Source organism: Ambystoma mexicanum, chromosome 7p, assembly GCF_040938575.1.
Source record: "Ambystoma mexicanum isolate Mex_15411 chromosome 7p, UKY_AmexF1_1, whole genome shotgun sequence".
Lineage (NCBI taxonomy): Eukaryota > Metazoa > Chordata > Amphibia > Caudata > Ambystomatidae > Ambystoma > Ambystoma mexicanum.
Window position 1 is genome coordinate 932,048,127 of NC_090939.1, and position 288,358 is coordinate 932,336,484.

At 47.1% G+C, this 288,358-nt stretch overlaps 2 protein-coding genes, 1 long non-coding RNA gene and 1 other non-coding gene across 9 annotated transcripts; 3 read left to right on the top strand and 1 right to left on the bottom strand.

Moving 5' to 3' along the window:
- Positions 1 to 11,748: 11,748 nt before the first annotated feature.
- Positions 11,749 to 161,827, bottom strand: TRMT10C (tRNA methyltransferase 10C, mitochondrial RNase P subunit). Of its 3 annotated transcripts, none has more exons than XM_069637243.1 (2): positions 161,687 to 161,827; positions 11,749 to 13,119 (listed from the first exon to the last, which is right to left on the bottom strand). In XM_069637243.1, exon 2 carries the CDS (start codon positions 13,084 to 13,086, stop codon positions 11,800 to 11,802), a length of 1,287 nt encoding a protein of 428 aa, XP_069493344.1. In that variant the 5' UTR covers positions 13,087 to 13,119; positions 161,687 to 161,827; the 3' UTR covers positions 11,749 to 11,799. The 3 variants fall into 3 exon arrangements, with proteins under 3 accessions (XP_069493344.1, XP_069493346.1, XP_069493345.1); XM_069637245.1 differs by lacking the exon at positions 161,687 to 161,827 and adding an exon at positions 155,006 to 155,064; XM_069637244.1 differs by lacking the exon at positions 161,687 to 161,827 and adding an exon at positions 65,554 to 65,728.
- LOC138526462 (thioredoxin-like protein 4B) lies at positions 65,718 to 136,941 on the top strand. 4 transcript variants are annotated; one of them, XM_069637247.1, is made up of 4 exons: positions 65,718 to 65,835; positions 100,468 to 100,639; positions 126,628 to 126,779; positions 136,027 to 136,448. In XM_069637247.1, exons 2-4 carry the CDS (start codon positions 100,508 to 100,510, stop codon positions 136,190 to 136,192), a joined length of 450 nt encoding a protein of 149 aa, XP_069493348.1. In that variant the 5' UTR covers positions 65,718 to 65,835; positions 100,468 to 100,507; the 3' UTR covers positions 136,193 to 136,448. The 4 variants fall into 4 exon arrangements, with proteins under 4 accessions (XP_069493348.1, XP_069493349.1, XP_069493347.1 ...); XM_069637246.1 differs by lacking the exon at positions 65,718 to 65,835 and adding an exon at positions 65,931 to 66,018; XM_069637248.1 differs by lacking the exon at positions 100,468 to 100,639 and having other exon boundaries at positions 65,761 to 65,835; positions 136,027 to 136,941.
- Positions 161,828 to 202,761: 40,934 nt separating the features above from the next.
- LOC138526464 (uncharacterized) lies at positions 202,762 to 205,598 on the top strand. The gene is made up of 3 exons (XR_011283575.1): positions 202,762 to 203,473; positions 204,338 to 204,483; positions 205,364 to 205,598. It is a non-coding gene; the product is annotated as an uncharacterized lncRNA (long non-coding RNA).
- Positions 205,599 to 259,093: 53,495 nt separating this feature from the next.
- LOC138526615 (U1 spliceosomal RNA) lies at positions 259,094 to 259,255 on the top strand. Its single transcript, XR_011283660.1, has one exon. It is a non-coding gene; the product is annotated as a U1 spliceosomal RNA (small nuclear RNA).
- The last annotated feature ends 29,103 nt before the right edge of the window (positions 259,256 to 288,358 follow it).

A 288,358-nucleotide genomic window follows, 5' to 3' on the forward strand; every position in this document is an offset into this window, starting at 1 on the left:
TAGCCTGTAAGAATGGCCAGCGCAATGGTGGTTCCATCAGCACTATTTAGCCGTGTTTCTGTAAGGGCGCATGGGTCTACATCCTGGTCAGTTATATACAATGCTTCATCAGTAGTAAGTTTCATCAGGGATCTTGTATTTAGTGAGACTAATTTTAATGCTGCATTCCAGGAGTTTTTACTACCAATAAAAGATACAGCATTTAATGACCCTGAATGTGCCTCCCCATCTACTATATCAATACATGGGGAGATAATACTCATGTCATTGGACTGCATACAATCCGTTAGATGATTCAAACCACCTGAGCTGTTTTCCAGCTGTCCCGTTATAGTGTCAGCTGTAGTATTGCGTCCCTGGCAAAATCCAAGGTCCTTCTTATGACTGAGAATTACGCTCAGTGTTACTCTCTCCACCCATACGCTCCGGCAAAAGTCCCAGATTATTGGGCACATTTAAAGATGCTGCCTCAGCTGCGTAGCGTGCTACAATAGCCCCTCTCTGAGATGATGCCCCAGTAATGGGAGGCGACAATAACTTAGTCTGAGCAAAGTTTATGGCTTCAAGAGGATGCATTGTATCATCAATGAATCAGACTTACTCTAAAGTTCAGGAGTGCTGTAGCTGCCGGACGCGGCACAGACCGGGCTTGTCGCCATGCACCAGCACTCATATGCTGATCCGCAAACAAATAGCACGCACAACCTACATATTCTAGGGTATTGTAGTTCTAAGCGTGTAAAGAGTTCAACTGTTAGTTAAAGGCAGCAAAGGTTTCAAAACACATTCAGACAAAGTAAATGTATAAAATCAAATTAAAACACTGCGATTTTGCACAAATTGGTGGGTCCTCTAAAAATTCAAATAAAATGCAACTAAAATCACAGTGGCAATATGCCTAAGTAGTAAAAGTCTAAAAGAATACAAATTAACAATTTGGGAACACAACTAAAGAAATGTTCTCTTGCCAATGGTTACTTTGGATTTGGGTGGGGGTCACTGACTCGCAATCTCGTTTCCTGGTGCCTCCTGCCAGGCTTTTACAACATACACTCTTGGGTGCAATTCCCAGGCTCGGCACACATTGCCTGGTATACTTCCCTGCCAGGACTTCGTTAACATATGTCAGTTTTGCTCATTTAACCATAGGGTCTTCAACCGCTCTTCACTGGTTTCCCTTTGTGATACTTTCATTGTTCCCATGCTCAGGTTTGCTTTTATATTGGCATGCTGTGCGGCCTACGCTGTGAAGCACCCCGGTGTCCTACTTTCCTTGCCTGGTCATACCGGTCTCCTGCGGCTGCTTCTGCATTCTCTGCGGTCTTCGCTTAACATGCCGGGGACCTTTATCTTGCTACTGGCATCCTGTCTGCTTTTCGGTACCAGCTCCGCCGTGGCCTCTTTCTCGCAGCCTCTCCTGCTGCAGGCTTCTAAGTGGCATACCCTTCCCAAGCTTCTTGTGACGGCACTAGCAGCAACTGGCCTGCTCCTTGATCCGGCTGTGAACTGGTTCTATTTCCGACCCGCATCGTGCAAAGTGGATCTGCTTCCCCACAATTTCCCTCTTCTGTGTGGTGCCGGGCTTTTAAATGTCTCGAATTAAAAAAATTTAAATTGGAATCTCCCAACCACTAGAGCACGTCTCTAGTTCAGTGTTCTGCATTGCTTCGACGCTCTTCCTCGTCTCAAGCTTTTCTAATAGTTTCAATGGAGTACAAACCAGAGATTTGGGATCAGGCTTGATTGGGTATTTTGGAGCAACACTACAGTATGCCAGAGATGTTACCAATTCTCGCAGAAAAAGGGGGGATATCGGGTCTCATCTGGCGAATCTCCTCCACTCCCATGAGGGCTGTGTCCTCTCATGTGGTCCTCCCCCAGATAGCCATGCCCAGGGTCAGGAAGCTTCTGCCATTCCCTGGCCACAATGGGAGACACTTTCCTCTGGGAGACAGTGATGATATTGCCAGATTCATCAAAGAATGCAGAACATTTTGTGAAAGGGTACTCTGGGTTGATGAGCATGGGTGTTCAGTCCAGATTTCTGCAAATGACAATGTTCAAAGGATAGGTTTTTATGGAAAAAGCTAGAGAAAGGGGTGCTTAAAAATGTCTTTGGTCCTTGACAGCATTAAGACAGGCTTTGAGGTGCTTTCTCTGTGGTCAAGATGTTGCAATCAATGTGAACCCACTGGCGGTTCAAAGTTGCAGGCTCCCGTTGGGTTGAATCTGTGGTTGAGATGATGGCTTCCAACGGTTCAGCGCTACAGTCAAGTTGGTGGCAGGACAATAGCTCTGCTGGGTCGAGTCGGCATTCGGGACAGGCAAGTTGATGGCAACCAGAATTGCAGTATGAGCTTCAGTCAATTGCCCCCATGATGTCAGGGCCTTTTGATCTGGTTGAGACAAGCTGGTCCGCTTCAATGAGGTAGGCCGGCATATGGATGGCTCGCATATGGATGGCTCGAAGTGCTGCAAGCGGTTCGAAATTGGTAGATTATAAAACCATCTCTGCAGGCCCTGTGGCAGCTCGACGGGTGTCTAGTGAGGTTGATCCGGCTTGCAGATGAGTCGAGGTGATGAAACTGGACTCCAGCTGCTTCTGGACATCTGGGTTGCTGGGAGGCCTAATCCAGGGTCTTAGGACAAGGTGCGAGTCCTTCAGTTCCATGCTTCCGCTACAGGATGTTGTTTAGCACCTACAGGGGATCTTTCACCTCCATTTAACAGGCTCCAGCAAAGTCAGCAGAGAGGCTTTGGTGCACAGCAATTCACCCCCTCTGTTTCCTGGGGATGGTTGGGGAGCAGAGCTCATCTCTGCCATGGATACCTTCTCACTTCACCTCTGTCAGAGGACTTTGAGATAGTCGAATTGCCCAACAGTGGTCCAATGAATCCTTGTCTTGAGAGTCCAGAGATTAATCAAACAAGGAAGGATGCCTGTCTTGCTTAAAAAGGCAGAATATCACAGGATTTGTCAAATCAAGTCTGTTGTAAGGGATCCATTCCAGAGAGTTGTAGCAAGTACCCTTTGCCTTCTCACATGATAACCAGAGTGTCTGGTCTGCAGGAATCGGGAGAGGGAGGTGCATGAAGTGTAGAGATCCCTAACAGAAACCAGGATGATGGAATCCCTCACCTGACCAACCCTTTTGTCTGCGCTACTCAAGCTCAGCCCCCTTCTCACATCTACTGACTTCAAACTGACTCTAGTGGTCCGCACCCTGGTGAAATCTCCTGAGGGCGCGTGGGCGACATGTGTTCCTGTGCCCTTGGTGGAAGTTCTTTGCCTCCCTCTAGGGATCAGAGGAAGCATTCTGTCCATTGTTCCACATGGCAGTTGGGGAGATGCAGACAATTTTTGTGTCTCTATAATTGTGCGATCTTAGCATCCGCCATGCTACAACTCTGCATGTTTTCTGTTTAGAGATTTGCATGCCACCAGGCTGCCTATGTTACCCAATATATTATAATCTGTAGCAGAGGTGCAAATTGTTAACAAAAACACCCCTTCCTGATGTTACTTGGTGTTACAGCAGCTGTCGGCAATGCACATGTGACCTTTGAACCTGCCATGTGCCACTGTAGACTCTTGCTGTAGGTTTTGGTAGACTACCTCTGCAAAGGCTCATGCTTGCACTGTATTTTTAGCATTGTACTCTATGAATCCGAGGTCTGATTATCAGACCTCCTGCTCAGAAACAAAATAACCTGCATCTTTTTATAAATAAAAATCAGAAAAGCTTGAGCTATGTTGCCGTCATCAGAGGCCCATTCGGTCCCAGAGGTAGCATCCCTCTTGCTGCCATTTAAAGGGACCTAGCACCACCTGATGTTCTCAGCATCCTCAAAGGGATACAACACCAGTATCTCGGCAATGTCTACCATAGCTTCCTTTACCCACTTCAGCAACCCGACTACCACTCTATCTAGCGACTTCCGTTTATAGGTCTGTTGGGATGTACGTCCAACTTCACCCACAAGCAAAAAGGTTCAGGCTGCTGAAACCTTACAAGCAGACAGTTTAGTGGCAGCGGTTTGTGTTTGGCGCGGCAGAAATGCACGATTCCCTTGCAGGTATTTTTGACACAGAACTTGCATACAGCAACGCAGAATGAGCAATCTGTATTATTGTTGCGGTTGATAGTCTGGGCAATGTATATGAGGCCCTGAGTTTAGTGAAGTGTATATGATATTTGGTTTAGAGTGATATGCAATTAAGAAACTGCTGACAATGGTAGAAAAGATGGCATCAGCGGTGGTGGCAGTGGCAGAGCCTGCTAGGTCGAGATGGCAAGAGTGCTGCCATTTTAGAGTCAAAACACAGTTGCACCATGAGAATATTACAGATCCTGATGTGGAACTGCAGATCTGTTTAGCTTAGGCCCACTATGATTCTCCCCTCCCGTCCCATCCCATGACAGCCTCTGAACAGGGGTGATGGCCTTCATGTAGCCAGCATACCAGGCATCTCTTTCTGTCTTTTAAAATTTTAGAGCTGAAGGTTTTACATATTTCACACTATTCAGCAGAGTGGTGTGGTTGAAGGCAATAAATATATTCTTCATGGCAGTCTCCCTCCCCAAAAAAATGTTACGCCACTTTTAGAGCAGGCTCTGAAGAGTGACTTCCTTCCCACCATATTCACTGCTCCCCCCACCCCCCACCCTCATTTCACTTATGGGACAGAAAAAAAGTGAAGCTCATGAAGATAGATTGTGATGGTTTTGAAAGCATGGCATCCGGAGTGAATCTGAACAAAGGCTGCCGGGGAGGTGCTACATACTCAACGTCCCATTGGTGGGGACCAAAAACACCCAAAAGGAGGGTAACTTGATAAAAAAGAACCTCAGGTGTTTTTGTATTTACTATGGTAAAAGGTTTACTGAGAATTCCCAGCCTGACAGAATTGTTCATAGCATGTGAATTTATGAACGATCCAATATTGGAGAACAGGGATAACGTCCCAGTGCCCTCAGGCCTACAACCCTGGCTGCTGGGCCGTTACTCCCTGCACGTTCCAACCCTTTGAACGGGGGTGCCAATGCTATATTAAATGTTAAAGGACATTTGTACCGCGCACTATCACCACCGCAGTGGTCCCATGGCGCTCTGGCGGCTCTGAAAGAGGAAGGGAAGGGTGGTTAGTGAGAAGTAGCTGGAAAAGTGCAAGAGAGCAGTGATGTGCTGTTGGCGGCCTCAGTCCGGTGGGTCCGTTGGCTGGGCCTGGGGTGTTTTGCGGCCAGTAGTCGTCGTGTACGGTTGTGCAAGTATGTGTGCTTTGTTTTGTTGTTGCAATGTAGTGAAGTTTTTGCGGTGTATTGTGCTGTAGGTTTGTGGTTGTGTTTGGTTTGAGAGGTGTATGCAGAAGGGGAAATTGTTAATGCAATTGGTTAGTTGGCATCTTTATCCTGAATTGAGGTTCTGGGCTTCTGTAATTTCCCCAGGTGGGGTTCGGGAGCGCCCCTGCGCCTCTGTCTAGATCTTGGTCTGTCCGGCCTTAGAGGTCCCTTTCACATCTGGCACCCTCCTCCCCCAGTCTTCCCTTCCCACCCATACGGCTACCGCACCAGCCCAAGTCTACAGCTCATATACTGTGGTGATTGCTAATATCCCGATAATTCCACTATACTGTAGTACACGGTGGTAACGTACAGACAAGTGCAGTTGTTGGGTGGGGAGTTGATTCAGTCTCCGTTTGGGTGTTGCCTGTGTTACCCTCTAACCGGCGTCCTTTGTCTAGGTGCCGTGGGAGCTTCTTTACAAAGGGAGATGTCAACAGTCTAATGGGGGTTGTCAGAGTCCAGTCCATTCATCCCTTTCATTTACAATTCGGTTTTCAGTTGAGTCTGTGGTGTTGAAGAGCCAGGTTTAGTAATTTCTAACATTTTAGGTGATTTTTGGTGTTTTATGTCTTTTTGGGATGTTGTTCCAGGTTTGTGCGGCTAAGTGGTAGAGGAGGTGCCTCCGAGTCTCTTCTTGAGGTATGGTTTAGGTTCCAGGCAGATTTCGTTGCTTGACCCGAGGGGTCTTGTTGGCTTGTAGATTGTTATTTTCTTTTGTAGGAATTCTGCTCCCTGTCCACTGATTGCCCTGTGCGTTATGCACATTGTTTTGAAGGTGATTCAATGTTTTACTGGGAGCAAGTGTAGTGTTTTTAGGGCAGGGGTGATGTGTTCTCTTCTTGATAGTTTGAGGAGTAGTCTGGCTGCTGCATTTTGGATCCGTTGTAGTTTCTTCAGGAGGTATTCTGGAATTCCGAGGTAGAGGCAGTTTGCATAGTCAATACTTGACATGATGAGGGCGACAATAGTGTTTTGTGCGTGAAGGAGAGGAGAGGTAGGATTCTTCTTGCCGTGTGGAGGAGGAAAAAACATTTGACTGTTGCGTTTACTTGTGGTTCTAAGGTTAGGTTATTGTCCATCAGGACCCCCAGATTTTTTACTACCTTAGATGGTGCGGTTCCCATTTCCGTTGGCCATGGGATGGTGATTTCGTTCTCTTGGTCTTTGATATGAACATAATTTCTGTCTTTCCTGGATTGATTTTCAGGTTGTTGGCAGCCATCCAGTTGAAGACTTATTTTAGACACTTGAGGGTTGAATGATCAGCTTAGGTGTCATTGATTTTGTAGATGATTTGGGAATCATCTGCGTAGTTGTAGCATGTAATGTTGTACTTTTTGAAGATTCGGATAACCAGAGTTTGGTAGATGTTGAAGTACAGTGGTGATAGTGAGGATCCTTGTGGCACTCCACAGTCAACTTTTGGAGCACATTTGAAGGGTTTCATCCATACGGTTTCTGTTCTGTCTGCTAGGAATGATTTAGTCCAGAGTAGTGCTGTGTCTGTTATGCCTATATCTTCTAGTTAGGGTGTCATAACTAACTGTGTCGAAAGCTGCAGAGAGGTCGAGCAGAAGGAGGGCTGAGGTTGCGTTTGAATCTTAGTTGGTTTTTAGGTCATCTCAGATGGATAGCAGAGCTGTTTCCGTTCCTCTTGCGGGTCTGAAACCGACTTGAGTTTGGTCCAGCAGGTGGTGTTTTTCTATGTATTCTTGGGTTAGTTTATATACGTAGGTTTCCAGGAGTTTTGCCGGGTACAGAATGTTTGAAATTGACCTGTAGTTGGTCTTCTGCGTCGCCATTTGTGTTTAAGAAGTGATTTGATATATGCCGATTTGAAGGTCTTTGGTACAGTTCCTGAAGCTAGAGAAAGGTTCATAAGGTTTTTGTAGTATTCTGCTGGCGTTCCTTGTGCAAGGATTGATTTGTAGATGTCCAGGGGACAGGGATCCATGGTTGAGCCAGCTTTCTTGCTGCGTTTTCTCAGCAATGCGAATGCCTCTGCTAATATTTCAGGAAAGTTTGAGTTTGTGCTGAGGTTCTGTGATGGGTTTGCTTTGTAGTATGTTGTGGTCGGTTGGTATGTTTTGTATGGATTGTCGTATGTCGATTTTTTTTCTGAAGCTGTCTGCCAGGTCGTAGAATAGTTTCTCTGAGGGGGTTGGGGTGTTGTTGCAGCCTGGTGCGTTTCTCATCTCTTTAATGATGTTCAACATTTCTTTGTGTGTTGGCGGCATTGGTGATTCTGTCATCATAATGCCTTCTCTTCGCCTTTTGAATTTCCTTCTTGTATGCGCAGATTTGTCTCTGGAACTGTTTTTTTTGTCTTCATTTCTCCATTCCAGTTCCATTTTTGTTTTTTTCTTGGTGCTTAATAGTGGGGTGAACCATTTTGCCATTGCTTTTTTTTTGATGGGGTGAATGGTTTTTCTGGGGCGTTCTTGTTAATTGAGTCTGCGATCCGTTTGTGTAGTAGCTCCGCTTTCCTGTCTAGATCAGTTAGCTCTAGTTCTGCAGTTGACCGTTTGGTTAGCGCCGATTGTTTGAATAGGTTGCTTTCTTTGACGTGTTTCCAGTGTCTTTTTGTGGTGGTTGTGAGTTTAGGGGGGGGTTGGATAAAGACTTGGGTAGCCAGAGTGATCACGACTGGGATGATGAGATGGTCGCTCCACAGTATTTGTGTTGGTGGCGGCATGGTGATGAGGTTTTTCCTTAGCGAAGATTGCGTGAAGGGTGTGTCCTGCCAAGTGTGTTGCCCCTTTGACTAGTTGTCGTAGTTTCATGGTAGTGAGTTGTTCAGTCAGTGAGTTTAGGGAGTTGGCGTGACTGTCTTCAAACCAGATGTTGAAGTCCCCCAGGATGATTAGGTGTTCATGGCTATGTTGGCTTCTATGAAGTTGTCGACGAAGGTTGCATCATATGTCGGTGGTCTGTACACCAGGATGAATGTGATGTTGGTTTTTGGGCTTGCTGTTGGATGTATTACCATGGTTTCACAGTTGGGGATGTTGAGCGGTTCATCGGTTTTTATTTTCAGTTGTCTTTTGAATGCTATTGCAATGCCTCCTCCTTTTTTGATTTTCCTGTTTATTTGCAGGCATTTGAAGTTGGTTGGAAGGCATCTTTGGAGTGTGATTTTGTAGTTGTCGTCCAGCCATGCTTCTGTGATGAACAGGATGTCAATGCGGTTGTCATAGAGTAGGTCGAAGATCTCTGTTGAGTGTTTTGACATGGATCTTGCGTTTATAAGATTGCAGTTGAGTTTGGGGGTGTTGTTTGGGTTGCATTTTCTTGTTGAGGTCGTGTGTTGGGGTTTCCTTCCTGGTCGAACTCTTGCTGAGGCGTGGGTTTTGGGGTGTTGGCCTCTTTGAAAAGTTCTTCTAGGTTCTGTCTTGGGTTTATGTTTATCGGGTTCGTCTTCCATGAGTTGTGGTTGTTGATTTGAAGTTCTTCTTGCTTTGGTGATGAAGTGTTATCGCATCGGAGGTATGTTTGTTGTTACTTGTGTTATTCATCCTTCTGCGCAATTGTGTGGGGTGGTTTGATAATGCGGCTTTTAGCATTGGGTTGGTTTGCTCTGGTGAACCGTGGTCGGCGAGGTAAGGAGTTAAGTAGAAGGATTTGTCTCTTCTCTCAGTGTTGGTTCTATTCTTGTTCCAGACATCGGGGGGTGCGTTCTGTAGTGGTGGATCTTTGTTGCTGTTCCGGAGTGTTTGTTGCTTCTTCTATATTCCTTTCTCTCGGGATGGGTCGTTTGCGCGGCATTGTAAGAGGTTGTTTAGTCTTTGTTTGCTGCTGTCCAGTTGGTTCTGCTTTGGTCTGGTTGTCTTGTGGTGTCGTAATGTGCGTGGAGGGTTGTCCGCTATCAGTTAGGTCTCCGTCTGTGGGTGGTATTTCTGGCTGATGTTGGTCGGCTCGTTCAATTGCTGGCTAGAGAGGGGTAGGGGAGGTGATTAGGGGTTATATCGTTAGGTGTTCTCAGTGGCTCTCTTTAGTGTCCGTCTCCGTATAGGTGGTTCACTGGAGTGAGTAAGCAGTGAGGGCTTAGGGAGGATATCTACTAGTTGAAGGGTTATTTGGAGGGGCGTAGCTAGGATATATGCCTTATTAACCTCTAATCAGGGTGTCGTGTCACATCACAGTAATTCACTGGAGGGTTCCGTTGCCCTTTCGGGGTGAGTTGATCAACAGGGTTTGGGAGACCCGTCTAAGGATCGGTCAATGAGATCTGAATATCGTACTGTGCAATCTAGAACTGGAACCCCTACTAAGCTTGAGAGAACTGTATAGTGTGAGAGACCCATCAATGCAATCTAGATATCACACAATCCAATTTGGACACAGAGCCCTGCTAAATTTGAGAGACCTGTATAGTGGGAGAGAGGCCTATCAATGCAATATCGCTATCACACAATGCAATTTGGACGCAGAGTGCCCTGCTAAATTTGAGAGAACTGTATAGTGGGAGAGGCCCATTGGTGCAATCTAGATCTCACACAATCCAATTTGGAAATATAACCCCTACTAGATGTGAGAGACCTGAATAGTTGGAGAGAGGCCCATCAGTGCAATCTAGATGTCACAATTCAATTTATAAATAGAACCCCTACTAGATTCGATAGACCTGTATAGTGGGAGAGAGGCCTATCAATGCAATCTAGCTATCACCCAATGCAATTTGGACACAGAGGCCCTGTTGGGTTTGAGAGACCTGTAAGGTCTATATTGAGGTGGGGGCGGGGGAGGGTGAGGAGGGAGGGTGGGGGGGGGGGGGGGCTGGTGTCTGTGCCTAGCTGGTCAGATTGATACAGTCTTGAGTAATGATAACATTTTCTCGAAGTTGAGGGTGAGAGGGATGCAGTGGGAAGTAATCACCTTATTTATTATGGGTTTGGTAAGTGGTTCGGAATCTGGGGTATGGTGGTTACCCTTACTCCTGACCCCGGCCACTCCTACCTTATTGGTCCTTGTAGTTGATGGTTGACAGCTTGTCACTGCTTCCCCTGCTGCCACCTCTTGGAGCCGCCTCTGTTGGAGCCTCCCTTGGCCTTAGGGCCCTTAGCTGCAGGGGCAGAGGGCTACCCTGGGAGGAACGGTGATGAGGGCTGAGAGTGCCAATGGGAGCAAGGGGTGGGGGGGGGGGGGGAGAGAGAGACAGGAGGCAGGGGGGGAAGGAGAAGCAGAAAGAGGGCGTTGGAGAGGGTTTATTAGGGGCCTTCGACAAATACACACAAAAAAATATACCAGATAGCAGCAACAGACGGGGGCAACACTGAACACTGAATCACTCACCTGGGCAGCCTCGGTGGAAGAAGGCACTCGCAGGCAGTGCCAGACACCAGCGCCCCACACAGACGAGGGCTGGACCAATCAGGGAAGAGGAAGGCGGTCCGGGAGGCGGGAGGGTTTGTGGATTGAGCTGGGGAGGGTCTGGGCGAGCTTCAAGGCTCGGGGAGGCCGAATTTTTTTTAAAAAAGTTCAAACAAGCCCAAGGGGGGTCCTTGTTGCTGGATCACTCACCTGGGCAGCCTTGGTGGAAGAATTAGCAGAATGAAGACGGTGCGTCTGTAGGAGCAGAATTTGGGATCGCCAGAAGACCCCATACCGCTGGGACAGCAAGTTCTCGCGGGTTGGGCTTACAGAGCTAATACATTCTGGAAATTGCAATTGTGGGAACACTTGTATTTATCAACTGCTACTAATTATATGTAAAGTAAATGTCCAAGAGAAATGACTGTATCCAATTACCTGGGCAAGGGCAATAGAGTGTACAAGGGCTATTTCTATATATTCATAAGAAGCATGTGCATGGGGAGCTTTGTATATACAAAAGGTGCAACAGACCCTGCCGCCAATGCAGCTACAGACCGGACCAGGCACTCTTAGCAGCCTCCGGACCACAGCTGAGGACAGCATCTTTGATAGCTACTAGTTCCAATAGGATGGAAAAAAAAGCATTTACTCTGATCAAAAATGACATTACTTTAGCATGAAGCAGAATAAACATCAGTAAATGTTGAGAATGTAGGATACTTTAAAGTGGTGTACAAAGCAATAACTCCAAAAGGCATACAATTCCCAAATAGTAGCTACTGCTACATAACAGCAAAATGGAACCTGTAAAAGTAGTAAGGCCTTAGAGTGTAATACAAGTTAGTGAAATGGGCCAACTACATAGGGGAGTTGCGTTTGTTCTGCCTTTATTTTAAATGAAACTGTGCGCACCATGATGCAGTCATCCCCCTCTCCACCCACAACACCCTGTTCATGGCTCTACTGAGAGCTAAAACATGATGCAACTTGTTGAACCCCTACATTTTTTGCATTTACTATATTCAGATCAGTAGGTCATGGTTCTCTGGGACAGCATGTTGAGCTATTATAGAAGTCAGGAATCATTAGCTTGCCATTACATTTTTATTTTAAAACATGAAAGTTTTATGGTTGTACAGATTCAATTGTCTTCTTCCCACCACTTTCTTCCAGTAGATTTCGGAGCTAAACTAGTTGGTATCTTGGACACCTTTTTACTATTAGCTGCAAATTCATAGACCTTCTTTCTTCTTAAGATATCCAATTGGCAAGGATCTACAAAACCATCGTGTTTTCTTTTTGGAACAAACTCCAAAGCATGCTTCCAATCACCAGTGTCTTTAAGAGTCAACAAAATACGGGTCATTTGGTCAAGTGTTAAATTTTTAGCACCAACCTCCCACTGCAGGTACTTCTCAAGGGGCAGTCGAAGAGTTGCCAGTTTCAGACGCTTTGCATTGGCCAAGGATAATCCAGTCTGTTGACATTTGTCCACCAGTGAACCAACGATGTAAACTTTATCATGCTCAAATGTCTTCATTACGTTGGGGGAGTCCGCAGTCAAGTAAATCAGTTCATTTGCTGGAAAAACATCAATGTAGGACTTCTCTGTGGCAGTCAAAAACAATTTGTCCCAAGCATCTTGGTAGCGCTTTAGAAATGCTTTATGATATGGTCCATAATTTTCTAAGTTGCAGAAGTGAATGTGGAAAGGGTCGGATGACCTCCTGTTACAGCCTTCACTTTCCATTAGCTGACTCACTGTGTTGTCCAGTTCCCGCTGCGACATGTAGTTGCTGTAGGACATGTCAAACACTAAAGGTTGGCCAAAAACCATAGACTGGGCAGCCCTAGCATTGTTCATGTTATCCATAGACTTTTGCCAGAACTGCATGAAATATGTATTCCTGACATCGCTCTCTTCTTTGCTTTCTTTTGCATGCAATGCCTCTACTTTCCTGATTTCCTTCAACTTCTTCTTTGCTTTCTGAGACTTCTTATAACCTTCCTTGATTGTTAAGTGTTTTAGGAATTTCTTTCTTGACGATTTTGTGGGCAGTTCTACAAGTACCCTCAGCTGATCTTCACTGATGTTTTCTGGGACCATTTTCCCAGCAAGCCTCCACATCTCTACGAGTTCCCTCATTGCATTCAAAGAAGTTTCCTCTTTACTGTCTGAAACCGTTTTGCTTTCAGCTTCTGGGCTGTCCGATTTCATCAGAGACTTCCATCCATCCAGGTCTAGTTCTTGAGTGAGCTGTGACTTTGTGTCTTCCTTCCTCATTCTAGTTGACAAATGCAGAGTTCGAAAAGACATGTGTCTATACATCAGTCTTGCAAGCAAACCATGCATGACCCCCTCTTGCATTATGGGATAAAGGGCAGCTCCACGGGTAACAGCTCTGAGAAGTGTGCCCAAGAACCCCATTGTAAAGCGCAATCTGTCATTCAAAGCATATACCTGAAAAATAAAGAGACAAAATGAGTTTGTACTTTATAAAACTTGAAACAATTGCTCTAGTTCTACTTAAACTAAAGCAAATTATGCTCACGTGCCAACTGATGCAGGCACATTTTCGTGAATCGCGCAAAAACCAAGTCAATTATTGATAGTTTATCACATCACTCTTGCGCCCAACCAACAAGTTTCAAGACCTGCACACACAGCTTTAACTGCTACTATAACAATTAATTTGAATACACTTTCTTGCTTTAGAAAAATAAAAGTGATTAGAAAAAAAGAATTGATCCATTTAGAAAACACAACAATAAAGTGAACATCTAAATATCTGTGGGTTAAGAGTTTGAGCAACACTTTACTTGCGTGAGGCAGCACCAAAGTAGCGGTGATCCATGGGTTCAGCGTTTGGAACCTATGAGTGACCTCTTAACCCAGCCACAGCTATGATATGAAGTGGAACTCTTTTTTTTGTAAACTGTTTATTAATGATCAGCAGCAAAAGATACAATTTGCAACCCCACACCTTCAAACTTGCATAACTTTACCGATACCTCCCTCCTCCGCCCCCCCCCCCTCGGCCCCCACCCACCCAGGCAGGTACAGCCATACAACCTAGAAGAAAAGCAGGAGACCCAACAAGCAGTTTAAGATTAGTCTAGCAATTTCAAGCGCAGAGGGCAACACTGGGATTTAAAGTCTTACTTCAGGAAAGCAAGGATGTGAGCCGAGTCTGTAGCCGAAGCATGCCAAGTTATTGTTGATTGCATACGTTGCCCACTCAAGTGCCACAAACGACCACATGTTCCGTAACCAGTCTTGTACTGTGGTGGAGTTTGCCCCCTTTCAACGCTGCGCTATAAGGAGCATTGCTGCCAAATTAAGTACTGTTCAGGCCTCCCTCTGACCCCCGGTTTCTTCCCCCTGCATCCCAGCATCCACCCCCATTAACACTCCTCCGGGGGCAGCATCAGTGAAGATTCCCTCCTCTCCAGAAAGGCTCCATTTTAGGGCACCTCCACCATATGTGGGACCAGTAGCCCCCCTCCCCCAGCAATCCCTCCCCCACCAATCCCCCCAACACAGCTTCGATGGCTCAGGGTATATGCTGTGGAGACGGACTGGCATGTAAAACCACACGACCATCAGTTTATACCAACACTCCTGTAGCTGAGAAGCCTTAACCATCTTAGGCACCAGTGACCACAGCCTTTCCCAATCACTCCTATCCAGCTCCCACCCAATAGTCAGCTCCCAATGCCCCCAAATTTGGCCACACTGCATAGGGGGTCACAGGTGGGGGGTGGGAGGGAGAAGAGGAGTGGTGGGGTGACTGCTAATACTTTGTAAAGACTCGAGATAAGGCACCTTTCGCCATCATGTGTTGCAAGGTATTTTCCAAACTGAGTAAACGGGTGTGTTGCTGCCTTCTTGCTAACTAAATCTAGCAGCCAATGCCTCATCTGGAAATAGCGCAGTATTTCATTCCCCCCACCACCACCAAAAACATCATTTACAATCCTGGAAAGGTCTTATAGTAAGACCCTAGAACATATCCAGGATTATATGGCATCCCCTTTGTTATTGGACGAAAGCCCCCGGATCCATTTCAAGATAATAGTTTGGATTATTGTACAGCTGAGTAAATTGGGATGGAAAAGTTGTGATCCCATACCTTAGCTAAATTGTCCCGTGCGTCAGCCACAAACCTTGTTTCGGCACTTAGATACAGGTGTCTATGTGGATGCGGGAGCCACAGAATCTCTTGCAGGTCCCTTCTCACTACCGCCCAGTCCATTGCTACCCGTAGTTTCTCCCCGCTTCTTGAGAGCCACTCCCTTATGATGCAGATCTGGGACGCCTCACAGTATTGCTAGAAATTAGGGAGGACCAGTCCTCCCTCCCACCCTGGTGGACATCAGAAGGCTGGGGTTAAGCTGTGGATGCTTACCTTCCCAGATTAACTGGCCAGTGATCTTCCCCAGGTCCTGAAAAAAAGCTGTTGGGTACTGGCAAAAGGGTGGGCTTGCAAGAGGTAGAGCGAACAAGAAAGCGTGACCATCTTGACTGCCGTCATTCTGCCTAACCAAGAAATACTTGTGTTTTCCATTTACTAAGATCCCCTTTTATGAAGTCAGTATGGCTGGATAGTTGGCCAGGTAACACCCTGGGAGCGGAGAGGTTATGTTAATTCCCAGGTATCAGACCCCCCCCCCCCTCCTTCAACCCCCTCTCCCCACCCCCCCGGCTCCAAATGAATGGCGGGACAGCCTTCAGATCCTCCACCTCTCTCCCCCTTCACTGTGAGACTGAGCAGTTCCAACTTGGATATGTTGATCATAAGACCACCCCAAACTCTGTTAGCATCCTCCTACAAGCCCCCACCGACTCTTCAAGCTTCGTGAGTGTAAGGAGCATGTCGTCGCCAAAGGCTGCAGCTGTATGTTGGACTCCTCCAAAAGATATCCAGTGTACCTCGTTAGACTCCCGCAGTAACTGTAGGAAAGGCTCTAGGTATATAGCATAGATCAGGCGGCATGGAGGCAGTCCTGCTTGGTCCCTCTACTCAGACTGAAGCACCTGGATAAGGATCCATTGATAGAAAGATGGGCCAGTGGGGTGTTATAATTCACCTGAATCATACGCATAAAGTCCCTACCCAGACCCATCCTATCCATCACTTTGAACATAAATTCCCATTCCACGCGGTTGAAGGCCTTCTCTGCATCAAGGGAAAGGAGGCGGCTGGAAGGCCAGTTTTATGGGCCTTCTCCACCAGGTGTGCTATAAGTCTAATTATCGAATGTTTGTCACCCCATCACAAATTGCGAGATACGGGCAGAGTCCCAAAAGTGATTGTATAGTCGTGTTAGGTGGGGGGAGAAGGATTCGCCCAAAGGTTTATGAAGAAAGCTGCGGTATACACGTCTAGGTGATTTATTGGGTGGGGTCCGGGGGGAGCACTGAAATAACCTTCCTTACCGCCTCCTCCGTTATCTCCAGCCACAAATCTTTCCTTGCCTCGCCTCCCAATTCAGTTAGTTTGACCCCGCTTAGGCAGTCCTCCTGCAGTGACCCTGGTGGGTTCTGGGAAAGATATAGGTCCCTGTAGTAATGGGCAAAGAATTCCTGAATCTCCTCTGTGAGAGTGCCGTCCCCGTAGTAATGGGCAAAGACTTCCTGAACCGCCTCTGAGAGTGCCAAAGCCCTGGGCCATCTTTTATTGCCGTTAAGTGTTGCTGGACGATGCCCCCCTCAACAAATGTGCTAGTAACCTATCCACCTTATTGCCCATGGCATTGTATCGCTGGCAGACAAATCGGGACCTTGCCATGTTCTAAGGACATTGAGCTGGCCCACTGCCTGGCGATACTCCCTCATGGGCAGTCTAGTCGGCGCTCCCGACATAGCCTTCTTGATTGCATCAACCTCCGCTTCCAGCTGTACCTCTAGCGCCCTCAAGTGCTTGTCCCTTGCTGCCCATGCCACAATTCGCTCTCCCCTGAGCGTCGCTTTAAGCACAACCCAGCGGGTGCTCTCCCCTTGTCTGCGGCGACATGGAGTCCAAGAAAATACCTGATCTTGTTCTCGAGGGTTTCCCTTACGATTGGGTCCCTATGCAGTTCCCCTGGTAATGTTCAGCGCCACAACGCCGCCTTGCGCCCGGTGAGGGTGCAAGCCATGGAGACCACTGCATGGTCTGCTGTGCAGAGAGGGCCCACCTCTACATCCATTACCGGTCCCAATAGGGGTCAGATACCCAAATATAATCAATACGAGATTGTGAAGCCCTCCCTGTCTGTGCCTCTCTCTCCAGGCATCCATAACACCCAGGGCATCAAACCTGTCCCTCAGCAGCTTGGATGCCACCCTCCCTTGTGGGCTGAACCCTTTGTGTCCCAGTCTAGTCTAGATCCTGGGACCAGGCTATGTTGAAATCACCCATCAGTATCATATGGCCTTTAGCAAACTCCTCCAATGTATTCAGACTTCCCTCAAACCCTTCCTGCCCTGAGTTGGGGGCATATATTGGTGCTACTGTGTATGGAATCTCCCACAAGTACAACCCTGCCCACTTTGTCAACCTTAGTAGCTCTTATCCTAAAGTCAACTGCATCGTGAAGAGCCAGGGCCACCCTGCATGCCTTGTTTGGACCCGAGGCATGGATAATCTGCGAGAATCCCCTTGGTGTCAGTCCCGCCTGATCAGGAGACCAACCTCCTGAGGTCTGAAGTGCCAGAATAGCTCGTAAACAGCTATGGCTTTATTTTGAGGGGCGAGTTGGGTCCCCTCACGTTATGCATCGCCTACTTGCATGTTCACATTACCAGAGCACCAATGACCCAACACACCTTGACCCCACCTCTTCCTCCTGCCTCCCCTGTTCTGCTCATCTCCTCCTCTGTTAACATCCCTCATTCTAAAAACATTTGCCCCCTTTTCCTGCCCCTACTGGCGCCCCAGGCTCCCTGCACCGGTCCCAAACCAGTGGTACCTTCCCACTCTCCCCCTGAGAACTCCCCCACCCTGACCCCCCCCCCCCACCCCAACACTGGGATGCCCCTTCCCCTCCCTTAAACCACCCCCTCCCACACTGGACCTCTCACTGGGCACTTCCACCCTCGCGGTAATCAAGATGGAACGTCTTCCCGCGCTCCGAACACCCTGCAACCCATTAATTCCCACAACCCAGTCAGATACGGCTATTTCCAGGATTTAGCCCTTGCTAGCTTCAATTTTCTTTTCCCTGGCCTACTGCAAACCCCTCTATCTCCCTCGGCTGAGGGCCCCGCAGCAGGGCTCTCCACGTGCACAGTTCTCCCGTGGCCTCAAGGATCTTCTCTTAGGTTCTGCTGTAGCAAGTAGTAATACGTTTGAGCGCCCTCCCACACAAAAAATAAAAATAAATTGTCCAATCTGGAAAGGCCATCTGTAACGTATTCTGCGGGCCAGCTCCGTGACCACCAGGCCCATCTGCCGCCTCTTGAGCAATGTACTGCATCCCAGATCCTGCAATAGTTGAATGAGACCACGGATACAGCACTTGTTCTTTCGCACTTGCTGCTCGCAGGACCGCCTCCTTCATCATGTAGAGCGTAAAAGCAGACAGGACGTCTTGTGGCCTTGAGTTATGCTGTACCCAAGCCCCCACCCCCTGTCCTGTGGATACAATCCAGACCAATTTTCATCTGGGGCCACGGTTTCCAAGAGGCCCGCAAATATCTGCTGGACTTGAACCTTTAAGTCCCCATTGGCAACCGATTCCATCAGGTTTTTAATCCTCCTTGAACCGTTTTCCATGTCCTCCATCTCTAACTCCAGGTTTTGGGTGGCCAGGTTTAACCATTCTATTGCCTCCCCATGCTCCGTCGGGTCTTCCTCCACTTCCTGGAGGCCACTTTCCAGGAGGCCAGTTCTTTATCCTAGTTGGCCCTTTCTTCCTGCCGTATTTCTGCCAGCCCTGAATTGAGGTCCACTCGCAACAATTGGAATGGTTAGTGAAAAGCTATGGTTAATGTTGACTGAAGCCTCAACCTTCACTATGCAGGTCTTCCCGGGATAGAGGCACGCTCGTCCCCCTCACCGTCTGCTTCCCCTGGTCCATCATGTCAGGAACTGCCTTGTTTGGCCCCCTTGCCTCACTCAGGCCCATATTGTGGAGATCGTGCCCACTGGTTCTACGGCCCCCAGCACCTGCTTTTGGCCCTTCGCCTTTGTTTTCAACATGTGCCCAGCCTCTCTGGGCTCCAGGTCTACCATGGTCTAGAATTCCAGGGCTCAAGACCCCAACAGCTCCTGCACAGCCGCCACGCAGCACCTGTCTGGGCTGGTCTGCTGCCAGCATACACAGAGCCATCCGACTCCCGCCCCACCACACTAAGCTGCATGCCAGCAGGCCGCTGCAGCTTTTCCTCATAGGCCGCTTGAGCTCTGGATGTATGAGCGGCTCGGCAGGTCTCCACACACTCAAATTCACTTCTGTCCTTAAGCCATGTGTCTCTGCTGCGCCAGGGGTCAGCACAATGGTCTTGGGGTGGTGGGGAACCCTATGAAGACCTTTGGGCATGGTGTGCTGCTCCCGGCACATCCATCTGGTGCCGGTGGCCATCTTGCATCCCTCAGCTCTATTTTGACAACTGTCATAAAAGCATACAATAACAAATAAAATATTACCATTTGTATCAAGACATAAGTGTGATAGTTACATATTTAAGTCAAACAATCAAATTAGATATAAAAAAGATATTAAGCTCTCCTAGGCTAAGCATATAAAAGATATTTTGAAACAGCAAATCTACAATCCTCCACCACTAGGAACCTGCAGTGGAACATGGCAGAATGTGTTATGCCCTCCTTCCTCAACCAAGGTTGCAAATACTTTCAGTATATTGGTTATATGCAAGGCATAAAAACAGAAAAGGTTGAAGAGCTTCTGAATACAGTCTGCACCCAAAGCAGAGATCAGACCATTCCAAGTTCAAATTCAAATTCAACAAGCCAGCAGTAGATAAAATGCATAGCCTTAGTTTTACTAAAAGAGATCTGTTAAAATGACTAGTTCCAAGATGTAGGTATTGCTGAAAATAAGATGATTCTTTCACAGGTAAATTGGTTAGAAATGGAGCGTAGCTAGAACAATTAAACAATATTTTCTCTGGAAAGCATGAACAGTATTTTTCTTTAACTAAAGTGCTATAGTTCTTATTTGAACATTGGGATTATTCCAAAAGGTGGCTTCTCCAATTTCTAACAGGGTAGTCACCACATATCTGAACCAATGGACTTGTAAGATTCTATTTTGGTTCAAGAGATCAGAGATATCATGTCTATGAACAGTAAGATTTAAGTCCGTATGGAACTTCAGCCAGTATAAAAAGTAATCAGAATGTGAATAGTGCCTCAATTGGTAACCACACCAATTCCTAGTGAAGAGCCAAGGTCTGCTTAAAAAGGTTTAAGTTACTTACCTGTAACTATTGCTCTCCAGCACGGGTCTGGCATGGAATCACATGCTCATGAATAACGATTACACAGCAGTACATATACACAACTACGGGAGGTGGCAAGGATCAACAGAAGCAATAAACACTCACCCCTGGAACAGACTCGCCTCAAATGAACCGGTTGTGTAACACAGTTTGGCCGACTCTGGACTCCTCCCTGGAATCCCTGTTGACGCGGTAGAACCTGCAAAGGTGTGCGTGGACCTCCACGCAGTAGCCCTGCAGATGTCGAGCAGGGGCACACCAGAGAATCAACCTTGTTGCTGCGATGGCTCTGGTGGCGTGGGCTCTTGGCCGGCCCGGCAGCAGCCTGCTAGCCAGTTGATGACAGTGCATGATGCAGCCTGAGAGCCACCTGTAGATGGAAGCCTTCAACAAGGCATTGCTGTGATTCACAGGTCCAAAAAACATACGAACATATGAGAAGTCTTCCGAAAGCTCTTTGTGCATGCCACGTAAAAGTTTAAGGCACGAGCAAGGTCCAGCGAATGCAAGACCCTTTCCTCTGGTGACGACAGATCGGGAAAAAGACGGGCAACACCAAAGTCTCGTTGAGGTGTAACTCAACAGCACCTTCAGCATAAAGGTGGGGTGTGTACGCAGTACCACCTTTGAAGCGTGGAAGGAAAGTCTGCTTGCACGACAGGGCCTGGATCTCCCCAACCCACCTGGCCGAGGTGCGGCACAAGGAAAGCAGTCTTCCACGATAGAAACTTGAGCGGAGCCTGATGCATCGGCTCAAAGGACACCTCCATGAGCTTAGTCAAAACAACACTGAGCTCCCAAGTCAGGGCAGAAGCCTTTGCCGGCGGAACAATGGTCCTGCAGAGTCCTTTGAGGAACTCCTTGATGAGTGTGTGAAAACAGATTGTCTACCTGGTGTAACGGGGTATGGCGGCCAGGTGCACCTTGATAGAGGCATGAGCTAGTCCAGCCTTGGCCAAAGAAAGCGGGTATGGTAGGTCCTGCGGGGCTGTGACACGCAGAAGGGGTAATCTGAGCCCGGCACCACACCAAGAAACGCTTCCACTTATGGCTGTAACATGTCCATGTTCAAGAGGCCCTGGCCTTGGCCAAGATGTCCTTACACTCACCAGGATGTCCTTATACTCGCAGGTAAAGAATAATGTCCAAACTCTAGGGCTGCAGGAGCCTGGCCCTGAGGTTCAGCGATGCTGGGTCGTGGTGCAGAATCACTCCTCCCTCTCTGTAGAGAAGGTCCAGAAGTAGTGGCAGCCTGATGGACAAAACAGACGACAGATAGCAGGTCTGGATACCAGATTTGCTGCGGCCGTGCCAGAGCAATGAGTAACATCCTGCAGTGACACTGAAAGTGTGTTGATCACTCCTAGGAGTGGGAACAGAGGAAAGTGTATAGGAACACTCCCTCCCACGGGAACGAGAATGCATCCCCCATGCTACTCACTCGGCTGCAGGAACCTGCTTGCGAACTTCTGACACTTGGAATACGTCGCCATCGTGAAAAGGTCAATCTGCGGTTGACCCCGTTCGTGGAATGGCAGAGCCACCTGGTCCTGGTGAAGTTCCCACTCGTCGCAAGAACGTAGATCCCTGCTCAGTGAGTGAAAAGTGACGAGAAACATGTCCTGACGAATGTCCCAGTGCCGTGCTGGAGAGCACGTCCCGCCCTGCTTCCGGATGTAAAACACGGTGGTGGTGTTGTCCGTAAAGATCCTCAGCACCATGTCCCTCAGCGATGGCAGAAAGGACTTGAGAGCCCAGAAGACAGCCTGGAGCTCCAGGACGTTGATGTGAAGTGTCTTTTCTTCTGGTAGCTAGAGGCCTCTGGCACGCAACTGTCCGATGTAAGCTCCCCAACCTACCAGAGCAGCGTCCATGGTGACCGTCTCCTGGTAAGGAGGGATTTGGAATGCCCCCCCACCCCCTGCGTGAGATGAGAGCGCACAACCCTCCACTGTATTCCTCGTTGAGAGCGATCTTGTCCGTTCAGGATACAGAGACGTGTAGCCACCTCGCATCCAGAAACTCCTGGAGAGGCCTCCTCTGTAGTCTGCAAAGGAGGACAAGGTTGATGCAGGAGGATATCATACCAACAGCGACTTGATGGCTCTCGTAGTAGCCAATCGCACAGACAGGCGCTGCACCTTCCTTCGGATGCCTCTTACGAGGGAGATGCCAGGCAAGTCACTGCGTTGAGTCGGGTTCCCAGAGCGCTGTGCGATGGCTCCAAGCAGGACTTTGGATAATGTTTGGAGAATCCCAGATCAGTCAGCGAATGCATGGTTCTTGCTGTGTGCTGGCTCACGGGAGCAGGATTGAACTAGCCAATAGTCCAGGTAAGGGTAGACGTGGATGCCCTCGAGACGAATATGCGCGCCACTGGAGCCAAGCACTTCGTGAAGAACCTCAGAGCCATCTTCAGGCCCAGGAGAAGTGTCTTGAACGGATAGTGCCACCCTTCAACCACAAACCACAGAACCTGCAGTACTTTCGATGGATGGGGAAGTAGGTGTCCTCCAGGTCCAGAGACACCAGGAATTCGCCCTCCTCCATATGGGCAAGTACGTGCTGCAACTTGACCATCCTGAACTTCTGGGACTTCAAGAACTTGTTGAGGGGTCTCAGGTCCAGGATGGTCCTCCACTCTCCGGTCTTCTTTCAGCCACAAAGTATCTGGAGTATACCCCGAAGGAGCTGGCGAATGGGTTCTATCGCCCCCCCTTGAACATGCTGTGGACCTCCTGCAGCAGCTGCACCACGTGCTGTTCTTGTTAAACTACAGGGGGAATACGAGGACACCTGTGTTGGAACTTCAAGGTGTGCCCCTGTCCGAGCACGTCCAGCACCCATCTGTCCATGGTGATGGTCTTCAATGCGCTGACGAACCTCGCCAGCTGGCCTCTCACTGGGTTACACAAGTGGGGGCTTGAGTCCATGGCCGGTTTAGGCCTATTTCAATGCACTGCAGGCACCAGCGCAGTCCTCCGCTGCTGTATGCTGGCAAGCAGTCTCTGTACGCCTCTTGCGTTGTGGAGTGGGAAGGCTGCTTTTAAAGGGGTGGTGTAGCCCTGTGAGGACCTGCTGGGTTTTCCCCCCTCGAGGAACGAAAGGATGACGACCGACGTTGCTGCAAGGCACCCAGCGAACGTGGCGTCTGTCAGTCTTGAGGATTTGAAGAGACTTGTCGTCCGTCTTGCCACACAGGTTTTCCCCATCTAATCCCACGTCCAACACCTTAGACTGAACGTCCGGCCTGAAATTGGTGGCTTTCAGCCATCCCCGTCGACGAAGAGACACCGTTTCCCATCTGACAGAATCCGGTGACCTTGATGTCCACTGCGATGGCATGATCCGAGGCCACTACCCCCTCCACCCCCCCCCCTGGAACAGCTCAAGTGCTTCTGCCTTCGTGCAGTCAGGTAGGAAGTCCAGAATAGGGCCCAACTTATACCAGAGCTCCTGGTCATAGCAGGACAAAATGACCAGGGCATTAGCGGCCCTAATGGTGCAGGCAGTCGTATAGATAATCCTCTTCCCTCAGAGTCCAGCTTCTTTGCCTCCTGGTCAGAGGGTACCATGGACGATGACTGGTTCGCAGAGTGTATCCTGGTCGTGGCTGAGACCAAGGGTGAAGGCTGGGACCTCAGGCACTTGAGGGCCCGAGTCAGTCCTGACTCGGAATTTCTTTGAGCCTGTCCTGCCTGGGCAGGGCGCTGCCCGGATTCTGCAACAGCGCAAGGCCATCATCCCAGATATTATCCAACAAAGATCCTCTGCCTGGACTTGCGACACTGATGAAGAAACACTTTTTTCATCTCCTCAGGCACAAGTTGAAAAAGTTCAGAGGCCCTGGACATCACTGCGTGGAAGGAGCCAACCTTATCCGACAGAGGCCCTGTGCGGGTCATCAGCGCCTGCAGGCTCTCCGTCCACTGGCACAAAGCCATCGGCCTCGTCGGTGTCTGTTGCTGTATCAGTGTCTGGGTGCGTGGAGGGATCCCCTGTTAGGGTCAAATCCTGAGGTGGAGGCAGCGGTGGTGTCGGTTGGCGCCTCAACCAGCAGGGTCATTTGACTTGTGTTTGCACCTATAACGGCTTTCGGAAAGCAGACTTATAGAACTATAGATCGAGCAGGGCCAGTGTGGGCAGCGGTCTCTGCTGAATTTCTGATACCAGCCTGGTCAGAATGTCCAATGAAACGTCCCTGGGCTGAGGTGTAGGAAGAAATGAGTGGGAGGCTCCGGGCTGGTACGCTTTTCTTCTAGAGAGGTAGATGATAGGGTTCACCCCGCAGGGACCCACTTATATCAAGGGTCACTGGCCCCCTTCGTGGTCCGGGAAGTAGCCCTCAGGCAGGTCGTCAACCTCATCGGAGCTAGTATAAAATGTGCCAAGGCTGTCAGTGGAGTTGTCGACAAGGGGTGGTAACAGCAGTCGTCGATCTAGTCATGGCCGTTGGTGTTGTCTTGGCTGGTTGAGACGCCAAAGGAGGCAACGAAGGGCCAACCTTGGGTTTCTCCTTCATCGCCTTGTCCTCCGATGGCATGTAGTGTTTCAAAAGAGGTAATAGACTCAGAGAGGGCGCCCCTTACCAGTAGGTTCACAGTGGATGTGGCCGGCGATGGCAACTTTGTCCTTCCTGAGCCAAGACCCGCAGTGGAGGCAAACCCAGTGGGATCAGTTCCGTGCAGCCTTGCCGTCTTTTGGACCCCCACAGCCCGGGAGTCCTCGACATCTTTTCGGAGGGAATTTGATTGTGGGACGGGATGGTCCTGGGGAAGAATGACCATGCCCAGAGGCCGAATCAGAGGCCTTACCCATTGTAAGTAACCACACCGCCAGCCGGCTGTAGCAATTCTATACTTGGTCTTTTTCGAAAAACCACAGCTGACCGTGCATCCTTCCTCCTCATGGTCCAGATGCAGGCAGTAAAGACATTTGTTGTGTCGATCCACCACAAAAACGTTCCTTAGTCGACATTTTACGCAGAGTTTGAAGAAGCATCTCTTCTCCTCGGTCATGGTGAAAAGGCGCAAAGTAGGCCCAAGCCTGGGCTTTCTGATCAAAAGATCCTCAGTGTAGTTTAATCTTCAACAGTGAATCCCCGCTGCCGGTATCACCTCTGGCCGAACGATAAATCACACACACACAAAAAAAAAAAAAAAAAAAAACCACATTCTAAATATTAGGAAAATTGCTTAGAGAGCACAAACAGTACTCCCAAAACTGAAGTGTGTGGTAAAAATCGGAAGATTGCCACCAGGGGTGGAGCTTAGGGAGAGGACTGCCATTGGATGGGGGCAGTGTGACCCAGAGGACAACGATTGGTTTATAGGAGAAATACAGTTTTAAAGTGAAACTGTTTTTTTATTTTACTGAGGATTCCCAGCCTGACAGGGAATAGACCCCATGCTGGAGAAATGCATTTACAGTTTGTTTTAAAGAGTCTACCCCAAATTTCTGCTTCATAGGTCGGAGCTTGCCTAGCTTTGTCTTTGTAAACGATTAGTGCTGGCTTTACTAATCTATGGCCTTGCTCTCAAGCAACTTTCAATACTGTTCCTTCATGTTTAACAAGGGTTACATTTGATTTTAGGCTTGCATCCCTTCAAGTTAAGTTTCCACTAAATTGAAGGTCAAAATAATCATAAAATGGTACTTTGTTTTCCTCCTTCAGCAACATACCATGGAATTTCTTTCAGTGTACTTTATAAACTTTGTCAATCACATAGGTCTGTAAATAATGTTTGTTTCTTGAGGCCCATAGCCATTTTTCAGATAATTATTGCAACAGCTGCGAAGACCAAAATACCCATGTGTTGACCATTCACAACGGGAGCATGGGCTTCCAAATTAGAGATTTCCATGACTATACCATTAATAAAAAGACTAGAATAGGAGTTTTAGGATCTATAAACAGAACAAGGCCATTAATATTCTAGAACAAAAGTTAATTTACAATTATCAAAAATAGCCAAAATTACTCTTACGTCCCATCCCCTTTCCTCCATGATGTACGGGCGTCCCTCGCGAGGGACGGGAGATGGAACCTTTTTCATCAGAAAAAGGTTCTTCCCCTTTATATTTGAGAGCGTGGCTATGGGATCGTGAGATCGCCCGTCTCCGTCCACTGGCGCCACTCCTCAATCCTTTTTTCTGCATCGTCGGGAACGGGCCGAATTCACCAGCGCTCCTGGGTTTGGCTTCGGTCATGAAATACCAAGCGCTCGTTAGGGAGAATTCTCATAAATGGCTGACTTTCCTTACCTAATGAGTCCCTCAGCAGCTTTGCTGGATTTCTAGGGTTTATTGTTTTCACCTGGTAAGAGTGTGAGCCTTTTTTCCCCACTCTTACAAGGGTTTTTGGTGTGTTAGTGGTTTTACCATTTGTGTGATCTTGGGCACTGGAGGCTCACCTACTCCATGAGCATCATTTTTATGTGCGTTACACAGCATCTTCAGTGCAGTGACACAGGGTTGTCTTTTAGACTTCCCACTGACTATTTTTCTAGGACTGACTACTGTCTCCCAGAAACATGTAAAGTTGCCATTAACTTTATGTAGTCTCTTTAAATCACATACCTAGTACAACCCATCTTACATGGAGTATTGGAAAGGGTTAATTCTTCTCCCTGTGTCTGTCTCTTGGAGCACTGTTTTGCTCCCTTTTCATCAAGACTTGGCTGGTGGCAGTGGTAACTACCCTATTTTTTCATACCGCGGTTATCTTACATAACCATGGTATTGTTTTAGGCTATTTTATTAGCCTTGAACATAAACCCGCTTGACCAAATATATTTTATTTCGACTGCGGCTGTGTTTAGTCGCCATTTCTTTTTGTTAAAGTCTCTCGTGTTTTACTGTGCGCGCCAAACCAGGCTTGGTCCCTTTCTTCCCTTTGTTCGCCGTCTTTTGCGGGCTTCTCAAGGCACCTGAAAGTCTGGGTAGGCAGGATGTGAGTGAGGGGTCTTAGGACCCCTGCCATGGGTTCCCTTGGTAACCCAAGTTGCACTCCTGTTTGATTGGCTGGGTGACTATCCTTGCCAGGACAGCCACCCTGCTGCGTGATTGACAGCCAGGCTGTGTGAATGGGGAGGAGGGGGGGGGGGTGTCAACTGCATAAAAAGCAGGTCTCTGGGACTGGAAAGGCAGAGTCACCACTGGAACGAAAGAACCAACGAGGAGCTGATGGAAGAGGACCCCTACGACGACTGAACTGCCCGGTGAAGCCCTGCTGCAGGTCCGAATCTTCAGAATCCGATGACAGAAAATCCTCCAGGAAACTTCTTCCCTTGAGCTGGTGGGATCAACCAGTTCGCCCAAACTGAGCCAGGACCCCTCCTCTGGTCAAATTCACTGTACAGAGCTACAGTGGGCCGGATAGCCAGGAAGGTCGGACCCTGCTTGGGTTTTAAGGAGCGCATCTTTTATTCATTTCGCTCTGCTGCTGGTTTCTTCCCTGGGTAGTGCATGACCCTCCAGTCTTCCTACTTCTTGTCAGTCCGACAGTTGCTTCAGGAACCGTGAGCCTGCAGGAACTACCAGGAACGTCCGCCTCAGCTACAGCTTCTCCGTTTTAAGGTACTGTGCAAATCCGGTTGTTCGTTTCGTTCAACCACAGTGAAAGTGTTTGAAATCTTTCTCCAAACCGAGGGCTTTCCCTCCTCTTCTCTTTGAACTAACTTTTCTGCCAACCAACCTCGTCTGGAATCTGTGGCACCAACTTTACCGCAAACTACCCTGAACCGTGTGATCTTGAGCAAAAGACTTTTGACCCATTTGGCCCCAAGCCTTTTCTACCTGATTCTATCACTGTAGTTCCTCTTGCTCAATTGCCCTGAGTACTTACCTGTTGGTGTGGTTTAATTTCTATTAACTTTGTTTTCCCTCCCTTTTAAATTGCTGGAGTGCCATTTTGCTCCCACTTCATTTTGTGAGCTTAACTTGTCTGGAACGTATTGGGAGTGGTGTGGTGTATTAAGAGTGTGATTTTGAAACTGCTTATAATAGTGCAATATTATACAACTGAAGAGTGAAATAAATGTATATTCTTTTACTTGAAAACCTTGAGTCAGTGTTTGCCTGAATCATAGTAATTGCTGTCCTTTATGTAACTATTTGATACTGCTCACTTACTCTTGAGATACGTCTGGCTGCGCAGCCATTGCTACCACTTTAATTGTGTAGTATGGGCTTGTACCAAAGTTGAATTTGTACTGTCACTTGTAGTCTTAATTTTGTGTGGTGTTCCCAAAGGGTACTGCATATTATTCTGCCTAACATCGGGCGCCTTAAAGATAACCATCATATCACATTGCTACGCTTACTCTCTACTATACACCATCATTCAACTAGAACACAGCTATACCCCTGATTAATTCGGACTAGCTGTTCATACGAATACGACCCCACGAACACCTCAACACCCTAATAAAACGCAGCTAGCTGAGCACATTCCGGCCTAGTTGCTCACATGTGTCCTTCAGGCCTAACGCAGCCAAAGCCCAGTCTGGATGTCCACCCACCGGACTGCACACATCCAACTGATATCTTCGGCACCACACCTAACGCTAGGACGCAGCTATCATCCGGCAATTACATCAGCTGCACACATCTGGTGCACCCACACACCCTACGACACTATCTCTACTGACCAGAACTACGGTTCCTTAGGGCGTTCAACCAACCAGCGCTTTGAGGTCATACCAATGATATATAGAGCGCTATATAAATGCCAAGTAACATAACAACAATGACAGAATCTAGACCATAGACTCTTATATTAGCACCTAGTAGCCTTGCTTCTAGCGCCCTGGATGACCTCTAGGTTAGCCTGAGATAAGCTGAAGGTTTTCAGCGTGACCTGCTCAGGAACCGTGCTGCGAGGAGCAGGGTGGAGTACTCTGCCCACCCTGCTGGGCCAGGGTCTTGTAATTGTCTGCCCCCAGTCCGCCTCAGCTACTGCTTCTCCGTTTTAAGGTACTGTGCAAATCTGGTTGGTCGTTCAACCACAGTGAAAGTGTTTGAAATCTTTCTCCAAACAGAGGGCTTGTCCTTCTCTTTGAACTAACTTTTCTGCCAACCATCCTCGTCCAGAATCCGTGGCACGAACTTTACCGCAAACTACACTGAATCGTGTGATCTTGAGCAAAAGACTTTTGACCCATTGACTTCAGCCCTAACCCTTTTCTACCCGATTCGATCACTGTAGTTCCTCTGGCTGAATTGCCCGGAGTACTTACCTGTTGGTTTGGTTTAATTTCTATTAACTTTGTCTTTCGCTCGCTTTTAAATGGCTGGAGTGTCATTTTGCTCCCACTTCATTTTGTGAGCTTAACTTGTCTGGAACCTATTGGGAGTGGAGTGGTATTAAGAGTGATTTTTAAACTGCTTTATGATAGTGAAATGTTATACAACTGAAGAGTAAATAAATGTATATTCTTATACTTGGAAACCTTGAGTCAGTGTTTGTTTGAATCATAGTAATTGCTGTCCTTTGTGTAACTATTTGATACTGCTCATTTGCACTTGTGAAGTCTGGCTGCTCAGCCATAGCTACCACTTTAACTGTGTGGTACAGGCTTGTACCAAAGGTGAATTTGTACTGTCACTTGTAGTCTTAATTTTGTGTGGTGTTCCCAAAGGGTACTGTATATAATTCTGCCTAACAGCGCTCTTCCCCGGATATTCTTCTATCTGTCTTTTTCTTTTCAATAGGTACTTGGTCCTCCGACGCCACGCTCCTCCCCGGCACATGTCGACTTCAGCAGTTGTCCAGCCTGCAAGGGTCTCTTGCCCACGCCCGACCCCCACGTCCTTTGCCTACACTGCCTTGGCCGCGACCACGGCTGGGAAGGCTGCTCTGCGTGCGACGCACTCATGCCACGTGCACTGAAGAACAGGCTAGCTAGGTGGAGGGAGCACTTCCAGAGCCTCCGGAGGACCTGAAGGACTTTGTCAACATATCGCTAGAGGTCAAAGGTAAGGGCCCTATTTATCATCGCACCATGTAAAGGCGACTCCTTCCGAAGGAAGCACCCAGCCGGGAGGAACCTTTCGGGTTCTAGCACCAGCACACATACCAAGGCTAGTCCAGCTACCGGCCTCACGCTGAGGGGTCTTCGGATCCTTCCGGTGTCAGTGGTGAGGGACTACAAGGTTTTTACCGGGATTAATCTAACACCCTAGTACCAGCATCATGGCCGAGGGGGTGCCTTCACGCAGCACTACCGGCAGCTCTGCCGAGGGAAATACGCCTTCCAGGTTACATCCTGAGGTGCGGGAATAGGCTGTATGTTCCAACAGCGTGTGTCTTGGACAGGGCTGGTTCCAGCGAGCTAGGCACCACGACTTCGGCACGTGCCACGCAGCTTGACAAAATGGCAGCGTGTCCAATACCCCCTCTGGCAGAGCGGGTGGAGGAACGAGTCACAAGGTGGGACTGGTGTCAACCAGGTGCGTGACCTGCAGTTTATCCATCAGCGGCGTAGGGCAGGGTTTCCCTGCACCCCAAATAGAGTGCGCCCCAGCCCCAGTAGCCGCTAGCCACTCTGTTAATATCACCTGCCACATCTACAGCATCCAAAGACAGGTTCTTTGGAAGGTTCCTAGGGCTAATGAGAACTCCCCAAATGGGCGCCATCAGGGACATGCTCCCCAAGATCACCCCACCAGCTCCCATAGTCATTCCTCCACAGGCCCCAGCGCAACCACCGCCTCCCTAGTCGATTCCGGCTTTCCTGCCTCCCACAGTACAGGCAGTTCCACAACAACCTCCGCAGCAGCCACCGCCTCCGGTTTCCACACCGCAGCCCACGAGTGTTGGGGAGAATTCTCATTTATGGCCAATTTCCCTTAACTAGCGAGTCCCTCAGCAGCTTTGCTGGATTTCTGGGGTTTCTTTTTTCCCCCTGGTAAGAGTGTGAGCCTTTTTCCCCCACTCTTAGTGCATTTTCTGTGTGTGTTGTACTTTTTGTGCTCATGGGCTATGGAGTGTCACCAACTCCCTAGGCATCATCTTTTTACTTGTGTGTCACACAGCACCTTTAGTGCAGTGACACAGGGATGTCTTTTAGACTTCCCTTGTGAACTCCCATTTCTGGGGATGACTACTGTCCACCAGAAACAGGTAAAGTCACCATTGGCTTTACTAGTCTTCAAATACGGATCCAGTGCAAACCATCTTACAGTGGAGTACTGCAGGGGAATATCTTTCCCCTGTCCTCCTGTAACTCAAGGGGCACTTTGTGTCCCCCTTCCCAACTCGACATGGCTGGTGGCAGTGGTAACTCATTTTTTACGCGGATTCCCGTGTTGATGTTCTGGCTGTGGTGACAGACGTGAACATAAAACCTGCTACCCCATATCGTTTTTATCGTGGGTCCTAGCGTGATTTTCGCCATTTCATGTTGGAAAGGTCTTTCTTGTGCTTTGCTTTTCGCACCAAACCAGGTTTGCTTTCCTTGTTCGCCGTCCTTTGGAGGGCTTCTGCAAAGAAGCCCTCCTTTGGCATCTGGGTGTCTAGGTTGGCTGAATGTGAGGGAGGGGTTTAGTCACCCCCTGTACAGGGTCTCCTTGGAGACCCAAGTCACACTTTGTGTCGATTGGCTGAGGTGATTGTCCAGGCTGGACAACCCCCCCTGCTGTGTGATTGACAGCCAGGCTGTGTGAATGGGGGATTTTGGCATAAAAGGCAGGACTCTTGGGCTGGAAGTCAGAGTCGCCACTGGAACTACAAGAACCGAAGAGAAGTGGAGAAGAAGACGGCTGCTGCAACTCCTGGATCCCCGGTGAAGCCCTGCTGCAGTCCTGAGCTAGCTACCCTTCAACTACAGAAGATCCAGTCCGGAGTCTTCTTGCCTTGAGCCTGGTGGGATCAACCATCTCACCTTCAACAGCCAGAGAATCCTCTTCTGGGTCGAAATCACTGCACAAAGCTGTAGTGGTCCGGATAGCCATTAGAAGAGCCCTCTCCTGTTTCTAAGGAGCGCACCCTTTATTCATCGTTGCTTTGCTGCTGCTGGCATCATCCCTGGGTTGTGCAGATAGCTCCAGACGTCCTTGTCCCCACGACTGAAGCGTCAGGAACCGTAAATCTGCAGGAACTACCAGGAAAAACTGCCGTAGCACCAGCTTTCTTCATCTGAATAAGGTACTGTGTCCATTTGGTAGTTCTCTCCGTCTGACCTTGAGGAATTGGGGCGAACCCTTTTCCTTTCCGAAGGCTTGTCCTTTCTTCCGTCTTCTAACTTTTGCTTCCCGTTGACAATATCCAGTACTCCTGGCAAACTAATCATGAGCTATTCTAACCGTGTGATCCTCGACAACAGAGCCCCTGCTCCATGCGCCACTGGCGCAGGCCTATTTACTTTTATCTGCCTCTTAGAAAACGTCCTGATTCTAATGCCCTGACAAAAGTATTGCCTATGATTTTTATTTATTTATTTTTTTTAATCTATTATTCCCTTGTTTAATTCTATGAACTAAGTGTGTTTGACTACGGGTGTATTTCTTCTCACGGTTACGCTTTATTTTCATAAGACCGAACTGTCATTACTGTCAAAAAGTGATTGCGTATTTACACCCGGTAACGTCTTTGGTTCAAAACACTGGTCTGTCAAATTCTAATGTACTTCGCTTGAATTTACCTGAACAAGAGGAATTGATTGTGTGTAGTATATTTAGAGTGTGGTTTTATTTAATAGAAGTGAAGTGTTTTGTGAAAAGATGGTTTAAAAATAAATGTACTTATATTTAACCAGAAACCTTGAGTCAGTGTTTGAGTCACAGTGATTGTAGTCCTTTGTGTAATCTCTACTACTGCTTATTTGCTCTTGAGATAAGTCTGGCTGCTCAGCCATCGCTACCACTTTACTGTGTAGTACAGGCTTGTACCAAAGGTGAAATTGTACTATCACTTGTAGTCTTAATATGTAGTGTTCCCCAAGTGTACTGCATATGATTCTGCCTAACAACGGCACCCAGCACTCCTCCACCAGTTCCGGACCCTCCGAGCACTCTGGTGAACACTGATGAGGAGGACCCCCGAAACGCCATCTTCAGCCAGGGCCTTCCACAAACGCCTTGCAGATTTGGCAGAATAGTTGGGCCTTCCTAAGCCCGTGGAGGGGGTCTTGGCAGAAGTACTCACCCTAAGACACCCTACCAAAACGGGTATCCCGATGCAGAAAGACGTAGTTGCCCTGGCCAAGAAGGGGTGGCTCAAGCCGCACCCGGCCCAAACGGTCAATCGGCACCTAAACGCCAAGTATAGGCAGATAGAGGGTGATGCACTCTTGCTTTCAGCGCATCCTTAACCGCACTCTTCCGCGATTGCTGCAGCGTCACTCGATTCTAAGCCTCAGTCGTCCTCTACCACCTCATCCTCGACACTGCTAGGCAAGGAGAAGATTTCAAAGGCGTTCGGAAAAAAGCTGTACCCCAATGACTCCTTGCATCCCAGAACTTCTGGGACAGAGCCAGCGCGCTTCAGGGCTGGCCTAGGAGAAGCCAAGCTGTCAGCGCAGGACATCATGGAGTCCACCGTGGCCCACATCGATACCTCTGGCTGGGCCATCTGCATTGCCACGGACATGAGTAGGACGGCCTGGCTCCAGGCTACTAAGTTAATCCAGAGGTCCAGGAACGCATATTGGACACTCCATTCGAGGGTAGTGACCACTCCACCACGAATGAGGAATTAGATAAAGAACAGCTTGCACCGCAATGTCTATCTATTCTTACGAATGCCACACCCAAAGCCTACACGCAGTCGTAGCAGCGCTCTTGACAAAGGGCAGGCGTTTGGCAGGTTCCGGGGCTTCCAAGAACGGAGGTCCAGGAAACCTGGCGTTCTCCAAGTCAGCACCGGAAGAAACAAAAAGGGGGAGGGAAGGGGGTGGGGGGGGTGAAGGGGTCTCTCCAACCCCCCTCCTCCGCAACAGCCTCAGGAGGGAAAGAAGGCATGACACGCCCTTTCGGGTCCATGTGTCTCCGGTGGGGGGCAGGATTGCCTTACACTGCAACTTTGGCATCCAAATTTTTCAGACCCCAGGATCCTCTGTAGTCTCCACCGGGTACCGCCTACCAGTACCTTCCTCTCCTCCTCTCCCAAAGATTGGGACAACTCTACTGCCGGAGATCCAGTTGCTTGTCAAGAGCCAGGCAGTGGAAGAAGTCACAGCCTCCCAGCGAGGATTGGGCTTCTATTCCAGGATTTTCGCCATTAAGGAAGAAGAACCAAGCTGGCCTGAGAGTTGGGTTGGACCTTTCCGCCCTCAACCTCCCCCTTCCTCTGCAAAAATTCAAGATGGTTAAGCCAGTTCTTATTGCAGAAACATTGGACAGGACTGGATGTGCTCCCTGGGTCTGAAGGACGCTTATCTACACGTCCCGATTTGGTGCATCGTTCCTTACTGCTCTGCAGGATCAGGGGCTGCCATTTCCAATACAAGGCGCTACCCTTTGGCCTCAACTCGGGCCCAGTGTACTTACCAGGTTAATGAATGCACTGACAGCCCTCCTCAGGGCCAAGGGATACCAGGTCTACCCATACCTGGACGACTGGCTCGCTTGGGCCAGCTCTCGTCTCGGCTGCAGCCCACGCAGATCCTGACCTTCTTGGGCCTCATCTGGGACACAAGCTCTGGGAAAGTGTTCCCCTGGAGGGCAAGATTGCGGCCATCAACAGAGCCAACGCTCACTTCCTCTCCAGGCCAGTGACCTCGGCATGGTGGTACCAACACCTATTGGGTCTTATGCCAGTGGTCCTGTTGGTTGTACCCCACACGAGGCTCAGGATGAGAAAATTACAGCTGCACTTCACTGCCTCATGGAATCCGGCTCGCTTTCTCCATTTGGATCTTCAGCGGTGGTCTGAGGGTCACAGTCACCACAGACTCTTCGCTAGAGGGCTGGGGAGCCCCCTGGACAACCACAGTGTCCAGGGAGTGTGGGCTCGGCAGTAGTCGCACACCAATTGGCTAGAATTGAAGGCCATTATGGCTGGCTCTCAGGGCCTTTCTTCCTCTTAACGAGGGCAAGCCAGTTCTTATCCAAGACAGACAACCCCACCAGCATGTATTAGGTCAACAAGCCGAGGGGTACTAGATCCCCCTCCGCTGTGCAACCCAGCAGTCAGCATGGGCTCTGGAGGACAACATCTACCTCATGGCTGTCTACCTCCCGGGTGAATCCAACCTGGAAGCGGAAAGGCTTGGCAGACTGGGGGCAGACAATTACGAGAACCTCGCCCGGCAGGGTACTCCACCCTGCTCCTCGCAGCACGGTTCCTGAGCAGGTCACGCTGAAAACCCTTCAGCTTATCTCAGGTTAACCTAGAGGTCATCCAGGGCGCTAGAAGCAAGGCTACTAGGTGCTAATGTAAGAGTCTATGGCCTAGATTCTGTCATTGTTATGTTACTTGGCATTTATATAGCGCTCTATATATCATTGGTATGACGTCAAAGCGCTGGTGGGTTGAACGCCCTAAGGAACCGTAGTTATGGTCAGTAGAGATAGATAGTGTCGTAGGGTGTGTGGGTGCACCAGATGTGTGCAGCTGATGTAATTGCCGGATGATAGCTGCGTCCTAGCATTAGGTGTGGTGCGGAAGATATCAGTTGGATGTGTGCAGTCCGGTGGGTGGACATCCAGACTGGGCTTTGGCTGCGTTAGGCTTGAAGGACACATGTGAGCAACTAGGCCGGAATGTGCTCGGCTAGCTGTGTTTTATTAGGGTGTTGAGGTGTTCGTGGGGTCGTATTCGTATGAACAGCTAGGCCGAATTAATCAGGGGTATAGCTGTGTTCTAGTTGAATGATGGTGTATAGTAGAGAGTAAGCGTAGCAATGTGATATGATATGATGGTTATCTTTAAGGTGCCCAATGTTAGGCAGAATTATATGCAGTACCCTTTGGGAACACCACACAAAATTAAGTCTACAAGTGACAGTGCAAATTCAACTTTGGTACAAGCCCATACTACACAGTTAAAGTGGTAGCAATGGCTGCGCAGCCAGACGTATGTCAAGAGTAGTGAGCAGTATCAAATAGTTACATAAAGGACAGCATTACTATGATTCAGGCAAACACTGACTCATGGTTTTCAAGTAAAAGAATATACATTTATTTCACTCTTCAGTTGTATAACATTGCACTATTATAAGCAGTTTCAAAATCACACTCTTAATACACCACACCACTCCCAATACGTTCCAGACAAGTTAAGCTCACAAAATGAAGTGGGAGCAAAATGGCACTCCAGCAATTGAAAAGGGAGGGAAAACAAAGTTAATAGAAATTAAACCACACCAACAGGTAAGTACTCAGGGCAATTGAGCAAGAGGAACTACAGTGATAGAATCAGGTAGAAAAGGCTTAGGGCCAATGTCAATGGGTCAAAAGTCTTTTGCTCAAGATCACACGGTTCAGGGTAGTTCGTGGTAAAGTTGGTGCCACAGATTCCAGACGAGGTTGGTTGGCAGAAACGTTAGTTCAAAGGGAAGAGAAGGGAAAGCCCACGGTTTGGAGAAAGATTTCAAACACTTTCACTCCGGTTGAACGAAACGAATAACCGGATTTGCACACTACCTACGGAGAAGAAGCTGTAGCTAAGGCGGACTTCCTGGTAGTTCCTGCAGGCTCACGGTTCCTGAAGCAACTGTCAGACTGACAAGGAGTAGGAAGACTGGAGGGTCCTGCACTACTCAGGGAAGAAAACAGCAGCAGAGCAAAGCAACAAATAAAAGATGCGCTCCTTAAAACCCAAGCAGGGTCCGACCTTCCTGGCTATCCGACCCACTGTAGTTCTGTACACAGAATTCGACCAGAAGGGGGTGTCCTGGCTTGAAGTTTGGGCGAACTGATTGGTCCCACCAGCTCAAGGGAAGAAGTTTCCTGGAGGATCTTCTCTGTCGTCGGATTCTGATCTGCAGCAGGGCTTCACCGGGTGTTTCAGTCTTTGTAGGGGGTCCTCTTCCATCATCTGCTCGTTGGTTCTTTTGTTCCAGTGGAGACTACCTTTCCAGTCCCAGAGACCTGCTTTTTATGCAGTTTCCCCCCCCCCATTCAAACAGCCTGACTGTCAATTACACAACAGGGTGGCTGTCCTGGCAAGGACAGTCACCCAGCCAAACAGGAGTGCGACTTGGGTTACCAAGAGAACCCATGGCAGGGGGTCCTAAAACCCCTCACTCACATCCTGCCTACCCAGACTTTCAGGTGCCATAAGGAGGGATTCTGTGCAGAAGCCCGCAAAAAGACGGTGAACAAAGGGACCAAACCTGGTTTGGTGCGCAGAGAAAAACACGAGAAAGACTTTAACAAATAGAAATGGCTACTAAACCCAGCCGGAGCCGAAATAAAATAAATTTGGTCAAGTGGGTTTATGTTTGAGGCTCATATAATAACCTAAAACAATACCATGGTTATATAAGATAACCGCGGTATGAAAAATAGGATAGTTACCACTGCCACCAGCCAAGTCTTGATGAAAAGGGAGCGAAGCAGTGCTCCAAGAGAAACAGACAAAAGAATTAACCCTTTCCAATACTCCATGTACGATGGGGTGTACTGGGTTTGTGGTTTAAAGAGACTGCATAAAGTTAATGGCAACTTTACATGTTTCTGGGAGACAGTAGTCAGTCCCAGAAAAATTGAGTCAGTGGCAAGTCTAAAAGATAACCCTGTGTCACTTCACCGAAGGTGCTGTGTAACACAAATGCTGATGGAGTAGGTGAGGCTCCAGAGCCCAAGATCACACAAATGGTAAAAACACACAGCAAAACACATGTAAGAGTGGGAAAAAGGCTCACTCTTACCAGGTGAAAATAGTTAAACCCTAGAAATCCAGCAAAGCTGCTGAGGGACTCATTAGTTAAGGGAAATCAGCCATTTATGAGAATTCTCCCCAACACCCGAGACCAGACGCGTGAACAGGATGGCAGGGAGCAGAGCCACACATGGACACAGACAGGGGCTGGGCTTACAGTGACGGGAGGGGGGTACGGATATAAAGCAATAGCATGGGTAGCAGGAAAGCAGGGTACACTGGTACACGTAAGGGGGGGGAATTCATGTTAACATTTACTTTCGCATTTCTATCCAGATGAGGTTCAGGCTAACAAGGCATAAAATAAGCAGTGTCGCAGAGCAATTTGCTATGCAATTCTGTAGGTTTGCTAATTAAATTGGCACTTGTGTAGCTAAATTAGCTATTTAAGTTATCCTGTTCAATGAAAGCACAGCTCACCCTGCATTCCTCGCTTGCCTTCAGAGCTCTCTCCACCCTCTCTGTTCACTGCAAGTTCAAAGGGGGCTAATGGAGAGAGTGCAGCAGTAATCATCCCCTTCACTCATGTGCCATGGTCTGTGTGGGAGTGCTGCACACATTTTATTTTTCAAATAATTGCAAACCAGAAATAATCTGGATAATACTGTTAAGCTAACTGTATCCTGTCTGCCAAAGACCAGTATGTGTTAGTTATTCTTTTTTTTAAAGGCTTTAATTCCTCTTATAAAAATGTAATGAGTTACATAATGCATGATTACAGTATTGCTACTGTAAAACACTGCCTCGTCTCCATGCTTTACAGTGAAATGTATCTAAATCTCAGTGTCAACTAGATTTCATTTTGATGGGGAAGATGCACCATATTGACTAGTGGACACTTGAAAATGTACATGACCACACGGCCAAATGCTTTGATGGCAAACCTAGTCCTGTGGCCTGCTGGTTACATACAGCTTGCAACTGGTGCTCAACCCATGAGCTGATCCCAACTCCTTGACATTCTCTTTTACCATGTTGGTTTATACCCGCTACCCTGAAAGTGAGATGGCTGCAAACTATAATATTCTGCCTAGTTCGCCCAGTTCTCTGCCCGCTACACCATCCACTCTGCTTAAGTCTTTTACATAATGAATGATATTTACTTAAAGTATCAATCAATAGTGTCATCCACTCTGTACATCTACAGACCTACTGCAGAACTGTACAGTGTAGTTGGCCTCCAGATCTCACTTTGCTCTATGATGATTGCATTATATATTTGCACCTGCAGTAGAGAGCTGACTGTTTTCAGGGCCTTTTTATCATATCTATTTGTGTTCATTCATGCAGCTTACCTTTTTACAGACACTCAGCCAGGGGTCACAAAGTATTTTTGCCCACTCACATGGTCGAGTAGATTTTAAGAAAGGCGGTACCATTTGCAGGGCAGGTTGGGAACTTTTATTTAACCTTTACGTTGTTTGCAGTAAATGTCAAATAAAGGTTTCACTGTGCATGGCTGGCCTCTGGGTGGCAGCAGTGTGCCAAACTAAAGTGGTTTTGTGGTGACAGGCACCCTTTTACAGAAAGAATTTGCAAGGCCCGACTTATCTCACTAATGTCTTACTTCCGTGGTATACAAACTGCTGTATTGTTCATTTTATATCTTGGGTACAAGTACCTTTTGGTGGCATTAAAAACATAAGTACAAAATTGTTAATCAAATGGGTTTGTTTGCTAATCAAGAAAAATGTAATTAGCAAACTTTGCTAATCAATTTTTGAAAACAAATGTATGCCTTGGGCTAATGTTCTTTCCTCTGTAGCTTCATAAGGTGGTATTGCTAACATTCATAATCTAGTATGGGTCTGGCGCACGGCAATGTTCACAAATCTAATGGTGCGGCATTGCTGGCATTCACAATCCTATCAAGAGGTGACGTAGGCCACTGTTTACAGTTCTGATCAGGTGTGGCTTTGCCAACACTTGTAGTCTAGTATGGGTCTAGCGTAGGCTAATGTTCATAATTCTAACAGATTGTGGCATTGCTAACATTCACAATCCTATCTATAAGCGACGCAGGATACGGCCTGCAAATCTATCCAAGTGCAGCATTGCTAACAGTCACAGTCCCATCAAGATGCGACACAGGCCAATGTCCACAACTCTAGCCCGGTGTAGCATTGCTAAATCACAATCTTATCCAGATGCGACGCAAGCCAATCTCTGCAGTTCCGACCAAGTGTGGCATTGTTAACACTCACAGTCTAGTCTGTTTGGCGTAGGCCAGTGTTCACAATTCTAGTGAAGTGTGGCATTGCTAACCATCACAATCCTATCTAGCTGCGACGCATGCTAGTTTTCCGATTTCCAGGTTGGTGAGGCCACTGTTCACAATTATAACGAGGTGTGGCATTGTTCACCCATCCCATCCAGGCCAACTCTATGGAGATATACCCTCTTAAGTGCACCTTGGACGACGTGCTCTCATTTTCTGCACACCTCGCCCACTTCGGCGTACAGATGGATACATGCCGTGCCTATCTGGCAGCCAGAGGGGTTTACAGGAATTCAGGGGAGGGCCTCTCCTCCTCCAACCCGGTGGTCAAGCAACATCTGGCAGACCTCCCCAGGCTTTACCTGCCTACAAAGAAACCACACCCTGTGCGGTACCTTAATGTTGTGTTGGGCGTCATGGCGCAAAAACCTTTTTGAGCCAATGGTGTCCGCAGACATCAGACTGGTCACCATGAAGACAGCCCTGCTCGTGGGTCTCACCTCAGCTTTCAGAGTCAGCTAGATCCAGGCTTGTTAGGGAGAATTCTCATTCTATGGCTAATTTCCTTACCTATAGAGTCCCCCAGCAGCTTTGCTGGATTTGAAGGGTTTGTCTTTTTTCCTGCTAAGAGAGACTCTCTTTCCCACTCTTAGGCATTTTTGCTATGTGTGTTCTAGGCTATTTTTTGTGTTTAAGGTCTATGGGATTTTCTCAACCCCATAGGAACCATCTTTATTCACATGTGTTACACAGCACCCTCAGTGCATTGACACAGGGGTGTCTTGGCGACCCCCAATATGACTCCATACCTTGGGACTGACTACTGTCTCCCAGGGCATGTAAAGTCCCAATTGACTTTTAGTCGATTTTGGTGAACTAGGCCAGTACAAACCATCTTACTATGGAGGTACTGGAAAGGGTTAATAGTTTTTCCCTTATGTTCATTTTTGAGAGATTAATCGTAGAGTCCCTCTCTCAAAGGTTTCTGGCTGGTGGCAGTGGTTACTACCATAAATATTCGACCGCAAATATTTTCCTATGGGATTTTCCCATTGTTCGAGGCTACCACTTTTTCTGACAGCCTCTAACATACCGCCGGTGCATTTTAATATTAACTGGACTCCGGTAGGTTTTATTTGCCAGAACTTCAATATAACTTCTTTCTCGTGTCTTTCTCTAAACTCCTAACCCAGGTCAGGGATCCTTTGTTCGTCCTTTCGGCGCCACGGAGTCTGGGGTGGGTCCATTGTGTGGGAGGGGGGAGTAGGACCCCTGGACAGGGTTGCCTCAGCAACCCATGTCGCACTATCCTGATAGGCTGGAGGGTCTCCCCCCAAGATGACCACTCCACTGTGGGAGTGACAGCTAGGCTGTATGAATGGGGATCTTTTTGCATAAAAGCAGGGTCCTGAGGACTGGAAGAGCAAGACGTTGCCACTGGAACCAAGTATCCGAAGAGGAGAGAAGCCAAAGACATCTGCAACGACTGAACCACCGGTGAAGCCCTGCTGCAGCGTCTCATCACTTTTCTCCACACGACGAGAGACTATCTTCATCTGCAAGAGCCTTCTTCCCTTGAGCTGGTGGGGCCAACCAGTTTGCCAATCGCCTTCCCGGACCTGCCTTGGTCAAATCTCCCGTACCCTGTACTCGGAGGCTGGATAGCCAGGCACCAGTCCACCCCGACCGCGATTTAAAGGAGCGTACCTTTTATTCGTCGGGCAGCACCGCGGCTGGTTTCATCCCTGGGTAGTGCAGTAACTCGAACCTTCCTCCACGACGAGAGCCTCTCTTCATCTGCTGGATCACCAGAACTGCAGGAACTACCAGGAACAGCCGCCACCGCAGGAGCCACTTCTTCATTTTAAAAAAGGTACATTGTTCCGCCAGGCCACCTTTTCTTCACGGTAGCACTAAAGGTATTTTAAATCCTTTAACTACCTGTTGGGTTGGCCACCCCTCTCTTTTAACATTGTCTTTCAACGTCTGCATCCAACCTTTACAAAATCGTTAACCAAAGACTTGACTGCAGCTACAAGAACATTTTGCTCCTGGGCCCTTGCCCTGTACCACTGACTCTGGCACAGGCCTACTGACTCTGGCTACATTTGTTAGACCTGCCTTCTTTAGATTGATTCTCAACTAGACTTGTGTTGATGCACCTACGTCTTATGACTACTCTTTTCTTCCCCTTTCTAAACCCTGTGAAATGCCATTTTGCTCAGTTTTCATTAAGTATTGCCTATACTGATGCACTTTATTGCTTAAATCTGGTTCACAAAATGGGAAGTGTTGCTAGGGTGTGTATGAAACTATTTCTATATAACTTGTGCTTTCCCTCCCTTGTGAGAAATTGCTCGAGCATCCCATGTGTGTGGTTTCCACTGTGCCGTTTTGCTCAGTTTTCACTCTGGTTCACTTGGTCTACAATTTAACTAGGGTGTGTGTATATTTTCCTTGACTTAATTTAACTTGCTTGATCACTGTGATTAATGTGTGTTACTATAAGTGTATAAAATAGTTATACATCTACTTTTTAATACAACGCTTTGGTCAGTGTTTCCTTGCGCCATAGTATTGTAGGCCTATTGTGTAAACCCTGAATACTGCTCATCTCCCTGTTGAGATAAGTGACTGCTCAGCCAAAGCTACCAACTAAATCTTTGTGGTACAGACTGATACCAAAGAGGATTTATTGCTCTCACCTGTAGTCTTAATCTTCTGCAGTGCTCCCAAAGGGAACTGCACAGGATTCTGCCTAACAAGGCTCTGGTGGCTTCAGAGTCCTACACTACCTTTCACAAGGATAAGGTCATCCAGAGAATGCACCCTGCGTTCCTACCCAAGGTGACAACCTCCTTTCATCTCAACGAGGAAATAGTCTTACCCACTTTCTGCGCCGACCTCAAGGATCTGGGTCTGGCACTGCCTGGATGTCAAGGGTGCACTGAAATACTACCTGGACAAGATCAAGGACTTCCGCAAGTCAAACGCCTTGTTTGTCACACTTGGTGGGTCAAGGCCCGGTTACCAGGCCTCCAAAGCAGGGTGGATGGTCGCGGCCATCAGGGAAGCCTATGAAGGGCAGCACAAACTTGTGCCAGCTAACTTACGTGCCCATGCGGTCAGAGCCAGGGCCATCGCGTTCCAATTGCATGCGTCGTGGTAGGTCATCAGCAGGGCGGCTACTACTGTTTGGACACTGCCTCTAGGCCAGATGCAGCGTTCGGACAGGCGGTTCTAAGAAACCTGTTTTCTTAAGGAGGGTCTCCTCTCCACCCTGGGCTACATTCAGTTGTAATCGCCCATACAGTATGGAGAAAAGGGGCTGTGACGTAAGAGTAATTCATATTTACTCACCGTAGTGACTAATGTACTCTTAGTCCATAGTCACCTTTCCTTCATACGTCCCACCATCATCCTCCCCCCTCACCCCACCCCAAATTATACTGGTGTCATTAGGCAATGCTGAATATTGTTGACACGTCAATGGGGACTGAGGCCTGGCACCGATGGGCGGAGTCAGGTGAACACATGCTCCCAGGGCGCACCTCTACATTTAAAGAGAAAGAAGATTATTCTGGTGCAAAAGGTTCCATCTACCGTCCCTCGCGAGGGACGCCCATATAGTATGGAGGAAAGGAAACTACGGACTAGGAGTACATTAGTCACTACGGTGAGTAGCCAGGCTGCAAAATAGAGATTATATTGTCCACTCTTACAGATGGTTTAAAGGACCTTTTTCTATTAAGAAATTGGCCAGTAATTCATCAAACTCACCTTCCACCTTTCTTGTAGAGAAAATCTGTTTTTCCGAGATGAAATGTGAACTAAGCAAAAGCATTTCTGTCACTCATTTACTAAACCCTGCACAATTTCAACTGAGTAATGTTTGTATTGAGGATGCATCACATTGGTGAATATCTGTTAAAAAAAAAGAATTAAAAAGGTGTGTGCGATAAAAAAAAAAAAAAATGGAGCTGCACAAGGATGAAGAGTTGTTTTGCATGAGAGTAACAAAGGATAAAGAGGAGCTTGACTAGTGACCTGAGGAGTACACTCAGTTATGGCCAGAAGGGACAGTACTGCTTTGGCACTAACTCCATGCGTCGCCACACAAGACTTTCCACTCGACTGCCCTGTGAACAGCAGTGCATGTCTCAGGATGTAGAACCCCTTCTTCTAATGCACCATCAGCTTCCACTCCTGCCCCCACTAGTTGGGCAGAGTATTCTTCCTGCTGCATCACAGCGCATACAAGAGGCAGTTGACCCTTAAGAGGACAACGGTCCTTTGTGCATATGGTGATGCACCAATTGCTGGGGGAGCAATTACTCCGAGCCTTTAAGGCAGCTGTAAAGGCCCATAAAAAGAATCCCCCCCCCCACCCAGTGACATCACAAGTGCACTCCATGCCTCCTCCTGAATAAACAAAAAAGGAAGGAGCTCCATGGGGACCAGCCAAAGTATATAGAAATTAAAAAAACATGTGCAGTAGACCCCTATGGAGTCCACCTACTTTATGTTAAAGCATAAAGCAGACGCAGTCCATAAAAATCTCCAGCATTTTTTCCAGCATGAAAATCCTTGCAAGCACAAATACTGGAGCATTTGTATAGCACAGAGGAAAAAAGTAGGCAGAAAGGAAGTTCTGTTCCACCACTCCTCTCTGCCATACAAAGAATTGAAAATGTGGCGGGGCGCTAGAGTGTGGCAACTGATGTAGTCGCAGATCCTCACATCTTCACTTTTCCGCTTTATTTATCCTGCATTAAAAATCGTAAACCCGCTTTTTCTTTGAAATCCGATCTGCTCTGGTGGGGCAAGTGACCAAGGTGGTACCTCCGCTCCAGGTACAGCTTCAATAGCTCGGGGAAAGTCTGCAGCCGAACGGACACAGGCTCTCCATGCACTGCGGCCTAGGCGCCACGAAATAGCATAAGACGGACAGCGTGGAGGGCGCCGCAACTAACTGAGGCGTCAACGTGGGAGTGATGGTAATTGAGCCTGATAAATCACTGGTGCCAGGTGACCAAACACAGCTGAGCTGGATTACTTGCAAACCCGCAGTGATTCTCGCTGCAGGGTACAGTGGCAGAGCGCAGCGGTGTGTTCTGCGGCAGGGTGGAAAGGCCTGTATGCCAGTCGGCCTGGCGGCGCGGATAGAGCAGACTTACTTCCCCCACCCTCCGGAGTGGGTGACGGCACTGAAGAACCCAGCCCCAACCCTCTTGCCTAGATTACCCAGATAAGTGCATGTATTAACGGATAGCTGGGAAAAGGCATGACCTTGTGTATGCTGTTCAAGGACCAGTGGGGGCCCTGAATCATAACACTCACGGACAATATATGGGGGATGGAGAACTGTGGTACAAGCTACAAGTGTGCTCTCTCCCCTATATACCGGCCCATAAACATGGAATCACTCCTGGTGGGCCGGACTTCTGCCGAAACTCTCTCTCTCTATATATATATATATATATATATATATATATATATATATATATATATATATATATATATATATATATATATATATATATATATATATATATATATATATATATATATATATATATATATATATATATATATATATAACGCCACCTACTTTTCATCTGTGAAAGCACAACATGACAAGAGACAAACAATGTACACAAAACATACTAAGCAAGATGGAGGCATATAAGTACTACGCCGATACCTCATGGAGAGCCCCAAGGCCCAGAGAAAGTCGGAGCAGACACTCAGGCTTTGCCAGGCTTCCCCTCCTCGCAAGATCTCATGCTAGCAATTAACAAATCTAGGTCATCAATACAAAATAAAACCGACTCCCTCAGAATTCACGTTGGTCTGCTTCGTCAAGATCACCACAAAATGTGAGGCCGGATGAGGGAGGTGAAAACCAGAGTCTGACATTGAAGACAACCTAACCACAGTCCGTAACTAACTACTGGACTCCCTACACCACAGCAACGTTTTGGAAAGAGCGAGCGAGCGGATCGGCAGAGGGAAGATCCAAGCAGAATAATGTCAGAACAGTCGGCGTCCCTGAAATATCAGAAGGAACAGCAGCCAAGCTTTTCCTGATATCATGGTTTTCAGAACTGGTGGGGCCCATGGGCCTCTCAAACCTCTTTTCCGTAGAATGTGCCCACTAAACCTCTGCTGCCTGGAGGCCCGCCTAGGGCAGTGGTCGCAAATAATTCATAACTATCGAGACCAGGATGCAATCCTGCAGGAAGCCAGACAGAAAAGGTCCTCTGGAATGGCAAAAGGCCATGGTGGCAATTTTTCCCGAATTTCCCTGCATGGTACAAAAAGTCAAGCCATCCCTCGATAACATTAAGAAAAAAGAAAAAAACAAAATTTAAAACAAACTGTTCTTAATGGGCATTAAAGATGCCCTCTTTTACCCAGCTACAAGGCATACATTATTTTCCAAAAATTGATTAGCACAGTGTACCGATTAAACTTTTCTTGGTTAGCAAACAAACCCATTTTATTAGCAATGATGTACTCATATTTTTAATGTCTCCAGGAGTTTTGTACCTAAGGCATAGCAGTTGTGTGTGTCGTTGAAGTAAGATTAGTGAGATGAGTCAGGCCTTGCAAATCCTTTAAAATTTCACTAGAGCTGCAGGTCGAGTATCTTAGTTTACTTAGTCGACCTAAAAGAAACGCACTCTATCAATAGCGATAGATGGCAACCAATTTAAATGTGCTGCTGCATGGAACCACAAACTGTAGGGAAATATAATAGGGAAATGCTTTTACCTATTCTGAATTTCAACAAGGGTAGCTCCACATTCAATCATCCACATTTTAGCAAAGGTCTGAATTTTAACTAGGGCCAAGGGTGTGAGACCCGGGCTGAATCTAATGATGCCAATGTTGGGAATGCACACAACACATGCTAGAAAATAGTCACTTTCATCCACGATACCAGTGTCGTGGGCTGAGTTGCACTTAAAATAAAACATACCAATTTACTTTATTCATTTAACATATAACAGATTCCCATACTAACATTTAGTGCAAACAAGTTCATACCGGTTATATAAACTTGGTGAAGATTGATGGAAATGCATGCTAGTTTGGAAATGAAATGAACTAAACGTGCAGGCTTAAAGCTGCGCTGTGTCTGAATGGGGACGTGACAAATCAGAAGTGTGGAATGCAAGATCCGTTCTGCTTAAGATATTGCATTGTTTAAACAACTTTCAGACCAGGAAGACAAGACAGAGATGTAGCTATTATTTCCTCTAAGCGGTGAAGATGGACACGGTCAGAACATTCTTGCATTGGCCGACTGACAAAAAGGAAGGTGGTTTGAATGACACATGAGGTTTTAGAAAACAGCTTGCAGCAGAAAGGGCTGGTCATTCACTCACTCACTGGCTCGGGAGCAGAAAGACTGGTAGAGGGGTAGTTCCAGACGCAGAAAGGCTGGCTCATTTGTTCCAGGCAAAAAAGGGAGTGGGTGTGATAACAATTCTCCCGTCCTGTCCAGTAGACAGAAAGGGGGAATATCGCCAGCTGAAGCAGTCAACGGCTATCCTGACCTTGTGGTCAGAGAAGCCACTGACCCCAATAGATCTAGGTAATTATGCAGTAATTGAGGCGAGCGTAATTTATGAAAGAAGTATTTTGCAGTCTGTTTCATAGAAATAGGTTTGTTTTCTTAAAGTAATTCAAAATCTATATTTTACGTACGGTTCCCATTTATGAAGCAAGCTTTAGTTACGACAAGAGGCTCACAGCTGCCAAGATAGTGAAAAGAAACATTCAAGGTTACAGATAACTGTGCGGTAGCCAGCCAGCACCAAATGTGTAGTTGAAGCTTATTATTCAAAAAGCTATTTACTGGGTGTGAGCTCTCTAACGAAACGCATTTTATCTATGTTAAAGTATAAATTACTGTAAAACGTAGCACAGTATAATGCATCGGTTGTTCATCACGGGGGTGGTGTGTGTGTGTAATGTATTTTGAAACAAGGGCGTATTGTATATAAAATAAAAGTGTACCAAGTTCTGTACTTGCTTACCGTTAGTGACCCTGGTAAAATAATTATTAGGCAGTGTTCTGAAGTTAGGCTCATCACTATACCAAAAAATACTATACCACAGAATATAAAAAATGTAGCCAAAAATATCTAACATCTCAGAGCGTTGGCCGGGAAGCGGTAAAATAATTACTGGGCATGGCCTTACATCATAAAGCATAACCATATTGCACTCATTCTATGAATTAGAGCTGTGATGTAGTGCAGTACTGTGTGCTAACTTGACTCTGGCAGGAGTACCGCCATGTCCCAGATTCAGGCTGAATTTTACCTCGAGGCGAAGCTTTATGCTCACACAAACTGGTCATCTGAAAATTTGACAACATGGAAAATTAGGATTAGCACAGAAGTGGAAAAAGAGCATTTTGAGGCTATTTTTGATTAAGGAAATATTGTGTAGGTGTCTCCTTAAACCGTTCTGAGCACCAGAACGCACAAGAGGAGAAGAACTGCATCACATACAGATCCATAAAGTTGCAAGGGAAAGACAGTGAGGTCATTGGCAAATTACAGTGCAGTTAGGACAATGCAGCAATTGAACATAGAATTAAAACACAGAGTGCTAGACATGGAACTGCAGGCTAAATATAAAGACCTTTCTGCTCAATTAGCTCAGAGAGAAACAACTATATTGAGAGTGAGCAAGAGTGAACCCATTGAAAAACAATATTGGATTTAAAGCAAGATAAAGATGTTGCCGTTTCTGAAATTCAAAAACAGTGAGAAAGATAAGGAATCTCATGCCATGGAATAGGAAATATTTATATTACTAGATGAAAATGAAAGAAAAGCCAAAGCACGTGATCATTGTCAGACACAGATCAATGAATTACAAGCAATAATCAATAAGGTCAGGGATGAGAATTCTGTTCTCAGTCATGAAGCAGAAAAGCTTCACGGACAGTGCAAAAACCTGGAACAGTAAATATTTAATCTCAAGTCTCAGGAAAAGCGACCGTGTACTACATTCACTGGAGCTGAACTTAATCACAGCCCTAGCTAAGGTAACGTACCAGCAGCTGTCCACGTGGCCAGACCTGGTTATAACCCAATGTTAAAATCTGAGTCAACTGCAAATACTCACATGCATTCTTGCCCACAAGAGAACAGGAATGAGCAACAAAATGACAAATACCAGAATGCACCATGTAATCCTTTAAAAATCATGAAATCTATGAAGACTTGGATTAAACCATTCGAAAGGGGAGGGGATTGCTGTATGGAAGATCATTTGGAGGCAGTTCACTATATATTCACGGCTCTCCAGATTCCAAGGAAATAATATACACAGTACTTTCACCTCACTCTAGATGTGGCATCTGCTAGTATCATTTGTGGTCTCAATGAACAGGAAGATTTGTCATGGGCAGACTTTGAGAAAGAGATTAGACACCAATTCTCATCCATCAGTCTATACAGGAAGCCACTTATAGTCTGGCGGCACAGCAAAATGAGTCCCCTCGCCAGTTCTTTCAAAACTTAAGAGCATTTTCACGTTTTGAGGTGACCATTATCCCTAACTCAGTAGAATTTAAAACTGCACACTTTATGGGCTCCAAAAATAAATGGTCTCCCATTTAATCTGAATTTGACAGGGAAAAACTACTAGAATGGATAATGGAACAGGGGGCCAAACTATATGAAGTGATGTTTGGTCAGAAAAAGGAGGGGCCTAGGAATAAAGAGGCAAAACCAAAGTCTTAGGAATCCACACCAGTGATTTTGGAGGTAAAGTCAGTAAAGATGCCACTAAAATCAGGTCAAACTCAGGCAAAGAAAGACATGACACCTAATCAAAGGGACGTGGATCCACAGAGGACTTCACCCCAGACTCCTATGTTCCAATCCGTTGATCCCAGCAACAGAAGTTCTTACATTATTCCTAGATACCTTGGAGTTCTCCAAGAGTGGGACTTTGCCATGATATGCCAGGCCTACATAACAATCAAAATGAAATGCACAACGGTCCATACCAGACACTAGGGGCCCAGAGTAATTTGATCCTAATACAGGCCACCAAGGAAGACAAAGATGTGTGGATTCATTGAAAATGAACAGTTTCCACCAAAGGAGACAAAATATGGATTATGTACCATGACAATATAAATCCCCACCACAGGTTGACCCTGGTCAAAGGATGGTTATTCCACATCCTCCACCGGCACGTCAATTCAGACGTAACAAATAGAAATCAATCTCCTGAAAGATATCAGAACAGGCTTAATCAGGGCGAGTTTAATCAGTACCGGCCCAGACCACAAAGAGAAATTCAGAGACATGGACAGGTTTCAATGCTTAGAGGCCCAAGTCTAAATGTTGCCTGAACAGATAGGAAAATGATGTGCAGTTCAAAAGCAACAGCCAAGTGAAGGTGCAGAAGGTCATAGGAGTGATCTTGTACCTAGCGACAACAAGTGACTAGCTAATCCCCTCACCCTGATGAAAAAAAGATGCCCATGAATTGCTTGCCGATTTAAAAACAAAGTGAGACAGGGAATTATAACACACAAAAAGGGAGTGTGGTTTAATTTGGAGTTGAACCAGACCATTCAGGTGTGTAAAGATGAGCAAAAAAAGGGAACATGAAAAACCAAAAGAACAGAGAAGCAGATTTAAAAAGAATATGCAATGCGACAATGCAACGCAAAAAGAAGAATTAGGATCAACAGGTAGGTTATCCTTACTCAAGAATACTGTTGATCAACCCCACAGAGGAAACAATTGCCCAAAAGGCAGGTGCAGTTCAGTCACCTGAGGAGTGTTTTGAACCACGGATGTTGCAAGGGACAGAAATGACAGGCTCCGTACAAAATGCAGACATGTGTCACACCCCGGAAACTGACATGCTGTCACGTGAAACTTGTGAAAATACACAGGCAATAGGTTGCAATGTGGAAGTAAGTAGAGAGTACCCAGACAATGGGAAAGGCACAATGCGAAATTGGGGTGTGAACACTAGTGGTCCCAAGGCAGAGGGGCAGTCAGTGGCTACACTCCAAATGGGTTCTGAGCCAAAGAGAATACACAAATAAATTATTAAGTGGGCAAAAAGGAGGGTAAATCGTCATTTCATATGCCAAGCAAAAAGTAAAAATGAGATAAGAAAATTAAGTCCTGAAATTAGTAAAAATTCTAATTTTGTATGTGTACTAGAAGAGGTTGAGGATAGGTACTATGCTCCTATCACTATTGAAGAAAAATGCAATGCATTTGCAATGATTGACACAGGTGCCCAAGCCACAATAATGTCAAATGAACTGGTGAAAAGTATCATTGAAGGGAGAATCCCCACAAAATCATGTAAAGCTGAGGCAAAGTGAAGGCAAGCCCTGTGCACAATTTCCATGGGGAATAAATACCTTTCAAAGGGGTCACCGATGTTGAAAAAGATAGGGAAGGCATTGGATGAGACAGGAAGTATTGTACACACCCATTAATGAAATATCCTTCCCCATAGGGACAAACTGCCTGAGGAGAGCATCGCCCCTCATTGATGGGGCGAATGGGGCATTGTGGTCCTTGGCTAAAAAGCCATTGAAACCTATAATGCCCCAAAGCAACAGTGTAAAAGAATGCCACGCCGTTGCTAAATCAGTGCAGTGGAGGTATATCTTCACAATGGCGGTGTGCCTAGCGTCACCTCATGCGTCAGGATGAAGTGTGAGGAAAGAGTCTTTGGAGATTTTTTTTGGACACTAAAAAAAACTGGCAAACAGAAATAGATGAAAACCTGTTGCGTTTTTATGTAAATGAAGAAAAATACAAACCGACTATTACTCCAGAGTTAAATCAGGAAAAAATGCATTTCAACAATTGCAGACATGCAAATGGGAAAAGGGCAGCCATGGATCCCTATCCATGTGAATGGGCATTCTGAAATGATTGAAGCTACTTGGCGCATGAAAGGAGTTTCATTAGTGAAAAGTTACTCCAGCAAATACTTGACAGAGGAGATCCCAAAGTTTAAAATAAAATAATAAAAACCACCACATCTTTGACCTAGATGACCCCAATTTGGCACAATGAATTGTAGGAAGATGTATGCTAAGGATTACAACCGGCTCTAAAAGCACAATGTGTGGATCGTGGGCGGAACACAAAACAAATTCCATTTAGAATCATGCTCAGAATGTGTCTGGTATCAAACTTTCTAAATCAAAAGGTCTAGTCCAGATTGGGTGGAGCTGCACCTGAATTTGAAGACAAGAGACAAGCTCATCATTGTGCCCAAATGATGCCATATGCAATTGAGCTTCAAGTGAAAAAGGATGCTACCATTCCCGCATTTACCAGACAATTTACAGTAGCATTAAAATACAGGAAGGGACAACAGACAACAGATTCTGATGCATTTGTGTACCTAAATGAAGCCATAAAGCAGCAAGGATTAGAATGTCAATATACACCATTGATAGAGATTGGGGATGGGCACATTCAAATCCCAGTGACAATAAAGGTTGTCAAGACATTCATTTGGAAGAATATACAGCATTAGGAATGGCAGTACAGGCATTTTACTACAATGTTAATTTCAGTAACCGGGAACATCCCTGAAAGCTATGTGACTGCACAGGGTGAATTACCAGAATCATTGGAGTCTAAGCCTAAGGGAATCTTTAAAGTTCAATCTGTGTATCCTTATGAGCCAAGTGATATGGTATGCTATCATCAGGATGGTTGTATCCTATTCGAATTAGGTGAATCTACAAGAGAAAGCAGCATATTGAAGTGGAAGTCAATGTTACAAAATATTTGAGTGTACCAACTCGCCAAAGAGACACTACCACACAGTAAGAGGAAAGTACAGAGTTTCCTCCTTTGGAGGATTTCCCAGAGTTCTCTAAAATGGCAGAGGGGCAGATTCAAGCTGCAGATGCATGCACAAATGAAGAAAGACCAATTGATGAAAATATTTATGGAGTTCTAACATATTTTTGCCAAAGATGCCTATGACCCTGGGCTGACCAATTTGCATGTTTCTACACTACCAGGAGGACATATTAGGGAGCCAATATTTGTGTGGCAATATAGGTTGCCCTTTGCATGTCTGGAGTCACTAGCTGAAATCAAATGTTGAACCTAGAGGAATCATTAGGCCTATTTATAGTACATCAAATACTCCTATATTAGGTATACTAAAACCCAATGGCGCTTGTGTGCAGATCTAAGAGAATGAAACAAAAATAATATTTTTAAAAAACCAAAAAAAGTGTACCTGTTTCAAGGTGGCCCCTTCTATTTATTGATCAGGGCCTTGCACAGGTTCACGGATCAAAAGGTATTGACCACCATATATTTTACAGCTGGATACTGTAGTGTGTGCCACTAGCCGAAGACATTCAAAATGTATTTTGATTTGACAAATCACAATACGCATGGCCCCGGACCCCTTTTGGGTGTGCCAATAGTGGGAGCGAGTTTGGGATATTCCTGAGCAAGGCACTCCCAGATGCAGCTGGGAGAGGAACAATAGTTTATGTGGATGATGTGCTAAAGATTTGAAAAGCAATTTCAATGAGATTAGACATGTACTCTGTCAGCTACAGAAGACTGGGGCAAAAGTATCTTTACAGAAAGCACAGTGGTGCAGAAAAAGGGTAAACTTCATAGGCCATGAAGTGAGAGCGTGTGTTAAATCCACAAAACAAAAAGGTGGCAGCAATCCAGACACTAAAAGATCCCACAAACTTAAAGTTTAAAGAGCTTATTAGGAATGACAAGTTGCAACAGAAAGTTTATTGAAAATTATGCAGAGATTACACAACCTTTGACGAGATTACTGAAGCAGGGTGTACCCTGGAAATGGGAAAAATAACAGTGAGGCAGTGGCCATGCTAAACGGGTGTCTAATGACAGTGCCATGTTTGGCATATCCAAAGAAGAAAAAAAACGGATTTCTTTGTAGAAAAAGGATTCACAGAAAAAAGGATTCACAGATCAATGCATGTCAGCAGTGTTATATCAAATACATGATGCACATAAAACCACTGCATATGCTAGCAAGCCATTGTCACAGGTAGAGATTAAATTTAGTGAATGTGAAAAGGCGATTCTGACCACTGTCTGGGCATTACAACATTTCCGGGTCATAATTCAAGGGGAGCAGGTGATCGTTGAAACAAATCACCAGTCTCTGCAGTTCTTGCAAAGTAAGAGGATCAGATCAGGGAATTTGGCCCAGTCAAGTATCACTTCATGTACATTGGCACTCCAGGGATTTCCAGTAGAAGCGAGATTATGGACAAAATAAAAAGAGCCCAGTTGCTCAAGGGCTAGCGTAGTTGCACGAATGTGCAGCTGTCTTTGTGCCCGATGACAGAGCTGGAGACAAGTTTAAATGAATTTGAGCAATCCCCACACAAGGCTTTCAACGAAGAAACATGTAAGAACATGTAAGGATTTACCAACTGTGTGTAGATGATGTGCATACCACGTAGAAAATGATGCTGAAAAAGGAACTTGTGGCAGGAATAGGAAATGTGTGGTTTAAATGCAACAGCATTCCAAGAATAAGCCCCAAAAGCAGTCAAGCTGCAGAATTGGCTGCCATTTATAACGCATTATCTACTGCAGTAAAAATTAGACAACAAAATACTTTCAGTCACTGATTCTGAGCAAAATAGTTTTGTTGAGTATTTACCTGGCTGGAAGGTGAAAGGCATGCTCACATATACCAAGAAGTCACTTAAACATGGCAAGATGATTCAAGCTATAGACAAACTTGTGTCAGAAAATGACCTGATAATCCACTGGAGGAAAATACATGGTCATTTGAAAACACCAGGTGAGGATAAAGGAAGGAAATCAGGCAGATCAATTAGCCAAAATTGGAGCTGTAATGGGGGGAGTTGTTTTCTATTGAACACCCGCTTGGTGAAATACAGGTGGATGCGATAACACGATCCAAAACTCCAAAAACACAGCCTCTGGCACAATGAAGTCCAGATCAAGACCGGATTAAGCACAAAAGGAGGATCTTATACTAGGCCCATTTTACAACCATTTGCTAGATGCAGTACAAAATCCTCTGAATGAAGTGGACTGCAAAGGGAAAGCGGAATTGAGGGCGTTATTAAAAAACAAAAAAGAATTAAGTTACAAGATGGACTGATGATTAGAGAATCCATGACAGGCCAAATCCTTTCGGGGATTGATGTTGCACCGTGCCCACGATGCCAGTACTGCAGACCACAAAGGGTCGCAGAAAACTTTAGAAATTCTAAAAAAAGATTATGCGTATTGGCCACACGTCTCAACATGTTGAGCTCTACACCAGAGGGTGTAGAGTGTGTGCACAGTTTCAGCCTGCGTCACCAGCTCATACAGCACCATTAATGTATAAGGGGTTTGACACTCCCGTGGTCCAATTTGTAAGTAGACTTTATAGGGCCTGTGAGGAGATCAGCAAGGGGAAACAGGTACATGTTAACGGTTGTTTGTTTAATGTCTAAATGGGTGGAGTGCATTCTAGCTCCAGACTGCTTTGTGCAAACGGCAGCCACTTTACTTGTGAAACATTTTTTCAAGATTTGGTTTACCTCAAAGAATCGAATCAGACAGTGGAAGTCATTCAATAGTGCAGTAATGACAAATGTGGCAAATCTTGGGTGTGAAGAGGAAACTATACATTTCTTGCAGGCCCTCCTCTTCAGGGGGAGTGCAACGATGTAACAGATCAGTAGTTGACATGCTGAAAGTTTGTAGCTGAAGCAGGATCTAGTTGGGATATATGACTTCCTCTGGTATTAATGGCTCTAAGGTCGATGCCCTCTAAATCAACAACCGACCCAACAAAATTGTCATAGGTAGGAAAATGGTTTTGCCGCAACACTTGCTCTACAGAACAAACAGTGGATAAGACAAACGCACACGTGCAGGGCCACCATGTAACTTGACATATATAGCCCAGCACAAAAAGGGAAGGAGGAAGCCCAGCAGACTTGCCAGTCCGTTCAAGCTGGAGGGGCTGGGGTGGAGTGCAGAGCAGCAGCATAGGACCGAGACAACCAGGCCCAGCTAAGCAGAACTTGTCAGCCCAAGAAGGAGCCGTTTCATTTGAAGCACACCACTCTTAACGTGAGCGGCAGGCGGGGGGCTTGCTGTGTGCATGGAGACTAATGGCGTATAGTGTAGCATAGCTTAATGAGGGATACAGATTACCCATGCTTTTAAAACTAAAACCACAACTTGTTCCATTATTTACACATTCAAACATGCTCCACATGGCAATCTTGTTCATAGGTGTGATATGTTATATCTGCTTTAGCTTGTTTAGTGAAAATAAGAACCCCCAGACGATAGGGGGTCATTTTAAATGCATTAACATAACTCCTGTGTCAGGTGTATGATTCAGAGTAATGCATCAGAGTGGTATCCCGGAGTCTAAAAACTTTACAATTCCTGACTGTAAATGTTTAATCATGTTGATAAGCACATACCGCGCATGTACACAAGTGTGTCTAGGTGCGACAAGACAAGGAGTGGGAACAATGGAGGACAAAATAACAATCTTACTAGGCCTGTGTCATTCAGATCGTGCAATTGCATGGAAGAGGACAGGAGAGAAGTGCCAGGGGTGGGGGGGGGGGGTGGGAGTGCATTTAACTCAAGTGTAGCCAGCGGGTGTCTCATAAGTGCAGAGAGCAGGGACTGTAGGGTTACAGATACAGACCCTTAAGTGCTGGGGAGCCCGGAGGCAGCGCAAGGGCAACTGGAGATGCAGGAGCCTGGGCCAGAGTTCAGAGGGTGAGCAGTGCACGGAGCAGACCGGTGCATCAGCAAGGGAGAGGAAGCAGAAGGTTTTGAGTTGCTTCCGGAACCGGAGGTTGTTCTGGTCAAGTTTGAGAGAGGCTGTTCTATAGGGAGGCCCCAGCCGAGGAGATGGATCTGCCCCCAACTCTCTGCTTGGAGAAGTGTCTGGCTCTCAGAGTTGGAGGTGGATGAGCGGAGAGCTTGAGAAGGAATATGTTTTGGAAGAGAGTCGGAGGTAGAGCGGTACCAAGCCTTGTGAACAATGTAGAGGGTCTTGAAGTTGATCCTTGCAGCCACGGGAGTCAGTGAAGAGATTTCAGAGCTCGAGAGATACGATCCCTGGGCTTGAGGCCAAGGAAAAGTCTTGCAGTCCTGTTCTGGATACGTTGTAAAGGTCGAAGAGTAGAGGTAGGAAGATTTTGAAAGAGGCTGTTGCAATAGTCCAGCCTAGAAAAGGCCAGAGCTCTGGAGACCGTGAGCTTCGGGGGGTGGGGGAGGTGAGAAAAGGAAGCATATGAGGTGTAGCTGATAGCTTGACTTCTTAGAGATGTCAGAGATGCAAGGAAAGGGTGGAGTCGACACCAAGGTTCTTATCCTCACGAGAAGGAGCAAGAAGAGGGCTCAGAGTGGGCGGCCAGAGAAAGAGGAACGGGTGGAGCGGGTGTCCCAATGAGGAGGATCTCAGTCTTACTGGTATTAAGGCAGAGATCATCAGTGGCACACCAATCATGAAATGCGGCCAGACAGTCCGGTATGAGTGAAGCAGAGGTGGCTGAGGGGAGCCGAGTGTCATCTGCATAACATTGAAAATTGGAGCAGAAAGTAGCATGAGTGTTGACATGAAAGACTGATGACCAGGGGTCTGTTTTCACAGCCTCACATGAGGTGGAGATAAGAGGCTTGTGGTCACGTCCAATCATAGGCAATCAAGACAAGTTGGGGAGAAGCAAGTGAGAACGCGGTGTCACACATAAACACAAAAAACACACACACACCCCCTCTCACCCCCGTATAGTTGTTGCTGTAGTCAGATTTGTCAACCATCTCAATTTGGATGGAAACATGAAGGTGGTCTCTAACCCTCTATTGGTGAACACCAAAATAGGACATACTAAATAAATCTAACAGTATGCCTGTCGTGTATGCCCTAAACCTGATTGATGCCACTTATGATGTTCTGACCAGGAGTGTTTTTATGATCGAGAAATTGTTTCTACGTTTTAACATACGTCATTGTATAAGGATTTGCTTAACGCTGTAACTTTGTAGAGTTTTAAAAGCAGCTCGTTCATGGAATATTGCGTTTTTTTCCTGTATATGTTGAGTCTGTTTATAAGATGAAATTACTTATGTATTTAATGGCTATGATTTTTTTGTATTTTTTATGGTCTTTTTAAAGGCTTAATTGCTGATGGAACGGAGTTCCAGAGAACTGCAACTTGTTTTGAAAAAGCACCAGCAACACTCCCCCCCGCGCCCCCACTACCAGACTAGCCAGGCCCCAATCCCACCACCCAATGACTACATTTGGTTCTAGGACTAGCCAGTGTTTTCTGAGTAGAAGATCGTATGGGTCAGTTGGGGGCATATGGCACAAACGTATACTGGAGGAAGGTCAGTCCCTGTTCATTCAATGCTCTGTGTATAATACAGAGATCTTTGAATGTAATCATGTCCGCAACAGGCAACCAACTCAATGTTTGAAGATATGCTCTCCGGAGCCTAGCTTCAGGCATATGAATCGCCATGTTCTCTACCAGTTGCATATTCTCTACCAGTTACAATCTGAGAAAGGACTCGATATAAAAGCATTTACTAATTGGACACAATCTGAAAAAGTAAAGAGGTCCAAGAGTCTGCACAAGGCGCGAAGGAGGAACAAGTGCGATTATGCACTAATGTTAGATTTAAATAATCCTTATTTAACCCATCTTCTAAATTGTGCACCTCTTTAGACAGTACAGGGACTTTTCCAAGGATTTCCAGGCAGATAGTAAATTATTTATTGGTCATTTGTTAGGCGCTTATACAATTAGTAAAAACTGTTTCAAAGCGCCCACAGGGCAACAGGGTGGGGACAGGGGAAGGTAGACAATGAATTACAGAGATAAATACTTGAATTAATATTACAAATTGGGAATAAAAGGGAGGGTAGACAAACCTACTATGCCTTTTCAGTGTTCAGAACATGCAAGTGAAGGGGGTGTAAGGGATGGGTGCTGTGTGCTCATGGAGAAGTGCTAGGGTTGAAGTGAAGAAGAACATAAGTGCAAACTCCTGTGGAAGCCTAGGTCTAAGTAAGTGCAGTAAAAAAAAAATGTTAAAAAAGACAGCGGCTGAAATGAGGATGTGGGGGGGGAGAAACAGGGCCCGTAGGATACATAAGGGCCCTGCACATTAGTCATGCATGTCAAAGAGGTTCACTTCAGAGACAGTCCCAGCTTGAAAAAACCTTCTTAAAAAAACTGATAGACTAAAGAGCATCTCATCAGTCATACAAGGAACGAATGTTAGTCTGTGTCACTCCATCCACAGGCCGACTACCCCCATGCAGTGCTGAAGGGCATCTTCATGTGATTGCAGTCACCCTGCATGTGATTGCTGAAGGATGACGATAAAAAAAAATGTGTTTTAAAAAGGACTACGTGCAATGCTTTGGGTTCTCAGACAGAAAAGAGGCAATCCATGGCAGGGCCCCATCTCCGAAACTTAACCAGTGTCAATGTCACAGGAGGGTGGGAAGTCAACGGAGCTTAATGCTTCTAAGAAAAAAAATTACCCCCTGCCATCCACAATTCTCCGGAGGTCATACTGCACTTAATATCGCAGCCTTTGTAGCTCAGCCAGGTCTAAAACTGGCCTGAAAGTAGCGCAAAACATTAGACTCTTAAATGCAGGCCTGAAGCTGTGATGTTGCCACTACCTGCTGCAGTTCGCTGGGGTACAAGTGTTGGGACATATGGCGAAAGCTAGCTGGACTATTAGGGTCCATAGTCATCCTTTTACTAATCATCTGACCACTGCTTGCTTCAGCCTCTCTGGTGCAAGACCTGGTTGGAAGGAGGCATTCATTATGTAGACATAAACTACCTTTAACAAACAAAGGAAACGTGGATCACAATGGGAGGCTGTCGGTCAAGGCTTAGTCAATTTAAATAAGGAGTCTGAGATAGTGAAGAGGAATGAGTCCCCCCAAAAAAAATTCTTCAAAGTGCGATCAGATGCTGGCAAAATAAAATGAATACACACTCTCACAACAAGAATACAGAATGGTGCAAGCTAAATGCCAGACCTTACCAAATATCAACACTTACCCAAGACAACTAAAGATGCAACAGGAGAATGTGTAGTGTGAAACCTATACATTTGTGCCCTGTGACCAAAAATCCCGGGCTTGCAGCTACGCTTCCTTAATGCATGTGATCCTGGGCAGATCAAATTACTCATATTATTTGGCTGCCAAAATTGGGATCACATAGTAACCTTGGACTCTGAAGATCTCTGCATTACATGGTAGTGGCTCTAAATTCTTGCAACTGAAACTGGAGACCCATACGATTCCCGCAGATTGGAGTAAGAGGTGATGGGAATGTTGTGAAAGCATATTTCTCTACTGGCTTATCCCAAAGCATCGTAGTCGCCCGGAACATTTCAGTGGAACCCCTGCCGAGTGACTGCAAAGAGTGTACACCACTCATGTAAAATAACCCCCAATACTGCTTGCTCTATTTCCACCCAATGTGTACCGCCCAGACGAACTGTTTTACTATCTGAAAGTGGGGTCAATTACACTGCATATAACTAACTTTCCAGATCCGGTACTGCCTGACAACCATTCTCCCTGGCGGCTACAAGTGTATGCCGGGAGTCTCTAGGAAACCTATTGGCCCAGATAAATTTGAAAACATGAGCCTGTAAATCCTGTATGGCTGTTGTAACCTGCTTCTCTCCTTGTGCCTGTGCTGTGAGCATGTGAACTGTGGAATGCCTGTGTGATGTTGGATGCAAAACGTGTGAGTGTTTTCCTTTGAGTGGTCTGTGAATGTCAGTTGGAGAGGAGCTGCCTGGATGAGAGGTGGAGCTCTCTGCATGTCTTTTACCTACTGCACTTACAGGATTCGGATTGCAGACACACAGGTAACAGTAACCTGAAGTAAAGAGTTAACCAACTCATCTGAAATGCAGCATCTACTTTTTGTACCTTTAACATTTGTCTTCTTCAGCATCATTATTTTTTTTTTAAACACTCTTTATTAGCATTTCGTGTCAACACCCCAAACATCCAACCCCCCATCCCCCTGACCCCCCCAAACCCTCTCCCCCCTTCAGCATCATTATTGGCAAGGCTTTTAGGTTGTACAACAATTTTGAAAAAAGGTTAATTTTCACTACTGCGGTTCTTCCCAACCATGATATTTTGGCATTTTCCCACTGTACCAAATCCTATTTTAACGACCTGCAGAACCACGGGAGATTACGCCGAGTATATTTCAGAGTAAGATAAACCCCTAAATACTCCAAAAGAATCCAGTTCCCAATGAAAGCTCAAATTCAACTGCAGATCAGAGACTGCACTGGGCTGCTCCAATACATTGAGTATATGAGATTTAGTAGGATTTGTTTTAAACCCAGATGTCTTGCGAAATGATTCCAAGATGGACACTATGTGCGGCACAGTCATTTTGAAGTTCTGCATAAAAAAGAAATGTCTGCATGTACACCCCTGAACACCCGCATATAGCCTAACCCATTGCGCCAAAAGCTTCATCGGCAGTGCAAATAGTAAAGGAGAAAGTGGACACCCCTGGCTAGTCCCCTGTGGTGGGGTGGCCAAAATTAGCCAATACCCTGGTTATGAACGTAGCTCCAAACCCCTGCAATACCTCCTTCAGATAAGACCATTTGATCCCATCTAATGACTTTTCTGCATCCATATCGCCAGAGGTTGGTTGTTCTGCCGTGCCCATTCCATAACATCTATTGCTCTGTGCGTATAGTCTTGTGCCCATCTTCCGGGGATGAATCCGGTCTGATCTTGATGTATAATAACTGGTAGAACATTCCCGAGTATTATGCATTAAGATCAGACCGGATTTATTTTTAGTGTAGATTCGGGCATCCTAATTAAGACCCGCGATCGGCCTATACGATTAACACTTAGTTGCGTCTTTACCTTGTTTACCCCCGGCCTGTGAACCTGGCAACCACGGTTTGAGTCCCGACGATGGTGTGAATTCACAAGTTTAAAAAAAAAAAAAAAAAAAAAAAAATGACAGGACAACTTTGCTCATTTTACACACAGCTTCTAAAATACCCAGGGGGATGGTGAACACCCTCTCAAAAAAGTGGGTGGTCTCTCTCCACCCGCGTGTACCCTCGACTTGAGCCCTGCAGATGGACACTGATACCAGGATGCCACCCACCCAGCTTGCTGTAACAGTGGGTCTTCAGGTGAGAGTATGCGGGCAGCTTCTCCTGGGCCCCTCCAGACACTTCCATAGTGCCAGGAACCCAGCGGATAATAAGTCACTTGCCTGCTGACCTATCTAGCCAGGCTTTAACCTGCATTGACTGTCAGGGTGTTGGGGTCTTCCTTCTTCCTGCAGGCCGTGCCCTGTGGCCAACATGTGCAGTGTATCCGAGTGGCGCACACACACACAAAAGGTTATATGAGACTAACAGGCACTCATTCCAGCAAGCCAACGAAGGCTGCACTCAATGTCTAGAGACATGCAAGTGGTGCAGTCAGAGCACTGGTGCTTGCCGTGCAGTGCCTTTATCACACACATTTCTGGATGTGCAATTATAACGTATTAGGGTACATTATTAAAAACAATTAACTAAAAAAAGGTGGACTGTGTGGTATTTGTTGGTCCCGATCAAGCATAAGTAGAAACAAGCATTGGCAATGTGAACAGTTTGGGCTTTTGTGTAAACATGTAAAAGGCACTTGCCAGGCAATATTGTAGTGGTATTAACTGCCCATTGATGGTAGCAGGTGAAAAATTGTGTGAATTCCTGTACATCTAATAGCAGTGCCTGGCAAATGCCTAGTACTTAAACACAAGCCAAAGCTGTTGGCTTTGCCAATGCTCGTCTTTAACAGGACTTCGCTGAAGGACCCGCATAGTGCTTATAAATAGAGTGGCTGACGGCAGAACAGGTTAAGACAGTTTTATTGCACCATTTACACGTTCGCAGAGCCAATTAAGGCAACTCTCAGAAGACTGCATTGAAAAAACACTGGCAGGCACTTCAAGTGCAAAGTTTGATTGTAAGGCTTGGTTAAAGCGAGCTTAAAGAGTTCCCACAAGGAGGTGTTTTGGCAGCGGCAGAAATTGGCCGGTAATGGCCATAGAGATTAGCATGGCCATGGGCAGTCAATGGTGGGCAGACCAAGAGTGCTGGCCAGGCCCAAGAACGTAGGCCTCCTGGACTGGTTTTCATTTAACAGATTTCAGCTCAGTTCAGATGGGACTGCTTTGAGGGCTTTGGGAGGGAGGGGGGGGGGAATTCCTGCAACGTGTAGACGTTGTAGAAAAAAAAAAGTGTTGTAAATTGATGATGTGCATTTCTCTTTCATTGGCAATCTTTTGGTGAAATTATATATTTGTAACCACGTTCACCATTCTAACAATATGAGTACAAAGAAAACAGCATATATGACCGCCAAGTCCTGAGTTTGGAAAGTAGTAGAACATTTGGAAATGCTGCCCCCTGGATGAGGATAATGACTTGAAAGTGATCCAGGAGTAGTTGTGTTTATCTGAGCACTAAGGGGCCACTTTTTGACACAGCAAACAATAGAAAGGGGGCCCAGTTTAAAACCAAAAGGGATATATAGGTCAAAGAAATTGGCGCTTTGGCCAAAGCTTAAGAACGAAACATATGCATCATGAGATGCATGCGTGCTTCTACGTTTGGACTGCATACTTCCCAAAACGTGCCTCTTTAAGCATTAACCAGTTCAAACTGCAGAACCCCAGTGCATGAGCTCCAAAGCAACACCTAACAAGGACTCACACTAGTAGCTCAGTAGGAGCCCAGGCGAAACAGCCTATAAAGTTAAATTACCAGTAATGGTATGCTTCAACCACCAAAAGATGCGTTGTGAAACTGAAAAATAAAACTACGTCCCTGCTCACTTACCCCTGATGGTTGGACACCCATGTGGGGGCAGTCATTTGCCCCGACTGGGGTAAATTGTGTATAGAGTGTATCGTTTCCGGAGTGTTTGTGTATGGGATGGGTGGCCACAAGAAGACACCCCGCTGCTGACCCGGCCCCCATGCGAGCACCCTGTCTGATTGCTCTGGGGTTTCAGTCTCTGGTCAGGTCTTAATTGGGACGGATTTTCGCCGTGATTGGAACGTCCGGCCACAGTGAGTTATTCCGTCACGCCGATGTATCATTGGCTACACCGGAGTTTCATGTAAGTAACCTGTATCGTCAGACTTACTGTATGGCAACAGCAATGGTCACGCCGCCTGCTTGGTCTCCAGCTTTATCAATAACTTCTCAGTGCCGCTACTCTAGGATTCATTTGTTGAGGACAACAGTAGTAGTGGGGAATGCCGTTTGATGATTGTAAAATAAAAAACGACTGTTTATTTTCATCACTGGCCAAACAAGGGCGAGTCCCATTTTTAAAACTAAGCTCTTTACAATGAGCCACCATCAAAGTGCCGGCCAACCCACAAGATCGGACTTTCATTGCCCTGTAATGCAAGAAACCTAATTGGCATAAAAAAAAGTATTGTAAATATTTAAACACTAGTTTAAAGAAAGCAGGCACGTCCCCATCCCCCACCACTTCTTTCCACGGGATAACAGGTCCTGGGCTTGCGGAGGAATCTCGGGCGAGGTTGCCATCGTTGCAGCCGGGGTTCTCGCAAGCCCTTTGATGCCGATACCGGTGGCGCGAAACTCTAAAAATTGGTGGCCCGGGCTGAGAGAGAGCCTTTCTGACTCATGGGTGTAGGTCAGAAGAGGCAGCACCTGCTGCCGCTACTCGACCAGGGCAATCGTACTGCAGACTGACATTTTACCTCCCATGGCAATTGAGCCTCCGGGTTAAAAGTGCCCCCAGGCCAATTGCACACCGGGCAGCCGCTCGCTTCGCCCGGGCCAAGAAACGAGCCTGCCTCTAACCCCCTCCCCCTCCTGCGGGGGGATAACTAACCGTTCGCTGTACTGTTCAAGTCCCATTGGGACGGGAGGAACGCACTGTGCCCAGCCCCACTCCATAAAACATCTCCCACGGGCAAATCGCACATCTGCATGAGAAAACCACACAACGAACTGAATCGACCTGTACTTTAAAGTAAATCTCAACCGATGCACATTACAAACCCCAACATATACAAAAATACCCCCTCCCCAATATTGCCTCACCCCTTTGATGCACATTGCATATCCTCAAAAAACACTGAAATAACGAAAAAAACAAAACAGAATCCACCTGTACTTTAAGTAAACCTCACCCGATGCATTTACAAACCAGCAACATACAGAGAAATAGCCCTTCCCAATATTGTCGGTGTGCATTAAAGTAACAATCAACTAGAGATAACTTTAAGACTTACCAGAAACCAAATAACAACCAACTATACCAAATGTTCTTTGGAAGAAAGAATCGATCCCACAACGCCTTGCCTTCTCTCTCGTGCAAAAAAATGACAAGTGGAAGTTTGAACCCACGTGATGCAGAGCAGCCCACGTGATGACGTAGACGTTCAAACCCACTTGATGCAGAGCAGCCCAAGTGATGAAGTGGAGGGGGGGTCTTGCTATGGTCGGTTTCTCTAATGGGAACTAACAAACTACCCTTTACGAAACGCGCATGTCCAGTTTCCAGGCAGCATCAGGTGAGTGCATGCGATCCAGCTCTTTTGGTGAATTTTATATGCATTTCTTTTAGCATCCATCAACTTAGACTTTCTCACCCCTTTGTTGTTATATTGTTAAGAGGAGCCCTTTTGCAACCTCTAGGAATACACTGAAGCTGTAATTCCTTTTATTGTACCGATCACTTGTTGAAATTAAATATTGTAAGTACGTGCTTTTCTAAACATCTGGTTTTGAAATTACACGGGGCAGCCTTTTGTTGGTATTATAGACACAATAGCTGCGCCTAAGCTCGTTTATGGTACGGTTCAGGCTCTGCAATGCTCGTAGACGCAGTAACTGCTGTGCAGCTACTACACAGACCCTGCTCTGGTGTAAGTGACTATTTATATATATATATATATATATTTATATTACATACTTGCGCGGGCTAATGCTTGCAGAGTAACTGCTGTACAGCTGCTACACAGACCCTGCTCTGGTGAACGTGACTACATATGTAATAATAACTGTGCAGACTAATGCCCGCAGACGCAGTAACTGCTCTGCAGCAACTACACACACCCTGCTCTGGCGTAAGTGACTATATATATATATATATATATATATATATATATATATATATATATATATATATATATATATGCACACACCTGCACCGGCTAATGCTTGCAGAGTAACTGCTATGCTGCTACTACACAGACCCTGCTCTGGTGTAAGTGTCTACATATATAAGCCTGCAGAGGCAGTAACCACTGTGCAGCTACTACACAGACCCTGCTCTGGTGTAGGTGTCTGTCACAAAGTGTGTAGGGGTGATGGAGTTCTTTCTGTGAATTGTTTGCCGATTCTTGTGGCGTAGTCGTTTTTTATATATTTAAAAAAAAAATCCTTTGAGGACTGTTGCTTTGTACAGTTTGAGTTGTCTTTGGTATTTTATTTAGTCTTGTCTGGTGTATTATCCATTTTGTTTCCATTTTGCAGTTGTTTTTTTTTGGGCTTTTTTTAAGTTCTTCTGTGAACCATTTTTTTGGTGTTGCTTTGAATGTTTTTAGCTGGTGCTAATTGGTCAATGGCCTTGGTGATCCAATTGTTGAGTGTGTCTTCTGTTGTATCTATGTATCTGTGGGATCTCCTTCACCTAGGTTGTCGTGGTGGGTTGATAACATGGCGGCCTCGTCCGCTAGTTTTGTTGCAAAGTTGGGGTTGTAAGAAGATGGTTTGTAGATCAGTAGGAATACTATGTTGGATTGGTCGTTGAGTTCTATCTTTTTTTTGATCAAAGATTTTATTGGTTTTCAAGGTTAAAACAACATTACATTCATCTCTATACATTCCAGGGAGGGTACACGGGAGGAGGTGGGTGGGGGAGGGGAAAGAGAGGGAAGAGGGAGGGGGCAAATGCTAGGGAAAGGTATTGTTGGGGAGGGAGCAAAACAATCAAAAGAAGAAACAATAACCAAGACAAACTCAGCTTCAGGGACCATGGTCCGATAGACCGTCGAATTTGACATAGGATGACTTCATGACACTGGGTGAACTTAACAGAGTCAATATTTTCCTTTCGGTGGGCCTAACACAGTCTCAGCGGTTACAGGGTCATCCTTGGCCTTCAGCTATCCTCCTCCCATCTTCTCCATATTTTCCCCGCCTTTTGCGGGCAACCTCTTGCTTTGTACACCCGGTGCTCCATTACAGCACATATGTCCATACAGCTCGTTGTGCGCTCCGAGCCCCACAGTTGTGCAGTGTTCCTCCTAAGGACTGCAAACGCAGTTGACCACATCAGTTTCTCATAGCGGGATAAGTCAGATTCTCCTGAGACCCCCAGAAGCAATTGTTTCGGGCACCTCTGTATCATCTTTCCCAGAATGCTAGACAGTTTGTCGCAGCATTTCTGCCAGAGCAGCTGAATATTACTACACTCCCACAGGATATGAAAAAAGGTACCTTCCTCTCGCTTGCAGCGTAGGCACTCTGCGTCCGCGGCCCTGCCCCAACGGAAGAGGGCCACTCTCGGGTAGTAGGTGCGATGCAGGATCTTCAACTGGACGAGTCGGAGCCTCGAGGAGATGGTTATTTCACGCGGATACATCAGGGCCTCCATCCAGTCCTCCGGAAGGAGTGGACCCACGTCACGTTCCCACTTTGATTTCAGACTGGATAGTTCCGGTGTCGCGAAGGAAGTTATCGCAGTGTACATGGTGCAGGTGACCTTCCGCTCTACCCGATCCAGGACTTTCAAGCGGGGAGCTTTCCGACAGGTCTTGTGTGATCTGTCGATTGGTCGTCCAAGCATGATTCAGCTGCATGTTGTGGAACCTCTCTGTGTCCGGCAGGGAGAACCTCTCTTGCATTATCTCGAATGTTGCCAGGTTGTCCTCATGTACCACATCCCCAACGCTAGAAATTCCACGCTGGGTCCACTCGGGCCATCTCGGTAGTTTTCGTATTTCGGGAAGGTTGCAATTGTTCCACAACGGTTGAGCCAGTGTTATTTTCCCACACCACCCCAAGTATCGAAGCGCTTCCTTCCAAACTCTCGTTATGTGCAACGCCATATCAGATTTCGGAGGGCGATCCACGTCTCTGTAGAGGTGCTCTATTGACTTATTTGTAGTGTTACAATGGAAGCCCTTGATGTGTGGGAGGCTCCCGTCGCCGTGAAGCATATCGTTTACCACCTCCATCTGGCTGGCCCAGTAATATGATTGCAGCCTGGGCAGCCCGATCCCCCCCTTCCCAGACGGACCTCTGAAGGGTGGCAAGAGCAATTCTTGGGTGGCCTCCTTTCCAAAGCAGTTTCCGGAGGGTGCATTCGATTTTGTGGAAGTCCCGATGGTGGATGTACAATGGCGCGTTTTGCAGGATGTATAGGAATTTAGGGAGGGCAATCATTTTGAACAAAGCTGCCCTACCCATCAGCGTCAGTGGCAAGGAGATCCAGTGGCGAGTGGCATCTGCAAATCTTGCCACCAAGGGGGAGAGGTTTAAGGCTATATATATTCAGTAAGGTGCGTCGTGATGTGTATCCCCAGGTGTTTGAACTGTTCCTTCTCGATCTGGTAGGGGCCGGTCGCCAAACTTACTAATGAGGTGTCCCTTATAGGGAAGAGGATGGATTTGGACCAGTTCACGCGTAATCCACAGAATGCCTCATATTGGCCCAGCAGTTGCATAACTCTGGGGCAAGAAGTGTTTGGGTCCTTCAGGTAGATGAGTAGGTCATCCACATAGAGGGATATTCTGTCCTCCCAGGTCTCGGACCACCGGAAGCCCTCCCAGGTTAGATTGTTTCACAGCAGGATCGCCAGGGGTTCGATCGCAATAGCGAAAATCATGGCCGATAGTGGGCAGCCCTGCCTTGTACCCCTTCCCAGACCGAACAGTTCTGATCGCCAGCCATTGACCCTGGTCCTAGCAACCGGGGATTCATACAGCAGCCGAACCCAACTCATGAAGTTCTCCCGAAGCCCATGCAACGCATTATGGTCCAGACAGCCTCCCATCTCACCGAATCAAAGGCCTTTTCAAAGTCAATTGCCAACAGGGCTAGTGGCCCCTTTATGCTGTTGGCTCTTTCCAAAGCTGAGAATAGTCTGCTGAGGTTCATGCGAGTTGATCTTTGTGGCATGAAGCCGCACTGGTCCGGATGAATCAGGGAGGTAATTACCTCTTGTAGGCGGTCTGCTAAAAGCTTTGCCAGTATTTTAGTCTCAGAGTTGATGAGTGAAATGGGCCTGTACGAGCTACATCTTTCCGGGGGCTTTTCCGGCTTGGGTATCACTACTATCCTTGCTTCTCGGAGATCTGGAGGGAGAATGCCCTTTTCACGTGCATGGAGGTACATTTGTAGTAGCTGGGGGGCTATCACGTTGGTACCCACCCTTCGCCATAGCTCCACCGGGAAGCCATTTGGACCAAGGGTCTTACCGGTCTGGAGACCAGAAATGGCGGCTAGGATCTCATCCTCAGTGATCTCCCGCTCCAACCGTTGCCGCTGCGCCTCATTTAGGGTAGGAGTTTCAATTCGGTCCATGATCGTAGCGTCCATCGGGGTTGTGGATTCACTGTATAACTCTGCGTAATATTCCGCGAAGCCCTGGGTTATTTCCTGGTTCGACACCCTTGTGTTTGATCCATCCGCTTCGAGTCTCCGGATATGGCTGCGTCCCTGCTCCTTCCTTTCCAGCCATGCCAGCATCTTGCCGGCCTTGTCGCCTGTTTCATAGATCCTTGCTCTCATAGCAGTGTGCGCTTGGTGAGCGTTGTCCATCGCTATGCTTAGCAATCTTTTTTGTGCTAGTAGCAACGTCTGATTAGAGGCCGGCGTATTTTCGTTTACGTGCCCCTCCTCTGTCTGTTTGACATGAAGCTCTGCTTCAAGAATCTTGCTCATGTGCTGCCTCTTTTTGGCCGCCGTCCATGATATTAGTTCGCCTCTGAGCACCGTTTTATAGGCTTCCCATAGCATTTCAGGGTTGATTGCCATCTGTGTGTTTAGCTCAAAGTATGTGTTGGTGGTCTCCTGTAGTCTGTCCACCAGCTCAGAATCTCCCAGATAGTAACTGTTCAGGCGCCAACATGGCGGTGGGATCCTCCGGGACGTTATGAGTAACATTTCTAGCGGAGAGTGGTCGGAGATGCCTCTAGGCAGCATGTTTATTTCCTGTGCCCTATACAGGTCAGTTGCGGGAGTGAAGAAGTAATCTAATCTGGAGAGCGAGGCATGGGCCCCCAAGTGGAAAGAGTACGCTCTAGTGTCTGGGTAAAGTTCCCTCCATACATCGCACAGGCTGAGTGCGTTGGCGAACGTGGCAAGCCTAGTGGGGACATTGGGGTTCCTGTTCCGTATGTGCGATCTATCCAGGGTTACATTCATGACTTAATTGAAGTCACCACCTAGTATCATGCAGTTGGAGGTATCATTAGCGATTAGCGGGGTAATGTCAGTGAGCAGTGGTTCTAGAAGGGTCGGTAGTGCATAGCTAGCTATCAGTGCGATGGATTGCCCCCATAAGTCGCCCGTCACATATATGTACCTGCCGCCTGTATCACGGGTCACCGTGTAGAGGTGGAGGTGGAGGTGGAGGGGGAGGCTTTTGTGTACTAAGATCATGACGCCTCTTGAACCCATCGTGAAGCCCGAGTGGAATGTCAGCTTATTATTTGTACACCTAAATAGGGTACATTCTGTACCTGCGAGATGTGTCTCGGATAGGAACACTATATCAGCCCCCCGTCTGTTCAGAAATTGGCGCACCAGGCGGCGCTTGATTGCATTGCCCAGGCCATTGACGTTCCACGACATGAGCCTCAGTGTTCTGAGAGCATCGACATTACTACGATACTCTGCCATGTGAGCATGTGTTGGTAGCTGCCCTGATTGTCACCGGCAGCGTTATGCGCCTGTTGGAAATATGCCCGTGGTGTACTGGCATCCTTTCTGGCCATGTTCCCCTATTAGTTAGACTGGTCCCTAATGAAGCTGTACTTAACAAACCCAAAAACCCCCGCCCCATACTACTCCCAACTAGAAGCATTGGTCGCCCGAACAAAGAATCTATGGTGTCAACTGGACACCTAACATGCACTGAACTTGATCTCAAATAAAAGTGGTCTTCCCCCTAGGTGGGACCCGGGGGGAAGGTAATACTCCTCTAAAGGTGGTCCCCGAGGGAGTCCACACGTGTACTACGCGTGGAATTTGTTGCACTCTCGGGGGGGGGGGCTCTCCTTTTACTGTAGGGCTTGGGGCATACTGCGGCCGCTACAGGTGGGTATGTGCTGCCTATCATTGTGTGTTGAGTTCTATCTTGATTATGAGGGATTCATAGTCTTCCACGTTGGTTGTGATGATTCGAGATGCTCAGGCCTGTTTTTTTGTGTATAATTGCGATTCCACCTCCTCTTCGGTTTTCCCTGTTGGCGTGTATTAATTTATAATTGTCGGGTATTGCTTTGTTCGCGATGGCTTTATAGTTGTCTGATAGCCAGGTTTCAGTAAGGAAGAGCACATCTGTGCCTCCTTCGCTTAGGAGGTCATTGATTTCTGTTGAGTGGTTTGCCATGGATCTAATGTTGAGGAGGCTGCAGTGTAGTTTGCTGGATTTACCTTTTGTGTTGTTGTTAGTATTGTTTGTTCTGACCGGTGTGGTGTTGGTTGGGTTTCCGTTCCAGGTGGGTTTTTCCTGGTTGAGTCTTTTGGGTGGGGTGGTTCTTTGTTGGTCAGTCTCTTTGTCGAGTAGACCGATAAGGTTTATAGTGGGGTTGGTTAGTTTCCGGGTGGTAAATAGGGTAGCTACCCCTCTGTTGTTCCAGCCTTGGTGATAGGGGTGTAGAGCGAGTGTGATGGTTTACAATTAGTTCCTTGTTCTGATTGGGGTATTGTCCATGGTGGAGACCGGGTTGTGATGGTTTATTAGTTGTCATCCGTTTGTGTCCTGGTTGGGTCTGTATTCGTGAAGCTTGTTGGCTGTTGGTTCGTTGTTGCTGTGCTGTTTTTGTTTACCACGTTGTTGTATGTGGACAGGAGCGAGCATTGTAGTCTGTCTTTGCTCTGTTTTTGTATGTTTCCTTGGGCCATCTCAGATGTTTGTCGAGCTTGTTGGGGTTGTGGCATCATGCTGGTCCGTGCATTCCCAAGTGGTTTGGGATTTATTATTTCCATTGTCTTTTCTGACTTCTTTGTCTTTCTTGTGGCGAGGCATGATTCGTGGGTTGTGTTCCTTAGTGGGCGTCTACTTTCGATTGGTGTTTTTCATGGTGTTTTGGGTTTAGTCTTTGCTGTTTGTGGTTTGTTGTTGCTTGTATTTGGTAGGTTGTAGGTAGTTGAGACCTTGGTTGATGGGACTTTGTGGTTCCGTTTGTTTATTGCTTATTTCTTTTTTGGATCCTTTTCTCTAGATTTTTTTTTTATCCTGGAGGTACTTTTCGTTATGGTTGTTAATTATTGGATTTTGCGCAAATATAACATGAATAATGTGTGAAGGAGTGCATGTGAATACTGCCATATATTGGTGCAGTCATGTTGGCAAGAATTCTAATTTCTGTGCTAATTTCCTTCAACCTTAGAGACCCCCAGCTCTTTTGCTGGACTGTAACACTTTTTAATTTTAACCCTGGAGTGAGTGAGACCCTTTTCCCACTGTCTCATATGTTTTGACCTTTGGATTATGTGTTTTCACTGTTTTGGGAGTCTGACAAACTCCACATGCATCTACTTTTTGTATGGTGACACACAGCACCTTCAGTGCAGTGTGGTTTAAAATACCTTTACTTGTGTAAACTACTGTTCCCAAGAATAGTAAAGTGAAATTGACTTTACTTACCTTTTTCTCTTTGTGGGTCCAGCACACACCATATTAAGTGGAGTGCTGGCGAGTTAACTAGTAGCCCCTTATCTTACATTCTCATGTAACATTTGTATGTTGACCTCCCTACTTTTAAATGGCTAGTGGCAGTGGTTTAATTTCTCCTACCATTGTGCAGGCTGAACCCTCCGCTGCAGTACAGCACCCAGGGTGACCGTTTTATAAAAACGGCCCCTGTCTTCTTTCTTTTCCATTTTCTGTTTGTGAGGTCTTTCTTGGGTTTTACTCTGTGCGTTGAACAGATTGGAGCCCTTTGTTTGTCTTGCCTTTGGCGCACTTCAGCCCTGAGGCCCGCCTCCGTTTCCAGTGTGTCTGGAAGGACAGGATGTGAGGGAAGGTCACCAGACTCTCCAGTCCTTTGTCTCTAGGAATGCCTGAATGCAACCAGTCCTGAATGGCTGGCTGTCCTTTTAGGACAGCGAGCCTGATGTCATTGACAGCCTAGGCTGTGCATGAATGGGAGAAACCTGCTTAAAAAGTGAGGGTTTTGGAACTAGAGGCAGAGTCGACCACTGGGAGAAACACCCGACTAAGAAACTGAACGAAGCTTGCTGCATCCTCCTGGACCTTTGAGTTGCCTGGTGAAGCCCTGCTGCTGTACTGAAACTCCCTTTTCAGACAGAGAAGCTTCGGAATGGACGACTTCTCGCCTAGGGTTAGTGGGACCAACTAACCCAGAGACGAACTCCACTGTACCATCTTCCCTGTCTGGCTGTACTTCTTAATTGCTGCAAGAACCAAGTGCCAGGGCTCGAGTAATCCGTAGTCGAGTGAAACGTCTGAAATCCGGCTAGAAGCTCCAGGAGTCTCCTAAGGACCCTCCAGAAGTAGGACGACCAGAGCTAGAGTACCCTCACCAGACCCAAGGAGTGAAGGAAGCCCAGCCGTTACCAGAGATCCGCAACAGTGCTGTTTACTAAGCGCTGAAACAGCAAAGTGCCACTGAACCGAAAAGAGTCCGTAGCTGCCAAGGACCTCCGCAGGAGCCCTACAGATGTCCTCCCTCTTGTCCCCACAACTGAGGCTCAGGAACACGGGGTCTGTAATGCTGTAGCAGGACAGAAGCCAGCTGGACCACTCTTCTTCAAACCAGAGGTGCTGTTTAGACTTAGGGTACTTACCTCTGTCTTGTAGCCTTACTTTTCTCAGTTGGGAATTGCAGTGGCTTACTTTTAGAGTTGATTCCAACTCTGTTTTCACAGCTTGTGACCCTACAAGTGATTTTCTAACAAACTCTCTAACTTTGTGCAAGCCTTTTGATTCTAAGAAGTACCTCCTCTCCAAAGACCGTTTCAAATTGACTTTGGCTGTCCTGGCTCCCTGCAGACTCTTCTAGCCCACTGACTTTGATATGGTTTGTCCCTCATAGGTAGTAACTTGTTTTAGACTGTTACTGCTGGGAAAGGCTTGTCTAGATTTCATTGGAAGATTTAGTTGTCCTCACATATACTGAGAACCTGTTTAACCTTTTTCCTTCCTTAAACCTTTCCTTTCTGCACCCTAGTGTGATACATAAATGCCATTACTGTCCTTGTGATTGAAGTCACTCCAGGGTGTAGCAATTGTGTATGAAGCATATCCAAAGATTATCCACTAACTTGCTCTGATTCTGAAAAGTAATTTTAAAGTATATTTGCATTGTTACATGAATTGCCTTTCTAAAGAACTCTTATTTAAAAAAATATGATGTTAATTAAATAAACAACTATTTATAACTGAAACCTTGGGTGTAAGTGTTACTTGGCTACTTGTATTTACAGATTTCATTTGTACAGCTCACAGTTATCCCTCTTGAGATAGGCCTGGCTGCTCAGTCTCACTGCCTACCTGTGTAGTTCAGACCTATACCAAAAGGTGAGTTTACCTAATACCAAGCAGATAAGTGTTGTGTAGTCTCACACAGTGGGACTACACCAATTCTTACCTAACAAGTCAGCATGGAAATGTATTGATTGTGAGGGTGCTGGGTTCCTGCTTTTGACTGGGATGGAAAAGGATTCTCACCCAGTGGGTGCATGCTATGTTTAGGCCTCTTTCTTCCACTTTGGCCCAACATAGTCTCAGGCTTTATCCATGCCACATTGGGGATTGTGAGGGTGATGGGTGCCTGCTTTTGACTGGGATGGCAAAGGATTCTCACCCAGTGGGTGCATGCTATTTTTAGATCTTTCTTCCACTTTGGCCCAACATAGTCTCAGGCTTTACCCTTACCACGGTGGGGGATCATTCAGCATAAGTGCAACTAAGCAAAAGCAGAATGACAATCTGTATTGGTCCGCATATCATCCTACAAACTCTGATGTTCTGAAGTAATCAGTAAATCATCCCCAAATGATGAAGAACAAACATGTTTCATGGCAATGCTTTTGAAGTAATCAGCAAATCATCCCCAAATCATCAGGGACAAACGTGCAATCCCTTGAAGTGATCAGTAGGTCATCCTAAAAGCATCAGGAACAAAGAGTTTTCTAAAATGGGGATGATGTTAGCATATTTATTAAGTCATCCCCAAATCATCACCCACCATTCTGAGATATTTGCTGATGACTTTAACAGCGTGATGAGTCTGATGATGTGGGAATGACTTCTAGTGTTAGACCAGGGGAGGCAGGGGGCATGCACTCCATGGCATTGAATTCCAAGACTTCACACTAAGGGTTGGAAATGAGCACAACATGAACAATAATTGTTAGGAACCAACAAATGGAGTTGCTGTTCGCAATGCTGGCCTTGGTGGCTCTGGGAGGTGGACGGTCGAAATGCCTTTCTGGGCGTTGTGTTTTCGTTTGGGGGCAGTGCAGGGGTTTCGGGGTGGTGTGGGGGGTGGCAAAAGGTGCGGACAAATTGAGGGTCATGCTCCAGAGCAGGTTTTATTCAAGGGGGGTGGGGGGGAGTAGTCACAATGAAAATGGCAGGTGAAATAGTCACATAGCTGGTAAGTCGTGTCAGTTCCGCCAGGGGGTGGCACAAGGTTAAGGACTAGGGTACGGCAGCAGACACCACGGTTTAGGGCCGTCAAGACTTAGTGCTTGGTGGCAGGGGGCGGATGGAGGAAAAGAGCGGTGGGCACAAGTTAAGTTCGTGGCGACGTGGCACGCACCGAGTCGCAAGGGCACTTGCAAATTGGGTGATTGTTCGTTTCCGAGTTACGAGTTCATTTCGAGTTCTTTGAGGACCGGTTATGTCGTTGGAGCGACAGTCACAGCATTGTAAACATTGGCGAATGCAATGCGGAAATTTCGCAGTTGGGCGCCTGGGGAGTGGTGGAAGGAGCTGGGCCGAATTGCTGTAAATCCTCATTTTACTTGAGGGAACACTTCGTGCTTTGGCGTCCATCGCGAGGATAGCCCGGTTACTGGCAGGCAGTTTAATTACTAAGGGCAGGGGGGCAATAAATAGGCGAACAAGATGGGAGTGGGCTGATGTGCATGCAGAGTACAGGTGTTCCCGGATACAATGAGCGCCTTGGAGGTAAATTCACGGGTCATTGTGGCGAGTGTGCATCTGTGGGCCCAACATCGGGCGTAGCGAAAGGGGTTTAGAGGAAGGGGGGGTAGTACAGAGATGGGGTGGGGGGATTTGGGATAATTATAGGGGTCTGGCCGTGGGATTTGTAGTTTTGTTTCGCTACGTGGCCTGTGGGGGTCGCAGTGCATGGGTAGAAAAGGGTCCAATTATGAAGCACACAGCGTTCATGTTCTAGGTCGCATAACCACAAACAGCCCTGCAAGGTGCATTAACCCACTTAGCATTTTCAGCTCGACTGTGGGGGCGCACATCCCTTTGCTTTCTCTCGCCGCCATAACTAAACGCAATACTAGACCAACCATATGAATTAATTTTGGAGGAAGGTTATCATTCCAAGATGGACAGCCTGGTACGCCCATATTGTGCGCTTTCAAAATGCCGATATAAGGATGGGAAATGGTCAAGTTGCTACAGTAAGGTAACCAGTATGCGAGTTTTTAAATCATGGAGCAATTCAGGACCACAACAGTGTCAGATAGGTTACTATAGGTTATCAATTCTGTGATAGAAACTTGAATTATGCGTCTCTGAAGTCATAGGACGCATGCTTTGGGGCTAGCTTGTTATAATACAGTAATACGGGCTAGGCCCTGTTATGGCATACCAGTTGGGGGGCAAGGGGGAGGGTTAGGGCTAAGCACGGGAAGGAAGGTCAATTCTGGGATGCATGCATACAATGGACAAGTGAAAGGTGGAAGTGGGGGGGTAATGTCTAACGGGAAGGGGGTCTAAGTATTGGGTTCCTGCATGCAAAGGTGGTTTCGGTTCTTGGGCACGTTATTGTCGTTCGGTTTCCCCCCTCACCTACTGAGACTACAAGTCCCAGAATGCAATTTAGCCATTTGCCCTGTTTTAATGCACGTTCTAAGTGAGTTTCAAGTGCGGGGGCGGCCGACTGCCGGAAATGAAGGTGACGAAGGGGAGCGCAGAGAGTGGAGGAGGCACCCCGATAACCGGGGCAGGGGCCTTCCTCCTTTTTTCGCGCTCTTGCCCCTCCCCCCCATTAGGGGAGGAGAGAGGAGGGCGAAAGAGCAGAGGAAAGGGCGCCAAGAGCCCCGGAAAGCCCGCGAAGGGCAACAAAGGAAGAGGGCGGGGCTTGGCGCATAAGTACAGCGGGCGCCCGGCTTGGGAGCACTTGCAGCTCTTCCAGCAGCTGGGCGCCCGCCAAGAGAGGAGGACAGCCAGTAATGGGAGGGAACCCGGTGCAGATGGCGACGCAGGGGGCAAACACCATCTACACGCCACAAATTGGGGGGACACCTTGGTGGGGGGGCACAGGCTCCTTCACAGGTACATGGGCAGGAGCTGGCCACTTCACAGGTACATGGGCAGGAGCTGGCCAGTAATAACACAATATACGGGAGGCCCATGCCGGGGTTTGCACCGGCCAGAGTGGCGATCAATGCATTGGCATGGCATATCCCGCTGGCATACAAAGAGCGGGTATGGAGGAAGGAGTTCATGGATATTATGGAATTGTTGGGGATGGTCCCCGCGGGTCAAGGCTTCAGCGAACCCACTGAGAGGGAAAGGAAGAAGAAGGAGAGGGAGAGGCCAAAGTTAGAGCTCAACATACATACCTGGTTGAGGGCGTTCAGGGTTTATGCCACTATTATGTTAGAAAAATTCCCACAAGATGGCGTGGCATTGATGGCGTACGAGCAGTATATTCACGAGCAATACTTGAAGCATGGGGGGACACATGGAGCAACTACGATAAAGGTTTTAGACTCAAAATGCAGGTATGGCCGGCAATGACATGGGATGAAGTAGACGTGGGGGGTCGCATAGATACGAAAGCGGTCCCAGCCAGGCCGGTAGATGAGAGCGTGACAAGCGAAAGAACAACACAGGGCAGGGGCAGGGGGTCCTACTCAAAAGGGAGGGGGTCCTTTCGTGGGAACTCCTCTTGGACCAGCCGGCCCAGTTACCAAGGGGAGTTGCCAGAATGTTGGTTGTTCGCCGAAGGGAGGTGCACTTATGGTAATGCGTGCAGGTTCAAACACACAAAAACAGCAAGCGCAGGGAGACACAGCCCCACCAGCCGAGAGGGCAAGTCAAGGGGCAGCGCAAAAGGCAAGGAGAAAAGCAAACATGATTGAAACACAACTGCCCACGCCAATACATTTACAGGCCATGATGCCTTTCCTGAATGCATACAGCGAGAAGGGTGATGCAAAACTGTTATGGGAGGGTTTCAGGTGGGGTTTTAAGATTCCCTTCCAGGGGCAGTTAGGACCTAAGGAGGCATGCAATTTGAAATCGGCGCTAGCAATGCCCGAAATATTGGCGCAAAAAGTGGGGAAAGAGGTACAGTTGGGGAGGGTGGCTGGCCCCTTCCGCACTCCTCCACTGGAAAACCTGGTGGTTTCACCATTGGGCTTGGTACCTAAAAAGGATAAGGGGCAGTACAGACTGATACAGCACTTGTCCTTCCCCGAAGGGGAGTCAGTGAACGATGGCATTTCGGGGGAAGAATGCAGGGTGCACTATGCAACATTTGAAGATGCAGTGGACTTGGTAAAGGCAGCGGGTGTGGGGGCCCTCATGGGGAAGGTGGACATTGAATCAGCTTTTCGGTTGCTACCGATTCACAACGACAGCCATCATTTGCTGGGGTTCAAGGTGTTACAGGATTACTTCTACGACAAATGTTTACCGATGGGGTGTGCAATTTCATGTGCGTATTTTGAAAGGTTTAGCAGATTCCTCGAATTTGCAGTAAGGCAAAGAAGCAAGGTTGGGGGGATGGTCCATTACCTTGATGATTTCATGTTTGTTGGGGGCCAAGGGACACACGATTGCAAGAACCTCATGGCGGTATTTCAGGGGTTAATGGAAGAATTTGGTGTACCTCTGGCTGGGGAAAAAACGATGGGTCCGGTAACATCACTGGTGTTTTTGGGGATTGAAATTGATTCTGTAGCAGGGGTGTGCAGGCTTCCGGAAGACAAGGTACTGAAGTTGAAGGAAGTAATTACGGGATTGTTGGGCAAAGAGAAAGCCACTTTGAAAGAACTCCAGTCCTTAGCGGGCAGCTTAAATTTTGCAGGCAAAGTGATCCCCCCAGGTAAAGCATTCGCTAGAAGCATAGAGTTGAAAACAGTGGGCTTGAAGCACGCGGGCCAACACGTGCGCCTAGGGAAAGAGGTTAAGAAAGATCTAGAAATGTGGAATACCTTTCTGGACCATTTTAACGGGGTATTGGTGTGGAAGGAACCCCTGGGGAAGGGAGATGGACCGAACCTGATTACCGATTTGTCAGGGGCCCTAGGTTTTGGGGCCATCCTGGGCTCAAGGTGGTGCGGGCAGGCTTGGCCGGCGGAATGGCGGTCCAGGGGGATCTCCAGGGACATCACGGTACTGGAGTTGTTCCCGATAGTGGTGGCATTCAAGCTCTGGCCAGGGCAGATGCAAGACAAGAAGGTGCTAGTTTGGTCGGACAACCTAGCGGTGGTTCAGATTATCAACCAGGGAACGAGCAAGAATGGTAGGGCACTGGGGCTGCTCAGGGAATTGACTAAGTGCTTGCTGCAACTGAATGCAGAAGTCAGGGTACGTCATATACCCGGGGTTAAGAATGTGGCCGCTGATTCTCTTTCTCGTTTGCAGTGGGGAAGGTTCCGGGAAAACCATCCAGAGGCGAGCGCAAGGATGACACCCTTCCAGTCACAGTGGTGGGGATTGGTTGGGGAGATCTGAGCGCACTGATCGACACGGCTCTCGCACCAGGCACTATGCGGAGATACAAGGCATGCTGGGAACGATTCAGGGCCTTTCAGAGCAATATACTGCCCGAGAGCGAAAAGGGCTGGCCTGTGCGCGCCTTTGTGGGATGGTCCTGGAGCCAAGGACGGTCCAGGGCGTGGGTGGCGTATCACCTGGCGGCGATTGCTCAATTCTACAAATTAAGGGGCATGCCTGATCCCACGAGGGAGCATTACATTGTCATGGCAATGAAAGGTTGGGCCAAACAGGTGTTGGCGAAGCCCGACGAGAGACGGCCCATAGATGTGGGAAAGTTGCACAAATTGATCAGGAGCCTGGGGGTGGTGTGCAGGGACGAGTACGAAAAAAGATTGTTCGCAGCAGCCTTCTCTCTCGCATTTTTTGGGGCGTTAAGGGTAAGCGAGCTGGTGCCTGCCAACAAGAAGGGTAAAGGTTTGAGTTTCTTGAGGAGTTGTGATTTAAGGGTACAGGGGGAGCAGTTATGCATATATCTGAGGAGGTCCAAGACCGATCAGACGGGGAAAGGCAGAATGATCACATTGGGGAGGGTGCAAGACAGTCCGGTCTGCCCAGTAGGATGCGTGAGCAGGTATCTGAGCCACAGGAGCCACACAGGTGACGAGGCCCCTTTTCTGGTGCACAACGACGGAACAGCGCTAAGCCTGTTTCAGTTCAAAAGGGTGTTGGACAGGACACTGGGGGAGGCGGGGTTCTCAAGTGGGGTTTTTGGGACACATTCCTTTAGGATTGGGGCCGCCACAACTGCGGCTGGGATGGGCCTGGGGGCAGAGACAATCAAACAGATTGGGGGCTGGAAGTCAGGTTGTTTTAAGCGGTATGTCAGGCCTGAGAAAATGCAAGACTAACAGTTCCTCCCTCCTGTTTTCCCGCAGTAGCACCAAGGGGGGGAAGGCGGCGGTCCGCCTGGGTGGTGGGCCATTCGTTTGTGTCAAGGGCCAAGGGAAGCTGGTCAGCCAAACAGGAGGTGTTGACCGCCGGGGAGTACCGGGTGCAGTGGCACGGAGTGCCGGGCATGAAATGGGCACAGCTTGCGAGGGCACATACGCAGTCTCCTGAGGAGCCATCGGAGGCCTGATGTATTGGTGGTACACCTCGGCGGCAATGATTTGGCCGAGTTGGGGAGGGGGATCTTGCTCAGGGAAATGATGTCGTCATTGCAGGAACTAGCGGCTGAATTGGGGGACACGGAAATTGTATGGTCTGAAATCATCTCGAGGCGCGAATGGAGGGGCGCTGAGAGTCAGGCAGCCGTGGAAAACTCAAGGAGGAAGTTGAACTGGGCCATGGCTAAATTCTGCAAAGGGAGAGGCCTCCAACACATCAGACATGGTCTGATCAATCTAAAAAACACGGAGTACTACTTGAAGGACGGTGTGCATTTGTCGGAGCAGGGAATGGATCTGTTTTTCTGGAACATCTGCACAAAACTACTGGAGTTATAAGCTAGGAAAGGGGGGAGCCACGGTGGGCGATAACCCACCTTTGGCGTGGCGGGTTGTGGCAACCTAGGATAAGACTAAGACTCCGAATGAGCCATTGCTAAACCGGAAGGGGCTTCGCCCATTCTAGACAGCGCCTCCTGGGAGCCTAAACGGCGGGGGTGTCTGGCGGTAGCAATTGGGGCTCAACTTCCCCCCAACAAACGGCGCTCTCCCAGTCCGCAAAGACCTGCAGGGGCAGGCGGTTTCTCAGACTCGAAGGCCTTGGGGGAGTTATGCCTGCAATCAGTATGGAGGTAAAGGGGGAAGCAGGACGAGGAGCAGTCGCCACACCTATTGGAACGAAAGTTTAATACCTGTTTGCAGTGGTTTTTGTATATGTAAAAAATAAATCTGCGGCCTTGTTATGCCAAACAAAGGAAATGTCTCATGCAGCACCTTACTGGAGGGAAAACGAAAGGGGCTGACAAAATGAGTAATGTTGGAAACAAACGGCATAACTATTGGACAAATGCCCAGGTTATGATAAATGCATGACTTGCGGTGTTTGGGTTAATGCAGAGGAGGGCATATCAGGTCGTTTTTACAATTTTCACAGCTGGCATGAGAAAACGGAATAGGGGGCTCATTGTCTATTGGGACAAACTTAATGGGCAAGTGGGTGGTGTAGGCCTAACCGGGATGGGTGGGCTCCTATCCGAGTTATGAATCAGCCACGATACATTTCAGTAGTTGGGGACCTGCACGCAAGGTGGATTCTCGCTTCCTTAGCATGGATTTGTCATTGTCTTCGCCCCCCCACCCTCCTTACCTACTGAGACTACAAGTACCAGAAGTCAATGTATTCATTTGCCCTGTTCAATGTACAATGCGGTTTTCCATGTATCTACCATGCTTGGTGTAATGGGCTCTTGAGAAAGGCAGAGGGAATGCACACCACTGCCTTTAATCACATAATTAGCATAAAGAGGTGTCTCAATTGGGCACGTGTTTTAAGCGGCAATAAGCTCCCAATGTCCGCGGCAGCATTAAAGGAGGTAACAGTTCAGACAGCCCTCACATGTTGGCTTGTGTTTTGTAAGCCTCGAGCACAAGCAAACAAGTAATGTCACTGCATGCAGATAGTTTTGAATGCCACTTACAGTTCAAACAAACGGACATTTATATTTATTTATCACAATGCAGCACTATCTTAATTTGGGAAATGCAGCACTTCTTTGGTGGGAGAATGTACACCATGCCTGCCGGCTATAAACACTGACTTGCAAAGTGGGACCCTGCTAGTTCCAAGGGAACTCAGTCTGGAAATTGGGGGCGGAAAGTCCCCTCACGCAGTAACATTATAACCCCCCCCAGACTGCGCTGGTCCAGTGAGGCATGTATGCCATTGCGTTCGCGAGGATCAACCATTCAATTTGCATTCGTCTCCAGGCATTATAAGTATACGTGTTGAGGTGAGGTGTTAAGTATGGGTCCACGCAGTGATATATGTATGTTGAAGTCCTTTATTAAGTATCATTCAAGGACAGCAGGTACCCCTTCAAGAGGCAGGCTCCAACTGACCAACCTTAGAATACACAGTGAAACTAAACACTCCAAATAGAACTACATGACATCACAATGTTACTCTTATTGCTGAAACGTATTGTAATGTAAATGTGGCACAATAATAACACAGGGAAGATTCACCTCAACACATCTCCTCCCTTCATTTTGTGGCAGATTTAACCCAGGTAATAATCATTCAACCTGACCGGTTTGTTCCTGACCCTATTTGCATTCAAGCTGGTGTTGTTACTGGAGGCTGTACTCACATTCGGTTCACACATATGTTCTTCCTCTCCATTCCCAAATGAAACTTGCTCCTCTCTGGTTCCCTCACCAGCTTCACTGTCCACCATATTGCACTTAACCAATTTGGCCATCGACCAACATTCTCCACCCTCCATGATGACAACATTCCCCCTGATCACAGCAATTTTCTTGGGTCCAATAAACTTGCTCACAATACATTTGGGAGAAGCCCTGGGATTCTTAACATAAACCCAGTCCCCCACTGACCATTGCATCTCCTTGGTACCCCTTTTTGTGTCAAACCTCTCTTTGTATTCATCTTGAGCCTCTCTAATGAGATCCATGATCCTTTCCCTGTTGACATGTACGCTCCTCGCTAAATCCAACCAACCCGGACACAACTTTGTCCCTGGTTGTCTGCCTTTGAGGGACATGAAAGGTGAAATGCCGGTAACAGTGTGTGGAGTCACGCAATAGTTCCAGACCATCTCCCTGAGAACTGTCTGCCACCTTAAACCTGAAGCCATGGCTAACTGCAATCCTCCCTTTAGGAATCTATTTGCTCTCTCGACAAGACCATTCGCTCTGGGCTGGTACAGTGCTGTTCTGTAGTGCTTGATACCAAACCTCTTGAGAAACTCCACCATCCTATCCGAACAGAATTGTACCCCATTATCTGAAACAAGTTCTGAGGGGAATCCCTCCCTGTAAAAAACTTCCTCAAAAAAATTAATCATTTGTGAAGTGGTTGCTTCTCTAATGGCTTTCCACTCAACCCATTTCGAATGATAATCCACCAGGACAATAAGATATTTAACATCCTCTCCTAGTTCCTGTATGGGCCCCATTAAATCCACTGCCAATTTCTTCCATGGCTCTCTTGGAACACTCAGAGGTCTTAAGGGAGCTTCCTTAATAATCTTACTCTTGTCACTTCTTTCACATTCTTTACAGCTCCTCACACACTTCTCTACCTGACCGTCAATCCCTGGCCACCAAAAGAATTGCCTGATATGCCTTTTAGTACCTCCCATGCCTAGATGGCCTTGGTGAGCTATGTCCACTAATTTGGGCCTGATGTCACATGGAGGTACTATTTTCATTCCTTTTCTGAGTTGAGACCCATCCTCTGACATGCTCAACTCCTCTTTAATATAGTAATAAACATCATATTTCTTTTCAATGAGATCTTTTCTGGGCCAACCTGTTTTGGTCCACAATTTGACTTGCCCCAAGACCTCATCCATCACATCAGCAGACTGCCACTCCTCTTTGCTTATGGCATTGTGTACTAAAGCACAAATGCCCACAGTACCATCTGCACTCACATCCTTGAAACTCTCGTTCTATGCAGGCAGTCTAGAAAGACAATCAGCAATCACATTTTCTCCCCCAGGTATATACACCATTCTAAAGTCATATGCTAGCAAGTCAATCATCCACGAGATATTCTAGGTGAACCTTTAGCCCATTCCGCACTGCCCAGTAGCTGAACTAACGGCTTGTGATCAGTCTTTACAACAAACGACTGACCCCATAGAAAAAATTTAAAATGAGCAACAGCCCATGATACAGCTAGGGCCTCTCTCTCCACCACAGAATAATTGCTCTCCGCCCCCCTCAGAGGTCGGGAGGCAAAAGCTATGACATGTTCAATGTTGCCATCATATTGAAAAAGAGCGGCACCCAGACCTAACGTGCTTGCATCTACAGCCAGCACAGTTCGTCTGCCAGACACAAACCCTCCTAATGAAGGTGCCTTCACAATGCTATCTTTAATCTTACTAAATGCATTTTGACATTCTTCCGACCACACATATTTGGTGCCCTTTTTCAATAGATCTCTCAAAGGAGACGACATTGCAGAGAAACCATCAACAAACTTGTGGTAGTACTCCGCCAATCCCATCAACGAGCGTAGTTGCTCCTTGTCAAGAGGTTGGGGAGCACTCACAATGCTATCCACTAAAGACTTCCTGGGAGCAATACCATTGCAGGAGATTTTATGCCCCAAGTAATCCACTTCCGTAACAGCAATTTTGCATTTCTCCCTCTGTACAGTCAGACCCGCTTCTCTGAGTCTGACTAACACTGACCTAAGTATCTTATCATGTTCAGGACCATCATTTGCAAATATCAGAATGTCATCTTGAAATACTGTTACTTTCTCAAGGCCTTTCAATACCGTTTCCATCACTCTCTGAAATACGGATGCCGCAGAGGCTAAACCAAAGGGCATCCGGTTATACTGGAAAACACCCTCAGGAGTGATGAATGCAGTCAAGTGTTGACATTCTTTAGACAACGGAACCTGATGATAGGCAGCAGAGAGATCTATTATGGAAAATAACTTGGGTTCTCCTAGAGTGGACAAAACTTCTGAGATATTCGGTAATGGGTGTCTCTCGACCACTATGTTCTGATTGAGGCTACGTAGGTCGACACACAATCTCATCTTACCATTGGCCTTAGTAACCAAAACAACTGGAGACAACCATTCCGTAGCTACAACAGGTTCAATCACCCCTTTGTCAACCAAGCTATTTAGCTCCTCTTTAAGTTGTGCTCTCATCTTCAGTGGTACCTGTCGTACCTTGTGTACCACTGGTTGGGCATTGTTCTTAAGTCTGATGTGATGTTCAAACTCTTTAAGCCTTCCCAGACTCTCAGAAAACACCTGTGGAAATTCCTTGGTCCAAGAGTCCCCCAACTCAGCAATGGTGACAGGATCCGGTGCATTGGCTTGTACCCTTAAACCCAGCTTCCTCTGCTCCTACCAGCCTAGCAGAGAGGTCCCTTTTTCCGCCACAAGGATCGTGGCTTGGCATATTCTTTCCTTGCATATAATTTCTGCCAGAAATTCACCCAGTATATTTATATCGGAGTCTGCATATCCACACACCCTGACATTGGTAGGCCGTATAATAGTACTGCTCTTCCCCAGAATGTTTGTCAATGTGTCTTGGGATATAATGGTCCAAGGGGAACAAGTATCAACTTTCATTTTGAGCTCAATTCCATCCACTTGAAACTTGTCCACGGGACCTTTGGTCATCCCAGACATCTCTGAAATCTTGAATATGTGTCTTGGGGTGAATTCTTGAGTGCCGGACACTTCTTGGATGTTGTATCCCTTTCCGATGCCGTCTTCATTATTGTCCACTGGCCTGAACTCGATACTATTGACAGCGTTACCCTTGCAAACATTGGCAAAATGCCCTTTATTCTTGCACTTGAAACATTCCGCATATTTTGCAGGGCAGGAGGGATAGTTCATACCATGTCTTGAACTGCCGCAACGAGAACATACATTTCTTGCATTTCCTCCTCCTCTCTTGACTGTGGAAAAGCCAACTTTCTTCTTTTGATTAACGACACAAACCGAAGACGATGGAGGATTGGATTTGTCAATCCTAAGTTCTTTGACATACTCTGAAGTCTGCTCGATGCTTCTTGCTAATTCTACTGCCTCATCCAAATTCATATCCTTTGCAAGAAGTTTCTCCTGGACTCCCACGTTATTGGTGCATCTAACCAGCTGGTCTCTGATTAGGGAATCAGTCAAATGTTCAAACTCGCAAGTGTAACTCAGGGATCTGAGGCAAGCAATGTAGGACTCCACAGACTCCGACTTCTCTTGGGCCCGCTGGAAAAATTTGTGTCTCTCAAAACTGACATTCTTCTTCGGTTCAAAGTGGTCCCGAAGTTGGTTAAGGGCAAACATATATTCATCCATGTCACCTGCCTCAGGGGCATGGTGTCTGGAAAGTCCATCAAAGATTCTGCGTCCTTCTATACCAAGGTTGTGTAGGTGTAAGGCCCTCTTGCGCGCAGGGGGAAATCTCTCCCCGCCCATCGCCACCAGGTAGTTCTCAAACATGTCCCTCCACCTGTCCCATGTAATCGGAGCCCGGCCTGGTTCACTCAGAAAGGGCAGGGGAGGTGGAATGGAGGCGGCCATGGTTACAGGACGATATTCAAATGTAGATCTCTTATTATTTTTTTTTTTTTTATTTTTTTTTTTTGTTGCTGGTGCATACACAGCACACAATTGGTCCAACGAAGCTGTTGCATGAAGAGGGTAAATGTAAAAACAAAAACAACTCCTCTTTTTTTTTTCTTAAAAAGAAAAGAAAAAAAAAATCCTTCTTCCTTTTCCTTTTTTTTTTTTTTTTTTTAATAAATAAATTGCAAGAATTGCAGTCCACTATTAGCACTCTGCTAGGATCTCTGCAACCAAGTGATTCCGCGTTCTATTCTCTGTTGCCGGGCTTGTGAAAGACGTTGCTAGGAGACATGATGTCACAATGGGAGGACCGGGGCTTCTGGAGGCCAGCACGTCATGAGGTGGGCGTGGCTACCCAAGACACTTGAGCCGCGAGCGCTCGCTCCCGGGTCCGCGCTGCGGCTCGAGCTTCGGGCAGCGCTGGATCTGCGCAACGCCCCTCCTGAACTTGGGGCTCGCGCGGGACTCCGAAAGCAGCAGCCGCTGCACCAACGCTCAAATTAAAGCCGGGCTGCGGCTCGCGCTGGATACGCGCAACGCCCCTCCTTGCCTCGGGGCTCACGCAAGACTCCCCAAGCAGCGGTCGCTGCACCGACGCTCATAAGAAGCGTTTCCCACTTGCCTGAATGCCGGGCTTCAACTCCACCTCCTGCCCGCCTCTCGCCTGCTGTCCCTCTTGGAGGAGGAGATCCTGAGCTGTCGGTGTGGAAAGGACCGGAGACCAGAGGACATCAGGTGGCCCCAGTCAACATGAAGTGCCAATCCTCGTCGCCAGTGTTAAGTATGGGTCCACGCAGTGATATATGTATGTTGAAGTCCTTTATTAAGTGTCATTCAAGGACAGCAGGTACCCCTTCAAGAGGCAGGCTCCAACTGACCAACCTTAGAATACACAGTTAAACTAAGCACTCCAAATAGAACTACATGACATCACAATGTTACTCTTATTGCTGAAACGTATTGTAATGTAAATGTGGCACAATAATAACACAGGGAAGATTCACCTCAACATGAGGGCGGTTAGGTGAACCATCGCGAGGGTTCAGTCATTTTTAGCAAGCCAGACAGTTGGTGGGGCCAGAAGAAAACCTGCAGGGCATAATGGGCAACACAGTCCAATCTTGGATATGGCGGGAACACAGGGTAGAGGTTTGAGTTTTGAGCCCAACATTACACTACACGCCTAAATACAGCTAAATACCAATTGGCGACCCACAATACCCACATGCCCCTCAAATCGCACCCCCTTGGAACCCTCGCAAAACTCACCCTTACCCCTTATAAATGGGGCTGACCCAGTTTTAGAGCAATGTGGCAAGGCGAGTGCCCAAGGATAATCAATTCTTTTAAATTAAAATGTTAGACCGCTCCTTGCCCCTTCCTTTTGGGACACAGGAAACCCCAAAACATCAAGCCTCCCTTTACCGACCTGCGATTTACAAAACCCACGCTTACAAGGTATTACTGTAACTATAGTGCATGCACCCTCTTGGATTGCCCCAATCAGCTGGCCCACCCCCAGGACCCAAACTGTGACCTTATTTGCTGATCCGTGAAAGTTTTTCCTCCACTCCACATAGCGGATGAACCAACCTGGCCTAGGATCACAATCTGGTCTGGCAACACGCATTAACTGAGTATTTCCCAGCTCAACTTTTAAGGGCACTCATCCCTTTACTTTCCCTCGCTGCTATATCATGTCGCAATACTAGACCAACCATAGGAATAAGTTTCGGATTAAGTTAGCATTGCAAGATGGACAGGCTGGTATGCTCCTACTGAACTCTTTCAAAATGCCTCTGAGAGTTGCAAAGGTGTCAGATGGCCCCAATGAGGATTCCTTATGCTTAGCATCAAATCACAGAGCATTTCAGGAATATGAGTTCAGGGGCAACATGCCCGCCTTGGAAGCAAAATGACACAGAGCACAAGAGGCGCGATCCGCGGGTCTGACCCTAGAAACATCAGGGTACTAGAGCGTCATTAGCGCACTAAAACAGATACGGCAGCAAGCAGGTTTGCTACATCAGGTAACGCCAAAACGGAACTGTGCTGGGCAAGCTATGGGTAAGGTAGGGTGCGCAGGCTGGATCCCCCTCTCCCTCTTGCAGGGGAGGGGTGCTCTGGCTGGTCTAACAAGGAGGGGCAAAGGTGGGGGTTTAAGGAAGGGGCAGGAAACAGCGCAGAGTGTCAGTGGCCTGTAAACGACAGTGGTTGAGGGGAAGAGGGTATACATGGGGTGGGGAGATAGAAGGATTTGTTGGCTTCCCAGCAAGTTTAGGAAAAGGTGAAGAGGTAATTGTAAGGGGCATGTACAATGGAGAGCAAAGTAATATAAATGAAATGGAAGAAAAACTAAGATCACTTTGTTTAGAAATTACACCCAGATGATGGGGGCGGGGGACTTAGGGCTCAAGGGGAGGGAGTAGTGCTGTGGAAAACTGATGGAATAATGCAAAAGGAAAAAGGTTTCAATAAATAAAATAAGTTACGCCATTGCTTACAAGGGAGGACCCTCCTGGAAGGGATCACAATGGCCGAGAGAGGCTCAACACGCCCCACCCTGTCGGAGGGGGGGCTCCTACAAAAGGAACCACACGTTCAAGGGAAGACCTCACTCCAGCACGCCACTGTCTGGACAGTTGGCCCTCCTGTCAGGGAGCTCAGACATAATGGAGTGACTTTCCAAGCAAATCTGTCACACAAGGGTGACAGTCGGGGGACAGGGGTCCCCAGCACAAATCATCATGCCACCGGTGGAGTCCGAAGGGCAAGCTGGTCTGTTGTGAACGGAATGAATGGGGGCAGAAGAACAGTGTTTGGAGTATAGCAGGGTTTTTTGTGCAGCACAATGCGACCAGGTGCCTGAGGGGGAACTCGCTGCCGGCGGTTGCGCGCAGTGAGTCGTGGCGGAGGCACCGGTCGCAGCGATGGGTTTCGGTCAGACACGCCCAGCGGATGTTACATGGTGTTCCCATCATAAAGTACTGGCGGATACCACAAGGGAACCGTGCAGCCATCAGTTTATTATGCCCTGGAGTATTAGACTCAGGGGAGGCCCATGTTAAAGGGGAGGGTTAGGGGGCTTGGAAGACCTTCCAACTCCAAATGTGGGTGGGGGAAAAGGGAAGCATGACGGGGGGAAAGATAAGTGGACGCATCCTAAGAAAGGAGCCAATGCGGACAATTGATGATGAAACGGAAATGAAATGAAAAATGGAGACGCATCCTAAAAAATGAGCCAAAGCGGACAAGTGATAACGAAATGGAAGTTAAAAGAAAAATGCACTTAAATAGAGATGGGAAAAGAAAATGAAAATAAAAATGGCCAAAGGGTAGAAAGGGACGGATAAGGAGGGGACGGGGCCTGCGACGGGTCTGCAAGGACCGGAAGGGGTGGGGGAGGGTTTGGATGCTATTGCTCAGCGCAGAATCCTGAGGGTAGCGGCGAAACAGAACACCTGTGAGTTAACTCCTGACTTTATGTATGTAATAAAGTTTGCTGTGGCAACTTTTCTCCCACTCAGTCAACTGGTCATGCCTCTCATTTGGGCTGTGGGCGGGTTGGGCTCCAAGGGAGGAGGGTAGCGGTTAAGGAATGGGGGCAAGCTGGGGTGTGGGTGAGCAGCTGATGCAGACGTGCCCCCAGTGAGAGTGTAGGCCCTAAGTGTCTTGCAGCAGTGATACCTTTTTACTGGACACATTCCATATATATTTTATTTGTTGTATGGTTAAAAAATAACCTTTACCAATATACACGAAAGAAAAAGAATAACATTTACAGTTTCAGTATGCCATAAAAACAACACTTGGATCATTTTGTTTCCACGTTATAAAAACATCAGTAAGCACAACATATACAACTAGAATCGCCTTTCTGCTAAATAAACAAGAAGCACACTAAATTCCAAAACTAAAAACTCTGTTCAACTTTTATGCTTATTCATTGTCCAAATCCACAAGATTCAGTGTTCTCAGAAATCCCACAATTTCAATCATGTCTGAAGTTACCCTCCCTGATAGACATCTCTCCAACATCTCCCACAAAAAACCCAAATCAGTATGAGACAGTGAATGAAAAAATGCTTAAAGTATTTCATTCTATTAGGCTGTAGCAGGGGACATTCCACCACCAGGTGTTTAGCATAGGAAACCCTAAATAAATTAAATGATTCACAGGCACCAATTTTTATTTGACACTCCAGCAAGGATGACCATTCAATTTTCTATTCTTAGTAGATTGAACAACCTTAGTTTTCCTAGTGTTAATTGATGGGCTGTTGCATATCTGCTTTGGGCATCAATTACCACCTAGTAGGACCAGTCCTCCCTCTATCTCTGAAAGCCAATCCGATAAACAATTACCCACCTCATTCAAGGTGTGTTCAATGCTACAAAGTAGCTGATGCCAGTAAAGATTTAAAAGCGGGATATTCTTAGTTTCTCCATTTAGCTGTAGGGATAACTGAACAGCTAAAGTACCTTTCCCTACCTAGAATTGGGGATCAATAACCAGTCCTGTCGGTATCATTGAGAATAAGTAGACCTCTCGACGGGCTTCCCCGCTCCCCTTTTTCTGCTTTGTGGCAAATTGTCATATATCCATCCACTACCGGGGACTCAGTGAACCAGGATTCCTCTATGAGAATAATTGGGGATCCCTTTAACATTCTACCCAATTTTTGGTTTGTGAGTAGGTTCAAATTCCCACAACTATTCCAATACCCTATTGTGAGATAATTTACTTAGATAAAGAGGGAGCAGGGGTGAACTTGGCTCATTAGGAGCTTTCAATAACCATGTCCAGTCTTCTTTTTCACCTCCCCATCTACCATCTGCTCTTGTCCACTGAACTCATTCCTTATTCAAGTCCTGACCAACAGACACAATTATTTCGTTAGAAGAAGGCTCATCACGGAATCCCTGCTCATACCATGAACCTAGGTTATTGAATTCCTCCACTGGCGATCCGTCATAGCTGTGTGATCGTAGAAGGGGCGACTCCAAGATTAAGTCAAACACTATTTTGGAGAAGATGTCTACTATAGACAAATCTGTTCTTTTTTTGAGATCCAGCTCTTGTGTGGATATGGCCCTTAGGGAGGGGATTTCACTTAAGAGGGTTAGGATGCATGCTCTGTTCATGACAGTAGATCTGTTCTCAGGTAGCAAACGCTCCACTCTAAGTTTCCAACACTTAGGTTTATACTCTGTTTTACTATCACTTTTCTTTAGGACAGCACCAAAACTCATCATCACCAACGGTTGCCTCTTCCAAGCTCTCTCCTCAATTGCAGACTGATCTGGCCCCGTACTCCCTTCAGAACACATGGAGCACCCCTTCTTGGCAACCTCACCAATTAACACATTCCCTCTATTTCCTCATACACCCTCCACACCCAATGTACTTCTGTTCTTAACCTCTCAGCTGTATTTGCCTCTGAAACAACTTGAACCTTTTGTTCACTCACACCCATTACTTTATTTATGACCTCACTATTGGGATAGCTCACATTGGTATCACTTTCAGTAGCTGCTGCATTATTCTTATTAACCTTCCAACATGCCAATTTTGCAGTAACCAATCCCACTCCCATCCTAATCTCCCCCCCACACCTCTGCCACTCATCCCCATCTTCGGTATTTATCAACCCACTTTTGTTAGGGATAGATCCTTCTTTTAACGAAGTATCCAGAAAATTACATTGAGTCTGCTTATTCTGAATAGAGTCAGTTTGAGCCGCTGAGTCTATCTGGGTTCTACATGTCTTGCGCTTGGATACAGGCTCCTCCAATATCTCCTCCATCACAACTGACTCCTCGTTTTCCAGATCAATTCCAACTATTTTAGGTACTTTATGGACATACCGTTATTTTCTCACTCCTTTCTACGTCCCTCTCGGGGAGGGTAAGAGATTTTTAAAATGTCCTACAACTGCTATTATTGATCCTTGTCTGTTTCAAGTGTTCAGTTTTCTCCTTTTTTTGTTTTTCCTCAACCTTTGGCAGACGCCTCTTAAGGTCCCTTCGCTGGTCTTTAGGAGATGGTCCTTGGTCTTCCATTTCACTGTTCCTCTTGTTCTTTTGCATTTGATTGGGCTAATTGGGAGTCTTTCAGAATGTTCAAGAGTCGTCATTACCACTTCCTTTCAATGCTTGGTCTTTATATTTGCATCCTCAGAAAGATTGATTTGGGGATTAGAGACCATGTTATTTAACTTGACCAAAATCGGCTCAAATAGTGCCGCCTGGGTTTTTGCTGTGATTGATTTGGTTATCAACCCTTTTTCTGTTTTGCCCATTCCGTTTGGCAGTTACATTCACGGCGCGATCCATGTTTATTTGGGCTGCTACTGTTTCAATAAGATTACCCTCACCTTGAATTGGTGAGAGTAGTAACGGCATGTCCATTGCTAAACTCAATGCAGCCAGAAGGCGTTATTAGCCCCCCTACTTTTTGCTCCACTCTGTAATTCATTGTTTGATTTTATTTTTACACTGTGCCTTGCCCCACCATATTGTGTTAAACCTCTCAGTTTGTAAAATGTGAAGGCTCAATCACGAATCGTACCTGCTGTTACCACTTGAGGGTTTGGGGGGACATGCCCAAAATGTTAACGCTAGGCAGTGCTCCATGTCCCGCACACAGTTCTTTTTATTTGACTGTTATCTTTACAATCACCTCCGTGCTTGTTAGTGGCTCCCCGAGCGAGTGGTTCACACGCCTCCTTCACACCCTGTGTACTGCAGACTTCCACTTAGCCCACTTTGCATCTTCTTCACGGACATCAGGGGGTGAAGAACGTTTTGACGTGAAGCCTCCTAAATCACATGCCAACACAGAGACAAGTATCCAGTAGTCCTCTGCAGCAAAACTGCAGACTGCCATTTAGCCCAGTTAGCGGACGTCAGGTGGTTAAGAATATTTGGAGGTGGAGCGTCCTAAACCACACACGAACACAGAGACAATTATCCAGCAGTCCTCTGCAGCAAAACAGCAGAACTGCAGACGTCCACTTGGCACACTCCATATTTTTATATCTTGCAAGGCCTCTACCTCAAGCAGTTATAATACAACTGAAACAGACCCTTCATTTATAGGGAAAAACAGTTTGAGTACAAGTGAGCACAGGAAAGGAAGCAACAGGTTTCCATGTTATGGTGTGTAGAAGGAAAAAGAGAATTTGGTTAACAATAAATAACACTGATTTCTTTTTGATCCCATTTATCTGTTACTTATGTAGGTCAATGCAATAGTACAAAAATGCTTCGACCACCCAAGCTCTTATCAGAGGCATTCTTCCATACCCAAGTTTCCTATACCTGACACACTCCATAATCAGTGATGCTGCCAAAAACAAATCCCACAAACAGCCTAAATCTAGGAATCCCTCCCCAATCCCAAGGGATCCTTCACACAGGTGATTCTCCCTCGCTAGTCCGCCCCCAAGGTCGGGACCTAAAAGCAATGGCCCTCCCCTGGTCACCTGTTTGGAAGATACCCAGGAGTAGGAAGGGAAAAGCCCTTAGGTTTTTCACACACCTCATGCAACACTTTGCCCCATCACAACTTAGTCAATACTCCACACCCCCAACAAACATATGAAACCCGCCTACAACACAATGATCTCCCATCTGGAAACTTGCCCACAAAGACGTCAGTTGCTCCCTACCCCTCCTTGCTTTTATATCCATGAGAGCACCTGGGCACCAAGCAAACTGCATCTGTGCACAGTACAAATCCAATAAATTAACACAGACCTGTAAAATGGAACTACTCTGCAGGCATAATTCCCTACAACAAATGTGCAAAGTATTTACACAGGGATGGGCAGTCGATTAAAAGAGAAAACGGAGAAGGAAATAGCATATTTGCATTACTTGGCCTGGAAAAGGAAAATGGACATTTGCTCAGAATGAAAAGAATACAGTGTTTTTATGATTCGGACAGGATAGAATTCCAGCACTCTTCTTTGCCGATGGTGCAATCTTGTTAGCAACAATGCCTTCTGGCCTCAAAAAATCACTGGCCGTTTTCACTGAACAATGTATCTATGAGCTTGGAAATTAACATTGGCTTAATCAAAGCTGTCGTTTTCCATCTTAAATGCACAAAGACTCCTAGGTTAGATGTATGCATTGATGATCGGAGATTAGAACAAGTCCCGGCATATGACTAGGCATTCGGTTTACTGAGAATTGCCAATGGGCAGCACAACTAGTGAAATCAAGCCATATTCTAGAAAGAAGTAGTGGAACCATATTAAGATGTGTGCACAGAAATGGAAATGGAGCCATATAACCCACTGTTGAGATCTATAAAGCGCAGGCAAGAGCGGCTGCCACGTATGGGGCAGAGATTTGGGGGCACATCAAGACATCTGACCTAGCTATAACAGAAAACACATTTCTGAAAAATGTACTTCAGTTCCTCACAAGTAACCCCAAAACTGTTGTGCACTTAGAAACACACGTTAGTTCAATCAGTGATGAAGTAGCTATAAAACCTGCAATGTATTGGATGTGTTTGTTTTTCCCCGGGACCTCCAAAAATAGAAAGAAGCACTTGAAGACATCATGGCACAGGAGGGTGGACAGGCCATACCTTGGTTGCAACATATACAATCTTTGCTAACGTCAATTGAGTTGGCCCGTGTTTTTGGCACAACCCTTGTGACATGAACATTGAAACCAAGGTTTTGGTCAAAAATCCTTTTGCTGTCACGTCTAGATAAAAATCTGAGGCAATGTGTACTCAACTCTCGGTAGGCTATTCCTATTGTTCATGCAAAACAGATTTTGGCTATGAGGAAGACTTGGGCTTTGTTTCACCTCCACTGCCACAGTCGCTATATTAGATTTAGAATGTGCACCCTGAATGTTGCATACTTTACAAAAACATGGAGTCTACCGCGGAACAGCATCTGTTGGCTTGCAGGGAGAATAAGACGATGGACATTTTTTTATTCTTATGTCCAACAGATGGACCTTAGGGCCTCGTATCTCAAACCAGTCAACTCCCATAACATTCGTAGTATGCATGATGGAATGGTAATGTGCAAGTTGGTGTGTGCTGTCAAGGCAGCATGAAGCAAAACACAGACAACAGATCCAAAGTTCAAACAAAAAGGTTTTATTAACTTAAATGTCAGGATGGTTGAAGACCGAACTTGTCCTACGTTAAGGTGGGATTTCCATACCTAACGAAACTAAGGAAAGTCTGAGTCAGAAAATTCAACTTAACTGTCTGTGTCTTCGAAACGTATAATTGCCCTCACAACTAAAGCTAAACAATGTGTAGGGATGGCAGTAGTAAATGAAATAGTGCTCCAAATAAAGTTCTGAGCTTCTTCCAGCTCTGTGTAAACTTTTTTCAGCTCCCCTTCCCCAAGTTCAAAGCATTTCCACAAAACTCTTGGGGTTTCCTTCCCCAAGTTGAAGATAGAAGATTCAAAGTCCAAAACAAACAGTTCACAAAGGCTTGGAATCCTCCCCAACCGTCTTACCATGGGTACTTTTCCCTGGTTCACCAACTCACGTTTGTTACAACACAAGTCTCTCCATGTGTATTTTCATTGACTTGCTCCTTTTGATATCAACATTCTTGATTCCTACTTTCATTTGCTTTTTCATGCAGGGCTCTCGGTCGAGGCGCAGTTGTCGGACCACACGGTCCACCCATTCCAGGTCACGCAACCAATGCACCTTTCTTGGCTGTGTTTCATCAATACTGCTCCCATGCAGGGGTCCAGTCAGTCTAGTCAGAGTTGACAGACCACACGCTCCACCCAATACAGGTCACACAACCTGTACCACTTTTCCATTCGTTTTATCAACAATTGTCTGCTGCTTCGCTTGACGGTGAAGAGTAATTCTTGTATCAGGATTATTTTCTTCCAACACGTTATCGTGGCTAACTTGGCCACCATTCACTTGGTTAAACTCTTCGTACTTCTCTGGTTCTTGCCAATACAGGTTTCCTTTTAACCTGTGGTTTCTTGACCACTTGACTTGTGTCAATACTTGTTTCTCTTCTCACACTCTTCTTGGGATTTTACTTGCTTTGCCAACACTTGTCTTTCAATGAGTTCACTCTGTGGTGTTTGCCATCCGCACAATGTTGCTTTTATTCCACTCAAAACAGGCTTGTTATTTGCTTTGTTTCTGTGCGGCATTCAGAAAAGCTTCATTACTTGTTTTAATTCTATACATTATTCAGCAATGCTTTCAGTTCATTCGGTATCTGTTTCAATCGTGAAACCACCTTCAGTTAATTCAACTTTATAAGCACTCACCTCAGTATTCAAAAGAGCTTAAGACAGATTTCCGAATTCGATATTCAAAAAAGGCTTATTGCAAGTTTTCAGAGCACCCGTGTATGAGTGTTCCCTGTTTGCACTCACTGGCTTTAGACGGCAGCTCCCGTCGGCTTAGTTTCTTTCCTCGCTTTGCCTTTCCAGCTTCCACAGTCTCTGCTGTTCTCTCGCAGAGGGCGGGCACAACCTGCTTGCTCTCTCCTACAGGTCCGCGCGACCAGATTGCTTAGGTCCCCAAAGCTTCCGCTTGCGACCAACGCGGAGGGTGTACAGGACCTCCCAAACTTCTTTGGACCTCCTTTGGCCCCGGCGTCTCGGGTCCTTCTCTTACACGGTTTCCAGCACTCGTGTCTCCCGCCCCTGTCTCTCCGGTTTGCCAGCTTTTGGCTACAGCCGGCTCCACGCTCCAGCCTGCTGTGCGACTCCCTGCCTTGTGAACAGCCCACCTTTTTATGTCGGTTGAGCTTACTAAGTGACAAGATGCCAGACCTGGGCCTCACATGGATACCAGACACCTTTCTCTATTTAGGGGTAGACATACATCACAATACCACAGAGACACATAAGGCCAACACGCAGGTAGCCCTAGATAAAATCGAGAAAGTGATGCATTTCTGGAATACGCTCCCATTAGGGATGATGGGTAGAGCCTCCCTGCTGAAAATGACGGCACTGCCCCGCCTGTTATACTACTTTACAAACATACCTTATAAATTACCCGGGTAATTTTTCAAACAGCTAAACACAATGTCTCAGGGATTCCTGTGGGGAGGGGGGGGGACAGAATATCCCTGAACACTTTACAAAGAGATTATGAATCAGGAGGGATCAGGTTGCCAGACTTAGAACGTTACTACCTGGCAGGACAACTACAATTTGTAGTAGGGTGGCTGGGAGATGACACATCCATAGACTCCCTGCTTTTTCAGCTGGCTCTACGACAATACTATTGGAGGGAGCTGCTATGGATAGACAAATGCCTGATCAAACCCCTCCCCAGCATGGTCAAACTGAGCCCTACTCTATGGAAGAGGGCATGGAAAATTCCAGGGACACAAGACCCCTGTTCCACGCAAATTCCCGTTGTGGGACTAGTTGGTGCCCGTACAGAGACCCTGGCGACATATCGAACACATTGGTAAGGGAGTGGCCCAGATTGGGCATTTTATGGCAAGACGGACAAAGGGTGGAATTCCAGACCCTGATGGAAGAGCAGCACATAAACAGAGGTCAATTTTATATTGTACAACATGGTCCAGACGATCAGAAAGCGGTGGATGACATTACCCGAAGGGGCAGCTACTGAGGGGGCGCTGGATGCGTGGTATGACATGTCAGAAGGGGGACACACACGGTATACAGACTCTACGAACAGCTCCTTGGGAGCAAGAACGTGTGAGAGCTGCAAGTACGGGCAAGATGGCAACAGGAACTCCAGAATTCCTTCACAGATCAAGAATTGGTCCAGGGTCCTCCGGTACATGAAGAAAGTGTCCAAGAACGCGGGATTTAGACAAGCACAGCTCTACCTCACACACACAAAGCGTACCTCACGCCCAGGAGAATGTCCACCATGGGAAACAAGCAAACCCGAAGCTGCCCGTGATGCACGGCAGAGAAAGTGGACCAATGCTGCACATGTTTTGGTCCTGTCCGGTGATAACAACATTTTGGGACACTGTTAGAGCAAAGGCGGCTGAAGGTGGAATCCACATGCAAGCGTGGTCACCAGAGTCCTATTTGCTGGGCCTGTTCCCAATGCGGCAAACAAAGGCCACACATTGCAAAAATGAAACACTTAATGTGCAAACTGGCGTAGCGCTGCATAGCAATGTCATGGAACTCAAGCACAGGGCCGAATATAGAGACATGGTGGGCAGATCTGAAGAAGTGGACGATTGCCGAAACGTCAGTGTGGACTAGAGTGCTGCAAAGCAGAGAGAGTGAGAGTGGAGCTAAGATACTTGCATGGAACTTGTTAATACAGGAACTGTTCGAACGCAATGAAAGGAATAGCACAAGCGACCCCAGTGGGCCAGAGGATTGCTGATAAACTGGCAGTAATGTGGGGGGAGAGCCCTCATTGAGGACAGAGGCGGGCTGAGGTGACCCAACTCGGACAATGCAGTACCCTGGGGGGACAATCTGGTGGTGATACAGAACACTGAGGACACGTAAGTGCACCAAGAAAGATGTTAACTAAGAGCGGAATCCCAACATGAAGTACCAGTTTGTGTGTGATGTTGGTTGTTATATGTTGTAAAACCAAAAAGAGTAAAAAAAATCCTTCTCATAAAAGCATTGTAATGGAAAATGTTGTACTTTTGAATTATATAGTTTTCATTTAAACTCCACATAGCTATGTATCTACCTTTTGTATAGTTTTAAAATTATGTTTATCCTGTTTATGCAGTATTAATGATTTCTAAATTTGGATTTTATATAGTAGTTGCTATGTGTTTGTTCTGGATGCGGTTTTCTTCACAATGAGTTTCCTGTTGCCCAAATTGACCAGCAAGCGTGAGGTGGACAATGCAATAAAAACCACTGCAGAGAAAGTTCTAGTTCTCAGATTTGGCAGAGACAATGACTCTGTTTGTCTACAGCTGGATGACATTGTAAGTAGTTTTACCCTTTTATTTAAATTGCTGGTGCTTTGTCTTGCATTGCAAGCTTTCACCTAGACTGTCACTAATGTATGCTCATTATTCTAGAGAGGCCATGCTGAAGTAATTCTTAAAGTACTCAATACATTGACCTGAACTCTACACATTCATAGTCTGCTGATCGCCCAAAAAACGACTACTTTAATCCACACACACTACATCCAGTCTGTTCCCTGTCTGAAAGACTCCCCCTTTCCTACTGGTAATATCCTGGACGCAAACTCTGCACATCCTACCCTCATTATATTTACCACTGTGTTCCACATGATTATCAGTTGCGCAGAGCTGCTCCCCCTTCTCCCTTACATTCCGCAATTGCCTTCCCCTCCGTTTCCTGTATTCCGGCAACTTGACACTGAGCAACTAAGTCAGCACATCACTTAGACTATTCTGTTGTTGCACTATTGATCATTTCATAGTGATACTGTTTTGAAGTGTCTTTCCTATTGTTTAGTAAATTCCCTAATATTTGCCCTCCTCATACAGTTTTGTCGTGTGAAGTATGTTGTCAGAGTTCAAATAACTGTTGTTATCTTGTTCTGGGGTTCTGTTCACATACTTTAGCAAGGTAGTTCTATTTTGTTTGATCGATTTAATTTATTTACCATTTCCACCTAATGATATTTGACACAGTTTTACCTTTTTATAATGTAATGTTAGATGTTTTCTCCCTCCTAATCATCAATGGGTTATGTTACACATGGCACCAAAATCACTTTAAGTCTTCGAGACAGAGTTTTTATTTGTAACTTCATTGGGTCTAGAGCCCTCCCATCTCACTCTCATCATGAATTGACCCTCCTTCCTAAGCCAGGCATCCGTAACTCCTGGTTAGTGCTACCAAATGTTGACCCCCTACTGTCCAAGCACTGTCTTTTGCTATTGGTGGTTTCCTAAGTGCAAGCTATCTAAGTGCCTTGCTTACTTTGTTGCATTCAGGCTATTTCACTCACACCCACACTCTCTTCCCTCTGCTCTTATTGGCTCACACCTCCTTCTTACTCCTCCCACTAATCCTTTTTCCCTCCGATGTTTCACATGTCCTAGATCCTAGTTCTCCTCTTCTTAGTTCTCACTTCAACCCTTTTGATGTTGCTTGTCCTCCCACTCCACCTATTACTCCACTTGACTACCCCTGCTTTCAGCTACTACGTGCCTTCCTCCCCACTACTACTACTGCCCTCCCACCAACTACTCCTACACCCTCGGCTTCATTCATGTTCACTCCTTACATCAACCTCTCTACTCACTTTTCTTGCAAACTCATACTGCAGAACCACTATTAAAAATAAGCCAGTACCACACATTCTTCATGAATCGCCTCCACATGCCGCTGCTCCCTGCTTCTTCCTGCTGGTCGCTTGGTCGTCCTCCACCTCTGAACGCACCTGAAAAACATCCTGTTCCGTACTAAAATCTGACAGCTACTGGACAGCTTTCCATGGCCAATTTGGCCCGGTCTTCCCCACGCAATGCTTGTATGTGCAAGGAAAATGTATGATAAGGTGCCTAAGCCCCGCTCACTTATTCCACGCGGACTTGATGCGTGTCAGAGATGGTGACGTAGAAAGTTAAATGTCCCAGTGTGTGCTCTATTCTTGTGTGGTATCCTCTAACTGCTTGCGCAAACTCTCTGGCAGGTGCCGACTGTCCTGTGATGCGTGTTAGTGCCGATATCTCTTTAGGCAGCTTTCCCTCCATATTCTATAGACCCCCACAACTGTTTGCTTTTGTTTTTAAACCTGTCCTGACTTTTTATAGGGAAGGGAAGTCCTAAACTTCACTCACCTGGCATTTTGTCATGGGAAAATTGATCAGTCCTACAGACTATCAGTACCGGGTAACTATGTTTCCCTATTATCTTTTTACTTTTTTGGTAACTTCTTAACAGTGCACACAGCATCTTGCAATGCAGTGCAGCAGGGATACTTTTGTATCACCCTAGTCTGTTACACTTGGGATTTTAGGTTACTTTTATATACGCCTAAAGACAAGCTGGTGGCAGCAGATACCTTTTTACCATTTGTTCATTTTTAGTGTGTACATTCACGTTTACCTTGTGTGGCTACTAAACATGGCTAGTGCCTTTTTAAAATGGCTGTGCCACGAGATTCTTCACTTGTCCTTTGACCATATTGTTGTTTGGCCTTCTTCCTGCCTTCTCAAGTCAGGATACCCTATAAAAGGCCATGCACTTTCCCGGAAAAGCTGCTACTTTCACCGGCTAGTGATATCCTGGTGTGTGTGGACCCAGGAAAAGGGTGAGACTGTGTGGTCCCACTTGACGTCTGCGGTGCATGAAAGTCTGAGGTTGGGACATGAGTGAAGCCCACAGAGGTCCCCGATTGGACCACTGCTGGCTGTTTGAACAGTGCAGATCCTTACCATTGGTGCGCCTGGAGTTGCATCCAGACAGAATTTAGGATAAGAAGAGGACTCCTACAGCCATTTCCTCAGATCAGCGTTGTAGCCAGTTATCCTGTGTAGAAGAGCAGCCAAGTGAAGATCCGTGGACAACTCCCGAAGAGGCTTGGCATCCCTTCCTGTGTTTGGCATGGTGAGGCCCTGATGGACTCCCTGATCTGTGAAACGCCCCGAGCGGTGCTTCGACCCTTGGACTGGATAGACCAGCCAGTCTCCATGCTTTCTCGAGGATCCATCCGTACTGAGCCTTCAGAAGTGCCCCTAGACCACCCAGTGGACTGACCAGTTCTCCATTGGACTACCTTGCCTGAAGCATCGCCATTCAGCGTTTTGGCCTGGAACTCAGTAGTTGCTGGCTCTTGTCTCAAGTCACCTTCGTGCCAAGTTTCAGCTTCCCAGCATCAATGGACCCTGTCCTGAAAGGTATTCTTGAACCGTGACTGGAAAGATACCTGCTGTCGCACGTATGTGGTAGCCCTCACTAGCACCCGCCTTCCCCGTCTGGTGACATGTTCTGAGGGGGTCTGCATCAGTGCCTTATGCATTTCTTTTTCGAAAAGGGTTGCGCTCTGCTCCTGGAACTGATTGGAATAATCCTTGCACCGGAAGCTCCTGAGTATCTTCTACTGGATCCAATGGGGAAAACACTTCCTCCAGCGGCTCCCAGTCGACCTGCCTAGTCACTAGGGAAAATCGGTTATTCCATTCCATCGTTTTTGTGAACACTTATATCTGAAAAATGGGAATAATAATTTACACACATGTAACTTGTTGAATATCTTCTGGAACATTTTCACCACCACAAGAACTCGAGGTCTGTCTCCTCTCCTAAGAAGAAGCTCTGTGATTGTGGGCACAAGGCCCATACAGCATAGGGATTGGACTTCTTAAGTAAGTGCGTAATTCTTGTGAACTGGTTTAATTCTACTGCATCACTACTTACCTTCTTTTAGTTGTCTACGTTGTATGCAGTATGTAAGGAACTCATGGTGACAACAGTAAAGGCAGACACCAGTGATCACAGTTCAAGGGTGTTTATTCAACTGTATAGGTAGGTTGGAAAAACGCCTAATCTAAACCTAAATCTAAGATGGGAGCAAGCTTCGACCATTAAACAATAACAATGCAATCCAAGTGGCGTTGTCAATATAAAAGGGCCTATACTAAAAATCCTATTGCCAATCTTTATGCTAAATACAAAAAGAAGTGTGGAATAATGTTCTTAAGAAAGAAGGAAGTGTTCAAAAATATTAAGTCAGGATGCAATAGTCCAGGTCTCCCTTTCCCACATTTTCAGCACAGGACAAGGTAGGATTCTGGAGCACAGCACACGCTCAAGCTTTCCCAGCACGAGGCAACAGTTCCATTCTCAGCAATCAGGGCCTTCGACGGTTAAGTCTCTTTTCTACAAAAAGTATTTTTTCTGGGGACCTGGTGCGTTTTAAAGTAAACAAAAGTTTCTTTCTGTTTGTGCTTTGGGTGATGCCTTTTCACCCCTAGGCCCCCCTCTTCTGTGCCCAGCTCCACAAAACATTCTCAATGATATCTGGACCTTCAGTAGTTACGTTTTCTTTCTTCTGAGGGCCTGACCGATTCAAAGCACAAAACAAAAGTTCAACAAAAAGTTCTAGAAGTCTTCTCTGGGTGTATTTGGGTGATAGCTCTTCACCCCTGGGCCCCCCGCTTCCGGGTTTAGACCCCTCTCCACTATTGGCTTCTCTCTGTCAGATTCACTCTGGTATGGCATGCATTCAAAGACTCTCCCTGTTGTACTTCTCTTTGTTGCATTCATGGGTCAGTGGGTGTTGGCCTCTCACCCTTGGATCCATCTCTTGCGGGTTCAGATCCTACTCTACTATTTGCTTCCCTCCGTCGGTTTCACTGTGGCTTTTAATGCAATTTTCATCTGTGATGTTCACGTATCTTATTGTCCTTTTAAACAGTTCACTGTGGACATCCCGGGTTCACTCTTGTCAACACACTGAGCCTCATTACGAGATTCGCGGTAAAAGGCAAACCTTACCGGCATGGAGGCAATACTGCGTCCAGGTAGCACTGACGCCACTAAAAGCGGGTGATTACAAGAATACGTGCACGCCCGTAGCATCATGCCGCTATCGTCTGTGCCGTAAATTACCCTAAAACCCCCGTTGGCAGCATCATGCAAAGCGCTGACACCTCCTCCGCCTTCGTCCACCCCTAAATAACAGGCACCGGCAATACCGGAACCGGAAGTAACGTCATTGCACTGGAACGGGAAATGCTACGGCGGCCATCTTGAAAAACACAATCCATTGTAATCCTCGAGACACAGGACCTGGATCCACACAACACCAGCTACATCTCCAGCTACACCTACAGCACAATGCTAAAGGCCATTAAAAAAGGAGAATCCCGCCAGCGAAAGGAGCGCTTCTCCGAGGACGAGTTAAACATGCTGGCAGACACTCTGGCCCAGAATGGAGACGTGGTGTTTGCATCAGACCTGAGGCGAGCAGCACAGCTAAAGAAAAAAGAAGTATGGGAGGAAGTGGCCCAGAAGCTCAGTGCGGTCGGCACCACCCCCCGCACCATCAAGGATGTCAAAAAAGGTGGGATGACTTGCGCCTCTGTGTGCGCAATATCGTATCTGCAAATCAGAGCCAGGGTCTGGCTACAGGCGGTGGATCCAATTCCCCTATAAAGCTCACCCGATGGGAAGAAACCTGTGCAAGCACCATTGGCATGGAGGCGATGGAGGGCCTGGGAAACATGGAGCGTGGAGTGCCGTCATCGGCAGATGGAGGCGAGTGTCCACACAAACCACTGGAATGCAAAGTTGGATGATAGGCCACAAATGTGATAGTGACATGAGCCAATGCAGGGGCCATCACACACACATGGACACATCCCTGCCTAGATGCTGTCTCCAGCACCGTCACATCTACATGCATGCAGCATGCCAATGCCATACCTGAGACATACCCCACAAACAGTGAAACGGCATGTGTCACACTGCACGCAGTCCACAACACAAAGGCATGCCACACAGTATACACCACCTTACACATGTGTGAACCAGCCGTATGCCTGAATAACCCTCCCGCCCCCATATAGCAAGCAACCTGTATGTCACAACTCCAAGACAGCAAATCATCAAATGTGTACAACTGCTATAATACCAATGAATGCATGATGCATGTACAACCATCACTAATGCCGTCCCTCTCTCGGCCCCCTCTCCACAGGCTCAGATTCTGACAGCGATGCTAAGGATACAGCTGCACAGGCCACAACTCCATCAAAGAAGGCCAGGGGCCGGAAGACGGCAACAGGCCTTCCACATCCAACAGCCCAGGCAAGCAACAACAGCCACTGAAGGCAAAGCCGACACAGGATGGCAAGGCACAGGGGCGGCAAAGGACAGTCGCAATACCAACAGTGGCTATACCGGTGGAATCCACTGAACCTGAGCCAGTGGCAGATGGGACCTTGTCTGCTGCAAACAGCTCTTTAGGGGAGGCAGCTGCCACAGCGCCCCAGAGTGACGAAGAAGGACAGTGGCCGGCTGAGGTATGTGTCCCGAGGACGACAACCTGTCAACGGAAGTGGTAGGCACACCCAGCCCCGGGCAAACACCCCAGCACACCCCAATGAGCACCCCCAACCGCACCAGGCTTGACCAATCTGGAGCAGAGGCAATACCAGAGGGCCGGAGCCCCACAGAGGACCCGCCTGCATTGGGCCCCTTGCCAGATGTCCACCCACCTCAGCAGGGTTCCGGGACTGAGACTTGTGCATGGCACAAATGGAGGGCCGCCATCAGGAGCTGACAGGGCTTGTGAAACAGTATGTTTCAGATGGTGCCCTGACAAGGCAGGAGGCCCGTGAGAACACTGCGGCCATGAAAGGGGCCATCGAGTCAAGCACCATGCGCATATGTGAGGAGCTGTCAGCAGTGAGGCAGGTCCTGGCCAGGATTGCTGATGCCTTGGAGGCTCAGCATCCTGCCCCGACAGTGGAGCATGCGGGCACGGGGTCATCGGCCAGCTCCACCCAGACAAGCCCCCTGCGCAGGTCATCGCACACCACGTGGCACACTGACATGCCGCCCCCGGAGGCCGACAGAGGACACAAGTAGCAGGGGCAGCCTGCATGTCCAGACTAATTTGGACTCATGTTGCATACCATTGCACACCATGTGGGCGGGAGTTGTAGGGGGACGGGGTGTGTGTGAGGTGGAGGGTTAAAGCACTTTATTCATATTACCAGTTCAATACACCCGTTGTGTACCAAAAAATCGCATGACTGGACATTGGTTATTGTGTATGTGTGCTTTATTGGTTTACAATGCACAGTGTCCATGTACCCCCACACCCAGTGCCCAGAGTCCCACATCCATGGCACCCTCTGCATTCATGTGTCTTAGAAATATTGGCCTATCACAGACTGGCGCACAGCACGTCCCTCCTGTGCATCGCCACCTGGCTGATGTGCAACCCCTTCTTCTTCTTCATCATCTTCATCCTCACCTGGTGGTTGCTTTTCAATGTCAGGGGGCAGAGGCACGTTCCGTCGGATGCACATGTTGTGCAGCATGGCACATGCCATGATGATTTTGGCCACCTTCTCATGCCCGTACAGGAGTGCCCCACACGACCTGCTGAGGCAGCGAAACCATGCCTTCAACAGGCCAAAGGTCTGCTCGATCACCACACGGGTACGGGCCCGATTGTAGTCCTCTTTGTGCCTGTTCTGCAGGTTCCAGACAGGGGTGAGGAGCCACGGCTTCAAGGGATAGCCAGCATGGGTGCAAAATAAGGTATGTGTGAGTCAATTCCTAAGATGACAACTGTACGCATGCCTGCAGATATTTGTTGTTCACATGCACATGTCCCTGGATGTATGCACACATTTTAACTTGCCACAATGTGTGCTGTCCCATGGTCTACAGGTGTGGGTTGCGTCGCCCAGATGATGAAGGGTGTCCATTTCCTTGCTGGTGTTCATGCACTGTGGATGCCTACCGCTGTATTTGCTATCATCTATGTGATGTGGAGTGATTCAAATGTTTTTTTACTAGCAGCATTGGCACAAGTCTCATCATGATTAGTCATTCAGCGCTTATAATTCCCATGGTAATATGCAGCACTACTGTGGTGGTGGGCCAGTGACAAGCAGTGTATTCCCTTGGTGGAATTGATTTGTGCGCACTCATGGATGCATGTCCTGTGTTGTGTTTTGCTGCGGTCATTTACATTGTGTTACAGAGGGTAAGGTCTGATGATGTGCAGTGGATGTGTTGTGGGATGTGGGATGGTTGCAAGTCAGGCATATTGTCATTGGTGTGCAGCTTCCATCATTTGTATGAGGTTTAGGTGTCCTGTTCAGTTGAGGATGCTTTGGAGCACAGTGTTTTGCAGTATGGGCATTGTCCAGTGTTGCGCTCACCTGGAATCCACGGGGACGCCACCCAGCCCTGGTTGGATGATTTGCACTCTCGAACCCTCTCCCGGTCCCTTGGAAAGGCCTCTGGTTAAAGATGGGTCTTAATATTGTAAAGGGTGGATTCTCCATCCTGCTCCTTGTGGCAGGGGCGCGTAGATGTGGGGGACGAGCAGCGGCCAAGTTACTTCACTGGTGCAAGCCCCCTGTGGGAATCCAGGCCTGCTGCGACTCTGTAGGTTTGCTGCTTTACAGTTTTTATATGCAGTTCTTATGTTCCTCTTAGTTCGAATAATGTCTTGCTTCTTTCCTTTTAGTTATTGAAAGGTATTTTGGTGTTGTCATGCAGTTTGAAGATGAGCATGGGCCGGTAGGCGAAAGCACGGTGTGCGCGATGCTGTCCGGTGAGTAATGCGCGATGCGCTGTTTCGCCTTTTCTATTGCTAACCTGTGTCTTTTCCCTCCTTGCAGGTTGCGATGTTCCTCGCCGAGCGCCATAATGTTCCAGCAATGATACGGACCAGGAAGTGACTACCCAGGTAAGAATTGTGTGGCTTTCTTCATTCGGGAGGAAACGTGAGTAAACGCTTACTAATGCTGTCTTTCTTTCTCCTCTTTCCAGGTTATGGTATTCCAGGATACATGCGGTGCCGGATGATGGAGTTCGTACCTTCAGGTGAGTGGAAATGAAGTCGGCGATGGATTGAAGACAGGATACTGTTCCAGGTAAGTTCCGTAGTGTTCTTTCTCTCTCTGCAGGTCCTTGGTTTCAGGTAAGCTGGCATCAAAGAACTGGACACAGTGAGCGTTACGCTGCCCACAGCAGAATAACGCAAAGCATGTTCTGCTGTTTGGGTTCGGTTTAAATAGTCTCAGGTAAAGTAGTCCAGGTAAAATAGTCCCAGGCCTGCCGCACCCAAAGTAGTCCGGGTAAAGTAGTCCCAGGCCTGCCACACCCAAAAGACTAGACCGCATAGCTCAGTTCCTTGTAACTGAGCTATGTGTGTGCCTCCATGTTGGCTGAACCCCCTCACCCCCGCCAAGTTAAATAGTCCCAAGTAAATAGTCCCATTCTAATGTTGGTCTTGATGATGGTTATGAGCCTGGTGCCAAAGGTGCCAGGACTGACTTCAAGAGAGTCTTGGATGAGGTTTTAAGGCCTTTGACCTGGCCCTTACTGGAAGGCTGACTTGCCAGTGAGGGCCAGGGGCAAGGGTCATGACATCCAGTCACCACCCCAATCACACCCGGGTGGTGTGTGCATCACCCCCCTCCCCGCACCCCCCATTACACTACCATGTGCCTGTCATGCAATTTACCGAGCAGCCAGGCACGTTGTCCAGCATATCGCTCCATGTAGCTTGGAGTTCTGCAGGACCATTGAATCATGAGTTGATCCGGGATATCGGGCACAACAATGTGTGATGAACTTGCTTGAGTCACATACCATCTGCACATTGACGGCGTGTTATAGCTTATGATTGCGGTGCGCCACCTCCATGGCATGCGGGACCACCAAGTCCACATTGGTGCAGTCAAGGGCACAGATAAAATTTGGCATGCCTGCCAGTGCATGGAAGCCAATTTTTGTGTCAGATCTCCTGGGCAGTCCGTGGTAGGGATATGTAGTCGCTTGAGTGGGTCATGAGGGCATCCAGCACTTGGTTCAGCATGCGTGGGAAACACAAGGTTGCGATATGCCATGCATCTGCCCCACTGTGTGCTGGTAGGTGCCTGTGGCCAGGAAGTGGAGGAAGTGGAGCACAGACACTACCTTCAGTAGTGGAGGGGATGGCTTGCTTATTTCAATCGGGCTGACAATGTCGCCGTTTATCATGTCCACAATGGTGGTGATGGTGTCCCGGTCCAGGCGGTACAGGGTGTGGATCTGCTCAGGGGTTAGGTTGAAAGGACTGGCTCTGATGCGAGGGATTGGAGCCTTCTGGGTCTCCTCTGTGGTGCCTGTTGTGGTTGATGCTCATGGTGTAGCAATGCAAGCATGTCCTCCAGCCCCAATATTGCAACTGCAATTGGGATCATTTTGGTGTGGGAAGCGGTGGGGTGTGTGCGTGTGCTCCTTTTGTGCTGGGCCAGGCTCCATTGCCCCCACCTGTGCTGATTGTGTGCACCTGCGGCAGTTGGGAACAGTGCACATTGCTGTTAGCGGGCGATATGCGATGCCGGCATCGCGGTATCCCTTATTACCGCCTTTGTGATGCCGGTAGTTGCATGTCCGCCTGACTTGTGATGTCCTCCTGTTAGCGGCATCCCGGTATTGCCGGCCCGAAAGGCCGCGCACATGCCGGTACCAGGGAACACAGTCTCTGCGGTGGCGCTGATACCGGGTTGTCGACTCGTAATAGGCCGGAGCGGTATGCGGTGCCGGTATTCCCTTACCGGCATCGTTTTTCCATCACCCGAATCTCGTAATGAGGCCAACTATATATTAGGACTTTAGACTTCTCTGTTTATCAGCATCCCTCCTTCGGGTTCCCTCTTCCCATCTTTGTGAATCAGTTTTCATGATAAGAAAGGACCCGGGGATTATAAATAACCAACTAACCCAAAAGCTCAAACTTCTGCATACTTAACTCATACAAAAATCCACACAACCACCCTCTCGCGCAGCAAACCGCAGGCACTTCACCACATTGCAACAACAAACAATCAACATATAAGTCACACCAACAGCACACAAGGTCTTGCATCGATCTGATATTCACACCCAAGTTCAGTGCACTGTGAAAACCGTACTGAAGCTGCCAACAGGACATCACCCTCTCACTTTCCTACTCCCTCTTCATCCGTCTACCCCCCCCAGCTTTTTGTTTGCAGATCCGCCTGAGCGTCTGGGGACCAATTACGTTGGAGACGGTGCACAGATAAAAATACCTTTAACATTAACATGATCGTGATTTGGTTCCCTTAGCTTCACAATCTTCTGCTGGTCAAAGACTTTCGACTGTACAGAGAATTTTACCGTACCCCTGTATTACCACTTTGACCCCCTTTGTGCCTTTCCCAAGGCCTTCTGGTAACAGTAGTTTCAACAAATCGGGTAATCGCCCAGAGTTTCCTGAGTGAGCACCCACGTGGTGCCGGACTCCTCTGTTGCTGGTTTTCCCCCCTTCTACTATCAACAGTTCTTTGTATTCTTTCACAATTCAATTAGCCGTTTCCTACTTTCGTTCAACACAGTTCGGTTTCTTATCGGCTCTCCCCTCGCTCACCGGCTGTGATGAACCGCTTGGCTTTTCTTCTCTCTGGAGTCAAGGTTGGTACCACAGAGACAAGTGTCTCTCCCTGGCTTGGTTATCAGCGGAAGATGGTCCCATGTAGCGTTGACATCTGCTGCAACACACACTGGTTATTGTACGCGGTCTTACGGTTCCTTGTGCAGAGGTTCCACAAACCTTGGTCGGAAGTGGCAAGGTTGCTTCTCCCCTTGTCCCCCTCTTGAGTTGCACAGTCTTTCTCATTCTCTTGAACTGCTGTGCTAAGGTAGTTTTCTCGACGTGCGGTCTGCCTTGCTCGTCTTGTGCTCTTGTGCTCTACCTTTTATCCCTGTGGGGAAGGGAAAGGGCTGTTGGGATGTGTGCGGATTTGGTGAATTGCCCGACTTTGCCTGACCCTTGTGTTGCGACATGTCAGGTAAATGGCTTGGGTGGTAGTCCGACGTCCTTTGTGGTATGCAAAAGTGTTCGCGACGGAAAAGCTGAGGGTAGAGTGTTTGAGTATCCTACGTGGTAGGTTGGAAAAAAGGTATTATCAAAAGGGGGATACCGCACCTCACCCGTCTGTGTCCCACTTCTACTCCCCGAGGACCCCTCATCCAGGTGATCCTCCCTCACTGGTCTACCCCCAGGTACTGTATCCAATAGCAATGGCCGGGTCCTGTCCACCTGGATGGCAGGTCCCTGGGAACCAATCACAGACACCTTCAGGTTTCTCACAAATCCTACAAACCTAAATGTGACTGTTTATATGTTTTGATAATTTAGTATTGTGTGATATTACCATATTACCATTATTGTTTCATTTTTCTAGTGTGTGTTTTGGGGCCTATAATAGAGTGATTTTGTACTTTCCTGTCTAAATTGAATTATTGTGCGTTTCACTAGGTGGACTCATTGTTGACCCCTGACAACACTTTCTTTCTCCTGAGACTAAGCCTTGACCACTCTCCACGCTTACCTTGATTGGGTTTGGCTAACCTCTGAGTTCTCTAGAGATCACTATTACCTGGGTGGCCTAAAATCTGTCCATAAGGCCAGATTCTAAAAATCCATCTGAACACTGTGGCTCTCCCCACTGGGTCTAAGCACTGCTGCACCTGGTCTCTTTTGCTGGTGCATGGCAGTGGTAGCACCTCTGCAGGGATGTGGCTTCTGTGACGAATTGCAGGATTCAACTTTCCTCACTGGTAGAGACTCCTCTCTAGCGGACAAGGACTCCTGTTCCATCCAGGAACATCCTAAATACCCATCTTATGAGCCAACAAGAACCCCAAGGCCTCAGAAAGGTCTGCCACTACAAACCAGTTTGTTATTGTAACATTGGACAAGTAAATCAATGTATTCCAGGAAATTACTGGAAGGAAGGATGAGCGAGAAGTACCGATTGCTCAATGGTTGGAAGCCTACCATACTGTGACGAGGAAAAACAACTGAGCAATGAAGACCACTCAGCTGAGAGAGAACTATGATCCTCTGATTAGGAGGAACCAACAATCCATAATAAAAAGGAAGGACTAACCTGCGAGTATCAAAGCTGCAAGGTCGGAGAAGCAGAGAGAGCTTGTGAGTTGCTTGGTCGAGAGTAACCCACCAGCTGATGTTTGCTTGAAACCCTGAGGAAGCAGGGAGCCTTGCAGGCCTAGCGAAAGGAAACCCGAGCGCAGACGCCAAGGGTGAGTGGTGGTGTGACCCAGGAGAGGTGGACTCTGAGGTCCATAAACTAGGCTGAGACTCTGAGGTCCATAAACTAGGCTGAGACTGCCACAATCCCAAAGTTGCCGATCTGCAATGCAGAAGCAGGAGTTACCATTGGAGCCCGACTGACTCTAGGAGAAGTGCTGAAGACAAAAGGTAACGGTGACAGCAGCAGTACGGGAAGGAAGATTGCATTTAGCCTTCATGTCACAGTGACGGCTTAACAATTGGGAAGATTGGGATTTATTCAGGGACCCAGCATACTCAACACAGTGATAAGGAAGCGAGAGAATGAATCTCACCCAGGCACTCATTCTACTCGTCCCAATAATACAAGAAAGAGCAGAGCGAGTGAGACATATCATTAGATTTATCATATCAGTGATACGAGAGAGAATCAAGATAGTGAGAAGATAAAGAATAATAGGAATACATGAACTACATAAAGAGAGATTATATTTCCTCTGAAATATCAGAGAAACAGAGGCTTTTACAGACACTGGAGTGAAAGCATAAAAAGAGAAATTGAAAGGCCAAGAACGCCGAGAAGGAGAAGGTTGCAAAATCAGGAAAGAGGGAAACCAAAGACTTGGATAACTCCCCTAATGGAACTGAACAAGCTAATGCTGCCAAACGCTATCTAAGAACTCTATATTGAGGCTGGGGAAGCCTACCCGGGAGAAGGGAGTCATTCTCCCGGACTTGTGTTGTCTTGATTTAATAGTAGGGTCAGTGTAGCTTATCTTTGGGGACAGGGAACAAACTGTTTGCATTGGACTGCACGACAGACAACAACACCCTAGTTAATTTTGTTAGGCAGGGACATCCATAGATTTGGGATAGTGAGTCCTTTTCAATTATTAGTTCAATGAAACATATGCAAGAATGGACACATTTGGTCCGTCTCCTTCTGACATACCACACAACTCGCATGGAATGGAGGGCTGCATAAAGTGGAAGAGGGTGACAAATGAAGAGACTGGAACAAAGGCCTAAAGAAGCGGGACCATCTTGTTGCAAGTGAATGGGAAATGCCTATGACACAATTTCAAAGCCTATGTTGCTCCCAACACTGAAGTACCTAATGTAGCAACCTGCCTACAACAATACATAAAACTCTTGCGGTTAGGTGGCTGTTAGGCAAGATTGTATGCTGTAAACCTGTGAGAGACTACACCGGGCTTGCCTATTGGTATTAGGTAACCCACCTATTGGTATAGGTCTGTATTACACAAGTTGGTAGAGTGACTGAGCAGCCAGACTTAACTCGAGGGGTAAATGTGAGCTGTAGAGCTGCAGCATTGAAATCCACAAATACAAGTATTCAAATAACACTTATACTCAAGGTTTTCTAGTAAAACAATTATTTATTTAACGGTTAGTTTTAAATAAGCCTTCTTTAAAAAGGGCAATGTGCAACTATTAAAATACACTTCATACATGCTTCCTACACCATGAGGTGACTTCAATTACTAGGACAGTATTGGCATATATATAGATAGATATATCTATCACTTTTGGTACTTAATAACATTCTGAGATGGTGGAAAAGGAAAAGGTTAGGGAAGGAAAAAGGTTAACAGGTTCTCAGAGCATTTGAATACTTTTCAATCTCCCAATGTAGCCTAGATGAGATATTTCCCAGAAATACAAGTTAAACCTATGTACCACCTATGAGGGACAGTTGGAATCAAGAGTCTGCAGGGAGCCAGGACAGCCAACGTCAATTTGAACAATGTCTATGCAGCTGAGGCACTTCTTTTGATAGTACAAAAGTCTTGCACACTGTTTAGAGAGTTTGTAGAAAAAAAAATCACTCTCTGGGCCACAAGCTGTTAGGCATGTGAAAGTCAGAGCTGAGATTAACTCTCAAAAAAGCAGCTGCTGCAAGTCTCCAGTGCGAACATGCCGGCTACAGAAGAGGTAAGGACCCTTAGTCAGCACAGTACCTTAGGTTTGAAGAAGAGGATCCAGCTGGCTTCTGTTCTGGTTGCAGTATTGCAGACCCTGGGTTCCTGGCTATCAGTCGTGGGGACAAGAGGGAGGATCTCTCGAGGACTCCTGCACTGCAGTTCGAAGGTAGTCGGCGGCTACTGGCTCTTTTCAGATGAGCAGCACTTCGCCGTTTCAGCTACCGGCAAATAGCAGCACCACCACAGATCTTGGACACTTGATGGGCTTAACTTGCTTCTGGAGTCCAGCACTCTGGTGAGGCGTTTCGGGCAGATCCTCCGGGTCTTCCTGGAGCTCTGGTCCGGCTTAAAGACAAAGCACTCCACTACGGATTTCTCGACCCCTGGCACTCGGTTCCAGCAGCAGCAAAGAAGTACAGCCAGTTGGGGAAGGTCCTCCAGTAAAGATCGTCTTGGGGTTAGTTGGTCTCACTAACCCAAGGGAAGAAGTTGTCTGTTCCGGGGCTTTTTTAGTTGATTCAGAATCGGAGCTTCAGCACTGCAGCAGGGCTTCACCGAGTAGTTCAATGGTCCAGGAGGGTGCAGCAAGCCTCTCTTCCAGTTTTCTTCTTCGGATGTTTAGTCCAGTGGTCGACTCTGCCTTCAGTCCAAGAAGCTTTGCCTTTTATGCAGGGTTCTCCCTTTCATGCACAGCCGAGCTGTCACTCAAACAGCAGGGTGGCTGTTCTGCAAGGCCAGCCAGCCAATCAAATCAGTACCGGGTGCATTCAGGTAACCAAGGAGACTAAGGACAAGGAGTTTTGGACACCTCCCTCGCTTCCTGCTCTGCCAGAGACACTGGAGCCAGAGGCGGGTTTCAGTACGGAAGCCCGCCAAAGGGAAAACAAACAAAAGGGTTAAACCTGGTTTGGCGTGCAGAGTAAAATCCAAGAAAGACCTCACAAGCAAGAAATGGCGAAAAAAGATTGGCCATTTTGACAAAATGGGCACCCATGGGTGCTATACTGCAGCTGAGGATTCAGCCTACGGTAAAAACGCACAATGGTAGGAAATTTAAACCACTGTCACCAGCCATTAAAAGTAGTGAGGGTAACATACAAAATGTTGCATGAGTAAGTAGTTAAAGGGGCTATTAAGTAATCCCCGAGCACTTCCACATAAGATGGAGTGTGCTGGACCTTCATAGGAAAAACAGGTAAGTAAAGCCAATTTCACTTTACTACTCTTGGGAACAGTAGTTCACCCAAGAGAAGGTAGTTAAACCGTATGAGAAATCCAAAGGACTTCTCTGTGACACTGCACTGAAGGTGCTGTTTGTCACAATACAAAAGTAGATGCCTATGGAGTTTGTCCAACTCCAAAAACAAAAAAACAGGAGTTGTTGCAGAGTTGACTGCAGTCTTAGCAGTTCTTTCTTTGAGCTCCAGCACCCTGTATCTAGTCTGACTACAGTGTTCATTGTTGTGGGAGGACCCACTTAAATTAATATTATGTGCTGCGTATACTGTGGGATTGGGCCTCGCATGAGGGAGATACACGTGCACACAATCTTTTTTCCTTCTGTCAGAATACGCTCATATTGGGCACCCAACCTCGCTCCAGTCTTTCACAACACGGCCACTGTAGCGCCGGTGTACACGGCGGGCAGGAGGACCCAGGGGAGGAGAATCTTGGTAGACTTCCCGGCATCCCCCTCTCTAACGGCAGCAGAACATTTTATGAACACCGCGGCGTAGCGCACAGCGGGAGAAAGCAATTGGGGCACAGTTCAGAACCAAAAAAAAAGTAAGAAATGACTACAATCGTTGTACAGAAGCGTTGTCAATAGGCATTGGCTCTGCTTTTGAGCCTTATTTTACAAGCTGACTGTTTGGAAGTTGGCCCTACCAACCATAAATACTCATGGCTCATTATGAGGATCCTAGATGGTCCCATTTATCCTCCTGGGTAAAATGGGCGGAAGACCCCATGCAGCAAGAAACTGAGCTGTCCCTCAGTTTTAAAAAAGTGCTGGGAGACTCCCTGTCTCAAGCAGTCTCACAAGGGTTACAGCCCATAACATAGAGGCTGCACATGCTAGAGGCATTGATGGCGGCGCAAAGAGAACAGCTCACCGCCAGAAAAAGATGGGCAGATGGCCCTTGAGAAGGAACGTCCGTTGGACACCCCCAAGGACGGGTTGAGCAAAAGGGGTGTAAAAGAGCTCGGAAAGGCAAGCCTCTTTGAACCCCTCCCCCCACCCCACTCCCTGAGCAAGGGTGACAGGGTAGACGCTGTTCCCCAAGGTCTAGACAACCCTGTCTCCAGATTAAAGAAAACCTTCCTCTTAAAATCGACAGAACACCATGACAGACTCCTTGCCCCAGGGTTGAATAATTTAGGGGACAATGATGAGGGCTATTCGCCCAATGACGAAGGAGGAGGGGAGGATGAAGTCCTCAAAGAGCCATTCGAAGAGAACGCCGCCCCAGAGGAAGATGACAATACGGATCTACATGATCCGACCGCGGCTGAATGTCCCGTGCCCGGAAAGTTTGCATGAGAAAGGTGCGAACTACCAAAAGTTTGCACCTTTCTCATGCGAACACACGTACATACCCACAACACACCCATGACACACCCTCCACCCACACCCCCACCCACACCCCCAACATAAACAAACCCCACTTACCTTCTTCTTCACGCTGGGTCCCTGCGGTACCAGTTCCCTTACACTTCCATGATCGGGAACCGGCACCGCAGGGTTCCTTTTTTAAATTTATTTATTTTTGCATTTATTTTAACAGAAGGCTGCAGGGGTGTCCCCCGCAACCACTGCTCACTATACTGTAAAGTACAGTGAGCGGGGCGAAGCAGGGGACACCCCCGCAGCCCCCGTTTCTTTTTTTTTTTTTTTTACAATGCTACCACCAAAGGATCGAACCTTTGGTGTTCGAACCTTTGGTGGTAGCATTTTTAGAACTTTTGGTTCATGTGAACCATTATATTCGGTAAAAAGGTACAAACCCGACAATACAGGGGCATTTTTGACCCTGAGGCCATCAGGCATCCCAAGTCATCCGAATGGGTGCCATCGCCAAGAGTTGCTCTACATATAGCGCAGCACATTAGGAAACCCCTGGACAGGGAGGTGCGCTCTCAAATGAGGTCCGAATGTCTGTGGCCAGAGCTGCCTTGCACATTGGTGGAGACACCAGACCTCGATCCAAAGATGGTCCCTTTCGAGACCAAGGTGGCGAGAGATATCAGGAAGGGCGTGGACCGCGCCTGGACCTGGCCGGGCTGTTGGCCAAAATAATGGATTTGGTGGAGAAGGCCAAGGATACAGGAACACCAGTAGATGCTCAGGCACTGGGTAACTGGGCGCAACGAGCAGTGTGCCTTCTATGCAATGCCAACTGCGCCCTCTCCTCAGAGAGGAGGAGAGGAGTGTTACTAAAAATAGACAATAAGCTCGGCGACCTGGCCTTCTACGAAGCAGGAGAGGGAGCTAAAGGTCTGCTCTTTGGGGAAGCCTTTGCAAAGGAAATGGCGCAATTTGTCAGGACACACTCGGCATTGGAGAAAGCCCAGAGCTCCATCATAAAAATATTCCACGGGTGAGTTTTTGCCGGGACCAGATGCCACCGGGGTTGGTCGTCCGGTCGATACAGCTTTCACCGCAGACCCCAAGGGCCTCAAGCCCAGTATTGGAAGGGAAGACAATAGGACATGTTCTTCCCGGCCAGAACACTTTTTTCCAGAGGCCGTAGAGGAAGAGGATCCTACAGACAGTTGAGTGCTGCAGGCGGTTAGTGCTGCAAGCGAGCAAGCGGTGCAAGTGGGAGGCAGAACCCTCCGCTTTTTGAACACTTTTTGAACGAATGGCGAGCGCTGTCAAGCGATGCATGGGTGCTCCAAGCTAGGATTACAGCTAGCGTTTGTCGGCGATCTGATACAGAGAGTAGATCCTCAACCGATTCACATGCCGCAAGTAGAGGTAGCGCTATTGCACAGCGAACTGCGCAAGCTGGTAGAAAAGAATGCAATAGAGCGCGATGCACAAGGGGGAACAGGATTCCTCAGCAATATGATCCTAGTGCACAGGGGAGAAAAGATAAGATTTGAAGAGCCTAAACGAATGGCTAACATACAACCATTTCAATATGGAGGGTATACACCTACTCCGAGACCTCTTACGTACAGAAGACTGGCTAGCGCAATTAGATCTCAAAGACACGTATCTCACGATACCGATAGCAATAGCGTACCAGAGATTTCTTTGTTTCCAGTGGAACAGAGAAATGTGGTGCTTCGCATGTCTCCCATTCGGCTAGCCTCGCGCCTTGGGCTTTTACCAAGATTATGAGACCCGTGGCCGCAGCTATACGAGAGAGAGGGATACAAATTATCATTTATCTGGACGACATACTAGTGTTGGGTCCAGACAAAGTAACTCTCAGCAAGAATGTACCTTGGGTTTTCAACCTGTTATCCTCACTGGGCTTTATAGTGAACCTAGACAAGTCCCAGCTTCAACCAGTTCAGAGAATAGAGTTCTTGGGTTTCACGATAGATACCACGAGAGCAGTCCTTGAACTCCTGAGACACAAAGTGAGAGCAATAAAGAAGGAACTTGGAGCAGTCATAGCGAAGAAGACTATTTCGCTTCGCAATCTAGCCAGGATAGTGGCACTGCTTGCGGCCTCGATTCAAGCAATCTTTCCCGGCCCTCTGCATTACAGAGCCCTTCAGACGCTCAAGATCAGGCACCTACAAGGAGGGGAAGGCTACCATCAGCTAGTAACCCTAGATCAAGAGGCGCTTACCGAGCTTCATTGGTGGCTTCAGAATATGGAAGCCTGGAACAGCCAAGCGATTTTCGGTGACGTACCAGATTTAGTGTTTGAGTCCGACGCAAGCAGCTCAGGCTGGGGAGCCAGATGCGAGCAGGCAGAGACCGGAGGGAAATGGTCAGAAGAAGAATTATAATTACATATAAACTGTCTCGAGCTCCTGGCGGGTTCTTTCGCAGTAGGCGCTTTCACCAAAGACAAAGTCAGATGTGTCTTACTCAAGATGGACAACATCTCGGCCGTACGCTACAAAAACAAGCTAGGGGGGGGACCAGCTCGAAAATGCTAGCAGAGCTAGCGATGGACTTCTGGCATAATTGTCTACAATACCAGATTACAATATCAGCAGAGTACTTACCAGGGACACAGAACAGTGTAGCGGACTGGAATTCGGGGTATCTCGTAGACTCCAGCGAATGGAAGCTACACCCCCAAATACTCAGACGGTTGCAGGAGAACTGGGGTCGTATAGACACCGATCTATTTCCGTCCAGACAATGCGCAGACGCACAAGTACTTCAGCTGGAGGATAGCCGCAGGGGCAGCGGGGACAGCTGGGACAGACGCCTTCTTGCACCCGTAGAGCGGAGCAGTGCACTATGCCTTCCCGCCATTCATCATGATCATGAGAGCCTTAGCGAAAGCCTGCAGAGAACAGACAGAGCTTGTGATATAACCGTTTTGGAAGTCCCAGCCCTGGCTTCCACTAGCGATGGAACTTTCTTTGGATCTCTAGAGGATAGTTCCTCATCTGCAGGACCTTCTTCTCGGCCCAACAGGCCTGCCTCACCCATTGATGGAAGCGGGCAAGCTACAATTAGTTGCCAGCAGGGTTTCAGGAAGAGATGGGAGTTGCCAGGCATTTCACAGCTCGCTGCCGACTGAATCGGAGACTCCTGGGCGCCTTCCATCATACGGAGCTATGGCACCCCATGGGCCCGTTGGGCCCATTGGTGCATGGGGCAGGGTATGGATCCCGTTTCAGCCCCTATAGTAAACGTTCTCAACTTCCTAGCAAAAAGGTTTCGGGACGGCTGTGCCTATAGAATGCTAGGGGTCTATAGATCTGCGGTGTCGGCAGGTCACAACAAAGTAGAAGGACCAATGGTGGAAATCCAGCAGTTGTGCGTCTCCTCAAAGGGATAAAGCTAAAGAGACTGCCAGAGCCTAAATACGCAGTGTTATGGGATGTCCGAGACGTATTCCGTCACTTTCTCAGATGGCCAGAGAATAATAGCCTTTTCGCTCGCAGCTTTCGGGGAAGCTAGCAATGCTGCTATTTTGGGAGCATGTCGAAGAGTGTTGGATGTCAAGGCGCTGGAGATAAACAGAAAGATATTCTATCCAGAAGGGGTAGCATTTAGCAAAGCCAAGAGAATGAAGAGTGACTCGAGGATCATTTCCTACCCTTGCTTCTCAGATGCATAAAAGATTATGCGGAGGCGACAGCGCATCTTAGACCACATGGTGTAACTCAACTGTTAATAGCATGTAGGAAGCCTCTTCAGGGCGTAGCCACAGCAACGATTGGTAGATGGTTTAGAGTAGGACAAACTGTAAAAACCTTTTGGTCATGTTGGATTTAAACTACTGGAGTAGTGTTTGCTTGTTGGTGATCCTTGGATTTGTCACATTATGTTTAGATAATGATGATTATTGCTTTGAGGACACCTTGTTAGCTCTTTGTGGTTAGTAATATTGAAAGGAGGAGACTGACACAACGGTGGCCTAGTGATTGCTATAAACATTTATTCAGCACAAAAATAAAGAGCATCCCTAACTTTCCCTACTTCTATGAGGGGCTTCCCTGTCTCAACTAAAACACCAAAGGGGTCTATCAGATGTCCTTGTAAACTAAAGAGTCCACAGTCCTGTGTCAACATCTCTTAATTGTGTCCCTTATACTTATAACTAAACTAGAAGGTTGTGTCTATGTTCTTGGTCCAGGAGAACAACTCCCTTCTCCTGGACTGGGTGGCACAGTTCTCGTTGCAAGTTGTTAACCAGGGAGAATGACTCCCTTCCCCTAGTCCCAATACTTCACAAACAAAGGACTGGTAATCTTATATCTTATATAACACTCTGTATCAGAAAGTTCACTGTTTCTTCCCCTGGATCTCTTTTCCCAACACAGTACTTGTCTTGCCACGAGGAATGACTCCCTTCCTCTGGCCTCCAGGTTCTGTATTCAGTTCTCTCAATTGTCAAGAGAATGACCCCCTCTCTTGACTGTGGCTTTCATTCAACCTGGTGGAATGACTCCCTTCCCCAGGCTTCTTGGCTTTTCCCTGTGGATGTAGCACTACCTGCAGTACTATATGGGATGCATTCAAAGTGCTGATGCAGGTAAAGGCAATAGGGAAAATGGGAGGCCTTGGACGGAAATGCAAATGGCCCTGGAAGACATTGAAAACGAGATAGCTGGCTTGGAAAGCGCTGAGTGGGAGGTGGGAGGGGGGGCACTTGTGGAATCAGGGCAGCTGGTAGAATGGAGGCAAAAATGTATTGGGGAATGGGAAAAGCTAGGATGCCTCGACTTTGAAAAATATACCCAAAACCTGAATGCACAGGGGGACACACCGGGATGACTGTTGGCGTGGCTATGCAAGTGCGAAGAACCTAGAGATGGGATTAACGCCATCATGGAGGCAAACAGGAATTTAGTTAGAACCCAATATGAGATCAATGAGGTGTTCACTAGATTCTACAAATCCCTGTACACTGACGAAAGGGGTAGAGGGAGACAGGGACCTAGATGAAGCATTGGGACAAATAGCCCTGCCAAAACTCATAGAAGACCAGATAGAAGCGCTGGACGCCACACTGACATTGGAGGAAATAAACAAAGTAATATGAGATCTCCCGAACTCCAAGACCCCAGGATCAGACTGACTCCCGAGGAGTTCTATAAAGCATATGCGGACATACTGGTGCCCAGATTGCTGGGTGTCTTCACAGAGGCATACGAACTGGGAGTGTTACCCAGCAGCCTGAGGGAGGCGACTATCATACCAATCCTCAAACTCGGCAAACCGCCCCAGTACTGTGGATCATATAGGCCCCTTTCAATGGTGAACCAGGATTGTAAAATCCTGACAGTAGCCCTAGCCAACCGGTTAAAGAGAGTAATAGGGGACCTTATGCACGTAGACCAAAGCAGAATACCACATGGAATTTGCTGAGTCTACACCATGTCATAGAACCAACAGTCGGTGGAAATTGCTGTGGCCTCATAAGACTCAGTCAAGGCCTTTGACTCGGTCCGGTGGGACTGGATGATGGCCACTCTGGCGCACTTTGAATTGGCAAAGCCTTCCTGCGGTGGGTGAAATTGATCGTCACTGCGCCTAGGGCTTGTGTGAAGACAGGTAAACATATTTCTGAAGCATGGGAAGTGTGGGAAGGCACCAAACAGGGCTGTCCGTTATCGCTGATGCTGTACATTCTAGCATTGGAGCTGCTGGCTGTGTTCCTTAGGAAGGAGTATGCTGAAGCAGGAATAACCTTAAATGAGGTGGTACATCTGATCTCCCTGTATGTGGACGACATGCTGTTGTATGTAAACAGGGCAGACAACAACTTGCCACTCGTGTTAGATGTCATTGACCAGTTCACCAGGTTATCAGGGATCAGAGTAAACCGGTAGAAATCCTGTATGTTCCCGCTTGCGGGATTTGGAGACCTCGACAAGAAACGCCTGCACCGGTTGGGCCTCCTTTTGGAGACAAAAACCTTCTGCTACCTATGCATTAATGTGTGGCATGACTCGGAGAACTCGCACAGGAACAACACACAGAAAGCCATGGACGGCGTAGCCAGCTCTATGAGGTTCTGGAAGAGGCTCCCCCCTTCGAGTGCCGGGGAGAGAGGCTCTCCTGAAGATGGTTGTACTGCCCAGTCTCCTGTATTGCTTCGCCAAAGTGCCATACAGCATACCTGTGGCCTTCTTCCGAAAGCTGGATGTGCTGGCGAGAGAATACCGTTGGGAGGTGGGAAGAAATAAAATTGCCCGGAGCACTCTGCAAAGAGACTAAGATGCGGGTGGGATGAAAGTGCCCCACTTTGAGGGCTACTTCCTTAGTTGGGCAGTTGCAGCACATGATGTTCTGGTTAGGTGAAGTCTCACAGGACACATGGCGCAGAACCTGGACATTTCTGGCCAACCCAGATCCCTACTCAGTGCCTGTCCCCTTGGCAGGGATCATCAGTGAACAGCAGGGCACACTAGGACAGTATAGAAAACATTGGGAAGAAAAAGGAGTAGCCACGTTAGGGTATCTGGTAAAATGGTACCCTTTCACACCCTGGTCAGCGAATATGACACCCAGGAGGGTCAGTTTCTATTGTATTTAGGCATGGTCAAGAGAACTGAGAGGAGATGGCTGGGTCAGCAGAGAGAGAAAGGAACCAATGAGAAATTAGATACCATGTACGATGTGGCAGAAGAGGGACATATGGTCTCCAGAATATATTACCTTTATCTAAGCATCTTGGGAACAACAGAGCTGAAGGTGCATGATAAATGGGAGACAGACATAGGGAGAACCTTTACAGATGCAGAATGGGAGAGAGCACTGCTTTACACCAAAAAAGTATCAAGGGACGCCAGATTTAAACCCACCCAACTGTATGTAACGCATAGAGAATACATAACTCCACATAGGCTGTCTCTCATAGCGGGACAGGGACACTAGACTTGCCCAAAATGCACACAGGAAGGAGCAGACTTGATGCACATGTTTACGGGGTGTCCTATAGTGGAGAGGCATCCAAATGCAGATGTGGCCACCAGAATATTGCTTACTAGGCTTGTTCCCCAGGGGTTGAAGAATTACCAAGATGAAGGATCTGGTCTGTGCATTAGCGAAGCGTTGAATCGCCATGGCATGGAAATCGGCTAGAAGCCTGGTGGGCGGACCTAAGACGATAGTCATTAGCTGAGACAGCAGTGTGGCACTGAGCGCTGCAGAGAGGAACGCTTGGAAGGAGTGAGGGAGTCGCAGCATGGAACACTCTGACGCAGAAAATGTTTGCCTCTGAAGCAGTCGAGTCTCAATGAAGGTATATGTTTGGAGGAAGGTCAGTTACAGCACAAGAAGGAACAAATGGGAGAGGGACTGCATGAACTGGTCGCATGGAGAGTTGAGGGAAGCGGCGGTCTGATGGGAAACCAAAAATTGGGAGGAATGTTGACACCCCTTGGAAATGATTGAATTTCTATGCGCTGACGATGATGTAATGACATGGTGAGTTTTGTCTTGTAGTTGTTTGTTCATAAATAAAAACATGTTAAAAAAATGAAAAATAGTGGAGAGGCGAGAGTGAGGAGGAAGATTGTAGGGTGGAGGTGAAGAGAGGAACAGAGAAATAGAGAAGCGAGTATAAGGGAAAGCGAGCCAGTGGGTGGAAAAGGAGGAAGGAGAGGAAGAGGTTAAAAGGGAGAGTAACAGACTTACACAGGGAGAGTAAAAGTTGAGTGTGTGGAATGAGAAGATCACGTGGGACCTAAATGTCTGAAAGGTACAAACCCCTCAAGTTCTATCATCTCGGGGAACCTTTGAGCAGGGACACTGTAGATTGTTCCCTGAGGGAGTTAAGATCGATAAGGTGTTTGACTTTTGGCCATCACCTTGAGTTAAGCGGTTTATTTTCCTTGAGCCAAGCAGTTCATTTTTGTTTGGTTTTGTTTATTGAGATAGTAGAGGTTACCGATCTAGTGACAGCCTGGGGTTGAGAAACACCTGGGCTATGGAGGGGGAATGGCCCACACTAGACTAGAGAGAGAGGGACAGATACTAGCAAGCCCCTTTACAAAACAAAAAACTTAATCCGACAAAAACCCCTTGAACTGTCATTGGGAGTTGGTGTGTTCTTGATGCTATCTGTGTAACAGCCATTAAATACCTAGCCACTTACTCAGATGATCCCAAAGTATTAATATGTGTGAGTAGTTGTAAAGGGCACATCATAAAGTCTATGATAAGATCAATGGTTATTCAAATTACTAAAATGTACTGGCACCAGCTATCTGGCTTACTGATTCTTGTGCTCGTCTTTGCCTAACTCAGAGTGGGAGAGAAGTACTCCTATTCTGGCGTTGAAGGTCTGGCTTGGTTAGCTTTGCAGCACCGGGAAATTATGTTGGTAGCAAACATGGACTCTAGAAGTTAATTTAACCAAACAACTGGGCGTAATCCAGATAGCAATGTAACTGTGCAGAAAAGGAACACTTTTAAATATTGAAGAAAATATTGTATTGAGGCAAATGTATGCCCAGTTTTGAAGCTTGTTGAATTTTCAAAAAATGAGTACATTGTGTGCTATTATTTACATCTAAGTCTTACAATAGGTACTCAACTGCTTGTTTCAGTTGTTTTTAAAATCCTTGTTTGTGCATTTTCCTATTTCTAAAGCTTGCAAAGACGTCTCATGATCTCAGTAAAATGGCAACGATTTATCTTGTGGATGTGGACAAATTGAAGGTTTACACGCAATACTTCGACATCAGTTTCATTCCATCCACTGTATTTTTCTTCAATGGTCAACATATGAAAGTCGATTATGGGTAAGTTAAGTATTTTCTGCGTTCTTAAGCCAAAACCTCACCTTCTCGACAAGATGTCACTCCCTCCTTAATCCAACTGGTCTCTTGGACATCCTCTTCCACATCTTACCTCGCCTGAAAAACCCACACTTCCTACTTCCTGTTTTGTCCCTAAATCCCCCTACCTCGCCCTGGACTGGGTAAAACTGCCTGATCAGTCTGGCCCCGTCTTTCCCACCTGAGGGCACACACATTTGTACAAGCGAGGGCCTGTAAAACTGGGACACTCTCAATGTCGCAGCTCGCCTCTGGGTGGACTCTGGATGGCTTTGTGGCAGGCGCCCCCTCCCCCACTTGGCAAGGCTGTGGTATTAGCCTGGTCACTCGATATAGAACAGAAAGATCTGTTTGTACTGCACAGTGATTTTTAGAATATATTGGCTCCCATGGGTTGTAAAGTTAAGCTGCTGTCACAGTATGTGTGATTTTCATTCTTTTATTCTGCACGGTGCACAAGAAAGCCAAAATATGAAATAAGTCCACAGGACAGCGAAACCTGTGTCCCTCATCTCTTGTCTACAGTGGTTGCTGCTTTTTGGCCAACTATCTAGATCAGACTTGACAGGTCCTTTTCCCACAGCTAACAAAATGGTGTTCAACAAGTTCAGGTCGGTCCCTTGTGCTCCTTGGTTGGAGAACCTCTCAATAGGCTCCACCAACTTTAAGTAGTACTTGATTGCTTAGAGTTGGAGCTAGGATCTTCCACTACCACCATGTAGTCCTAAGAACCTCTCTGCCGTCCAGGTAGTACACTAAGTCCTTTTGGCTTCTTGAGGTCTCACTGCTCTATCTTCCTTTCTGGGCCCTGTTGCACCACCACCTGCCTTGGGCAAACCTGGCCCCTTTGTACCTTCTTGCTCTTACTTAACAGTGTCAGTGTGATTGTTCAGTCTGCCTTACCCAGTAGGCATTATCCCCAAGATGTACAATAACTACATCATACTAACAAACTTTGCATATAGTGAAATGTCTTTGTTTGTTGAACATCCTCGAGAGCAGGCTATATTTTACATTAGTCACATTTAAAGTGACACTGTAATTGTAGTATGTTTTTTAAACACTCTTTATTTACATTTTATTTGTAAATAAGGCAAACAACAAAATCAAGCCCAACATTTCTCCCCTGCATCCCCCTTTACCCTTTTTCAACCAATTTCCATGAGACCTCCTAAGCTTCATCCCTTTTTCACTCGTTGGCTACTCCCATTTCATGTGATTAACTAGCATCGTGTATCAATCCCACAAACCCTTCCATTCCCTTTTTCTTCCTTTCCTTTTCCTTTTCGTCTCGCCCTCCCCCTAACCCCACACCTCATGGTGGTTTCAGATTGTTGGGTACAGCCAGATCATTCAGCAACTGGCCCCAGCCTGCCGTTACCCCGTCCTCCTCTGTGTCAGCTCTCGCCCTCCTGCAATGTCTCCAGTTCGGCTATTCCCCATCTACGTGCATTTGCTTGCCACAGCGTCATGGATGGTCCTTGTGGAAGTTTCCATGCGATGGCCATGCAGCGTTTAGCTAATAGTCAGAATCTCACCGTCTTGTTCTGTGATTTATGCCTCTTTCCCTCTGAAATGATCCCCCATATGCATATTCTCGGGTTACATTCCAGTTTTGTCCCCAACAACCCATTCACCCCTTTAATCACTTTGTCCCAATAGTCGGCTATGACGCCACAATCCCATATAATATACCAGAATGCCTCTGGACCCCCTACCGCACCTTGGGCACTCATCAGTTAGGGTCCTTTTCATTGCCCGCAATCTAGTTGGGGTCACATATGTCCTATGCATGATGTTAAATTGGACCAGTTGGAATCTGGCATTCCATGACACCTTCTGGACTTGTTCCCATATTTTTGTCCATTCCTTCTCCGGTATCTGGTATCCCATATCCGCCTCCCACTTCCACTTTACCTTCAATTTCCCCCTAGGCTCCTCCTCCTCCTATAGGGCCTTGTAGATGTGTGAGACCCTTGCCTTCCCCCCTGTTTGCTCCAGAAGTACCCGCATTAGTGGACTTGCTTCCGGCTCTTCCGGAATTCCATCCCATATTTCCGCTAGTCTCCTAACTACTCCCCCATATGCCCAGAATAGTGCTTTGGTAATTCAAACTTCATGCACCATTCTGTGAATGTCAGCAGCTTCCCTCCCTCAAACAGGTCTCCCACCCCCCCGCCTCCCTTCTCCTGGAGCCTTTGTATCCCTGCTCTCCCTATCGCTTGCCTCCACTTCCGGTCTACCCCCCCAGGGTATGTTCCCCCCCGTAGAGCCCCGCGGGTCCCTTCTTCTGAACATATTTTCTCCATATCTCTCTGACTGCCTCAAACATGATTGTAGTCCCCTTATTCCCCATTGGGTTCCATAACAGTTCAATCCCTCTTAGATATGGTGGTAACTCCCCCACCCCACCAGCCCTTTCAGGACCCCCCACCCCCTAATCCCCTGGCTGTCCCCACTCCAAGACCATTTGCAACTGAGCTGCTATTAAATATTAAATATTTCTCATAGTCTGGTAGGCCTAGTCCGCCGTCCGCCCTTGGTCTCCATAATATTGCTAAGGACACCCTCCTCCTCCCTGTGTTCCATAATAGCTTCCCCACCCTACTATCCAGAATTTAAAAAATATTTTCTTCGCTACATACAGTATATTGGTAAAGAAATAAAGCACTCTTGGGAGGATCACCATTTTGCACAATGCCACTCTTCCCATCAGGGAGAGCGGTAGGCCCTTCCAAAATTGCACCGATTCTCCTATTCTCGATGGCGCCCTCCTTCCATTGTGTACAAAAGCTTCTTCCCTCTCATGAAATACCTGTATGCCTAAATATTTGAATGACTTTCTCCCATTGTATCCCCACCTCCTGTAAATCCCCCACCTGACACCCACGTAATCCTCCCAAGGGGAATAATAACAACAACTTATCCTTATTGATTCGAAAGCCTGACATTTGCAGAAAATTCTTTAGTACCTCCAACAGCATCTGGAGATTCTCCCGTGAGTTATTTACATACAGCAGTAAATCATCAGCATATAGAGATATTATTACTTTTATTATTATTATTATATGCCTCACCCCTCCAGCTTCGATCCCTGCTTCTATCATCTCCTGTCGTAAAAACCCTGCCAACAGCTCCAGGGCCAAAGGGAATAGTATTGGGGACACCGCACAACCCTGCCTTGTCCCTCTGCTTAGTTCCCATCTCCCCGAGACCCAGTCATTAGTCCTTACCATTGCTACTGGTTTGTTATAGAGCAGACCCAGCCATTTACAGATATTTTCCGCAAAACTGGCTACTCAAGGAGTTCGGAATAGCCACTTCCATTCCAGCGAGTCAAGCGCCTTCATGGCATCAAAGAAGGCAATCACCATGTCCTCCTTCTGGGATTTGATATGATCAATCATGTGATGGAGGCGACTGATATTACCTGTCGTAGTCCTTCCTCCAATAAATCCACATTGATCCTGGTGTACCAGTTCCGGAGCTACTCTCGCCATCCTGTTTGCCTGGATTTTCCCCAGGATGTTCCCGTCAATATTAAACAAGCAAATGGGACTGTGCGACATGCAATCCAATGGATCTTTCCCTTCCTTCAGGATTATCGTTATGATGGCTTCCCTCATGTACTCTGGGAGATCCCCCTTCTCAAAAGCCTCATCATACACCTTCTTGAGCCATGGGGCTGGAAGATCTATATATTCAGAACATAATTCTATAGGAAATCCATTGCTACCGGGCACCATGCCCTTCCTCATGGATCGCACCGCCCATCGGATAGCCCCTTCCTCTATTGGCGTCTCCAGTTCTTCCCTCATATCCACCCCTAGTTTTGGTAACCGAATCATGTCCAACTACCTCTTCCACATATCTCCCTTCGCTTGTATACAATTCCCTATAGAATTCCGTGAACGCCCTGTTAATCCGGTCCTGGTTATCCACTACTCGCCCCCCCCCTCTTATTTGGTCCTAATTTGTGTTACAACACACCTTAGTGTTTCCCTATTTATCAGCCAGGCCTCCCAGAGCACCCCTACTGATGTTACCGACCCCGCTTTTAACTCTAAGTAGCTTTCAATCCCCTTCCGTATTTCGTTGTTGAAGGCCCCATCTTCTAATGCCTCTCTCTGCATACGCCACACCCGTCGTGGTGGTCCCCTATCCCTCCTTTCAGCTTAGCCACCAAGGGGGGGGGGGAGTGATCTGAATATTCTGGCTCTTCAAATTGCTAACAATGTTCCCTCCGTGTCAATAGGTAATCCAAGCGCGAGTATGATCCATGTGCTCCCCGGTAGTACGGGAACCCCCTCTTCCCCATGCCTTTCTCTCCATATTTCCACCAGGTCTAACTGCTCCATTACCCTGTGAAGTGACACTGTCATTTGTTTTTTACCAGGCCCCGCTCCCCCTGTTCCTGTCATGATGCCTACCCCCGGGGACCCAGACCACGTCCAGCAACCCCAGAAGCAGGCATCAAGTTATCCTAAGCAAGCCCAACAACCCCTGTTAGGGGCTATTTGGGTCCAGTCCTGAGGCCTATGGCGCCAGGCTCATATGGAGAGTCAGTCCTGGTGCCATAGGCTCATAGATTAAAACTTACCTGATGCAGACCATGCTGCAAACTTATCTGATGCAGACTGTGCTGCAAGAGCTCCAAGCCAAAAGAGGCTTGGAAGGGACTACTTTACATAGGGACTATTTTTTACTCGGGCGGGGCTGGGGAGGAATACTTACCTGGGACTACTTTGGAGGCTATTTAAACCACGCCCAAAGAGCAGCACAGGCTTCGCTTTATTCTGCATCCAGAAGCGTAACGCTCACCGTGCCTGCAAGTCTGCATCCAGCCTTCTGCCATGCCCGCCTCGAGTTTGGAGCTCCTAGGAAAAGGAAGAAAGAAGGAGATTAGGTTAGAACAAGAGCAATACCTTAAATCCTTACCTGAATTCCCGATCCATCGCGCCTTCGAGCTGGAAGAAAGAAGTTATTTTATGTGCGTCGCCTCGCCTGCTGCACCGCCGCGCTGAACTCACCGGCCTTCGCAGCATCTTCACATTCCACCGCATCCTCCTACATGTTCCCGCCGCACTCCGGCACCTAAGGAGAAGACCAGAACAGCAAGGTGAGCCAAGGGAATACACAGAGGAATATTAGTTACCCCCCCCATAGACTTACCTGATTTTACCACCGGGTGTACTATTCCTCTTCACAGGTCGGCGCAGCTTCCACTGCATCTTTGCCGAACTCCGGCCACTAAGGGGAAAACAAAAGGACAGTAAGGTGAAATAAAGGGACTAACAAGGGGAACCCTCCTCACCACAATAGACTTACCTGATTTTACCGCCGGAGGTATTATTCCCCAAGACTTCATACTTTCTCTCAGCGCCTGAATAAGGAAGAAAGCAACAGGTTACATATTAACATTATTTTATCGAACTGTGTTGGAAAATACAAATCCTTACCAGAATACTACCGGTTGCCTCGAGGAACTCTTCATTAGGGTCAAGCTGCAACCTGCAAGGAATCGGACAAGAGTGAAAGTCAGGCATTTGAACTCTTACGAACTTTATACTTACGGCGTCTTGCCGGGAATCTCTGAGTCAATATTGTTCTTGAACTCACCAATTCCTTCGAGCCAGTGAAGCAACTGGTTATCAACGCGCCCCTGCGCTCAATGTAGGATGGAGAGCACATCTTTTCAAACCATCAGGTGAGACTATAAGAGGGGACATCAAAGGTGATCTGTGGGGAGAACAGCGGGGGTCGGGGGGGATTTACGCTCAACTCCAAGGGTGGTTAATTCCCTTTCTCCATTTGCAGAAGAATATTCCTACGGGCTATGCAAACGAAGCTAGGTGGGCCAGTCCAGTCCATCATCTCGGCCTTACGCGTCACATTGGTGGAGACCGCAGCTGTCCAGTTCCGATCGACGCCTCTGTGGGAGCCAGGTGAGCGTAACAGTTCCATCCAGATGACAGCTTAAATTCCCCCCCCCCATATGAACATTTTATCTCTGAATGCTCCTACCATGTAACACAGACGGGAAGTATTCCTTATCAATATTCCCACCTCCCCAAAATGACCACCGTCCTCCCCACCTCATCTTTCAGCACCCTTTCCACCTGTAGTGGCACCCCTGCGGCCACCCAGATCAGTACTCCCATTGCCTCTGATGAGTAAGAGGTGCCCACCATCTGCCACCCCATTTTCTCCCCAATGCCACTAGGTCCGCCTTACCCAGGTGTGTCTCCTGTATCAGGGCCACCTGTATCCCCCGGCTTTTCAGAAACTCTCCCACTCTGTTTCTTTTGTCTTGTTGCCAGCCCCCGAACATTACATGCCCCGATTTTTCAAACCTCTGGCCTCCATCATTGCTACGGTTTTTTATATCCTGTCCTCCCTCCTGGGTCCCCTTCCTATCCTCCCCCATCCTTCACCTGGCTATTCCACCATCCCTTCTTTTGCTGACATTCCTCTCTCTTTTCCAGTTTCATGTATCTCGGTGCTTGGTCTCCTACCAGTTCCCCCTATTCCCTCCCTATTCCCTCCCTGTCCCTTAACTGTACCCCAAACGTTAACATAAACATTGTCTTTGTTACTGCCGTATTGCCTGTGAGTGGGATTCCAAATCTGCCCACTTTACCCACTGATCGCTCCGTGTCACGACCCCACGTGCAGTCAAGCCCACCATGGCATCGATTTCCTTGTCAGTTTAATGGCCCCCACTCTTGTGCCTCCCGGAGCTTCCCTCTCCTGAGCACCTACTTCTTCAGATCCTCCTCCCGGTCCGTTGTGCTGGTCTCTGTGCTTCCCAGCCCTGCGGGTCCTCGCTCGGCAGTCCCGTCACGGCTATGAATCATCAGCAAGGCTCTGCTTAGTGAGAGCTCCTCTTGATCCTCCTAGTCTTCCGCAGACTCTGTGCAGATCACCTTCCACTGTTTCCTCTTTGTTTGTGTTGTTTTTTGTCCCCCTTTGTTTAGCACCACTTATCTTCTTTTCCGCTGTCCCGCCTCTTGCAGCGCTTCGGTTGCTCTCCGGACCGGGTCCACTCTGCCACGCTAGAGACCTTGCGTCCCTGGTCAGGTCTCCCACTGCAACTGCTGTTAGGAGGATTGCAGCGTAGCACCGCCTCTGCTTTGTCAGCTGCGTGATGCCCGTCGGCCAGGATGTTGTGCCCTCTTCCAGTTTTATAAGCCGCTCACGGACTAGATGCCGCCTGTACTCCGGCCCCCAGCTGCTATGTGTTGCCTTATGCTGCATGCCGGTCCCACATCGTCCTCCTTCCTCGGCTCTCTAGCTTTCCCCTCTATGGATATTTCTGCATGCGCTCTCACTGCCACTGTAATATCCCCTGACTGTCCTGCGATCGTGGCCCGTTCTGGGTGCCACTTACGAGCTGTCCTCAGACCGCTCCTTCAAGGCAACAACTTCGCAGATTCCAAATCCCCCGGGGGCCATCTTATTTTGATTTTCCTTTTTTCACCATCCTTTCGAACCCCAAGGGATTTCTATCTTCCGTTCCATCTCTTGCAGCTCAGACTCTGTCAGGATGTGCCTTCCCAAGTTCTCAGGCAAGGGACAGCTCTCCGGTCTCTTGTCTACGTCAAAAAGGTTAGGATTTGATCAGGATTTTAACGGGTAGAACCGGAGCTCAGGTGAATTACGTGCTTGTGCCTTGGCAATAAGCCACGCCCTCCCACCCCCCATAATTGTAGCATTTTATTTTGATTTATGCAGCACACTGCTACCATTTGGATGGTCTCCAGGCGCTCATGTTGCTCTGTAAGAAAGTGAGTGAAATAGGTTAGTGAGGGCCGAGGGATAGGGTAGAGGTTGTGCTGTCCTGTTGATGCTTACAGAACCAGGAGAAACTGGCATTTGTGTGTTTGCTTTCTGAGTGTGTTTTGATTGTGTGCACAGGGCTTGTTGTGTCTGTAAGGGTATGGTCCTGTGTCTGGGCTGTTTATTTATGGTTGTTCATTCTTGTGGCGGATGTGTGTTTTGGTGTGTAGTGTTGATAGCCCACTTGGGCGTGGGTGGTACTTGGTTGGGGTACATGCAGGAGAGCATATGGAGTTGTTAGTACAGTGGCAAACGTCAGAGCACAGCTAGTTTTTAACACAATGGCTATACATTAAAATGCACCAAAATTCAATATAGTAGCTATATTCTAAAATGCACCTACATTCAACACAGTGGCTGTACACAATACACCTAAATTCAACACAGTGGCTACACTCTAAAATGCAGCTAAGTTTAAATGCAGAGGTTATATACAAAATGCAACTAAATTCAATTCAAGAGACACAAATACAGCACTAGCTATGCAACCAAACAATCGTTGCTTACCTGGAAGTTGCTGTAGACAGCCTTTGAGGTCTGGCCGGGGCGCCGAGGGCAAACACGTGATGGAGGCGCCCTTTGCCTTTAGCCCTTAGCTGGCTGCCCAGGCAAGGCTGCCCTGGGGCTTTCGGCTAAGAGAGTTTCCTCGACGCTCCAGCCAATCGGGCAGGCTGTGGGTGGGGCAGGAGATGGTGCAGAGGGATTAACGGGGAGGAGTGGGAGGTTTGGGCAAGCGGATGCAGCATGTATGGGGAAGAAAAGATGTCGGCCACAAGCGAAGGCTATGAGTTCACTCGGAGCTTAAAGGCCCCAGTTCAGAAATAATGTGTTATTTAAGTGCATCATCTGTGCTTTTCTAAGATTCCTCAGTTCTTCAGTGCCCCTCACAGGTGGTATGTTATTTCAGAGTTTATGGATTCTTGAATTCAACAAATATCCCCATGGGGTCTCCTGTCTTATTGTTGTTCTCATATATGCATATAGAAAATGACATGTTATAAATTGATGACAGGGTTACAATTGGTTCTTAATAAGAAAGATTACTAGGATGAGGTGCATATTAATATTTTTGGTAACTATTTTGGGTTGTCTGAGCCTGCTTGTTTCCAAATATGACAGTAGGTAAACTTTGGTTATTACTATAAATAAGCACTCAATAAGATGGTCATTCCGTATAAGGTATGCCATTAAAAACCTAAAGACAGCACTGCTGTAGAAAACAAAAAAGTAAACTCAACCTACTGTATTACAATAGTGTGTTTGATCCCTCATGCAGCTCACCAGCCCAAAGTACAACTGTGATGCATTGGATAGGAAAAACAGTGATGCTATTCTATTATTATTATTTTCTATTTCTTTCTGTTTTTTTTAGGTCTCCAGACCACACAAAGTTTGTGGGGAGTTTCAAAACAAAGCAAGATTTTGTAGATCTCATTGAGGTCATTTACCGTGGAGCGATGCGTGGGAAACTCATTGTGCGAAGTCCTATTGATCACAGGAATGTTCCCAAGTATGATCTTCTCTATCAGGGAATTTAACAAGATCACGCAAGGACTGAAACATTTTCACAAACTTTCATGTCTCCAGTTCAGAAACTTGAGTTAATGTGCCTATAAACCTATTGGAAAAACACCCACTGCAGAATTGTAACTGAAATCGAATGGGGAAACACACGAACCTTCACAGGCTTTGTTGTCTATGCCTTTGATAAAACCTTTATGAAGTAACATGTCAAACAAATTTACCTAAAAATTAAACCATTCTTAAAATAAAGCACTGATCACATATCTCTAATGCCAAAATAGTCTACAGTGAATGCCCATTATCTGATTTGCTCTGTTGCTAGCTCATTATTTCTAGCGATATTGTTTTACGTTGATGAGCAACAAGGAAAAATAAGCAAAAATGATTAGATTTAAATTAATAATTAAAAAATTCAAACATGTTTTCCTAAGGGATAATTTGCCTTGGGGACTTGTTTTTTCGTTCAGAGATAACAATACACCCAAAAATTATTCCTAAGAAGACTGTTGTTTAAATCATTTTATGGGAAATTTGAAGTAGTATTTTCAGCATTGTAAATGGTGTTACCTGATTGTGTGGCAGAAAACTATGTTCTATCTGGGCTCTGCTTTATGTGAATAAGGCTGTGGTCTGGTTTGCTGTTTTGGAAAAGCTTCTGCTCAATCAAAAATCTTTAAATGAAAAGGAAAGTTATATGTTTAATGTTTGTAAAAAAAAATGTATTTAGTGTTTGATTAAAATATCTATGTTTGAAATAATACAATTGCCAACAGTTTCCCTTGCCCAAGGTGGGTGCTACTTAGATGTGCTCTCGCTGGGGTCAACTCCATTACAAGAAATTATTTGTTAAAATTAGCTAAAAGGGACCATACATTCTGAAGAGCTATATATAGGTTACTTCATTTGTTGCACCAGGATTATCGATCAGTTTGTGAAGGTGTTTTTCTTTTTTACTTAAGAAATGTGTACTTTGTGAATTAGAAACCGTGAACGTTTTGTAATTTATAAACATCTAGCCAGGATGCTCCTTTGAAAGACTTGTACTGGTGTGTTGGCATCATGGAAGGAAACACAGACAACAGATTCAATATGTAACAAATTGCTTTATTAACGTAAATGTCAAGATGGTGTAAGGCTTAACATGCCCTATGCTAAGGTGCGATTTCCCTACTAAAAGAAACTAAGGATAGTCTGTGTCGGTAAGTTGAAATGAAAAGTCTGTCTGTGTCCAAAACCTATGCTTGCCCTCAAAACTAAGACAAAACAATGTCTAGGGATGTCAACCATAAACTAAACAGTGTTCCAAAAGTAAAGTTCTGAGCTATTTTCAGCTAAAGCTTATTTGTCGGCTTCTTTTCCCCAATGTCATCCAGTTCACCAGTGTTCAAGTTACCTTCTTTCGGATTTAAAGTAATATAGTTCCATACCTTTGTAAATATCAGAATGCCCTTCCCCAAGTTCAATATAGTTCCAGGGCAGCATGCCTCAGGGTTTCCTTCCCCAAATTCAATATCAAAAAGATGTCACAAAAAGAAGTATCTTTAAACAGTTTCAACAATTCTTCACAGCTCAGTGTTCCTTTCCTGAAGTCTTCTATGCACCACTAGTAGTTTTCCTTTTGACACAATAGCAGGTTTCCTTGTTAGCAAATATGTATGGTTTCTTTGGTATTGGTGTAGTTGTTAGACCACACGGCCCACCCATCACAGGTCACGCAACCAGGAACCTTGAATTCTCTTTAACCGTTCAACATTCAACATGTAGAAGTTCCATGGTCCTGGCGCACCTGTCAGATCATAAGATCCACCCGTTATAGGTCATGCAACTAGGAATCTTAAGTTCTTTTTGAGTGACGGGGGGCACCTTTGGACACTGACGGGCATGGCAGCTTGAGCGAAGAGCTCCATGCTCATCTGAAGATCCTGCAGTAAAATCCTGCGGTTCGAGGCAGCACTTCGTGAAGCTCGTACCAGTTTCGTGCAGCTGAGGGTGTACGACACTTGTGGAGTCATTGCTACCTGGGTTGGTGCAGTCTATCCCGGTACACAGCGATCGGGGAGTTTACGGGCCAAAATTGGGACGGGATGCGGCTGGGAGACAGACACCCTTCTGCCCTGCCTGGCTCCTCCAAGGTGCGGTGTTCGTGAGCCGGTTCATCCCAACCCAACTGCACCTGCCGGTCGTGATATTGACGGCATTCGAAATCCGGAGAAGGAGGTGCGTCTGTGATAATACACAGCAGGGTGAGCCACCATAACAACAGCGATGCAGCAGACGAGCCCCGGGCGGAGCCGGAGCTCTGCCAGTGATTGCAGGGTGAGCCACTATAACACCGGCGACGCAGCAGACAAGACCCGGACAGAGCCGGAGCTCTGCCAGTGATTTCAGGCTAGCCAGGACACTGGGCCAGACCGGTGGGCGGCCCCTCCCCGTTGGGCCCGTGTGCGTTGTGTGCGATGGTGCAGCCCATTGGGTCGAGGGAGGCCCGAACACTGTGCAGCAGGTAGGAGGGGAGGAGAGCAGTGCCCCGGGCCTGGGAGACTCTGCCCCCAGTTGGAGGGAGGAACGGGGCTGTGGCGGCATAAACCTAACGTCCGGGCCCTGGGGGTCCCAGGCCCAAACAGATCACTGGGCCCCCGTGTCTACACATAAAGGGGAGGAGGTGCGAGGACTGGAGCAACCGCCAGAAATTTGTACTGCAGGTGCACCCCGCACCGGTGGCAGTTCACTCTCCTCAGCCCAGGGGTCTCATTTTGCCAGTGAATATTAGCACCTAAACCCAAGGAGAGGCAAAGGGCTCTGGGTGGTAGAGAAGCTGCGGCCAACTCAATCCGAGCTGAGACACGGGATGATCAGAGTCCCATTAGGAGCTGGGCATCCACATGAAAACGGGGCACAAGCAATACCCCCGTACCCACAGATACCAGGCCAGCAACGTGACGGCCCGGGGGGTTGTTCCCAACTCATATGGGTGAAAGAGCCGATCAGCCTGGGGAATTAATACGGCACTATTCACTATTCGGTACCCGGCCCGTAAGGCGGATAAAGGGAATAGCAGATAGCTTATACCTGCCCTAATCATCCGGATCTGTTACGTGGCAACATAACTACTTCCTGCTGAGTTTTTGAACTTGCATACACATAGTGGTGCGCAGTCGCACTGGGTCATGCCAAGAGGCAACAGGGACGCATGGATGCTTTTGCTAGCCCCAACATGGCGGTGGAGGAAAATGGGCCCCCGCAGGTGAGACCTTCTGGCGCAACGACAACCGGGGAGGACGGAGCAGACCCCTATATGGTGGTGCTCAAGGTGGGCTTCGCCTCAGTGAACAATAGGCTGGATGATATTGTCAGCAATATCTCTGCGATCAAATCAGATCTAAAGATTGGAATAACAGAGTTTCTGAGGCTGAGACCAGAATAGGGGCTCTGGAGGATTCATTAGCAAAGCATGGCAAAGACATAGTGGAAATTTAGAAGAGCTTGAGGGTGATGTAAGCAAAGTGCGATGACCTGGAATCAAGGTCACGCCGAAACAACATTTGGGTGGTCGGGCTGACTGAAAAGACGCTAAATGCCCCTATGGAACTCTACCTCAAGGAAGTGTTATGATCTATACTATCAGAAGCCCAGTTCTCCCAACAATTCCTCGTTGAGAGAGCACATAGATCCTTAGCCCCACCGCCGCCAACTGTCATTGCACGTCTGCTCAACTACTGTGATAGAGACCTGATCCTCTGGCTCTCCAGGGAGAAGGGTATGTTGTCGTTTGATTCCTCCAGAGTCCATATATATATATCCAGATTTCTCCAGCAGTGTTCAGGCGGGCCGCCGCTTGTTCGACCAAGTTAAAAAAGCCCTTAAAGCCAGATCAGTTGCATATGCCATGTTATTTCCTGCAAAACTCTGCCTGCAGCATGCTGGAAGAGCTAATTTCTTTGAATCGCCCGAGGAAGCCATGGGATACATTGAGCGAAACATCCCTCTGAATCCGAACCGGAAGTACCCACTGAACCCTTCTAATACCTGGAGAAAGGCTCCGAAGTTGGATAAGAGAAAGGACAACAATAAGGTACAAACCGATTGATGTGCGCGCAGCAGCTCTGCCTAGGGCGAACCAGACAGTATATTGGTGTGGCGCACGTGCAGCGTCACCCACTGTTGCAGAGGTTGCAAGTTAGAAAAGGGCTTACACGGCCCAGTTGGGGGGGATGGTGAGGGTGGGGCTGGAGGGGGGGGTAGTACAGGCCAGTTGCCTTTTCATGGAAATGGTTTGTAATACTGCAAAGATTCATAAGGTATGTGAAATCACATGGGTGGAAGTTAGGGGTTTGTTATCTTTAAAAAACGGATGAATACGCAGCACCAGCAGAGTCCCGTACATGCCATGAAGTGCAGGAATTGCATTAGCACGCACCAGGGATGACAGCACACAGTCTGACACAAGGTATTAGATTCCTGTCCTGGAATATCAGAGGCTTGCAAATCCTATTAAAGCTAGGAAGGTCCTGGCCTACGGGAACGGGCACAGGATAGACCTCCTCCTCCTTCAAGAAACGCTTGCCACTGTCAACATTTTGGATACCTTCGCACGGAACTGGGGTCAGCAAAGAGTGGCAACGGACTACTCCACCCAGGCTAGAGGGGTACTAACAGTGATGCATAAACGGGTTGGGCTCCAGATAATTAAGTCTAAGGTTGATGCTGAAGGGCAATACGTGATTGTGTGGGGGTCAATGTATGGTAGGGAGCTGATCCTGCTTAACACATACGGCCCAAATGTGGACAGATACTAGCCCTAATTTCCCTGGTGGGAGAAGCAAGAGTGATATGGGGAGGGGGGGGTCAATACAATTCTAGATCCTGCAAAAGACGGGTCATCTACGGGACACAGGAGTTGCACCAAATTGGCTCGAATTATACTTCAAGCCATGTCCACATCACACTTCGCAGACGCCTGGAGAGAGCTCCACACTCTCCAACAGGAATTTACATTCCATTCACATGTACACGCATCCAGTTACCATATAAATTATTGGCTGTGCTCCCACAAACTGGTCCCGAATATAGGGGAATGTATCATACTTCCACGCACTCTATCGGATCATTCCCCCGTTGTCCTAGAGGTGAACTTGGCGGACTCAGCTCAATTCCCCCGAATTTGGCGTATGCCGCCAGACTTGCTGAGAGACAAAACCCTACTAGAGCCGTTGCAAAATGAAGTGATAGTCTTCTTTGACCGTAACATGGGTACAGTGAGCTCGGTCACAATGGTTTGGGAGACCTTTAAGGTTTGGCTGAGAGGTCATATCATGTCCCTGGTACACAGCACTCTCAGAGAGGTCAGAATGGAATTTACACAAGCAGAACATACACTGAAAGAGCTTGAGGAAGTACACGCACGGGCACCAGAAGCTGGGACAATGGCTCCTCTGCAACGATAGCTGGCGGAATTTGGAGCATTGGCGGAGCGAGAAGTTCTCTATATGTAACAACCAGTTAAAGCCAGAAGATGCGGGGAAGGGAATAAGGCGGGTAAAACCCTAGCCAACCTCATCGAAGCAGAACATGGGGTCAAATTTATCACTAGCATTAATGATCTGGATGAGAACACACATACAGATCCCCGCAAAGTGAACAATGTGTTTGTCAACTTCTACACTAGGCTGTACGCCAATGCTGACCTAGTATCTCCAGATGGACTCCAGACTTGCATGGACTCATTCCCGCTCCCCTCATTGGCACCTGAAGATAGCTATGCTTTGGATGTCCCATTGAGGCTTGAAGAGGTCGAGAAGGCTTTTATGGACCTGCAGGCGGGGAAAGCACCTGGGCTAGATGGGATCCCGGCTGATATGTATAAAATATTCAATGCGTAACTTGCCCCCTAACTACTAGGGGTTTGGGAAGAATCACTGAGCAAAGGAGCATGTCAGAATCCATGAGGGAATCTGTGATAACGGTGCTGCTCAAACGGCTTAAGCCCCCCCCCCACGATGCGGCCTCATATACACCCCTGTCGTTAATTAATGCGGATACAAAAATATTTGCTAAAGCTATAGCAAATCGACTACTGCTCTATATGCAGAAATTAGTGCACCCCGACCAATCCGGTTTTATTCCCTCCCGATCCACTACCCTAAACCTGCATAGATTTTTTTGCGATTACCTCCCAACTAGACTCAAATGTGAAAGCAGTGGCTGTGGTGCTAGACGCCGAAAAAGCGTTTGATTCTGTCTCGTGGAATTCCATGTATGCCATATTACGAAAGATGGGGTTCGGACCCGAGTTCCTGGGCTTTATACGAATGTTGTATACAAATCCAACTGCCAAAATCCGTACCAACAATACCCTGTCATATAGTTCCAAATTTTACAGAGGCACAAGACAGGGGTGCCCTCTGTCTCCCCTTATTATTGCATTAACGATGGAAGGTGTGACAGCGCTGCTGCGCTATAAGCACTCCAAGAGGGGAATCCGCATAAGAGGGGCCCCACAATTCATATCACTATATGCTGATGATACGATCCTCTATATTAGAGACCCAGAGTCTAACCTAGCCCCAGTAATGCAAGAAATAACAAAATTCGCAAGGTTCTTTGGATACAAAATGAATCAATCCAAATCCGAAATTATCCCTCTAGCCCAATGTATGCTACAATCGGCAGCCAAGTCACGTTTCCGATGGTCCCCGACAACAGCGCGCTACCTTGGTATAATACTGGCAGTATATAAACGTACCCTTTACACCCAAAACTATGAACCATTTCTAACCCACCTGGAGTTTAAACTGAAGACTTGGAGCAAGCTTCCAATATCCACGTATGGCCGTATAGCCCTGCTAAAAATGGTAGTGGTTCCCAAATTATTATTTTGTTTCGTAATATACCCATATGGCCGGGACGACCATTCTTTGACAAGATGCAGAAATTAGCCATTGGTTTCGTATGGTGCGGGGGCGCAGTGAGAATGAGCCTGCCGAGATTGTGTGAAAAATATGACAGACAGTTTAGCCGCTCTGGACTTTCTCCTGTACTACTATGCAGCCCAGGCGCACTTTGCTAAATACTGGTCCGTCTCTACTGAACAATATGCGCACATACAGGCTGAAAAGTTTGCAGCCGCCCCCTATAACCTTCAAAACATGATATTCGCCCCAACAGGGAGGGTGGGGGACACGGTAGACCCACTGTACTCTACTGTGCAGGCCTGGTCTAAAATATTTGACAAAGTGGGATGCGCGAACCCATGCTGGCCTCACTCCTCCTTATGGCATCATCCAACCATTGAACTTACAATGGACACTACGCTATAGAAGAAGTGGGACCCGCGGAAGGAGATGAGGTTGGGTGACCTTTTTCCTGAAGGGAAGTTTGTGTCTCTGGAGGATGTCCAGAACAAGGTGGGGAAAAACCTCAACTTAACAATGTAATATCATCGCCTAAAAGCTGCATGCCGATCCAAATGGCCGTCATTCCCGGATGAGCCCAAAATCCACCAGTTTCTCTCGGATGTCTTCACACAAGAGGGGTTTATGGGCAACATAGCCACGCTATATAGGGCAGTACAAACACACACTCCGTCCAAAAATAAAATTAAAGAGAAGTGGGCATCACAATCGAAGAACAGTAATGGGCAAAATACTGTCACTTCACCAAATCTATTTCCATATGTACCAATTTCAGATTGATTCAGTTTAAAATACTAAACCACCTGCACATCACCCCGAGTAAAGAGTCCAGGTTCGACCCGCGAAACCGGCTCGATGTCTGAAATGTGATACCATGGCAGCAAATTTGTTCCATGTGTACTGGAACTGCCTGCCGATTAGACGATACTGGGAGGACATTGTCACTACCCTCAGAGAAATAACGTACCTACACATACCAGCAAGGCCACTGAAGTATCTACTGGGCGATATTGGAAAGGTTTCAGAGAAAATACGTCGATTTTTTTGAGGTGGCGGGCGCGGTAGCTCAAAGAAATATGCTGAAGAACTGGAAAGCAAAGGGCCCCCCCCCCTCTGTGCAGGCATGGCTGCGAGACTTGATGTATGTTCATGAATGTGAGGAGAACTGTCAGAGGAATAAATGCCACCTCCAGACCAAAAGACATTTGGGGTCCCCTGAGGAGCTATTTAAACTCCACTCAGACGGAGCAGGAGTTGGATGATGAACAATCAGATGGTTAATTTCATATGAGTCCCTACTAAGGCCTTCACATTGTGGTATATTCATGTGCGTATGTCCGGGGCTTCTAATTCTGTTTTTGCTATATTGTATTGGTCAGTTGCAAAATTAAGTTTAAAAAAAAAGTTATTTTTGAGTGACTTAATATTGAATCAACATGTGGTTTCTTAAGTGCAGCTCCAAAACAAACACTTCCTCTGACTTGACTTTAATTCTGCAGCCAGAGTCCATTATTTTTTTAGTTTTCTATTTTCTTTCAGCAGGTTCGTTATTTTCATTCAGTTTCTTTATTCAATATTAGCAGGCTTGCTATTTCATTCAGTTCGGTATTCAATATTAGCAGTTTTCCAGTTTTCCTGCTTCATTCAGTTCAGTATTTTGCAGTTTTGCTGCTTCATTCAATTTGATATTCAATAATAGTTTTGCTATTTCATTTAGTTCAATAACAGTTTTGCTGCTTTTCGCGCCACTTGCTGTCCATTCATTCATGTAACTTCATAGTTCCATTGGTAACCGAAGTATTCACTCCTTTGGTGCTGTTTACCACCTTTACAGCCCACCTGGAGCACCCTGGTCTCTGGGTAACTTCCTGTTACGTCTCGCTTCAGGCAGCCGACACTGTGGTCCAGATGGAGGAGAATTTCTTTGTTGTTTTGTTTAGCCAATGTTCCAAGGGGTCTTTCCAACTTGGCTGCTACTGTGCTTTGCAGCGCTCTAGCTTTGCCAGCGAGAGCGTGCCCGGATGGTGGACGTCACTCCAATGGCAATGTGGTCCCGTTGGCATTCAGTACATGAACGAATGAGTTAGGAGCCAAGATACGTTGCTACATCGCTGCAGAACGCTTGTGAATGCTATATTCTGTTTCTTGGCTATTTTCAAGCTATCCTTCGCTCTACCTTCTTTCCCTCGCTCTCTGGGTAACTATATTTCCGCTTCCATAGAATCCGCTTCCAGTGCTCTTCGTATAACAAAGCCAGTCTAGTTCCTGCTGACTCTGCCCATTGTCCCGAGTTCATGGTACTGTTTACACTTTGTACGAATACTTGTGCCTACTAGTGAGAGGCACTTTAACATCACGCTAATCGCTGTTTCCTCTTGCAGTATCACGAAGACTAATCCACTACTAGGACCCTGCTTCCCTACGAAGATCTACACTACAGCAGATAGCCCTGTAGACTAACGCTAAACATAGTGTGGCACACCACATGATTTTCTTCCCATTGGAAGGTTTCCCTGGAGTCTCTAAGTTCCTGCCCTAAGACTCTTGCTGTCAACACTAACTGCTGCATTTGAGAAACCAGTCCATTGTAAGTACTTACTCTTACCTTTGGAATAGATAATACTAACACTTCCCCAGCACCCACTGGTTGTTGGCCTCTTCCTCCGGTGGCCCTTGCTGCTGTCCTTATTCCCTCTGACTGGTGCTTCGAATTCTGCAAGACCCGCTCGGACAGGGAGAGGAGCTTGATCGGCGTAGGTTGCCTCATGGCTTCTGCGAGGCCAGGCACAGCGTCCTTGATGTTTGTGCCATGTCACAGCTCCTTTTGCTCCCACTTCATACGGGAGTCTACTATTTGCACACAGAAGGCTTCCCTTCGTTTGAGGTTGTCGGCTGGCATCCTGCTTCATCGTTGCATCCCACCAGTGCTGCCTCCGGATTCCCTGGGTATAGTAGCAATCTCTGGCAAAGTTTCCCAGGTCCCTCCTTCCTCTCCTTTCTGCTGCTGCTTCTGTGCTTTGCCTTTTATACATATGTGGTCCTTCAATGGGCTGCAGGTATGTTCCATCATTCAATGCTGCCTGACTCCGATTAAGAGGGCATGCCTGACCTTCATACCTTTCATGCATCTTCTTCGTCCCAGTACCAAAGTGGTGAGAGTGATGAGTGTTGTTCATTACTACTTTGCTTCTTCTTATCTCAGTACTGTCGGGTACCCCAAGAGGGGAAAGAAGGGCAGCTGATCTACAGTAGCCCATAAATGTTTGGGGCGGGGGTTGGTGAGACTGGTTGTCACTAGGATAGGGGGGATACTGTGTCTCGCCTAAAGGTACCCCATTCCTAATCCTGCTCCTCTTTCTAGTGCGACTGGGTTGATATCTCCTGTCCTTCTCAGGATAATGGGATATGGGGAACAATATCCCATAACCGCCCCTGGGAGAGGGGTTCCTTCCTGAAAGATGGGTAAAAGGGCATCCCACAGGTCCTCCCTCGCTTGTCTACCTCCAGGGGCAGGATCCAAAAGTGATGGCTTTTCCTTTGCCACCTGGGTTAGAGGATGCAAGGGGAGTGGAGTGAAAATACCTTCAGGTTTCTCCCAGTACCTAAACAAAAAACTCAAGTCTCCACATGTCTGAGTACCTGCAGAAGCTGCATTTACAAAAAGTAAACAAACGTTGGAAGAATGTGTATTTGAACAAATGCTTTTAAAATTAGTAACAAAATCTTAAAAAGTGGATGAGGGGAGAGTTGGGGGTTGTTATGTTTGTTGAAAAATTCAATAAAAAGAGTTTTTAAAAAAAGTGGTGCAGTACATTAACATAGAACATTTTCCAAAAATAGCTTTTTGATCATAAGGAGGACACTATACTGAAACCACAAACCATTAAGAGCTTATCAAGTGTCATTCTCTTCAGAATCCATTAAGTACTGTCATTGCCAATGGATCATTGAACAACTCGGGTCTCGAGAAATAAGGTTCAGACAGTTTTACAGTCCAGGGCTTGGAATGAAAAAGTTAAACTGAGGGAGTTCTTATAGTTAAAAGGGAGCAATTCCAGCTTGCTCGAGGTCCTGTACAATCCTTAGGGGAGGCACCACCAAATACAACTTCAGTTTTACACTTAATTTGTGACCTAATTTAAACTCTTTCAGTTCCAGGAAGCAGACTTGCATCAGTGTATCAAGAGCCAGACCTTTGTTCTTATGTAATGGAGGGTATGCCCAGTTTATCCTATGTAATTCCAGTCAGACACCCAAGAGCGCCTGACAGAGGTCAGTTATGTACTGCTCTAGTTGATCAGTGGACACATCCAAAGTGTACAAGGCTCATCCTTTCCCAGTTTTCTAAATCCTCCTATTTTTCTCATACCTGTGTCTGTTGAGACAACTGCACCACCAACCTAGTTAGTGTTTGGCTTGGTCATTCGTTACTTCCGTTGACGGATCAAAAACCGGAATTAAGGCATCCAACCATATACTAATGACACACCAGACACAAGGATTCAAAGTCAAATATATTTATTCAATAACAGCATTTGATCAAATGGATCTCAGCACCCCACGGCGTGTAAGGCAAACACCGTGAAGAGAGAGAGAGCATCAGTACAACAGTCACATATATGGCAAACTTCACAGCATTAGAAGGCATTGCCCGGCCCCATTTCTTCAGACATCATCAGGCTAGGGCTCAAGGGGTTACTGCGTAATTCATTCTAATGAAACATTATACATTCATGCCGCCAGTGCCAAGACCATTTACTATCTGAAACCGGGTGCATCTGGACAGAGGAAAGCATATCATGTTCCATATAACGAAGTGGCATTCCTTGCTTTATCAGCAAACGTTATCGTTCTGTGCTAAGGTCAGACAGTTCTGAAGCAGAAATGAATAACCGCTCCCGCTGCGGAGCACATACAGCCATACATAATTCTTTCTAGCTGCCTGCTATAATAGCCTAACAAGACTGGATGGCACCTGGGTTTGCTGATTAGCCGTGCTCATGTACAGCTTCAAGGTTCTCTCATTATAAGACCAGCAATTCATTAAGCAGCTTGGCATTCCTAACTATGTAAGCAACTCAAAGTTCAAGCAGCGGTCTGTTTCTGTGCTCAAGCTGAAAACCAGAATATATATGACGAGCAGAGAGCAGAACAAAACTGAAGATGCCCCCCCATTACACAAAATGGCTTCTCGAGCAATGGTTCCAGGTTCACATGTTGTGACATTATTTCATGATGCGAAAGTGATGCGAGTGTGCTTAGGCCAACACATAATCAGACGGCATAGTTGCATTTATATTTTCACACCATAATCCATGCCTCAACCTCCACCAAGCTTGCTTCTAATCTCAGTATGTGGTTTAGATGACCAACTGGTTCCGACTCCCGCCACTGCACTCTCAGCGTAGGGCCACTATTTCTTGTTTTTGTAACTGAAAGAGAAGTCTTAAGAACACCTTCAGTAACTGGTGCACACTGATTCATGGCAGCTATATCACTTGCAGTCTTCAATACAGGATCCTTGATTGCCATGACTTGCTTCTTGACTAACTCATGGTGCATGTCCTTAATGTTTGAGCCTTTAGTCTCCTGTAATGCAGATGCCATTGAAGACCACCGTGCATAATGAAAGCATAAATTGTCATGGTGAAAAATCCTGTAAGCCTGTGTATGCACCAAATATACAACACATTGTTTTAACATACTTTTCCTGGAATTAAAATGAATGTAGAGCTGCAAATTGAATGTCTCATATAAGCACCTACACACTCTGAGCTTGCTGCACTGCTTTGCCAATCATATCCTTGGATATTCTAGAGAATGATCCAATGCGTTTGTCAGCCGAGGAATTACTTTCTCAGTTGGATGTATTACATCAACATACTTCAGTATGGCTCTGAGAGACTGCTGCAGCTATTTCCCATTGGTTTTATTTTTCTCCAAGATGAGGGGGAAATGTCCTTATGCCCACTCTTCTTAAGGGAATCAAATGATATAAAAGAGAGGAGGTGGCATTCTCTTGCTATGCTGTTGCCTACTGGAATATGTGAAGGATCCTACAGATCCCTCATTAAAACCCTGCCTAAAGTCTCCTCCCAGGTGGACACGGGAGGGCAGACGGTTCCTGATCCCAACCCTGGGGGTGGTGTACGGCGGATCACCTGGGTGGATACAGGGCCCAGGGTAGTGAGGAGATTCTGTGGGATGAGTGTAACGCTCACCTGGTTCCCACGGGGGCGCTGGTCTAGTCTCGATTGCTGTGGCCTCTTCTAGCGTGATGCGCAGGACCCGGAACACCGATTGGACAGGACCTCCAAATCGTGCTTGCCTGGCCCGTAGGAATAGCCTTCTGCAGATGAGAAAGGGGATTAACAGTCTGCAGAATAGTGTGCTAGCTCCCCCCTTTCCCCCTTCGTTCCTCTCTAACTTCCTCCAAACCCCGGTTTAAGCTCACCTTATGGTTTGGAAGGATGAACTCTCCATCCTACTTCTGGTGCAGGGGCGCGCGTTCGTCCAGTTACTTCACTGGTTTTCAGAATGGCGCTGGCAAAATCCACTTGACTTTCCTGAGCGATGCGCCGTAAGTATGAAAGTTCAAAGTTCAAGTGAGGCCCCCTTTATGTTGTCTTTCTAACCTGTGATCTGTCCTTTATTTCAGGTGCAGAATGAAGGCGATGCGTCGAGGGGTTAAACTGCCGAGGTGAGTAGTGATGAGGGCGATCCCTCTAAATGTCCTTATCATTCCCCAGAAATGTCTCTTGTCCTTTCCCCATAGGGGCTGGGGTACGGTACCTGCCAACGGGGCGGCGCCGACCCGAAATGTGGAAGAAAACCGGTAAGTATTATGGCTGTTAATCAGGCTTTCCTTCTGTGTTCCTTCTGCTCACCTTTTGTTTCTTCCTTTCTCCCCTAGGTGCAGAGATGTGGCGTCCGATGCTGACAGCCGCGATGGAGCCGGGAGATGTCTCGAGGACAGGTGAGTGAAGCGTGGCGCTACAGCGAGCAACGCAATGCTTTTAAATGGAAGTCTTTCTTCAGGGATGCTGGCGAGAAGATTCCGGATGCAGGTAAGAAGTTTGAAATAGTCCTTGGTTTTCACCTTTCTCTTCTCTTCCTTCCTTGCAGATCTTCCAGGTTCGAGGCGGGCGTGGCTGGAGTCCAGGAGCAAGAGCAGACACGGTGAGCGTTAAGCTGCAGGAAGCAGAACAATGCGAAGCATGAGCTGCTGTCTGGGCGTGGCTTAAATAGCCTCCAAAGAAGTCCCAGGTATGTATCCTTCCCCAACTAGGTATGTATCCTTCCCTGGCCACGCCCGAGTGAAAAAATAGTCCCTATGAAAAAATAGTCCCTTTCAGGTCTCAGGGAGGCCTGAAGCGTGCAGCATGGTCTGCATCAGGTAAGTGCACAAAACACCTCCCTTTATGAGCCTGGCGCCTATGGCGCCAGGACTGATGTCCAACATGAGACTGGCGCCAAAGGCGCCAGGACTGAGTCCAAAGAGCCCCTATAAGGGGCCGCTGGGCTTTTACCCGAGGGCATGATGCCTGCTTCCAGGGGTGCTGGGGCTGGCCTGGTGCTCCGGGGGGTAGGCATCATGACAATGAGACACTGTATTTTTCCTCTGACGATGATAGTCTTACCACTTTGCCAGAAGAGGTTATGGCCTATTGTCATTTTAATATCTCTCAAACATCTGCTAAAACTAAGGTGGTAAACCCAAAGGTTGTAACACCCAAAGCTATTGTACTAAAAGAAAGACTCCTTCTAATCCGTAAAAACAAATATCTTTCTCAATATCAAGGATACACTAAAAGGAACAGTGAAAATATTGACTTTGCTACCACATCTTCTTGTAATACAGTTAAAACGCACAGCCCCTCTGTTCAAAATATTAAGGGAATTAAATCTGCCCTTATACAAGAAGTGTAAAAATGTAACTTTGATCAAGTGAACTACATGTCCCAGAATCCCATAGGGACTGAGATGAAGAAAAGGGCTGAAGAGGCATATAGAAGTGGAGGACAGGCCGTTATGCCTAACCGCCTTTGCCAAGGTCAGGCAATTAACAGTAATGGCCTGCGCCTGAAATCTGTGTCCACAAACCCTGCCTTGCAGTGGCTGCACAGAGAGAGATGTGCTGAAAGTGAAGGTCTTCTCAGATGCGCCTAGTGGCTGTAATTGCACAGCTGTGACCATGCTGGTGCCCGGGGCCCGTAGCAAGAAGCAAGCCGAGGGACAAAGGAGTGCAGGAGACCCCAAGTTGGTGAGGCCAGACCGAATACACCGGTGCCACAGAGGGGTGTGGGTCCCAAGTGTGCCTAAAATGGTAGTAGAAGAGGAACAAGTCAGGAAGTGGAAGCAACCCGCAATCGCAGTGTTCCTAGAACAAGTGAGTGAATATTGGCGCTCAGGTTCACTCGTACAGCCTTTCCGGTAACTGTTACCAGCTCCAAACTGCCTCCCGTTAAACTAGAAGCGAGTATAAACTGTTTTTCATTGTGAAAGCCATCCTTTACAATGGAAATGTATCACATGCACTTCTAGTACAAGTTATAGTGCTCGCGAGTGGAGAAAAGCACTTCCATTTCCCATTGTCAAACTAAATGTTGCCAGAGTTTTTGCTTGTCTCCAATAAAAAGGGAAACGCTTTCTGAATTACTCCAAAAACTCTGATGCTGACTTTCACACTTGTTACAAGATTTTAAGACAACAAAGGAAGGTTGCATGTGACCAATTCTGATTCCCGACCGAAGTAGAAAGTGTCTCTGTGTTAATACAAGCCCTTAAAGAGTGGTCACGTATGCCTAAAAGTGTTCCCTTTGAAGACTGAATTGGGTAACACTAAGAATGAACATTAATAACCAGTATAACCTAAGCCAAGAGGCAAACCCTTTCTATAGTGAAGAAAACCATGTTTAAATCCATCCACCTAACTGGCAACGTTGTTAAAGGTCCAGTATCGTTTGATAGAAGAGGGACATTGTTATCTGATGTTGGAAGTGTGGCAATACATCTTAAAAGTAGCTACTGGAACCAAGAAGGTGTTTACAAAGCTGGGGAAGGGTGCTGGGTGCTTGTAAGGAGATTGAGCAAACAACCTGCAATGCTGACTGTGGAAGATGAGAGAAAGTCAGTCTGGAAGCACAGGCAGGTTATCCTTGTGGCAGTAAGGCAGACAAAAGAGGCTGCCCTTTTCTTTAAGCTTAGAAAAGAAGAGAGCCTTGCCTACCTCCAGAGGTCGAAGTGTCTTCTTTTTGAAATGCCTCACCATTCCAACATTTAAAATTGAAGCAGAAATACCTGAACTCTGGTTGTGTATGATACTGTCAGTAGATGTCACATTAAAGTTGGTTGAAGTAGTGGCATACTGTCGAACCAAGGAGTCTGTTTCCACAGTAACAGTAGTAGAAGGGTGATTGTCAGGAGGAGAACACCACCCCAAGAAGAAGCATTCCGACAATTATACCAAATGTACTGCAGAGGTTATGAACACTTGTAGAAGAACAAGTAGCTAATCCATCCTTTGAACTGAGATCTTGGAAGGAAGACATCCAGGATTACCATTGGTACTATTTCCTTGGCTGGAATTGGAAAGGTGTCATGATCTCTGCTTCCAAAAGGTCAGGGTTTTCCCAACTCCCTTGGGAGCAGATCCATAACCCAGGTTTCGAGTGCCAACCAGTCCCAATTGGGACCTTTTGGACCCAGTCCTGGCGCCAGTGGCACCAGGCTCATAAATATGCCCAGTCCCAGCGCTGGAAGCGCCGGGCTCATAATGCTTGGGTGGACTTACCTTCAGCAGACCATGCTGCTTACTTGCCTGCCAGTTGAGCCTCTGATCCTCTTCTGTTTGGAACTACTTTTCCTGTTGGGTGGGGCTGGAGCCACTCCCTAGATTCAGAACACTGGAACTCTTCTGGAAGGCAGGAACTCTTTTCTTACCAGGAACTCTTTTCTTACTTAGGCGTGGCTGTGGAAGGAGACACCTAAGCACTACAGGAGGCTATTTAAACCACACCCGGTGGATGAATCTTGCTTTGCGTTATTCTGCAACCTCTGCAGCAGAACGCTCATCGTGTCTTCTGCATCCGGTCCTGGGCCTAAGGAAAAAGGCTTACCATCCTGAATCCAGTCTTCAGCAACACCTATAAAGACAAGAAAGAACAAGTTAGCATTCCGGCATCTGAAAGGCAAAGGCTTACCATCCTGAATCCAGTCTTCAGCAACACCTATAAAGACAAGAAAGAACAGGTTAGCATTCCGGCATCTGAAAGGCAAAGGCTTACCTACTCTTCGCACGCTCCGGAGGCCTTCGGCGCTGCATCCCGCATCTGAAAGACAAAACAAGGTGCGTTTAAAGACATTGGGGAACTTTAATACTCACGTGCCATTACTCCTTTCCACATCTAATCCAGTGGGTATTCCGGCACCCTGCAGCCGCTCCGAACTCGTACCTGCAAAATAAAAAGACAGTTAGAGCGCATAGTGAAGCAGGCAACAAGCGCTTACTTACGTGCTTCCAGGCGCTTCTATTCATCACACGGGCTCCATCTTCAACTCACTTCAGCCCGTCATCCGCCAGCGCCGGAACCCTGCAAAACAAGAGACATCATTACTAAAGACTTTAAAGACATTTGAATGACTCGAAACTTACCGTTCGTGCAGTAAACAATGGACAGCAGTCCTCTGAAGTTAAGAGGCCTGCGCTACCTATCCAGTGAAGAAACTGGTTACAGCACCCTGCCCCGAGGCAGATGGAGAGCTCGGCATTCACTTACCTAAGGTGAGAGCGTTAACCTTTGGGGGTCTACAGGAGAGGAGAAGAGGAAAGAGATAGGGACACCCCAATAACCCCAGTTCATTAACCCCATATTTTCTATCTGCAGACATCTTACTCTACACGTCAGGCATACAGTGCACAGACCCCAGCCCAAAGAGCCAACCGGGTGCTACACATCACCTTTGAAGATTCGGTAGTCGCCCAGTCAAGACCGGCGCCTCTGCGAGAATCAGGTGAGCGTTACAAAAGGGATCTTTTCAACTGAAAGCTGAAGAACACTTACCAGTGGATATTTGTTTGGTGACCTTTTATTTGGAGCTTACAATAACTGGTTCAAGACTTTAGTCTTCTGTTTGAACATTTGGGTGAATTGACTTTGAACGATCCTGGGGAAGGGATTTACCCAGGACAGGTGAAGGTCATCCAAATTACTGGTTGTTGGTTATTCACTCATTGGTTATTCAGTCATTTATGTTTACAATTTATTTGGTATGTTTTTGTTGTTTAGTGTGAGGGCCAGTTTGTTTCTGTTAGGAGTGATTCCCTTAACTCTTAGACTAGGTAGGGAACTCCTTGATACAGTAGGTTTAGCAAGAATGTATTTGCATTCTTTTTCTTTTAATAAAATGCCTAATTCTGAGAAGAATACAAGCAGTTGTCCGCCTCGCATTACTGACCACTCACAAAAGCCATCCTGACAGCCATCCACACCTTGGCAACACTCTTGCAGTTCAGGAAGAAACCCAAGGACTTACGTTTATCTAGTCAATACCAAGGTGCCACCTAGGCTCCTTGTATTGCTTTGTCATATCCCAGACCAATGGCCCAAACTCCCTGTGACACACATTATAAACCCCGTGCTCGACCTCATGTCTCACCCCCAACGACATGTATAGTGCTCTGTTGATTCCTAGCAAGCGTCACGTTAGATGAAACCCAAACTCAAACATATTCACGTGATGTCATTTTATAATATTTTTTTTCATTTACAATCAAATGACAATAAAAAAATCAATATACAATTTTGTAATATCCTTAATTTAATATATATATATATATATATATATATATATATATATATATATATATATATATATATATATATATATATATATTTTTTTTTTTAATAGCCTCACCATAACAATTCTTGATGCATCCAGAAGCATGAGTTGTGTAGAAGGGAAGGACGGTTGAGAGAAGCAACTGCAATTAAATGATGGAAAATGTTTCATAATAAGTCCTCTCTGTTTTCTTGTACATAGTTTCATTGGTTTCTTGACGAGCACACTGTGAGCCATATCCCGTTAATGGCCAGTGAACATGCAGAGCCGCAGTGCTCAGTGACAGTGCACCACAAACAAAACTGACAGTAGCATCATTGATTATCAAAGAGGGATGAAGGGAAAGGTGGCGGATGTCCATCTTGACACATCATTCCACAGAGTTCTGCTGACAACTGGGAGTGCAAGCTGAAATTTTGGTAGTGATAATTATTGCACCAAATCACGTGCGTGTGTCCTTAGTGAATGTATACACATTGGTTTGAAGATAATGCTTGAAGAAAGAATCTAAACTAGTGTTTTGATATATATTCCCATCAATAAGGGTATGTAAATGTTGAACATGTTTCAACCAATTCCTGGTCTTCTTCAAGGCCGGGCCATGCATACATGAGTATCATGTATCAATTTGTCACGTAAAAAATAACATACATAGTGAGAGAATTGTACAAAGGTAGAAAAGCATGGGTTAGGAGTGTGAGAAACCTGAGGGTATCCTCACTCCTACTCCCCCTGGATCCTCTTCTCAGGTGGCCAGGGAAAGGCCATCGCTTTTGGATCCTGACCCTAGGGGTGGAGAAGCAAGGGAGGATCACCTGGGGGGAGGGTCTTTGGGGATTGGGAGTGAGGTGTCCACAGGCGAGACACAGTATCCCCCTTTTCCCTTTGAAAACCAACCTAACCCTCCCCCAGCCTGTATGGGCTATTGTAAGACATCTCCCCTCATTTCGCTCCTGTGACATGTTACAGTACTGAGACGAGGAAGAGGCAACTAGGAGTAATGAACACCAACAAGGTATTTTCTCCACTCTGGGACTGAGACGCAGAAGAAGACTGCAAGAGCACCATTGGGGAAGTCGGGCATGTTCCACAAATAGGTTGCCTAAAGGTTGGTCAGTCGGGCTTACAGGCAAATAAAAAGGGCCTATGCTAAAAGCAAACTATTGCCAATCTTTACTGCTATGCTACAAAAGAGTGTGGGATAATGTTCACAAGAAAAGAAAGCAGTGTTCACAAAATGATAAATCAGGATGTTAGGACCAGCGTTTTTAGCACGGGACAAGGCGGGACTCTTGAGCACAGCACACTCCTGGGCTTCTTTGGCACAAGCTTACAGTTCCTTTTCTCTATTTCGGGGCCTTCTGTGTTCAAGTCTCTTCTTATGCAAAGTCTCTTGCTCCAGAGGGCCTGATATGTTAAAACAACTAAACAAAAGTTCTTAATGCTAATCTTCACATAGGGCGATTACCCTTCACCCTTGAATCCCCCTCCGATCCTACTCAGCATCCGCCTCCTTCAGTAGGGCTCAGACCAACTTGTCCCTGTGTACATCCCTCAGTCGGGTTCATACTTGTCATCACAATGCAGTTCACTTAACTTCTTCACAATGTGGGATTCACTTCCCTTATGGTTTTCTATTGGTGTCCCTTAGTCGGGATCGCTACCACCTTTCACTCACAATCTACTCATTTGCAATATTCATAAGTCTTAATGTCTTTTTTAAACAACCTGTTTTTGTTGGTTATGTCCCCCTCATCCGGGCTCAGACCTTGCAGAGCACTTGTTACTTTCAACAGAGGCTTCCGAAGGGCGATCTTGTCTCGCTGGGTCACTCTGTTGTCCTAAGGCAAATGTGGGTTTCACAACATTACAGTTTGTACGGCGTTCCCTTCAACCAGACGCAAACGCCTGCTTCACAATTCCCTTAGTGGTTCACAAGTTCACAATCATTACAACTTCTGCAACATGTCAAGGACTTTCGATTATACAAGGGATTTGGCTCGACCCTTGTATGACCACCTTGACCTCTCACACCGGCCTTCCCTATGGCCTCTTAGTACTTGAAGTTTCAATATTGGTGTTCTCTTTGTTCAGGAAAGGGGTACTAAATAGGGTTCCATGTGAAAATTTCGCCACAAAAATATCGCCATACAAAAATATTGCAATATTTTTGTGGCGAAATTCACAATGGACCCTGCGGGGGACACCCCCGCAACCCCTGCATCACTTTTTAAAGTGCGGGGGACACCCACGCAACCGCCGCTCCCACATAATATCCACAATAAAAATATCGCCTATGGCGAACCAAACGGCCATATTTATGGCGATACTTTTGTTGCGGATATTAATACATGATACCCTAAATGGAGACCTTCAACTGAGCACCCATGTGGCGCTGGACCACTCTATCTCTGGTACCAAGGTCGTTCACAAAAGACCTTTGTCTTTTTAATCTTCTTAATGTTGCCACTGCATCCTTGAGCCTAACACAGTCCAGTCCACTATCAAGTTCTTCTGACTCACCGGCTGTGCTGAACTCGTGAGCGATTCTTTTGCCGTTGGAGTCCAGGACGGTGCCACAATGGAAACCGCATCTCCCCGCCCTGGCTATCAGTGCGGGAGGGATCCATGTACCGCTGACATCAGTGACACTATTCGCCAGCTGCTATTCCCGGTCTTATGTATCTTTTGTCTGAGGTTTCATGGGTCTGGGTTGGCAAGCGCGACTCCCTCCTTGATGTCCTTTCAGGTCCCGCTGCCTTTCTCCTCCGTTTGAACTGCCGTCCTGGAAAAACTGTATCCTCATGCATTTGGCCTCGCTCAGTGTGCTCTCATGCTCTGCCTTTTATCCCTGTGGAGCAAGGAACGGGGCATCAGGTTAGTGCAGTTGTCAGCCTGACCCTTGTGTTGGGACATATCAGGTAAATGCGTCTTGTTTTAGTCTGTTGTTCACGGTGTAAGTGTTTGTGTTGGAACACATGCAGTTTGGGTCCTGTCCTGTGTCTGGCAAGGAATCTCATGGTCTAGGCTGTAGAGATTTCACAGCGGAAAGCGGTGCCGTGCTGGACTGTTTTCCTAGAGACTCAGAAGAGTGCTTGTTAATCCTGAAGCGAAGTAAAATGTAAAAGTTTCTGAGAGGCAGGCTGAATCCCTGTGATGCCGGAAGCAGTGGAAGTGACATTCGAGGTTCGCTATTTTCAGCGGAACACTTCGTTAAAGCCAGTGAGTTTGAGTGATCCTAGAAACACTGGATTGCTGTACACGCGAACGCTTATCTCTAATGCAACAGTAGCAGTGGAACGTAGAGTAAAAGCATTGTTGAGCTGATCATCTTTGAAAAGTGAGCAGAAACAAAGTAAAAGTCCATTGTACAATTGTTTAAACCTCCTGGTGAACAAAAGGCAATTTGTGTGTGAAAGCTTCATGAACAATAAGAGTGCTTTTTGTATCCCGTACCAATTAAAACTATTCCAACTGAACAAGAGGGAACATTAGAGAACATGCATTGCCAAAGCCGAAAGACTGTTGATATCTTTGTAACTAAAGGCTGCTGGAGTGTTGTTCATTGTTCCTTACAAAAGCCGAAAGACTAAGCACAATATATAATAGTGACCTGAATGCATTACAATATTGAGTGCCGGATTAAATAAAACCTTTGTGGGCAAGGCCATGAGCTGATGAAAGTGCCCATTTAACCATGAAGCTATGAAATAAGAGTACAAGTGTGAAAGAGCATGACAGCAAGGTGGGGAATAAATAACACCACCACAAAGTTAATTTTATGAATACATAGAGTGTGCCCAAGTCAAACACTGGCATAAGGGTGTGTGACACATGGTGGCAAAGCCAAGAAGCTAATCAGGAGCAGCTAAGCGAGTGTAACCCGGCATATAAAGCCAAGAGGCCAACAAGGAGAGACCAAGTGAGTTTGAATCAATACTCTGTGTGGCTGAGGGGATCAGGGTTGAAAGCCTGAGGTAGAAATGTTCGAGGGAGAAAAGACTGAGGATTATTTTTCCGAAATAACCTCTGGTCTTTCCTCACCTGAACATTTCCAACTTGGCTCCCACCATACCCCAGATTCCTACTTACCATGCTGCTGACTCACTGTGTCCCTGCGAGGCCAGTCCTCTTTTTGTGATCAGGAACCAGCGCCGCAGTGACCTTTCCTTTTTTATTTTTTTTTTTAGGGTTTTCGGGACCGGTTGTGGGTGACACCCCCACATCCCTGCTCACAATATATAGTGAGAAGGGTGTGGGGGCCACCCTAGCAGCCCCAGTACTGAATGCGTGATTTGGTCGAACTTTTTGGCCGTTCAGAATTTTCGAAAGGCCGAAATTCGGCCAAATCACGCATTCGGATTTTTGGAGAATTCCGGCTGAGGAGCCTAGGGCTCCTGGTTGCACGACTTGTGATGGGTGGACCATGTGGTCTGACAACTGCACCTAGACCAGGGAGTCCTCAATTGGAAAAGCGAAAGACAATGTGAAACAAACCAAAAAGGAGCACTGTGAGTGAACTGCTAATGAAGTCCAGAAGGAGTGGCAAATTAACCTTAAGTTGTGTTGAATATTGAAAGACTGAGACCACTGTAAATTGCTACGTTGGAATCTTGGGGAAGGGGAGCCTGAGACATGATGAACTGTCATGCTGTCTTGAGGACGGAGCCTCATGATCCTTTTTTTAAAACTGTGTTACCTTGGGGGCATGGCCAACCGGTGTGCAATGAGCACATCGTTTTGCAGAGCTCCTGCTCTGCCGGCTCATATCCTGCATAATATCCGTGAATTAAACCCTAAAAGTGAGCTTGTGGTAGGGTGAAGAAGACAGAAGAATCTTGGAAAACGCATGACTGGATGTGGGGAGCCTGAGAAGCCTTATCTGATTTACTTTGTGTGAGGGGAAGAGGCCGGGAGCGACGCAGTCTGCGGGTCTAAAATTGCCACCGCAGCTCAATTATCCGAGGCGGGAGTGGTGGTAGATCCCCGGTAGGGGGAAGGCGTTACATGCCTGTGGAGGATTGGTAAGTGAGCGGGACAGCTCACACCAGGAAGGTAGAAGGGAACGTGATGCTCCCCGGAGAATCGCTTGACTGGCCGGCACTGAAGGCACTCCCCGTGAGTGCCGGGAGGGGCAGAGAATTCCCTCAGCGCGGCTAATTGTGACACTGGCCTGAGAGGGTGCTGCGGCGGGCCCCTTCAACAATGTACAAGTCCCGGACGCAGACCGGATTGAAGGAGACAAGTCGCACAGGTGAGGAGCCACCGGCAGCGGCGTGGACGAAGGCGGAGTGGACCGTACACACATCGGGAGCCGGGGGTAATACCAAGAGTGCCCTGTGCCTACTGGGACTGCGAGAGGAAGGAACAGCAATACGCTGATTGGGGAGAGCGGTGCAAGAGTGCCCACTACTCCACCTCCCTAATCGGACCACTGACTGCACCCTGAGGTGCCGTAGCAGCGCAAACGGCTGAGCAAGGGAGACGAGCCTGTGGAGAAGGAAATAGACCTCCCGACACTACTCCTGGGGTGACATTGGAAAACTAAGGAAGATTGGAAGCAAGCCCCTCTCGGGAGCTACCCAGGTCTAAAAGGATGACTTAAGAGGCCATCCTGGAGTCATCCGATGATCATCGAACTACATTAGAAGTCATTTCCACATCATCAGAAGTCCTCAGGCTGTTAAAGTCATCAGCAAATGTCTCAGAATGGTGGGTGATGATTTGGGGATGAGCTTAGATGACTTGCGGATGATTCCAGCATCATCCCTATTTTAGAAAACTCTTTGTTCCTGATGACTTTAGGATGACTTGCCGATTACTTCAAGAGCATCACCATGATGATTTGGGATGATTCTGGGATGACCTGCCGATTACTTCAGGAGCATCAACAGGTTTGCCCCAGATGATTCTGGGATGACCTGCTGATTACTTGAAGAGCCAAAACATGTTTGTCCCTGATGATTTGGGAATGATTCTGGGATGACCTACCGATTACTTGAAGAGCATCGCCATGAAACATGTCTTGATGATTTGGGGATGGCTTACTGATTACTTCAGAGCATCACAGAGTTTTTGGATGATTTGCAGACTAATACTGATTGTCATTTAAACTGCAACACCCAATGTAAAAGTGCTAAACCATTGACCAGGAATCACACTTAAAAATCATACATGGCACAGAAATAGTTTTCTTGCAGTAAAAAGTGACTGGTCACAAATGTCCCCAACACATATTTGGCGCTAGGGAACAAGTAAGGGAAACGCACCGTAAACATACTAGCAGCACTTAATGGAAGAAGGGGTTAAACAAGTTGTGAATGGCCAGACAAACTATAGAACCCATCCCAAATGGAAGTCATGAGGCCTAAACATATCATGCACCTCCTGGGTGAGAATCCTCTGCCATCCAGTCAAAAGCAGGCACCCAGCACCCTCAAAATCCCCAATGTGGCAAGGGTAAAGCTTGAGACTATGTTGGGTGAAAATGGAAGCCATGAGGCCTAAACATAAGCATGCACTCCATGGGAGAGAAACCTTTGCCATCCAAGCAGGCCCGAGCACCCTCAAAATGCCCAATGTGGCAATAAGGGAAAGCTTGAGACCCAGCATAAAAAAAACATTGCACACACATGAAAGCCCCCCAAAAAAATCAAACGCAGCTGCCATGCTGGTCAAGTTGCTGCATGCATAGAGAGTTTTTCAATGGCGCACAAAATGCATATAGAATTCACAGAGCTGGATCGATGCACTCACCTGATATGCTGCCTGGACACTGAAACTGAGCTTCTGCTAAACGAAGGCCTTATGTTGCTTTCATTGGTAATAGCACATAAATAAAGTCCATATGAGACCCGAGAGCATTGTGTGTTTGTTTAAAAGTTTGCCAACACTTTCTGAAATGCCTTTAAGGCGTCATGACGTAGGGGCGATTTTTCACATAGGATGCCTACGTGATGACGAAACTGATGAAGACAATCATGGAGGAAGAAGGACTCCATGCCGTGCAGCGGCAGGTATATTTAGCTGCTGGTGCGCTTGATTTGTTCTTTCTATTTTGGAATTTTGCAGCAACATCTCGTTGTGCCTGTTTCGTGTTTGTCTGGTAAGCATTACACCCCCTCTCCCCACAAACAGAAGTGTTTTTGATAATTTCGCGCGATGGCCGCCATCATCCATGCAGCCCCTGTGTGCAAGTGTGACTAATATTAAGTGCTCCTCAGTGTATGCGATGTAACTGTTCATCGCGGGCTGCGGGTGTAATCGGTTTCTGTATGCTGCATACAAAGCAATTGTGGAATACGCTGTGCTTCTGTGCCAGCTATCAATTTCTTCCTGCATACACCGGACGCGTATTCTTTTTGCTTTTATGATTCATTGTCATTTTCATTCCTTAATACCAATGAACCTCGGCCTAGAAGGTGGTTCCTTTGATCTCACAAGCATGTTGGGGTGGAGGCTACGGTTCCTCACAGCATGCTGGAGTGATAAATGGAAGAAAGGGCAGGGAATTCTCCCAGTAATCCTGCGGGTCTGCCTGCCCGAGTCAGGTTACAGTCCTAGCTCAGAATGATGGAGCTAGTGCTATAGTTCACATCCCGGTGTTGTATGCTATCCTGCCTCCCATGGTAGATTGTGGGAGGCAGTGTTCGGCAATCTTCGGAGTCACGCCCACTTGATGGCTACAGCCATACATGCAGCCCGAAATGAAAAGCTAATGTCATAGCCCGCCCTCCTACATTTCTGTTCCTGGGATTGGCCAGTGATCTGCGTAGCTCCACCCCTGTCCTTGAGTGCCCGTGTCCATCATTTAAGCAGTTATCATATTTTATTCTTTTTTAGTGGCCGCAGTGTTGCCATGTCCGCTTATTATATTATAAGTGACTTTGGGCTTGTTTTTGCCCAAAGTCGCTTATAATATTAGCAGGTTGCTTGTCACGGTTTTTGTCCGCGTTTTTCCTTAATTGTGTGCTTATTGTTTCGCTTGTTTGCCAGTCTGTCTGACTTGGCCCCATTTACAAAAAAAAAATTAATATGAAAGGCGAACATGCCGTCTTGCCTTAAGCTGTTATGCACACGCTGTGAGGCTCGGGCTGATTGCCTTCCTGATGTGAACCTGCAAGTACTCCTTTCTTTTGCATTGATGGGCTCTTTCAATATGATAGACCCTTTGAAGACGCATTACCTAGCCAAGAGGTAAACACGGGGTATTTACAGCAACATGTAGTTTAGTCATGATGGAAACAAGCATAGACAATGACAATAGTTTAGGGTTTTGTGTAGGCATGGGAAAGGCCCTTGGTAGGCACTGCTATCTTTTAGTTGTATGAACGGCACCAGGTGCAAAATGGTGCAAGTACCAGGGCATCTAATGGCAGTGCCTGGCAAATGCCTGATAAGTTTGCAAAAGCCAAAAACTTTTAACATGACTAACTGAAGGACACACACAGTGCTTTTAACTTGATTGGCTGAACGCAGACCAGGTTAAGACATTTCTATTACACCAGTAGCATTTACAGCTCAAATTCATTCAGCATTGAGTGCAAAGTTTAATGTTAAGGCTTGATTAAAGAGAGCACAAAGAGTTCCCATGAGAAGGTGTTTTGGGCGGGGAGGGGCAAGAACAGGGTTGGGCAGTGCCTTAAGTGGCACTACAAATCGAGCCGGGGCTCATTGAGGGGGCGTGGCCTAACAGCGGGGGTCTTGATGGCCCGTTAGGCCACGCCCCCTTAACGAGCCCGGGCTCAATGGGCTACTGCCACCCCTGCCAGGCAGCCTTTCGTATAGATTAGCACCCTCTCCCCTATGGGGAGAGGGTGCTGATCTCTGCATTTATTTTGTGTAGGCTTGCCTGGCAGGGGACAGCGCCTGCCTATTCAGCCTTAATGGTGGTGCTGCCCCTCGCCAGCTGGGGAGGGGCAGCACCACCATTAAGGCTGAAAACGTGAGGCCACTGGAAGCAGAGGCCTTTTTCCTAAATACTGAAACTCCCGCGAATGCGCGGCAGCTCCAGTATTTAGAAAGCAAGGCCTCTGCTTTCAGCGGCCTCACGTTTTTTCCATAATGGTGGCGCCGGCCGACGGGAATCTCTTGATTAAAGGGATGCCTCGCAGGTGCGGGGCCACCATTATGGCTGAAAGGCATTTTTTTCTGTAGCCTGAAGCTCTCGCAAACGAGCGAGCGCTTCAGGCTGTAGAAAAAAATGCCTTTTCGTGTAGTGGCCGGGGCTGCCAGGGGAGATTACTGGGCCCCGGCAGGGCCCCGCCTCAAAACGAAATTTCAGAGCCTGCCGGGGCCCAGCCCCGGCAGGCCCCGGCCCACTTAAAGCCCTGGGGTTGGGGATTAGCATGGCAATGAACAGTCAATGGGTGGGCTAGTGATTTACTAGAGGAGTAAGTCATGAGGGAGCCAATGACCAGAGGGGTGATGGACTATATGAACCAAGGACCAGATGACAGCAATCAACCAGGTTTCCCAATACCAGAAGGACGACAGTGGGGGGGCCATGTCACGCTTGTCGCCATGAGCTAGTCCTGGATTTTCCCTTTGCATACTGGTCCTTGTAGGCCCATACTTATAATGGGAAGAAATAAAATACCAGTCCTAGCATTTAATAGGAAATGCCTGGACTGGCTCAGTGTCATGAAGTACATGGGGTACCTGCAATGGAGCCAAGGACCAGAGGTGAGCGACGAATCAAGCACCAGAGCAGCCAAGGATCCAAAAAGCCAATAATGTTGCTTTTATAAGTCACACATACAACAAATTAAAATAGACACCAATTGTTAGAAAATAACAATTTTAATAAATGCTTTTTGTTAACATATGTTTGAGCTCTCTGTATGTATTCTTTGCGTTATAGTTATTTTTCAACTTCTGAGACCTTTCCACCTTATTTTAGAGGTGCGCTTTTTTGCAGCTTATTTGGTTGGGAGTCAGCTTGTTTTGGGCTTGTTTTAAAGGAACATTCAGCTTATTTTTTCCTTCTGACCTGGCAACACTGAGCGGCCGTGGAGAGAGGAAGGGGAGACTGTGAAAGAGGGGGTTTGAAGAAATTAAGTCGCATGGAGTAGAACCGAGCTCTACACTGCGGGGCTGTGGTGGGAATACAGGAGCTCGAGGCACACACGGGACTGAGCAGGAACAAAGGAGGGACCCTTCTGCACCAACACAACGAAAGCACAGTATTTGAAAGGCTACCGAGCAGGGGAGTTGCTAGGTCTGGAAAAGACCCGGGGCTAAGCTGATGTCGGAACTGTTGGGACTGGGGGCTAGCTAGTCTTTTGGCTGTAGCTCCTGCGATTCTATCCGGGGCTACAACCAAAAGACCAGGGGCTATAGCCCCCTTAGCCCCCCCCCTAGCAACGCCCCTGCCACCGAGGATTACAAAAGCCCTGTACAGTGGTTTAATTGCTGGGATCAAAAAATAATAAAAATCACATAAATGAAAAACATTTTGACTTTTCTGTTTCATGACACCAACGTAACATTGTTTACTCCCCCATGTACGTAGACACATTAACACGGAAGAATGCCATGTTAAGAGAGGGCTAATCACCATATTGCTGAAACGAAGCACCTGAATGTTTTATGGAAATGCTTAACTCAAGGTGGTCTGTTTTGGGGGCTTCGTGCATGGACAACATTGTGTGATGAATGTCAACTTAACTATTTCATAACTTGTGTGTTTTATCACTGTTCTATAGCCAAAACATTAATGTAAAGAAATATTATACCAAGCAAAAGGAGTGTTTAGCGAACAATGGTTTCACACCTGTCTGCATCAGGCGTGCCTGTAAATAAGTGAACACAAGGTAGGCTGCAGTCTTGTGGCAGGATGGATGCCATACTCCCACTTGTCATGAATCCTCCTTGCATGTTAATTCCACTCTCTTTATCACAGAGAATGGTCATCATGGTTTCCACAGTTATGTTGCCTGTTTGAAAACCATTATAACGCACTTCAGCAGGGCACTTTCTAATCCATTTGGTGCCCAGAGCGAAACACTAGGAATACACCGCACCCCAGCCCCACCGCGCCCCAGCCCCACCGCACCCCACGCCCCAGCCCCACCGTACCCCGCGCCCCAGCCCCACTGCATCGCACCCCACCCCACTCCCAAACTACACCATTAAGGGACTCCTACCCAAAGTCAAACAGTCCGTTACACAAGGAATGAATTGCCATTTGCAACAGTGGGCCACTTTTTCATTGGTGCCCAAGACAATTGTATGCTCTAGTCCCACTTAGGCTGCAGATAATGAGGACTGGGCACACCAAGAGAACATGAATATGGCACAGGATGCAGTATATGCAACCATCAAAGAACACAAGATGCTGAAGGGGGTTTGGAGGCAACCTAAGCCAAAAGGGCAATGACAAGGAGACACCCGAACACAATAAACAATCACTTTAGAATTCTTTCAATGGGAATCAAGTGTATGCTTTGATACAGTAAAGTCTGACTGTTGACTTGTTATAAGGAGACATGGAACCGGATTATTCATTTATTCATGCAATGTTTGTCGGGTACCTATTTATTTATGCAATGTTTGTCGGATACAGGTATCCGACAAACATTGCATAAATAAATAATCTGTGTCCATGTACCCGACAAACATTGCATGAATAAATAAATGAACCGGGTCATGGCTTAAAGAATATTTACTCAGCAACACTGATCAAAACTATTATCAGCATAATGAAGTAACTCATCACCAGTGCCATGGAAGTGGTTTAAAGTGGAATTGTTATAAAGTTTGGCAAAGAAGCAGCATGAAAGAAATAGCGCCGCTTTATTTTGGGAGAGGCAAAGCTGCCTACAGTGCACGCCCACGCCCCACACTACCTCCCCTCCCAACACAATGTCAGCACGAAACCATTCAGTGACCAATGGCCCACCATTAGCAGTTTCCTGCCTGCATTGTGATGGGAGGAGCTGGTTTTAGCTGCAGGGGGACCTGAAGTGTTTTAATTATTGTGCTTATGCCCCCCCCAAGTGGCGCTAAAGTGGTCGGAGGAAGCCTCTGACTTCTGTAATGTTACGTAGTACTTGTGACATTACAGTCGGAAGGGGCAGCGCCAGTACCTGACCCACAGAACTTTCCCCACGGCAATGCGCCGCCCCACAAACTGGGGAATTGTATCCCCTCCAGAGGTTCCAGTGTAGCGGGGTAATTGCGAACCCCCCTGGCGGTTGCGCCCCGGGCAGCTGCCCGCCTTGCCCGGGCCAAGAAACGGGCCTGCACCTCAGGGTTAACAATTTCTCCCAGTGCATGGATTAGCATTCTTTTTTATTTATTTTTCCATTTGTGCTTTGGTTTCCAACAAACCTTGCACACGAACATGAATATTTAAAAGTCTCCTATGCACAATTAGACAAACAATACAGGCCATAAATACAAACCATCTCCTCAGATAATACAAAATCATACACAAATATAAACTAGTCAAGTCACACAGCATTCTTGTTGCAGCTCAATTAAGCCTACACATTTCACAATATCAGAACAATGTAGTATCTGTTAAGTATAAAAGCAAAATTATATAACTTTTTCCCCAAAGCTTTTATTCAAACAAGGATGCGAGACATACATAGACAGTCAAATATGGCTGAATGCATAATGCACAACATTCCCGGGTCCAACAAGCCATCCCACCACCGAGGCGCTAATGCGAAAATGCATAACCTTGTTAAAATAAAAAAAAGTACCACACCAAGGACATCACATCAAGGAATAGTTTGAAAGTAGAGACGGTTTAAAAGTTAGGGAGGGAAAATTCTGGTAATAGTCAACAAATGGGAGCCAGAAATTTAGATACCAAGGTAGCGCATTGTTTTACACATGCTGTAACTTTTTCGTCGACCAAGATGTCCCATACCTCCATCCACCATTGTGCCAATACTGGCCCCATAAGAGCCTTCCACGATCGTGCTATTTATGTTTTAGTTGCTAAAAATTGGTGTGTCGCCGATTGTGCTCTGCAACCCGATTTAGGGTACACATCTTCCACTGAGCACCGCGATAGGCCAACTAGTGGAGCCAGGGGTAAGTCCACTGCAGTTCTCTCCTTAATGTGAGACAGTACAGCAACCCAAAAAGTGTGGATCACATGACAGGACCACCACATATGAAAGTAGCTTCCCAAGGCCGCACCCCCTCCAGCAAGCCGAATTCAAAGCAGCATTCAATGTAAAGTTAGCAGAGGCCGGTACCATCTGTAGCAAAGTTTATGCATACATTCTCTATTGGTTACACATCTAGAGGAGGCGTGGTTTCTAGCCCAGATCTCTTCCCATAAATCCTCGACAGGAGGTCCCACATCCGCTTTCCAAATGGCAATGTAGGAGGATCTGACGGTTAGTAAGTTGCCTCCCAAAAGTTTATAAAAGCATGAGATTCTACCCCCATCTATGCCATACTGTTGGGTACATTCCAATACTCTCACCTTCGCAGGTCACCTGGCTCCTCACAGTTGTGAAATCCAGTGCCTAATATGACCATATCTAAATCGTTCGCCTTCGGTTAGTGAGAATTGAGCCTTACATTCGGACACGAGAGAGGAGAGCCCTCCTGGTACAGCTGATGCAAGCTATGCAGACCCCCATTATGCCAATTTGAAAAACTATTCCCTAAGAATCCTGGGGAGAATTCTGCATTACCAAAGACTGGAGAGCACGGTCTGAAACCTGATTCACCCACTTCTTCATAAAAGCCACGTGCCAGTAATACAGCAAGATTTTTGTCGAGCTCAAGTGTGTGTCAGATCGGGGAGTTTAGTATTGTCGATAAAGGGTAAGAAAGATAACCGGCAGGAGGAGTTGGCTTTCTCAAGAGCTACCCATCTGGGAGGGGACCTCCAAGCCAAAATGTGCGTAACCCGAGCAGCCACATAATACCTGAGGAGGCCCAGAGCCGCCATTGCTCCCCTCCGGGCATCGCTTAAAACCTCAGCTTTTGGAACGCTAGGCTTTTTGCCCACCCAGATAAATTGTAGGACGCTACGCTGCAGCATACGTACTTCAAGATTGGGTATCTTAACTAGCAAGGCTTGACAAAGATACAAGAATCTGGGTAAAAGATTCATTTTTACTGCAGCGATTCGTCCCATCAGTGATATTTCCTGCTTACTCCAACGTTTAAGATCTTCGGCAAGATCCTTAAGCAACCCTGGGAAGTTGACCCAATATACATCCTGCGGGGAAACAGGAATCCTCACCCCCAGGTACTCAATAGTGTCAGATGCCCACGGAATCGACAGGTGGATCTCGCAGCGGCAATGACTTGCTTGGGCAATTGCACACTTATGGCAAGGATTTCTAGTAATTGACAGAGAAGCCAGTTCAAATCATCTTAATTCAGACATGACAGCCTCAAGGGAGGTTGGTATATTAGTTAACATGAGCAGGACAGCATCGGCATAAAGAGGCATTTTGTGTTGCACCCAAGCTACCTCAGTCCCTGTGATCTCCGAGTTGTCTCTGATCCTTTGCGCAAATGGCTCCATTACAAGAGCAAAAATCAAAGGAGACAGTGGACAACCCTGCTTAGTTCCATGAGCGATAGGGACAGGGGCAATTAACCCTTATTCGAGTAAAAGGTCAATGGTAGTTAGCCAACGGGCCAAATCCAAAAGCAAGCAGAACATCACAAAGGTAGGGCCAGTGCACTCTGTCGAATGCTTTAGTAGCATCCAGTGTGAATACTCCCAAGGCAAGACTATCCCCTCCTGGCTAGGTCAAGGATTTCCAAGCCTCATCTGATGTTGTCTTGTGTGCTTCGCTTTGGAATAAACCCAGCCTGATCCGGATTTATCAGTTGGGGTAGAACCGTCCCCAACCTCGAGGCCAACACCTTAGAGTACAACTTGGCATCCAGGTTCAAAGAAATTGGCCTGTACGGGTGACAATCCTGTGTGGGATTCCCCAGCTTAAGTATTAAAATTGTAGTTGACTCCATCGAAGGAGTAACCCTCCCTAAATTCCGGGAACAATTTGAATAAGTTAGTCAAAGGTTTGAGTAGTTGTGGTTGAAAAATCGTATAAACGATGCTGAGAAACCATCCGGACTAGGGGTCCTGTGTTTAAGAGAAACTATTGCTATTGCCACCTCTTCCGTGGTTACAGGAGTATCTAAGGTCTCCTGACCAGTAGACGAGAGCCTGATTTGGTAGTCTGGCGTAAGTCGCAGAGATGGGGGGGGGGGGGCGGGCCTGCTTCAGATTCTGTGGGTAAATATCATTCAGAAACCTTCCTTTTCGCCGATTCCTTGTACTGAATATTTATCTCTGAGTCTACCAGCACTGCTGTAGTATTTGTTGTATGTATGGCCTTCAATTTATGAACCAGAAATGTATTCACCATATTACCCATGGCATAATAAGATTGCTTAGCACGAATAATCGATTTGGCCGTATGTCCTGCTAAGTGTGCTTCTAGTTTATTTCGTGCTACCCGTAGGCCCTTCCTGGCCATGACAGAATTGAAATGCTTATGAAGCATTTCTGAAGCGCGCATCTCCCCCTAAAGTGCCTACCTTAGGGTTCTATTCCTATAAGTGCAAGCAGTTATGTGAGCAATCAGTTCCCATCTAATCACTGCCTTCATAGGGTCGCATACCGTGGCAGTCGGAACGGTAGCAGTGCTATTTTCCCTAAAGAAATCAGTTATTGCTTTAGTTACGGGGTCCTTTGAACACCAAATCTGAGAGGGCCGGGTCGTGCAGCTTCCATGGGGGCCTGCTAATGGGGGACAACCTATCAACTGAAAGTGTACACTCAACTGCTGCATGATCTGAGAGTACATGGGTAGCAATGAGTACCTCTGATACAAACGGAATCAGAAGGAACAAGTTACTTACCTGTAACTATTGTTCTCCAGAATGGGTCTGGCATGGATTCACATGCTCATGAATATTCCCAGTCGTCAGGCCGGGAATCAAAAAGAAAAAACAGTTTCACTTTCACTTACAAACTGTCTTTCTCCGATAAACCAATCACTGAGCTCTGGGTCATACTGCCCCCAGCCAATGACTGCCCTTCCCCCTAAGCCCCTCCTCTGGCAGCCATCTTCAGATTTAATAGCCCATAAAGTGGCAGTATGACCAAGAAGAGCCACAGAGGGACAGGAGGGAGGGTTTGCATGTGAATCCATGCCAGACCCATGCTGGAGAACAATAGTGCAGGTAAGCAACTTGTTCCTTCTCCAGCATGGGGTCTGGCATGGATTCACATGCTCATGAATAAAGAATACATAGCAGTACAACATTACACAACCACAGGAGGTGGCAAGGCTCAACAGAAGCAAATACTCTTCCCTCCGGAACAGGCTCACCTTCAAGCGAACAGGTTTGCGTAGCACTGCTTGGCCAACCCTGGACTCCTCTCTGGAATCCCTGTGGACGCAGTAGAATCTTGTAAAGGTGTGCGTGGACCTCCACGTAGCAGCCCTGCAGATGTCCAGCAGGGGCACACCAGACAGGAACGCCGTCGTCGCAGCGATCGCTCTGGTAGAATGGGGTCTCGGACGGCCGGGCAGCGGTTGGTTTGACAACCAGTGACAGTGTGTGATGCAGCCGGAGAGACACCTGGAGATGGAAGCCTTGGACAAGGCCTTCCCATGGTTCACAGGACCAAAGTTCTTGAATGGTTGAGATGTCTTCCGGAAACACTTTGTGCGTACCACATAGAACTTCAGCGCACAAGCCACATCCAGCCAGTGCAAAGTCCTTTTAGCCGGCGACAAAGGTTTTGGAAAAAACACAGGCAACACCAAAGGCTTGTTGAGGTGGAATTCCGACAGAACCTTTGGCATGAAGCAGGGGTGCATCCGCAGCACCATCGTTGTGTTGTGAAAAGTCAGCTAAGGTTGTTCGCAGGAAAGGACCTGGACCTCACCTACCCTCCTGGCAGAGGTGATGGCCACGAGAAAAGCTGTCTTCCACGAAAGGAACTTGAGAGGGGCCTGATGCATATGCTTGAAGGGAGCCCCCATGATCCTCGTCAGCACCACGTTGAGTTCACACGCCGGGGTAGGGGCCTTCTCCGGTGGTAATGATCGAAACAGTCATTTGAGGAACTCCTTGACTAGAAGGTGGGACCAAAGAGAAGACCGTCCTGGAGACCTGGTGTAGCGGGAGATAGCCGCCAGAAGCACCTTGATAGAGGCGTGCGTCTGCCCTGCCTTGACCAAGTACAAGTACGGAAGAATCTGCGGAGCTAAGATATTCAGAGGGTTGGTCTTCTGCGTCCGGCACCAAGTTGCAAAATGTTTGCACTTGTGCCCTTAGCAATGAAGAGGCGACAATGCTCTGGCCCTGGTAAGGACCTCCCTGCAGTCTGCCGGCAGCTCGTACACTCCAAACCCGAAGGCTGCAGGAGCCAAGCCTTCAGGTTCAGCGATCCTGTGTCGTGATGTAGGATTGCGCTTCCTTCTCTGGTGAGCAGATACAAACCACCTGCAGCTTGACTGGGGGTAACACTGACAGGCTGAGACGATCCGGTTACCAAATCTGACTCGGCCACGCCGGGGCGATGAGGATCATCTTGCATCGCCACCGTTTGAGTTGATTAATGACTCGCAGCCGGAGAGGCAATGGGGAAGGGGAATTCCGGCAGAACAGGCCTTCCCACAGAAAGGAAAACGCGTCCCCCATGCTCCTCGGCTGGTGGAACCTTCTGGCGAATCTCTGTCATTTGGAATTCATCGCTGTCGCAAACAGATCGATCTGGGGTCTGCCTCATTTGAGGAAGAGGTTGTTCACTTGATCATGTCGAAGTTCCCACTTGTGGCAAGAGCGCAGCTCCCTGCTGAGGGAGTCGGCGAAGGTGTTCTTGACTCCAGCCAGGTGAAAAGGAATGAGGAACATCTCTTGGCTGACGGCCCAGGGCCACAAGTCCTGCGCCTTTCTGGAGAGCGCCGGGTATCTAGTACCTCCTTGCTTCCTGATGTAGAACATCGTGGTGGTATTGTGCGTGAAGACCCTCACCACCTTGCCCTTGAGTGACAGAAGGAACGACTAGAGGACCCAGAACACTGCCCGCAGCTCCAGGACATTGATGTGGAGAGCCCTCTCCTATGGTAGCCACAGGCCTCTGGCGTGGAGACGTCCGGTGTGGGCTCCCCAGCCCTCCAGGGACGCGTCTGTGGTGACTGTCTCTTGGTATGGGGGGATCTGGAAATCCGTGCCCCCGGCAATGCTGGAGCGCACGCCCCACCACCTTATCGCTCGACGGAACTCCTCGTCGAGAACAATCTTGTCTGCAAAGCTTCCAGACACCTGGATCCACCAAGCGTCCAGGAATTCCTGAAGGGGTCCTATCTGCAACCTGCAGAGCCGGATCAGGTTAACGGCGCTGGTGGAGCTGCCGGCGCCGTTAACCCTCTACCGCCTCATTACGAGGTCTGCTCGTGAGTCCCTCTAAGGACGTCTGGTAAAACCAGGCGTCCTTAGTGTGACCCGCTAGCAGACCAGGATGCTTACAACAGGCCCGTCATTAACGGGCCCGTGGTTAGCATACTCCCTATTCCCATTGAGCCCTATGGGGGCTCAAATGGGAATGGGGATGTACCGGGTCCGGGTTCCTGGAATGGGGGAATACCGGGCCCTCCAAGGCCGGAATGGCCCGGTATTTCCCCATTCCAGGAACCCGGATCCGGTACCCGGTATGGCGGTAGCCATGCCGCTAAAAGCGGCATGGCTACCTCCATACTCGTAATGAGGCCCATGTCTTAATCCACTTAATCATATGAGATTGAAATACACCAGTTAAGGTCTAGGAGAGTTCTAACAAAACAGATAGGTCTTCACGGCCTTCTGGAATGCCGGAAAGGTTTTAATCTCACAGTTTTCTCTGGGTAGTTTATTCCATGCTCTTGGACCGTAGACGCCGAATCTGCGGTCCCCTTTGCTCATATACCTGGTGTGGTGTATATGAAGCAGATTTTGATCTGCTGAGCGCAGTTGTCAGGTAGGAACATGTCTCCTGATTTTATCTGATAGATATCTTGTTCCTGTCTTGTTAACACACCTATAAACCAAGCAGAGTACCTTAAACTCAATTATCTCCTTTACTGCCAGCCAATGTAGGGCTCTTCTTAAGTTAGAGATTGGAGCTGATTTTTTACCTATACGCCAGCCTAACCGCTGCATTTTGGGCCACCTGCAATCTTCGCAACTGATAGGCTGGTATACCCGACAGCAATACATTTCCATAGTCTAACCTCGAGTTGACCAGAGTGCAAATGACTACCGCTCTGTCCTCATTCGCAATGAATGGTACGATATGTTTCAGTAGGCGTAGTGAGTGGAAAGCTGCTTGTACCTTCGCACTAACTTGAGCTCCACTTCCCATGTTATCCTCCCAGACACAGCCTACATTTTTTATTTTCTTGGAGAAATTCAGCTGTGTCCCCAGGAAACATAGGGAGTGTAAATGCTCCCTCTGCAGATTGTGCTTTGAAGCGAATAGAGTCTTTTCTGTTTTGCTGACATTCAGCAGTAGCTGGATCGCACACATCCAAGCCTGTATTTCTTGTAGGCACCGGTCAACTATTTCGTACTTCTCCTCTAGATTCTGTATCCTCAAGAACACCTGCGTATGAGTGAAACTGTATGCCGTGCTTCCTCAGAATGTCCATGAGTAGTTAAACATATAAATTAAAAAGCAGTGGGGAGAGGGATGTCATGAACCATCAGACATGCCCCTTCTGGACCTCCTGGTCCTTGACGCGTCGGGGCTTACACTCTGTACTACTTCCAACATGGCCGTACACACAGAACGCTGCCTACCAGTCTTCACGTCCGAGGCAGCATGTTCTATAAAATGGCCATGCCTCCGCGGCCCGCGCGTCTCAACGCTACTGTTGCTGTGGCTAGACGTGTGCTCTGAAGTTCGCCTTGCGGAATTCTGTAGTTTCCTGATTCCTAGATCCTCCGCTTTCCCTTCTATCCTCCCTCCTCCTATTTAGCCTTCTTCCCGGATTCCGTGCACCCGCCTCCGAGTGCACTTCTCCTTTCCTGGTCTTCCTGGAGTTTCCTCATTTTTTCCCGGACGTTAAAGCTGAACGAACACTGGAAGCCGAAGACGGCAGAGCAGGCTTGTACAAGACCCGATCCGTACGGAAGAAAACTCCTCTGGATTCCATCAAGCAGCGAAAGCAGGTGAGAAAGGGGGAAACCTGTGACAAGGGACGATCCCTGCAGGACTCCACAGCTTTGTAATCCTGAATCTAACAAGAAATCTCCAAATCTTACTCTTTGTTCTCTTTTAGAGAGAAAAGATTCAAACCATTGAAGAGCTTGTTTCCCTACTCCACCCACTTCTCTCAGACGTTTCAGCAGGGTCCCATGGACAACCGTATCAAAGACGGCGGACAGGTCCAACATGACCAACAGGGACACGCCCCCCTGATCCGCCGTCTCCAATAGATAGTCCCAGACCGTCAGCAACGCCATCTCCATCCCAAAACCTGGTCGGAAGCCGGATTGCAGTGGATTGCAGATTCTCCTGATCCAGATGTTCCTGCAGCTGAGCTGTCACAATGTTCTCCAGAATTTTCGATGGCCATGACAATCCTGCCATTGGCCTGTAATTCTGGAAATTCTTAGGGTCTAAATTTGTTTTTTTTTAGCAGTGGCGTGACCACAGATTTCTTCAGAATCATCGGTACTACCCCTGATGTAAGAGATTTGTTAACAAATTTTGTGATAAATGGGGTAATATCTGGAGCTATTAGTTTAGCTACTGAAGATAGAATAACGAAGAGTACATCATTAGTAGCCTTCAACGCGGAGAGCAAGGTGCAGACCCTTTCCTCAGATACTTTCGTAAACATAAATAGCTTCTGATCCGCCCCAGTGTCTTCATCATGAGATATGCATTCTGGGCTAATCTCCTCTGTTACTTCCAGATCCTCTTGGGGATGTAATGGTTTAATTTCCATAATCTTTCCTTGTATTAGCTCTATTTTATTTATAAAGTAATTATTAAAAGCATCCGCCTGTGCTTGTGATGATTCAGGTGCTGCTGACGCACACCCAGGATTTGCTAACTGGGAAATAGCAGCGTACAATTCCTGTGGCCTGTTCATGACTTTGTCAATTTTCCGTTATAAATTTAGCTTTGGCATCAAAAATGTCTTTTCCGTATTCTCTTCAGGCGCTCTTGACCTGTTCTAAAATGCTCTCTGTACGATGTCTTCTCCATTTTTTTCTCGAAAGATCTCACCTGTACCCTTTTCTTGGCCAAATCTGGCGAAAACCAGGGGTTACATGGCTTTGTTTTGTTGGAGAGGGGCCTGTACATTAAATAGCATAGCCATGATTTACATGCCTTTATTGAAGAACTCCTCACATGGAAGAGCCTCTTCAATCTGTGCCAAAGCATGTTTCAGAGTTTCCCCTGAGATTTTCAATAAATCTTTCAGCTTGTGGAACTCCCCCATCCAATTTTCCGTGTGCACTTCCAGAGTTTTCTTATGCATTCTCAGTTCAAATACTATGGCATAGTGGTCTGTCCATGATATTGCGATTGTCTCAACATAACAAATTATCTTCCCTCGATATAGCAGGACATCAAGACAATGGTCCTGGCAATGTGAGGGGGATGATGCTAAAAGTTCCAAAGCATGGGCTTCCAGGGTCTCCTTTAATTCTCTCCCATCCCCAGATGTCACCTCCTCAGCCCATATATTGAAGTCCCCCAAACATAACAGCTTGTCATGCTTATCCCCCGTGTCTGCCAGAAAGAATTCTAATTTCTCCAGGAAAGCCTGTGCTGGGCCAGGAGGTCGATAACCAAAGAGAATTTTTCTAGTTTTATTTGGAGAACACTGAATAGAAGCATGCCCCATCTGACTTGATGGTCCGCACCGTGGCAGTCTTCAGTGTCAACAGCCATTGCACCTTGCCCAGCATGGCCACTATCCTCTCTTCCAAGGGGGCGGTCAGGCAGGAGACCAAGTTGAGCCTGGCCCCCAGAAATAGCAGGTTCTTCGATAGTATCAAGCAGGAATTTGGATAGTTGACGGAGAACCCCAGATCTGTCAGCAGCTGGACGGTCCTCTCCGTGTGTTGAACTGCTACTTCCCTGGACTTGGCGCGGATGAGTCAGTCATCAAGGTACGTGTACACATGTATCCCTTGTAGGCGCAGATGGGCCGCCACTGGTGCTATGCACTTTTGTGAACACCCTGGGTGCCGAATTCAGTCTGAAGGGAAGGGCCTTGAACTGGTAGTGCCTTCCCTGTACTACGAAGCACAGGACCTTCCGATGCTTCTCGTGAATGGGGATGTGGAAGTATGCATCCTCCAGATCCAGCGACGACAAGAAGTCCTCTTCCTCCAGTTGGCCAAGCACGTGCTGCAACATGACCATCATGAACTTTTGGGACTTGAGGTATTTGTTAAGGCGCCGCAAGTCTAGAATGGGCCTCCAGCCCCCAGTCTTCTTCAACAAGAAGTATCTGCAGTAGACTGCGGAGCCCGCAGTCACATCGGAACCAGCTCTATAGCCCCCTTTTTTAATATGGCCCGTACTTCCCGCAGGAGCGGAGGGATGTGCTGCTCCTGCCGGGCCACCAGTGGTATCCGCGGACACTTCTGCTGGAACTCTAGAGAGTGTCCGTGGGTGGGAGCGTCCAGCACCCATCGGTCGGTGGAGATCTTTTCCCACTCGCTGGACCAGGTCAGCCCCTTTTGCCTTCGAAAGGGCGGTCGCCACCAGCTCGATCCTCAAGGATGACTTAGTCTGGACCACCTGGGCCTTCAGGGGCAGGTTGGACACCTTTCCATGCGCCTTGGTCTTCTCCGGCTTTTCCCACAGCTTCCCTGGGTTAACCGATTTCCTCTTTGAGGAGGAGCTGGAGCTATGACTAGCGATGGAGGCAGATGGCGAAGATGAACGTGCACTGCGTATCGTGGTACCCACTTGTGCGGAAACCCAGACTGAAACAAACTTGCGGTACTTGGCCTTGTCTTGGGCCCCCGCGGATCGAGCACCCTCAAAGGACTTAGAAGCCAGCTCTTTGGACCGGCCGGTCCTGGGTAAGGCATGCCCCTGCTTGCCGCACAGGGTAGAGGCCTTGGCGTTAAGCCATGCCACCAACCTACTGTGACTGTCCTTGATGGTTCGCTTGGAAAACCCAAGGCAGATTTCACAATATGCTTCGCTGTGGTCCGGATGGAGACAGTAGAGGCACTGAGAGTGTTTGTCCTCCACAAACAAGTTCCTCAATCCGCAGCTGGAGCAGAGCTTGAAGAGGGAGCCTCCCTCATTCTTCTCCTCCGACATGGTCCGGAGTGCGATGTAGGTCCAATGGCGTTCTGGAATCTTCCATGAAACTCTTTCATGAAATTCTTGCCCTTAAGGGGCGTTGAAAGACGCCGACAAACAGATCCCTTCTTGCCGGTCAAAGGAACGAAAGAACACACAGGCTCTATTTGACAACGATAGAAAATTTTTATCGAAAAAGCGCAAAAACGTAGAAAAGCTCTCTGAGCACAACACGAGGACTCCCAACACTTGAACGTGCGCTAAAAATGTGAAGATGGCTGCCAGTGGAGGGGCTTAGGGAGAGGGCAGTCATTGGCTGGGGACAGTATGACCCAGAGCTCAGTGTTTGGTGTATAGAAGAAAGACAGTTTGTAAGTGCAAGTCAAACAGTTTATTCTTTTACCGAGGATTCCCGGACTGACAACGGGGAATATTCACGAGCATGTGAATCCATGCCAGACCCCATGCTGGAGAAAGGAAGATATGAGCCAGAGATTGATCCTTGAGAAAGTCCTATATGCGTGTAAAATGTGTGTTGTCAAGTGTTGTTGTAGCCTCCACAAGTAAACCAGATTCATTTCCCTCAGAACTTTAATTAAAGACTGGGCCAGTTTAAAGTCTGTAGCAGAGGGTGGGTGTGATTAATCATGGGGTCAGGTACTACATTATAATCCCCCTACCCCCACCACCAAGATCACTTGTCCATCTGCAAAAGCAGTCCTTTCCGACAGAAAGTCCACCAGGAATCCACCCTGCTTCTCACTGGCGGAATAAAGAGATATGACAGTAAACAGATGACCGCCTAACAAGCCCTTGACCCCCTATAAAATGACCCCCCCCGGGTCATTCTTCTCTCCCAACTCAACAAAGATCCCTGTTCCACCTTTATTAGTACTGAAATAGGCAAGATATTGTTTAGCAAAGTGTCCATTGCGCAGTCTACGAAAATCAGTGTGACACAGGTGCGTCTCCTGTAACAAGGCTATGGAACATTCCTGGTCCCTCAATCTCTGCAACACAGATTTAAGGGGGAGTTCAATCCGTGCACATTAAGAGCAAGTTCTTTAACTCTGGCCCAACGGGGAGTCCGCTAACACGACCTCAGTGATAAGTGGAAATAAGAGATAAGCTTAAACTAAGCAGGTGTCACACTCTACAAGTAGCGAACTGATCATGACTCTTACCATCCCGCATCCAATTTTACCTCAACATTTACGAGAACCCTTCCAAAAAAGCCCATCCCACACCCACCAACAAGAAAGACTCATATAAAAATAAAAACGGTTCAGAAAAGAAGCTATTATCACAGACCGGGGCTATTGCCTGCTGTCGCCAGACCAAAACACAGTTACAAATCAATAGAGAGAATATTCATGCCATCGCCAAGTCCATCCGCTCACAGAGTCTAGATCGTCCAAACAGTTAAAGTGAGGAGAACCATCTTGAGGAAACCTGTGGAGAACCATCTCCGGTTCCGGAAGCACCTCAAGACCTTCCTCTTTGCTTCTGCCTTTGCCCCCCCTGTCCCCTGCTGATTCTACATTCCCTCGGCACCATGCACCTGGCCACCCTCTTTCCTCCGGGCCCAGGTACCTGCTCCTCTTGCCACCCGCATGCACTGCCTCCGAGCCACCCCTTGTACTGGGGTCTGTATCTGTACCCATACAGCCCCTACCCCTTTGTTTTGTTCTTCCTGCACTTATCAGACCTACCCAGCCTGCTGCCTTAAACCCAGCACTGCCACTTGCTGGCTGCACTCCCTCTGTTTGTTTCCTTTTTATTTATTAATTTATTTATTATTATTTGGTTTTTTTCCTCCTTGCTCCGCACTCTCCTTTTGATCCCCCTTCCATGCACTTCTCCCTCTCCCCCTCTACCATGCACTTACTCGTTCTCAATGTCACTGGGTCTAGTAAGAGCGTTGTTTTTGTTTCTCCTCTGTTCCCCTTCCCTTGCCTTGTCACGCTCTGAAACACTTGTGTATGAGCGCGATAGAAATAAAGTATCAATTTCAATTTCAACCAGAACCTATAGAGATAAGTAAAAAAAAAAGCATCCAGAACTACTTCACCTGCGTGGGGCCAATCACCTTCATTTTACTCCCGAGTGGCCCCCAGAGTTTCGTGCCTTACCAGCTCTTGACCACAATCCCCTTTGTGGCTTAGGGACCCAACCTCATGAGGGCCAGATGGCCATGATGACAGTAAATCCTAAGCATCCTGATGTGATGTTATTGACCAATGTTTCCCCTCCATAGTGAAGAACAGAGCAGTGGAGAAGCCCCATCTGAAATTAATACCATTCTCCCTGAGCCACACAGTAAGTGGACAAAGCATCCTGCGCCTCTGGATTGTGAAAGTCGCCAGATCCTGGGATATCTGAAGGTCGGCACCCCGAAAAGTGAAGGCTGGTCTGCACGTGCTGCTTCCATGATGCGCTGCTTAAACGTGAGGAAATTGACACTACTGAGAACATCAGGTGGCTGGCTTGATCCATCCGAGAGAGACCCTCAAAGACTATGGGTATGGTTCAGTTCCACCTTGGCATCCTCAGACAGTCAGAGAGGAGACCGGAAGAAGGTGCAGACCTAATTCAGCAAATCTGAGTCACTTACAGATCTAGGTATGCTGCGTAGCCTGACATTGTTACGTCGTGAATGATTGTCGATGTCCTCCTGCTTGTTTTCCAGGGCCTCACACCTCGGAAGGCATTGGTAAGCATCGCAAGACTCCAAGGTTTGCTCAGAAAGAGTCCTCTAATACACTGTTCTGCCTCCGTCACGCGTTTGTCAATTGTCACAACTTTAGAGCAGAGCTCGGCAACACTGTTTTGGAGTGCCCGCTTCAGTTCCCTCAGCAGGTTAGCCAGATCCGGTTTGGTAGCTGGTAGAGCCATGTCCTCTCCCCTCTCCTGGGGACACTGCACCAGCAGGACAGCGTTGTCAATCTTCTTAGGTCCTTCACAGGCATGTACCAAGCATGCAATATCACCATCTGTAGGGGTATTTCCCCTCTTTGCCATCACAGCCTCCAGGTAACAAATCCAGGGACCGCAGGTAGCCCAAGCACCAATAAAGAAAGATCAGGCAGTATGTGATCTGTGCACAGGGACTGAGGGGTCTTAACTACAATGCTCGTGAAGAGGGATAAGGCAGCATGTAATCCATGCACAGGGACTCCAACAGATACCACTATCACCCATGTAGTAAGAGTCACCGCACACCCAGGCACCACACACCTAGGACCAACCAAAGCCCTCAAGGAGATGCTCCGTATGCATCAAGCAATGAGTCAGGCATCTGGCAAGTCCTCACGGGAAGCCTCCAACTGCCAGAGCACTCACCAGCTGGGCAGAAAGCATGTAATTCAAGGCAGCTCCCAAAGGAAGAGAGGAGAAAGATGCAGAGAAAAAACAACAGGTACCCCAAAGGAAAAGCTTGGGTCAGACAGCTTAGTGCAAGTTACAGTCCCAGACCCACGCATCTCTACCCTGGAGAAGAGGGTCAGCTGCTCAGTTTATGGCGGGCAAGGGTTGCAGGCGCCATGTTGGAGTTGGTGTGGTCCCCGCTCCGCTGATTCCAGGATTCCCAACCCTGTCCAGCGAGGGCTGCGGGTGCCGAAACTCGGTCCCTGCATGCCTCAAGGCTTCACCTAGCCAGAGTGAGGATTTCTAGGCTCTGGCGACACTTATGACGGCGCCATTAACACTGAAGGCCCGGCGATGTCCGGAGACTGTTAAGGAGGCATCCGTGTGTGGGCCTCCTAAGCCACACCCCCCTCAATAACTTTTAAACATGTTTCACAATGGATATTTAAGAAACAAATGGTTGTAAATTTGTACCAATACGCATCTTTTTTTTATTTTGGATAAAATCTTATTATTGGTTCACGGTCTGCTACAGAAATAGAGAATTTCACCTTTGGCTCTTACCCACCTTTAAAGACAGCAAAGATCAAAAGAAAAAAACCTCTCCAAACATCAACCATGCCACCCAACGTTGCTAATCCATACAGTGACTAAACCAGTTTCACATTTTAGAAAGAAATCAACACAGAAATTCTCACCACATTAAACAACTATTCCAAGGTCAAAAATGAGGTAGAAGGGATTAAGGAAAAAGAGTTATGAAGGAAAAAAAGGCAAGGCACTTAAACCTTTCCTGGAAGAAGAGGAACAACAAAAAGAACAGGAACATAAACATACCCGTACAGCCATACCCCCCCACTTGCTGAAGTTAGTGTCTGTGCTGCACTTCATAGCCACGGGCACATACCAACACACTGTGGGTGAACTGCATGGGATATTGCAACCCTGTTTTTCGCGTGTCCTGTTTCAGGTTGGAGACCACATCATCCTACTCAGGACTGCTGACCAGGTCAATGCCACTAAAATTGCCTTCCATGCCCTTGCAGGCATGACTGGATCTCTCTTCTGCCTTTGACATAGTCAACCATGCCATCCTGCTCAGCTGTCTCCGTGATCACTGATCAGGCCCTGGCTTGGCTGACCTCTCTCCTCTCCGATCGACACTCCCAGGTCTAACTAGGATCCTTGCTCTCCTCTATCTCTACCTGTGGTGTTCCCCAGGGGTCTAACCTCTCTCCCTGGCTGTTCAATTAATACCTGGCACTTCTTGCCCACCGCATTGCTGCTCTCTGCCCAAACTTTCAGTGCTATGTGGATGACACTCATTTCAGGCTCCCTTCTGCCACCTCTTCTCCCTTTCTCATCTCTGACTGTCTGTCCGCTATCCAGGTGTGGTGCGTCGCCAACGACATCTGCCTTAATGCCAGTAAAACGGAGATTCTCCTCATCGGCACACCTGCTCCCTCCTTTACGGTCGCTCTCTGGCCAGCCTCTCTTGGACCTCTTTCTGCTCCCACCTGTGAGGCTAAAAACCTCGGAGTCATCTTCGACTCCCCACTCTCCTCCTCTCCTGACATCTCTGACATCTCTAAGAAGTCACACTACCAGCTGCACCTCCTCAGAGGTATTCTTCCTTTCCTCTCCTTCTTCCAGAAGTTCACTGTCTCTAGAGCTCTGGTTCTCTCTAGGCTGCACTACTGCCTCTTTCTTAATCTGCCTACTCTGCGCCCTCTGCAACTCATCCAGAACAGGACTGCAAGGCTTGTCTTTGGCCTCAAGCCCAGGGATCGTATCTCTCCAGGACTGAATCTCTGCAATGGCTCCCAGTGGCTGCGAGGATTAAGTTGAAAACCCTCTGCATTGTCCACAAGGCATTCTGAGGCTTGGGGCCTCAATACCTTCAACTCTCTCTTCCTAAATATCTTCCTTGTCGAGCTCTTCGCTCACCCGCCTCGAACTCCCTCAGGGTCAGTCGCTTCTCCAAGCAACGAGTTTGTGGTAAATCTCTTTCTTCGGCTGGGGCCTCCCTCTGGAACAGCCTCCCTGAAACCTGAGGAGAACGAGCTCCAGTTCCGGAAGGACCTCAAGACCTTCCTCTTTGATTCTTTTCTCCCCCTTTCCCCTGCTGAACTCCTGACTGAAACTGCATTGGTCACCTGGCTACCCTCTGATCTCGGGCCCAGGTACCCTCCCCCGCCAGTTGCACACCTGCACTGCCTCCCAGGCAACAGCTGCACTTGGGTGGCTGTTTCTGTATCCCTACAGTCCCCTACAAGCTCTTGACACTTGATGTCTGCACTTACCCCTGCACTTGCCACAAGCTGGCTGCACTTTTACCTTTTTTTAAATTTAATTTATTTTTTACTGTGGATCCTATGTATTGCACAGCCACCTCCTCCCCCGCACTTTTCCCTTTCCCCCCTCCCCTGCACTTGCGCGATCTCAATGTCACCTGGCCTAGTAAGACCATTGTCTTTGTTTTCCCTTTGTTTCCCCTCCCTTGCCTAATCGCGCCTTGAAACACTTGTGTATAGGCGCGTTATAAATCCCATATTATATCATAGGTGTACTGGACGGAATACATGTGGAGCTGGTGGCCAGGCATGCTGTGGAGGCAGTCTACTGGAACAGAAAACTATCACTCACTGAACATGCAGATGGTGTGTGATGCCCGCCACCTTATCACCCACTGCTGTGCCAGATGTCCTGGTTCAACCCATGACTCCACGGTGCTGCGGAACTCCACGCTGCCTGGGTACATGGCACGTCACAGTGGACTGTGTAACTGGATGCTGGGTGAATGTAACTACAAGGGCATGTGCACTGTTGAATTATGGGCAGGTATAACACCGATCAGCAGTGGCTGTGCGCAGTGTATGCATTCCTTTATTTGTTGTTCAAATATTCTGCGCTCATGCAATTAGCAAAACACCCTGAAAGCGCACAGAGGGCAGACAGGGTGGGTAAAGGGGAAGGTAGACCATGAATTAGAGCAAGGATCAATAATTGCTACAATAGTGCAACAAGTAATGATAAAAAAAAGTAAGGGTAGACAAACCTACTATTGCTAGTGAGTGCATTGAACGTGCAAGTGCAGAGGGGGAAATCAAGGTGCAACACAGTAACAGCATGCGTGAGTGCAAGGGCTTGACATGTGTGTCTCAATTGAAGAAAATGATCCAGTGCATGCGTAACAACATCCATTCCGTACACCAATACGAAAATCACTACATGTACCAGAACGCACCCAACCAAAGTGACAAAAAAGAAGCACAAACACAGTCAAGAAAACCCACACCACCTGATGCAAAGACAGAGAATAGATATTCTCCCACCCACATACCACCATTGGCCTGCACGCCAATTACCCAGGTCCCCTGCCTGTTAGAAGTGCACAATCACATATGCTTTGGATTGGAATTTTAAATGATTCACAGTACATATCTATGATTTAGTGCCACGGACATAATAGTATTATTGCATTGTAACACAATTATAACACATACATCAGTTCCCTCTGTGTGAGTTGTACTGAAAGGGTCAGAGGTCATGTTAGCTGCTGCAAAATGGGCCAATTCATGGTCTCCTGTCATGTGAGCCTAAGATGGAAATAGAGTTCAGCTTGGAGTCCTAGAACAACGATAGTGAGAGCCTGCACTCCCATATATTCCCACAGACAAGGATACTTTGCAAGGCCAATTTCTAAAACAATCTTCATGGCAGAAGCCATGGTTGATGAGAGATGCTGAGCTAATTGGGTGGGGAGGTAATGTCCAGTCCACCTCCTGGCACCTGGGTTTGAGTTTACGTGCTGATAAGTGAATCGAATGTTACAGACATGGCACGAGCGTGCCAACCAATTGTAGAGGGCCTTATAGTTTGAAGACCAATGATAAACTGTGTACTTTACAAGTTTTAAGAGGTAGGCATAAGTTTTCCACCTGACAGTGGGCAGCAAATCCCAATCCTAGTCCCTATGCAATGTATACTTACTTGTTCCCCTTAAGCCTATCACAGCCTTTGATAGGTTTCCTATTATTTCCCATGCAGTATGACATCACGTCTGACGTATTCTTTGCATATAAGGATGTTTTTTTGAGAAAATCGTCAAGAGCCTGAGCGAACGTCCGTTGATGTCCGTTGTAACCGCCCTGTTTTGGATAATTGTTAATAAAACAGTACCTTTGCCATCTTCCCGAGTTGGTTCCATTATTTGGACTCAGAATTATTCTGCAACCCCATCCATTGCATGCACGTTACTAAAGAGCCATATGCTCATGTGGTAGCGGTGCGGATGGTTGAAAAAGATCCAAACTAGTTTGTCTCCAGTGTTTCGGACGATCCGGCATCGTCCGCCATTAGCCGGAAGATCACAGGGTTTCCTGTGGGGAGCGGCGGATAGAATTAAATTTGCAATAGGTGTGTTTGGGCCATGATATCTTGCACCCCCACTATCAAAAGGTATCCGGGCGTCCAGGGAGGGGTTAGATTGTGCATCTACATTGATTGGGAACAGATTAAACATAAAACAGGATGACCACTTGTGTCAGTGTGAGTTTACCCCAGGGAGGTAGGGGATGCGAATTACCATAGGTGTGTTCAGGCCATGATATATTGCACCCCCCCACAATCAAAAGGTATGGGGGTGTCCTGGGAGGGGGTAGATTGTGCCTCTACATTGGTTGGGACCAGATTAAACATAAAACAGGATGACCACTTGCGTCAGTGTGAGTTAACCCCAGCGAGGTAGGTGATGCGAATTACCATAGGTGCATTCAGGCCATGATATCTTGCACCCCCCACAATCAAAAGGTATGGGGGTGTTCCGGGAGGGGCAATGGGATGCCTCTACATTGGTTAGGACCAGAGTAAACATAAAACAGGATGACCAAATGCGCTAGTGTGAGTTTACCCCAGGGAGGTAGGGGATGCGAACTACCATAGGTGTGTTCAGGCCATGACATCTTGCACCCCCCACAATCAAAAGGTATGGGGGTGTCCAGGGAGGGGTTAGATGGTGCATCTACATTGATTGGGACCAGAGTAAACGTAAAACAGGATGACCATTTGCACTAGTGTGAATAGCCCCAAGAGAAATAGGGGATGCAAATTACCACAGGTGCATTCAGGCCATGATATCTTGCACCCCCCACAATCAAAAGGCATAGGGGTCTCCAGGGAGGGGCTAGGGGACGCCTCTATATTGGTTAGGACCAGATTAAACATACAGCAGGATGACCACGTGCGCTAGTGTGAGTTAACCCCAGGGAGGTAGGGGATGCGAACTACCATAGGTGTATTCAGGCCATGATATCTTGCACCCCCCACAATCGAAAGGTATGGGGGTGTTCTGGGAGGGGTTAGAGGATGCCTCTACATTGGTTAGGACCAGAGTAAACATAAACCAGGATCACCACTTGCGCTACTGTCAATAGCCCCAAGAGAAATAGGGGATGCAAATTACCATAGGTGCATTCAGGCCATGATATCTTGCACCCCCCACAATCAAAAGGCATGGGGGTCTCCAGGGAGGGTTGGATGGTGCATCTACATTGATTGGGACCAGAGTAAACATAAAATAGGATGACCATTTGCACTAGTGTGAATAGCCCCAAGAGAAATAGGGGATGCAAATTACCACAGGTGCATTCAGGCCATGATATCTTGCACCCCCCACAATCAAAAGGCATGGGGACTCCAGGGAGGGGTTAGACTGTGCATCTACATTGATTAGAACCAGATTAAACATAAAACAGGATGACCACGTGCGCTAGTGTGAGTTAACCCCAGGGAGGTAGGGGATGCAAACTACCATAGGTGCATTCAGGCCATGACATCTTGCACCCCCCACAATCAAAAGGTATGGGGGTGTCCAGGGAGGGGCTAGGTGATGACTCTACATTGATTGGGACCAGATTAAACATACAGCCGGATGACCACGTGCGCTAGTGTGAGTTAACCCCAGTGAGGTAGGGGATGCAAACTACCATAGGTGCATTCAGGCCATGACATCTTGCACCCCCCACAATCAAAAGGTATGGGGGTGTCCAGGGAGGGGTTAGATGGTGCATCTACATTGATTGGGACCAGATTAAACATAAAACAGGATGACCACTTGCACTAGTATGAATAGCCCCAAGAGAAATAGGGGATGCAAATTACCATAGGTGCATTCAGTCCATGATATCTTGCACCCCCCACAATCAAAAGGTATGGGGGTGTTCCGGGAGGGGGTAGATGGTGCCTCTACATTTGTTGGGACCAGATTAAACATAAAACAGGATGACCACTTGCGCTAGTGTGAATAGCCCCAAGAGAAATAGGGGATGCAAATTACCATAGGTGCATTCAGGCCATGATATCTTGCACCCCCCACAATCAAAAGGCATGGTGGTCTCCAGGGAGGGGTTAGATGGTGCATCTACATTGGTTGGGACCAGATTAAACATAAAACAGGATGACCACTTGCGTCAGTGTGAGTTAACCCCAGGGAGGTAGGGGATGCAACCTACCATAGGTGCATTCAGGCCATGATATCTTGCACCCCCCACAATCGAAAGGTATGGGGGTGTTCCGGGAGGGGTTAAGGGACACCTCTACATTGGTTAGGACCAGAGTAAACATAAACCAGGATGACCACTTGCGCTAGTGTCAATAGCCCCAAGAGAAATAGGGGATGCAAATTACCATAGGTGCATTCAGGCCATGATATCTTGCACCCCCCACAATCAAAAGGCATAGGCGTCTCCAGGGAGGGGCTAGGGGACGCCTCTATATTGGTTAGGACCAGATTAAACATACAGCAGGATGACCATGTGCGCTAGTGTGAGTTAACCCCAGGGAGGTAGGGGATGCGAACTACCATAGGTGTATTCAGGCCATGATATCTTGCACCCCCCACAATCGAAAGGTATGGGGGTGTTCCGGGAGGGGTTAGAGGATGCCTCTACATTGGTTAGGACCAGAGTAAACATAAACCAGGATGACCACTTGCGCTACTGTCAATAGCCCCAAGAGAAATAGGGGATGCAAATTACCATAGGTGCATTCAGGCCATGATATCTTGCACCCCCCACAATCAAAAGGCATAGGGGTCTCCAGGGAGGGGCTAGGAGACGCCTCTATATTGGTTAGGACCAGATTAATCATACAGCAGGATGACCACGTGCGCTAGTGTGAGTTAACCCCAGGGAGGTAGGGGATGCGAATTACCATAGGTGTGTTCAGGCCATGATATCTTGCACCCCCACAATCAAAAGGCATGGGGGTCTCCAGGAAGGGGTTAGATGGTGCATCTACATTGATTGGGACCAGAATAAACATAAAACAGGATGACCACTTGCACTAGTCTGAATAGCCCCAAGAGAAATAGGGGGTGCAAATTACCATAGGTGCATTCAGGCCATGATATCTTGCACCCCCCACAATCAAAAGGCATGGGGGTCTCCAGGGAAGGGTTAGATGGTGCATTTACATTGATTGGGACCAGATTAAACATAAAACAGGATGACCAAATGCAGTAGTGTGAGTTTACCCCAGGGAGGTAGGGGATGCGAACTACCATAGGTGTGTTCAGGCCATGACATCTTGCACCCCCACAATCAAAAGGTATGGGGGTGTCCAGGGAGGGGCTAGGTGATGCCTCTACATTGATTGGGACCAGATTAAACACACAGCAGGATGACCACGTGCGCTACTGTGAGTTAACCCCAGGGAGGTAGGGAATGCGAATTACCATAGTTGTGTTCAGGCCATGATATCTTGCACCCCCCACAATCAAAAGGCATGGGGGTCTCCAGGGAGGGGTTGGATGGTGCATCTACATTGATTGGGACCAGAGTAAACATAAAACAGGATGACCATTTGCACTAGTGTGAATAGCCCCAAGAGAAATAGGGGATGCAAATTACCACAGGTGCATTCAGGCCATGATATCTTGCACCCCCCACAATCAAAAGGCATGGGGACTCCAGGGAGGGGTTAGACTGTGCATCTACATTGATTGGGACCAGATTAAACATACAGCCGGATGACCACGTGCGCTAGTGTGAGTTAACCCCAGGGAGGATGGGGGTTGCGAACTACCATAGGTGCATTCAGGCCATGACATCTTGCACCCCCCACAATCAAAAGGTATGGGGGTGTCCAGGGAGGGGTTAGATGGTGCATCTACATTGATTGGGACCAGATTAAGCACAAAACAGGATGACCACTTGCACTAGTGTGAATAGCCCCAAGAGAAATAGGGGATGCAAATTACCATAGGTGCATTCAGGCCATGATATCTTGCACCCCCCACAATCAAAAGGTATGGGGGTGTTCCGGGAGGCGGTAGATAGTGCCTCTACATTGGTTGGGACCAGATTAAACATAAAACAGGATGACCACTTGCGTCAGTGTGAGTTAACCCCAGTGAGGTAGGGGATGCAAACTACCATAGGTGTATTCAGGCCATGATATCTTGCACCCCCCCCACAATCAAAAGGTATGGGGGTGTCCAGGGAGGGGTTAGATGGTGCATCTACATTGATTGGGACCAGATTAAACATAAAACAGTATGACCACTTGCACTAGTGTGAATAGCCCCAAGAGAAATAGGGGATGCAAATTACCATAAGTGCATTCAGGCCATGATATCTTGCACCCCCCACAATCAAAAGGTATGGGGGTGTTCCGGGAGGGGGTAGATGGTGCCTCTACATTTGTTGGGACCAGATTAAACATAAAACAGGATGACCACTTGCGCTAGTGTGAATAGCCCCAAGAGAAATAGGGGATGCAAATTACCATAGGTGCATTCAGGCCATGATATCTTGCACCCCCCACAATCAAAAGGTATGGGGGTGTTCCGGGAGGGGCAATGGGACGCCTCTGCATTGGTTAGGACCAAAGCAAACATAAAACAGGATGACCAAATGCGCTAGTGTGAGTTTACCCCAGGGAGGTAGGGGATGCGAACTACCATAGGTGTGTTCTGGCCATGACATCTTGCACCCCCCACAATCAAAAGGTATGGGGGTGTCCAGGGAGGGGTTAGATGGTGCATCTACATTGATTGGGACCAGAGTAAACGTAAAACAGGATGACCATTTGCACTAGTGTGAATAGCCCCAAGAGAAATAGGGGATGCAAATTACCACAGGTGCATTCAGGACATGATATCTTGCACCCCCCACAATCAAAAGGCATGGTGGTCTCCAGGGAGGGGTTAGATGGTGCATCTACATTGGTTGGGACCAGATTAAGCATAAAACAGGATGACCACTTGCGTCAGTGTGAGTAAACCCCAGGGAGGTAGGGGATGCAACCTACCATAGGTGCATTCAGGCCATGATATCTTGCACCCCCACAATCGAAAGGTATGGGGGTGTTCCGGGAGGGGTTAGGGGACACCTCTACATTGGTTAGGACCAGAGTAAACATAAACCAGGATGACCACTTGCGCTAGTGTCAATAGCCCCAAGAGAAATAGGGGATGCAAATTACCATAGGTGCATTCAGGCCATGATATCTTGCACCCCCCACAATCAAAAGGCATAGGGGTCTCCAGGGAGGGGCTAGGGGACGCCTCTATATTGGTTAGGACCAGATTAAACATACAGCAGGATGACCACGTGCGCTAGTGTGAGTTAACCCCAGGGAGGTAGGGGATGCGAACTACCATAGGTGTATTCAGGCCATGATATCTTGCACCCCCCACAATCGAAAGGTATGGGGGTGTTCTGGGAGGGGTTAGAGGATGCCTCTACATTGGTTAGGACCAGAGTAAACATAAACCAGGATGACCACTTGTGCTACTGTCAATAGCCCCAAGAGAAATAGGGGATGCAAATTACCATAGGTGCATTCAGGCCATGATATCTTGCACCCCCCACAATCAAAAGGCATAGGGGTCTCCAGGGAGGGGCTAGGAGACGCCTCTATATTGGTTAGGACCAGATTCATCATACAGCAGGATGACCACGTGCGCTAGTGTGAGTTAACCCCAGGGAGGTAGGGGATGCGAATTACCATAGGTGTGTTCAGGCCATGATATCTTGCACCCCCACAATCAAAAGGCATGGGGGTCTCCAGGAAGGGGTTGGATGGTGCATCTACATTGATTGGGACCAGAGTAAACATAAAACAGGATGACCATTTGCACTAGTGTGAATAGCCCCAAGAGAAATAGGGGATGCAAATTACCACAGGTGCATTCAGGCCATGATATCTTGCACCCCCCACAATCAAAAGGCATGGGGACTCCAGGGAGGGGTTAGACTGTGCATCTACATTGATTGGAACCAGATTAAACATAAAACAGGATGACCACGTGCGCTAGTGTGAGTTAACCCCAGGGAGGTAGGGGATGCAAACTTCCATAGGTGCATTCAGGCCATGGCATCTTGCAGCCCCCACAATCAAAAGGTATGGGGGTGTCCAGGGAGGGGCTAGGTGATGACTCTACATTGATTGGGACCAGATTAAACATACAGCCGGATAACCACGTGCGCTAGTGTGAGTTAACCCCAGTGAGGTAGGGGATGCAAACTACCATAGGTGCATTCAGGCCATGACATCTTGCACCCCCCACAATCAAAAGGTATGGGGGTGTCCAGGGAGGGGTTAGATGGTGCATCTACATTGATTGGGACCAGATTAAACATAAAACAGGATGACCACTTGCACTAGTGTGAATAGCCCCAAGAGAAATAGGGGATGCAAATTACCATAGGTGCATTCAGGCCATGATATCTTGCACCCCCCACAATCAAAAGGTATGGGGGTGTTCCGGGAGGGGGTAGATGGTGCCTCTACATTTGTTGGGACCAGATTAAACATAAAACAGGATGACCACTTGCGCTAGTGTCAATAGCCCCAAGAGAAATAGGGGATGCAAATTACCATAGGTGCGTTCAGGCCATGATATCTTGCACCCCCCACAATCAAAAGGCATGGTGGTCTCCAGGGAGGGGTTAGATGGTGCATCTACATTGGTTGGGACCAGATTAAACATAAAACAGGATGACCACTTGCGTCAGTGTGAGTTAACCCCAGGGAGGTAGGGGATGCAACCTACCATAGGTGCATTCAGGCCATGAAATCTTGCACCCCCCACAATCGAAAGGTATGGGGGTGTTCCGGGAGGGGTTAGGGGACACCTACATTGGTTAGGACTAGAGTAAACATAAACCAGGATGACCACTTGCGCTACTGTCAATAGCCCCAAGAGAAATAGGGGATGCAAATTACCATAGGTGCATTCAGGCCATGATATCTTGCACCCCCACAATCAAAAGGCATAGGGGTCTCCAGGGAGGGGCTAGGAGACGCCTCTATATTGGTTAGGACCAGATTAATCATACAGCAGGATGACCACGTGCGCTAGTGTGAGTTAACCCCAGGGAGGTAGGGGATGCAAATTACCATAGGTGTGTTCAGGCCATGATATCTTGCACCCCACAATCAAAAGGCATGGGGGTCTCCAGGAAGGGGTTAGATGGTGCATCTACATTGATTGGGACCAGAATAAACATAAAACAGGATGACCACTTGCACTAGTGTGAATAGCCCCAAGAGAAATAGGGGGTGCAAATTACCATAGGTGCATTCAGGCCATGATATCTTGCACCCCCCACAATCAAAAGGCATGGGGGTCTCCAGTGAAGGGTTAGATGGTGCATCTACATTGATTGGGACCAGATTAAACATAAAACAGGATGACCAAATGCGCTAGTGTGAGTTTACCCCAGGGAGGTAGGGGATGCGAACTACCATAGGTGTGTTCAGGCCATGATATCTTGCACCCCCACAATCAAAAGGTATGGGGGTGTCCAGGGAGGGGCTAGGTGATGCCTCTACATTGATTGTGACCAGATTAAACATACAGCAGGATGACCACATGCGCTACTGTGAGTTAACCCCAGGGAGGTAGGGAATGCGAATTACCATAGTTGTGTTCAGGCCATGATATCTTGCACCCCCCACAATCAAAAGGCATGGGGACTCCAGGGAGGGGTTAGACTGTGCATCTACATTGATTGGAACCAGATTAAACATAAAACAGGATGACCACGTGCGCTAGTGTGAGTTAACCCTAGGGAGGTAGGGGATGCAAACTACCATAGGTGCATTCAGGCCATGACATCTTGCACCCCCCACAATCAAAAGGTATGGGGGTGTCCAGGGAGGGGCTAGGTGATGACTCTACATTGATTGGGACCAGATTAAACATACAGCCGGATGACCACGGCGCTAGTGTGAGTTAACCCCAGTGAGGTAGGGGATGCAAACTACCATAGGTGCATTCAGGCCATAACATCTTGCACCCCCCACAATCAAAAGGCATGGGGGTGTCCAGGGAGGGGTTAGATGGTGCATCTACATTGATTGGGACCAGATTAAACATAAAACAGGATGACCACTTGCACTAGTGTGAATAGCCCCAAGAGAAATAGGGGATGCAAATTACCATAGGTGCCTTCAGGCCATGATATCTTGCACCCCCCACAATCAAAAGGTATGGGGGTGTTCCTGGAGGGGGTAGATGGTGCCTCTACATTTGTTGGGACCAGATTAAACATAAAACAGGATGACCACTTGCACTAGTGTGAATATCCCCAAGAGAAATAGGGGATGCAAATTACCATAGGTGCATTCAGGCCATGATATCTTGCACCCCCCACAATCAAAAGGCATGGTGGTCTCCAGGGAGGGGTTAGATGGTGCATCTACATTGGTTGGGACCAGATTAAACATAAAACAGGATGACCACTTGCGTCAGTGTGAGTTAACCCCAGGGAGGTAGGGGATGCAATCTACCATAGGTGCATTCAGGCCATGATATCTTGCACCCCCCACAATCGAAAGGTATGGGGGTGTTCCGGGAGGGGTTAGGGGACACCTCTACATTGGTTAGGACCAGAGTAAACATAAACCAGGATGACCACTTGCGCTAGTGTCAATAGCCCCAAGAGAAATAGGGGATGCAAATTACCATAGGTGCATTCAGGCCATGATATCTTGCACCCCCCACAATCAAAAGGCATAGGGGTCTCCAGGGAGGGGCTAGGGGACGCCTCTATATTGGTTAGGACCAGATTAAACATACAGCAGGATGACCACGTGCGCTAGTGTGAGTTAACCCCAGGGAGGTAGGGGATGCGAACTACCATAGGTGTATTCAGGCCATGATATCTTGCACCCCCCACAATCGAAAGGTATGGGGGTGTTCCGGGAGGGGTTAGAGGATGCCTCTACATTGGTTAGGACCAGAGTAAACATAAACCAGGATGACCACTTGCGCTACTGTCAATAGCCCCAAGAGAAATAGGGGATGCAAATTACCATAGGTGCATTCAGGCCATGATATCTTGCACCCCCCACAATCAAAAGGCATAGGGGTCTCCAGGGAGGTGCTAGGAGACGCCTCTATATTGGTTAGGACCAGATTAATCATACAGCAGGATGACCACGTGCGCTAGTGTGAGTTAACCCCAGGGAGGTAGGGGATGCGAATTACCATAGGTGTGTTCAGGCCATGATATCTTGCACCCCCACAATCAAAAGGCATGGGGGTCTCCAGGAAGGGGTTAGATGGTGCATCTACATTGATTGGGACCAGAATAAACATAAAACAGGATGACCACTTGCACTAGTGTGAATAGCCCCAAGAGAAATAGGGGGTGCAAATTACCATAGGTGCATTCAGGCCATGATATCTTGCACCCCCCACAATCAAAAGGCATGGGGGTCTCCAGGGAAGGGTTAGATGGTGCATTTACATTGATTGGGACCAGATTAAACATAAAACAGGATGACCAAATGCGCTAGTGTGAGTTTACCCCAGGGAGGTAGGGGATGCGAACTACCATAGGTGTGTTCAGGCCATGATATCTTGCACCCCCCACAATCAAAAGGCATGGGGGTGTCCAGGGAGGGGCTAGGTGATGCCTCTACATTGATTGGGACCAGATTAAACACACAGCAGGATGACCACGTGCGCTACTGTGAGTTAACCCCAGGGAGGTAGGGAATGCGAATTACCATAGTTGTGTTCAGGCCATGATATCTTGCACCCCCCACAATCAAAAGGCATGGGGGTCTCCAGGGAGGGGTTGGATGGTGCATCTACATTGATTGGGACCAGATTAAACATACAGCCGGATGACCACGTGCGCTAGTGTGAGTTAACCCCAGGGAGGTAGGGGATGCGAACTACCATAGGTGCATTCAGGCCATGACATCTTGCACCCCCCACAATCAAAAGGTATGGGGGTGTCCAGGGAGGGGTTAGATGGTGCATCTACATTGATTGGGACCAGATTAAACATAAAACAGGATGACCACTTGCGCTAGTGTGAATAGCCCCAAGAGAAATAGGGGATGCAAACTACCATAGGTGTATTCAGGCCATGATATCTTGCACCCCCCCACAATCAAAAGGTATGGGGGTGTCCAGGGAGGGGTTAGATGGTGCATCTACATTGATTGGGACCAGATTAAACATAAAACAGTATGACCACTTGCACTAGTGTGAATAGCCCCAAGAGAAATAGGGGATGCAAATTACCATAAGTGCATTCAGGCCATGATATCTTGCACCCCCCACAATCAAAAGGTATGGGGGTGTTCCGGGAGGGGGTAGATGGTGCCTCTACATTTGTTGGGACCAGATTAAACATAAAACAGGATGACCACTTGCGCTAGTGTGAATAGCCCCAAGAGAAATAGGGGATGCAAATTACCATAGGTGCATTCAGGCCATGATATCTTGCACCCCCCACAATCAAAAGGTATGGGGGTGTTCCGGGAGGGGCAATGGGACGCCTCTGCCTTGGTTAGGACCAAAGCAAACATAAAACAGGATGACCAAATGCGCTAGTGTGAGTTTACCCCAGGGAGGTAGGGGATGCGAACTACCATAGGTGTGTTCTGGCAATGACATCTTGCACCCCCCACAATCAAAAGGTATGGGGGTGTCCAGGGAGGGGTTAGATGGTGCATCTACATTGATTGGGACCAGAGTAAACGTAAAACAGGATGACCATTTGCACTAGTGTGAATAGCCCCAAGAGAAATAGGGGATGCAAATTACCACAGGTGCATTCAGGACATGATATCTTGCACCCCCCACAATCAAAAGGCATGGTGGTCTCCAGGGAGGGGTTAGATGGTGCATCTACATTGATTGGGACCAGATTAAACATAAAACAGGATGACCACTTGCACTAGTGTGAATAGCCCCAAGAGAAATAGGGGATGCAAATTACCATAGGTGCATTCAGGCCATGATATCTTGCACCCCCCACAATCAAAAGGTATGGGGGTGTTCCGGGAGGCGGTAGATAGTGCCTCTACATTGGTTGGGACCAGGTTAAACATAAAACAGGATGACCACTTGCGTCAGTGTGAGTTAACCCCAGTGAGGTAGGGGATGCAAACGACCATAGGTGCATTCAGGCCATGATATCTTGCACCCCCCACAATCAAAAGGTATGGGGGTGTCCAGGGAGGGGTTAGATGGTGCATCTACATTGATTGGGACCAGATTAAACATAAAACAGGATGACCACTTGCACTAGTGTGAATAGCCCCAAGAGAAATAGGGGATGCAAATTACCATAGGTGCATTCAGGCCATGATATCTTGCACCCCCCACAATCAAAAGGCATGGTGGTCTCCAGGGAGGGGTTAGATGGTGCATCTACATTGGTTGGGACCAGATTAAACATAAAACAGGATGACCACTTGCGTCAGTGTGAATTAACCCCAGGGAGGTAGGGGATGCAACCTACCATAGGTGCATTCAGGCCATGATATCTTGCACCCCCCACAATCGAAAGGTATGGGGGTGTTCCGGGAGGGGTTAGGGGACACCTCTACATTGGTTAGGACCAGAGTAAACATAAACCAGGATGACCACTTGCGCTAGTGTCAATAGCCCCAAGAGAAATAGGGGATGCAAATTACCATAGGTGCATTCAGGCCATGATATCTAGCACCCCCCACAATCAAAAGGCATAGGGGTCTCCAGGGAGGGGCTAGGGGACGCCTCTATATTGGTTAGGACCAGTTTAAACATACAGCAGGATGACCATGTGCACTATTGTGAGTTAACCCCAGGGAGGTAGGGGATGCGAACTACCATAGGTGTATTCAGGCCATGATATCTTGCACCCCCCACAATCGAAAGGTATGGGGGTGTTCCGGGAGGGGTTAGAGGATGCCTCTACATTGGTTAGGACCAGAGTAAACATAAACCAGGATGACCACTTGCGCTACTGTCAATAGCCCCAAGAGAAATAGGGGATGCAAATTACCATAGGTGCATTCAGGCCATGATATCTTGCACCCCCCACAATCAAAAGGTATGGGGGTGTTCCGGGAGGCGGTAGATGGTGCCTCTACATTGGTTGGGACCAGATTAAACATAAAACAGGATGACCACTTGCACTAGTGTGAATAGCCCCAAGAGAAATAGGGGATGCAAATTACCATAGGTGCATTCAGGCCATGATATCTTGCACCCCCCACAATCAAAAGGTATGGGGGTGTTCCGGGAGGGGCTAGGGGGATGCCTCTATATTGGTTAGGACCAGAGTAAACATAAAACAGGATGACCACTTGCGCTAGTGTGAATTACCCCAAGAGAAACAGGGGATGCAAATTACCATAGGTGCATTCAGGCCATGATATCTTGCACCCCCCACAATCAAAAGGTATGGGGGTTTTCCGGGAGGGGGTAGATGGTGCCTCTACATTTGTTGGGACCAGATTAAACATAAAACAGGATGACCACTTGCGCTAGTGTGTGAATAGCCCCAAGAGAAATAGGGGATGCAAATTACCATAGGTGCATTCAGGCCATGATATCTCGCACCCCCCACAATCAAAAGGCATGGTGGTCTCCAGGGAGGGGTTAGATGGTGCATCTACATTGGTTGGGACCAGATTAAACATAAAACAGGATGACCACTTGCGTCAGTGTGAGTTAACCCCAGGGAGGTACGGGATGCAACCTACCATAGGTGCATTCAGGCCATGATATCTTGCATCCCCCACAATCGAAAGGTATGGGGGTGTTCCGGGAGGGGTTAGGGGACACCTCTACATTGGTTGGGACCAGATTAAACATAAAACAGGATGACCACTTGCGTCAGTGTGAGTTAACCCCAGGGAGGTAGGGGATGCGAACTACCATAGGTGTATTCAGGCCATGATATCTTGCACCCCCCACAATCAAAAGGTATGGGGGTGTCCAGGGCGATGTTAGATGGTGCCTCTACTTCGTTTGGGACCAGATTAAACATAAAACAGGATGACCACTTTTGTTAGTGTGAGCTAACCCTAGGGAGGCAGGGGATGCAAAATGACCATAAGTGCATTCAGGCCATGATATCTTGCACCCCCACAATCAAAGGGTATGGAGGTATCCAGGGAAGGGCTAGGTGGTGCCTCTACATCATTTGGGACCAGAGTAAACATAAAACAGGATGTGTGTTACAGGTTTTGTGAATTACCATAGTTGCGTTCAGGCCATGATATCATGCACCCCAACAATGAAAAGGTATGGGGGTGTCAAGGGAAGGAGGTAGGTGGTGCCGATACATTGGTAGGGACCAGATTAAACGTTAAACAGGATGACGACTTGTGTCATTGTGAGTTAACCCCAGGGAGACAGGGGATGCAAATTACCATAATACATGTAGGGGGGCTGATCGTGTCTCTCCCAGCATATATATGAGGTGAAAATGGGGTTGAAATAAAAAAGTCAACATTTTGGGGGTCATAGTAATTGGGGCACAGTAATCAGATAGATCCGTCTTGGAAGCAGACACAGAATTGATAGTTGTAGCTGTAAGGGGAAGGGGATCTTTCGGTTGGAAATGCCCCATTATAGTGTGTGATGGCTGAATGCACGCCGAAGAACAGTGCTGCTGAGGACAAAAGGAAAGGAATTACACAGACTCTCACCAGTCTGCATTTCATCCCCATACAAACAGCCCAAACTTTAGGTAGGGGGCTTGAGCCTCATTAACCCAGTGGTGTTGTAGCCATGACATAGCGCAGCCCATACCAGTCACTTGCAGCAGTGTGTGATAATGTGCACAGTTTACCAAGCCGCGGGTGAACAGGGAGCTTAACACCAATTACGTAAAATACTGTTGACTTCCCTTCCCAATAACACATGCTGAAGGGAGACCCTACCATGCACCCCCCTGCATTATGACAGAGTTGTGTGACTGAGCCCAACCTCCCCCTTTATCCTTAAGAGAGACTCCTGCAGTGATTCCTCGTGCTTTGATGTTGGAATCAAATATAGAAAGGTTAATTATGCCATAAAAAATGTTTAAGCGCCCCATCTACTGTAACTGTACAAACTTTCTTATTATTATACCATTTAAAATAATAACATGTGCGCCCTATCTGCTGTCACAGTACAACCTTTCTTATTTTGGCTGTAGTGTGATGTTGGAATAAAATATAGAAAGGTTAATTATGCCATAAAACATGTTTAAGTGCCCCATCTACTGTAACAGTACAACCTTTCTTATTATTATACCATTTAAAATAATAACATGTGCGCAAATGTACAACTGAGCGAATGCTAGGCTCCCAGACTTTGCACAGTATTAAAAAAAAAAAAACAACATGGGAAGCCGTATATTATACCATACTGTATGATATTCGGCTTCCCATGACAGAGTGAAGGCCCTGAAACAACGCCCACCTGGTAGCTCTGGCCAATCCCTGAACAGAGATGTTGGAGGGCGGGCTGTAGGCGGGCTATAACATTAGCTTTTCATTTCGGGCTGCATGTATGGCTGTAGCCATCAAGTGGGCGTGACTCCGAAGATTGCCGAACACTGCCTCCCACAATCTACCATGGGAGGCAGGATAGCATACAACACCGGAATCCCCATTGTCAGGGATCGCTCTAAAGGTTTTCGTCATAGTGTTGCAGATCGCACAGTCGACCCTAAGTTACTTCTGAACAGGTGTTTAAATATCGCCTTCTGTGTCCATGGGCTAACCCAACGCAGCGCGTGCAGGGTCGCAGAGACTCCCTGTTTTAACTGGAAAGCTGCAAGTACCCAAAGGCAAAGTAATATGAGCTTAATCTCCATTGGGTTTGTAAATGTGCTTTCAAGACACACAACAAAATGTATTCAGTGATAATAATATCACCTACTTTTAGTCATTGTTTGGGGTGTCATTGGAGGGTAGGTGGGTTAATGCAGACAAAGTCTTTTGAGAGAAGAGGCTGGGCAGAGGCTTTAGGGGAAGGAGGGCTAAGTGTGGGGAGTCCTTGAGGGGGAGGGCTAAGGGCGGGGGAAGTCCTTGATGGGGGGCAGTGGGTTAATGGAGGTTCTGGCGGTTAGGGGCGGGGTGCAGTTGGAGGACAAGAGGGATGAGGGCAATTTCAGGAAAAAGGGGGACAGTTAGAGAAGAATAGTGGAGGGTGGATGCAGAGTGTGGGTGATTGCTGGGTGCTGAGTGTGAGTGGTGGGTCTGAGTGTGGGGGGGCCTACTGCTGTGTGTGTAGGGTGTGCTGTGTGGGGGTGAGGTGGTGCTGTGTTTGTGGGGGCTGTGTGTTTGGGGGACTGGTGGCGAGTGTGTGGAGATGTTTTAGGGGTCTGGGTGTGTCTCTGGGTAGGTCTGAATGTGTGGGAATGTAGGGGCGAGTGTGTGTGGGGTTGTTCCTTGGTGCTGTTTATGCTGTTCAGGGAGGCCTGGATGCTGAACGAAAAGGCCTTCTCTGAGGTATTGTTGCAGTTTGCAAAGTCCATGCCTTAGTGTCTAAGTGGTGGGTGGGGGGGGGTCTCTGCATAAGGCATAAGGCCTGGGGTGGTCACTGGCTTGCTGGAGAGCATTTTTGGCTGAGTGTGAGGTGAAGGCACCCGACTTCTCTTTTCATGCGCGTCTCCTTGCAATTTAAGGAATGCAAAATCTTTCTTATTTTTCGAAACATTCAGTTATTGCATTATGAATTGCTGCCTGGGCTTATTCTAACCCCCTCTCCCCGGCAATTTTGCTACCTGCGTTCCGGTTGGGTCCCCTCCTCCCCCTTACTCCCACGCATGGCTTTGTGTTCTCCCCACTCTGACTCTCTTGCTCCATTGACCTGTATCCCTCCCCTTTGCGCCTGGGACTGGGTCTGCGTCTTAGCTGTTAGGAGAGATATTGCGCAGTTGGGGGAGGAGGGGGCTGTTGAGAGAGAAGGGGCAGTTGGAGAGAAGGGGGTGGGGCAGTAGGAGGAGATGGGATGGTTCGGCAGTTGACGGATAAGGGGCAATTGAAGAAGGATGTGGTGGGGCAGTTGAGGAAGTTGGGCACTTGGAGAGAAGGGGCTGGGGCAGTTGAATGGGGTTGGGGCATTTGAGTGAGAGGGGGTGGGATCTGTTGGAGGTGAAATCGGGCAGTTAAGGTAGAAGGGGCAGTTGTGGGAGAAGGGGCAGGGCAGTTGGGAGAGAAGACAGTAATGAAAGGAAATGGGGTGGGGAGCAATTGAGGGAGAAGGGACAATTGGGGGGAATGGAATGGAGCAGTTGAAGGGGCGGGGCAGTTAATGGAGTAACTGCAGTGAAGGGGGATGGGGGTAGTTGGGAGAGACGTGGTGTGTGATAGAAGGGTGTATGAGTCCGATGGGAGAAGTGGGCAGTTAAAGGAAAAGGGGGAATTTTATGGAGAAGGGGTGGGGAGCAATTGAGGCCGAAGGGCCTGGGGGCAGTTGAAGGGGTGGGGCGGTTTCGGGCATTTGTGCAAAATGGGGAGAACAGGATGGGGGCAGATAGGGAGCAGAGGATGTGGCAGTTGGAGAAGTGGTCGGGCATTTGAAGGGAGAAGGTGTGTGGGGCAGTTTGGGGAGAAGGGTGGCGGGTGCAGGTAAGGGTTCTCCCTTCTCCCCAAACATTAGTTGGAGAATGAGATGTGGGGCCAGTAGAGGGGGAAAAGGCAGTAGGGTCCTGTGGGCAGTTGAGGGTGGAGCATTTGATGGATAAGGGGGTAGTTGGGGTGAATGGTGGCTGGGAGTAGTTGATGGAGAAGGAGGCAGTTTGAGAAGGGGGTGGTGCAGCTGTTGAGGGAGAAAGGGGCAGTTGGGGGGTGGTGGGGTAGTTGATGGAAAAGGATGCACTTGGGGGAGAGGGAGCAGGTAGGGGATGAATGAGGTGGGGCATTTCACAGTTAAGGGGCAAAGAGTGGATGGGAGTAGTTGACGGGGAAGCGGCTGGTGGGGCAGTCGAGGAGGAGAGGCCATTTGGGGGTGAAGGGAGATGGGGAGTATGTTGGGAGAGATGGTGCACAGTTTCAGTGTCTTTATATTTCAATTTGAACTTCCATCTTAGGTCAACTAGTGTGGAGTAAAACCGCTCAAATAAACAAGCCAATATGTAGTACACACACAGGCTTGAATGCTTTTATTGTTGCTGGGAATGAGTGCAGCACTTCAATATTTTAATACAGTTACTCATTCACCACACAAAGGGGGGGGCCGCATGGTGCTAAAATACACATATACACTGATTAAAAACATTTTCTTGGCAAAGGAAATCTCTTTTAATGGTGTTACGAGCACAAGAAGATTGTCCTAGTGCCTTTTTTGGGGGATTGCTCATTTCTCAGGGCTGTCTGTCCTTAACAGGAAGGCACCGAAAAGCGGAAGTTTTACTTTGGTCTCGAGGGATTAGAATGTCTGATCACTGTTTTCAAAACTGAAGATTACTGTTTTTCTGAATCTGGGTCATTCAGTTTAAGAACTACAGCCATGAGATGGATGTTCAAAGGGCCCCAAAGAAAAAGCAAGAGGCCAAGGCGACGACGAGAGAAAGGCACTCTGCACTGAACGTCCGGCTCTTTCTCAAGAACCTTTTCTTCAAACTCCTGGAAAACTGCTCAATCATCTCATATATATTGTGAAGGTGAGTTGGGCCTGTTGGGACTGTTGGGATTGGAGTACTGTGAGCGTAATGGCAAGGGCAGGAACGGTGAGAGCGCACTGACACATGGGGGTTCACTCTTGCCAACTGAGACTAGCAAGACATAAGCGAAGAGCCCAGTGTTGGAGCTCTGTTCCGCACTACACTGGTCACAGCACTGGCTATTCACCTCACAACTTGTCTCAGTGTGAACTAGCTGAAGCAGCAAGTTTGCTGCACCAGTTCTAAATCGAGTGGCTGAAGGCAGACCTGGTTAAGACATTTCTATTACACCAGTAGTGGGTTTACTACTCCAATTAAGTTATTAACGCTCAGAAGACTGCTTTGAAAAAAAATGCACCGTTTGTTGGGATGGCTTGATTAATACGAGCTCAAAGAGTTCCCATGAGAAGGTATTTTGGGGCAAGCGCAGGATCTGGGTGTAAATGGCTATGGGGATTAGCATGGCCATGGCCAGTCAATAAGTGGGCAAATAACCAAACATCTGCATGCTTTGTGTCCCTCCTTTTATGACGTTCCCCCCTAGCTGTACTCTATTCCAGTAGTTTCAGTGACACCCGATAGCCCTCAACTGACTCTCTGGGCAGGGTCAGGGCATCCATCCGACTTCCTGGCTGGTTCTCAGGTTCTCCTTCCCTGTTACTCCCTGGGCTGGATCTCCACCTGACACCATTGCTCACTGGTAGGGGCAGTGGACCAAGTTGTAATTGTGTCTTCTCCCACTGTTACCGCAGTGTGATATCCTGCGCAATTTGCCTTATTGTTCTTGTCTACGCTGTTAGTTAGTCTGATGGCCAGAAAGTAGGTGCCTTTAACTTTTGTTTTTTGTTTTTTTTTAAATTGTAGAACAGTTACAAGCCACGCAAAGACACAATCAGTTGGCAATACATCATTTGCAGGCATCACTGGCGGCGCTTACCAGGACCGATTCATTACCAGAATCAGTGGAGAAGTCGTTGGGAATGGACACTGGATCATCCACACAACAGAAGGTGATATTCCCCTCATAACAGAACCATTCCCAATTTAAAAACTGTAGTTAACTTATTTTTGAGAGTACCTTTTTCGCATTGAATGGACACCATATATAGATGGTGGCCGTTACGCGAGAGCTGTTGGTGTATCAATTCGCTACTGCATGAACACATTCTATTCTAGACTAATAAGTCATTTGTTTCTAATACATTTTAAAACCTGTCCCTCACATTCATTGCACATTGGCCATTCCTGGTTTCCAAGCATAATAGGGGTAATTAAAGGCAGGGAGTGGGTATTATCTTTGGAGAGTTGTATATTTGTTAGTCCATTCGAGTATGTAACAAATCAGTGATGCATGGTTTTCAGGCATGAGGCGTTGGGTCACCCATGTAAGCAAGGTGTGCTTTGGTATATCTGGGGTCATGTGTTTCTGGACCTTCTGGTTATGTTAATTAGCAAAGGGTTTAAAAGACTATTTCCCCACATCCACTTATGCTTTCTATTTCTAACTGTGTGATAGTTTCTAATTTAAAAGTCAAACTGTTGTATCTACACAATGAATCTGTCAATCTTGTTTCTGCATGCTTGTCCTGTCTCCCATCCCCACCGGCTCAGTGCCTGGCTCAACATCTCCTCAAAGACATATTAACCCCTTTGACCATTAAAGACCATAAATCTTCTGAATGCAGCCATAGAAAACCATGATTCATTTTCAGTTCAAATCTCTTTTAAGCCTATTTCAACCGTTGTGTACAAATGCATTTAAATGTAGTGACACATTTGTAGGTTGACATCTTAACATTTGTTAATCCTGTATTTATTCTACAATAAGTAATTTAACAATGCCTCTTCTGATGTCCATTTATATTCATATATCCTTTCTTGTTTTTGTAGAATTGTTGAGATCTGTCTGCAAGGCTAACAGTTGGCCTACTATGGACGGCCAGGTGATGAGAAGGAAGCTTGCCACCAAAATCTGCAATGCCAGAAGAGGCCTAAAGAAGACACCGCCTTTCGAAATGCAGGATCAATGATTATTCGTTTGTATTTTTGCAAACTGATTTATTCTTATAGAATATAGCTATGCCGTTAAACTGCATTTGTTAAATAAAACATTTTTTGAACACTTTCTGAGCCTATGTTTGATTGAAGACATCTTATAGCCACAGCAATACTATAATAAAATATCAACAATGTATAGCTGCAGTATTTTACTATCATAATAATGTTGGCTGCTCTCAGTGATATTGGGTGAAGTGACTGGCGGCAGTCTGTCATGCAGGTAGACCTTTAACAGATTCTATTTAGGTCACTGGAAGTGTGTGTTTCAATGCAGTGCTTTGTAATTTTGGGTGTGAGGCCCTGTTGGCTAGAGGTGAGAATTGAAATTAGGGAGTTTACAGGTTGGTTCGTGACATGGGAGGGGGCGGTTGTAGTTTTGTGCACTAAATCGGTGAACTTGGTTAAAAACATTTGGGTGCTCTAGCAAAGATGGACAGTGACAGCTGCAGCAAAATTCATTAGATTTATTTCCAGTAAACTATCCATAAGTCTAACGAGTCATTCTAAAGTAATGCCACCAATCTTACTCAAAAGGAATACATCCTTGGGTAATCAAACCCCTTTTCCTAAATGTTTTGGAAGCATCTTGAAATCTTTTAAACTCATCATGGAGTGGTCTGCAAGAATCATTCACAATTCAAAACCCATCCTAAAGTTCTCATGCAACCATCCTGAAGTAATCCCCACCCATCCTGAAGTTGTCATGAAGTCATCCTGGAGTAATCCTGAAGTTGTCATGGAGTCATCCTACAGTAATCGGAAGTCATCCTGGAGTCATCCCAACTCATCCTGAAGTTGTCATGGAGTCATCCTAGAGTCATCCAAAGTCATCCAGGAGTAATCCCCACTCATCCTGAAGTTGTCATGGAGTCATCCTGGAGTAATCCAAGATCATCACTGGAAGTAATCCAAACTCATCCTGTCGTAGTTTCTGTGATAACTCTAGAGTCATCATCTCATTACATATTTTGGCCTGTTGGAATACTTCGGATGATCTTCCTGAACTATCCATGGATGACTCTAGAATGGAGTCATCGGATGACTCCAGAATGATTCCAGTATGATCTTCCTTTTTGACTTGGGTAGGCACGGCAAACCAGGGCCATGGCACCCTGATCTTAAGTCAGGCTAACAGCCTGTCACGATACGAAGAGGAAGATGTGCCCAGATTCTTGGGCGCCATTACAGGCGGCATTCACACCCGGACATAGTGAAGAGGACAGCCACGGCACAGCAAGGGGAAATAGCCTGCGGCTGGAGCGAAGGGCCGGCTCTGGGCAGCACACAAGGACACTGCCAACCTGCCCCTGGGCAATAAGCAGCTCTAGGCAATAATTTAACATAATCCTGGGTGGAAATAAACCCAGGATCACGATGGTGAAAGGACAACAAAAAATGGAGAAGTATGCAGAAGTGAGGGACAAACCGCAAAAACACTTGGGAGCGGATCGGACCGGACTGTGGAGGAGGGGGCGACAGGCGGAGGTGGGCGAGGTGTGACCCTGGATGCATTGTTGGAGCGATACAGTCATCTAAAACTTCCCTGGAAGGGAGCATTAAGGAGGTTGGGGCAGATGTCTCCCTGGTCAGGAAGGACCTCCTTAAAGTGTGTGAACGAGTCACAGAGGTGGAACAAAGGGTCAGTGCAGAGGAGGAGGACATCCAGATCCTTCAAAAACCAGGTGGCAGGCCTGGTGGGAGCGACCAGAACCCTGGAGATGAGAGCAGAAGACATAGAGGGCTGCTCTAGATGCTGCAATATCAGGCTGGTCGGGGGTGCCGGAAAGAGAAGAGGGATCCTGTGCAGAGCTGTACGTAGAGATTTTAGTTCTTAAAGTACTAGGAATCAAGGGCCTACGTTTTTTACAGTGGAAAGAGCACATAGGGTGCCGGGCAGGACCCCCCATCGGGTGCACCACCAAGAGTGATGGTGGCTAAGATTCTGAATTTTCAAGATTGTGATGCCATTCTGCAGGAGGCTCGCAAAACAGGCTTCTATGAATTTAGGAATACAAAACGACGAATCTTCCCAGACTTCAAGCTGGAAGTACAGCGACAGAGGAGGACATATGACGCAGTGAGACGCCGGCTTTGGGAATTGAACTTGAAATACATGATGTTTTTTTTTTTTCAAATATGTTTTTATTGGTTTTATACAAGCAAGTAATACATTGTGGCATGTACGATGAGAATGCTTCAGTCGGCATTGCCTTGCTTGTGAGTGCAAGAAAGAAAACAAAAAACAGAATACATGAACAACATTAGGTCAGAGAAGAAGACACAAGTCCATGGGGGAGGGTGCGGGGGTGAACTAATCGAGGCCCCTCTTCGTGTTAAGAGCTTGGGGAGGCTGAACCTGCTTCGGGGTCCTCTTGGGGAAGGTGGAGGAGGCACTACCCAGGTCAAGGACTTCGATATTTCGTCTCTGAATTAACAGGCAGGCGAGGAACTCCCCCGACCGATAACTTTGGCTGCCCTTCCATACTCCATTTTAGTCATATTTGTCTATCCACCGTAGAGAGGGGGGTTAACGGGCCAAGCCTGGGTAAGTCTGTGCGTAGTCCAGGAAAGGGACCAAGTTTGGAAGAATTTGTCTCTGTTCCCGAACCGGAGGGCAGTCATTTTTTCTGCCACTATAATGTCCCAACATTTAGTCCACCACATCTGGATCGCCGGGCCCTCTGGGTTTTTTCAGAGCCTTGCTACTGAGATCTTGGCGGCAGTCAGCAGGTGGGTGCATAATTCTGCTCTGTGGCCCGATAGGGGGAATTGGCCCTCGCCGCTTGCTCCGAGCAGTACGATACCCGGGTCCCATGGGATTGGCAAGCCTGTGATCGTGTTGATTTCATCTAACACTGCTTTCCAAAATTGAGTCGCCTTGGGGCATGTCCAGAGCAGATGGTATAGTGTGCCTTTGTCTGGGCAACCTCTCCAGCATGATGGTGGGATTGCCGGATTGCATTTGTTGAGAGATTCTGGGGTTCGGTACCACCTGTAGCATACCTTGAATGCCCCCTCCTTGTTGGTCACGCATTTCGAGCTTCTCTTTGCTCTTGTCCAGATGTGGTCCCATTCCTCCGGCTCGATGGGTCGCCCAATGTCTCTCTCCCATTTGAGCATGTATGGCTCCTTCCGGGATGGGTCAGATCTGTCTAGGATCTTGTATAAGGTTGATACCTTGCCCTTGGGGGGAGTCGAAGTGAGGGTTTGCTCCAGGGCTGTGAGGTCTCTGCTTCCGAGGAGTTTCATGCTCCTGTTTGAGAGCCAGTGCCGAAGTTGGGAGTATCTGAACCTCTCATAATACATGATGTTTTTCCTGACCAAGCTGAAAGTAATATCAGGAGGGAATTCATGGTTCTTTACTTCCCCGAAGGAGGTGTGGGACTGGTTGGATTCTTCACTACACAATAGGAACTCGCAAAGCAAAGGGGAATCGGAGCGAAAACGATCCAAGGCAAAGGATTGATATCAGAAAGGGCTGCCTGGTCGCTGGTAAAGGGACTCTGGTAGGAAGTAGTCACCCAGGGATGGATATGAGAAACAGAGTAGGGATTTAATAGTTTGAGCGGGTGGAGGCGGGGGCAATGTAAAGCTCCCCCCCCAAGATACCTGACGCCATTGGCTGCCACCAATGTGTGCAGAGGGGGAGGTGGGGAGAACTAGTCAGGGGGTCTACATATGGGGAGAGGTGGGACGAAACCGCATGGGGCGATGTCCGGTTAACCCAGTTGCGGATGTTGGAAGGGTGGGACGGAACCCGATTGGGAGACACCCATGGAAAGCACTTGGGAAGGGTGGGGAAGGTGTTGGGCAGAATTGCATGCAGTACCCTCTGGGACCACAACACACACTTGGGACTACAGGTGTTAGCCAAAGCAGCCTTTGGTATAAGTCTGTACCACGCAATTTTTGGTAGCGAGCTGAGCAGCCAGGCTTATCTCAAGAGTGAATGTGAGCAGTACAAGTAGTTACACAGAGGACTTTCAATCACAGTGGTTCAAGTAAACAATTATACTCAAGGTTTCTTGGTAAAAACATTTAGTAATTTATTACACAATCATTTAGAAAACATTTCACTCGCAGAAGGCAACTTAATATATAACCATATACTTCAATACAAAACTGTAAGCTTTTGAGACAGTTTGAGCTCCACTGAAATAGGAGCTAAATGGCTGTTCAGTTACTTAGCAGTGAGCAAAAAGGACAAGAAGTAAGTAGAATAGATCACACATACTTTCTAGGCATTGCAAATAGTTTCATTTCACCAGAAGAGTTCAGTTCAAGTTAATAGGCCAGGCCAAAGTCAATGGGCTAGTGTTCTGGATAGGAAAGAGCAATTCTGGTATCAAACGGTAAAGAGTTTGCGAACGTTTTTAGTAGTAGTTTAGGCGAAAAAGAATCAAATGTTGGGTCACAAGTTTCACGAATTTCACCGCGAGAGTGGCGTTCTCTCAATCGGGTTGGCATAGTACCTTCGTATGAAGAAAACAAATGTTGCTGAAGTGGTTCCTGGCAAGTCCTGCATATCTCGCTGTTCCTGAGCCTCAGTCGTGGGCACAAGAGGGAGGACAACGGGGGACTCCTGCACTTCACAAGATCGTTGAAGAAAGCAAACAAGATGGAGTCACTTCAGTTCCAGTATCTGTAGATTCAAGAACACAAGCTGGTGTCCCTCTCCCTGGTTAATCCTAACCAGCCTTGAGAATGGTGTCCAGGTGTCTTATGAGTTGATTGGTCCCACCAAATCAAATGAAGAATCCTTCCTTGAATGAGCTTCTCTGTCAAATGGAGTTTGGCAATTTGGACCTACAGCAGGGCTTCACTGGGCAAACCAACAATCCAGGAGTTGCAGCAGCCGTCCTCTTCCAGCTCGTCTTCGGTTCTTTCGTTCCAGTGGTCAACTCTGCTTTCCAGTCCAAGAGACTCGCCTTTTAAACAGTTTACTCCCTTTCATTCTAGCCTAGCTGTCACTCACCCAGCAGGGTGGCTGTCCTTGCCGGACAGTCAGCCAGCCAATCACGCCAGAGTGCATTTAGGTCTCCTAGGAGACTAAGCACGGGGAGTTTCGGGCACCTCCCTCACGTCCTGCCTACCCCAGACAATCAGGCGCCAGAGGCGGTCTTCAGTACTGAAGCCCGCCAAAGGCACATGAAGAAAGGGACCAAACCTGGTTCGGCACGCAGAGACAAACACTAGAAGGACCTTTCCAAAAAGAAACGGCAAAAAAAGAAGACAAGGACCTGTTTAAACAAAGGGGCTTAAGGCGCCATCTTGAAAAACATGGCTCCGATGATTTTTAGCTACCGGTGTTCGCTGTCAGGAAAAATAATGGTAGTTTGTTGTAAAACCACTGCCACCATCCTTTTCAATAGGAAAGGGTAGCATTTGACTGCTACATGAGTATTTAGACACAGGGGATACTATGTAACCCCTCCAGCACTCCATTGTAAGATGGTGTGTGCTGGGTCTATGAATTTGGAAAGACTAGCAAAGTCAATTTCACTTTACATTCTCTGGGAAACAGTAGTTCATCCCAGAGAAGGTATTTAAACCTTTGGGAAGTCTAAAAAGACATCCCTGTGTCGCTGCACTGAATGTGCTGTGTGACACACATGAAAAGATGAAGCCTATGGAGTTAGCTAAAACTCCATAATCAAAGAACACATATGTAAACCATACATCAAAATACATGAAAGAGTGGGAAGAAAAGGCTCACACTCCTTCCAGGTAAAAAGCAAGTCCTCAAAATCCAGCAAAGTTGCTGGGGGTCTCTAAGGTGAAGGGAATTAGCACATTTATGAGAATTCTCCCTAACAGGAGGGATGGGCGGGGAAGGGGAACAGGCTTGGAGGGGGAAGTTGGGGATGGGACGGAGAGTTGGGAGAGAGTTGAGGTTGGTGATACCAAGATGGGGATGGGTGTTTGTGGGGATAAGGTTAAGAGACAGGGAGGAGGTGACAGGCCTGAGATGGAACCAACAGGGGATGGCACAGCATTGGAAATAGGATTAGAGACGGGGACTGGCAACAGAGGAGGGGCTGGATCAGGGGGGGGAGGGCCTCATAAGGGATAGGAGGGCAGTCATGGGAATGTGGCTTCAGCTGTTTAGATGGGAGGTCTGAAAATCGGGACATGGAATGTCTGGGATTTGGATCGGGCCAGAAGAGACGGAGGGTGGGGGAATTCTTGAAACGGCACGGGATACAAGTCGTCCTGACACAGGAGACATGTTGGTAGGGAGGAGCTGGGGAAAGTGGTGAAATTATGGGGTGGGCAGGTGTACGGGACGACCTATTCGACTCAAGCAAGGGGGGTGCTAATCTGGGTAGCTAGAGAGAGATGCCACTGAAGGTGGACACAGTGCTGAAAGACGAGATAGGGAGAACGGTGGTGCTAGTGGGCTTATGGGAGGGTTGCTCATTGTGCTTGGTTAATTCATATGCGCCGAACATTGACTGTAAGGTGTATTTCCCGTCAGTCCTACGCATGATGGGTGCATGCAGGGGAGAAATGGTCAAATGTGGAAGGTTTTTAATTGTCACTTGGATGAGAGTCTGGGTGGTTCTGGGGGCCCCAGTAAAAGACACATGACGGCGTCACTCCATAGGGTGATTGAGGAACTCGATCTGGTGGAGATATGGAGAGAAAGACATGGTGAGGAAAGGGGGTTTTCGTACTGCTCGGGAGTGCATGGTTCATACTCTCGGCTAGACTACTTCCTCACGGGGAGGGAATACTATCAGTTCTTTGAGGTTCTGGAATATTTTGGACATACTCTATTGGACCACTCCCCCCTGGTGGTTAAACTATTAGGGACTACTGAAAGATCTCCCCCCCCACCCCCCTGACGGTTGTGGCGAATGCAGAAAGGGGCATTGGGGGATAGGGCGTTTGTCAACGAAATTGGTAAGGGGATCGAAACCTACTTCGAGTTAAATGAGGGATCAGTGACATCAGTGGGGTCGCTCTGGGAGGCCTTCAAGGCAATGATAAGAGGGATGTGCCTCTCCACAATGATAGGCATGCAAAAAAAAAGACTGCAAGACATGCTGCAGCGGACCGAGGCCCAGGTGGCGGAACCACATAGGGAGGCAGCAAGGGGTACCCCGTGGGGGAAAGACTGGCACAGAAGCTGGAGCTCCAACACAAGACTCTGGCGGATCTGTCCAATTTTGACAATAGTAAGCGGGATGTCCGACTGCACGGGGAGGGGGACAAGACGGGGAAGCTATTAGCCTGGCTGATCAGCAGGGAGAACCCGAGTCGAGTCATTACCCAAATTCGCACCAATTTGGGAGAGATAGTAGGTACTCAAGAGAGGATCAATGCGCCTTTTATAGAGCACTATAGATGAGTTAAAATTGGTACGTGGATGTTGATGTGGAAGACCTTATGGAATTATAAAGTTACAGAGGTTAGGGGAGGATGTAAGGGAAGAATTGGAAGCCCCAATTGAGGAGGGGGACATTCGTTGGGCAATACGCACTATGAGGAAAGGCACTGCTCCTGGTAGTGACGGCTTTCCCATAGAAATGTACTCCACGTTTGTTCATCCCCTGGCCTCGCGACTTCAGAAGGTGTATGAGGAAGCATTTCAGAAGGAGCACCTCCCGGAATCTGAGGGAAGCGGTAATTACTGTAATCCAGAAAGAAGGGAAGGACCCGTTGGATTGTAAGGTATATCGGCCTATATCCCTATTAAATGTTGATGGGAATATTTGGGGGAAATACTGGCAACCAGGTTAGCGAAGATAGCTCTGCAACTGGTCCGCCCAGACCAATGTGGGTTTGTTGGGGGTAGAAATACCTCTGGCAATATTACTCGCCTCCATCATGTCATGTACCATGTGAAGACATGGAAACAAGACATGGCGATTGCCTCCTTTGACGCCATAAAAGCGTTTGATTGGCTGTTTCGAGTGTTGAGGGAATTCGGATTTGGGGAAAACATCTGTTGCTGGTTGGGCCTGCTATATAGCAAGCCGATGGCAATGGTAAGGACCAATAATTGGGTGTTATGGAAATGGGAACTGGGTAGGGGGACACGGCAGGGATGTGCAGCTTCACCAATTCGATTTGCTTTGGCGTTGGAACCCCTAGCGGCATTGCTGCAGCAGGAAATGATGGAGGCAGGGATGGAAGCGGGGGGCCTGAGGCATGTAGTTTCACTATATGCGGAGAACCTGCTTTTGTATGTATGTATCAAATCCGAGGGTATACCTCCCAGAGGTACTGGAAATATTGAAGAATTTCCGGCATATATCCGGCTTCCCTATTAATGAAGAAAAATCTGTTTTGTTTACATTGGGAGGGCTGCGGGATTGCCAAATGGAAGACCTACCGAGGCTGGGAGGAGTCATTCAAATATCTGGGCATACAGGTATTCCATGAAATAGACGAGACGTTTGTACATAACAAAGGGAGCCGCTGTCAAGGATAGGAGACTCGGTTCAATTTTGGAAGACCTTGCCTCTCTCCCTGATGGGTAGAGTGGCACCGTGTAAAATGGTGATCCTGCCGCGGCTTCTCTACTTTTTCACCAGTATACCACATGTGGTGAAAAAAGTCTTATTTACAATGTTGAACGGCAAAGTAAGGGAGTTATTGTGGAATACGTGGAGCAGGAGGGTATCTTTAACTGTATTACGAAGATCTAGGGCAGAGGGTGGACTGGGTCTACCAGACTACTGGAAATATTTTGTGGCATTGCAATTACAGTCAGTGCTGTTATGGGATCAGTCGGGGGAAGGGGGAATATGAAAGGGCTGATCGGGGACCTGCCACCACACCAAAGAGGCGCAGAGCTGTTGTGGTATCAACTGGGTAATAAGGGGAAGTCCATTGTGTTTGAAGCGTTGAGGGAGACGTGGAAGAAGTAGGTTCACGTGAGAGGACCCATGGGGTTGTATGATGGGAACCTACCCTGGGGTATGGACCAGAAACTACGGCAACCGATTGGAAGGGCAGGAATACAGAGGCTCCCAGAACAGGGGTGTGAGGTGGTGGGGGATTTATTTGAGGGAGGGAAGTTGCTTACTTTTGAGGACTGGTGTTTGAAGTTCGAGCTGTCGAGGGGCCTGTTTCTGGCATATGGAGCGATGGTCTGGAGGATGGAGGAAATTTGGGAGGGAATCCCGGAGGAACTAGAAGCGAGCCCATTGATGCAGGTATTTCTAGACCAAACGGGGGAGCGGGCAAATATTTCCCAGATCTATAAAGCTCTACGAGAAGAGGAACCCAAGGGGGAGTTGAAGGTGAAGGAAAAATGGGAGGCGGATATGGGATATCAGATATCGGAAAAGGAGTGGGGGCAGATATTGGAACAGGTATGGAAGGTGTCACCCAATACTCGATTTCAACTGGTCCAATTTAATATCATACACAGAACATATGCAACCCCAGTTAGGCTGGGGGCAATGAATAATGATTTGTCGGATGAGTGCCCCAGGTGTGGCAGAAGCCCAGACGGATTCTGGCATATGATATGGGACTGCGGAGTGATACTTGAGTATTGGGATAAGGTGGTTAAGTGGGTGAACAAATTTTTGGGGTCTAAGCTGGAATGCAACCCGGGACCATGCATTTGGGGAACTCTCTCGGGACAGAAAAAAACATAAAATACAGAACAGGATGATTCGATTCCTACTGATACTTGCCAAACGCTGACTAGCTATTGCGTGGAAAGGCCCACGAGGTCCGGCATCTACCATGTGGCAAGCGGATGCCCGTATTTGGGGGATAGCAGAACTGGCAATACTGCAGGGAGTAGAAATTGAGATGTAAGGGGAGGGAGTGTCAATACATTGGAGTCAATTGTTGAATGACCTATAGAAATCCAATGATCCGAAACCGCCATGAAGGATTAGGCGCTAGATGGGAGTGGAGAGAATGACGAGGGGCGGAAGGGGAAGTAAGGAAAAGGGTGGACATCGTAGGATGGGACTAGTCCCACTGGAACCGCAGAACATGAACAGCCGTTCACTGTTAAACTATGGGAAAGAAGAAGAGGCCCTGATGGAGTAACCTGTGCAGAAGGACATGGGAGGGAGTGGGGAGGGTATTGCGAGTTCTCTTGGTATTGTGTTTGTTGTTATGGGAAAATGCTAATAAAGTGTTTTTTTTTAAACTGTTACCTTGAACTTGGGGAAGTGAAGCCCAAGGATTGTGTGGAATTGTGTTGCCTTGAACTTGGGGAAGGGAACCTTAAGGATTTGTGGAACTTTCTTGAACTTGGGTAAAGGGAGCTGAGGATGAAGCTGAGAGGTGGAAGAAGCTAAGCACTTTGTATTGATCACCATTTATTTAATTTTTTACATCCCTACACATCGTTTAGCTTTAGTTGTGAGGACAAGGATATGTTTTGGACACAGACAGACTTTTAAGTTTTAACTTTCTGACTCAGACTTTCCTTAGTTATGTTCAGGTAAGGAAATCCCACCTTAGCATACGTTAAGTTATGCCTTCAGCCATCCTGACATTTCATTTAATAAACCATTCTATGTTGAACTTTGAATCTGTTGTCTGTGTCTTGCTTCGAGATGCCTTCCCAGGAGAAGAAATAAATGAGAGAAACATGGAATAAATACATGAGTTGCTGTTTTGTCACTTGGAATTGCCCCTTGGTGCCCGCTTTCCATGCAATAGAGTGCCCTTAGTAGCCCATGTTTGCCCAATTAAAGACTGCTTGGTGTCTAATATGATCAAATATTGCCTCCCAATCACAACCATAGGTGCATTTATGGTCCAAAATATATAGATTGACTACTACTGGTGCCTGCAAGCAGCTTGACGTATTCACAGCTTTAACACTATAAAGACTAAATCCATGGTTTTCAAAACAAGTACCAGGGAAAGTTGCGAGGCTTTTGGGCTGACTCTGGAAGAGGGCGGAATAGAGAAGGTATCTGGTTATGACCATCTGAGGGTTAGAGTGATGGCATCATGTGGTTGGATGACGCAGATTGAAAAGGCTAGGATTACTCTTGGAAGGTACAGCGGAGCCTAGGCACTGTACGCCGCCGAACACGGTGATGGGGCAATGTGTGTTTCACTGGAAGCCTACAAAGTCCAGGCAAGACAGGCTGCCACTTATGAGGCAGAGCTATGGGGGCAGATGTATACCCACTCAATGACGGTAGTAGAAAACAAATACTTGAAAAATATTTTGGGCTTACCCGCTAGCATGCCGACTGTGCCATTGTTATTAGAGACTGGCATACAGGGGATAGCATCAATTTGTCAGCACCGCCCAGTGTTGTACTGGGTGCGGCTATGGTCTAACAGAAACCTCGCCAAATGCAGAGATGCCTTAGTGGATGTACTAGTACAACAACGGGGCACATCACTGAAGTGGGCTGTACACGTTAAGAACTGCTTGAGGGATTCGGGTCTTGGTATCTATTGGAGCAACCTGAATGTAATGACTTCATAATCAAAGGGTATTGTAAAAGACGCAGCTCTTTCCAAATCACAGCACGACGTTCTTGCAAAAATTCCTGGTTCAGTTCCTCTGGCACGATACGCAAGACCACCTTTTTTACATATATGGCATTTGCCAATTTAAAGAAGAGCAAACATGCATTTCCTATTGTCTTGTGTGGATGAAATACGTGTTCCAAGAACCCATGTGCGGGAGGCACAGGGGATGAAGGATCCTCCCATCGTTAAATGCCATTCTAGATAGCTGAATCTATTTGCGGTAGACACAGTCGCTGGAGTGCCCTCCCATGCTCATTAACCTATTATTCCCTATAGATGGCTAAAATTAGGCTATAAAATGTCTAACTTAAGTAAACAGATTGAAAAATGTGGTCACTACACCTCTTTATTGCCACCAATCCAGCATTTCAAACTTCAAACATTTAAACAACATATTTCTCTGTTTGAGGTAGCAAAAAGAAGACATTTTCATTTAAAAATTTTAATATCAGTCTCCATGGCTCCACACTGCTTAAAACTGCAGATCTCATGAGCCTCTCCACTCCTGGTAGTCCATGGGTATTCACTCTCCACCTATCGAGTGCCTGCTTCCCCTATAAGAGTCTGCAGCCCAAGGTCCATTCCTCTTTCTTGACTGCCATACGACCAAAGTCAACTCTTTAACGAACCAATGTCTAACATCCACTGGAAGGTAACACTCCTTCTCGGCATCAGCGTGTTATGGTCCAACGGAACAACTTGCTCTGCCCAGCTATGCTGCTTCTGCTGACTTCAAGCCGGCTTCTGCTCCTCTCCTATGAGAGAGAAAATAACATGAGCGGGCGGGAATGCGACTACTCGTCACAAGGCAAATAAACTCATTAGATATGCCAAGCCTATTAGTTCCATCACATTCAGTTGGGTGCGATATAATGCTCCCCTGCTAATCTTTCATAGAATCAAGACTGACCAGTGCAGTTAGCATGGGCAATCTTCATTCTATGACAAGATGGAGGCAAGCATTATGCTTCTTCAAAGATGTCACGATTCGGAAGTGGCAACGCACTGGCCTTCAGAGCTGGCAGTTACCTTGGCGCCTGGCCCATCAATACACACGTCGCCAGAAAACTACAGGACCCAACCGGCCTTGCGCTCAGTTCAGGCGTCAAGCACCGCCTACGAGCGTCTCAAGCCTCGATGTGGATCATCTTCCTACTTAGGTCACGCCCCCTCTGAACTCGCTGCTCCTAAACCATATTTCAGTAGTAGCGTTTGTTCCCTTGTCCTGTTTTCGCATCCTGCTATCCCTCTTTAGCTTTGGAATTCCGGTGCTTTTTGACCATAGCATTCCCTTTTGACTTTGCTAACGGATTACGTCTCTGTGCCTCAACATTCTGCCTTTACAGTGACTGACCATGCACTGCTACTGTTTCTGCTTGCACGTCGACTTCTATGTCAGTTTATCTGGTCCTGCTCCATATTCAAAACCCCCCTCTTATTTTGTAAAGGTGGTAATTGCTGCTATTTTGTGTTTCCTGTGTAGCATTCCTTTGCACTTTCACATCCCGGCGATACCTTATCAGCGGTGTGTTTCATCTTCACATACGATTATCTTGGAACAATCTGCTGCCCACTCTTCAATACTGGACACTTTGCAAATATCTATTGAAGTGCAGGTTTTTCCTACTTCAAAGACTATTTGGAAGTCTACTCTGCGAAAGGTAAAAGGACGCTCTGCTGTTTCTTCAGTTACCTCAGTGGCATCCCTTAGCCGTGCACTCGTTCCGTTCGAGTCAGGGTTCTCCGTGTGGAACTTTACCGACTGCAAGGACGCTCTGCTATTTCTTCAGTGCCCCCAGTGGCATCCCTAAGCCGTTCCCTTGTTCCGTTCGGGTCAGAGTTCTCTTTGTGGAACTTCACCAACTGCAAGGACGGTCTGCTGTTTTTTCCGTGTTCATTACCAATTTACCTCCAGCGACATCTTGATTCTGCAGGAGCATCTTTGACATCTCTTCTCGGATGCTCCTTGAAGCACATCTTGTATTGTGCACAAATAGGTACAAAGTCCATCGAGGAGCATATACAGTTAAGACTAGGGGACCTTGCGGGGGTGGGAGCAGGCATTTCCACCAGAAAACAGTGTGTAACCTTTGCCTTGTTTCTTCTCCCTTTTAGCTCAGCTGTTTTTTTGTTCCGCCTTTTTGCCTGAGCCCTCAGCTTGACAGGTTTTATTACCCTGCAGGCGGTGCTCTCGGGAAAAAAGTCTAATTTCTTCAGTGGCAATACTTGGGGGTCCTCACCCAAATCCTAGGCGGATTCTGTGGAGCACAACAAAAGCTCACCACCACTCTATTGGTCAAGTCTGACACAGGTTTAAAATAAAATGTCTTAAACGTGGATTCAGAGGACCAATCGGCTGCTTTCATTATATCTTGCAGGGACACTCCAGCCGAGAAAGCTCCAGAAGCCATTGCGCCCCGTACAGAATGCGCGACAAACAAGGTTAAATCTATGCCTGCCCATTGCATCACTTCCCTCACCCATCTGGCTATTGTCGCTGTAGCAATCACATGATAGGTTTTCCTACACACAATCAGCAACTGAGTAATGTCTGGCGGCCTATTAAGTGCTGTTGCTGCTTCGTAATCCTTAATGCAGTACGCCACACATAGTTTTTTGTTATTGGGGAAGTACAGGAATGAGATTACTCTGGAATCGGTTTTAGTCCTCTGTACTAAGGTAAAAGCTACTCCCTCTGGGTAGAATATCTTCCTGTCTATCTCCAGGGCTTTCACATCTGAAACTCTTCGACACACTGTTAGACAGAGCAACATTGCCAGCTTGCTCGAGAGCTGTGAACATGAGAGGTCTCCGTTCTCAGGCCATCTCAATAATAACTGAGGAATGTCGCAGACGTCCCACAAACTCACGTAGTTGGGCTCGGGAGGCCTCCTCAACTTGATCCTCTAAGTAACCTGTGAACTGCTGGGTGCTCTCCTACTGGATGACCCTCTACCTTGTTGTGGCCTGCAGACAAGGTGGATCTATATACTCCTAAAGTTCTATATGCGCATCCCTCTTGGAACTTAGCCGCTAGAAAGTTAAGAATGTGCACTACAGGTGCCAAAATAGGATCCAAGTGCTGATCCGCACACCAACGCGTCCAGGATTCCCATGCTGAACTATAGCTCCTGATTGTGGAAGGCGATCAGGAGTGCCTGATGCAGGCTGCAGCGATCTGCGAAATTCCCGGCAGTTCCCATCTCTTCCCGAAATTCTGCAAGCCAGCAGCCGCAGGGTGCCCGCTTCCACTAGGGGCTGAACCTTGCCGGATGGATTGAGGAGGAGGCCCGGGTGATGCGGGATTATTCTCGGAAAATCCTTGGAAAGTTCCATCGCTACTGGAAATAAAAGGCTGGGATTTCCAGAGTGGGACCACTAACACTAGTTCTGCCAGGTCCCTGCGGGCCTTCGTTAGAACTCTCATGATCATGAGAAATGGCGGGAATGCGTAGTGTACTGCTCCCACCTAAGACTGGAGAAATGCATCTGTGCCGGCTGCACCCGGGTCTATCCTCCACCTGAAATATTTGGGCGTCTGTGCGTTCAGCCTGGATGCAAAAAGATCTGTATCTAAGGGTCCCCACACATCTGGCAGCCTGAGAAACATCTGAGGGAGCAGCCTCCAAACGCTGGAATCTGCTAGATACCGTGAGTTCCAGTCTGCAACGTTGTTCTCTGCTTCTGGAAGATACTCCACTGCCACTGCTATATGGTGTAGAAGGCAATAGTGCCAGAAGTCCTTCGCAAGCTGCACTAGCATCTTCGATTTGGTCCCGCCGAGCTTGTTGATATAACAAACTGCAGAGATGTCCATTTTCAGCAATACGCAGCACTTGGCTCTGCCTTTGGTGAAGGCCTTTACTGCAAAAGACCCTGCCAGCAACTCGAAACAGTTTATGTGAAGACGTAACTCGTCCAGGGACCATTTGCCACCTGTTTCTGTCTGTTCGCACCTGGCTCCCCAGCCTGCGTCAGACTCTATCACTAAGTCTGGAGCGTCGCCGAAGATGGCTCGGCCATTCCAGGCCTCCATATTTTGTAGCCACCAAAATAGTTCCGACGTCGCCTCGTCGTCTAGCTCGATCAACTGGTGGTATTTTAGCCCCCCTGCAAATGCCTTATTTTTAGCCATTGAAGAGCGCTGTACTGGAGGGGGCCTGGGAATATAGCCTGGATGGAAGCTGCTAGAAGCCCCACTATCCTGGCTAGATTCCGAAGAGAGATGACCTTCTTCGCTAGAACAGCTCTGAGCTCCCTCTTGATCGCTCTCAGTTTGTGAGTCGGAAGCTCCAAAGTCACTTTCACCGTGTCTATTATGAATCCTAGGAATTCGACTCTCTGCACTGGTTGCAGTTGCAATTTGTCTAGGTTCACTAAGAATCCTAGCGAGGACAACAGGGAAAAGATCCAGCGAATGTCTCTGGCCAGGGAGGCCTTGTCTGCCCCTAGCACCAGGATGTGGTCTAGGTATATTATGATTCGTATTCCCCTCTCTCTTATGGCTGCAGCTACTGGACGCATCAACTTGGTGAAGGCCCAAGGCGCTGAGGCGAGCCCAAAAGGTAGGCTCTTGAAGGGCCACACTTCTCTGTTCCAGCAGAAGCGCAGGAATCTGCGATGAGCTTCCGCTATCGGTATCGTCAGGTAGGCGTCTTTGAGGTCTAGCCGAGCTAGCCAGTCTCCTACAGGTAGCAGGTCTCTGAGGAGGTGGATACCCTCCATCTTGAAGTGATTGTACCTTAGCCATTCGTTCAGGCTTTTCAGGTTGATGACGGGCCGGACTTTCTGTTTTCTGTGTACCAGAAACATATTGCTGATAAATCCCGGGCCTGCCTGCGTCTCTCGCTCTATTGCATCCTTTTGTTGTAGCTTCACTAATTCGCTCTGGAGCAACGCCGCTTCTAGCGTTGGCATGTGAATCGCATGCGGCTTTCGTTCTTGGATAGGGTCGCCTAGGAAATCTATGCGCAGCCCCTCTACCGCGTGGCGCACCCATGCATCACTAGATAAGGTATACCATGCGCTCAAAAATTGAAGGGTTCTGCCCCCTACTTGACAGTCTGATGTACTCACCACCAGCGGCACCTGGGTGCTGGTATGTTCCTCTCTGTCTGCGACCTCTTGGGAATCTCGCCCTGGAAGGGAAGAAGGCATCCTGCTGCCTCCCTTCCCAGTATTGTGCACGATGACCTTGCGGTCTGCGGTGTGAGGCAAAGCGACCGGACGACCAACCCCTCTGGCGTCCGGTCCCTGAAAAAACACGACCTGGAAAGATCCTCTGTATCAAACTTTGTGTTTTTTCAAGCGCAGAGTAGATTCCAACGAATTGTGTCATTTTCTTGGCGAAAGCTTCCCCGAAAAGCAAACGTTTAGCGTCTTGACCGGCCTCATAAGACGCCAAGTCGCTCCGTTTGGAGTCGATCTTTAGGAGAACACCTCTCCTCCTCTCCGATGAGAGGGCGCAGTTGGCATTACCCAACAAGCAAACCGCACGCTGTGCCCAGTTGGCCATGGCGTTGGGGTCTATCAAGGGGTCCCCGTATCTTTGGCCTTCTCTGCAAGGTCCATCAATTTAGCCAAACGCCTGGCTAAATCGAGAACTTTTTCCTGGCATCCTCTCCATGTTCTGTCTACCCCCTTCCGAACGTCTCTGGAGGCCTTAGTCACAAATGTGACCATCTTCGGGTCCAAATCTGGGGTATCAGCCAATTTTACGGGTAATTCCGGGCCGGGGCATTCTGCTCTCATGCGCGAATGCACCTCTTTGTCCAAGGGCTTCCTCAAGTGCTGCAACATGTAGAGCGCCACTCTGGGTGACGGCACCCATTCGGCTGACTTGGGATGCTGGATAGCATCAGGAGCGAACATATCGTTCGTACCTTCCTCTTCATCAAGGGTCGGAGTGTCTGGCTTTGGGTGCCCGGGGAGGTCTTCTTCCTCACCTCCCTCATCATTGGGCGAGTAGCCCTCATCAATGTCCCCTGAATTATTCAGCCCTGGGGTAGGGGGTCTGATCTGGCGTTCGGCTGTTTTCTCCAGGAAGGCCTTCTTTAGACGTGTGACAGGGTCGTCCGTCTCTTGTGTGTCAGAGTCAACTTTCCTTTCCTTGCTCAGGGGGGTCAAAGAGTCTCTGCTCTTCCGAGCTGTACGCCCCTTCCTGGGGTGTTTTACCGACGTGCCTTCTCGGGGGCTCAGCGCCCTCTTTTTCTTGGAGGATCTTGGATCTTTATCTGGCATCCATGCTTCCAACATGTCTAACCTGCTTGCAAGGGGCTTATCGCCTTCTGCGACAGCTTGAGAAAGCAAATCCCCCAACGCCTTTTTAAAACTGAGCAAGATCTCTGTTTCCTGCTGGGAGGGCTCCACCTCCCAGTCTTCCTCACTGTACTCCGGGATGGTGGAGTGATCCTCCCCATATTGGGCCATTTTCCCTTGAGTTAGCAAAGCTAACAATTGAGTGTCGGCTGACTGGCCCACCAAAATATAGCAGCTGTGCTCTGTGGCTGCAGGCCTTCAATATGCAGTAATTCTGATGTTGACTGGTGTTTGAACGCTCATAAGCAGCTGTTTAGAGGCGCTGCGCATTCGGGATATTCAGCTGTTATGTATATCTTCAGGTGAGACTTTATCCCCTTCTCGTAACATTTTTGCTTAAGGAACTGGAGGGTACGAACCACCCTCCCTTCCTCCAGCAATTTCAGCTGAGACTTTGATTGTTTTTTTAACATTTTTTTTTATGGGTGCACACACACTGACCGACCTTCGCGCTACACGTCCCTCTCAGAATGAGATTTGCGTGTGGTACGGAAGTGCCTGGGGGATGCCGGGAAGGCTGGCCGTGCTCCAGCTCCCCCGGGTCCTAAAGCGCATTGCTTGTGCGACGCGCTGTGGAGTGGGGCCGGCTGCCTACTGCCAGCGTGTGCGTTCGCGGCTCCGGCCCGACTCCACTGAGATCTCCTAGAATACAACTGCATGTGCGGCCGCAGCGAAGTTGCGGTCGCACACGGACACCAAAGGAGTGGGGCAGAGTTGCCGCCTCGCATCACGAAAATACACAGAGGTTGATATAGTAATATAGTAGTGGGGCGGAGTGGCGGTGAGTGGCAGTCTTGCAGTCCGCTACCACCATTTCAGTATCTTTTCTGTGTCTACTGCTACCTTGGAGGCGTGTTTCCAGTCACCTCTACAAAAGCTCATTTACACCGTGGAGCGGACGCGGAGTGGCGGTAAGTGGCAGTCTTGCAGTCTGCTACCACCATTCCAGTATCTTTTCTGTGTCTACTGCTACCTTGGAGGCGTGTTTCCAGTCACCTCTACAAAAGCTCACTTACTCCATGAAGCGGACGCGGAGTGGTGGTGAGTGGCAGTCTTGCAGTCTGCTACCACCATTCCAGTATATTTTCTGTGTCTACTGCTACCTTGGAGGCGCGTTTCCAGTCACCTCTACAAAAGCTCATTTACTCCGCGGAGTGGCGATGAGTGGGCAGTCTTGCAGTCATGTCAGGCAAGCCGGCAAAAACTGCAATGACAGCCCCCCCCCCGACACCCTCCTTAGACTTAGAGGACGACTCAGGATGCTGTTTAAGGAGCTCTCGTAAGCAGTCCTCACCTGAAAGCATAAATATCATACATGAAGATCAGCAATCTTTCTTTTTCCCGACTGCTGAGAACACGGTATACCGACTAACTAAAGGTGGCTCTTTGCTCATACCATCAACAACTTTCGGCGAAAAACATAGAGCCTTAGTGAATCATGACTCTCACCTTCAAAAAGCCACTGCTACACTCCTTCGGGGCACAAACCCTACCTTGAACGAGCACTGCAGTGCAGCCCAGGTCCTCTCCATGGCCTCCGCCTGCTTGCGCGTTGGTTCGGCTTTAACCGGAGCTCTGCCGCCCCCCAGAGGGGAGGCGGCGTAGAGTTCTCTGGACCTGCCGACTGACGCAGCCTCGGGAAGGACGGCAACGGACTCTGCTTTGGCCGCCCCTCTGGATCGCAACCCATCTGGACCACCGACGATTGAGGAAGATGACAGAGGTCCCGGCCAGGGCGGAGAGAGTCCACTTGTGGCAGCGGCTTCCTTAACCTCGCAGCCGCTGGGTGCCACGCCTCCGGATACCAATGATGAAAGCGAAACTAACATCGAAACAGCTCCACCCATTACCGTATTAACGATAAAAGACCTGGTCCATGCTAATCCAACGACCACTGCACCTTTAGCAACGCAAGGACAGGCACTTACTAATGGTGACCCTACACCTCAAACAGTTCATCTCGATAAAGGAAAACAAAATCAGCTAAACCAGAAAAAAAGACCAAGGAAAGCGGGAGACCTTACTAAAGAAAACCTAGAAAAAGAAGATCTAAACAAACAAACAAACAAAACCCTTGATGAAGCAAAGAGCAAACCAAAAACAAGGAAATATTAATAAAATGGGTCGAATGGGCCATAAGGGCTCAAAAAAGGGTACAAAGAAACCCCAACCTCCCCTAAAACTTTTATCAGACTTTTTCTGTAAGCACTATAAAGCAATTCAAGAAAAGTGTCAGCAACTAACGGACGCTGAAATTCTCGAAGCTCTAAAGGAGAATACTCCACCTCGCAAACAGCGTAGGCTGGCATCTGCACAAAGAAACGCTCCCTTACACTCCTTGAGAGGGGATGATTACCTCGCTCAAAAAATAAACAAGGACAACTGGCAATTTGCAGGAAAACTTATATCGGTAAGTGCTCCAACAAAGACTGTTTTGTCGCCTGCCGAGCAAGATCTAGATCTAAATTCTCCCCCAATATTCTCCACAATACCTCTAATGACAAACACAACACCAGATACGATAGAAGTGCTGGAGTCTACCCAGGAAAAAGCATCAACTCTCGACGACAAAGAGTCTGAATCGGCGCAGCTAGCTCCGACTCAGCTTGCAGACGGAACCCAGATGGTGATACCTCAAACTCCAACAAAAAGCCTGAACTTACCCTGGCCTGGTAGAAAGTCCCCTACCAGTCCAATTCCATCATCTCAACAAGATTCAGCACCAAATTGTGGTCCTAAACTCTTCACAGGGGAACGAGACAGCAACAAAGAACTGGCGGAAAACCCACTCTCCCCTGTCGTGGATGAGCCACATAGATCCAACAAACAGGCTCCAGGTACCGTCTACGAAAACAAGTTTCCTTTGAAATCTAAAAATAGATTACAATTCGAGAAAACTCTAGACTAAAATCTAGACAACTACAACAACCAAAGAAGACACCGATCAGAATGCCGACCTCTGGGAGCACACCAATAACTCGTCCATTATCACCTACAAGGAGCAGACCACCCTCTCAAAGTTCAACAACTCCCAAAGAACTTCAATCAAAAAAACCGGACATGTGCACTCCTATGACAGCAATAGCAATAGCTTTTACTCCATTTAATAAATTATATGAAACAATCGGAGACACCATGAAAGACCAAATATGGATCCAAGCATCAATGCTAACCAAACTGACCTACCTGGAAGAGTATATTACGGCTTTAGAATCGAAACAAAACCCCATTGACCTTCCACTGAACCAGCATCCACCCGCATCCTGCACTGTTCAAGATCGCTCATTGAGCACGAGCCCTCCGTGCCAATCAAAGGTATATTCCAAATCTAAAGGGACACAAACATTACCATTTATTGACCTAACAACAACGGTGCCCTCTCCAACTGCAAAGGCCCCAAAACCATAGAAGTCAAATCAAAACTCAGAGGGAAACTGACACTAGAACCTATTTTCCAGCAACAAGAGCCCGCCAAGGGTAAAGCGGCACCACTCCTAAGACTCCCAGCGGCTCACTCGAAGCCAACGCCTACAGCAAAAGAAGGACCAGTGTCCCACTCTGACGAAATCGAGTCTACTAACCAATCACCAAGAGGAGTTGAAGCTTTCCTAAACAATGAAGATATGATGAACATCGCACAACACCTAACGGACTCGACAACAAGTCCACACTCGGATCCTAAAACCATCCCTGAATCAGCTACAACACCTTTCAACCACCAATAATCATCAACGAAGAAAGCGAGAACACCGAATCTCCATTCTTTACCCTTGAGAGTCGTAGACGTAGAGCGACCAGGAAACATAACGACTCACACAAGAGCCAATCTTACCAGCTCACCCCTATTTCAAACCAAAGATCAAACTACCGAAGTCGAGAAGCAAGCAAGCGAGACAACCATACACATCGACCGAGGACGCGATACGAAGATAATCCTCGTAGAAGATCTCAGGAGCCTCGACCAAACAATCGGTTACAGAAAACTACAACTAGACCGCAAACAAAGGCGCCCCTAAAACTGCTCTACAAACCAAACCTAGATAATCATCAAAAGAAAATCCAAACTCGATGGATATTGAAACTAGAGCAGATTCTGGGGAACCACGATGACGTTACCCTAAACAGAAGATCAGTTATCAACCTCTTCAGTCATATCCCAAAACTACATTTGGTGAAATCTGCTGATCTTCAGATAGTCGACCCAAGCCATAACCGCCTAAGGCGATCTCCCATCTGTATATAGCATCTTCGACTATTAATAACCTACTAAGGTCAGCAGTAGAAGATTTGCTAATTATGGGCTATGACCTAACTGAATCCTCGAGGAAAAATAAAAGTATGCAGAAATTCAGAAACAAAAGAACCCTCTGAATTCACAAATGAAAATGTCCGTTCAAGATCAGCTCACCAAAAACACCAAAGTTCTCCAAAGAGAACCCGAACCACTCTAACGTCAAAGCAAACCGCTAATACGGTCCATCGTAAAGAACCACCAGCGACGCCTTCAAAATCAATTGATCGCCCCCTAAAATCGACCCACCAAAACCCAAGCTACCTTGCCTCTCCAATAGCCTCAAGCTCTCAATCCAAACATTCTCAATTGAAAGAACCCCAGAAAATACAAAGGAAGGTCCAAAACAAGACCTACTCCAGCATGGTAAAACCACTTCCAAGTTCCCCATTTCAGACAATGTGGTCATGCTCCCTAAAGCCTTGAAGACTCAATGCCAAAAATAGCCACCCAAGCATAAGATCTAGAGCAACATGAACGACAATCAAAAAACCATCGATAGGACCAAATTAAGATGTGTTCATGGAACACTCGAGGCTTTTTTCATCTAATAACCTCAGGTTCCATAAACTGGAGCGACTACGACATCATATGTCTTCAGGAGACGTGGTTACTCCAACCTCCTATCATTGATGGCTACGAGACCAACATAGTCCTAGAGAAAAAGGGCTCCACAGGACGCCCTACCGCGGGCCTTCGTAGTGGACGCGGCTTAACGGACATCAAAAAATTGAAAGAGAGCCAATACATGCTGATGGTGAAGCTAAATTGGTCCTCAACCGATGTGGAGTCAAACACAACCCGGATAAAGTAGATGGTCATTATCACCATATACTGGAACCCCGCTCCTATAGACTGTTCAAAATGTATCAACAAGATTGAACTGGAAATTGATTGGATTCATTCTAACCACCATGCTGATCATATAGTCATATGCGGGGATCTTAACATCAACTGCCAAGACCCAACCAACGCCAACATGAACAAAATAAAAAGACCACCAACAGATCAGAGGTCTCTTAAATGGATGAACTTGAAGAATTCTAGATCATTTTCTAACCTCGACCACGTCTTCCATGACCCGAATAGACTCCCAACCTGGGAAAGTGTGAATTCAAAATCAACGATTGACCATATTTTCGTGTCACGATCCTTACTAACTGTAATAACATCATTCAATGTGGTGAGAACTCCGGAAAGTGATCACAACCGCTTAGAAACCACCTGGTCCTCGCGTCCTCCAAACAACCCGTCAATGACCTCAAACATGGAGGTAACAACCCAAGGCGCAAGACTCAGAATGACAGAAAGGGCAATCAGCTCTTTAATGGTGGCATATAAAGATCTAACCACACGCGGGGCGTGGCCAGGCAGGGCGCCATGCGGACATGCCTGCTGTAAGCTCCGGGACGGGCCCCAACTTAAAGGCTACTAGATGCCCTTAATCCCCCTTAACTGCTATATGGAAGCCGCTGAGTGTGTTTGGCAGTACGGCGGAGAGCAAATGTGGTGCTGGTAATACCTGTAAGCTGTTTTCCTCAAGGTTTGAGCTGCGAGAGGGGAAGCCGAAGGTGTGCAAGATGGCGGACGCGTGGGAGCTGCTGGATATGGACCCGGCTGCAAGGTCCGAGTGAGTGCTCAGAGGCTGGAAGTTGTGACAGGACTGCGGGAGAGGAGTGCAGCTGCGAGTCGTGGTGTGCAGATGCCGGGAGGTGCCAGTTGCGGAGCTGTGCCCTGCGATCCGGCGACGCCTTCCGAGGGGGTGGCAGAGGAGCGGAGAGTGCCGCGGGGTGAGGAGGCGGGCTGCCCGGCGTGTCGGGGGAGAGACGGAGACCGAGACGCTGAGCCCCTTCAGCGGTCCGCGGGCTTGGGACATGCGGTGACAGAGTGGACAGGTCTCCTAGACGGCGGAAAGGAGGTACGAAGGAGCTGTGGGAGGAGGAGCGAAGGTCGAGACGGCAAGCCCGAGGAAGATTGGTGCACTAGCCGTGGGTGAGCGAGGGATGCTGGGGCGGGCAGCCCGAAGAAGCTTGGTGAGGTGGAGAAGTGCTGCGGTCTTGGAGCGTGCCCCCCCCTGCAATCCACTAGCTTGGGGGAAAAGTTGGGGGAAAGGGTACCGTGTGGCTCGGGGGGGACTGCACGGGGCTGTGCAGCATCTATGAAACTGAGGAGCAGCGTGGTGAAATGAAGGCACGGCGGATGAGGGAGTGGTGCATCGACGCCTAGTGTGGGAGCTGGGAATTGGCAGAGCAACATTGGCAAGCCAGCTGAAAAGAGGCAGAGGACCCTGGTATAAATAGGGGCTAAGAATGGGACTCTAATACTCCTGAATGCTGCATCATAGGGGCACCAGTCTCCGGTGTGCTGTGGTCTCGAGATATAGTTCTTGGGAGCACTCCTGAGGGCGCGTTACGGAGTTGCGCAGCCTCCCCCCGGCGATGCCCAAAATAGGGAATAAGAACAAAGGGAGCAGAGTCACAACTTTCCTGACGACATCGGCACCGACTCAGCAGAAGATGGAGGCGGTTGTGGCGGAGATCCATGCCTCATAGGGGCCTGACTTGAATCTTGATCTGGCCATATCCAGACACGAATTGGAGGGAATGCTGAGGACACTTAAACAGGACATCACTACGGCAATAACATCAGAGATCCAGTCTGCAAAAGCCTCATTGGCACGGTCTATCGCGGACATAAGCTCCAACTTGACTGGCCTTGAGACCAGGGTTGATCAACTGGAGAACCTGGCATGTGAGCACAAGCGGGACAACGAGAACCTCGTCAAGAGAATGCAGAATGTGGAAGATAGACTGGAGGAGATGGCGGCAAAACAGGCGGACTTGGAAAACCGCTCAAGGAGAAATAATATTAGGATTCGGGGAGTGCCAAGACAGGTTCAGGACCAGGATCTTGCCGAATATGTGCGCGACCTGTTCAAAACCTTATTGAAAATGCGAGACTCTGACGAGCTGATCCTGGACAGGTCTCATCGGGTGTATTCCTCCATTCAGCAAAACCGTAATCTTCTCCCTGATGTACTTAGCAGGACTGTAGCAGTACAGGTTGACGGACCGGTTCTCTTCTCAGCGGCAAGTATTTGCCTGAATATGTGACAGATGTCAGCAAGGTGTCTGATGAGAAGCGAATGGAGGCGGACGTTGGGTACCTCCTGTGGGGCAATCATTATAATGAGCTGAGATAAAAAAAAAGATTTACATGCGCCCTGTTCTGGGTATTGCTCAGCTGATGAAAAGTAGCTATGAGTTGCTCGTGAACTGATTAATTAGAATAGCCGCACACGTAAATGGATTGGAGGGTGGTTTGGCTGGGATCCTGCGCCGGGGTGGCAGAGCATATAGAGATGCAATAAGGCCTGGGGAGACTTTTCTATATGGTCACCAGATGTGGGATTACCATAAGAGGGGTATTGGGGGATGAATTTGAGAAATTTGAAGTTGGGTGCCTGTCACACGGATTACGCCCACTATTGTTGCCCTGGAAGGGTTACTGTTCAAATTAGTTGCATTACGAGTTTGGCAAGCACTTTGTGATGTATACTTTATTCACTTCTTTTATTTTTTCTTTTTTGGTTTTCCTTCTTTTACTGCATTATGTCATGTCTTTTAAGGAGCCTGGTCTTTAAAGGTGGTTGCTGGGTCCGAACTGGCCTGTTGGGTTGGAGGCGTCCTGAGACGTCTGAAGTATGTTTGAAAGACACTATGATGAAATACAAATGTTGGGGATGTTGATCGGGAGGAACCAGCTTCAGTATATGCTTAATTCACCTGGGCCCACTGGAGAGTCGAGACTGGGGAGGGTGATGGAGAAGAGACACCTACTTCTAGCCATTTTGAATGGGTGATGAGGAGGGGCGTTGGCTTGGAGGAGACAATGATAAAACTATGACTATAGTTTTATCCCGAATTGTTGTTGCCTCTCCCTGAATGTGCAGGGGTTGAATTCTCCGATTAAACGAAGGGCATTGATGCACCGCATGGCCACCTTAGACTCTTCTATCCTGTTTCTTCAGGAGACTCACTTGCTCCCGGCTGATGAATTCAGACTGAATAATAAATTATATATTTATATTATATATAATAAATTATATCCCACGAAATTCTGCACTTATTCAGGGAGTAAGAGAGGCGGGATGGCCATCCTGGTACGCAGAGGAATATCGTTTGTGGGTTGCAAGTTGCTGAAGGACGTGGGGGGCAAATATGTCTTGGTTGTAGCTAGACTGCAGGGGAGGATGGTGACACTGGTCTCTTTATATGCACCTAATGCACAGCAGGACGTATTTTTCGAGTCTGTCTCCAAACTCTTGTTCGAACATGTGGAGGGTGAAATAGCAATTGGGGGTGATTTTAATGCTGTAGTTAACCCTCTGATGGACAAGTCTCTCCCTCCAACGAGTGCTGATAGAAAGAATTATTTGGCGTTGACTACGCTCCTGTGAGAGCACTCCCTTATAGAGGTATGGAGATTTTGCCATCCAGAAGAGCGAGAATACACAGAAAAAGATCTGGGATTTAGACTGGATCCAAACCAGTGAAGACCGAAGGATGTCCAAAACAATGAAGGACGCCCCCAGCGAAGCAAGAGCGCGCAACAAATTGCAAAATTATGTGGTCTTATTCCCAGACAACAGGAAGAGGGCCATATATATGAGATTCCTCCTAAACTTGTTTAGAACTAAAGATCGAACAAAGAACTGGGCTGGAAAGGATAAGTCCAATATTGTTTGCAGATTTTGTAAAGTCTGCGATGAAACGCTGAAACACCTCGTCTTATTCTGCCCCTTTGTTAGACCTCTAAGAGCTAAACATCTTGGACAATTGATAAATGAATACCCACTGAGGGACGTCGAAGAACGGTGGCAGCTGATGTTTATGGGCTCAAATACAAAACTGACAAGGGTGTTAACCCTTTTTTTGCATGAGATTGAAAGGAGTCTTGAGATATCTGATATCGATGTATAAGGATACTAGGGCAGTGTCCAACATGGCTTAGTTTTCACACGAAGCATACCAACCACTCTCCGACAAGGCGCCTTTGGTACAATATACTAGAATCCTGGCAAATGAATGGAATTCAATCTCATGCTTATGCTTATTTTTTGATTTGTATCGAGTATGGAGTAATTTTGATGTGTTTTTTAAAGGTTTGTATAAACCAATAAAAAAAACAAAAAAAAAACAAAAAAGAATATATATTTCATTCCGCGGTACACAGGGGAGTCTCCAGGCTGGATATGTTCTTGGTATCTGACAAGCTTACAGCCCAAACAATTGAAGTCGATATATTGCCCAAAGCCTCGTCAGATCATGCCCCGGTACTACTCATGTTGTCTTCCTTTAGGAACTCTCCAAACCCAACAAGTATCTGGAAGCTGAATGAATTCGTCCTGGAGGATCCCCAGTTCCGCTTATGTATCTCTGAGGCTATTAATCATTATTTTAATGAGAATGAGACGGATGAATTGCCATATACTAAGGTATGGGATGCAGCGAAAGCTGTGCTTCGGGGTCAGATAATTGCTTACTCAGCGGAAACTGGGCGGGCAAGGAAACAAATACAGTCCCAGTTGGAGATGGAGCTCCGGAAGAGGGAGGAGGCGCATCGATGTAGGCCCACTCAGAAACTGAAGCTCAAGGTTAGGATAGCCCAGAGGGCCCTCGAAGACCATCATATGAAAAGCTCAGCGTATAGCATGATGAGAGCCAAACAATACTATTATTCTAAAGGTAACAAAGCCAATCGGCTATTGGCAGCTAAACTGAAAATGCGCGCGTATCGCAATAGGATTGAGGCTTTGGTGGATGGGGAAGGGAAGAAGGTCATCTCAGAGAGAGATAAACTTCGGGTAGTGGAGGAGTATTTTAGGGCTCACTCCGCCCCACATAAAACGGACAGGGACATGGCAGATGGGTTTATAAGAGATGTGCGCTTGCCACAGCTGTCTCAGGGAACACATGAACTTTTAGAGGGGCCAATTACGAGGGAGGAGATAGAAATGGTGATACAATCCCTTCCTTTGGTTAAGGCCCCAGGGCCTGACGGGTTCATGAATAAATTCTATAAGGCCTGAGCTCTCCCCCTATTTAGAAAAACTCTTTAATGACATCTGGGAAATGGGGTCGGCCTCGGCGACTATGGCAGAGTCTATTACGACGCTGGTTTTGAAACCTGGAAGGACTGCACTGGAATGTGCATCCTATCGACCAATTACTTTGCTAAATACAGATGTGAAAATTTTGAGTAGGGTAATAGCAGGGCACCTAGGGGAGGTCCTTCCGAAGTTAGTGGAGAAGGATCAAACAGGGTTTATCCGTAACCGTTCGACACATGATAATATATGTCGGACGATAGATCTAATAGCTTTGGCCCCTAGACTGCCAGGTAAACTGTCCCTGTTGTCATTAGATGCTCATCGGGCTTTTGATAGTATGTCGTGGAGTTACTTACAGTTGGTGCTGGAAAGGTTTGGGTTTGGCCCCAGATTTCTGAGGCTGGTTCTCTCAAATTACCAGTTCCCCTCTACTAAAGTTAAAGTGAACGGGAACTTGACCCCAGTTATTTGTTTGTATAGGGGCACTAGGCAGGGTTGCCCCCTGCCCCCTTTGGTCTTTGCATTAGCACTAGAACCCTTGGCACAGCAGGTCAGATTAAGTAGAGATATTATGGGCTTTGAGTTTGCAGGGCAATGCCATAAGATAGCGTTATATGCGGATGACTTGTTGTGCTTCCTAAGGAATGCGCCTAAGTCCATTCCACCTTTGATGAACTTATTGTCCGGCTTTGAAAAGATTTCTGGCTTTGGGGTGAATGCGAATAAATCGGTGGGTATGGCGCTAACTGAGTCTCCAGAGGGCCTGGCGCAGATAAAGGCGGCCTTCCCCATTCCCTGGTCCTCCACGAACATTCCCTATTTGGGGATTAAACTGACCCCGACCTATGCAGGCTTATTTAAAGCAAACATACCAACTTTATTGCGAGAAGCCAAAGAGTGGCTTTGTCGTTGGGATTCACAGGAAATATCCTGGCTGGGCAGGGTGAGCACGGTGAAGATGTCTCTTGTTCCGAAGTTGCTGTATGCCTCTATTCCTTGCCAAGACAGATTCCCGAGAGGGACCTTATTGATATGCAGAAGGAGATAGGATGCTTTGTGTGGGGAAATAAGAAGCCTAGGATCCCTTACAAACTCTTGACGAGAAAGGCGGTACATGGAGGTATAGGTTTGCCTTCGGTTCAGCAATACCATAGAACGTCACAGGTGGCTCCTGTGTTAGCCTGGGGAAGCCCTACTGAAAAGCCTAGATGACAAGAAATAGAGCAGGAAGCTTCTCCCTTCCTGTTGGAGTACTTCCCTTTCCTGCCCAAAGAGGGGCAAAGCTATCAGGGGGGACTGTTGCCCACGACATTGCCTACGTTGCAAAGTTGGGACAAGGTAAGGGCGCAAAGAGGGATCTTGCTGGGGCTGGGCCCGCTATCTCCGGTGGCTCAAAACCCGTCATTTACGCCGGGACTAAACCCTAGCTCATTCCAAGGATGGGAATTGAATGGACCGGTAAGCCTTAGGGACTTACATGTGGATCAGGAACCCTTCACATTTCAGGAATGTAAGGAGAAGTTTGGGCTGTCAGAGGTGGAACGGTTTAGATATATACAACTACGACACTGGTTGACTGACAGGGAAATACGCCAAGCGGCCAATAGGGCGCCTTTTGGTACAGAACTTAGAATTCTTGAGGGACAGAGCTCCCATAGGTTGGCTGCTTGTTATAACCTTCTGGAAAATGCCTCAGAGGGTGAGAGGCTCCCCTATATGATGGCGTGGGAAAGGGAGCTCGGAGTTGAAATCCCAGAGGAATCTTGGCAGCGAATATGGCTCAGAGCCCACAAGACCTCTAGGTGTACATTGGTAAAAGAGAACGCTGTTAAGATTTGCTTTGGCTGGTACTTCCCTCCGACTAGGTTGCATGCAATTAATTTAGATTATCCGGATACGTGCTGGCATTGGTGTGGAGAAAAGGGTGATCTGGGGCACATGTGGTGGCACTGCTTGGTTATCCAGGCCTACTGGTTGGAGATCCGTTCCAAGATCAAGGATGTTACTGGCACGCTGCTTCCTATGGACCCGCGTATACTAATCTTAGGTGATGTGCCTGAAGATGGGTCTTTCCCGATGACGGGTTCTAGAGCAGCTCTAACTGCTCAACTACTCATTGCTGCGCGAATCACAAGAGCTCGATTTTGGAAATCGGTGGAAGGGCCACATGTGGCATATTGGTGGGTGAAGGTGTGGGAATTGATGGGTCTTGAAAAGCTCACTGCCATGCTAGAGGGGAAGCTCTCAAAGTTCAGGCAGATCTGGAAAACTTTCCTGGACTATGTGTCGGACAGAGAGCAGATGTTTTTTCGACTGAACTTGCTGAGACACTTTATGAACTCCTGACAGGCTTGACATTGCTTACTTTGCACAGAAAGACATTACTAAGGTTTGCACAGGCTCCAATTGTTTTTCTTTTCCTCTACCTTACTTCATGTTTACACTTACATTGTTCCCCAATGAATTGTCGATAAATTAATTTATTCGTGTTCTAGCTGAAATTGAATTGATGAATTGATAATGTGTTGTTATGTGTTGTTGAGCGAGAAGGAATTTAAGGGAAGGGAATTGGATTGAATTTCTCCTGATGAATTGATATATGTGCTCATTCCCTTTGTTTGTTATTGTTGAATTAACTGTTTCTAAAAAAACGTAATAAAAAAAAAAGATCTAACCACACGGGAAAACTCGTCGGCGGTGGACTACATCCCCCTGCTGACTACCTTTAGAGTCCCACAGGGGAAGAAAAAGTTAACCAGGTCTCAACAGAAGCACACCTACGATAAACTGATCTCGGAAAAAAAGAGGGACCTTAGAAGAATCAAAAGACAAGCACAGAAACTAGATCCCCAACTGTCACAAAACATCATTGGCGCAGCCGTGAAAGCCTACAAAGTATGGCTGAGAGGTTATCGTCATAACCTTTACCAACAAGACGCTGAAAACATCCTCGCGGCTATTAACGGCAATCGCGCTAGAGACTTTTGGTCCCTCCTTCACTCAACAACACCTGGGGCACCCCCGTGCCAATTGAACGGAATTGGCCAATCAGCCTGAGAGGCCTACTTTGAAATCCTTTTTCAACACCCAAAACCGGCCAGGAAGAGACACCGACGCCCCTTGGATCCGGTTAGATAACATCGACGATATTCTAGCTCTGATAAGAAAATTAAAACCATCCCGCACCCCAGGACCAGATGGAAACACCAATCTCGATCTGAAATCACATCCAGAAGCTTGGTCATCACTCCTAAGCACAATCTTTAGTCGCTGTACTTCATCTAAATCCATCCCACCATCGTGGACTTGTGAGAACATATTGCCCATCTATAAGAAAGGAAACAGGGCTGACGCAGCTAACTATCGCCCGATCGCCCTTCTAGAGCCAATAGGCAAACTCTTTGGGTCTCTTCTTTTACAGCATTTCACCACATGGGCCAATAAAGCCCCTTGTCAGCACAATTTACAGACTGGTTTCAAAAAGAACCTGGGCACAAACGCTAACATACTGATTTTGAGCTCGCTGAAAAGTAAGATCTTGGAAGGCCGACCTCGCCTATTCATCACTTTCGTCAACCTTACTCAGGCGTTCAATAAGGTTGACCGTTCGAGACTATGGCAGAAACTTACTCTATGGAAATGTCCACATGGTTTGCTTGGCCCAATCAAAGCACTCTATTCCAACACGTCTATGCAAGTCTGTTTAAACCAACAAGGGACCCTATCTGGGGAGAAAACCACGGCCAGAGGTGTCAAACAGGGCTGCCCTTTGGCTCCGGCTCTGTTCTGGACTTACTTAGGAGATTTCCAAGAATCCCAAAAATCAGTCCGAGCATTTCCACCGAAGCTTGGAGGAGACCAGATCAGCCGCCTGCTCTACATGGACGATCTGATCCTTTTAGATCACACTCCTATAGGCTTCCAACGCCAACTCAATAATCTACAACTGTATATGGCGGAAAATAACCTGGAAATCAATGAGGAGAAAACAAAAATGATGGTTATTGAAAAACCAACTAAGACAAAGGAAAAGATCCTCCTCCGTTTGGGCCCGGCTACAATCGAAAGAGTCACCAACTTCAAGTACTTAGGTGTCACACTAGACAGCTCGACGAAGGACAAAGCAATGCAAGAGGTACTTTACGAGAAAACAAAGAAATTGGCAACTCAGGGGAAGGCTATCAACACCAAATTTGGACGATATTTATCAATTCCAGCCAGAGATTTCTATAAGAAGAAGGTCATACCATCTTTAACTTACGGTGCTGATGCTATGCCCAACCTTCCCACAGAGTTATGGCCTAAACTGGAAGCCACTTTCTGGAGAACAATCTTTGGCCTTCCAAAACCAACACCCTGATAAGACGCGAACTCAGTCTTTCATCTTTGGAAACAACAGTAACCTCAAATAGCGCCTTACTATACAGGAAATGTATCCTTACCGCCTGATAAATCAAGAAATCCAACTGGGATCATGCAAAATGCTGTTGAGATGGGAATCCAAGATCTTGACCCTTCTACAATCAGTTTAAAGCAGTAAGAACAACCTCATAAGTAACCCAGTCAAAGTCATCAAAATAATTAGAGAGTTGGACTGGATAAAGACCATTGAAACAGCAAATAAATACAAACTAGCCAATCACCTGCCTCCCTTCTTTAAGAAGCTGGAGACGGTGCAAACATATATCAAATTGTTTCCAAGCAGGTCGGCACAAACCTATTTTCTAAAATTCGCCTGAACCTACTAGAAACAAACAAAGTTTTGGCTACTAGAGGCTTAACCCTAACAAACTGCTGTCGTATTTGCAAATCAATTACAGAAAAGGAAACAATTCGCCATCTCCTTCTCAATTGTCCAGCGACGCAAGACATCCGCCTCACCTATTTGAAAAACACCATTTCTAACTTTAGTCTGCAAGACGAGGAAAACTGTTGGTACAAACTGATAGGAGGTGACAAATCTAAATGGTTGTTGGCTACAGTGAACATCATGCAACACATCTTTAAAGTAATGCTTCCTCAAGAGGACTCGAAAATTATACCAACTACACCACAGACCTAATATCTCTTTTTTTTTCTACTCTTCTTTCCTCATAGAAAACTTTATTTTTTCCATTCATGTTTCGACTGGAATTCATTCTATTTTGTTAAAAAATCTGAAGTGATTAAAAACAAATAAAAAGAATATATATATAAAAATATTTGTTAGGTAAAGATATCAATATCAATGCGCAGCCTTATTACTAATACCATAAATCAAGATACATGCGCTACGCGACACGACATAATCTACATAGTGAAATATGTTGTTTAAATGTTTGAAGTTTGAAATGTGGGATTGGTGGCAATAAAGAAAGATAAGCATAATGCTCGCCTCCGTCTTGTCATAGAAAGCAAGTTACATGTTTCATGTATCTTACACATTCTCTATCAACTGTGCTATCTTAGTTTGGACAGGAAAGTAGATACATCTGGATACATAGAATCTCAGTTAGGAGAAGGCACCCTTCTCATGGTCTGTTCAAGACCATGTATAACAATATTCCTGTTGCATGTCAGAGTGCATTCCAATTCACACATTTTAGAGTTTCACAGCAGGATAATATACATGCATGATAAAACAATATAACCACCAGTGTATGATACATATAGTTCATATCACTCAAACTTGGCAAAAAACACACAGATATTGCTCATAAGAAAACACCCATCTCATCGTCAGTTTTAAGTCCAAATTCAGTGGTCCGTATCCTGCATATTCATTTGGTTTCCAGTAGTCACAATCTGAGTTCTTGATCTCCTCCTCTGGTGTCCAGTTTTATGTCCGGTTTTATTTTTTGCAGGCCAATGATTCTCATGTTCTTTTTATCGTCCATTTGGTGGAACGTCTGCCAATGCATAGCCAGAGGAAATCCTGGGTCTTGGCTGCCTAGAGTTGTCATATGCTCACACATTTGAATCTGCAGTTCCCTAATTGTACTCCCAATGTAGGTTTTGTTACACCAGACAGCAAGCATAAACCACAAATGTACTCTGTCAGTTGGTAAAGTCACTGATAGTTGGTGTGGTGCCTTGTCCATTTTCAAATTGTTGGGTTTTGACGTGTGCATGCTTGCACATAGAACACGTTCGACATTTAGTGAAATTCGATGTCAAAGATTGTAGCCAAGAGATTCCAGTGTTACAAATGCTCTTGGTTGGTGATAAAAAAAGAGGGGCTCATTCTGTTCATGAAAGTGGGTGCTTTGGTGCAGATGATGCCTGGTCTAGGATCTTAACATGTATGCAGATCACTGTCTAGATGTAATATGTAAAAAACAAGGGGGTTCCTGGGAGTCCCTCTGCCGGACACTAGTCCCGGTTATGAGACCTTTACCCAGATTCTTTAGCTCACTATCTTTCACAGAGGAGAAATATCCAAAACATAGCAGTCTTTGTCCTGCCCTGGGGCAGTCCAGCACTGAAATGCTAGGCAATCCTCCTCTGAACAAGAGTACCAACAGCAACCCCAGACATGTGTTTCAGTCTGGTTGGACCTCATCACTAGGGTGGAGCTATGCCTCTCTAAGAATAGTGAGTAAGGGGTCCACATCTGCATTGCCCTAGTAATTTAGGGTGAGACAAACTCACTTTCTTGTTCAAACCTGTCTTGGGCATGGCAATTGCGTCTATACCGTACGAATTCAGCCATTGGTATGTTGTTAATGATACTCTTCTGATGGAAACTTATAGCGTATAGGGTGGAATTCACCTCAATTGGTTTTCGGTATTGTGAAGGAATCGTGAAGCAAGACACAGACAACAGATTCAAAGTCACAAATAAAATGGTTTATTAACTCAAATGTCAGGGTGGTTGAAGGCCTAACTTGCCCAATGCTAAGGTGGGATAGCCCTACCTGAATGAAACTAAGGAAAGTCTGAGTCAGAAAGGTCATCTTAAAGGTCTGTGTCTAAAACCTATCCTTGCCCTCACAACTAAAGCTGAACAATGTGTCAGGATGGCAATAATAAAAGAAATGGTGATCCAAGTTCTGAGCTGTTTCCATCTACTAGCTTCCTTTTCAGCTCCCCTTCCCCAAGTACAAGTTCAAAACAGTTCCACAAACCCTTGGGGTTCCCTTCCCCAAGTTCAAGGCAATACAATTCCAAACAAAAGGGTCTTGAAGGCTCGGCCCTCAAGGCAGCATTAAAGTTCATCAAGTCTTAGGGTTCCCTTCCCCAAGACTTCAACTTGCCAATTTATACTTTGGGCCTCATTACAAGTCTGGCGGTAACCAAGGCGGTAAAACCACCTGGTTACCGCCAGACTCGTATCACCATTCCTTCCGTGAGTCCCGGAATTACCGGGGCATTACAACCCCGGTTACCCGGGAATTCCAGAGGTGGAATGGTGTAAATCCCCATTCCCATTGTGTCCCACAGGACTCCCATAGGACTCAATGGGAATGGGGATCATGGAAACACCGGCACCATCTCGTGATGGTGCCGGTGTTTCCTCGTCCGCCTGCAGGCGGGCGGTGTTAAACCCGCCAGGTCAGACCTGGCGGGATTAATGCCTCCGCCTGCAGGAGTCGTGATCACCCGTTATGGAAACAACGGTGGAGGCGGGTTTAACGCCACCGATGTTTCCATAGCGGGTGAGTTGTAATGAGGCCCTTAGTCTTTTTATTTTTTACTTCAATTTTTATAACATTTTCAACAAGGAAGACAGAGAAAGATTACAACAAAAATATCATCACAACCTACTTCACCCCCCTCCCGTTCCCACATCTGCCTAGTATCACCCCCCACCCTAACCCGCTCCACACTATGATGATTCAAGAAATTTCGCATAAACCTCAGAACTCCTCTCGAGGGGATCTCAGTCTCTAACATTTGTGTGGCGCTCACGCATGTGAGATGGCCCCTTAATCAGCCTGGTGTATGGTCATGGCTCAATCCCCTCCTTAGCCCGAGCCGTCCCCAGTGTCTTCTATTGCAAGTACTTTTCACAAAATTCTGCCCAGTCCGTTCGCACAGACTTCATATCGCCATGTATCGTAGCCGTTAGGCTCTCCATCATATATACATTATTTGCTGTGTTGACCCATTCCTTCTTGGACAGAAGTAGCTCCCTCTTCCAGTGTGTTGCCAAACAGGCACTCCCTGCAAGAAGCAGACCATGCACCATTTTCAGTAATTGTATATACTCCCCCTCCTGTTCCTCTAGCCCGAACAATATCAACATTGGAGTTTTACATCTCGTGAACCCCTCTAAATCCTTGATCCAACTGATGACCTCCTCCCAGTACAACTGGACCAATTCACAACCCCACCACATATGCCAGTAATCCGCTCTCTTGCCACACCCGTGCCAGCACCTAGGACTTGCACTTTGGAACATTTTGGCCAGCCTGACCGGGTCTTACTGCCACCTGTCCAACAATTTAATGGCATGGAGCTTATACTGGCAGGAAATCGATGCCTGTAAAGCTCCCCGGCACATTTTCTGCTACGTCTCAGGGGGAAAGGACCACCCTAAGGTCTCCCTCCCATGTCTGTTTCAACTTGCTGGATGATCACACTCTCGTACCCACCAAGGCCCTGTATAGAGAACCAATCAATCCCCTTGAGTCTGTGGCGGTATCTAGAATCTTCTCAAATGGCTTGAGGTCCCTCTGGACCTTTTCCCTCCAATCCTCCCTTGTGAGAACACCCTTCAAATGTAGATACAGAAAGACAGAGAGCCTACACAACCACAGGGCTGCCTCCAACTCCTGAAGTGTGATAAACCTGCCCGCCTTCCACAGCTGTCCAGCCCTTTCCAGTCCTATCTAATACCACAGCTGAAACCGCTCGGGTTTTGGAATGGCGTCCCTGATCCCTGGAACCCACAGATGTCCAAGGGGCGAAGGCCACGTTGTGACGCCGCCCATTCCGGCTCCCAGACGCCAGACCCACCATATAGTGCCCAAAATGGGATGCTCCCTAATCCTCCCCAATAACATCTTTGGGGACCCAAAGACATTCCCCCACTGTTGCTAGTCTTAAATGATAATTATCCAAGGCAACCCATTGCAGGTCCTCTCTCTTCCTAAAGTGTGGGATCAGAAACCTGAGCTGGGAGGCCTTGTAATATAGCTGCACCTCTGGGAGCCCCCCTATCCTTGGAGAGGCTCAGTGTCACTCTAGAGACTTTAGGTTGCTTCCCCTGTCAAAGAAACCGTGTGAGCATACCCTTGGCCATTCTAAAGATGGCGTCCGGGATCTATATCGAGAGCATTTGAAATAAATATAGGAACCTGGGGAGTACCACCATTTTAATTGCGTTCAACCTGCTCATCCACGATACCATCGGCCTATTCCACTTCGTCTCTCTCCACTTTTGTAGTCAGAGGGGGGAAATTGGCCTCGTATAGGGTTTTTAATTCTCTCGTGACGTTAATCCCCAGGTACCTTAATGTTCACACGCTCACCTTCATGCCCAGGGGGAGAACCACCCGACCTCAGCGTCCCTGCTACTATCCAATGGGACTGACTTACCAGTATTTATTTTGAACCCTGCCAAACAACCATACCCTTCGATTAGGTCCACTGCCGCTAGGACTGAGATCAGTGGGTTCACTACGTGTAATAGCAAATCATACGCATAGAGACCAAGTTTGTAGGTCACACCTCCTACTGTAAACCCCTCAACTTTCAGGTCCTGCCTCAGTTTCTGAGCAGAGAGTTCCAGCGATAACACAAAGAGCACGGGGGAAAGCAGACAGCCCTGTCTCGTTCCCCCCCCATCTGGAACCACCTCGAGTATCCTCCATTCACCGCCACACAGGCCCTCAAGGAGGAATACATTGCCCTGATATCTTTCAAGAATCTCTTACCTAACCCTATTTTAACAAGCACAGCTTCCAGAAGGTTCCACTCAACTCTGTCAAAGGGCTTTTCTGCATCAACCGACAGAAGTGTGAGGTCATCCCGCAATGCCCTGCCCTCATTAATCAGATGCAGTGTTTTCCTCATAGTATCTGCCCCCTGACGCCCCACCACAAACCCCACCTGGTCCGAGTGTACCAAGTTCGGAAGATGCCCCTCCAGTATGGACACAAGAACCCTAGCGAAGATCTTAGCGTCAATGTTTAGCAGTGAAATTAGGCGGTATGACCTGCAGAAACTGGGGTCCCTGCCTTCCTTAGGTATCACTGAGATAATAGCCTGGGCAAATGAGTCAGGTGCTGTACTTGTATCTAGGATGTCATTGAAGAGAAGGGTCGAAAAAGGAATGAGGACCGCCGAGAAGGACTTGTAGAAACCCAGGGTAAACCTGTCTTGCCAAGGTGCTTTCCCCAATCGGAGACGTCCAATGGCATTGTGAATTTCCTGACCCGAGATTCTAGCCTCCATGTACCCCGAGGCCATCCCGGACAGAGACATGAGGGAAGCTCCCTCAAGGTATGAATCTATCTCACCCCTCATGGCCTTCACTTCACTTTCCTGTAGTGTCTCATAGAACGTCGCAAATGTCTCATGTATCCCTTCAGCCGTATTCTCAGTAAGCCCCCCCTTTCCTTTAACCTCAGCAACCCATCTGTCTGCATGCTGTCCCCTTAGCCTCGCGGCGAGGAGGGCGTCAGCCTTATCCCCCTTCTCGTAACATTTTTGCTTAAGGAACTGCAGGGTACAAACCAGCCTCCCTTCCTCCAGCAATTTCAACTTTTCCCTCAGGCCCCTCGCCTCCTGAATATGATCTTCCATCTCCGCAGGGGATGACTGGGCACATCTCTCTAGGGAACCTATCTTGTCCCTGAGTTCTTTCTCAATCAATGTACGTTTCCTCTTCCTATGGGCCCCCTCCCTAATCAGTAAACCCCTCCATGTGGCCTTTAACCGCATCCCACACCGTCCCCCTTCTCACTTCACCCGTATCATTGATGGCAAAGAATTCCTTAATGCCATTCTCAAGGTCTTCTCTGAAGACCGGGTCCTTTTGCAGTAAATCATTACACCCCCACTTGGAATTTCTCGGGCACAGACCTCCCCAGTTGTCATGGTCAGACCACGAAATCGGGTGAATTCTCAAAGATGCCTCGACACCTCCCAGAGATCCCCGGAGAGATACAGGTAATCTATCCTTGTTAGAGTGCCATAAGGTACTGAGTAAAAAGTGAAGCCCCTCTCCTGTGGGTGAAAATCCCGCCATATGTCGCTTTACCCATACAGTTCCATGGCCAGTCCCAACTCAGGATCTCCCTGTCTCTGCGGTTCCTAGACTCCCGCCTGCCTGGTCTGTCTGTCTGTCCAGGCTTGTGTCCATCCACACATTACAATCTGCACCCAGAATAAGGTGTCACTGACTTTCACTCATTATTTTCTCTAAAGTTCTTTGGAGAAATCTCTTCTGGCCTTGATTTGGAGCATAAATTGTTGCGAAGGTGACCATTATTCTATTAATCAAGCTCGAAATCAACACAGATCTCCCTTCCGCATCAGACCAAACCTTCATTAGCTCCATTCGTAGCCCTTTCCGAACCAAAATCCCAACCCCCGCTTCCTAACAATCCCTGACCCCCAATGCTCGCTTCGAATTTGTCCCCCCGGGATTCTCTGTTCGTCTCCTCTCAGGTATCTACTTTCTTGGAGGAACATAACGTTGATGGCTGACGTTTTGAATTCCCTGGTGACCAGAGACCTCTTAGTGGGGCAAGTTGAGTCCCTTAACATTCAGATTACACACACGCAGACTGTCCCCGATCCCCGTACTCTCTCTATCAACCATGTTTAAATCCTGTGACCCGCCTACACTGAAAATCAAAAGCGATTCCCCTCGTACCTGGAGAACAAACTTCATTGGTTAACCTACCATGCGCCATTATGTATAGACTAATGTCGCCCAATCCCCAGTCCTCTTTCCCCTTAGCCCCTACACCCCAAGGAAACCAGCCCTCACCCCCCGGTTGTCATCACAGTTGAGTCCGAACCACCAACCAGGCCCGCAACCCAGGCCTGTCCAAACAACTCATACTCGTTTACCCCCACTCAGATCCCTGGTCCCCAAAAGACCCCTAGGAGGAATGAAGAACACATCCAAAACATTTCACACCCCTCAATGATCAGTTCCAGCAACCCAAACCATCAGCTCTGATGTCCCGTCTCCCTCCGAGTAGCCCCCCGGCTCCTTTCTGAGCCACCTGCGGGTTAGTCAGGAGGTGTTGGGAGGTGTCATGTTCAACTTCTGGAATTTTCTCGAGCCCAGGACCCTCTTCCTCCTTGGTCCCTTGATGCGCCAGCCCTTGCCGCTGACATTCTCTCCTTGTGGGCCCACCGCTGCTCCCTCATCCGCCAGCAGCTCCTTCATGACTTTGTGCATCTCCTCTTCAGTCACTAGCCTGTGTATCTCCCCATCAAGCTCGAAAGAGATGGAGAACGGGAATTCCCATCGTTATCGCATCCCCTTTCCAGTTAACCACTTAGTCATGGGTAGGCACTGTCACCTCTTCGAAAGGGTCATGGAGGACAAGTCCTGGAAGATGGTGACTCTCACCGTGCCCATCATCACTGCACCCCTGCTCTTAGCTTTCTCAAGGATTTCAAGCCTATCCGGGTAATTGTGGAATCGTGTCAGCACTGATTTCGGCCCTCCAGGTGGGGCACCAGCTCTGTGGACTCTCTAGAATTGTGTCTGTCAAAAGAGTCGTCCTGGAAAAGGAGTTTGTAATCTCATGTATAGCTCATCTGCAATCTCTTTCTGTCTCCCCCTCGTTCTCCGGGAGCCTGAAGAACCGGATGTTGTTCCTCCCTTCGCGATTTTCAAAATCATCCATCTTCAGAACCATGCCTGCCTCTCTCCTCTCCATTTGCTCATGCTCACATCTATTTGGGTTTCAAGAGTGTCTAAGGAGGACTGATTATGTTCCACCTCTTGCAACCTCTCCTCCATGCTGTGGCGTCTGATTGTGATCTTATCAACTTTGCCCCCAATGTCCGCTCTCAAGCCCCTGATTTCCTCCAACAATGATGCAACGTCTTTCTTCGTAGCCATTGAGTCCTCACCCCCAGCTGCCATTGTCGATCTAGAAAAATAGACACCGCTCTATCATAAGGCTATGTATTATGTTGGCCGAAGACCAATCGCCTCATGCATCTAGTATTAGAAATATATAGCCATAAACTTGACTAAGGTGCAGCCATTTTGAAGCGACTGAAATCGCCCTTTTGTTTTTCGCTAACATTTGCTTTTTGCCTCATGTAAAACTGCTTTACTGAAATGTTATTCTGCTTCACTAGTGCACAATGCAAGGCCGCGAGTGGCATGTTGAAACATAACGCAGTAACTCAGACAGAAATGTCCGGTCCCCTCCCTCGCATATCCCTGGAAAGTGAGCAGCAAGGCATTCTAATCAGTATAGCAGGTGCCAGCTAGTCTCGGTAAGAACAGTAGAAACGCTAGAGCGAACATTAAATGACTTGAATTATGCTCTTCTTTGCGGCCCCCCTTCCCTGAGCCCGGTACAGCCCTGGAGAGCAAGTTGACCTCCCGGCACACAAATAGAAACTAAGAAATAGCAAGGCCTGGAATGTGTCTCTCCCTACGCACAGCTTGCTTGCAGAAAACAGAAGCATTGTGTTCTTTAAAACATAGACTTAATGTCTGTGGGCTTATAAAATTGCAAACTGTTACACAATGAATGTTTGAAGGTGTCAAACTCGTCACCATTGTCAATCATTGTGCCTAGTTCAAAGGAAATGCAATAGGGGCGGTATAAGTTGTGACACTACTGATTACTAGATGCTTGTTTTGTATATATATAACTGTTGTATGAATTTCGCTTTCTTGCGTCCCCCGAGGTCTGATAGACACGTCGCGGGGCGTGGGACCAGTTGGCCAACTGAGACCATTTGTTTTGCAATAAACCCTAGATTTTGGGAATACAACCTCGTGTCTGGCGTATCAGTTTGTGTGTGGTGATTGTGCCTTGTTTCCACAAACGAGGGTCCCTCAGGGACCCCTTCAAGATGGCACCCGAACAGGGACCCTCCCCCACTTGTTCCATCGTGTACGTTGAGAGATAAGGAAGTCGGAAAGAACGGCGAGGACGGAACGATCGAGCCGGGATCAAGAGGTGTTCGGGGCACCCCTGCGTAAGCAATGAGACTCCTATGCAGATCTGCACACATCTCATCCCTGATCGACGTGCCCGGCCAGAGAACAAGGAGCTGAGGGTCCCGAAACGAGGCAGAGTGAGCCAAAATACGCAGACACGACATCATTGGTTGCGTCAGTATACGCACAAATTGTGTCTTAATAAGAAAACTTGACTGATCAGGTGAGTCGTGCCCAGATTCAAAAGTGATCCTGATGTTGGTTGAGAGTTGATTTTGCAAAATCAAACACCCAGAGTAAGGTTGATTGGGTAAGGTTAAAACATGCCTGGGGTATTGTCCACTCTAGCGGGTTTTTTCCGCTGCAGCAGACAATCTTTGGAAACTGGCCAGGTCGCGCCACCGGTGGGAACGCCGGCGTATGAGATGTATGTGAAATACAGTGTGGGAGAGATAATGTTTTGTGAGATTTGGAATAAGCAAACCAGAAAGCAGGAAGATGTTCAGTGGCCGAGTCATGGGAGTTTTGAGATGACGAGGATAGATAATTTGGAGAAGGTGTTAATAAAAAAGAAAACACGCCCTGTGGCATTAGATATCCTTAGGGACTGGAGAAGGGAAGCTATGCTTCATTGGAGAAGTAGAGAGAAACATGCGCGCAAGTATACATCAAAATCGGAGAGCGTGGAAGAGAGAGAGGAGGAGGAGTGGAATAATAGTTTGAGAAAATCAAATAGACGCGACCAGTTGTGTATAGAAAAAATATATCCACAACGAGAACTGCATTCATCAGATGAATTGATAGAAAAAAATATTGACTGATACGGAAGAAAGGTCCAAGACGAGAGGCTGTTCAGATCCTAGCACAGCTACAGACTGCACATACAGCGCCTCCTGTTAGCCAATCAACATCACAACAGATACTGCCTGTTCCCATGATTTCATCTGTACCTCCCACCTTGGAGATCGTTTCTGTCCCATCTGCCCCTCCTGTAATTGAACTTGAAGTTGTTGAAACGGAAGAAGAGGCTGAACAGAGGGGATGTACGAGAGTAACTCGTAGTGCGATTAGCAAGGAGAGGAAGCGAGAGTTGCAAGAACAGGCTGAAATGTATATAGATGGAAATGATGAGACGGCAGCGATGGCTTCCATATTTGACTTTAGGAGGAGCAACGAAAGACAGGTAGTGTTGGAATGCATGGGTGAATATTTAGTGGCTAGATGGAAACAGTTGATTGGGAAGTTACCGCCACAACGATTGTTAGATTTGAATGCATTGGCACGTTGTAGAGGGAGGGATGAAGAGATGAGGGAACATGTAGACCGACTTTTTGAACTCAAGAATGAACTTGATAATGAGTATGCTGAAATGTTTGCCACACCTGGGTATAGGAGAAGAGATATTAGGAGAGATAGAACTGAAGCAGTAGAGCCATATATACAGCGGCGATATTTGTTGTCATCAAGACAGACAGGTGACCGACAAAGAGTGTGTATACGAGAGGCGTTCAAATGGATTTCAGACCCTAGTATTCCCGCAATGGAGATAAATGAGATATGTAATGAATACCCCTTGTCGATGAGAATAGAAGCGTTACGAACAATGGTTGGTCTGCTACTCCAGAAAGTAGCGGGACACAATAGAGGTAGAGGAAACGCCCAAGGCAGAGGTAATTCGAACATGCATGGAGGGCCCCTGGGATTGAATCAGTGTGCGTATTGCAGAGAGGAAGGTCATTGGCGAGCGCAATGTCCACACTTGCAAAATAGAAATGGGTATGTCCAGAGAAGACAGCATAGGGGGCATCCAGGAGCAAATGGGCATAATAGAAATAATATGCAGCAGCACCAAAATAGCCAAGGGAATGGTGCCCAAAATCAGAACCAAGCACAAAATCAGACCTCTACTCAGAATCAGAGCCAGCAGAACATGCAAAATGGAAATAGAGGAAGGGGTGGGAACATTTTTGATACTTATGCGAATGCGTACTATAATAAAAGCAGCGATTACACATCAGATGATGTGTTGTTTCCCCAATAGGACAGCCCAAGACAGGGGTCGGAACCAGTGTCTATTCCCGTTAATCAGAAAGGACCCTACGTAGAAATGAAAGTCGGGGATCGTGAGCACAGATTCCTCGTAGATACGGGGGGACCAAAAGTGTTCGATAGACCATCACTTGGTTCCAGAATACCACTGTCAGGGCACGAAAATATTTCAGTAGGGTTCGCAGGTACCCCAGTGATTAATCCAGTGTCGCAACCAATAGCAGTAACATTAGGCCCATTCACTGAATACTGTCCATTCCTTTTAACAGAAAACTGTGGGGAGAATCTGTTAGGATTGAATTTATTGAAAAAACTAAGTGCAGTTATCCACTGTTCGCCAGATGGAGTATGTTTGACCATTTCTCCACAGGATGTGCCAGTATCTGAATTTCTGTCTAAACCTTTGCCAGGGGAATTAAGTGAAGTGCCAACTTGTATACAGTCCCATTCTCCCGGTGTATAAGAAAGGCGGTAACGAGGTACTGTACCGTTTCATAATTGATTCGCGTGCATTAAACAAAGTAGTAGATCCGCAATTTCCATTGGTCCCAGATGTTACCACAATTTTGACAATGATTCCTGCTTCAGCAGAATACTTTAGCGTTATTGATTTGAAGAATGCTTTCTTCAGTATTCCAGTACACCAAACGGAAGGGATGGTATTGGGCCACACCTTAATTTTGATGGTGCCACATGCCATGGACGTTCTATTAAATAGAACACAGACGCAACACCTCACCTCTGCTAGATTGACTGGATATGAAATTGTCCTGTTCGTGCCACACATTCAAATTATGAGGTGTAGCGCTTTGAATCCGGCTGAATTAATGCCACTGCCCATGGAAAAACTTGATTGAAATGAATCACCTCCCCATGATTGATTAATGGTTACTGAGGAAGAAACAAAGGGGAGAATTGATTTGACAGACACCCCACAAAAAGAGCCAGATGGAGAGTTGTTTTGTGACGGCTCCTGTTTTAAATTGCCGGATGGCACATCAACTGCTGCCTATGCTATTACCACATTATAAAGTATTGTGGAGATTAAAAGAATCCCCTACAACTCTGCACAAGCGGCGGAGATAATAGCATTGACCAGAGCTTGTGAGATTTCTGAAAATCTTAGTGTAAACATTTATACTGACAGCCAATACGCCTTTGGCGTGGTTTATAACTTTGGCCGACTTTGGGCTGAGAGGGGTTTCTTAACATCACATGGGGCTAGAATACAACATGGCCCTTTGATTGTCCGATTGTTGTCTGCACGTACGTGTCCGAAGCACCTGGCAATAATAAAATGCGAGGCGCATAAAAAAGTAACATGCAAAGTGGGAGAGGGAAACGCATTTTCAGACAGGATTGCAAAACAAACTGCCACTGACCTGAATGGCAGAATGTTCACAGTACAGTCAGAGGAAGTGCCCTGCATGATAGAGAATGGAATTGCCACTGTCAAAGAAATGCAGGCGGAAGCCACTGCAGATGAAATACAAGGGTGGGCTGAGGGGTCTGCTGAATTATATCTGGAGGGTTGCTGGGTAGACAAGAAGAATAGAAATTGGATGCTGCCCAACTCCTATGTAACTGCAATGGTCACGATGGCTCACAGCCCTACTCGTATTTGTGCCAAAAAGATAGTTCAACACTTTTCCATTTTGATTTCATAGGAATGGAGAGATGCCAAAACTTGAAGTATGTCCTAGTGGTCATATGTGCATTTAGCAAGTGGGTGGAAGCATATCCATTGCTATGAGTACAGCGAAAGTAATGTTAAAAGAATACTTTTGCCGTTTTGGCCTGCCCCGTGTCATATGGTCAGACAATGGTCCACATTTTGTGGGTGCAGTAATATTACAGATTTGTGCAGGTCTCCAAATCGATAAACAATTCCATTGTTCTAGGCACCCCATGTCTGCCGGTCTTATTGAACACCATGACTATATCTTAAAATCTAAGATTAGCAAGATATGCGCAGGAAGCAAATTAAGCTGGGTAGATGCATTACCGCTAGCGTTACTGTGCATGAGCACATCTGTACAGGTGAGAACTGGGCTCTCCCCGTATGAAATCGTTATGGGGAGACCAGCGAAGGTTTGGTGTGCACTTCAACCAAAGAGGCTGAGGGAACTGGAATATCCTGTGCTCAGTATCTATTGTAATCTGTTAATACAAAAATTGCGTTTGATTCATCAGCAGGTGCAGGAGGCATTGCCAATAAGATACACTGGTCCGGGACACACACTGGAGCCAGGAAACTGGGTGCTAATAAAGAACTTTGAGCGAAAGACATCATTAGCACCTAGATGGCATGGACCATATCTGATCCTCCTGACTACGCAAACAGCAATTCGGGTGGATGGGAGGAAGGCGTGGATACATGCAACACACGCCAAGAAGGTCCCACCACCGGCTGAAAAAACTGACTGATCGAGATGACCAGAAAGAGACAGCGGTCCCAGCAATGAAAGACATGATTGCCAGTTCTTAGCCACAAAATCTGCCTGATCCTGAAAGAAAGCCTGGAAAGATTGCTGTGAAAGAGGAAGGGCAAGGAGTGCCCCAACGTTGTCCAGCAGAATCTGCATCACTGCTGGCAAACACAGAACGTGTACCTCTTTGGCGCCCACCCTCTTTCGTTGTGCCAGAACCTGAGACGAAAGCTGCATCATCACTGTGGCGCTCATCATCATCTGCTATTGCGCCACAGGCCGACTCCGAGCTTGAGTCTGGAAGTGCACCTGCACTATTCGTTGATCACACGATACCAGGAGTAAGGTGATACAATTTGCGGCCCAGGAAGAAGGAGTGTTCAAACCTGCATTCCTGTTGATTTTCTTTTTGTTGCCTCTGTTTCCTATTCTCGGATGAAGTAGGAACCGGAGGCCTAGGGGAGAGCGTTGTGAGGGTTGTGAAAATCGGACTGCCCAATAATCAAGACTCCTCGGTGCTAACACAAAATCCATGTGTCCTGAATCCGTACAGACAAATGGGGCGCACATGGTACGAAGGAGATCGATAACTGCTCTGGAGTTCCTTTGAGCAAATGTGCAGACGCACAAAGATCTTGCCCAACGTGTAGCAATCCAGGCTGCTAAGAACTGGCAGGATAGACTGTTGACATTATCGAACTTATTGACATTCCAACGAGTGCAGCAACAAGAGCCATTCACGACGAACACTGCAGAGGAAGAAGGACTGTGAGAGAAAATGCCGGAACCAGCTTTTGCCTCCTACTGCACCACTGCTGATAATGAACTAAATATAGAAACTGAAAGATTACACACAAAGAGTTATCGAAAAAATTGTGTGCTGATTCTAACAATAATAATGAGCATAATAGCCCCAGTAACGACAGCACTGGTATTATGGTACCTGGAAAAAATGCACCCCTTAGAAATTCTATTGCCCATAAGAAACAACTCCACCACTGAAAGCCCTGTTCATGTAATTACTTACACTCTGTCCCCAATGGAAGAAAGACATAGAGAAGGTTATGGGACTAACACATTACTGCAAATAATGAACATGACACATTCAATTTTGAAAAAGAATAACTGTGGGTGTGTGCTCATTTGCCATAGCATGGTGGCAAAGGAATAGGTTGGTATGTGCAGCCACTAACATTAAGTTCTACATGCAGTGCATCTCCGAGTACATTATAATATGGAAAATGGAATAAAAGTGAAATGGGTCAATTAGATAGCACAAACATGAATGAAATTGAGGAGATAATCATGAGACCTATAGGTTGCTCCATATTTCATAGAGCACGAATGATAATATCAAAAGCTACGCCCAAACCAATGCCACAAGATAGATTGATTGTGCCGGAAAAACCATCAGTAATAATATTTTGTGTGAGATCAGAGGGAAATAAAGATGCAGTGCCTCCCTCCTATACAGTAAACTACAGCCCACGTTCTGTTCCTTTTTGCTTAAAGAAGAAAGGTTCTTATTTAGTAGGGACAGTCACTAGATGTATGAATACAATGATTCTTACTAGGGAAGTAGAACCAGTATATGTAGGTGACCCGGTGTATTTTATATGTGGAGAAAAAGCGTATCCTTGGTTGCCTAGAAACTGGGGAGGTACTTGTTATTTGGGACTTTTGTTCCCAGGAGTGTTTCTTTTAAAAACAACGGATATAGCCAAGCTATTTAGATCCAGGCCACAAAGGAGTAATGAGGATGGATTAATAGTAGAAGACGTAGCAAAATCATTTGTACCATTTTTGGCCCAAGCAATAAACTCCTATAATATACGACAACTATCCAGAATCTTAGAAAAAACAATAAATGGAACAACAGATATATTATACAACATGACATTAGAGGAGAAATGAATTAGATTAATGACACTTCAGAACAGAATGGCTCTTGATGTAGTCCTGGATGATCGTGGCGGTGTTTGCAAAATCGTGGGATCAGCGTGGTGTGTATTTGTAAACGACTCCTCCCCTACGATTTTTGAAGCGATAAGAAAGCTACATGTCTTAAGCTCTGAACTCCATACCCAAGAAGGAGGTTGGGATATAGGCTCCTGGTTCTGGGAGTTATTATATTCATGGCGATGGAAACTATTTGCGATCCTAATAGCAGTACTAGGAATGTTTATGACATGTTGTTGTTGCATACACTGCTTACCTGAAATATGCACCGAAAAAATTAGTGGAGGGTGTGTGCAGATGATAGAAAAAAAGAGCACTATTAAATCGAGTACCCATGGTAATGAGGAAACAAAGACAGTCAAAGAATTCATGTCCATCAACGTAGATGACAATAAGCATGAAACTAAAAATGCACAAGATTCAGAATCAGAATCTGAATCAGATGCTTGGTCAGAAGAGGATGCAATGTACGGATGAGACATTTGACATACAGCCAAAAGGAGGGTTTGTCGATCTAGAAAAATAGACACCCCTCGATCATAAGGCTATGTATTATGTTGGCCGAAGACCAACCGCCTCATGCATCTAGTATTAGAAATATATAGCCATAAGCTTGACTAAGGTGCGGCCGTTTTGAAGCGACTGAAATCGCCATTTTGTTTTTCGCTAACATTTGCTTTTTGCCCCATGTAAAACTGCTTTGCTGAAATGTTATTCTGCTTCACTGGTGCACAATGCAATGCCGCGAGTGGCATGTTGAAACATAACGCAGTAACTCAGACAGAAATGTCCGGTCCCCTCCCTCGCATATCCTTGGAAAGTGAGCAGCAAGGCATTCTAATCAGTATAGCAGGTGCCAGCTAGTCTCGGTAAGCACAGTAGAAACGCTAGAGCAAACATTAAATGACCTGAATTATGCTCTTCTTTGCGGCCCCCCTTCCCTGAGCCCGGTACAGCCCTGGAGAGCAAGTTGACCCCCCGGCACACGAATAGAAACTAGGAGATAGCAAGGCCTAGAATGTGTCTCTCCCTACGCACAGCTTGCTTGCAGAAAACAGAAGCATTGTGTTCTTTAAAACACAGACTTAATGTCTGTGGGCTTATAAAATTGCAAACTGTTACACAATGAATGTTTGAAGATGTCAAACTCGTCACCATTGTCAATCATCGTGCCTAGTTCAAAGGAAATGCAATAGGGGCGGTATAAGTTGTGACACTACTGATTATTAGATGCTTGTTTTGTATATATATAACTGTTGTATGAATTTCGCTCTCTTGTGTCCCCAGCGGTCTGATAGACACACGTCGCGGGGCGTGGGACCAGTTGGCCAACTGAGACTATTTGTTTTGCAATTAACCCTAGATTTTGGGAATACAACCTCGTGTCTGGCATATCAGTTCGTGTGTGGTGATAGTGCCTTGTTTCCACAAATGAGGGTCCCTTAGGTGTCCATCGCCCTCTCTATGTTGCTGTCCGCTTCTTCAGGCCTGCTCCGGTATGCAAATTCAGCCAGTCGGGACTTGGGGTCCATGTAGGTCAGCCCCCACCACAGGGAACCACAGTGGATCCTGTCCCCCCCTGGGGGCACCTGGTCTCTAAAGAGAAGTGAGTCTGACTGGCCCCCAAAAAACCATCCTATGCCGGGTGAAGTAGTGAGGGGAGGCACAACTATATTTGGCCCCCAGCCAGTGTCCCCGGGCTCCTTATAGGATCAAGTCTGCCTGGTCCAGTGGCTCCCGGGTGCATCTCCACCGCCTGTGAGATCGAGTAGCCCCTTTCCTCAGGTTCTCCTCACCTGCACCATGGGGCCCGGGCAGGCGGGCACACGCCCTGAACACTGAGGCCACACACACCTATTCCCCTACCTTCTGTTGAGGTCCCAGTGCCCCCCGGGCTCTGCGCGTCTCGGTCTGCCTATGCAGTCTCTTCCACTACCTCACATCCAGGTCTGACGAGGCGGGCACATGCCCCTATCCAGGAGGCCCTCAGCTCCCTTTGTGGTCTTCCTGGAGACCCACTACCAGTACCAGTTTCCAGGTTGGTGCATGCCACCTCCAGGCGGCCCCAAAGTGGTCCAGAGCACCCCAGTGCACCAAGCGTCCCAGTCCTGTGTCCGGTTCCTGGCCTGTGTCACCTCCTAGGTTGGCCCGGGGGTGCCTAGGAGCCGCCCCTTGCTCTCTCTTCCTCCTCACCCGAGGTGTCGTCTCAGGTGAGCCCTGGATGGACTGGGCAGGCACGCTCCGCAACCCTAAAAGTCCCCTCCTGGAGCCCCCCACCCTGTCCTCCTTGGGCACTGTTCACTGGCCTTGTTCACCACGTAGCCCAGGGGCACCGCACCCTTCCCAGGGTCCCTCTTCACTGGGGCCCTCAAGCGCCCCAATCTGGGCCCCTTTGGGTAGCAGCACAGTCTCCGTCTATAGCTGTCCCAACTTGCTTTGTCTATTCTTAGCGAAGGTTGGCACCGTAGCATTCCACGTGGCCTCACTTCCCCTCCTCAACTCCCGGGCAAAACTCTGTTTGCTCCCTTCTCTTCCCGCTCTGGGCGAGTCACTGGGAGTTAGTGGGGGATGGGCGAGTGCTGCACCGCGGTTGGCCCTGTGCAATCAGGGGTGTCCACAGACCTTTCCCTATGTCCGGGCCCCCCCTGACCCAGGTGGAGGAGCCAGAGCTAATCCGCACACTTTACGGGCTCCCACTGGCCCGCGCTCCGGCCCGAATCCCTTCACACTTCAGGGGTTGGGCGGGCAAAAAGCCCTAGGCGGTACCATATACCCGGGGGAGCACTACCCTCACTCTCACCTCAGGCCCCCTCTGATAGGGGCAGGCGCGCCGGCACCGGCGTTGGTCGGCCCTCTTCACACCGGGTCTGCTCAGCAGAGGCATGCCCTCATCTCTGGATCCCGGCCTCCGTCCCTCACTTTCAGTTTCTCGGCTGAAGCGGAGGGAACCATATCTCCTCCTCCCAGCCACCGTTTTCCTATGGATTTACGCCATAGGCGCCATGAGCGCACACTCACTCTACTGGACTGCTATCAGCATCATCAGTCACAATATTTTTGAGGGAGACTTGGAAACATTGGCACAAAAGGAGCCGCTCTGTGCTGGATCACCATCCTTTCACCAGTAAACCTGATTCAATCACCATGGCCCCCTTACAAATCCCAGCCATGCTGTGATTTACCTTTGGACACATAAATAATTGCATCAATAAACTTTCTCTGCATTTTTTATGGCGAATGCTAATTTCGCCACATTCATTTGGGTCAATTTTGTTGCTTTTTTTACCACAAAAACCGGTGGCAGAACCCCAGCACCCTCACTTTCTATATACCTTACCCAAAATTACCATCTATATTTTTTTGGTAAAAAAGCATAAAAAAATGCGCCAGAAACATGTTTTGTCGAAATTGCCATTCGGCAAAAGAGGCCAATAGCAAATAATCTACACACTCAAAAACAACCTTTCAAAAAATGCTCTCCAGAAAAGTATAGAAAGGAAACAAAATCCAAATCCAAATCAATGGGAACCAAAGTTCTCGTTTGTTAGTGGATTGAGTTTGTTCACAAAATGGATCGGAGTACACTTCGAATAGTTTCTGCAGCTCTGGAGAAAATACGAGTGGAAGCTGAGAAACTTAACCTTTGCAGTGCTTTTTTTCCTCGTCTCGAGACAAAGAAGAACAGCAGGAGCTCAGTTACGTTTACCACTAAGCACAGTGCGGATTGATGAAAATGTCCATGCATTATACCAAGCACATTGCACATTATATTGATGTGGCCAGTGGGGTATCAAAGCATGGCGAATACCACATGTACAGCACAATATGTTACCCTAATAGTGCCCCAATAACACACTGCAACCTGCAAATGGGCCTCAGTGGACCACCTGCCAAGGTTTCTGGAAGTTGCTTATGATCTTGATCTGTGATCTATGATATGATCTGATATGATAGGTTATTTATAACGTGCTTAATACCCATGCAGCAGTGATCCCAACCATAAAAGTGAAACAGGCAAGCCCAACAGGTATAACTTATTTTCACTCTTTTGGTAGCGCAGTCTGAGGGCAGCCAATACCCTTCAGGAGAGGTGTGAGCTGATACAGTTGCAACAAAAAAAACAATAGTACTATGTTCCCAAAATACCTTAGTTCTTGTCTTTCAGATCTCAGCAGAGCCAGGCTTTTCAGCATCAGATCAGAAGCATGGGTGCCTTTGCACTGGGCTGGGGTCAAGTCAAAGAGCAGCAGCGATGGGCCCCAATGATGCAGTTCTGTTTGGCAGTGGTGCTGATTTGCGGGTAGAAAACGCTGGGAACAGTAGGCCATGCCAAGTGGATGGCACTGAAAGACTCAGTGAGCTCTGGGCCCTGACAAGGGAATACTTGCCTTTGGCGCTGTGCAGGCTCGGCTGACACAACACTACATATGGTTACGGCAAAGATGCCAAAGCTTCAGCATTGTCATTGAGCAGAACTCTGAGATTCAGGGGTGGTGGAGCGTCGAGGTCCAGGATGATTATGATGGTGTCAATGGGGCAAGCGCTGAGCAGCTACGCTCAGGAGGGCCATGGGCCCGTGTGGGGTTAACAGGCCAGTGGGCAGACTGCAACAGGCCTGCTTGAGCCATCCTGCTATTTATACAAATCTCGGGCCTAGCAGCGCCTGATGGGAGAAAGGAACTGCGCTACAATCTGCTCTTCTTCCACTACACGCGGGACAGGCAGCTCTGCAGACGCTCAGAGCTTCCGGGGTTTGTGGGGTTGGGGCTTGGTCAGTGCCTGCCTTCTCACCCTCGCGTAGCGGGGCTTCCTAGAACTGACCAAACCCCTGCCCTCTTGCATGCAACTCATACTTAGCTGGCAGGGGAGAATCTGATCTCAAGGGCAGATCTCCCAGGGTGAGGCTTACCCATTGCACATCGGATTTGCTGACCCCTGCTATGTCCCCAAATGCGGGATACACGACTGCATTATTTCTGGTAGTGGGGGACTGCGTTCGCGCTCTCCCCCCGATTTATTGGTGAAAGAAAAGGTAAAGTGTGCACTAGGCCTGCTAGGTTGCATACTTTTAGATTGTGCTCACATTGCGTTTCTTCAATTAGGTTCACCTTTGGGTGACCGCTTTTCCACATTTTATCTGTTGAATTGAATTATGCTTCTTTCATCACCACAGAAGTAATGTGTATTACAGAGATAAGCTGCCATATGTATTGGGCACACTGCACATGCTCAGGCAGCATCAATCATGCTTTGTACAGGACAATGCTGGCCTAAATTGGGAACAGCCAGCATAGACATGTTGCTACAGAGGCATATTTTGGGTACAACCAGCATGACAATGTGTTACATCAGTGACAGTGCTGTCTTACACTGTGGACACATTGATCATTAAAATGTGTTGTGTTGTAAAATGTTCTTTTCTGCTGTTGGTGACATGGAATTTTCATGTTCCCCTTTAGAACTGATGGTAAACTTAAGGCTTTTTGGTCACCTTTTCTGCTGTAAAATGCACCATTTCAACCCCATATAAAAGAAATTCTTGGGGGGAACCCCCGCAAAAACCTCCCTAGAACCTTGTAGCTCCCTCGCTACGCTCGGTCGCCCCCACTATTTCAGAAAAATATTAACACATAGACACTGAAAGAAATCACAAGCAACTAACTTTGATCACTGCCCATGACACCAAAAGCTATCCTTGGGACTGCATGGCTGTTAAGACGGATTTCTGAACTCTGTCCTGGAGGCGCAGAGGTTCAGAAGGCCAACCTAATTACTTGGAACAGGGTAACCTCTGGACAAGCCAGACCAATCAGGGTAGCGATCGCGGCGGTCAAGACTAGGTCTCAAGAGGGGTGAGGGTGACTGAAAGCCCGCAATGAGCACACAAAGCAAGGACACTTACAAATTACTCCAAACGGGTGTTATATTAAAAATATATACACATTTATTCCAAGGCCTTTGCAACAATGACCGTTGCGAGAAATCACAATAAAACTCTAGTAAACCAACACATACCAAACCAATACAATATATATACAAATACAAACGAGTCTAAAGCGTTAGATGCACGAAATGTGTAGTCCACCTAGAAGGGGAGGAAAACAGGCAGTGCAAAATAATGATTAGACCCAGTCCGCCTTCAGAGGCACCTAACTAAAAGGAAGTCCAAGCCCTACGAAGAGTGGAGCCTTGTGCTCAAAAGTACCTTCACACGCTGGTGCCAACGGGCAAAAAGGGGAGTCGCTTCGAGGGAATCAGGCAGTTCAGTTTGGTGCACAAATGAAGAAGAACAGAGTTCCGCGACTCAAGCGCAGCCTCTACTGTGGGCAGAAGCAGAGGGGAAAAGCTATGGGCTCCTGCAGGAGGGCGACCAGTTCCTAGCTATGCTACTCACCGGTCCCCGATGCAAGCAGACCCAGGCTTCTCCGCGTCAGTTTCAGTGATGGCAGGTTCAGGGGAGCAGGGGACGTCTTGTCGTCGTGTAGATTCTGCAGCAGCAGAGTTGAGTTAAAGATGTCCCAAACGAAGTGAACACGCACAGTTTGTTACCACAGCAGGGCAACGGAGCGGTCGTGTGTATCTCAGCCAAATGTACACTACTCACTTCAGACCTGGGAATGCCAAGTGTACGAATCGTGTGAGAGTGACAAGGACTCGATATACAACACAACCTGACGGCGGTTACAGAGCAAGACTCCTGGGTAGGCTGGTCAGTCTGCTGGATGGCCCAGAGACACTTCCGAAGGCTTACGTGCAGGAGATGGTGACGATGCTGAGAATAGCTGTCCCCGCTATTCCAAGGGTCGAAGTACCAGTACAGGCCTTCTGGTTCGATCAGAGGTAGAAAGGGTTTCACAAGGCGACAGCAGTGCAGAGGAGCAGTCCTTCAGCGGGTCACCAGCGATTCCTCGGTTCAGCCTCGTGGTTGCAGGATACTTGGCTCCTGTATTCATTTGTTCGTGAGAACTCAGGAGATCGACATGATAGTGGCGTTTCCAGCCCCCTCTTATCCACGGTTCCCTTCGCGCCAAAACGGAGGGGACCCAATGGGAGATCCGCTCATTAAACACTCACGCCATACGTGGACCTATCACGGACCACGGTGGTCCCAGGCATTCATACCACACTAGACTCTCTGGCACCCAGGATGTGTATTGGGACCAGACATCCCAGCCCACATCCTGGAGGCACACACAAGGCCTGTAGAAGCCCGCGAAAGCATCTGTGTTTCACGGGAAAGTACATGCCCAAATAAGGAAGGCCCCGGGTCAGCTCGACCTGGGGAAGGTGAAGGGGGCAAGACGGTCAGCGGACAGGACAAAGAGCCTCGTGGTCTGGCCATTTTGGGAGCCAGGCCACCATTTTGGGCTAAGCGGGGAAAACGCGCTTAAAACGCCAAAAGGAGCTCAAAAACACAAGAAACGACCGCTGCCACCATTCCCGTCCGTGATTCACTTGCACCGATCATTTACAATCCAAACAGAGTATCTAGGCCCTGTAGAAGACTAGAGACCCAAGAGAGCAGTAGCTTAGCTTACAGTGCCCTCTTGTGTCATGTTGCACGAAAGCTGCAACATGATAAAGAAACTACGGAAAACAGCGTTTCCCGGTACTGACTGTTTTAAGGGCATGTCAGTTTCCCCGTAAGAATGGAGCGAAAGCCCAGAGGAGTGCGGCAGAAGGCTGCACTTCTCTGGCAAAGTCTAGATCAGGGTGAAAACAACAGCAAAAAGTTTAGGGGTTGCCACATGGAAGGAAAATTACCCACAATTAAGAAATATTTCCTAACAATGGCTATCACTGCCTGTGATGCTATTGTGTCAAAGGTCACACAATATAGCTTTTTAATATACTGCTTTGGGTGAGGTTGTTGACTTTTGGCTCGCCAGCCCACTGGGTGACAAAAAGTTAATGCTTCAGCCCCACATTCAAAAAGGTTGGACAAGCCTGATCTAGGGGGTTACTTCCTCACCATGGGGGCTGCAAGTGGGGGCAAACGCACATTATAGGGCCCGAGTGACAGAGGAGCAGATTCAGTTGACCGTCATCTGTGTGCCCCCTGGGGGCCTTCGTAATTAGTCTTTTAATGTTCAACACAACTCCAGATTAATTTGACACTCCTTCTAGATTAAATGAACAGTACACTTAAATTACTCCTTCTTGGTTTACTTCAACAATGTCTTTGGCTTTCACATTGGAGTGGTTCCTGGCCTAGGCACAGTTGTCAGACCACACGGTCCATCCAATACAGGTTGCGCAACCAGGAACCCTAGGCTCTTCAGCCCACACAGGTTCTTCTGTATTTGCCCCGTGTAAAGATTCACACTTGCGGAACTTCTCCTTGTTAGCCTCTTGGCTTTATGTGCCAGTTCACACTCACTTGGCTTCTGGTTATTCTCTTGGCTTTGCCACAATGTCACATATCCTCTGCCAGTCTTTGGCCTTGCTGCACTGTATTCATGCATAGAGTTCGCGACATGGTGCTTTTATTTCTTCACCACCTTTCTTTCATGCTCTTTTGCACATTTCCACACTTGCTCTCTTATTTCGTATGCTGTTTTCAAATGGGCACTTTCACATTTATCTTTCATCAGATCGTAGCTTTGCCCATAAAGTTTCCATTCAGTTCGGTATTCAATATTTTCTTAACATCTCATTCCATGTGTTCATTACTTACTTGGCTTCAAATTGTATTTCCAAAAGTTGATCATTGGGACTTTCAATTCATTCAGTATTCAAGTGTTCAATATATTATTCAGGACCATGTCCAATTACTTTCAGATCCCTCAGCATTCACAGATCTTGTTTCAGTTCGTTCAGCATTCTCAGATAGGTGTCAGTAGTAGCAGACGCTGCGGACAAAGTGTTCCCTGGAATGCATTTACTGGTTGTGCGCGACCTCACTCTATTACTTTGCCAATTCTCTGTTTGAACCTCCTTGATCCACAAGCTTTGCCTCTCTCATGGCTGCTATCAAGAGCTTCCCTCACTCTCCTCTTTGCCACGGTGGCTCTGGGCTTTGGGTGGAGCACAGCTTCTTGCTGTATTTATCGGCAACCGCAGCTCAGCCGGACAGTTAGACACTCTCCCAGCCCGCACTCGGCATGGGTGTCTCTCTCCTTCTCCAGACTTGTGCAGCTCCCTCCAGCCCGTTCCATTCCCTGCTCCCCTCCATGGTGTGCAGCCCCACCTTTTATACTCCCTAGAAGTGGTAAAGGTCCACAGGTGTGGGTCAGTAGGTTTAATTGCCTGACCTCTATGCAGCCTATTTGTTGCACATGCCTGACTTCCTCAATGGTACTATTTCTTCTTCGTCTCCGTACTAGAGTGGAGAAAATACCTACTGGTGTTCACTACTCCTAGTCTCCTCTTCCTCATCCCGGTACTGTAGTAGGTTGAATGAGGACAATTGAGGGGAGCTAGTTCACAGTAGCCCAGAAAGGCCATGGGAGGGTTAGGTTGGTTCTCAGAAGGGAAAGGGGAATGCCATGATATACAAGTGGGTATCCTTTTCCCAATCCCCAAGGACCCTCCACTCAGGTGATCCTCCCTCGTTTCTCCACCCCCAGGGTCAGGATAGAAAAACAATGGCCTTTCCCAGGCCACCTGAGAAGAGGATCCAGGGGGTGTAGGAGAGAAGAAGCCCTCTGGTTTCTCACAGTATGTACAGGTTCTTAAAATATTGTCAACTACATATATATGTAAGCCTAAGAAATCAATGGAATAAAGGTCATTGTGCTGTGTGAATGCTATACCAAAAGTATTGGTGTTCAATCTTTTAACAAAATTGTCAAGTTCCCTTTGGTCCCCCTGTCATATCATCAACACATCATGTATATATCTCCACCACATGACATGCTTTTCAAAATCTTGGTCATGATAGGTACGTGTCGTCAAATTGCCCAGGAACAAATTTCCCAGGGACTTGGCATGTTTTGAAATGCTGGTAACCATCCCTCAACTGCGCAGTCAATGCACCGCAGCTAGATTCAGTTTGCCATTTGCAAATGTAAGAGGTAGACAAAAGGGCACATGTTGGGAGAGTTAAGACAGTGAGAAGGAGGGGATGACTTGGAGGAGAAAGAAGAATTTGTGGAAGCGAGCACTGACTGGAAATACCTGGAAGAGAATATAGAGACCAGAAGAAGTGGCATAGAATGGAAAGTCTTAAAAGGGGAGAATAGGACGGAGAAGGCAGCACCGCATAGAGACCTCAAGAGGAAAAGAAGCAGTAAGCAAAGGAGAATGGGACAACTCAGAGAAAAATTGCCCAAATCTCTTAGGGTAGAAACAGAGCAGCTAGGAGGTGAACTGTGGAGGTGGATGAGAGACACAATGACGTAGGTAGTTGGATAATCCAGGAGATTGAGAAGGGGAACAAATCTGTCCTTTTGACGGAACACATACATATGCTCTAATGGCAACAACTGGTGCAGAGTTGGTTGTCAGTATTTCAAGGCACAAACTCAAAGCTCCCTAGACTAGGAAGGCCAAGAGTGACATGGGTGGAAATACCTAAAACATGACTGGGCCCCACAAGTCTGGAGAGCACCGCCTAGAGAACTTTCTCAAGGACAGTGTAGATCACAAAGCACAGGAGCATTTTACAACATATTTTGTGATGCCTTTTTTTCACAATATATGCCTGCTCTGCCACTGTAAAGCTTATATTTGTGATGGGTGTGCCCGCAATATGACACCATTGCCAATGTAAAACATTTTCATGATGCTGGTATCCCCCCTATATATCATATGTCACTGAAATTGTTTATACTAGTGCCACCAATATGACATAATTGCAGCTGATCACATTTATTACACTGGTGCCCAAATCTGTCATCACTGCAACCTTAAAACACCAAGGTGCCCCCTAAATATGTGAACATTGGAACTTTAAAACTTGTATAATACTGTTGCCCCTAAGTATGTGAAGTAGGTAGAATATAGAATGGGGTGTGCATTGTGTTAGGCATAATTATATGCAGTGCCCTTTGGAAACACCACAAACAATTAAGACTACAAGTGACAGTATAGGTTCACCTTTGGTACAAGCCTGTACTACACAGTTAAAGTGGTAGTGATGGCTGAGCAGCCAGACTCATCTCAAGAGTAAGTGAGCAGTATCAAATAGTTACACAAAGGACAGAAATTACTATGATTCAAACAAACACTGACTAAAGAATATACATTTATTTACTCTTCAGTTGTATAACATTTCACTATCAAAAAGCAGTTTAAAAATCACACTCTTAATACACCCCACCACTCCGAATAGGTTCCAGACAAGTTAAGCTCACAAAATGAGTGGGAGCAAAATGGCACTTCAGCAATTTAAAAGGGATGGAAAGACAAAGTTAATAGAAATTGAACCACACCAACAGGTACGTACTCAGGGCAATTGAGCAAGAGGAACTACAGTGATAGAATCAGGAAAAAAAGGCTTAGGGCCAAAGTCACTAGGTCAAAAGTCTTTTGCTTAATATCACACAGTTCAGGGTAGTTCGCGGGAAGGTTCGTGCTATGAGTTCCGTACGAGGTTGGTCAGCACAAAAGTTACTTCAAAGAGAAGAGAAGGACAAGCCCTCGGATTGGAGAAAGATTTCACACACTTTCCCCGTGGTTGAACGAAACGAACAACCGTGTTTGCACAGTACCTTAAAACTGAGAGGGAGCTGTAGCTCAGGCGGACGTTCCTGGTAGTTCCTGCAGGCTCACGGTTCCTGAAGCGACTGTCAGACTGACAAGAAGTAGGAAGACTGGAGGGTCCTGCACTACGCAGGGAAGAAACCAGCAGCAGAGCAAAGCAACGAATAAAAGGTGCGCTCCTTAAAACCCAAGCAGGGTCCGACTTTCCTGGCTATCCGTCCCACTGTAGCTCTGTACAGCGAATTCGAGCAGAGGAGCGGTCCTGGCTTGAAGTTTGGGAGAACTGATTAGTCCCACCAGCTCAAGGAAAGAAGATTCCTGGTGGATCCTCTGTTGTCGTTGGATCCTGAAGATATGGACCAGCAGCAGGGCTTCACCGGGCGGTTCAGTCATTGTAGGGGTCCTCTTCTGTCAGCTCCTTGTTGGTTCTTTCGTTCCAGTGGCGACTCTGCCTTTCCAGTCCAAGAGACTTGCTTTTTATGCAGTTTTCCCCCATTCATACAGCCTGGCTGTCAATCACACAGCAGGGTGGCTGTCCTGGCAAGGACAGTTACCCAGCCGATCAAACAGGAGTGCGACTTGCGTTACCAAGGGAACCCACGGCAGGGGTCCTAAGACCCCTCCCTCACATCCTGCCTACCCAGACTTTCAGGCGCCTTAAGGAGGGCTTCTGTGCATAAGCCCGCGAAAAGAAGGTGAACAAAGGGATCAAACCTGGTTTGGCGCGCAGAGTAAAACACGAGAAAGACTTTTACAAAAAGAAATGGCTAATAAACCCAGCCAGAGCTGAAATACAATATATTTGGTCAAGAGGGTTTATGTTCGAGGCTAATAAAATAGCCTAAAACAATATCATGGTTATTTAAGATAAGCGTGGTATGAAAAATAGGGTAGTTACCACTGCCACCAGCCAAGTCTTGATGAAAAGGGAACGAAACAGTTCTCCAAGAGAAACAGACAAAAAGGGATACGAATTAACCCTTTCCAATACTCCATGTAAGATGTGGTGTACTGGGTCTGTGGTTTAAAGAGACTACATAAAGTCAATGGCAACTTTACATGTTTCTGGGAGACAGTAGTCAGTACCAAGAAACATTGAGTCAGTGAGGAGTCTGAAAGACAACCCTGTGTCACTGCACTGAAGGTGTTGTGTAAAACACAAAAAATGATTCCCATGGAGTAGGTGAGGCTGCAGAGCCCAAGATCACACAAATGGTAAAAGCACACACAGCAAAACACATGTAAGAGTGGGAAAAGGCTCACACTCTTACCAGGTGAAAAAAAGAAACCCTACAAATCCAGCAAAGCTGCTGAGGGACTCAGTAGGTAAGGGAAATTAGCCATTTATAAGAATTCTCCCTAACACTCGCCCCACCCAGACTAAGGGACAGGAGGATTTAATCCACTCCAGGATGAATCTCTACCTCTAGTCGGTTAAAAATATCCTAGAGAGACCATCAGCATTTTGGTGGTGACATTCTGCTCTGTGCTCAATGGTGAAATCAAACCCTTGCAGGCAGATTGACCATCTTAGAAGTTTTGGGTTCTCCCCTTTCATTTGCATTAACCATCTCAAGGGTTGGTGGTCAGTTTGAATCACAAAAGTAGATCCATACAAGTATGGCAAAGACCACACAATGGCAAAACATTCACCCTCTATGGTTGCCCGCCTTGTTTCTGGTTCCTTCAGATTCCTACTGATGAAGCAATTGGGGTGCTCCCTACCTTTCTCATCAAGTTGACTAAGGACTGCACCTATACCTGTATTGGATGCATCTGTCTGCACAATGAAGGGTTGGTGATAATCAGGAGCTCTTAGGACTGGATCTTGACAAAGGGCTTTCTCCAGGCTTTCAAAGGCTTGAGTGCACTCCTCATTCCATCTAACTTTTTTAGGGAATTTTGGAGAGGAGATCACATTCAAGGGAGTAGCTGTGGTCCCATAGTTCTCTATGAAATTCCTGTAGTACTCAGTGAGACCTAGAAAAGCTCTCACTTCGGTTTGAGTAGTAAGGGTGACCCAGTTTTGCACAGCCTGTACTTTGCTGGGCAATGGCCTTATTTCACCTCCTCCTACCTCTTGACCGAGGTAGCCCACTTTACTCTGACCAATTTGACATTTGCTTGCCTTTATGGTCAGATGGGCCCGCTCAAGAGCCTGCAAAACATATCCCAGGTGGTCAATATGTTATTTCCATGTAGGGCTGAACACTGCAATGTCAACCAAGTATGCCATGCAGAAGTCCTCCATCCCATTCAGAACTTGATTCACCATCCTTTGAAATGTAGCAGGTGCATTTTTTAGTCCAAAAGGCATAACCTTAAACTGGTAAAGGCCTCCTTGGGTGGAAAATGCAGTTTTCTCCTTGGCATGGTCTGTCAGTGCTATTTGCCAATAGCCTGAGGTTAGATCAAATGTACTGAGGTACTTGGCTGAACCAAGTCTATCCACCAGTTCATCTGTCCTTGGCAAAGGATGGGCATCAGTCTTAGTGACTGCATTTAGAGCTCTATAGTCCACACAGAATCTTAACTCCCTAGATCCTGCCTTTGGTACTAGAACAACTGGGCTAGACAATGGACTTGTAGATGGCTCTATAACCCCGAGATCAAGCATCTTGTTGACCTCTCCTTTGATGTGGGATCTCACATGTTCTGATATTCTGTAACCTCTGCTTTTCACAGGTAAACAGTACAGTTACCAGTGAGAATATCATGCTGGCCACAAGGGGTCAAGCCTGGTGATAGTAAAAACAGGGAGGCAAACTGATTCAACAGAACTTTGCTCTCCTCCTGTTGTTCAGAAGTCAGCTGAGAAGAGAGATGAACTCCTATCTTTTCATCTAAAGGTTGGCCTCTGAGGAGGTCAGGTAGAGGTTCACTCTCCTCTTCCTCTTGAGCGGATGCTAGAAGCAAAGCCCCTACTTCTGGTCTCGAGACATAAGCCTTTAAACAGTTGGTGTGAAAGACTGTGGGAGCCTCCTTAGGTCTAAATCCACCAAATAGTTCACCTGTCCAAGTTTGCCCACAACCTTGAAGGGTCCTATCCATTTGTCCTGCAAGGCCCTCTGCCTTGTTGGCACCATAACTAGTACAAGCTGGTCTTCAGTAAATTTAGCCATGCTGGCCTTCTGGTCATGTCAATGTTTGACCAGAGCCTGACCTGCTTTTAAGTTATCACTTGCCTCTGCCATCATGTGTGACATTCTCCTCCGGAGACCTATCACATAGTCAGTTACTCTGACTGGCTTGGGGGAAGGAGCACTCTCCAACCCCTCCTTGATCAGGGCCAATGGACCTCTGATTGGATGGCCATAGAGAAGTTCAAAGGGACTGTAACCAACTCCCTCTTGAGGGACTTCTCTATATGCTAAGAGAAGGCATGGCAGTAGAAGGTCCCACTTTTTCTTAAGGGGTTCATCTTAAGCAACTATCATGCTCTTCCTAGTACGATTAAACCTCTCTACCAGTCCATTTGTCTGTGGATGGTAGGCTGTAGAGAACTTGTAAGTGACACCACAGTTTTTCCACATGGCTTGCATGTGGTGGGACATAAAATTGGATCCCCTGTCGGATATCACTTCCTTAGGAAATCCTACCCTGGTAAAAATACCAAGTAGAGCCTTAGCTACAGCCTGAGCCGTAACAGGTATGGCTTCTGGGTATCTTGTAGCATGGTCTACTACAACCAGGATAAACCTGTTCCCTGAAGATGTAGGAGGATCAAGGGGACAGACAATGTCAATGCCCACCCTCTCAAAATTCTTGGCTCCATTCTTGCCAGAGGCAAGTGTGACAGCTCCTACAAAATTTGTCAACTTCTGAACCCATCTTAGGCCAGTAGAAGTAGAGGGAGAGCCTTTCCTTGGTCTTCTTGAAACTGAAGTGACCAGCCAAAGGTATCTCATGGGCTAAGTGTAGGAACTGGAGTCTGTTGGCAAGGGGCACTACACTTATTTTTCAGTCCCCAGGGATAGACTCAGTTGGTTCACTGTAGAAGAGGCCATCTTCCCATCTTAACCTGTGCTTTCCAACTTCCTGCCCATCAAGTTGGTTAGCAGCCTGTTGTCGAAGATCTTCGAGAGTAGGACACTCTCTCTGTCTTTTGCTGAAGTCTGCCCTGTTTGGTCCACCTTCTGGCAGTAAAGACTGCAGCTCAGGATGGTCAACAGGGTCAAGATCTCCAACTAAGGGGGACAGGGGTGGGGTGAGCACATTTGTGTTGAATGTGAAGAACGATTGGAGTTGTTTCTCTGTCTGGTAATTGTTTGCATGCAAACTGATTTATTTCGAACAGTTCGCTGCAAACAGCTATCAGACGAACAAACAACCCCAAACCAGCAAACAGTCGTGGTCCTACTAGGCATTGTGGTATTTGGATGTGCAAGTGCAGTGAAGAAATGCAGGAGGTAGGGATGGGGTTGTGGGGGGGTGGCAAGATATGGACAAGTGCTGGAGGGGGGCCTAGGAGGAAAGTGCCAAGGGGACCCATGGAGGAGCCTCAGATTAACTGCTAGAGTGGGCGATCCCAAGAGTGGGATGTAGAGCCGCCAGGCAGGGGCAGGGCAGTGGGGGTTGGGGAGAGGTGCTGGTATCGTCTGGGTAGAAGGGCCTGGTATCCTGTGAGATTCATGAGGACCAGGCCACCGGTCTCAGCGGCAGTGGAGTGATTAGCCGGGAAGTGAAAGAGGTAGAGAAAAGCAGAGTTGAGCTGTTTCTGGAACTTAAGGTGGTCTGGCTCAAGTCTGAGAGGGCCAGGGAGGCTGTTCCAAAGTGAGGCACCAGCCGAGGAGAAAGACCTGCCCCCCCCTACTCTCTGTTTGGAGGAGCATTTGACAATCAAAGAGTTAGAGTTATAGGAGCGGAGGGCTCTAGCAGGTGAGTATTTAGAGAGGGAAAGATAGAGATATTGTGGTCCCAGTCCCCAGAAAACCTTGTCGATGATGCAGAGGGTCTTGAATTTGATCTTTGCAGCCACGGGAGCCAGTGGAGTGATTTTAGGGCTGGAAAGATAGGGTCCCTGGACTTGAGGCCAAGGATAATAAGTCTTGCATCTCTATTGTGGATTAGCTGGAGAGGGCAGAGGGAGATTGAGAAAGAGGCTGTTGAGGTAGTCCAGCCTAGAGAGCACCAGACCTCTGCAGACATTGAGCTTCTGGGGGAAAGTGAGGAAAGGGAGAATGCCTTTGAGGAAGTGGGCCTTCTTGGTAAGGTTCATGATGTGCAGGGTGAAGGAGTGAGCGGAGTCAAAGAGACCCTGGGGTTTTTGGCCTGACAGGATGGCGGGGGTAGGGTGGCCAGAGGGTAGGAGGAAAGGAGAGCGCTGGCATTAAGACAGAGATTGTTACGTTAGCTGCACACCATTCCTGAATGGCGTACAGACTATCCGGGATGAGAGAGGAGGAAGAGGAGGTAGTAGAGGGAAGTTTGAAGGACAGCAGTGTGTCCTCAGCATAACACTGGAAATGAGGAGAGAAGGAGGAGATCGGGTGAACCAGAGGGGCGACACATATATTGAAGAGCCATGGCGATAGGATAGAACCCTGGGGGACGCCACAGGTAGAAAGTCTAGCGGTAGAGAAGAAATGGCCAAGTTGCAACTGGGAAGGATGGTTAGTGAGGAAAGAGGTTAGCCAATCCAGTGCTCTGCCAGTGATGGGTATCCAGGCATTGTTTCGAAAACATAGTTTTGAATGCCAAAGTTTTGTACATTTCTTTGTAGTTACCGTTTTTTTTAAACTAAAATGAGTGTTAAGTGGTAAAAAAACAGGGGTTAAGGGAGCCCCCCATTAAAATAAATGAATTTTTTCAATGCATTTTCTTTCGAAACTTTGCCATTAGAAACAATCACTAGGAACCCAGTGATGCCAAGGGTATCTCAGTTGTTTTATGAGAATAGAATGGTTGACCGTCTCAAAGGCAGAGGCCAAGGAGAATGAGAACCGCAGGAGAGTTGGAGTAAGGATTTGAGAGCATGACTTCACGGGTGTTCATGAGAGCAGTTTCCGTGCCTCTGGACACCCTAAATCCAGATTGATTGATCGTGGAGGCAACCAACAAGTTCAGTGTGGAGGGGAAGGGGATACCCAAGAAGGGGATAGTGGCGATGCAGCACTAGTTAGCTGGGCAGGAAGGGGCAGCAAACAGCTTTTTTAAGAGAGGGTGCACAAGGGATGCTTGAGGGATAGAGGGGAAAGAGCCAGTGGCGAAGGAGTGGTTGCAGAAGTCAGCGAGAGCCAGGGCGAGAGAGGAGATATTTTCCTTAATGGTTCTAGAAAAGCACGGGAGCACCTGTTTGGAGGAGACCTTCTTAGAGTGGACAACTTTAGAGATCTCATCCAGTGCTAGGCAGGAGTGAGGGGGTAGAGGGCAGGGACCAAGGGGAGGCAGGGGAGCAGGCGCTGGAGTGGAAATGAGGGTGGAGGAGAGTGAGGACAAGATGTCCTGAGTTCTTGATGTGAAATGGGAGCCTAAAGCAGTGCAGAGAGCCTGGGAAGGAAGAAGAGAGGTGGAGACTGGAGCTGGATTGGCGAGTTTCTTCATTTTAAAAAGTTCGGCTGTGTTGTTAGTGGCTCCAGAGATGCAGGCCTGGATGTGGACTGGCTTCTTGGCGCAGATAGAGACACGATATTGCATTGGGAGCAAATGGCAGGCCAGTTTGTCAGAGGGTAAACCCAAGGGTCTGCCACTTCCATTCAGCAACTCTGCACTTGCTTTCAGAGATGCTAGATCAGAGTCATACCAGCTGTTGTTCTTGGAGCAGGTTTTAGGTGGATCCTCATGACAGGGGCAAGGATGTAAATGGTATTAGAGATGGAGAGGTGCAGATCAGCAAAAACCGAGCAAGTCAGAAGGAGAATCGGAGGCGATGTGGGAGGGGGGACGAAAGTGGAAACAAAACCAGTGACTGATACTCACTTCATCGGTCAGATGACGGCCAAGGAGGTTGGCAGTGCTGGGGGGAGTTCGGATAGAGGGCCAAGTGGCCCCAGGCGGAAGGAGAGGAGAAAGTGGTCAGACCAGGAAAGGGTGGTGGTGACTGAATAAGAGATGGGGATGTCACCAGAAATGAGGGCGTCAAGAGTGTGTCTGGATGAGTGAGTGTTTTGCTTAACAAGTGCACGGAAATAATTTAATAGCCCCAGCACACAGAATGAAGAAATGTTGTACGTTGAGAGGCAATTACTCACACAAAACACTCAGCTAGAATGTAAAATGTTAATTGCAATTGTTGGGAGTTATGACTCCACTCTGTGCTCACCACTCGTATTCCATACTGACTCCTGGCTGTCGCTGACAGGGTAGATAGACTAAGGTATTCCCAAACCTTATTGTGTAGTGTATATACAATTCGTGTCTACCCACAAACAGCACCAAAGCCTCCAAATATCAATGATGATGCAATTAGAAGGATTGTAATGTGAAAGTAATATTATTTATTGAATAGCCCTTTTTTGACACATGTTTCGACCATTCGGTCTTTCTCAAACCAGGGCTAGGTTCATAATTAATAAAGCACATATTAAAAGAAAAACGGAATCGAAACAGTAATTGGTCATTATTCCACAGCAAAAAATAGTCAATTTCATTGATGAGGGAAAGGTTTATGATTATGATAAAAGAAGACAAACTATTGGGGGAGGGAAAAGGGAGGGATGAACAGGTAAGAGACAAATACAATTAAAATACATAATACATTTATGTTTTGCAATCAATTCCGAGTCAGACACTCCATGCACTAATCAATCCACCAACCATACAGTCCGATGCCAAACATATTCATAAACCGAAAAGTTAAGTGAAAGCTCTTGATTAAAGTGTCCCTAGTGGTGCAATACTTAATTATATACTCCATGATCCTATTCCAATGGTGCTAGTCCATCATGCCCTATTATCCCTTATATCAGTTTAATACTGAATTACGGTACACCCTTCTTTTTTTTCTTTTTCTTTTTTTTCTTTTTTTATTGTGTTATAGTTCAAAGAACTTTTCACAAATTTATATACACCCTTATGTGATCTTATTTTTAAAAAATGTGCAACTCTAATTCCATTAATTAACACCTTACGTCTAGTGTTCACTGTTCTAACCCTCGATTGGGTGTAGCTTGTCCACTCCTATTCCTGTAAACCCAATTCAACTGTTAGCAATAAAAATAGGCGAGGGATACAGACCTTGCAATATAAATAAGGATTCCCTAGTGATGAATACTAACACTGCATCTTAACACTAAGTTCACAATGACATGTCAATTGTATATTAAGATTCAATACCATATCCCTTGGGTGATCCACAAGAGCTAGTATAAAATCAAATAATTCCTTCTGCCATAATTCAATCGATCTTTAACAAATTCTGAACCAACCAATTGAATATTCATATTGCCCTAGCTCTACATCATTTAACACAACTACTCACTTTGTTCTTGTGATTACTTCTAATATACAATTAAATTAAGCTTATGTCCTATAGACTAATAGGCAAACACCAACGAGAAGGAATGTATTTACCAATTGGAACCTTCTTGATTAGAGCAGGCAGAGTTCTGCGCTGATCCGCTCGTGCTCAGTTTGAAGCCAGCCTCTGTTTTGGAAAACCTATTTACATTTGTTTACATAATTGATGTTGCACGCGATACATGCGACGTCACGTGCTCTGTTCCATCATTTTGTATTGGTATTTGGAACACACACAATACTTCCATACATATGCAACAACTTAATTCCCATATTATCAAGATGTTTCGTATAACATCTCCAGCTACAAACGGCCATATTGGATTTAACTCAATTAATCAACATGCAGCATTTCATTAAATGAAACATTAAGAATCCAACGTAACATTATTATAGTTAAACGTTTCTATATTCCAAAGAAGTTCATTTAATTGTCATCAATTGTCGTTCACACCTGTGAGTTGGCCAGGTACCCAAATCATATCAATAATTATAACAACTCACTCATCACAATAGTCCTGGCACAAAAAAGATACTTCATTTCAGCAATCTCCCTTATCAATTAGCATGTCCGTTGGCGTTCACACCCATGAATTGACCGATACCCATATCGATAATCACAACAACTCACTCATCACGATGATTCCGGTACAATACATATACTTGATTAAACAATTTCTCATATCCTGTAACAAAATATTCCCTGTCCCCAAAAACCCATATCAAATAAATGATCATTAAATCATTGGTTACAACAGTTGTGTTGAATCCATAGATTAAAATTGGATGATCTGTCATATCATCATTTTACATTTCATTCAATTACATCATAGAAACATGCCCATCTCATGGTCTGAATTTAGACCCAATTCCGTTGTCCTCATGCGACAAGCCTCGCTTCAGTGTGTCTGAATTTAATTTCAAAATCACCTCCCCTCTTACCTAGTATGATCTTACTCAGACCAATAAACCTCAGGTCCTTTTTGTCATCAATGTATTTAGAAAGTACAACACTGTTGACAGGCACGCCAAAAGAAAATGTCTTTATTTATCTCTGTTTTCTCCACAGTTTAATAATATCATTTTCTCAACTTGTTAAACAATCTTAATAGCCCCCAACACGTGTTTCCCCACTCATCATCAGTGGTTCATCATGATGGGATGAGGATATCGATCATGTGAATTATATTGTTTAAATGTGGTCCTCACATATTTGGATTAGTCTAATTTCCTTGTTAGTGCATAATATTATGAGTTGCCTTCATATTTCTGGTTTGTTTCCAGTAATTTGTTTATTAGGTTTCTTGTAAATTTGTAATCTTATATACAGTTCCTCGATTTCTCTTTTGCTTCCTATTGTCACTCTCGATTCTGGTGGATGCTGCTGTCGCTACTGCCTCGATTCCGTCATCAAGTTGATGCATAGTTTGCCAATGGGTGGCAATCAGATATTTCATATCTTGACTTCCAATGATAGCAAAATGTTCACAAGTCTGAATCGTAACTCCCCGATTGTACTGCTAATATACATTTTCTCACATTTACATATAATACTGTACACCACATATTTTGGTCTACAATTTATCATGCCTTCAATCCTAATCGTTCCACCTTTTTGATTTGTAAATGTCTCTGTAGTGTGAGAAACCTGAAGGTGTCCCACCTGCTAGTCCCTGAGGATCTGTAATCCAGGTGGCCAGGATATGGCCATCGCTACTGGATCCAGTTCCTGGGGGTGGACCAGTGCGGGAGGATCACCTGGATGGGGCATCTTCGGGGAGTGGAAGTGGGACACCAAAGTTTGAGACACCTTTTCCCTATCCTGCCTACTAGGATACTTAAAAACTCCACCCCCCCACCCTTTCCAACACAAACACATTCTCACAGCATGAACGACAACGGACTAATACCCGAGCCGTTTACCTGACATGTCCCATCACACGGGCCAGGCAATTACCAACAACTACACACACCTGACTAACCTTTCCCTTCCCCATAGGGATAAAAGGCAGATCAAAGGAGCACACTCTGAGCAAGGCCGAACGAACGAGGAAGCAGCCATACCAGGACAGCAGTTCAAACAGGGAGGAAAGGCGGCGAGACCTGAAAGCACGTCAAGAAGGGAGTTGCCCTCGCCCTTTTCAACCCAGACCTGTGAAACCTCAGAAGAAACATAAGACCAGGAATCGCAGCATGCCCATCGTGTGACAGATGTCAGCGGTAAATGGCACCCTCCCGCACTGATAGCCAGGGCGAGGAGACGAGGTTGCCATCGTGGTACCGTCCATGACTCCCGCAGCAAAGGAACAGCCAGCGAGTTCAGCACAGCCGGTGAGTCGGAAGAATCCGATAGTCAACCGAACTGTGTTAGGCTCAAGGTTGCAGTGGCAACAGTAAGAAGCTAATTAGACAAGAGGTCTTTTGTGAACACATTGGTACCAGAGACAGAGTGGTCTGGCACCACGTGGGTGCCCAGTCGAAGGTCTCCGACTGGTACCCCTCTTGTAAACAAAGAGACTGTATTGAATAATGGGAAGGAAGAAAACTACAAGTACCAAGAGGCCATAGGGAAGGCTGGTATAGAGAGTTAAGGTTGTCATACAAGGGTCAAATCAAATCCCTTGTACAATCGAAAGTCCTTAACCCATTGGCAAAGTTGTGAAATTGTGAAACAGGTGTTTGCGCCCAGCTGAGGGAAATGCTGTGCAAACTGTGAATGTGTAAAAACCGCACTTGCTGTAAGCAAACAGAGTGACCCAGTGAGACTAGATCGCCCTTCAAAAGTCTCTATTTGGATGGGCAAGTGCTCTAGTCGGTCTGAGCCCGACCGAGGGAGGTTGACACTAAGCAGGATCGGAGCCCGGCTGAGGAGGATCCAAGGGTGAAGGGTTATCACCCGATGTGAAGGTTAGTATTAAGAACTTTTGTTTTGTTGTTTTGAAGTATCAGGCCCTCTGAAGCAAGAGACTTTGCACGAGAAAGAGACTTGGGCACAGAATGCCCTGATACTGAGAAAATGAACTCACAGTAATCACATGTGCATATCAGCATATTATACAGTTACCACATCTTGAAAAGACATTTTCCATTGGCTGTAACCAGCTCTTGTGCGGCTCTTTATACATTCCACTTAAAATTGATGGGCTTCATTTGTTTTTGAGATTTTGGGCTCTGGTTTAAGTAATCCTAGGAACCTCGTCCAAATATTTCGTTATATCTTCATCAAGTCGTAGGATGTTCCAAAGTTTATTCAGGATCCTCATAATCCCATCCTTGCTCCGATTATAGTTCCCTGATATTGTTGTCCTTCACATGGTTTAGGTGTTAGGGTTGACTCCCTATTCATAGACTGTGCTCTGTTTTCCACTTGCATAATACTCTTCTAGGAATATCTTCTTGCCAAAAATCTGTTCTTGAGTAGATCACATTCTTTGAAAAATCCCATCATCTTCATAATTATGTCTGGCCCTAATGAATTCTCTAGTTGGTATGTTGTTGATAACTGTTCTGCTATGAAAACTTGTTGTATATAATGTTGAATTAACTTATGTCTCCTTACGGTAAGTACAAGTTCTCAGACACCCATTGTCCACATAAATTGTCAAGTCAAGGAAGTTGATTTTCTCAACACTGCTTTCATGTGTGAAGCTTATCCCATGGCTGTTAGTATTAATCCTATTCACAAATTCCTGAATTCCTTCAGAATCCCCTTTCCAGATAACTACCACATCGTCAATATACCTTTTCCACAACACGACATGTTCTTGAAATCCGACGTCTTTATAAACAAACCTGTCCTCAAAATGACCCATAAAGAGGCTGGCCAAGGCTGGAGCATATTTAGCTCCCATGGCCACCCCTTTTGTCTGTTGATAGAATTGATCATTAAAGATACATTTATTGTGGTCTAGTGTCGCTTGTAACATTTCCATAAGCATAGTAAAATGTAGATAATGAGAAGCAGATATATTCCTAAAGGTATATTCCAATGCCTCAGTGGCCAAGTCATGACTTATCAAAGTGTATAATGCTTTCACATCCATTGTAGCTAGTTGATACCCAGATGCCCACTTAGCTTCCTTCAATGATATCAATGTTTGGGTGGCCTCTCGTAGATATGATGTAAGATTGGAAACATAAGGGGGTATCATATTGTTGAGATACTCTGAAATCCCTTCTGTTGCCCACCTTATCCCACTCATTATGGGCCTTCCCTCTGGAATGTGCTGAAAGGGCTTCTACATCTTCGGTAGAAAATATGGTGTAATACTGGTTCTCGCACTGTTAAATATTTTCTCTCTTGGTCTCTCAATGAGCCATATCTATACCATTTGTCAAACAGGATTTGCAATTTTTCCACCACTTCTTGTCTTGGATTACTCCTTAAGACCTGATAACATCCCGGGGTTAGCAAGTGATTGTCAGCCATTGCAATATAGTCTGTCCGATCCATGATAACAATATTTCCACCCTTGCCGGCCTCTTTGATAACAATAGTCTGATCATTCTTCAAATTTGTAATTGCTTGAAATTCCTCTCCCAAGATTACTCCAGGTTTGGCTCTTGACCCGATTAGGCCTCTGTATCCATTTATGAATTTCAAGAGTGACTGCTTTATGAAATGTATCTATTACATTGCCAATTGGTGCAGGAAGTATACAGCTTGACTTTGGTTTTAATTCAATCATTTCCAGATTCCGTGATTAAATATTGAATTCCTGAAGAGGGTCCAATATAGTAGTGTCTATTCCTTCTTCCAATGTGGTCAATAGATGGGTGTTCTCAATATCTCAAATTGTAAACTTGCTAAGAAGTGGCAGTTCCTCTTTTTCATGCCTTTGTTTAGCTTGCAATGCAAAGAATGTCTTCAGTTTAAGTTTACGAGTAATCGTGAAAAGATAAAATTGTAAATCAATAGCTTCATTCATTGCAGATGGTGCAAATGACAGACCTTTATTAAGGACACTGTGTTCAGTGGGCATCAAAGACTTGTGACAAATTGGTTTCCCACTGCTCTGCTAGGCCACTATCTTCAGGATTGGTGAAATTAGGAAATATTTGTATTCTTAATCCCCTTAGTATTTTGTCGCTGTCTAAATAGTTTTTCATGGTGACATTCTCCCGGACTTGCTTATTTCTTTTTATGATGATCTCTCTAATTTCTCTAATTTCTATTTTAGGTCTTCCTTGTTTATTCTGTAGATTTGAAAAGCATTAAGGATTAAGAATACTAATATTTCCTGATTTCATCAATCCTGAAGATGGTGACCTAGCAGAGCAGTGGGAAACACATTTGAATCAAGGATCCAGGGTTATGATGGAATTATTAGTAGATCATGCCACCCGAGAACACAACAGAATAACTGAACAAATAGAAAAAGTCAAGAAGGAAATTACAGAAATGAAGGCCTTGAATGCCACCAAAGCTCTGAAATGTAGGAAATTCTTTATAGACAACAAAGATTATGGGGATGATTGTGTTTACACCTCTCAAGAAAAATATCGGGTTTCACAAAAAAGTCAATCAAGAGAAAGTACACATGGGCACCTCACCTGTCAGCCAGGATGTGGACCCGGACCAGGGTGGTACAACTTCCAATGCAAGGACATGATCATCAAGTGACAACAGAGAAAATCTTCTCATGGGAAATACGTTTTTTTTATAGAACAAATCAGAAGGTACAAAAAAGGCAATCGAATTATACCTTACAAACAAGTCAGATTTCAAATTCCAATCGTCAGTGGTATTTCAACTCAGATCAGAGGAGAGGAAGGCAGGGGTTGGGGGAAGAAGAAGCACAGATCTAAACAATCAAGGCGATCCAGCAAGAAGGTTAACGAGAGCCAGTGTGAGGACCTTAGCACAGAGCCAGAGATAGATCTTGTTATCAATTTATCATTCAAGTCTTTGACGCCAACTGAACACAGAGTTCTTAATAAAGGTCTGTCATTTGCACCATCTGCAATGAATGATCCTATTGATTTACAAATTGATCTTTTCAAGTTTGCTCATAAAACCAAATTCAAGATGTATACCTCCTGTACCAATTGACAATGACAATGTAATAGATAAATTTCATAAAGCAGTTACTCTTGAAATTCATAAATGGATTGACAGTCCTAATCGGATCAAGAGGCAAACCTCTGGTAATCGTAAGAGAGAGGAATTTCAAGCAATACAAAATATGAAGAATGATCAGACTATTGTTATCAAAGAGCCAGACAAGGGCGAAAATATTGTTAGCATGGATCGAACAGTCTATATTTTAATGGCTGACAATCACTTGCTAAACCTGCGATGTTATCAGGTCTTAAGCAGTAAGCCAAGACAAGAAGTAGTTAAACAATTGCAAATCCTAATAGAAAAATGGTGTAGATATGGCTCATTGACAGACCAGGAGAGAAAATATTGAATAGTGAGGGAACCAGTATTACCTACAGCACATCTTCTAACGAAGATGCACAAGCCCTTTCAGCACATTCCAGCGGGAAGGCCCATAATGATTGAGATAGGATGGGCAAAAGAAGGGATTTCAGAGTATATCAATAATATTGTATCCCCTTATGTTTCTAATCTTAAAATCATATCTACGAGACGCCACCCAAACATTGATATCATTGAAGGAAGTCAAGTGAGGATCTGGGTATCGACTAGCTACGATGTATGTGAAAGCATTACACATGTCAAGAAGTCATGACCTGGCCCTTGAGTTATTGGAATATACTTTTAGAAATATATCTGCTTCTCATTTTCTACATTTGACTATGCTTGAGGAAATGTTACAAGCAACACTCGATCACAATACATTTACTTTTAATGATCAATTCTAGCAACAGACAAAAGGGGTGGTCATGGGAGCTAAATATGCTCCAGCCTTGGCCAACCTCTTTATGGGTCATTTTGAGGACAAGTATGTTTATACAGACATTGGATTTCAAGAACATTTTGTGGGAAGGGTATATTGACGATGAGGTAGTTATCTGGAAAGGGGATTCTGAAGGAATTCAGGAATTTGTGAATAGGCTTTATACTAACAGCCATGGGATACGCTTCACAAATGAAAGAAGTGTTGAGAAAATCAACTTCCTTGACTTGACGATGCATGTGGACAATGGGTGTCTGAGAACTTTTACTTACCGTGAGGAGACAAAAGTTGATTTGACATTATATGCAACAAGTTGTCATAGCAAATCAGTTAACAACATACCGACTGGAGAATTCATTAGGGCCAGACGTAATTGTGAGAATAGTGGGATTTTTCAAAGAATGTGATCTACTCCAGAATAGATTTTTGGCAAGAGGATATTCCGAGAAGAGTATTATGCAAGCGGAACACAGAGCACAGTCTACGACTAGGGTGTCGACCCTAACACCTAAACCATGTGAAGGACAACAATATCAGGGAACTATTACATTTGTTACAAAATACAGTCAGAACAAGGATGGGATTATGGGGATCCTGAATGAACATTGGCACATCCTACGACTTGCTAAAGATGTAGCAAAATATTTGGACAAGGGTCCTAGGATTACTTACACCAGATCCCAAACGCTCAAAAAATTCAGACTATGAGATGGGCATATTTCTATTAAGTAATTAAATGAAATGTAAGATGATATGACAGAGTGACCAATTTTAATCTATGGATTCACCACAACACCTGTTGTAACCAAGGTTGTAATGATCATTTATTTGATATGTGTATTTGGAACCAGGGAACATTTTGTTACAGGGTATGAGAAATTGTTATCAAGTATATGCATTGTACTGGAATCATCGTGAATTGTTGTGATTATTGATATGGGTATCGGTCAACTCATGGGTGTGAGCGCCAACAGACATGCTAATTGATATGAGAGATTGCTGAAATGAAGTATATTGTTTGTGCCAGGACTATTGTGATGAATGACTTATGATTATATGATTTGGGTACCTGGCCAGCTCATGGGTTTGAATGACAATTGATGACCATTAAATTAACTTCTTTGGAATGTGGAAACATTTAACTATAATAACGTTACGTTGGATTCTTAATGTTTTATTTAATGAAATGCTGTATGTTGATTAACCGAGTTAAATCCAATATGGCTATTTGTAGCAGGAGTTGTAATACGAAACTTGATGGTGCCATTGTGATACTATAGGAATTAAGTTTTTGCATATGTATGGAAGTATTGTGTATGTTCCGAATACCAATCCAAAATGGCAGAACATAGCGTGTGACGTTGCATGTATGGCGTGTGACATCAATTATGTAAACAATAATAAATAGGTCTTTCAAAACGGAGGCTGGTTTCAAACTGAGCATGTGCAGATCACTGTAGAACTCTGCCTTCTCTAATCAAGAAGATTCAAACAGGTAAGTACATTCCTTCCCGTTGGTGTTTGGCTATTAGTCTATAGGACATAAGTTTAATTTTATTTGATTGGATATTAGAAGTAAACACACACGAAAGAAGTGAGTAGTTGTGTTAATTGATTTAGAGCTATGGCAATATGAATATTCGATTGGTTTGTTGAAGATTTGTTAATGATCAATTCAATTATGGCAGAAAGAATTATTTGATTTTATACTAGCTCTGGTGGATCACACAAGGGAAATGGTATTGGATGTTAATATACCATTCACACGCCACTGTGAACTTAGTGTTAAGATGCAGTATTAGTATTAGTATTCATCAATAGGGAATCCTCAGTGTGCATCAGACTTAAGGTATATGTTAATTAATGGAATTAGAGTTGCACATTTTTGAAAAATAAGATCACATAAGGGTGTACTGTAATTCAGTTTTAAATTGATATAAGGAATAATAGGGCATGATGGGGTAGCACCATTGGAATGTGATCATGGAGTATATAAGTAAGTATTCCATCATTAGTGACACTTATATAATTAAGTATTCCATCATTAGTGACACTTTAATGAAGAGGTTTCACTTAACTTTTTGCTTTATGAATATGTTTGGCACCGGACTGCACGGTTGGGGGATGGATTAGTGCATGGAGTGTCTGAATTTATTATGCATTTTTATATATTCTCCTACCCTGTTCATCCCTCCCTTTTTTCACCCCCGATTCTCTGATCATAAACTTTTCCCTCATTAATTAAATTGTCTATTTTCTGCTATGGAATAATGACCAATTACTGTTTCGATTCTGTTATATTTTTTTGAATCTGTGCTTTATTTATTTTTAAAACCTCTTTTTATTGATTTTACAACATATAAAACTCATTTTGCAACAAACCCCCACCCCCCTCCCACACCTGAAAGCAGCTTCCGCTTTGTCCTCGCTCCATTAACTCCATGGACCGTTCGCTGAGGTTCACTGCAAGTGCAATAGTCTCAAGCATTCAGGAGGCCACCCGATCCGAAAGTCGTCTTTGAGAAAGGCCAGAGTTTCTTCCCAGTCCCTTGCAAAGGATTGGACATTGTTGTTCATAACGTACATTGCCCATTTGAGCGCTATGATTTCCCATAGCCTCCGCAGCAGGTCCTGCATGAGGGGTACCTCCATGCTTTTCCACCTCTGCGCTATTACCGTCATAGCTGCCAGTATGAGGATCACCCTCGCTTTCTCCCCAGTTCTGCGTTCCCCCCGCTGTGGTGTCCCCCCTGATTCCTAACAGAAACTTCTCCGGTGGTCTACTATTTCCCGGCCCATATACCTGCTCCTGAGCCCTCTGCACCTCTTGCCAGAATGGCTCAATTTTCGGACATTTCCACTGTTAGGGAGAATTCTCATTCTATGGCTAATTTCCCTTACCTATAGAGTCCCCCAGCAGCTTTGCTGGATTTTAAGGGTTTGTTTTTTTCTCCTGCTAAGAGTGAGACTCTTTTTCCCACTCTTAGGCATATTTGCTATGTGTGTTCTAGGCTATTTTTGTGTTTAATGTCTATGGGGTTTTTCTCACCTCCATAGGAACCATCTTTATTCACATGTGTTACACAGCACCCTCCGTGCAGTGACACAGGGGTGTCGTCGTGACCCCCAAACATAGACTCCATACCCTGGGACTGACTACTGTCTCCCAGGGCATTTAAAGTCCCCATTGACTTTCCTAGTCAATTTTTATGAACTAAACCAGTACAACCCATCTTACTATGGAGGTACTGGAAAGGGTTAATAGTTTTTCCCTTATGTTCATTTTCGAGAGGGTACCGTACAGTCCCTCTCTCAAAAGTTTCTGGCTGGTGGCAGTGGTTACTACCGTAAATATTCGACCGCAAATATTTTCCTATGGGATTTTCCCATTGTTCGAGGCTACCACATTTGCTGACGGCCTCTAACATACCGCCGGTGCCTTTTAATAATAATAATAATTTCGCATTTATATAGCACTACGAACCCTCAGGTATCTGAGCGCTGCTTATTATTACCCACGGTGTGTGGTGCTCATTTATCGACCTCGGAAGGATGAAAGGCTGAGTTTGGCCCTGCCGGGACTCGAACCTGCGTCGGCGGGCTCTGCACTGATGTCAAAGCGAGCGCTCTACTTGCTGTGCCACTTGACCGGCTTTAATATTAACTTTACTCTGGTAGGTTTATTTTGCCAGAACTTTAATATGACTTCTTTCTCTTTCTTTCTCTAAACTCCTAACCCAGGTCAGGGATCCTTTGTTCGGCCTTTTGGCGGGCTTCTGCCAAGAAGCCCTCCTTTCAGCGCCACTGAGTCTGGGGTGGGTCCATTGTGTGGGAGGGGGAGTAGGACCCCTGGACAAGGTTGCCTCAGCAACCCATGTCGGACTCGATCCTGATAGGCTGGAGGGTCTCCCGCCAAGATGACCACTCCAATGTGTGAGTGACAGCTAGGCTGTATGAATGGGGATCTTTTTGCATAAAAGCAGGGTCCTGAGGACTAGAAGAGCAAGACGTCGCCACTGGAACTAAGAAGCCGAAGAGGAGAGAAGCCAAAGACATCTGCAACGAATCAACCACCGGTGAAGCCCTGCTGCAGCGTCTCACCACTTTTCTCCACACAACGAGAGAAGATCTTCATCTGCAAGAGCCTTCTTCCCTTGAGCTGGTGGGGCAAACCAGTTTGCCAATCACATTCCAGGACCTGCCTTGGTCGAATCGCCAGTACCCTGTACTCGGAGGCCGGATAGCCAGGCACCAGTCCACCCGGACCGTGATTTAAAGGAGAGTACCCTTTATTCATCGAGCAGCACCGCGGCTGTTTCATCCCTGGGTAGTGCAGTAACTCAAACCTTCCTCCACGACGAGAACCTCTCTTCCTCTGCTGGATCCCCCGAACTGCAGGAGCTATCAGGAACAACCGCCACTGCAGGAGCCACTTCTTCATTTTAAAGGTACATTGTACATTGTTCCGCCAGGCCGCCCTTTCTTCGCGGTAGAGCTAAAGGTGTTTTAAATCCTTTACCTACCTGTTGGGTTGGCCGCCCTTCTCTCTTAACATTGTCTTTCAACTTCTGCATCCACCTTTTCAAAATCGTTAATCAAAGACTTGACTGCAGCTACAAGAAAAGGTTTGCTCCTTGGCCCTTGCCCTGTACCACTGACTCTGGTACAGGCCTACTGACTCTGGCTAAATTTGTTTGTACTGCCTTCTCTAGATTGCTTCTCAACTAGAACTGTGTTGGTGCACCTACTTCTTATAACCACCCTTTCTTTCCCACTTTTAAACCTTGTGAAATGCCATTTTGCTCAGTTTTCATTTAAGTAGTTTCTACACTGATGCACAACCTTGCTTAAACTGGTTCACACACTTATGGGAAGTGTTGCTAGGGTGTATAAGAAGGTATTTCTGTATAACTTGTGCTTTCCCTCCTTTGTGAGAAATTGCTAGAGTATCCCTTGTGTGTGGTTTTCACTGTGCCATTTTGCTCAGTTTTCACTCTGGTTCACTTGGTCTACAATTTAACTAGGGAGTGTGTATATTTCTCTTTGACTTATTTTAACTTGCTTGATGACTGTGATAAATGTGTTTTACTAGAAGTGTATAAAATAAATATATATCTACTTTTTTTCTACAAAGCTTTGGTCAGTGTTTCCTTGTGCCATAGTACTGTAGGCCTATTGTGTAAACCCTGAATACTGCTCATCTCCCTCTTGAGATAAGTCTGACTGCTCAGCCACAGCTACCAACTAAATCTTTGTGGTACAGGCCGATACCAAAGGGGATTTATTGCTCTCACCTGTAGTCCTAATCTTGGGTAGTGCTCCCGAAGGGAACTGCACAGGATTCTGCCTAATATCCACCATGTGCTCTGCCGTACCCTTCAACCCACATCCCCTCCAGCAGCTCCCAGATGTGCCAGAATAAATCCTGTGGAGACGTGCTGGCATGTAGTGCAAGTCAAGTAGTATCTTATACCACATTTCCTGCAATTGGGATGCTTTAGTCAATTTGGGAATCTTCCTCCATAGACTCTCCCATTCCTCTTGCTCAATCTCCCTCCCTAGGATCTGTTCCCATCTCCGCATGTACGGCCATTGACACCTGGTATTTGCGTCGTCCAAAATTCTATACAGGTTAGATATTAGCCCCTTGGACCCATCATTGGATAGGAGGAATTTTTCAAACTGCGTCTTTTACCTGGTTGCTGCCTGTTTATTTGCGGGATTCAGGACCCAGTGTCGTATCTGCGCATACCTGAGCCTCTCCCCTTCCTTCACCCCAAATTTCCTCTTGCAGTCCTCAATTGGGAGTATTCTCTCCCCCCCAAACATATCTCCCAGCTGTTTACATCCCCCCTCCTGCCACTGCTTAAATGCACCTTCTCTAACCCGGGAGTGAAGTCCCCGTTATGGAACATGGGTGTAAAGGGGGATGGAAAAGTCGTGATCCCCTTTGTTCTCACCAATTTGTCCCAATTGTCCGCCATCAATTTAGTTATGGTACTCTCATATACGTGTTTGGGCCTATGCTGTTTTGGGAGCCACAGTACCTGCGCAACACTGCAATGCACTACTGCTCTGTCCATTTTCACCCACTGCTTATCTTGTGTAACCTCCCCTTCCTGGAGCCATTCTCTAATCACTCGCAGCTGCGTAGCCTCATAGTACTGTTGGAAATTCGGCAAAGCTAACCCCCGTCCCATCTGGGTGCTATCATCAGCTGCCTACTGACCCGTGCTCTTTTCCCTTCCCATAGGAACTCGCTGGTCAGAATTCTTAACTCTCTTAAGAAGCCCGTCGATATCGCCTGAGGTATTGCCTGAAATGAGAAACAACAAACATGGGAGCGTGACCTTTTTAACTGCTGCTACCCTACCCAGCCATGAGACCGGAGACCCCTCCACCTATGGTAGTCCCGCTTGATGCCCTTCAACAGTGGGGGGTAGTTGGCTAGATACCAGCCCGCGAGAGTTTGTGTGATTTTCACTTCTAGATACCCGATTCCCCCCGGGCTCCATACAAAGGGGGTAGCTGCCCTCAATGTATCCCGAAACCATGCATTCAGTGTAAGGTTCAGGAGTTCAGATTTGTCGATACTGATTTTTAAGCCAGAGGCCTTCCCAAATTCCTCCAGCAGAATTCTGCTTGCCTGAATGGACTCTATCGGGGCTGTCCGGGTGAGCAACATGTCAGTGAATGCTGCTACCTTTTGGTCTATCCCCCCCAAATGGGATGCCCTGTATCCCCTCCACATCCCTTATTGCCTGCAGGAGAGGTTCCAAATAAATTGCATAGAGCATTGGGCACAGAGGGCAACCTTGCTTTGTGCCCCTACTCAGCTTGAAGGGTTTAGACATAGCCCCATTCACCGCTACCCTCATGGTTGGCGTCTGGTAGTTGGCCTGGACCTTTTGCAAGAAGTCCCCCCCAATGCCCATCTTCTGCATTACCCTGAACAGGAAGGACCACTCCACGCAGTCAAACACTTTTTCTGTGTCCAGTGATAAAAGGACCGCGGCAGTGTCCGTCCTTTGTAGTTTTTCCACCAGATGAGCCACCCTCCTAATTTTGTCCGCTGTCTGTCGGCCGCTTATAAATCTCGCCCGATCCGGTTGGATCAGTTCTGGGAGGTGGTTCTCTAGCCTGTT

What these genes read in the sequence shown, in the direction of transcription:
- LOC138526462 (XM_069637247.1), top strand. Translation starts at nt 100,508, where the DNA reads ATGAGTTTCCTGTTGCCCAAATTGACCAGCAAGCGTGAGGTGGACAAT. An exon ending in GTCTACAGCTGGATGACATT is followed by an intron (nt 100,640 to 126,627) that starts GTAAGTAGTTTT and finishes CTATTTCTAAAG; the next exon opens with CTTGCAAAGACGTCTCATGA. An exon ending in CATATGAAAGTCGATTATGG is followed by an intron (nt 126,780 to 136,026) that starts GTAAGTTAAGTA and finishes TGTTTTTTTTAG; the next exon opens with GTCTCCAGACCACACAAAGT.
- TRMT10C (XM_069637245.1), bottom strand. Translation starts at nt 155,035, where the DNA reads ATGCTTCTGGATGCATCAAGAATTGTTATG. An exon ending in ATGCATCAAGAATTGTTATG is followed by an intron (nt 13,120 to 155,005) that starts GTGAGGCTATTA and finishes TTTATTTTTCAG; the next exon opens with GTATATGCTTTGAATGACAG.